General features: G+C 41.5%; 1 protein-coding gene and 1 long non-coding RNA gene across 2 annotated transcripts; both read right to left on the bottom strand.

The window, feature by feature from the left end:
• Positions 1-350: 350 nt before the first annotated feature.
• On the bottom strand, positions 351-5,488 carry LOC106031521 (uncharacterized). The gene is made up of 5 exons (XR_001204335.3): positions 5,120-5,488; positions 2,569-2,617; positions 2,050-2,169; positions 1,308-1,565; positions 351-559 (listed from the first exon to the last, which is right to left on the bottom strand). It is a non-coding gene; the product is annotated as an uncharacterized lncRNA (long non-coding RNA).
• Positions 5,489-9,528: 4,040 nt separating this feature from the next.
• KCNH1 (potassium voltage-gated channel subfamily H member 1) lies at positions 9,529-202,586 on the bottom strand. Its single transcript, XM_048057721.2, has 11 exons — positions 202,385-202,586; positions 190,749-190,872; positions 190,395-190,501; positions 180,304-180,432; positions 171,735-171,853; positions 164,613-165,005; positions 151,547-151,976; positions 107,003-107,202; positions 103,133-103,385; positions 86,770-86,966; positions 9,529-16,449 (listed from the first exon to the last, which is right to left on the bottom strand). The coding sequence occupies exons 1-11, from the start codon at positions 202,455-202,457 to the stop codon at positions 15,601-15,603; spliced, it is 2,874 nt and encodes a 957-aa protein (XP_047913678.1). The 5' UTR covers positions 202,458-202,586; the 3' UTR covers positions 9,529-15,600.
• Between the last annotated feature and the right edge of the window lie 11,511 nt (positions 202,587-214,097).

The following is a 214,097-nucleotide window of genomic DNA, read 5'->3' as shown; positions in this document are numbered from 1 at the left end:
GTGTGAAGCTTCTGTGAGTGGTCAACACGAGCAGGATGGAAGTAAAAGGATGAAAGTAAAATGATGCTTCCCTTTCTAACGTTGCTAATCTGGTCCATAGTCAAAAGCATGAAGATTGCTAGCACAATTTAAGAAATAGATACTATTTCTTAAATATTTATCATCAAGGAAGTAAATAAATTTCTTCGCTCTCAGTCTTTCCAGGGGTTCCTTTTCTGCTACTTTGAAGTATTTTCACAAACAAGCCCACTCTCAAGGTTTCTGATCCATCCTGCTTACTGAGCACCAGTAGGCCAGGCATAAGGCACACTTGGTCACCCAGACAGCTCTGTTCAGAGCACAGGCTGTGCCTGAAGCACTCTAAATGTGTGTAGTCAGCTATACCTTCAGCTTGGAGGCCCGTTCCTCAGCACGACCTGCACATTTTCATTATCACATGGTGCCTGCTGGAATTGAAATTAGGTGGTATCCAGAAGTGCTGTCCTCCGTGTCCTCTGTGATGGTCCTAGGGAGGTGGGAGTCTGCAGAGGCTTGGAAGAGACAGAAGTAATGACCCCAGCTGCCAAAGGAAAAAATAAATAAATAAAAGGTATGGGGAGGAGGAGAAGGTGACTTCCAGACACTAAGGAAAAGCTAATTACAGGCCCTAGGAAACAGTTGACAAAGAACTTTCCAAAGTCGGACATTGGCCATTTCAAACCAAAGGGGAGGCGATTGTAGGCTGGGGGAGGCAGGGGCAGTGCTGCTGGTAGCCCTGGAAGTCAGAGACTGCTGTGACCAAAAGCACAAAGGTGGTGGCTGTGAAACAGCTGGGCAGGCGCGTGGTGCCTGCTGACGAAAACAGGTCAAAAGTGATTGTGAAAAGCACGGCTAAGCAACTAGCAAGCATCACATATATGGCTTTAGCAGCTACCACAAAGCTGTAGCAATCAAGTCACGCATGCACGTATGCGTTCATCCCCTAACCCCTACTTGGTTAACAAAGTGCTCACAGCCATAATTATTACTGGGGATGGCAGGATTACGCTAAGTGGCTCTTTCTTTAATTCTGCATTGATTAGAGGGCAAGCAAGGCTTTGCTCACATATCTTTTTCACATCTCAGAGCTAAAAGCAGATTAGTCGGAATAACCAGCTTACCACAGGTCATAAGAAAAACAGCTTAACTATGAAAACCTGCGGCAATTTTGTTATTAGTCATAGCAGTCGCACAGTGCCTCTCCTTTCTCTTGCACACCCGCTTCATTTCCTGCATCACTGCTGCCCCTTGAGCCGGTTGCAGCCCACACTTGCTAACGGGAGGCTTACCTTCCCCAGGCATGCTGGCGTGATTTGCCTCAAGGAGCTGTGAAGAGCGAGGGGATTGCTATGCATGGTGTGTCACAGCTTCTCCTGCCTGTGCTTTATAGTCAAACACCCCCCTGGTAGCTCTCCCTGTTATTGCTTTGCAAAATAACTCTCTCCACGCACAGCCGCTTGTTAGTCAAGTCATATATTTTAATGCAGCAGGGACAGCTGACATATTGCTTGCCACAAAGCCTCTGAAGAACTCTGCATCTGTAACACCTGTGAGGAATGAGGGAAGAGCTGCATTACAACAGAGTTTTGCTTGCATTAAGAGACCTCTGAGACTGCCCCTCCCTGGTGCCCCTCTCTGCCGAGCCCCCTCAGGCTGGGGTGCCCAGGGCACTGTGTGCCCCTGCACCCATTTCAGCAGTTTCACCAGTAGCTGCCTGTGGAGCAGTGTCTTGGCTAGTTACTTGTAAAAGGAAGCAGAGATGAAGCCAACTGCTCTGCTCGAGTTTTCCACTTTCAGCAAAGGAGATAATGTCAAGCTAAAGGCCTGCTGAGAACAGCTAACACCGAGCTGTGTCCCAGCCATGGTGGTGCGAGTCACCTGCACCTGAGCTTACTGCAGGTGGAACTGCAGGCTCAGGCGTCCCAGGCCTGTGCATGAGCCTTGTCAGCTCCAAGCATGAGCAGATTCCAGGGGTGCCTCCAGTGCCCAGGAGGAGAGGGAGAGGAAAAGAAAAAGCCTAATGAACCTGACCCATATGTTTTAGGAGAACAGTCTCAAGGTCCAACTTCCAAGCAGCTTCTGAGCCTCTCCATTCAGGGAAGTTGCCACAGCCCTCCAGCCTCCTGTCAGCATCACTGGCCTTGGAAACTGCTGCTCCAAGAAGAAACAGGCTCTTGCCAACAGAGAAAATGGCAGGGTGGGAACTGCATGGCAGCATTAGGTAAGGGAATCCAACACACAGATACTAGGAAAACCTTTTCATTCCATATGCTGGGAGTCACAAAGCTCTGGATGAGAGCAAATAAAGCTAACATGAACATTTTAACAGGCAAATTTTGACCACAAATTGGGCTGCACCGCTTTTCATCACATTTGGGGCCAGTTGGGTCTGAGTGTAAATAAGCTAAGGCACTGGTGTACCAGATCCTGTCAGAAATGGGTCAGACAAAAATGGGGTACCTGTGGCATATGAATTCACGAGCAACATTCAGAATACAGGTAACAAAAATACATCACTATCTACAGGGATTTAGGAAAAGCTTTACATACGGTTGAGTAGCTGAAGTGAATCACTGCTGACAGGTGCATCACGCAAGCACTGAAAAATTAAAGTTTACTGAAGAAATAAAACAGAGACATGACTTTGGTTATAACCTGTGAAGTTTAAATTGCACCAGCACTCCCTCTAGATATTTCTTGACAAAATTAATTAATTTTTATGGACCACAGAACTGATATCCCTGCACTAGTGCATTGGAGTTTCCAAATTAGATGGCAAAAATAGAACAACTGGAAATGATATTTGAAGCCCAGAAACATCCACACCATTGGTGAAGGAATTTAAAAGGAAAAATCCTATGGAAAGAAGAAACTTCAGCTGATTTTTTTTAGACTGCTGCTGGAAGAGTTAAGTTTGTTTTAAATGCACAGGTAATGTGGGAGTATTACCTTATAGTAATCCAAATTGCACAGAGATAAAAGTACACATTTACGAGACAGTTTTTTCAGTGGTATTATTGCTAATTTATAGTTATGGGTTTCTTTGTTCTTATGGCAGTAGTATTTGTGCTGAGGTGGTGGTTTGTGCTGAAATTACAGACTAACAATGTTCATCTGGTCACATCTCTCCTTAAGGCTACTTCAGCAATCCTTCAGCCGCCTTCCCCCCAGCCTGGCATCCTGCCCCAAGGCCGCCCCTTCGGTCAGGGTCAGTTCTTGCTGCAAACACAGAGGCTGGCACAGCCTCGCTGCTACCCTGGCTCACGTCTGCCTGGGGCAGGTGAGCCATGCATCTATCTACCCTGCAGCTGGGGCTGGGCAGGTAAAAGCCTTCCCTCAGTACCCTGCCTGCATGTGGCCTTGCTGTGGGTCCCACACTAAAACACCGTGTGGCAGCATCATAGTCCAGCCCCACTGGGGCTCTGCTTTACCGCAGGCCCACCGTGAATCACACTATGACATGACAAAACACAGGAGAAAGAAACATGGAGAAAACCCCCTGTGGGTTGGGCTCAAAGGGTTGTAGTAAATGGGGTTACTTCAGGCTGGCAGCCTGTCACTCGTGGGGTTCCACTGGGCTGCATTTTAGGGCCAGTTCTCTTCAATGTGTTCACAAGTGACTTGGATGTAGGACTAGAAGGTGTTTCAAGTAAGTTTGCAGATGTTACTGAAGAGGAAGAAGCTGTTGACTCTGTCAAGGGTGGGGAGGCCTTGCAGAGAGATCTTGACAAATCAGACAGCTGGGCCATCACCAGCATTACAAAGATTAACAAGAGCAAGTGCTGGATTCTGCACCTGGGAAGGGGCAACCCTGGCTGTATGTACAGACCAGGAGACGAGATGCTGGAGATCAGCCCTGCAGAAAGGGATCTGGGGGTTTGGGCCGATGGCAAGTTGAAGATGAGCCAGCAGCGTGCCCTGGTAGCCAGGAGGGCCAACCGTATCCTGGGGTGCGTCAGGCACAGCACTGCCAGCCAGCCAAGGGACGGGATTGTCCTGCTCTGCTCTGCGCTGGGTGGCCTCACCTCGAGTGCTGTGTGCAGTTCTGGGCACCACAACATAAGGAAATAAAACTATCAGAGAGCATCTACACTACTACACTGTCAACACTAAAGAACATAAAACTATTAGAGTGTATAGGATGGCTACAAAGTTGGTGAAGGGCCTAGAGGGGAAGACGCATGAGGAGCGGCTGAGGTCCCTTGGTTCATTCAGCCCAGAGCAGAGCAGGCCGAGGGGAGGCCTCATGGCGGCCTGCAGCTCCCTCACGAGGGGAGCAGAGGGGCAGGCGCTGAGCTCTGCTCTCTGGGGACAGCGACAGGACCCGAGGGAACGGCATGGAGCTGGGACAGGGGAGGGTCAGGCTGGGTGTTAGGGGAAGGGTCTGCACCCAGAGGGTGCTCGGGCACTGGGACAGGCTCCTCAGGGAAGTGGTTATAGGACTGAGCCTGCTGGAGCTCAAGAAGCATTTGGACAACACTGTCAGACACAGGGTCCGATTTTTTGGTTGGTGCTTTGGAGACCCAGGAGTTGGACTTGATGATCCTTGTGGGTCCCTTCCAATTGAGGATGTTCTATGATTCTGTGAGTCTGTGACTTGGAGACCGTAGGACCCTTCAGCACAAGGGCCTCTGACTGCACCTCCTTCCAGCCTGGCAGCAAAAGCAATTGTTTCGGGAAACTGTTTTTAACTCCTTCAAGCCCCAAACATGCTGGAGCCCCCAGTGCTCCAGATAGCAACGTCCCAGTGGTAGCCCAGAAGGTCACCAAGGACATGTGAGCAAGCAAGCTCTGGGTCCTGACCTCAGAACTTGTTAATTGAGATGTCTCCTGACCCACACTTGGTATGCCACCATTGGTGTTTCTGGCCAGACTTTAGCAGCTTTTGCTCAGGTTATTTATTCTCAGAGTTCCTCAATCTGACCAAATCTTGTCAAATGTTTGTGAAAACTGAGACCTACAAAGGATTTTCTGTATTAAGTCCTGCTTACCTTGAGTGGTTATGCCAATAACATCAAGAAAAATTGCAGGTTAAATATGAACACTGACTTGTTATACGGATTTTAAAAGTATGAAAGTCATCCAAAATACAATACTGTACCTTTTCTTTCCACTCACCCACAGATGGCAGTCACCACTACTACCACAGCCATGAAAATGCGACTGCTCATCGCCATGGTGGCAGCAAACAAGCAAGTCTCACAATCCCACTCATTATTAAGCTTTTTTGGGGAAAGCGTCAGTGAGATTTCACAGCACTCACATAATTCCACCGGGACTCCCCTCTCAGTAACGTCTTACTCATCAGAGGCTGCAAGCAAAGTGTGCCATGATCCCTGTCCCTACCTACCTGTTAGTTGCCCTCACTTCACAAGTGTCCGTGGTCCCACAGTCTCTCACTGGACATGCAGAGGTAAGGACATTGTGTCGGGGAGCACCGCCATCATTCCCCTCTTGGCAGGTCTTACCAAGGGCTCCTCCTGCTCCAGAGGCAGCCAAGCCTAAGGTGAGATGGGGCCAAGGTGCCGCAGGGGAGGGATGTGGCACAGGGTAAGCACAAGACTGGCATTGGATGTCCTGAAGAACCCCTGTACTCATGCAGATGGAGCATCTCCCAGGCTACCTGAAGCTTGGGGGGGCTCCAGACCTCACCTGCCAGCTCGTGAGAAGCTTTCTGCTTTCACTTGGAGACATCTTAGTGCTGAAAATAATTCAAGGTGTTCACTGCCTGCCCCTTGCTGGCCCTTTAGCATCTGACATCTCCCTTCAGTTTGCCAAAGACACTGTCATCCCATAGGTTAACCAACATAGTGGAGCAGTTTTTAAAATTCTTGTTATCCAAAAAATGAAAGGTGCACAGGGTTTACCAACAAGGGGATGAAAGCTGATGCCACCCATGCATATTGTTAGAGATCCAGGGGTGTGCCTAACCTCTACATCTGGCACAGCAAGCAATAATCTATTACAGGCCTCATGTTCAGAGCACTGACAGCTATAAACATGCATTTAGGATCCATGCTTTTGCTACGTGATATCCTTCTTCCATTTACTGCTATGACCTTACACTCTTCTGACATCTGGTCACCTGCACTAAAGTCAGAGCAACCAGCCTGCAGCTACTCTGAACGCCTGACTACAGGTGTATTATTTGCTGCTCACGAATGAGACATGACCACCCCAATTTTACAGCTCCATTTACAATTCTTGGTGCCTGAACTGTAATGTCATGCAGTAGTTCATGTGCAGTTTCTGCACAGTTGCCTAATGGGTGCTTTTTTCAATTTAGCTTTCAGCTGAGCTGTTTCAGTTTCCATTTCTGTCTCCGTGCCTCCAATAGCCAGGTTCAATACGGATGCATGTGCAATAATACCATGCTGAAGGAAAAACAAAACAAATAATTTATTTTTGGCTTGGGGCTACATACAGATTATCTTAACTCTCTTTCTTATCCCCCTGCCACAGCTGACAATTCTCAATAAACTTTCCTGTTATCATTAGTTCCAAAATACCTTCTGCTTAACTGTGAAAGTAAAACTCACACACACACTAAAGATACTGGAGAGGTTTGAAAGCGATCTGTGCTTTCCTTCATTGTAAGCCACCGCTTGCAGAGAACCAATTCTTGCCCAGCTGCTGAGCCCACAATAGCTCCCAGGTTTAATACCGCACTCAGTGTGCTACTGCTGCTGAGCATTTCTCTCCAAATGGTGACCCCTGCTGAAGAAGAGGCCTTAGTCTTCTGTTTATGGAAAGGCCACACTTGATGTAGATCGGCCAGCAGAGTTTCCTTCTCCCCGAGTTGTGTATTTCAGCTATGAGGAGGGGATGTGGAAGCAAATACCTGTACCAATACCTGCATCCCCTTCAGAGCCACATCTACAAATGCACAGACATTCACAGGGGCAACACGCCCCCCCCAGGGAGGCATTAACAGCAAAGATGTGCCTTCACTTCATTCCTCATCCACTGGGACAGACGTGTTCAACTCTGATCATTTTAAGGAAAACTGTAAAAGTGACTAAAGCTAAGAAAAAGAAAAAAAAGAAAAGAGAGAGAGAGAGAGAAGAGAAGAAACTGTGACAAACGAGAGAAGTGTGTCACCTCACAAGCAAGCTCTCTGTGGTTGTTCCTGCACTCCCTTCCTCCATCTGTACCAGGTGGGATTTCTAGGGTGAAAATCTGACAAGTTGCCCTCATGGACAAAGATGCTGCAGTTAAACTTGTTTTTAAACCTACACCTGTGCTGTGGGGCAGGGGGTGGGGGTGGGGGGGTGGGGTGGAGGCACTTAAATTGAATGTGTCTGTGCTGTAGGAGGGCTTGAATTTGACCTTGATTAGCAAGGGGGAACAGGAATGGAAAAGGAAAGAGGATTAAAAAGAAGACAGCCCTGAGACTGTGTGTTTTGCAGCTATACCTATGCATAACCGTCCTCATATTTGCTGCTGACAACTATATTCAGAGTTTGTTTAATGCCTTCTCTGGCTCTCTCACTGGTTTTTACTCTTCCCATCACTGAGGAATAGGACAGGTTATTTCCCCCAGCCTCTTCATCCCATCGCAGAGGCCGTGCTGAATTATAATGAAGGGAGCGGAAATGCAGGTGAACAATATTTGTTTGCTGTTATTTTCCCTACGCCCTGTGCCTGCCGCCTTTAACCCCCTCCCACGGCGGGCAGCCATGAACGCCATGGCCACCCCGCGCCCCTCGGCATTGCCCAGCGGGACGGGCAGCCTGGCCGGCCAGCCCTGCCTCGGTGGCACAGCAGGCGAGCTGGGGCGCAGCAGCAGCTGCAAAATGCAAAATTCACAGTGGCCAAACAAGATAACGCTGCCTCCCCAGCAGCCGCAGCAAGTGGGCGAGGGGTGCCCGGCCGGGATAGGTTGTGAGGGAGGTGCTGGAGGAGGTCGCTCGGTCTGGCACAAGCTCCAGACCAGAGCTCTCCTCCGGCCACCCACCGTCAGGTGTCTTGGAGGTACTGCCCTTTGCACGTGAGCTTGTGATAAAACAGAAAGAGCAGGCCCTGCTTTTACTGCTGAGGGAAGTCAGACTCCGTGGTGTGCACACTGAGGCCCGGACATGTTTCCCCTTGCGCAGTCTCCCTCCTGCCAGAGGTGGCTGACAGAAATCTCATGAAGTTCAACAAGAAAGGCAGGGTCCTGCACCTGGGGAGGAACAACCGCAGGCCCCAGGACAGGCTGGGGGCCACCCAGCTGGAAAGCAGCTTGGCAGAAGAGGACCTGGAGATCCTGGTGGACGCAGAGGGGAACACAAGCCAGCAATGTGCCCTTGTCACTAAGCAGGCTGATGGCATCCTTGGCTGTGCTAGGCAGAGTATCGCCAGCAGGTCAAGAGAGATGGTCCTTCCCCTCTACTCGGTGTTGGTGAGGCTGCACCTGGAGCACTGCATCCAGTTCTCTCCCCCAGTACAAGAGATGTACTGGAGGGTCCACTGTAGGGCCACCAAGATGATCATGGGGCTGTGGGGCTGGCAAGGGGAGGGCAGCAGGCATGGGGAACATTGTCCAGGCAATGCTATCTGTCCCTGCATTAAGTCGAGCTTGCGACACCACTGGCGAGGCTGCTGAGCACACAAGGAGCCTGAGCAAAGTGAAAAACAGAGAGATCAGAAAATGGGAACAGCAGCCTTCAGAGACCTCAGAATGAAATAACAAAGTACATGCCTTCACTCTGTTACTCTCCTCTGTTCTAAGTACAGGGAGCACAGTATATAACATCAGACAAAATAAAGCTGAGACTGGTCGTGCCGGTCAGTGAAATAGTAGCAGCTAAAGAGCCAGTCACAGGACACACTGCTGTGGACGCAGAAACGATGGTAAAAATAGCTTCTTGTGCTCCTTGGCTGTAGCTGGTACAGTTTAGCCTCAGCCCTGTAGGCTGCAAGCTTATGCTTTATTGCTGTTCTTTTGAAGATTAGGTTCACAATCCCATGAAGTATTGCTGTACAGGTGACAGCAGCGCTCACCAGACCCACAAGGGTGAGGAGGCAATGGGCTAAGATCATGCTGCGGAGAATGAAACACAAACAGGTGTGAAGCTCACGGGGTCTAGGCTGACATCCTGAAGAGTAAAATCCTGTACACACCCCCAGACCGGCTGCTGGCTGCAGGAGCAGTGATCTCGGTATGGATTTGCCTCTCCTGGCCCAGGCTGGAATCCACAATGCAGGGTGCTAGGATGGTCGCTCCACAGAAAACCTGCCTCCAGCTTCCAGCGGCCCTGCAAGCGTAAATCCTGGCTGTGCTGATATGCAGCAGGCCGAAGTCTGAGGAAACAACCTGAACCATTTACAGCTAAAACGGTAACACCGAACTTCTCTGCTGATAGCACTCCACACACAGAGCAACAGGAACAAAACGGTGAGCCAGAAGCTCTAGAGTGTAAATCAAAATCCCCTCATTGCTCTTATATACATGTATTCTACACACAGAAAAGCACACCAAGGCGATTATAATGTATAAAATAGTTTATTACTATAATAAATAAAATTAAACTTTTTTTTTTTACAAATATTATTTGTGCTTGTTTAAAAATGTTGAACAGGGATATCATTAATGTAGGTGGCTGCATTTGTAACTGAAACATTCCCAAACAGCGTGTATATGTACGTACACACACTGTCTATCTACTGGCAGCTGCTTTGCTGACCACAAAAATAGTATCTACTTGTTCTCTTTGTCTAGTCATGCTTCATTGAACAAAGCGACAAATGCCAAGAAAAAGAAAGAAGAGTATTTGGTGGATTTCAGAAAGGATAAAACCAAGTGAAATACATTTAAAAGCGCCAAAGCGACTGCATTAACTGCATATCAATAAAGTGTCCATGCAGTGGTGGCTAAATATTGAAACGCAGACAGATTTCCAACAGATGTACAAATATTGATTGTATGTAGGTACAATAATATAACACATTCATTAGAAAACTTCGTATTTCTTTATATAGCAGTTCATCCTGATACAAGATTATTGAACGTCTTTCATCTACAGCTAAAATGATTCTTTTTCTATGTTAGTGGTCACAGATTCAGTGGGAAGAAGAAAAAAGGACATTAGCCTTTCAGAACAGAGAGTGAAAACCCCAAACTTTTGTTAACACCAGGCATTTAAATCCACCTACAGAGATGTCCTGGGATTACACATCAAATATGTTTACACAACACTCAACAATCAGCTTGAAACAAATTACGGTCGCAGGTAAATTCACATTAGCGTTGTTGAACTGTAAAAAAATCTTTGAAACAAACACTTTCATGATATGACGGGCTGGCTCCCTGATGTACAAAAGTGTTTAGACAATAATTATGTATCTTGGTTTTGTAAGGGGAGAGGACTATTGGAGTAATTTATTATACTAAGAAGAAGGCAATAAGTGGAGAAATAAATGTGATTACCAACAAGTGATTTCCATCAGATTTAGAAAGCTAATCAAAGTGCTTTATCTTTAGGCAACATTGTAAATACTACAGAACATTAAGAAGGAAGGAGAATGGAATCACAGTTTGAATTGTGTCACTTATGAAAGGGTCTTAAGGCTAAATGTTGGATATATCTTATTGCAAAAAGCTTTATTTTCATTTAATTGAATCAACGCTTGCCACAACAATGTGGTCAAAACTATGTCTGATTAAAGGATGCAGTAATCTACTGTACCTCACCTCAAATTTCTGGCGCTTCCCTGCACGGGTCTCTCTCTAAAAAGTTTGTTGCAATGAATCGGAAGTGCAGCTGAAACACAGACTTTGTTATTGCCAAAACACCCACAGGAGACTACGTGGAAATGAAGAATTCAGAAGGTGCTCTTCACCACCTAATACCAGGACAAGAAAGCAGAGGTGCGGTGACTGTGTGCCACATGAGAAGAAGGATAGGCTCAGCACCTTTGAGACATCCCCTGGTACCAGGAAAAAGAAATCCGCCTGTTCCACAGTCCCTCTTGCAGGAGAAGCCACGAGAAGCGATACCAGGGCAGCTTAGCTTCAGAGACATTGTGAGTGAGCAACAAATGGTGGCTTATGAGCCATATTCCCACCAACTATGATACAGCATTTTTCCAATGTCACACAATTTCCTTTTCCTATCACAGCACCTGCCAGATCTTCTCTCAGTCACAGCTAGCCAGACTAACAGGATAAAGTTGAGGCCCGCTAGAGAAACCAAAAGTCTTGGCCTTAGAAATTCAACATTTAACAAACAGGATAATAACTAGGACATTCAGTGGGTAGCTACTGGGAAGATTTAAGTTCCCGTCTTGAACTGTAATCATTAAATGAGGGATGTGCTTTTACGGAACAGAACACAATCCATAGACTTATCTGTACATAGATATTATATATATGTGTGTATGTACACGCATTTGCACAAGTGTAATCATACACGTTGTTTATATAGCAAAGACAAATCATGTATTAAATTCTTTCACAGACTGGTTAAGAGTGATTGAAAGTATCACCAGATATTCACAGTAAATATCTTGTTCGGTTCATTAAAGTGAAGTACTGTAGAGGCAGAACATCACCTTCGAAGCTGTTAAACAGGGTGCTCGCTGGGATTCAGAGCAGCACTGTGAAAGAGATTTAAAGCAAGAAGGGTGTTTTTAAAAGTATACAGGTAATACCAGACAGAAGTTAATGTATCTGAACACAGTAGGGGTGAGGGTTGGTTTTTGCTTTTTTAATCCTGTGCTGCATATTGGTATTCTGGTTAAGTACAAACTTTTACACATTTCTATTTGAACAATTCATAACCCAGGCTCTTTCCCTGAACCACCAGCTTTTGACTGAAATCTCATTCGAATGTAGGGTAAAAACAGAATGCATGATCACTTTTTGATTAATACAGGCTCTTTAGCAGGTTGTTAAATGGTAGAAGCACTATGCCAGAACACCGTTAAAACAGGGGCTTTGTTTTTTCTTTTTTCTTACAGACTGTACAAACATTTGCTTGTGAAGGGGCAGAATCTCATGTTCAGAGGTCATTCATTTCTAAGCCGAAGAATAATTTAAGTGAGAAGGCTTGCTCAACATGTGGAGAGAAAAAGGAAAAGCTGACAAAGAAATGGAAGAACAAGTAAAAATTACCATGGGTATGTACACCACCCAGCCTTAGGCATCTAAGTTTAAGGCTCAATAGAGACAGATTTGCAACAGAGGTGCTTTCAATCACTTCCTAAAGGAGAAGCACTGGATCTGCTGAGCCTGGGCACTACACTACAGCTCCAAACCAGTCTGAGGGCCAAAGCAGTCACTAGTTCCATAGCAGGCAGAGTTGTGCTCATTTTAATCACTAGGTAGCCCGGGGAATCCAAAGACCAAAAGCTCATCCTAACTATTATATTATTTCAAATTCTCTTAACAACACATACTGGTTACTGAGGGATGATGCAGTCTTCTACAACTAGTTTTAGTACCTACCAGTTCATAAAACCCTCATAAAATGGGTCTGATCTGTTACAGCTGTGCAAATGTGAATGACATTGCCTGCTGCCAGTGCTGGCCTGCAGCAGACGCCTTGAAGGTGTCACTGGAGGGAGCAGAGTTTTTCTGGAGTTTCATGACTGTAACAGAATCAAATTTGGCCATATTCCTCAAAGACATTACATTTTAAGTGTAATTCCGTAGTATATTACAGTCTTTCAAGGCTTCACAAATGGATTATAAATGGCTTTATAGGCTATTATGACAGCCTCATAAAAGCCTTCAAAATGGGCTCTGCTACACCCACCCCTCGCAGTGCAGCAGCACACCAAATCACGCCGGCTGCACGTCAGGCTGCATGAGAGGTGCCCCCAGAAGATGGGGACTTGGGCTCCTTTACTCACAGTACTACATGTGGCAGAGGGGATAACTGGGGGGCTTCTAGGCTTAACCCTGCCATAACGCCAGGATTCGGCAATCAGCAACACCAGAAAAACCTTAAGCACATCCCTGAGGGCACATGAAACATACCGCTGAGAAACATCAACACAGCGCCAGCAGCAAAGGGCCAGGTAACCTGCAACTGCACATTTAACTCTACGCCTGCGCTGCGATACTCGAGATATCAGGCACAGCCTTTGGGGGTTATAACCATTTCCTCCCCCATCTGCCTAGGATAAGCCAATTTTCATGTTTATCCAGGTACACGGAGATGGGTACCTGCTGAGTTCAGCAAGACTTTCAGCCTTTCACAAATTTTATGAAGGAAACCCGATGTTGGGAATATAATGCTGAAGAGCACTTTGCCTGGATTACAAAACCGACACCAAGTTAGCCTCTCAAACCCTGCTGGAACTTTTGGGCATCAATTAGAAATACGTATATGCTTGTAAACCTGTGGTTTATTCTGGCATAATTTCACTGTTGGATGAATTTACTGACTGACAAGACTAGAGAGAAAAATCATGTAGGAGTTTCTAACTGAAACCAATGCTGTGTGGATTTCTTATGGTAACCATGGCATAGCCATTGCAGGTAACCGTTGCCATTTACAGTGATTAAAGCACCAAACACACACTGTGATTTGGTCAAAAAGAGCTTTCCTCAGTACTGTGTGTCTTCAGTACATAGCTGTTACAGACACCAGTCACCACTGGAAAAACCTAAACATGAAGCCAGAAGTAAATTCAGGAAATGGCACCCGTTTCATAGCAAGTCACCTCACTAATGCCTTTTCTTGGGAATGGGGGAAAGAAAGAAGCATACAAATTTGATCCTGACAGATGTTCCTCCAGAATTTTTCAATCCTTGGATAAGATTTTATAATCTCTGGACACTTCTGTAGTGAACCAAGGCCTATGCCCCTTGAAAGCTAACCGTAAACCAGCTGCAAACCGCAGTGCTGCTCTGAATAATCAGCATCTCAGAGCAAGTCAGTTACTGGAAGAACAGATATTAACAGATATCCTGCCTTCGAGACCTGAGCTCCCAGCTTCGCACAGCACAGCCCCAATGCTGTGCCACTTCACCAGGGCACCTTGCACCTCCCCAGGGATGGCTGGCACAGTTCTGCATGGCACCATGCAAGCATCAGGCCACCCAAAATCCTTTCAAATTGGTCATTTCCCTTACCTCTTCCTTACTTAACCTGAACCAAATTTTCTTCCCCCAAAATCATGTCATATATTTTTTTTTGAATGACTTTGTACCATAGAAAAAGAATGAGAACTACTACTGAACTGTATTGACCTATTACCATTAAGAATGAAAACCCAAAAAAGTGTTGCATCGTGCTTCTGTGCAATAACCTACTGATAAATAGTGAACGTACCTGATCAGTGGAGAGAATTTACTGTGAATACACACCTCTATCCCAAGCCTTGATACCATTTGCGCTACCCTACCTAATGAATAATGAACAGTAGTTTTGGTAAAGTGCTTCAATCTTCCTCCAAAGAAGTTATGAAAATATAAGTTTTGGAAACATCTTTAAGAAGCAGATCTTGTTTCCTTGCTACAATAGTGCTTGTATACAGTAAGCACTGTATTTCTACCTCTATTATCCATTTGCTTTCTAGCTAGATAAGATCAGGAACAATACATTTGGGTGTAGAGAAAAATGCCACAATCTAAAACCTCTAAAAGTTCTGTGAAAGCCTTTGGCTACAGTGAACATTACCAAAACAGAAACTTCTGAATAATAATTTAACAAGAACTAAAAGAGCAGATTCATAGCAAAAATGGGACATAAATGCCACAGTGTATTTTCACAGGGAGGAAAATCTGCAGAACAGTTACTGGCACCGATGCACCACGGTACGTTCTGCTGTGGGCAGGACACATTCTGCAGGCACACTGCACATCCACACCTCTGTCCTCCAGTGGCTGGAGTTAAAAGCAAAGGTAACAATATTCAATGACATCTGAGACAGAAGTTAAGCTTTTGGAAATCAGTATCCTGGCTCACAGAATGAGAATGTGGATGATCCCGTTTATTGACTGACCTGAAATGCTATCCCTATTTCCGAGGATGTTGTTAAATGTAATTGGTTTAGCAATATGTAAATTAAGAAAAAAATTTACTTTTTCACCTTTTTTACAACTCTGTTAACATCCCAAAATGAACTTTGCTATCAAGTAGCACACATTCATTCTACTGCTCTTTGCTTTATTACAGGTATATGAAAACACACTGTGGCATTTAACATGCTGAACAGGTGACTGAGACAGTGACAGCGGCAAAATAAAATAAAATAAAAGCTGAAAACATAAGCACCCTGGCAAGTCCTTATTCATATAGGCCAAAACTGAGCTAAGGCATGCTCCAATAACCTAAGAGGTCACCTGGCGCTCACTGGGATGGCTGCTGCTTTCCGAGTTCTTATTTCAACATCCTGAGGGAGAGAGGGAGTGGGGGGAATGGGAACCAATGCAGAAAAGAAAAACTTTATAAACTGTACCCTTGCTGTCAAAAAGGCTTCAGAGTCAGCTGCCATCTTGACATGAGGTTGCAATTCCTGCTACCGTACCTTTTTAGACACAGGGAACATGCTTAGTGAATTGGTCCCTCACTCGTTTTCGAGATTAAATTTAAAATGTTAGGGGGGTGGTCTGTTTGTTTGATTGATTGTTTTTCATAAAGAAACACCTCAGCTAGCTCCAAACATGTCTTTTTCTGATTCTGGAGACTGGGGCCTTGATATTTCAAACAACTCCTGTGGTGACTGGGAGCTTCTTCTTGAGGTTAATATCCTAAGTATCTCAGCAAGCTGTTTTTCTATATTGGTCATTTTTGTGTTTAAAGCCTTGATGTCCTCTTTCAACTCGTGTTTCACTTCCAGCATGGTGGCCTGAAGAGTCTGTTCTGGGATAGGATAAAAGGAATGCTTGACCTCGGTGAGGACCGGGCTGCGGTCCTGCGGGCTTCGTGTCTCCCCAACATTATCCAAGCGCAAGTCACTTTTTGTGATGCCACTGTCACAAGAGTCTGTCTTCTTCAGGGTAGCTTCTCCCGAAGCTTTAGTTCTCTCTGGTAAAGTCTCCATGGATTCTGCTTTGGAGACTTTGTTCCAGTCTTCACCTTTCCCACAGGCATCTTTGAATTTGGCCCAGCCTTTCCGTCGAGGGTAATCCCCCGAGGCTTTACACCCCGTGTACTCCGACGCCGGGGCCTGCAGCTTCGCCTGGTCGGACGCCCCAGACGTCGAAGCCGACTGGTACGACACGGGGGTCGCTGGACTCTCCCGTACGGTCACCACGCTGGCTTTGACCACTGAGCGGGCCGAGGAGTGCTCGCCTAAGACGTTGCCCTTCTCCACGTCCAGGTCATCCGGATCTCTCCCTCTCTCTGCTGCGAGCCGTGCCTCCTTCTGCTGCCTGAAGCGCTGAAACAGCCGGCGGACCGGGTGATCTGGCGGTAAAATCAGAGGGGCTTCGTTCTTCCTCTTCATTCTCTCCTCTTCTTCACGTTTCACGTCGCTGATTTTCCGGAACACAATCTACAGGGGGAAAGAGATTTCGCGCTGTCATTAACTGCACCCTTCTCAAGTGGGAGAAGTTGTAGAAAGAATTATTTGAAATAATTTATTATAACCAACAAATGCACAATCTCTGCGCATTTACAGCAACACTACTGCAGTTTTCAAGTGTCTTATTTTGTGAACGTGGCTTATTTCATTATTTAGGATCATCTGTCTTATAACATCAGAAAGAAGAAAAATATATATATGCTCTCCAGTTCTGAGAAGTCACCAAGGCAGTGCCATCGTACATATAATGGAGCCAGGAAGTTACTTGCCCTGCTTTGTCTTACAAGAGACTTCTTATATTTGTTTTGCTAAGTCTAGAGTTGAGCACCAATATTCTAGTATTCTAAAGAGCCACTCCCTTGTCTTACAGCAGCCTCATCCCTGAGCTACACTCAGGGCGATGTGTAGCACCACTTGCTACACATCATGCAAAAGTTCTGGTACTATTTTAGTTCGGTTTGGCCACTGGTGGGGTCAGTAGAGCAGAGAACACCCTGGACTCTCCAAGCAGCATTTTGCAAAGTGCTTCTTGCCTTCCCATCCATCCCATACCCTCTTCTAGAAGCAACACACAGTTTAGGGACGAGACAAAGATCAAGGCAGTCCCAGGGGTACAAGAGCAGTGGGGAATGGGCTCTGAGAGCTGAGGGGAAGCCACCCATGGCTGATTACTAGAACAGCCTGAAGAGCTTCATGTTCTGATTTATTTCTTCATTTTTATGGAAAAGTGGACTTTTTTGCACAAAGAAACACTAATTTTCAGTTTACATTCCTAATTATTCCTACCTCAGCCTGTAAGCTAAGCAGTCCCTGTGGGAGCAGCCTAAATGTCTTTGGTACCGATGAAAGCCTCACAGCGCCCACACAACGACAAAACACAGCAAGGGAGTGTTTCTTCCCTGAACTTGCTGGCAACACGTTCTCTTAAAAAACTCCGTGTGTTTTACATTATTATTGGTATTTTTCAAGTAAAAGCCCCTCCTGTGTGGTATCAAAGGTGAACCAGCAAGCAGTTTGGTTTGAAAACGGCAAGTCCCCACAGCCGAGGGTCTCAGTACGGAGCATAACTGCTGTATCCCCCAGCTTCTACTGAGCACTGTGCCACCTGATCTCTTCAGTTGCCTTTGGGAAAACCTGCTCTGAATCCTTATACTCCAGTGCAGAAATAACTTTCAGGTTCAAATCATTATTAGCAAATGTGTAAATAAACCCATCCCTCTGTTGCAGAGAGATTTGAATAAAAATAAACATCATAAGCACTGCTTCACTGGCACACATAAAATGCATGTTTCTCTCGACTTCAATGCTTCTTGACAGTTCTGTCATTGTGAAGCATGGAGAAAACAGTATCTTAACGCTTCCTATTTGGAAAGAAGAAGTTGTCAGACTTGGCAGCGTTTCCCAAATGCAAAAGAATAAAATTAGCATGAAGGATATTTTATTTTCAAGCTGCAATTAGGAATCTAAATGTTAGATAAGAATAAGAAAACTGAGCACTCGACAGTACTTTTTTTTTTTTTTTTCCAGGAAACTCAGTCTGCAGTAGGCTCAGTACAAAGCGGACAAAGAAGCATAATCCTTAGAAGTGAAGGAATAGCACTTACTCACAGGGAAGGAAGAATCAATACAGTGCTCCAGGCTAATGGCTTCCCACACACTGGCAGTCCCCTGCTTTAACTGAAGGAAGAGTGTCAGCCCAGCTTGAGCCCAGCCGTGCCAGGCAGGGGCTCGGGGTCATTCCTGCAGCAGGCTGAGGCCGGCTCTGGGGGCACAAAGCCCCAGCGAACCAAGGCAGGTAGGAGCTAGGGCAATTTGTCTCTGCAAACTCTGGCATCCGCGAGCGCTCCCTCTCCCGGAGCTTGCATGCTTGGTGCTGGTGTGGCATCCATGGCCTGCGTGGTGCCACGCCAGGCAGACATGCAGATAGTGGGGCTGCTGTGACTTTGCCCACAAGTGTGTCTTTGCACATGAGCAGTGTCAGTGTGACTGTGCTCCTTCCTAAACGCTCAGAAGGGACGTATGACCGGGTGGTGCAGCTGTCACCCTCACAGGGTCATCGGGGATGGCACTTGGGTGCTTGGAACAGCTAGAGGACAGGCTGCTTCATACAGCCCATGTCTAGTCCAAGTCCTGCTGTACACAGCTTGCTCAGCATCGTGTCTGGTAAGCACTGGAGTACCTCTGACTATTTAATAACTGGCTTTTCTAACACAAACTGGGGAGTTATTTGTGAGAAGCTGCCCCTGCTGCTGCACAATACAGATGAGAGGGCAGTGGAGCAAGCTCCAAGCAATAACTTCTTAACAGCCTAGCCTGACCCATACCTGTATTAGACGCTGCACCTCACGCAGCCAGTCTCACAGGCTCCATGCTGCAGGACAAGAGAAGCCAATTCACCAGCAAACTCAAAGAGGCGAGCGCTGGGTGACATGCTGCTGGCAGTGCCCATCATCCCCACAGGCCCCACTGCTTTCCACTGCGCTGCCTGGACGAGACCTGGCGGTGCTGAGCACACCTGGCCACGCAGGACCTGCCACCGGCTTTCTCCCTGTGTGAGGCTCAGCCTCAGGGCCCTGACCGTGCCCACGCTGTTACCTTCAGGAGATCAGATCACAACAGAAGCAGGAGCAGAGGTGGATGGAGCAATTACAGAAGATACTGCCTTTGTCATGGGTACTGCTACCATGCCGAGGAGATCCCTCATTTCCATTTTGTATATGAGGCCTTATACCAGCTACAAGGCAAATAAACCCCCGCAGCAATCACCTGCATGAATGCAAAAATGCAGTCCTCAGGTCTCCTATCCTGTCCAACACATACATCTATGTGACAAGCTGCGCTCATGCAGCGCAAATCGAATCTACGCACATTTGCCAGGGCACACAGACTCCAAATCTTGGGTTGGCTTCTCCTACCGACCTCGTAAGACACTGGATAAATACCTGTCAGAGTGCAGCTTGTCTTTGGGAAGCCCAGGAAAAGCTGCCACAGGTCTCGTGTTTGGCAAGCTCCCCAGTGCCACATTTTCTTAAGAGAAATCCATACTTATGGATTAAGCAGAAGTTTTATAACTATGCAAAGCTCAGCAGGAACTGAAAAGACTGCGTAACTGCATTTTGGATTTTTGTTGCTGTCTTTCTTGATGTTAAATGCAAGCCCTAACACATGAAAATACCCATAGCTGCTTTAAATGGACTGTTTTCTTACAATTGTTGAGGAAAAAAAAAAAAAAAAAAACATTTTAAATGGTAAAACAGCCTCGGCAGAATAAAAGGCATTCAGAAAATGTGGTGGTTATGCTGACATATGTATACCTGCCCCCACAAGCAGTCAGAGTACAAAGGAAATGAAAATAGTTTTCATTTGTTATAAGGAAGAGAAGTCCGGTCCTACACATCAGTTTTCATGTGGAATTTGATAGGGCTACAAATATAAATTTTAATCAAAGTTAAATCCCAAAATGTGGCAAAGCTCCTAAGACAGTTTTTAGTTCAATTTCTCTTTATCGCTCTCTCCAAGCATTCATTATTTTCTGAGAAGGGATAGTGCAGGAGTTATGCACACAGAAAAAAATCTAGTGGGAACATTTTAAAAGTATGTGAAGACCTAAATATGTATGAAGAACCTGAACTGCGATAAAGTAGCAAGAAATGTAAACACCAGGCATAAAAATGCATGCATCACACATCCATTCTCAAGTCTAGTGTCATAACTCCATCTTTATTAAACAGGTGCTGCATCTTGTAGCTCCACAGGAAAGACTCCCAAGCCAGAAACATGAGTACTTGAGTACTGTGGGAATATTAGCCTAGAATTGCAAAATAAAATTAAATAAAATTAAATTAAATTGAAAAATAGCTCTGTTAGGCACAGATTACTGCAGTCACCTCATAAACATTTGACTGAGGTATGCAGTTATGATGACTCAGTAACAATTTTATTTGTGGACGATGCACTCAGAGAAGTAATGCACCCATATGTCCCACTGACCTATGACAGCGTATACCCTGTTGCCACATTCCTGCCTGTGCATGAGCAATGTCCAAGGAAAAAAGACAGGATTACACCCAGCAAGTTTTCCTTTCCTCAGTATTAAGCAGTTGTGAAGACGCCACAGTCTTCAGAAAATCTGGGGACAGGTTCCATCCTCTTTTTAACATTCAACGAATTTTCAAGCTGTATTCGTAGAATCAATGCCTTTAGAGATTAAGGTCAAGATTTATCCCCAAAGTATTCAAAAAATCAGGTGGACATAAATGAACACTCGAACTACCCATTTAGTTATCAAATGTGGAGTGCCCATCAACTATTACTTGGATTTTCCTGGGCTCGGCACTGAAACACAAGCATCATTTCAATAATTCATTGCGGGCATTTTTCATTGCTATGACTTCCATTATTTCTTTACAATGGGACCAGAAGAACAGACTGCAGTGTGACTTCCAATGTAAGGCAGGTCACAGGATTGTTCTGGAGGGGCATTCCCTGAAGGCCACCTTGTAGCAACGAGATTACATCATTTAGAAAAAATATTCCATTTGATGGCAATAAAGCATCCATCATCACATCTTGATAAAAGATGCCTGCAATTTTTGCTTTAATACTGAGTTTGTCTGACATCAGCGACACTTCTGTTCCTTCCCCCCTCACACTCTTAAACATTCACTTTTAGAAACTGATTATAGAGTCTTATGTTCAAAAATCTCTTCAGAAGTAGTAGAGCTAATCAGGTACTACTGTGAAGGGTTTAGACAATGAGGTTTTACTGATATTAAACAGTCAAAGTCCCAATGTTTAGAATTTTCAATTTAACTCTAAGCTTTCCAATTTTAACTCTTCAAAGAGATTTGAATTCTTCCCTACCTTCCAAACTCTTTTATAGTCAGTGCTTAAATTCTCACTCTTGCTCAGAGCTAGAATATGTAGTTGATTTAGTGAAATATGCGGGTCCCTTTAAAAAGTCAAGTAAAACAACTAATCCTACGACGAGTCTTTCAGCTGTTTCCCTCTGCTGGTTCACTGCTATCCATTCCTCTTCCAATCTCACTATTTGCACTGACCTGATGCTTCTCTGGAACTATCCAGTATAGCTCCAAGTTGTTTCTCCTGAGCAGTAACAAAATGGGAATGGGCACAGGGCTGCTTGCTTTGTTTCATGAAGACACTTCCGAGAACCTATCCCAAGTTGGCCTTTGCAACAGAAGACTGCTTTGCAACAAGATAAAAGCCTGACACGCTCAACAGACAACAGTGTCATCTCATCTGCGCAGACTCAAATAGAGGTAGAGTAACTTAAGTGCCTACTCCCTTTACACAAAGACTGGGGGGTGTGGAGTGAATAATAGGACAGGGGTGTATAAAATCAGAGACAACAGCAAGAAGAGTAGACAAGGATCGATTATACACAGTGTGGTATGAAAATATATGAAAGCAACGGCAACAAATGACAGTGGGAGGAGTCACATAAAAAAAGACAAGTTCATTGTTCTTCACCTGAATGCAGTAAACATGAAAAAAAAATAAGAAAGATGTTCTGAATGCAAAAACAGACAGAACTGGTAACCTGCTCAGGAAATCTCCTCAGTTAAAAATAGTTGGAAGCTGCAAAGCTATTTGCAGGGATTGTCACAAACAAAAGCATTGTTCTTATTGCTTCCTTAGTTATCCCTAGGCAACCCTAAATAATTATATAGGTCAAATCTGGAACTGCTGCCTCAGTACCGAAGAAACATTTTCAGTGAAGGTGATAGAGGAAGTGCCAGAGGGAAAAACATCAGAAGAAAATATAATAAAGGCTCAAAGATCCAAACCTTAAACATCTGAGCAGGCTGTTCACATATTACAGACAAATATTTACTCTCATTACACCCTTCACTTGCATATAGGGAGAGGCAGGACTAACAAAGCCATTAGTTTGTGGTACTACGTAGATTTGACGTAGCTTTGTAACCTCCTCAGGTTTGAATGAAACAACTGAAACTGGCGTGTTAATTTGGTACAACAGGGAAGGCCACTTGGTGCACATGGGAAATTAAGAAGTCCACTGTCTCCAGCTGCTGCTGTAATGAACAGCTTACTGGGGGGCGTCACCATCTCTGAGCGGCTGGTAGGCTGCAAAATACTCTACAACAATGCTGTCAGCAGAACAATAGCAATTCATTTTCTTTAACACTCTGCCCTGAACGTATGCACGGTCCCAGGAAGGTAACAAACAGAAGAGTGAGGCAGAAGTAACGTGTTAGCAGCTGTATTCTGGTCTTGTTGTTATCTGATTGTAAATGCAAGCACTGTGCCAGCACTGCATGAGACAGTCTTGAAGATCAGGGGGAGCTTCATTTAAAACACATTATGAATATATTACAAACCGTATCCTGTCAGAGGCTAAAAAAGACCTGCTTGCATCTGAAGTGGAAAGGATTGTTCAGTCTTCCACAAAAATACCCCCATTTCTTTGCAACTTCGATTTGTAAGAACTGATCCAAGACCCACGGGAATAGGTAGAAATATGGATTTCAACACATTTCGAATCAGACTGTCATCACGGAGTTACAATTATGAGGCTCCCAGCCACGAAGCTGCTGCTATTATTAGCTCTGCAAGCTTCCCTCCTTTCCACCTCTATAGCATGCACAAATACTGCAAGATTTGGCAGGTTGTCCTCAGCATTAACAGCAAGTAGCATCGCAGCATTTTCCTCTGGTGCTTAATAATTCTCTTTCATGGATACAGAAACATTCACAGAGCCTGGAAGTGCCAGATATCATAAACAATTAAAAGCTTAAAATTACTTCATACGGTGCTCACAGAAAAAGGACTTAAGTGTGAGGAAAACAATTATGAAGAAGGCATTTATTACTACGCAGCCCATCTAGCATCTGCCAAGAACTGATGAAAATATCTTCAGGCTGATGTTAGTCCAATGAAAATTGGATCCAATCTTTTTCCCTTTTTTTTTTTTTTTTAGAAGAAACTATGAGAAAAAATGCTAGAGACAGGCTTGGCAAAAATGCTTTTGACACTGACGTTGAAGAAACTAAAGCTGCATGCGATCAACATAGTGTGCGATGGTGAAAAATCCTTATAGCAGTACATTAGTAGGTCACAGGGAAAATGGTGGAGGAACAAGACTTTGTCTTTTACAATTACAAATTCTGTCCTTAGAAAGGAGCGAATTAACCTCACATAACATAGGATTGAAAGGGCAGGCTCATAAAGCTTCCCACCAAAATCTGCAATGGATTTCACTGCCATTACCTAGATGATTCCTGGGTTAAGCACTAGTCTCAGTTGCACCTCTAGGACATAAAGGGAATTTGTGTGAGAAGGTATATGAGTACACGGGTCACATTTATGACAGGCGAGAGAACAGATTCCGCTACGCACTTCAAGCTTCAAGGCACAAGCCACAAAATACAGATACCTGTTCAAAGGCTGGTGCAAATTACCCCGTTTGTGTGTTGTTCAGCTTTGACCCCGGGTTTCAGCAGATGATTTGTACGTGGGACTTAGGGTCATGCAAAAACTCACATCTGCAATAACGTGGCAGGTGTCAGTAGGTCCTCCCCAGGTTTACTGGCTGCAACAGCAGAATTTGGGTTCTGCTTCTGAAGAGGAACAGGTTCCTCTCCTGTTAATGTCATACTCCTCCCAGGGCACTCCCAAACATGCCTACTTCTGAAAACTCAGAGCAAAGCAAGGCTTGGAAGGTCCTGGTGGTGGGGCTGTTAAGGAGTGCTGTTATCAGAGTGCTGGGACCAGGAACCCTCCGCTGTCCCTGGGGCACATGCAGCCCAGGAGCTGTGGGTGGGCACGGCCCCTTCCCACCTCCAGGACGACGTTGTTCTGTGGGGACTCAGCCCTGCCCTTCAGGCAGAGCGGTACCTGCTTACTCGTCAAAAATCAGACTTCTGGGCACAGCTAGATCATTAGTATGCGAGTGTTTGGAAGGAACACTAATTCATAATTTAACAAGCACTCATGCTATACAGATGAATAGAGGTAACAAGGTTTTTAGTCTATACAGTACGACATCTGGGCTAACTGCTACTGTCATGAGCACCAGCAGCTTCAACTGCACTGAAGCTCTTCTCTGTGACAGCACATTTTGTAGCCTAGTTACAAATTCTAGAAATACTGATTTGAATATTAGCATTTAATCATGTCACTATTATTTATTTAAAAGTTCTGCACAACTCAAGGCTCCACTCCTTTATGTCAAACTCCTCATTCTAATTCATGTTTACAGGCTATGCTACTGTTGAGAGAAAAAGAAAAAGATTTTACAAAAGTACTACTGAAGATAAGGCAGAATTATATGTCCAGAGCAATCAGTGGAAATAACAGATTAAAACTGGTTATAACCTTATCTACAAGCCTACACTAACAAGTTTTGAGCCTTCAAGAGATGCCTTTTCCCCAAAGTAGGATCTAAAGCATTGTCAATAGTAAACGTAGAGAACCACACAACGAAAATGAAAAGACACACCTCTGGCATTGGTCAATAGTTTGGATATCCAAAAATTCACAATTACAGCACATTTAGCAACCTTGTTCACTAATTTACGGAAAAAAAATAAAAGAATAATACAGAAATCCACCAAAATATATACTGCTACAGATCTACTAGATCTTCATTATTTGTGAGAGGAAAAGTACCTGTTACAAGCAAATACTGAACGTGTGGGCAAGGGCTGTGGGGAACTTAGGCTAGATCTGAGTGGAGAATGTTACACCAATTGAGGACTAATATGTCTGCCAACGTTCGAAGTGCTCTGCAGAAACTTCTCGTTTGTAAATGAGGAAAAAATAATGTTCATGCTTTCTGCCTAACAACTGTCAGTAGTTTCCAGCAGCAATACTTAGAAATTACTGTTTTCATGGTTGTTTTTTTTAAATTTATTTTTATATTTTTATTTTTTGCCTTTTTAGTACATGTGGTGCTGGTGCACAAACACCAGACACACAAACAGCTCAGGGAGACTCATTTCTTCTTCTAGACCAAGACACTACCCTCATTCTTGGGCAGACAAGTCTGCCTCAAGAATTGCTTTAAGGAGAGCCCAAGGCACAGCAGGAACTTACCTCTCTGTCACCTAAATTACAACTATACAAAATGTCACATACTCCAACATCTAAAGAGTACAGCGTGCCTTCTCAAGAGTCAGAGGCTGTTTCCCCAAACCTCCTGTGGCTTGCTGCGATTTGTCAAGTGCTTTCTGAAAAAAATCGGGCAATGTGTGTGAGTCAAGGATTTGGGATTTTTCTCCCTCTAACACAGAGACAACTCCACTTGAGATCTGAAATGGATGCAGAGGTTGTAGAGTTGAGGAAAGCAATTATGTGTTCAGATAATGGTTAAATTTTGCAGTTTGTTTTCAGTATTACGTTTTAGACACCAGCTTCCCAATAAGATAATTTTCTCTTAGCCAGTGTCTGTCTTTCATGCATTTTTTTTTCCTGCTTTCATTTGTCTGCATTCTGTCATTAGACTTAAAGTGATTGACAGGTATTTTACTTTCCAAGAGGGTATCAAATGTGTTTTCAGATGTATTCAAATCAATCAGGCAACATCAGTCCCAAGAGCTTACGAGTCATTCAGCTACTTTTGAATGCCCACTCATAAACTGATCCACACAAACACAATGCTCAAAGTCCCTGATGTACAAGGCTTGTGCAGCTCTTGAAATTATAAACTGAGAATTACATTAAGCTCAGCTGAAAGTTCATTGCATAAATTGCCTCAGCCAGAATACTGAAGATAAACAAACTAACCTGCAGCTCTGCTTAATAAGAGAATTAATCCTTCTCCACACTAGCTAGCCCAGCGTGGCAGCACAGCTGTGCACATCCAAGAGCTCAGTCCCACTCAGCCGGTCTGTCCCCTCCCTATTAAAGAGCACTGTTTGGATAATGTTATGCAAGAAGGAAGCAAACTGTTAATAACTGAATGAGAATCAGCAATAAAAAGTACATTGCTCGCTATTTCCCAAAGCAGCTGTCAAAGCTCTTCAGCCCTAACTAACAGCCAGGAGCTTAAAACCTTGAAAGAAAGAAAACAGTTGACTGTGGCAAGTTGTCTCAGATCTCATTACCAGGAGCTTCTCTTCGCTAGCAGATCCTGGGAACAGGTCTCTGACAGTCTGCTGCCGTCCGGTCCATCTGGTGAGAAGTGACGGCCCTATCTTCCTTGTCAACTGTCAAATCTGGTACCTGTCTCCCATTCAGTAAATGCACAGATGAGCTAATTAAAATCGCCAAGAACTGACAGATCCCTCCAAATAACTTCACGGAGAATCCTTTAGAGCTGTACTTGGTTTTGTTTCATGTATTTTTATTCTGTAAGAGCAGACGCTTAGGTCCCGTGGCAAATACAGACTCAAATACTGATAGAGGTAGATGCTTCCTATCATATCGGTGTGCTTCATTCACACATCTCTGAATGTTTTACAGCAATTCCTCAATCCTTCAAATATGACCAACTCCATTACTTTTATTATTTATACAGTAGCAATGCTTAAGGTTGTTATTATTCTTTCAGTTTATACACACACAGATCAAAATGCCATTATTCAATGTGACAAAATGGTCCTTTTCATGGGGAGACATCACAGACCCAACACGTATTACAAAATATCTGATGTCAGCCACACGAGAATTTATGAGCACCTCGAAATGCTAATTCTGCTAGATGTCCCTTTCTGTTACGGCTGGTAAAGGTTCACCCTTAAAAGTTACAGGGAAGAGATCCTGAATATAATTTGTCAAAAGACTCAGGTTTTTAAATACAACTAGCTTGAATATTTTGGAGTTTCTCCTGAAGAAAACAGTTGCTCTAGAAGAGGTAAACATGATAACACAAGCATATTGTTTCCCGGCAAGCAGACTGAAACAGTCATTTTAAAAATATTTCTCATCAAGTGAGTTCAAAAAATGACAAAATAAAATCCAAATATTGCAGACCTCTACAGGAACAGTAGCAACTGCAAACTCAAGAATCCCTGGCACCATCAAATGAAAGCCTAAAATCTGCATTTGGCCCACCCTTCACTTATATCACACCTCTCCTTCTTGCATACGGATATAAGCAGATAATATGTATTCAGAATAGTTTATTCATCCCCAAATGCCATTTCAGTCATCATAAATTCAGACTGTGCTTGCAACTACTTTTGTTAAAAGATTCTGTTCAGAAAAATTATGCCTGTATCAGACTCTTGGACTACACAGTCGTGGTGTCATCTCCCATTTTCTGTATAGTTGAGAGCACTCACAGACAGCAGAGAGCAAATTCACTTTTCCCCTCTGCCAAAAGGATCTGAACACTCTTTCCTTTCAGGAGCGTGCTCCAGTCACCACGTTAGGGCTGCTCAGCCAGCACAAAAACTATTCAGCTTCAGAGGCACCCAGAAATGCAAGGAGGGAAGTTCTCCCTGCCTTCCTCCCCTCCCCGAGCTCTGCACTGTGACAAGAAGTGCCCATTCACTGCAGCAAGGCACAGGCAGCAGTGGCTGAGGTAAGTGACTCTGGGAAAGCTGCTCTTGGTCTCCCTTGCCATTTCACTTTGGATGCACAACAGAGCACTCTGTCTTCAGGGCTGCAGAGCCAGTCTCTGTCCTTCGCACCAAATAATTTTCCAAATGAGTGAAATGAGTCTAAAAGCAAGGGCTGTAGGAAATCCTCCTGCCTTTAAAAGCAGGGATTTGAACTAAGGTCCCCCAGCTTTCCTGTCAGCGTCACATCGCGGGTAGTAATGGGCATGGATGTGGCACTCTCATTCTCTGCTGCTGGAGCTGCTCTACTTTCAGGGACAACCAAGTAGGCCGAGGGCAGGAGGGAGCAGGAGATGGCAGAAATGGTGCTCCTGCCTGGAGGTACAGGCCCTCACCAGAGAGGTGGGGTCCCCACACTCTGGTTTCTGCTCTAGCAAACGCCTCCATCATTGCTTCAGAATGGAAAGTCTCTGCTGGAGAGGCTCCAACACCTAATCCCAGAAACCCCCAATAAGAATTTTACCTTCCTCCTCATCTTCTGAAATCAACAAAAAATGAACGTCCTGAGCCTGAAAGTTTCATCTAATAACCTCTTCTCTCTTCTTTTAAACTCTAACCTCTCATTTCCCCAAACTAAAATGTCTCGTTTCATCTTACAGGCAATATTTCATTTAAGCTTTCACCTCTCCCCACAGTTTTCCACTTTACCGAGGCAATGCAAAACATTTAGTTTTTGTTCGAGGGGCAGATTTGAAGAGTTCAGCTGTATCTTAAGTGAGGTAGAGTACAGACTCTGCCTTGACATGGTTATGTGCTTCTGAGTGATCAATAAAATATTGATCATTTAACTATCATGCTTTGCCATCTCTGCCTCTTTAATGTCACATTGGGCTAAACTTAAACACCTGCGGTGACATCTCCTTGCTTTCTCCTAAGGGACACTGCAACACAGTTTTCTCCTTGTTCCACAGTTCTGAGATGAGGGAAGAAAGAGATGTGACACAGATCTTGCCCTTGCTGCAGCTTTATATTGATCAAGCTGTCTCTCTTCCACTGGTAAAACTGGGCTGCAATTAACTTCCAAGCCTCACTGAAACGTAGTGTATTTTGAGTTTCAGAGTTGTACCAGTATCCAGGAGAGGCCACCACTAAAGCCATATCCCAGGTAAGGAGGGAAGTGAAGCCTTGTAATCTCATCTTCACAGCCCCGCTTACACTGTGCCACAGGCTTTTTAGTTGTCCACGTGCATTTATGGTTCATATTTACATAGAAGTTTATTATCTTTAAAACATGAAGGTATTTTCAAGGAGGCTGTCATACTATGTTTTATACTACTCATTTTCTGGTCTTGTTTCACACAAACTGATTCTTACCCCACGTGCAGGAATATAAGACACCACCATCCTGGCCAGAAGTAAAGGCTGTAAGCTGCAGGCTCTACTCTCACTTTCCCCCAAACTGGAAGAACTGCAGACACAGAGAACTTGGAGAAGCTTCTGGAAGCCCAGTGGGTTTCATGCTGCTTTAGCAGGTGCAGTGACCTTCTGCTTTGGTGCCGTCACGTTGTGTTGCTGTGCTCAGGGAGAGGAGATAAAGGTTTGCCACACACCTTGTGCAACTTGGGGTACACAACCAGGGCCTTATGTCCTTGAGACAGAGTTGGGAACAGTTCCCACTGTAAAGTGTAACCTATAAGTGGACGCTTCAATAGGTGCTGTAAACATCTTCTGTTATAACAATTACTGTACTTGACTAGTGTACAAATTTGTTTAACTGTTCAGAATTAAGCAAACAAAACCAAAATTCACTTTCTTCCTGCCTCCATGAGAGCTCTCCTCTCCTTTCTGCTCTTTCTTATGCCTTTGTAAGACATCCAGCCTGCTAGAGTTACTGGTCCCAAAACTCACTTAAAAATGTTCAGGTGAGAAGATGGATGATCTTACCACAGGCGTAAGCTGAGACATGAAATATATACAGCCAGAAAAGGAAACTATTTCCTTAGCAACTGACGGGTGCAGCAGGCACTTCAGCAGTTAAGTGCATATAGAAATAATACCAGATTGCTTAAGGAGAGTGTTTCAAGATACTGGGAATTGTCACTTAATGGAGTACTTTAATTAGCAACAAAAAAGACAGTATCATCCAAACTCATGTTAGAATGGATCTAAATTCAAGCAATGGCAACAGTAGGTATAGTCCAGTTTACTGGTCTGAACCTGAATAAGCAGCAGCCAGACCAATCTGGGCGTGCATATTCAGCAATGACACAGCTGAAGAATTTAACAGAGAGCCTAGGGAAAATCAAAGTGCTTGCACTAACAGCAAACAACACCGAAGAACCTCTTCGTGGTGTTGTTTTCAACTAAACCCAGAAACACAGAGCGAGTTGTCATTTTACAACTAGCACCAGAGACAGAAAGCAGGATTTTGGCAACAGTTTCAGCGTTCCACATAAAGGGAAAGTGCCCGTAGTTTTTTGCACAATGACGTCCTCATCAAATGGACTGCTTTTAGGACCACGTCCCGTACTGCATAATAACCCTGTTTGTCATGGGCCCTCGCCCATCAATTAGGATTTGTCACCTAACTTCTGCACGCCCTTTAGAAAATCCCTGACTCCTGCATGAGCAGCCACACCGAAATCACAGCTCCGAGCAGGTGGACGTGAGCCATCACGGGGGGGGCTGGAAAGGACTACCAGATTTTAGAGGACTCACAAGCTTGGCAAGGACGCATCTGCTCCCCCACCCCCGCGGTCCTCTCAAATGCCCCTGAGACCTCCCACCACGTGTCTCCATCGCCAATCTGCCCATGGCATAGATTTAGATCAGGTTGCAAATTAAAGTCCTTAAAAAGACTTCATCTGGCTCCACGCTACTGATGGCACAGGGGCTTCGCTGCAGAGGTTTTGGCACTGGCTTCATACAAAGAAGCTACAGCGCTTCTGGATTTTGAGCAGGTTTTCAAAATGCCAGAGGAGCAAACACTTTCTCTCAACAAGAAATAACATAACCCTCACGACTCCTGGTGTGGGCACTCCACATCAATCCCTGCTGAAGCCTGGGCGAGTCTGTGCAGAGCAGGTTTACATTCTTCCTAATTTATTAATTCTCCAACACTTCGAGCTCCTAATCTATGCTAAATCTAGAGAAACTCACTTCTAAAGGTTGTGGCTTCCTACCCCTCCGTTCCCAATTTTTATCTCCTACTGGACTTTCTAGCAAACATTTGACTACAAAGGCACAGAACGGGCAAAGAGATCGGCATTTGTTACGCAGCGCACGGGCAAATTGCTTCATATTCAGATGGAAACCATTTGGCTCCGAGGCACTGCTGCTCAGTAAATCAGCAATGATTTCCATTATTCGCATTGTGCTGCGGAGGCATCCAGCCCAAATCGCCCGTTTGGCTGAAGTAGATGGAAGCACCAGGCAACTGCCAGGATCCAGCTTTTGCTCTTCAGTGACAGAAGGCTCTGGAAAATGCTGTCAAAGAGCGCATGGCACTGCCGGCAGAGATCGTTTAATCCCCCTGAACTCCAAAAACCGCTCACTTGTAACTTGGATCTGATGTCAGCCCCAGGACAAGAGTCCCCAGGCAGGACGCCAGTACTGGAGCATCTCTTGACGTGCCTGACGCCTTCTCTGCACGGAAGAGCTGTGCACCAGCTCAGTGGGTGGTAAATGAGCGGCCCCACTGCGTGCCTTGCCTGGGTGGCTGTGCCTGTGCTCAGAGCAGAGCCCTCAGGACCGCCAGCTCATGGCATGGTGGCTCACGGGGCAGGGGGTTGTCCTCGCCATCAGGCAGTGTCGGGGCAAGGTGGCACTCTTGGGTGTCTCATTGCTTCCAAAAAGTGGGTGAGAACAGCAGATGAACTGCCTTTTCTCTCTGCTAGCCGGGTCTTGCACCAGAAGAGGCGAAGAGTTACCATACAAGGGGGGCTCATTGCCCTCCCTTCTCTTTGCTCCCCAAAGCTCAGCAGCAGAACGGGACAAAGGGCAGGGGACAAAACACTCTCCTCACCACGCACAGCTGGACCCACGAAGCCCTTCTTTCGTGGACAGACAGTGAGAGATGCTGGATATCGCCAATATCTCCTGAATCCATTGTTCTCTAACACAGTGCCAAATGCTAAACTTTTTAAAGGAGTTTTCTTAAAAAAAAAAAAAAAAAATGTGTATTTGACCTCTCAACTTTCAGAAGGCCCTTGGGAAGATGTGTCAGAAATGTGCTGCGCAGGCTGAACACGGGTGCTGGGAGGAATGGGAGACATGTCACGAAGACCTGCTGCTTGGGTGGGAGTGACGGGCAGAGTGGTGCGAGGCCTGACTGCAGCTGTGCAGCGCCTGACTGCAGACCCTGGCAGGACGTGAGCTCAGCTGCACGAAGGCATTCTCTTGCAGACAGACACAGTAACCTCAACAGCAGCTCCAAGGAATAAGGTAGGTGTCACTTGGGATGCTGGACTGCACAGAAACACCCTTTAAAGACGCACTGCCCAGGAGACTTCTCAACTGTATGTCCAAATCAATCTTCTCCCCCACAACAATTTTTCTTACCAAGTTAGGAAAAGGCCACCTCAGCTTCTGTTAGACGTTTCTCTGAACAGGAAAATTTGTCAAATCCAACATTTTAAACAGATTTTGCCTTTTACACTAATTGTATTCCTTTTACTTAGCACTTGCCATTTCACATATGACTTCTTAGGAAATAAAACATCTGGTTTATTAATAGAGAGGATTATTTCTACAACATTAATTTTGGTTAAAACAGCTAAAATTCAAATTACTGCTCTTCAGAAACATCATCCTTGGAACACTGCAAGTTGAAAAGCTGTTATTTAGTGTCATACGTGTTTTTCAGCATTTGCGTGTAGTACAGCTAAGTATTATCACCTGTTCTGCAAACCAGCTGCCCTCAGCACATGCTGGAACTGAGTTTGCTGAAAATATGAGTTACAGAAGTATCATTTGACTTTTCTTTGCCTTTTTTTTTTTTACTTTTACATCACCTGCATTCAACCTTCCAGCTTTGTCTAGGTGCAGAGGTGGTTAAAAGAAGATCCTTCTTACTTCGGTATTAGAGCTTCTCACTGGGAAGAGCCTCAGGTTGGCCAGGGAGTGGTGTAGAGCTGGCCATGAGCAGCTGGTTGCCTGCTGCTGCTACAGCATGCAGACCCAGAAGGGTTTAGCAGAGGCACAGGGTGCTGCAGTGATAGCTGAGCCAAGTTACTTCACAGGAGATATTTTAACTCATCAGCACACAAAGCTCATCTTTGCCCAGCTCGAGGGAGCAGGATTCCTGAGGGGGAAAGCAGGAACTTTTTTTACCTTAATAGCTATTTGGCACATTATGTTGCATTTCATTATCTTCTTGAATCCATCATTCGCTGGACACATCTCGCACATCAGAGCTTTGAAGAAGCAGTCATTGGGCAGATAAGATGACTTGGCTGAGTATAAGAATACCTTAACCCATATACTGGGGGCAGGGAGAAGCATGGCCCTGCTCTGCACCACGTCGTAACACTCGGTTAGGCCAAGCCTTCACTCTCCAAAAACACTTGGCCCATGTACACGAATGTATTTGTTATTTAAGCCACATCTTGTCAAATGATCCCCGGCACTGGTGCTAAAGCAGTGAGTCACTCAATTGCCTGAGCATTTCCAAGGCATTTACATGCCTGAGTACAACAATGCTGCTCTCCGAGAGGCTTCCTCGCATTCAAAAACTGTTCAAGGACAAAGCTACCGACAGCAAAGCAAAGCGGTGACGAGGAAGCATGCAGTTCTTTGCTAAGGCACTCCAAAACTTGTTGTTGCTGTTGGCTTTGTCACTGTTCCTGGTTTTCACGCTCTCAGAGACAGACCTACCCTGTTACTGCTGCGTCCAGAACTTTAACTGTGTTTACAACCCCAGTGGGCACCAGGGCAAGGAAAGAGCACATCTCCTCTCCTGCCAGCTCCATGCAGCAATTCGGCAACCAGTCACACAGCACAGATGTGACCTGGCTGCTCCGCAGCATCCAGCTCAGCCCTGACGAGCTGGGAGTCCTATGGCAAGGCTGCTCTGCCTCCCTGCTGGTTACCTCAGGAGACACAAACCAGCCTCCTGGACTGCATGAAAACAGCTTGGTGACTGGGGTGACACCTGCCAAACAAGTGAAATCAAAACTCGGAACAGAGCACGTTACCCTTCCAGTACGCACAGCCCATTAACTCTCCTAGCCACAGGCCAGCACGACGATGCCATATCTGTTTTATAGACAGAACAGAAGACGGGAGAAAATAAATGATTTGTTAAAGGCTACCAGAGAAATCTCTTGCAGGGCAGAGAAGTGGACTAAGATCTCCCAAGTCTTAGATTAATACTACACAAAGGTCCTTCTTCCTCTTGTTGGCCTGGGGCTGGCTGATCGAAAGCTTTCTGTGCAGTGAGTAGTACCAGCCACTGCAGAGGTCCTGCAGGACCTAAATGCTGCAGAGTGCTGCATAATGGCAGTAGGCTGATGTAGGAGTATGACGATCCAGCTATGCCTTGCTGGATTTGTAGACAGCCACACACCCAGAAGCGGAACTCGGAAGGTTTCTGGCTAATCAACGTGGCTCCAAACACAGCAACGATTCGCAGACCAAACACCCGAAGGGAACGCTGACTGGCCTGTGTCCTCACTTTAACTGCAGAAACAAACTGAGAGAAATGTGTGAGCATGATACACTGCATTGAGATGTGTTCTGCATGTAAGGGAACCGGGACTAGGGCAGCTCAGACTCCCCGTGGCTGACGGCAGCTGCTTGGCTATTTTTGTTGCTTGCTAATCTGACCTGACCAAAGGCACTGGAGTCAGGAGCCAGGACTGAGCCCAGCTTGCTGCTGGGAAGGTCAAGCACTCCTGGGCAGTGGAAGATGCACTGGGAAAACTCATCATCTCTGATGAGGCCATTGCTCTAATTAGGTCTTCTAAAATCAGATATTTCTAACAGGAGACTTAAAGGCCTGAACAGGAGAGAGTGACGGATCTACTCTCTTTACTTTGTCAAAGCTGAGGCAGGGCCTGAAGTTGGATGTGCATTTTCCCTCTTCCCGCAATTCTCTGCCAGACTGAGGCTAAACTTTGTGTCTAACCACAGCTGACGACACCCTCTTAACACCGGCAGTGTTAAGCAACAAGCGGATGCCACCACGGCCTCTACACGCTGCCGGACACAGCTTTAGAGCAGCATGATTTTGTTGGAAACATTTCCAGTTTGTGTTAGGATTACAAAGCCAAACAAGTAGAACAGAGGAAAGTTCAAAGTGTCTTACAGATAACAAACTTGGTTTAATAACATACAGGAAGTATGTGCCATAAGCAAAAGGCTCAAAAAAACCAAATCCTGTTCTCAGATGAAGAAACAGGCATCACCCACACGGCTTCATTTCCTGGTCACTTTCTATCAATTCTGTAAATACCCAGCTATCGAAATGTCTGCTGCACTCTGTCATATATAGGAAATGGATCAAGAATCAACACCAAAATAACAGTGGGAAGGAAAAAAGGAAAAAAAATGATTCAAATAAAGTAAGTGTCAGATTGTGTTTTTTACAGGTGGCTTGGTATTAACACTAAACACCACACTTAAACCCCTCTACAGGACATTTACAGTATATCTTGTTTAACTTTTTTTTTTTTGTTTGTTTGTTTGTTTTTTTCTTAAGATGGGACGAAAAAGCCCTAGCTATAACCTTTAGGTCACATTTCCAGCAGCTGCTGTCCTCCTGGCGCAAACCTCACGGAAGGCTCCGGGACACAAAGTAATTGGAGTTCCCACTGGTGTGATGGCATTGTGGAGGAAGACAGCAGGCGTATGGGAAGTCATTCATTTTAACTGGAAAAGGAATATTGAAACTCTTTCCAAGGAAATATGTAGAATTTATAGATCTAAGAATCGATAGCTGAAAGACAAAAATTTCATGAAAAGATGGATAAATTGATGACCACTGATAACATCTTCAGTGATGCAAGACAAAGACGAAGCAATAGGAAAAATAAAACCTTGGACTCAGGGTACTACCTCCCTGAATCATGTCCCTCTGCAGTGACAAAAACATCATTCCTCTCCTCCTCTGTGACAATAAAATAATTTCATGTTTTGCAGCTTAGCGGATAGCAAGATCATGTGCTTCTAAAGGACAAAATACTGACCACTGGCACAAGTGGGTTGGTTACCTGACCAAATGGATCTGTCAGCTGCTATATGACCAATCCTATCAAGACCAGTAGAGTATTTGGTGTCAATTATAATGATAAACTAAAATATACTGCAAGTAGCACAATTAGCTATTGTTTTCTTGTGCAACAAGGTCCAAGTACATAACCATTTTTGTCCTACATCTGCCTTCTACTTGACTGTGTATTTTGTTAACTACAGAAGTAAGGAATTAATTGAAGAAAGAAAAAAGCAACATTACATCTTCATAGTCTAAATGTAGGGTGTAAGTACCAACTCCAGAAATTTTTCTTTTCCCAAGAGGAAAAAAAAAAAGGAAAAATCTCCAGTTCCATAAGAGATACCATATTCTTTCTTATTTTAGAAGATCATAAATGAACTTTAAAATGAACAGGTCCTGAAGCTATTTTGCGTAGCAGGTCTCCCAGTAAAAATAAGTATGATTTGATCTGAAGTTTATAACCAACAGTCAACTTCACTTATTTTTTGTTGACTACCTATCTAGGCTGCGGCACAAGCTTTAGTGTATCTGCCTGAAACAGATATACAAACAGTATCTGCCCACTTCAATACTACCTTTTGCCTGTGAATCTCAAGTAGGTTCAACTTCGTAACAGGTTCTGAGGCAAGGAAAATATTATTGCTTTTGCTGCCTGCATCAAGAGTGAAAACAGAGCATATTCAGCCTAGTCTTTACACTAGATGCTGGCAGGTGAGAGAAAAGCAATCCCAATTTTCCCAGTAATGTAGGATGTTCATTGCAAGAACATATATTCCAAGGGTCATATATGCTTGCAAAATAGTTATGTACAGCGCGTTTAATTATCAGTGCTGTAAATATATGATTTTGACTTGTGTAATGCAACAGTAACATCCTAGGTGGTCCCACTTCTAGTTCAGTGTGATCAGTTGCTTTCAGGCAAGAAGGATATCATAGCGGTAAAACAGTGATTCTACCTGCTACCACTGTAATGTAAATCGGGGTCAGTTTATCCTATGGCATTAATGCCATTACCTACTAGACTTATATACAGAAAAAGAAAAATCACTTTAGGTAAATGCAAATCGATCTCACTCCTACAATGTTGTGCAGGTCCCATCAATTTGCATTACTGTAAAGAAACTCATATTGTCAGACAGTCCCAGGCCAAGCTTCTCAGGTAGAAAATACTGCACACATAAAGCCTGTAATTTGCATATCTTTCCATCGCCAGATGATGATACTTCAGCTTCTGAGTGCTGGGGGATTTCAGCAACTCCAAAATCAAACCCAGATGGATTTAAAAGCCTAAGCAGAGCTTAAACAGCTGGATACTCAATGGAGCTGAACGCCCCCAATCTCCGTGCAGCTCAGTGGCTACGCAGAGCGCTTGGCACCGGCATTCAGCTCAGGTACCTCTCCTCAACCTCTGAGAGCAGCCCCCAGATACAGAAAACCCTCCCTCACAGACTAAAGCACTCACTCTCAGAAACTAGCTGCACCGACACAAGGCTTGTGCGGGGCTGGAGTGTTAAGAAATCCCAGGCTCTGGTTGCCTCTGACAACTCCCCTTTCATGCCACGATCATTACTCATGCAGCCGCAAGTGCTGCCCTCTAACCCAGGGCTCCCGCTTTATGAGCGGTGCTGAGTTCATCACTTGCTCTCCTCTTCCACAGCATTTTTCACGACCCAGTCTCTCAACCACAGGCATACGCAGCATCCAAACCCTGCACAGCCCAAAGAGTAATTTCCTTGTGGGCTTTTTCATTGCAGTAGCTTTTTCTTTTCCGAAGATTAACGCATTCTTCTCAATGCCCTGTGACATTCCAATGCATTTACCTGCAGAAGAAAGATTGTTTGAGTGCTCCTAGTACAGACTTGTGTTTAATAATCAAGCCAGACTGGTTCTTTAATATTAATGCATGTAGTTCATCCTTTAACTTAAAACAAGGATCAAAACGTGTTATGACGTCTGTGCATACAGAAGCATACAAGCATTCAAGCTTGAAACAGTCTGTAAAGAGCTGTACGAATTTGGTGGTGCCTGAAGGATGACTTTGTCAGGAGCATAGAAAGTTACACATTTTTGAATAGTCAGAAAAGGAGGGAAATGTCATAAGCCCCAGTGCAAGCACATCTCTCAGAACTGCTGGAAACTCAGTAGGATTTTGGAAGTGTTTAAAGCCTATTGTAATTCAACACTTACACATACATGTCACCCCATACTCCTTTACATATATATATATATATATTTGTGTGTGTTAATTAAGGGAACTCATCAAACTATTTTTTGATCTATTTTTCTGTAAGATGGCTGTCAGCCATTTTTTTCTAGGCAGCTCTTTAAGGAAGTGATAGATAAGAGGAAGAAACAGTAGTCTGAAGTAAAGGATTTCCTGAGATGTAAAGTCTGTTTTCAAGAAATAATAATTAAAAGAAAAAATCCAGAAGGAACAACAAAGTACATGCATTGAATTGTTTTTGTTATGAAAACCAGTGCTGTGAAAATAAAAACAAAAACAAACAAAGACCTCTCTGAAGATCTTTGTATGCTAGGGCAGTAGAAATTTTCCTTGAGTCTAAGGAAAATTCAAACAGAGACTAGCTATGACTCAAGAAAATATATCTCCTAAAATGGCTGGTTTATCATCTTGATACATTTACATTGAAGAATTCCAAAGAAACTGTGCAACAGAACAGTACCATAAGAGGCATGAGTCAGCAGTAAATTAGGGCAGGATCCACCTTTCCTTTGATTCAAAAGAGCTGGAAGAACTCCTGAAATGTAGAAGCTTTCAGAAGCAAGCAACTCGAGGAACATTATGCTTTTTTCAATCTACCCAATGGGGAGTAATAGGACAGAATTAATGGTGCTCTGCAAAAGCCTTGCAGTCATAGTGAGATTATTGGTGCCATGTTTTTCTCATACAGCATATGCGTATGGATATCTGTATATCATATTTATATCCTATGTTATATTTACACAGTAAGCCAGGATTTTGTGCAATCAGAACAAGAAACAGCTTCCTACACTGAGAAAATATTGTGTCATTTTCATTCCGTGTCAATACACTGGACATCAAGCAGAGATCGGTCTGCAGTGCCCACACTGTGCAAAGCCACCCTCACCCTGCAAAGAAGGAATTGTCAACTTTCCGACAGATACCTGCTGTAACTCTGCACAATGGGGATGACATACTTCAGCTAGTGGGGATTTCAATAAAAACAGACAAGAAGAAGCTCTGAGCTCCACTGAAGAGCCACTTCTACTGCTGACAACCATACAAAGAAAGAATATCTAGACAGATAATTTTTGATAAAGTTATCCCATACCTTTTTAATTATTTTGTACAAAAAAATATTACAAAATTTTGTACAAAAAGCTTACTCTTTTTTGATTCAATCGCCCTTTACAATGAAAATCTTAGAGATCATTTTGCATTGGCTTCACTCCTTTAATTTTGCAGAAAAGGATAATGATGCTGAAGAAGTGCCTTACAAGCCTAGGTCCATCAATGTCTCCTCTGGTGACAGTGCTGTGGGCAGAAGCTGTAGGCTGCCTTCCTGCATGGCTCTTTGCAGACAATCACATAAGAAAACCGTTCTGGACACAAAGTCTATGAAAGACACAATACTGGTACATGTGGTACAAGGTCTGGGATTTTGTCATGACACAGACAGGGCAATGGGTCTTTGAATTTCACTATGGGCCATTCCTGACCTTAAAATAGCCAAATTTAGGAGCACACATGTCATGTTCACAGTGGTGCAATCACAGAATCACAGAATTGAAGGGGTTGGAAGGGACCTTGAAAGATCATCGAGTCCAATGAAGTTACTCGAACTGCCTGAAGTTTCAGAGTAAAAATAAATCCATACAAAAATCCAGCAAATGAAAAAAATATCTGTTTAATTTTGGAAGACATTCAACTCTTACCTCACTTCAGAGCTCAGCCTCATCATATTTCTCTTACCAAATTCTCTAAAGAAGATTTACAGTATCTTTGTAATTACAAGAATAAAGGTTACAAACCATCTTTAAAGCTTTAGCTGAAGTAAATTCCATAACATGCTGAAATTGGGAGGCCAAGTGCTGAAAATGGCTGTAGTTGGAGCCATACAGGAGCTCTGAAGACACCTGAGCCACAGCACTTACAGGAGTAAGTGTTGAAGAGCTACAAACTTTTGTAGTGCAAGCTTTCGAAGGGCCTTGTGACAAATTAAAGGAAAGATTAAAATTTTCAAGAATCTAAGAGCATTGTACGGAGATGTTCTGAAGTCGCCTACATGCAGTCATTATTCTGCCTTCATTCACTGCCCCACGTTACTTCCTTACTGTGCTACAATACTAAAACCACTGAGAGAGTGCAGCCATTTCACACTCATGTTTTGCTCAGCTTGAATCTTTAATATCCTTATTTTACCCTCCTAGATAAGTAAAAAAGCCCTACTGAATAGCAGCGCCCAAATGAGCAATACCACTGCCTGATTTATCTTTGCTTCCTTCACCTTAGGTATGCTTTAAAGCCTCAGTCTACCTTGGGGTCTGCAGTGCAAATCCTCTACAAACTTAATGTGTTAAGGTTAAATGCAAGCAGCCCAAGTCTGTATTTTCCAGAGAGGTAACTCTAGGACATGAGGAGCATTCAGGAGCCTACCTAACACATTACCATTTTATCCTTCCTTTAAAATCCTATCAAGGTCAAGAGGAAGGCAAGTACCCGCATACACTTGCCGTTCAGGGTGTCTAGTTCCTGTTCCCTACCTAGAAAGGAGCTCTTCTGGGTTGGGCTGCTCCTAAGTGTAGACATGGATGTTCAAAATTTGGCTTTTAGTTGGCTATCAGTAATCTCTGTGTATTGCTCTGTGTGTCCTTCACAATGAAGAACAGGCAAATTTCCAGACCACGTGTTTTTCACATTTATGTTGGAAGATGCAATGAAGAAATTAGGTCAACCTGAAGCAGGAGTAAGCAGCAATTATGTGGCACATTGTAAAGCCATCAGATACCAAAAAGAGTAATTACTAAACAGGTGGTAAATATTTTAATACATTAATGACAAGGATAAACAGTAGAATTTGTACTTGTATGAAGTACCCCACATGAGAATTACTGGGGGGGGGGGGGGGGGTGAGGTTAAAACCACATACGTGCAAACTAGATTTGAAATCAAAATAGAGCACTCAAGAAAGGTATGTGGATTTATGACATGCTTGTGGGTTCAGACCAAAAGACCATATTAAAACAGTTTTTTAGTTTTTCTATGCCATAGATAAAATCTTATTCCACTACTGTTCTGGTGACTCATAGGAATACAATGCCAATTTTCTTCAACTCGAGATTCTTGCATTAGAGCAAGTAAAAGATATGGCTCAAGTTCAATAAACTGGGAAATACAGGCCTTGATGCTCATCCTTATGGGACAAGCAGAATGGATATAACTAAGCTGGTTTTATAGCACTGCACTTGATCAATCACAGCTGAAATGGAAAGCTGTTGTTCAAAATGTACGAGAAGTTTTTTGCATTATTTGCTCTCAGTTCACGCTTAAGACACAAGAAGTGCCATTGAAAAAACAAACAAACAAACAAAAGAAAATGGCTAGAAGAGAGCAAAGCTAGCAGACATCACAACTGAAACAGTAAGACTGTGCCCTGCATAAATGACCTTTATGCTAAAATACTGCATTCCCTTCTGCATGATGCCACCCCATAAAAAGGTCAGATATACTGTATTACCAACCCATAAATAATTCAGGGTTATAAAGCTTCTTATCTGATGTTGAACATGCAGAAGGCACACAAGAGTGCTCTTTGAATAAAGTCTTCATAAACTTTACAGATCAGGGTATATTAAATTGTGCAGCCTTTCCCAGAACACCGATGAAGGATGCATTATTCCCCCAGCCTACATCATACATCAATGGCAGGTCACTGTGTTGTCTGCACAAGTTCCCAGTGAACATAATAAGGCAAAGAAGTTTAGCTACCCCAGCTCCTAACTCACAGGCTACTCTGGGTTCAGAAACTGGAAAGAAACCATTTGTTTACACATGGGCTCTTCCACACCAGACTTTGTATAAGCACAAAATACTACCTGGTGTTTTCCACAATGAGCTTTGGTTTAAATATGCAGGAGTGAAAGATACCCTTTCTGTCACCCTAGTGCAAACACAGACATCTACCAGCAATCAGAATAACACTGACTCCATACTTCCATGCTCTAAACCCACACTTTGCTGCACCTGCAAACTGGAATGTGCCAAACTCAGTGAATACATTCTGCTGACAGCTCTGACGCCCCTCTCTGTACACTGCCATATTCATGTAATGCACAGCTTGCTTTCTCTGTTTCTCTTAGTAGGAGATTTTAAATAGTACTATCAGAATTTTTGTATTCACAACTATTCTAAGTAATTTAGCATATGGCTTTTCAAGTTGAAGTAAACCTGACATTAAATACCAAAACACCAGCCATTTTAGAATCTCATCTTCTGACAATTATTAACAAGAATTAAATCATCTTCTTTCTTCTTTTCTTCACTCATGACTTAGAAAGCTCACCCTGCTTCTGTATAAAATGAACAAGTAAGAAGATGGCTTTGAAATGACTGGACTTTATTAGCTATATCAAAGCTAAACATTTTTCTTTCTAGATGACATTTTAAAATATTTGCAATAAAACAAAAATACAACCTTAATCTGTTTGAAACAGTTTTTCTCTTTAAATATTTTCCCACTCTGTTTTTATGGATTAAAAAGAGAAAAACACTTGAAGAAGAAACATCTGTTTGACCTTAAAGCATACAATCTGTCCATTGTCTCCTATGGAAAACAGAAATTATATTGATTTTCCAGCTTTTTTTTTTTTTCTTTCTCTGTAATGGAAAATTGAAAACAACTTCAGCATGTTTAGAAGACCTTAGCCCAGATCACTAAGATCCAGCTGGCAGCTCTGTAGGCCAAAGTGATCCTTCAGGATTTTTCTACCTGCACAGCTACCTTTTCCACAGAAGAGATTGGGAACAGCTGCAGAGAACGACTTCTCAGTGCTGACAGGCGGCTGCCGCTGCCTGCGTCTGTACCTATATCCCGAAGTACAGCCACGTCACTCACTGTGGTAGCAGACACAATGCACCTAAGAAGGGCCTGGCACTTAGGAGCACATCAAGAGGAACAGGAGAGATAGGGGGAGCCCTGATGCACCTCTGACAGTTGATGGGGATGGATCTGCAATATTGTTATCTGCATATGTCATTATCATTGCTGATTGTTTAAATATCAGTCTAAAACATGCAATGTGCTATATGTGCAAGTACGAAGAAAAACCTTTGGCTTAAGGGGAGGAGTGACACCCTACACTATACAGCTACCATAAGATCACTTAGAGACACCCTTGAATTGCATCCTCACAGCTTTCAGCACACAGGTAAAGCCAGAAGCTACCTGCATATCTGATTGGGGCAAAATTCAAGGGACCCCATCCTCAGCTCCTACCCCACACATCCAAGCAGCGCCTGGAGGAAAAAGAAACAATAGCCAGGACAGATAACAAATGCAGTGTTTCTCCTGGAGGCTGCAAATTACTATTTTCTCGGAACAAAGCAGGGAGTCATAATCCTTTTTAAGGTTCTGTGAGGAGCAGCACCGCTATATACTGCAATTTACAGAAGGATTATGAACTGTGACCAAAGGCTGTACTCTCCACGTTAAATCACTCCTCGTACAGGACTGAACTCTACAAAGAGACCTACTGCAATCAATCAAGTTCTCAGAGAATAGGAAGTGCAGAACATGCTGTGGCAGCAGGGCAGCACCACAAATGGGAGGGGGACAAGGAAGAAAGAATACAAGGAGAAATTTTCATGACTTTCTTTTTTAAATATTGTTCTTCCTTTTTACTAGTTTGTCTTGTGCCAAGATTCTTATTTCTGATATAAAACATGAAAGCAAGTTCCTAATGCATCTTACAAGTACCGCAATAATATAGTCTTAACATTTAAAAATGAGTGCTTACAATGTTCCTTTCATTTTGTTTTGGTGAGAGAAATAATTAATATTAATGCAGGTGGCACATTATCAATTTACATTCATTTTGTTTGCTGTTTAATTGCTGTAAATTCCCCACTCACTCTTATTACTCATCACTGTTTTCCTGCTCCCATGGTAGCTGTAGGAGTGAACTTTTGGCTGCTGTCTGTCCGCAGCACATAGTTGTCTCTCAGTCAGCTTTAGAGCATTAACAGTGATGCTTTGATAAATCTATCATAGTAGGAACAGGATTAGGCCTTATGTTACTTTAGAAGGATCAGAACTAAGCCTTGAACCCTTGCATATGTTACACATACACACAGAAGCAAGCAAAATACCTTAAGTGATTCAAGAGCCCTGTAGTATCTCAGCTTTGCACTGTTTGTTATAAGGACTATTAGGCATTCTGTCAACAGGAGTCTTGGGTCGTATTAGTCATGGCCTGTGTGGTGCTGGACATGTGGTTCAAATGAATAATACCAAAGGAGACATGCTGCAGTACCACAGCAGAGCTGGGAGAGCATCCCTGCCCGGGGAAGGTACGGTAAGTGATGCTGAGCACAAAGCATCGTGCCAACAGCCTGCTGTGTCTCCTTGGCCACTGCCACACACCAGAGATTAGCCAAAGTAAAGCTGAAGGCAATGGGCAGCAAACAGCCAAAAAGAGACAACCACTAGTTTAGGGAATGACAGCAGTGACATTAGCTACGGACTGGTTTACAGACTATATGCAGGCATGGGGCTTTCTGCTTGTGGTCCTGTGTCAAAAGCATCCTGCAGCCCTGGCCCAGCCTTCTGCCAGGGGCATGGGAGAGGAGCACAAAGGGATGCAGCCCAGACATCCCTTCTGTATCAAAAGCTTTGCACATATGTGCTCTTCACACATGTGAGCAAAAAATTGCCCTGAGGACTCCCACTGCAGCTGCACCAAGGGGGAGGCTGCAGTGCAGGCCTCAGGCTGCAGGGAACACCTGGGCCTTCCTCTCAGGGAGGCTGAGAAGGAACTAGATAGCTGGTTCCAAACGCAGTCTGCAGTGGACCCACAGCCTGTGGCCACATGGCCAAAAACTCCCCCACCAGCACGTGCAGAAGGGAGGGAGGCCGGTAAAGCAGAAGAACGGCAGCTTGCAATGACAAGGACCAGCAGGAGGAAGAGGCTTGCCCCAGTGCCTGAGGTGCCACTGCAGAACCGCTTCCCTGCTCTGCGGATGGAAGAGGAAAGACTTGTCACGTCAGGAAAGTCAATGGAAGTCAGCTAAGAAAAGGTGATGGATGATTGTAGTAGATGACTCTCTTCTGAGAGGCATGGAGGCACCCATTTGCTGACCTGAGGCACTCTAGACAGTTGTATTGCTTAATGGGGGCATGTATCAGGGATGTCACTGAGAGACTACCAAGCCTTGTACAGCTCACTGACTATTATCTGCTGCTGGTGTTTCATGTGGCCACCAGTGATGCAGCCAGGAGCAGTCTGAGGAGTATCAAGAAGGACTACAGAGCCCTGGGAATGGCAGTAAGGGACCCTTACCACCTAGAGCACAGGCAGTTTTTTCCATCAGTCCTTCCGGTCAAAGCGATGGGATTTAAAAGGGCCAGTTGAATTTGGTGAACCTACAAATGGTTACAGAACTGGTGCCACAGCCAGGGCTTTGGCTACTTAGACCATGGGACTTGCTTTGAGAAACCTGGTCTAATAGAGCTGATGGGGTCCATCTGTCAGAGGAGGGGAAGAGCACCTTCGGCCACAGGCTTGTCAAGCTGGTGAAGAGGGCTTTACACTAAAGTTGTTGAGGGGGGGGAACCTCAGGCCATCCAACTCCTACCAGTTTGATGCCAGTGCCAGCAATAGATGCCCGGGGACTGGAGAAGTCAGGCTGAGGGAGTTGGGATTGTTGAGCCTGGAGAAGAGAAGGCTCTGGGGAGACCTTACAGCGGCCTTCCTGTGCCTAAAGGGGGCCTGCAGAAAAGCTGGGGAGGGACTCTTTGTCAGGGAATGGAGTGATAGGACAAGGGCTAATGGCTTTTAACTAAATAAGGGAAGATTTAGATGAGATACAAGAAAGAAATTCTTTGCTGTGAGGGGACTGAGGCACTGGACCAGGTTGCCCAGAGAAGCTGTGTATGCCCCATCCCTGGAGGTGTTCAAGGCCAGGATGGATGGGGCTTTGGGCAACCTGGTTTAGTGGGAGACATCCCTGTCCATGGCAGGGTAGGTGGAACCAGATGATCTTTAAGGTGCTCTTCCAACCCAACCCATTCTATAATTCTGTGGTTCATAATTTTCCAAAGGTAACTAAGGCTTCAGGTAAGCACAGACAAGTGTGACCCCCAGGAGGACAAAACTGCAACTGTAAATAACAGGTAACCTGCCTTAGCTAAGGATGTCTCTTACATTACAAAACCAGACATATATAGAGAGAAATGATTATAGCAATACTTAAAATAGAAACGCCTACTTTGTGCAAAACACACAGCGACAGAGCAGCATAATGGGCACATCTACTCGCTCAGTTTCAAAGGAAATCTAATTTTCTGACATTCTGAAGCACTTGAGAAGACAAAGGTAAATCCTCTGTCACCTCTAATCAGCTGAGCTGCAGCCCTGGAATGAGAAATGACACCAACGAATGTAAAATCTAGAGCAGTTAACTGCTCAGCCAGGTGGACTGTCCAGTTTAAAGTTTATCAATCATGTTCTTTTTTTTCAAATGTAGCTGAGAGCAGACACATAGGCTCATCACAAGACCTGGAAAGATACCTTCCTTATCCTAAAATGTATGGCTAGGCTACCCAGTTAATCTTTTCATAGTGACTTGTGAAACTGAAGATACCATATCAGTCAACCTTTGCTGAAACTCTACAGTGCTGGGAATCCACTGTTTTTTCATTATAAAGAACAGTATTATTAATATATTTCCTAAAAGTTGTATGCTTTATTGTATACCTCTAGATGGAAGTAGTCATTGCAACCACTATTTAACAATTCACTTGGTCTTGTTCTTAAAACCCTCATTTCCAAATAAATAAATAAAAGGAAATGTATTTGTATGGCAGATCCCAGGCACGCGGCTGGCTTGGAGACACATTCCCTCCCAAAGGCAGTGCCTGGTCTCTGCGCTATTAAGACTAAAAGTGCCACGCAGCTAAACCATGCGTAAGCAACAAGTGCCTAAAGATCCATTTCCACTGACATTTTGCATATTAAAAGAATTATTAAACAAATGTAAAAAAAAATCACTGAGAAAGGGGACAGCTTTAGAGTAGCACGAAATGAAACTTTTTAAGCTCCCTCTTCCCCCACAAAAGCTATTTCTGGCTTTCCTTTAAAACTGGCTGAAAGATGTCAGACATGCAAATCCCTTCCCCTGGCACCTACTCCACCAGAAGAGCTTCTGCAGCAGGAGAAGCAGACCACAGCTAAGCATCTGCTGCACCAAGTGGGAGCTCTGCGGCCCCCACAGCTCACTCTGCTCCTTCCACACGCACCACCTACCTCCACTACCAGCCACTGCTGGAAGAGATTGCTCCCTGTTCTTCACTTCTTCCAGTCCCATGGAGGTCTGCTCCTCTCCTGAATTAGGGAATACCTACTTCCCACCCAGCTGACAAAGCCCTAAATAGACCAGGTACCTTTCTCAGGAAGAAAGCAGCTGCCTACCACTGTTACAGCAGAAACTGCTATTGGACTAGGGAGCCATTTAGGAAATCTCAAAAGGACAATAGGAAAAGAGCAAGCAGAAAAGGGGACCTCAACTCCATCTGATTTGTGAAGTCTTGGGCCGAGTGTTGCTGTATTTGCTGTGTCCTATTTTGGGGGCCTGTACATGTGCAGGGATAAGTATATGACGTATGTGCAGTTTTCTCCAGAAGGTACCTTTTCAGGGAAAATGCTCAGTGAACTTCAAATTAGGTAATTGTGACTACAGCTGCCATTGCTGTCCCCAACAGCATTACAACTTCCGTGCAGGTCACCCTATCAGATACTGAATTCTCCTCCTACCTTTTCAAAATGCACAAAAGCCTCACTCCATTTTAAAGGAAGTCAACATCAATTTTTATATTAGACAACACCACACACCACCCATATCTGTAGAAATTCAGTGGTAAACCTCACTCAGAGATGTGTATGTCACCTGTGCATGCATTCAGCATCTAACCATTAGGCAACACACTTCCTTCAGTGTGTACCTGCAAAAAACCTGGAGCATCTCCCTGCGTTCCAACAAAGCACTCTGCAGACACTGGGAAGATGCTTTCCTGGCCTCCCACAGGAAATGCAAAGAACAGCAGCTATTTTTCTCAGCTCGGTGGCAGGGTTTTAGAGTATGAAAAAACTCTTACTCTGCTTTCATACCACAGAAAGGACCACGAGTATCCTTCTCCATGTGCTGACTTCTGAAGTATATGCTGTAGTGGTGGCCTTAGCATTTGGGGATCGATTTATTTCCCTTCAAAAAAAGGAATGGAAGACTGATGAAAACTAGCTTCTGCTTTTCACATGAAGCAGTTCAAGAACTATCATGCTCCAGTGAAAAGCTGCTCACAGCTAACTTGCATCAGAACAAAATGTCAGGGAAAAGGGTGTTAGTGGGAAAAAAAAAACATAGTAGAAAACCTTCCACCATAGGTAAAACCAACTGGAATGAGAAACTGTGGCTATACCTTTAGACACCTGCAGTGCAGACCTCAAGAAAGACAAGAAAAAGACTAGCTGGAGAAATTGGGGTGTAAACACACACAAACACATACACAGAATCATACCTCTAGGTCTAGAGGAAAGGTCTAGAGGAATCACCAACTGCCACCTGCCACATTCTCCAATGGGTCAGCACAGGCTCACTACCTGCCACTGATATTTCATCCAGAGTATCATAAATAACCGTATATGTTGTTTCTATTGCACTGGTCAAGAGCTGACAGCTCTTGCTTATAAAATATAAATAGAATAGAAAACATTAGGATTAGCTCAGTTTCATCTAACTCATCATTGTTAATATCTTCCATAAAAATGCACTCAGGATTCTGCACTGCAATCATCCAGGCATAACTTTGTTATCATGAACTAATTATTATAGACAGTTTGCAATGGCTACACATTTCTGTCTCTAGTAAACAGATTAAATCACTGCAAGATGTCTACAGCAATAATCATACAAGACTGTTACGGTGAAAACTCCATTTGCTCGGTCTTTCTCCTTAATGCTCTGAATATTACAATCAACTGATTGAGTGGTGAGGCTGCCTGTAGGACTACCAGTAAACATGCAGTACAAATGCAGTGCCATAGGGAAAAACGGTGGTATCTTTTGTGGAAGAGCAAAAGAAAATATAACCTCACTTTTGCATTTTTCTCCTCACAGTGAGAAAGCAGTAGCTCAGTGCTGCACAACACACCAAGTTAAAGAAAGTTCATCCCCTCCCTCTATGCAGGTGGTCAAAAAGAACAAATACCAGCTGACGTATAGGCCAAGAGAGAGTGAACAGCCTGCGGTAATGCAGGACACTGCTGATAGGCAACAGTTGTCAATGATCTATCTACCAATTTGCAGTGATGTAAATGAAAGCCCATCTCACTGATGGTTGTTTTTCTTACCTAAACTCATCACTCTCCTGTAAATCTTTTCCCAGAATTTACTGGAGTTGGCAACAGCCACAGAGGCAAAAAGCGGACACACCACCAATACAAATCTTTTAAAAAACAATTCTTTGCTTCTGGTGCTTTGGCACCTCCAGCTGACTGATAATAAATCATAGCTGTTGGGTGATTCTGTGATTGTTTTAAATGCCACTGTCTGTAAAAACTCATACCAATTTATTGGCGCTATGCTCCAATGAATGGAAGACAACAGTGTCCAAATCCATTTTGAAGTGAAACCTTTACTGTCAGTATTTTGTAAACAATGTTGAGGCTGATCTGGTTATCAAAAAGGAGCATGTAAGTAGTTTCATACAGCATTTGTTGCAGTGATTTTATAAATAAATAAGTAAATAAATAAATATGTATATACATAGCAATTGCAGTTAAAGATCTTGGTTGACTTTGTTCAGTTCAAAGTGGTGCCCTTCATTCTTTGAAATAAAATTCAGGCTTGTAGGAACCTCGCAGTACTGTCACAGCATTTAATTGGAAACAGCCACTTCCCATTTGATTTGATGGTCTCCCACAGAAGTATATTTTGCTCCTGGTGACAAGCTGAAATCAGTGCAAAGTTTCAGAGATTACTGATACACATTTGCACAGCCTGAATTATAGATATTGCCAATATTCAAAAAGAAAAATACAAGAAAAAGACAGAAGCAAATTATAAACACAGTGAACTAGCAGCTTTCTACCTCGGTCTAAACATGAGGACTGAAACCAGACTGTCTGGCTGAACCAAGATTCCCAAGTCTTTTTTAGCACCGCTTTTACGAAGAGGACAAAAAGTAAATTCCATTGAGTATAATGGAACTTGTTTTTATCACTCAGTTGCTTAGAAATTACCAGGTACATTCATATTAGTGTTGGAAACCTATTATCATTAACAACCACATTGATTTCCATTTACAAAGATGTCTTTGAAAGATAGAATTGCCCTGTTTGACTAGACAATTTCCTCTTAACAATATATAGAAATCTGTGGCATTACGACCCTCTACTCAACAGGTTGTTCTCTGCATAAGCTGTGAGTGAGAGACTTAGTAAAGGACCACTTGCTCTTTTTGTACTTTGTGATTTGTGGTATAATCTATGCAACAGCAGTGCTTTCTCTTTTACTGCCCTTCTGCTATGACTCAAATCTGACTTGGAACAACTGTATGTAGTATTTCTGTCTGCTCAAACTGTGTGTAAACAAATTACATCCATTAACACCATCAAGTGTCCCTATGTTTGTTACAACCAGCTCATGGTTCTGCTTTTGTAATGTAGCTTTGCTTGAAAATGGGCTTCTTGGTATTGTTCTGCTAGTCCCTTAAGAGTGGATCCTGAGACCTCTGAGGTGCAGTGCTGAAACGTTTAGGGGTAACCTATGTGCACCATTCAGATTTCATCAAAAGGTCAGAACAAGCTGTGTCACTCTGCCACGAGGCCAGTAGCACGATGGAGCACGTGTCCAAAGAGGAGCAGGGGAAGGTCAGGGGTGCTGATCACAGAAAAAAAGAAAAACAAAAACAAAGGCAAAAATTGCTGCTGGGACATCTAGTGACTACTGTCTCATCCGCAGGTCAATTTGAGACTGGAAGGGTACGTAACAGGAGAAGAATTACCCCCAGCTATGCCGAGCCAGAGGCCAGTATTCTTCCTTCTAGAATAAAGTTGGAAAGAAATTAGGGATCTCCCTGTGACTAGCTCTCCCAAGAAATAAAACTGATGTACAAATTTGAAAGAAGAGATGAGAAACAGCATCACAATATTCAACAAGGACAATCTGCCAGCACCTTCTAAACTCTAATTTTATCATGAAATAATTTATTTAAATTACATTGTAGATCCAACAATTCATAACAGATTTCTCTCAATTACTGTGAGAAAAAGCTTTCCTATCACTTCTCTTACAATGTTTGTTTGCCTTTTAACTAGTTTTCCTGCAGTCATAAGCAAGGTGAATTTTCATGAATGCATCTTAAAAGCTGCATGCCTGCAGCTACCTTAATGTCATTCTTTACTGAAGTCAGCACCATCAAATTTATCCTTTTACTGTTCATAATCTTCAGACAGCAGATGCAACTTGCACCAAGATCCAAACACATTTAATTCTAACACATCCAGGATTGAGTCATTTATTTTGCTTGACTACTGCTGGTTCTACACAGGAACAGAACTAAGCACCCTTCTAGCAAATGAACTCTTGACAAGAGTGTCATTTTCTATTGCTCACTGAATTTATTGGAGTTCTCAATATTTAAAGTTGCTTAGACTAATAGGTTCTTTGGGCTGGAATTTTATTCTTTACACTTATTTGTTCTACAATTTATAAATCTTTACTTTGATCCTGAATGGGACACCTGGGTAGGAGGTAATTGAAATATTTCAGTTCTTGTAGATATAAGGATTTACCATATCCACTTCTCTGTCCAATATGGAGCCAGAGAGATATTCTTCAGGGTTTCTGGAATTGTATTTTTCAATATTTTAAGCCAAGATCTTGACTTCTGCTCTTCTGTGTAAAATTCCCTAGTCATCCTCCTATCCATCAGAGCCATTCAAAACTTCTACTGCCTTGTCTACCCATGCCATCACCTGCACTGACTCCTTCTGGTTATGTGACACAAATCAAGCATTCTTCCCTGCTTTTCTTCCCCTACCAGAATTACTTCAGACTTATGAAGAACAAAGTTGGATCTTTCCAAGTGACTACAGAGAGAATAATAATAATAATAAAAATAATAATAATAATAAAAAAAGGATTTTCTAAATAATTCTACAAAGGTACCTCTTCTGTTCTAAAAGTCCATTTTGGCTAACCACCCTACAAATACTGGGCCTTACCCTCTCATACCAGATCAACACTGAGACCTGTATTATCACCAGGCTGTGCTGCAACCCTTAGTCCTATTCAAGAAGGTTTGTGCAGTATCACAAGGGGAGGCCAGGTAGTTGTGTGGCAACAGAAAGCAAAAGTAGTCCACAGAGCCTATGTGATTTTTTACATAAAGACTAATTCAGGCACAAGTGAAAGGAAATGTACTCTCTGATAGTGTACAGATCTTCCAAAGTCCCTCAGAAAAACTCATGGCCTCTCCCCAGTTCTGTTCATCTTTGATGCTCTCCCTGCTGAACTCCATCAGTGAGCCCCTGCACATTTGAGGACTGTCGGTCTTCACTACGGTTCTGGCCAGTGCCCCACCATAAGGAACAACAGAAGGAGAGATGGCTCTTGTGATTAAGGGATGTTTCAGTTTGTCTCTGACATTTAATTGTCCACATTCGCCTTTTGGTGGTCATGAATGCTTCTATTCTAAACATCAGCTCTTTGTTGCATTAAGTGACTGTCCATTCCCAACACTAGCAAGCTCCTGCAATGTTTTGTTTCCCAAGGCAGACCCCAGGTTCTGTAAAACAAGTGCAAACAAAGAGCAGATTTGAGAGACTGAATGTGTTTAGGGAGCTGTGTTCCCTACAGTGAACAGTTCATACACACACTTTGGCGCTCTTCTGTCTGTAGTATAACAATGCTATTGGGAGCACTACAATGGTCACTGTTAAAAATGGATTAAGAGCTACATAACTGTTTTCTTTGCTGGGCCATGCTTTAAATAGGCTAAATAAAGATTAATTCATTTTGCAATCAATGGAGATTTAAATCACCAAACAGCTTTTTATCATCTCTTCATCAGAAATACTTCTGCATCACCAGAACATTACAGCATACACTCGAAGTTAGCAAACAAAAGCTGCCCTTTTTAATGAATGTTGTGCTAAGATTTCTTTTTTTAGCAGGGCAAAATAATCAAGATAAAGGCACGGTTACTGCTGTGGTAATCACAGCATAAATCAGAGTTTCCTTTCATGTTGACTTTTCCAGTCATGGGCAAGTGACAAGAGAATCATTTAGCCTTTTAAATGCCAGCTTTCCTAAAACCTGAGCTAGTGTCACTGTTTTCTCTGAGACATCTTTGATTCCCACTGCAATAAAGCCTCGTTTAATATTAGTTATCAACACAACCATATTCTGAGATTAACTCTTTCCTCCCAGGAGGAGTTAGAAAAACTTGCCACATTGCAATACTGCAACCTCATCCATGAAGCTAATTTTTACTAAGCTGTTGTTTTTATTGTTTGAAATCCATTAGTACTGATATTTAAATAAAACATACCTTTTTTTTTTTTTTTTTTTGTATTTTAAAATGTTTCTTTAGAGAATGTATTAAGTTATAATCAAATGAGAACCTAGCCCAGGCTATAGAATATCCCATCTAACAGCAAAATGGCAGACTAAGAACAGACTAGTCTGTCTTTCTACTCTGTAAGAAAAAGATTTTGCCTCTTTGAAGTGTACCAAATTAAAACAAAACCAACAACAAACCTTTAGCTTAACCTTCTCGTGGCAACAATGTACATCAGAGGTAGATGCAAATCAGTGCTACCTTTTCAACCCACTTCCACTGCCCAGGCCAGACACTCCACTGGCAAGAGGCAGATTTGGCACAGGGGTAAACTCTGTGCTAAATCAGTGACTCACTGACACCCCACTATAGCGCCGTCACGCAGAAAATGATGTAGTGGCTTCCACTCAAATTGAATTGGGCAAAGGAAGGAGTTGCAAAGGAGGGAAATGCCAAAGGTTCTCTGAGGTCCCCTCTGGCTCTACCATCACCCCCGATTCCAGACTTTGCGCCCCAAGCGTCAACACCCTCACAGAGGCACAGACCTCAAGGCCCGCCTGATTGCTTTAATAACATGACATAAACATAGCAATCAAATAATTCTTGCAAGTGGGACAGGGGAACATAGGCTTAAGACAGCTCCCCCAAGTCCAATGCTGTGCTATTACAGACAACTGCATCCTTTCCATTGGCTTGGCAAGTTCTGACTTAGACCTACTCTGACTTTTTTTGTCTTTCTGGAAGTCAGTTTCATTATATCACTCTTTCAATAATTAGAAACCCTATTTTGAATTCCATCTAAATTTAGCCTTGATCAATGTAGATCTATTTGGCATTAGCCTTACTCTTTTTTTTTTCTTCATAAGTAATGGTCCTGAAGTCCCATTTTATTTCTTCTTCACCACTATAATATTTGAGCTCTCCACTATAATATTTTATATCAAAAGCAATGTCATGCCATTTTCTGCCTTCAAATTAAAGAAAACATATTGGCAGAAAACTATTTGACCACCAACTCTAAAAGGGCTGGAAGAACAATATGTCTTAGAGATGAGCCCATGAAAAACAAAGATTACTGATGGATGCCATATTGACCTGAATCACTCTGTGAAGCATTCATTGTGGCCAGGAAAATGTCTTCAAAAAGGCAGATTTGTCCACAAGGGCAGGCTCCCAGCTGGCAGCGAGGTTGTTCCATATCTGTTAAGAAGCAGTACCCTGCTTCCTATTACTTGGAAACTGTTTGGATTTCTCCCCAGTTTCTCCAGGTAGCTTTTTTTTGGTACTAGTCATACTTATTAATTATAAAAGAAGGACCTTATTCCTGGAATATCTTGTCATAATATGGTTGGTTGTTATTCAAGTGATATAGTAGCTGGCAGTCAAGCAAAGATTTAGGGCTTTTTCTGGACTATCAATATATCAGTAAGTCTAGCAGAGTTTCTATTTAGCACCTTAATCAGTTAGCCACAAAAGATAATTGCATATACATTAAAAAAAAAAAAAGCGTTATACTTCTGTGTCAAGTAAAATGTAGTTTTTCTATATGAATGTATGCCTACATCTTTACAACAGAATGACAAAATACACTCCTGTGCAAGCTTTTTCATATCCCAAATCGTTAAAGAAAGTCCTGTAGCTTATGACTATTTTTTTTTCCTTTCCCTAATTTCAAACTGAAGCAGCTATTTTATAAATAAATGTTAAAGCAGACAAAACTAAAAGTTTTAATACCATTTTTGTGCTTGTGAAATTATAGCCTAATTTAAATAAAAATAAAATAGTTGACTTAAAATATATTGGTTATATATGGAACAGAGGACAAATAAAAGACCCTGAATGGCAATGCTAAGAAGAATATAAAATAACCTTGTTGTTTTTTTCCTCTTTTTTTCATAACAGGGAGAAGGCAGTGTTATCAACGATTTTATTGCTTATCATAATCAATAAAAAGCCATGTGAGTAGCTTCAGAATTCACAAAATTAAAAACCAAAAATACCCTGCTTTTTAGGATTTGTACCAGACACATTTCCAAAGATTTATAATTCTGGGATTCCTGAATGTATGAGTTGGGTTTCTTACAAAGACACTTGTCTCCAGGAACTGTGCCTTAGAGGAAAAAGCACCAAATGGACTATTTTCATGAAATTACAGGAGCTGGCAAGCATTGTGACTCTTGCTACTTTATTGTGCATCTTAAACTATAAAGTGCCTTTTTAATGGCCTAGCTCTCAGAACCAAACAGTGCCTGCAAATGAAAATAAGTTCAATATGCAAAGAAAAAATAAGTGATGATCTACAACAGTAGGCTGGCTAGCACTCAGAAGTGTTCGTTTAAATGTGCACTTACAAAATTCTTCACCACCATGTAAAATGAGATTTCAGGCCCAGCCTGAACCTTTCATCTTACCCCATCTGCTCTGCTCCACCTCTCCTCTCTACTCCATGTACTCTCGAGAAAGCAGCTCTGCCCTCACCTTCGAAATCCAGTGAGATAGAAGAGATGCATGCTGCTGAACATCGGGCAAGTGCACTTGTTTCTTTTCTGGATCTTTCATTAATATCCCTCATTTTCCCAACATGTGGTACATACAGAAAAACAGTCAAATACCAGACATTTATCATTTGGAGACTGTGCACAGAAACTGTGCTTTTTTAACAGAGGTAAACATGAAAAGTCAATCAGAAAATGGAAAAACAAAGCAAAACAAAACAAAACATTGTGAGTTATCACAGCTTCAGAATCTGAAAAATTCCAAGCAACCAAGCAACCACAGGGAAAAAAGGGAACAGCCTGGGGAGTATGTCTGCAGATTCATTACACTTTATTCAAGCAACATAGGCAAGCCAGCCTCAAGTGGATTTACAAAAGGGAAATACACCTTGGATATGGAACCCGTTGAGAGCAAAATCCAGCTCTGCATTAGGATTAGATTCCATGAAGCATTCCCATCTCAGCATAACCTGGAGGCTAAACAGCAGCAGATGACAGAAACAAATGGGGAAGGAAGAGCAGGAATACAAGGAGAGCTTTATTGTACATTATTGGCATGCTGCTGTCAGTCTCTGTGTGCCTCACAGTTCATTCGGCAGATCTCAGCGAGGATCACACTTTTCTGTAATTTCAAAGATGTTTTACCCTTCCTACAAATTACAAATTTAAAGCTAATACCAAAAAGCAAACCATTTATATTGCAATATTTTAATTTTACTCTTCCCTACTTTGGGAGTTTCTCAGCACTGAGACTTTTAAAATAATATCAAAGAGAATTATGACTATATAAGCAAAATCATGAGCTTCATTGTAGAAAAATGAAGTCAATTAAGCACTTGAAAACCAAACTGAATGCTGAGACACTATATTGAACTGCACAATGAATGGAATAAACTAAAAGCAGGTTGCTACAGCATTTTAAATATCATAATGAGGTACATTTGGAAGAGAAACAAATTAAAGCCATTTCTACTAACATCAGTGGCTTCAGTTCCACAGGAATTAGTCAAACCAGTTGCTCATTCAAGCTTCCCATGACTGATCAGTATATATCTACACCGTTAAATGCTCTTAAACTACAACATTTTAAGGGCCAATGTTGCATATTGTACATCATTTATAAAAGCCACTAACATGATTTCAAACACCCTCTTAAACATGAGACAACCTCCAACTTTTCCAGCACCAGCTTCTCTGTAGGATCTCCTAACCTGGAAAATATGCGTGATAACAACACAAAGCACAACTGGCTCTAGGTAGCACTAAGAGTTTATGAAGGTTTTAAAGATCTAATTGTCTTAAAAGTTAACAGTGCCTGCCACACAATAAATAAGTCTAGGATAAAGCTCACTTCTCTAAGCATTACAGACCACTACTTCCTGCATGTAGTAGGTTGAATTTATCAGAAAAAAAAAAAAAAAAGGAACAAGACTGCAGTAACGACAAAAACCTCTTAGCCAAGCTGGCCCTACTGAAATTTGTGGGAAAGTCCAGTCCACATCCTCACATTCAGAAATTTAAGCTAGAATCATGGCAGCTTCTAGTCATGTTATTTTTCATCCCCTGGTGGAATGGTAAAAGGAGAGAAATGCTTAGTAATAAGATGAAGGTTACTAGTAGCAATTTCTGTAAAAGTTCTATAGGGTTTATTCAGGGGACACCATGGAGAAGTTATTTAGAAGACACATGTGCAAGAAGGGAAGAGGGGCTAGTAATATAGGAGGGGGAAGCAGTGCTGGAGTTGCTGTCATTGTGGAAGAAGCAGGGGCAGCAGGGCCAGGAGACAACAAGTCACGTAGGGTGGTCACCCACCCCCAGCATCTGAAGCCTTGAGCGTCTGAATAAACAGGATGTTCTCCAGTGGTACCACAGGGGAAACACGAAAGCAGTTATCAGTCTAAGTCTTACAACTGGCTTTCTTATCGCTTCTGGTTGTGCAGCAAGATGTTAACAAGAGCGCACTGCACGCAACCCTGCATGACCTGGGACTTGACCATCCTCTGTTGCAGAAACTATTCTACTCGATATTCTCCAAAAATGCCTGAAGCAGCTCTTTCACATCATATCATTTCCTTCCCTCCAGAGCTTCCTTCAAAGCTCTAGTTTCAGTCTCACTAAAGCCAAAGATGATCCAAGCCACTGTACATTTTGTACAATTTTTTTAGTATTGTTGAGAAAACAACTCTGATTCTAACATTACTAACTGCAACCAAATTTAATTCATTCATTACAAATTTCATTTTGTAAATAAGCATTTTGCTCTTGCACTATTAGATGCTTTTAGGAGTTATAAATCAATTAATAAACACAGCAAGTGGCTTTCCTTTTGTGCTGATGAAGTACAAAGTTGGTTAAATTTAGATGTCAAAGCCTATCATTAAAATTGTAGGCAAACTCTGCATAATAAATACCCAACGATCACCCTTAATTCCAGTGTAATGTTTGCACTTTGACACGGTGTTTACATTTGAAAAAAATAGGTTGAAAATTATCCCTGCTGTAATCATTTATTCTGAAAGAAATGGGTGAAAAAAGGCAATTCAATATCAAATTTTTTATTTCATTCTTTATGGTTTAATAATTCTACTTTGTTTTTCTTAACAAATCTTACGTTTTTCACTGGAATGTTCTTATGGGAAATCACAGAACGTATACATTAGCCAAACAACTGTAAGGAAACTGTTAGAAAAATTGGTGAGGAGAGCACTAAACATGCAATTTAATTATAATTTATGAGTAAGTACAAAACAACTGTGTGTTTTTTTCTGTCTGGAAATGTAATTTGCAAACACTGGGGCCAGTAACATGGTTCTAGCAGGACATTTGTATCCCACAGCAAAACAGATATTCACATTCTACCAATACGTTTTTTTTTTCCCTTTGGAATCAGGGAAGGAAAAACTGTAACAAAAACACTCAAAACCAGAGGGGAAGTAAGCAGAATTTGTCTTTTCATATATATGCACAGAAGACTTAGAACAGCCCATACTGGGAGGAAAGTGGTACAAAATGGCATCACCAGGTTATACCAAAATATCTACATTTGAGCCCCTTGTTCTGTGCACTGTTTCCATATTTATTTCAGAGGAATATTTTCTTGTTCTTGAAGAGCTGAGGCTGAACTTGGCTGTTAGTTAAACCTATTCCTCTACGCAAAAAAAAAAAAAAAAAACAAAAAAAAACTCTATCAATAACTTTTAAAAATTTTCAATGAAATTGATACCTATCTATAGCAAGGTGCATCTTCAGCCCTAATTCCCATGTGTCCTTTGTGCTCTGGGTGAAGAATTTCTTCCTCACATCACATCCAATCTAAATCTCCCCTCCATTTGTTCAAAGCCATTATTCCTTGTTCCATCGCTACACTCCCTGATAGAGCCCCTCTCCAGCTTTCTTTTAGGCCACTTCTATGGGTTAGGTTAGGTGGCAAAAATGCAGGACCTTGCAAATTGCAGCCTTATCTACCTTGTTCCACATGTTCCACATGACCTTTTCCAGCTCATGCTCTAGCCTCTGATCAATGTAACACAGAATCATAGAAACATTAAGGTTGGAAAGGACCTCCAAGATCATCTGGTCCAACCATCCCCCTACCACCAGTAACACCCACTAAACCATGTCCCTAAGCACCACGTCCAACCTTGCCTTGAACACCCCCAGGGACGGTGACTCCACCACCTCCCTGGGCAACCCATCCCAATGCCCGAAATCTAATCTGTTGCTTTTGTCTCTGAAACTCTCAATGGCATAACTCAGGAGCAACGAAAATAAGCCCAGGAAATGAATTAGACCATCACGAACGTTTTATGATCATTAGAATTTTGTGCCTTGTGTTACACGGGCCATATATTTTTCAGAATTGGACAAATTAAATATGACAGATATGTTCAAAAATACTGCTAAAATTTAATTAGCTCAGAATTAATTTGGGGCAGTAGGGAAGTAAAACTTTTCATTTGGAAGATATAAGAATGAAAACTTCTGGGAAAACAAAAATGTAACTTGAAAGAAGTATTTTGTAATTTCAGAAAACGTTCTCCTTCAGTAATTTCCTTTAAGATGTCTTCCCTGTTCCTGACAAGATTTACCAAAGAAGCCTGGTTTGCCAGGTTTTTTAGGAGAAAAAAAAAAAAAAAAGAGAAGTAATGTGTTAAGCAGTCTTTCACTTTTAAGTGCTAACTTGTGTGTTAAGATTCACTTTTTAGAGTTACTTTTCCAAACTGGCTAGCTTCCCTAATTTTACCAATTGAAAAACAACCGAAGCTGGGGAAAGGGGAGATTTTTTCCTCCTCTTTCCAAATTCTTTCTTTTTTTCAGCATTTCTGTCTGTTCATTTTCTCTTGCAAGAATTGACATTTTCAAATAGAAATATATATATATATATTTTTTCCCTTTGAAGACTTACAAGAAGGTAAGAAACCTTTTTGATCATTGCAGCACTGAATCTATGAAGAAATTAAATATTGCAACTGCAATTACTCTCACAGCTCATACCACATCTGATTTCTGGTATCTGCTCATAAAGCATTAACTCCTTGGAAGAAACCACCGCTCAACATTAAACTGTTCATGTCTCGGATATCCCCAAAATGCTGATTAAGCCTTCACTTTAATGAATGGTTATCTCAAAGTACAATGTGTTTCCAATTAAAAAAAAAAAAAGTGATAAATGAAATGTTTGCATTGAAGGTGGTAGAACATCTGTACGCTTCAGTTCTTCAGTGTATGCTCTTCCTTCCATGCAGTACAAGAAAGAATAATGCTGTCCTAAGCAAAAAAGAAGTGGAATCATGAATGAAGGTGACTGCAGCAGCTGCTGAGCCTCCTTGGCACTCTGTCAAGGAGGCACACACAGACACTGCAAGGAGAAGAGGTGGTCGCTGATGTCCTGCTCAGAGGAAGCACAGAGGTAGCATGAGCTGGGGGAAGCACAAGCTTTTCCACTGCTACCACCAAGGGTGAACTGCATTTGTGGGCTCTGACACATCTTCGTGTTGGTTCAGCCAAAAGCATGCGTAGCTCCTATACGTGCAGCAAGCAGAGCAAAATGGCTGCGGGGCATGATCACTATTGACCATACTTTTGTGTAAAAAGGGCCAAACTTTAAACACAGCTAAATGTGTTCACCCCGGATTATAAACTGCTAAACAGCAGCAAGGAAACAGATTCTGCCTCATTAGCCATCCAACGTATTTCATCACCATGCCATGAAAATTGAAGTCCACACTTTTGGTATAATTTTAATTCACTGAAAATACAATTCTGAATGGTACAGAGTTGTGATATTCCCACCTCAGTCTTCATCTATACAAAACTAGTTACGTTGGCTGCCACCACACTGTTAAAAATAGAAAAGGGAAAGGGAAAGAACTATCCATTCCTAAGCCAAGAAAATGTTTTTGTTGCTTCTCTCTTTCTTTTCTCTTTTTTACAGTACATGCAATGCCAATGATCTACCCAGAATAGATGGGCACAGTGATTTACATTTCTTTTGTGGTACTTCTTCATAAACTAATTCATTCTACCAGTAATGACCTAGATAATGCTTGAAACTATTTTTGCTACAGGAGATAATTTGCATAAAATAATCAAATGAAAGAGGTTTTTCTCTTGTTGAATCTCCACTGAAATATGGCACAGAAGAAAATTCTAATATCTATCATGTTACACAGGAGCATCTGTCTATCTAGGAAACAGTCTGGACCCCACAAAGTAACAAACAAAAGTGGTTGTCCCCAGCTTATATTACTATTTGTGAAAAAAAAGCTGAGAGAAACCCAACAGTTGAAATCTGCTGGCTTTGAACTATGCACTCATTGCTATTCACACAATTACCAGCCAATATGTGCATTTCTACTTCTCATTTCTCCCCGGAACTCATCTCTGGACTGAATCACAACCACTTGAAAGATGACTTTTCCAAGGCAGCAGCATTTCAAAATTTATCATGCACATCAAAACCTGCTTGCTTAGTTTTATCCTACTGCTTTTACCAAACCCTCTCTGAATTACTGCAGACTATGCCTTGCTCTCTTTGATGTCCTTATAGCTGGTGGATTCCCTGCAAACCACCTCATGATGAAGGAAGAGGAAAGGGTTTGGTCAAAAGGTCATTTCATGATGTTTGTCACCCTTCCTCAGCAACAGCAAGCAGATCTGATTGCATAAATTGGCTTCATGGGCAAAACCAGCCACAGAGTCTCAACCACGTCATGAAAATTATACTGGTTATGATGGTTTCAATATTTTAAAAGAAAAGAAATCTGTATATTCCGAATGGGAAGAAGGACTACAAAACATTCTTCTGAAATACAAAACAAGGTCTCTGCTTTGACAAACCCACTTGCATTTCCCACCCAGCCACTTCATCGTTCTGGTGAGACTTAGGAAAAGAATGGCTGAAGGTTAGTCGGGCAGCACCCAAAACCAGTTACAATATCCCTCTGCTTATTCACCCTTTGAAAGATCCCAGGCCGTACTGTAACATATTACTAGGCCTATAGTTTTACTATCTGTGTTGGGTTTAAAATCAGGAAGTAAATTAATAAAAACATAAATCTGAAAACAACAGCAGGCTCCCAAATTATCCTCTGCTGTCCCACTGACACAGATCATTTGCTTTTAATTTCCACCCGGTGAGCTGAAAGCAGAACCCCCTACACGCACGTCCAATGCCCGTGTCGCCCATTCCTCGGAGCAGCTTTGCGTTACCAGCTCTTGTTTTTCAAAATGCCTCTGCTGTGTGAAAAATAAATAGCTTCCCTACTCCACAGCACTGTTTCCTTAGCACTGTGGGGTTAAATAAATATTAATATAAGGCTAGACTAGGGCTCTTTTAATAGTAATAAGTGGTACCTTACTCTGCAAATATTTCCATTCCCTTTAACAGCGCAAGGTGCCAGGCTGAAGAAGGAAGGGCAGCAGAGCCCTGCTCAGCCCTGCTGCAACGCCTGCTCCTCTTCCCCCGGCTCGGCTTGGCCCCAGTGGGCTCACACGCACACACGCTGCTGCCTCTGGGGAGGAGAGCTGAGGATGGAGATAACCCTGCCAGACCCGGCACTCAGCTCCACAGCACCCACACAGCACGGCCCGTCCACTGCTCCATCTACCACAGCCCCTTCATACCTGTTTCCCTCCAGAAGTGCACGTGAGCATGGCCAGTGCACAGCAGGCTGGGCCAAAGCCTCTAAAATACAGCTCGCATCTCAGCTGAGCCCGCTAAACACTTGGGCATGGGATCAGCGTGTCATGAGCACGCATATTCATGTACCTGCACCTTTTTTTCCTTACGGTACAAGAACAGAAAACAAACCCCTTCACTTTTCAAAAAGGGGACAAAATCTAATTTGGAGTTATCCAGGCTTGTAGCAACTTACTTATCTAGCTGATTTACCTTGCTGCATATTATCAGTTTGTAAAATACTCTGCTTGCTTCGAAGATTCTTCTTAATCTCTTTTTCTCTGTGATACTTGCAGTGAAAGAGAAACACTGTGCTGCTCTGCGCTATTGTTCCACAGTAAATAGATAAATAAATAAATGAAATACTGCTCTTGTTTTCTGATGGTTAATTTTTATTCTGTCTTGATCCCAGTTTATTGTTTGCATTTTAACATATACTGGATTAAAAGACCTTATTTTTTTATAAGAAATTGTATAAAGGTGTTTAATCATATGTAGCACTTACCCAAATCATACACTGAATTTCTGAGATTCCTTCAGTTTGTCTTCCTACATCTTTCTAACAACAAGATGCCTGCAACTAAAAGCAATACTTAAGTTCAGCCCATACACAATTTACATACAAAAAAGCATATAATTTTCTTCTGTGTGTTCCCCATCTAGCAGTATTTCTGGGTTTTTCTCACCACTTTGTTATACTATCTGCTCTAGAATTTGTTAAGCCCCCCCTTTTTTTTTTAATAAGGGGGCTCTGACTTGTCACTTCAAGCTTTTCAATATTCTGCCTGTCACTGAAGAAACTGAAAGATGCTTGAGATGCACACTGATGTACATACGTATAGAGCACAACTACTTCCCTATACAAACCTAAAAATTTCCTCACCATCAAGTTTCTCATACTTTTCCCCACTGCAAAGAAAACTGAGTGATAACAGCTTAACAAATCACTTATTTTCAACCCCCATATCATTTTCTTATATGTTCGTCCTCTGTGCACCTCCAGGAAGTTCGAAATGGACAAAATCTGCTGAGAGTCACTAACTAAAAAATTCTCGCTACCCTCATTATGTTTGTTATTGCAATCTAAAACATAATTAAGCCTCAGAACAGTTACTTTGCTGTGGAGCAGATGGCATAATTTTCCTATTTTACCTTTGTGTAAACTAAGTTAAAGAAAGGTCAGCCAACATTTCCAAAGCAATCTCTGTTTTGACTGTGTCCATTTTAGACCTCTGGTTCAAGACAGGTCTGATGAGAGCTGCAGAAATGTCCCAGTTTCTCTGATAGCCAGGTCCCAAATGTCTCAAACCAGATAATCAAAGATTTAGTCACCCCAAAATTAGAAGTATCTGGCCACGAAGGAGTGTTTGGGTAATCTCTATGGAGACCACTGCCATAGTTGCTAGGAGCCAAATAACGTATTCAATCGCACGGAATTTCAGATTTATCAATAAAACCCATCTATCAAAGCTAATTAATACCACAGGGCCACCGAGAAGTTTTGATGATTCTGCAAGTTAGCTATAAAGAGATTAAAGCTAAGTGGAGGGAAAAAAGCTTATACCTGATGACGTACTTGTGGTTTCTGAGGTTGAGAGTTTGTACTTAGGAAGACTAAAATTGCCTTGTGTCCATATTTGTCCATAGTATTTTGGGTAGTATTACAGTATTTAAAAAAAAAATAAACTAGGTCCTTTGTGCATTATTTTTAACTTTCTAATAAGCAGCTATATTGAAACTTTAAGAGTTAAACTGATGATTAGCCAGAGTCCTTAGCTAGCTGTTAAATCAATCAGAAAAGGGTATGAATCCAAACCAGAAGCAGAAAAATGAAGATGCTCTTGTACCAAAATCTGCTTAAAGGCTGCAGGGAGAACCACTTCTTCATAGCGAAATCTGTTTTCATTTACACCCTGTGCACACTGGACCCTGGATTTTGGCTAGAAGCTGGTGTCCCACTGACCTGGCTCCTGCTGTGGAACGGGCACAGGTCTGAAGGTCTGCAGAGCTGCGAGGCACAGCACGGGCTGGGAGAGAAGATTCCATTTTCAAAAAAAAGGAAAATCCTGTTATCTGTCTTGTCCTGTATAAACTCAAAAAATGCTGTTTTATCATGGAAATAAGCTCCTAAAAAAATCCTCAAAAGATCTACTTTTAATCAAGCAAAAATGCTTCGTTTCAAAGCTTTTTTTTTCCTACTTATACTGCTCAGTGTTTCCAAATTACACTTTTATGAACTGAAACACCTGACTTTGAAAATGTTAGAACAATTTTACCTCATCACTTTTTGTAATCATGCTTTATTAGTCAAATTCAGAATGAAATTGTGCACGACAGGTAGTCTCACATTCACCTTGGGGGTGGAGGGAGGAAGAGAAGAAAGGAAAGGAGGAGAAGAGCACAGAGGGGTCTACAGAGAGCTACAAAATCATCGGTGTCATGGCAGAGGACAGGGAACAGTTGCTCTGATATAAGAATTGGGAGTATCAAATAATATTAGCAGGTTCAAAACAAGACAGGCAGCTCTTCTCGCATGGCTTGCTACTAACCTTTGGATCTCCTTGTCATGGGACTTTCAAATTTTTTAATTTTAGCTTTAAGGAGATTCGAAAGGTACCAGGACAAATTCACAAAAGAAAAATACACTGCTTCTGATTCCTTTCCTTAATTAACCAAATGCCAGGAAATTATCCCCAAAAGTACTGTTATATTCATATCCTGCAGTTGTGCTGTCCTGTAGGCAGTACGGGTGGTCACTGTCCAACACCAGGCACCTGGTTAGATGGACCTCTGGAGCAATCTCTTTACAGTGGTACCCATGCTCCAAAGGAAGCTGAGTAAATATGTAGTTAAAGATACCAACCCAACTAGAGCCACATAACTGTGGAGTCCATAGTTACTACCTCAGACCACAGTCATCCTTTCTTCTGCTTTACATACCTGATAGAAAAGCAGAGATCTCACCTTCATCTTCACCAAATAATTTCACTGTCTTTGCAAGACTACATTCTCCCAAAATGAAGGTGATATGGAAACCACAGCATCCAAATCCTTGAATGATATGCTTGTAAAAATGTAAGCACAACCACGACAAACTAAATGACTGCATGCACAGTTCTGGAGCACAACTGCACCAGGCCAATGCTTGCAAGCATAAATGAATATAGAGTAAGCCTGGAGTTGCCTCTGCTACCAGCTCTGAATGATAATGCTGTAAGTTGGGTTTTCATCAGGTCTGAGTTTGCCTATCTCTAAATGTTTTAGGACAAACAATTATTTGCACTTACCATGTTGAGACACAATATAGTTTAACTATTACATCAGAAATTCAGCAGACTGGTAATGTACTTTGGACTAAATACTGAAGAGTACCTATTTCCTAAGAACTTGAGAAGAGCTTTTCAAAAAGGTAACTAATGTAAAAAGGCAGATTCCAGCAACAGTACATTAAAAAGACCAAAGAGTCCTGGTAAGGAAAAAAAGAGAAAGGAACCCAAAGTCAGGGATTTAGACTTAACAGAGTTTATCCTGACATGTACAATGGCTCTTATCATGTCGTTCTGCAATACTTAAATTCTAACATGAAAATACAAACCCTAGACAAGAGCTGGCAGTAGGCAGCACAAGTCCCTGCAAGATCTTTGGTGTTTACTCCAAACTTGCTCTTTCTGTCCCCCCCAGGCGCAGAAGCCAGAAAGAGATGTGATTTATTTATTTTTAACAGCTTATAGATCTACTAATTCTCAGTGAGCAACCATGTGATCTCAGAAGCTACGTGCAATCACTCAGACTTCACAACAAATCCTTCCTTATTTCATTGCTTACAGACAATGCAGTGCCACCATACAAAAATTTGAGAGGAAAGCAGAAAGATGCTGCACTGGGCACAAAATTTATGAGGGATTGTTATCTGCGCTACAAAAGAGGCTCAACATAATAACAAAAGATTGCAGGAGCATCCAATTGTGATTTTGATAGAATAAGGAATACTTAGTATTCAATCAGATATCTTTACAGTAACGCAAAAGAAGAAGGCAACACAAAGGCGCAGAAGCTCTTACTATTCAGGCTGACGCACAAGGTTAGAAAGAAAATCACATTTCTATTTTTGGTCTCTGTGACGTTGAGTAGATGGGGCGCATGTAAGCATAACAACTCCCATTTACTAATTGCAAACATTTAACGGGCATGCTGACAAACTCTTCATTGTAGCTCTGCAGAGACAATGCCATGAAGGAGACTTAGTATGGAAGGAAAACTGCCCGCCTCCTTGCCCCATGAGCAGAAGGCACACCTGCAAGCAGCCCCATCTCTCCAGCTGCCTGTGCATCGCAGCTGATCCTCAGGACAGAGAAGGCTACATGCACCAGGGGGGCCTGTCAGCATCCCAGAACCTGCAACGGGCTGCATGCAGCAAGGGGCTCCTCCAAAGGTCCCTTACCAACCCCAGCCACTCTGTGATTTGGTGAGCAAGTAAACTGAGAGGAGAGTCACCGAGGTACGAGGGATGCGTGGCACAGTCCTGTATGCTGTAAGTAAGCCTGTTATCACAGAAGAGTCTGTAGGTACTTTCACACCCCCTGAGAAGGATGGCGAATGGAAGCTCGCTATGGAGAAACCCAGCCAGCCCTTGTCCTGCTCCTGAGGGGCCCTCAGCAAGCAGAGTATCACGGCTGCATCTGGCACCAAACAAACTGTCCTTGGAGGTCCCCAGATTGAACAACCCTTCTCTAGGTAATTAATTTTCAATCTCACAGCATGAATGCAAAAGAAATAAAATGTAATTCAATATAGTGGCTGCACTAGAGACAGCAGAACTGCATTGCTTGGAGCTCATTTGGGGCCAGAGAGCGCAACAGAGCTCTGCCTTGGTGTCTGAGCTGTACCCAAACCCGGCAGGAGGGTGGTCCAGCCAGTCCATACAGAAACCTCTAAAGGACACAGTGCCTTTCTACATCTTGAAGCCAAGGTCAAACTGCCACAGCAGCACAAGGAAACAGTGAAATTCAATCGCAGTCCCTCACTTCCCCACTCTCTGAAACTTTACCAAGAGATAAATGACAACCCCACAAATTAGGCACTGTGGAAGTATATAATTAAGTCAAGGTCAGTCATCTCTACGTAGGGTTCTCTAGCTAAACATAGGATTGTGGTTAAAATAAGACTCAGATTTTCTATAATTTGAGATTTCAAATGACAGTTTTTAGTCATATGTCACTATACAGCACACTAATGCTGTGTGAAAATAGCTACAAAATGCAGGTTTACTTTGTAGGTTTGTAGTCTAAGCAGTATTATGGCTTGCTGGAAGTGCCACTTGACTGACAGGCTCTTTTCAGGATCTAGCTCTCAGGTATGTCAGCCTGGAAAGTGCCTAAGGAACTGGACTGGGAATCCAGCCATCAAGATTTAGCTCCAAAGTCTGTCACAGATTACCCCCGTGAACTTGGGCGGGCCATTTAATGTCACAGGATACAAAAAATGTAGAGTAAAATTATTAAGGTTAAGCAACTTTTATAGGAAGCTGGACCCTGACAAGTTTAGGAAATCCTGCAACGTACTGAACACTTCTGTAATTCCAACCCTTCGGACAGAGAGAGATTAATTCCCTGTTGTTACAACAGGAATAATGCATCCTAATCTATAAACCTTCCTTTTGTTTCAGATAACGGTCTTTGACATGCTGACTGCTCCTTGCAAACAGCAATAGGCAACTTTGAGGGTCTCAATTTGCTAAGGGCATTTAACTGTTACTACATAGAAAAAATGAAATATCAACACAGCCACTGCCCTCAACACTCAGGGAGGGCACAGGTAAGCAGGAACTTTTCAGCACCTTGCAATAACACCACTGCCTCAAAACAACTTTTTAAAAGTAAGTCTGGAATAGACTTGAAAAGCAAAACAAGCTCATTCTGATTGGCATAGCAAAGTCACTTCATCTGCTCAGGAGCAGCGGTTACTGCAAGCAACACTCCAACCATCTCAGCCATCTGATAGAGATTCCATCCCTACCTCTCCAGTGCTGAGCTTATTTACTCACCTCATGGTGTTTCTTAATTAGACTACAGACTGATACACAACACAACATTTCTAATTAGTGTAGACCACCTACATGAATCCTCAGTATCATTTTCTGTTGTGATAATATCATATACAAACTCAACTTTTCATTAAATTCCTGAGGAACATAAAACCTTGCTCAAAGTCTCCCATCTTCTCTTCATCTCTGTAACTTCTAGGAGTATGTTAAAGACCATTTAATTTCTAGAGGAAAATCCTTGCATAATATTCTGCCCATTGGTGTACAATGACTTTATACTGTAAATGTTTACTTGTGCAGGATGCGGATGCTTCTTAAAGATCAGAACCATCATGTACTCTAGGAACCTCACAAATATTTCAACCTTCAGTGTAAAGTTGATAGCTTTTCCCCCGGCCTTGTCTAATAAAAATGATGCCACACATGCCAAAAATTTAAATAGTTATTGAGAACACCCAACTCTCCCACAAGGGAAGAGAGAGGAAAAGCATGCTGGTCATGCTGAGGGATGCCTTAAGATGGGAGTCAGATCCTACTCTAACGAGTGCAATGCAGGAACCCACCCAGAATCAAAGAAAATGAAAGGGACAGAGGAAGAGAAGCTCACATCAAAAATCTGCAGAGCTGGCATATCAGGCAGAGGAAAAAGCCAGAAAGAAATGGCAAATGTTTTTTCCTAGAGAAAACTACATACGACAGTTGAATCTGTCACCTTGTTGCTGCCAAAAATGGAGAGGCCTCAGTAACCTGCTTTCCACTCCAGCTCCTTCCTCACCCCTTCTTCTCAGCCATGTTGTCCCTTGCTGATACCCAATGGTAAGCACTTGACCAGATTTACCATAACACACCCTATTAAAAAAAATATCCTCTCTCTTTTTTGCTAGGTATTGACTGGGCTTGCAGAATGGGTTCTGGACAGTCTTGGAGTTGCTGGACACATAACAAGTGACAGGAACATGAAATGAGAAACACGGAAGAGGAGACTGAAGGAATTCCCCTCTCAGCTACTGGGAACAACCAGATTAGGTCAAGTCACCTCATGTAACTTTCCAGTACTTGAAGCTACACAAACTTCTAGACTATAGATTGTTTTTCAAAGGAAGTCTCTCAAAGTACAACCTAAGAACACCTCTGTGTAGCTTTTTGAATTAATACTATATTCCAGATTCAAACAGGACAATGCATTTTTAAGAAGACTGCAGCACTACTTGAGTGCAGAAAAACTATCCCTCTGAAAAAGTATACATAATTTTTTTCTACGGTTATGAAATGTTATCCATGTGCCACTCTTCAGTGGAGATGTAAAGCTGTTTTTTTATGAATTATTAACATCCTTATTTCTATATGTATGGAAAAGCTCAAATTTTCTCAATATTTGTAAAACATCCTCTAGTACAAAATCTCATGGAAGAAGTTGCATGAAGGGCTCCTTACCTTTCCCAGAAAAGTGGAATGCCTAATAGGGCAGTAAGAATGGTAATTGGTCTCTGGCACTAAAGAAATGATCACAGATAATGAAGAACTATTCTAAGAGAGGAAGACAATTCAGAGAAGACTTCAAAGTGATATCCTTGCAGTTCCCAATAGTATTAATGGATGATAAAAAAGAAACTTGAATGGAGATAAGACAGATGAAATAAAGAGGCTGAAGATTAAAGAGCTACTAGGAATGGAAAGCACAGAAGTTAAAAGCTAAAAGAAAAGTGATTATCTATATCTATGCACAAAGTAACGGGAGATTTCTTGAAATAAGATGTGTTAGTTGTTCCAAGAGACACCATCTCTGCTGTGTTTGCCCCAAGAGTCAAACATTACCTGGAATCATCATTAGGAAAAGAGCAAGTACCCACAGGCTTTCCTTGTTCAGCTCAGCTCGACCAGTAGGTGTCACGGCAGTCAACGTTATCATTGTACAGCGACTTCAATCTACATAGGTATCTAGTCTGAAGAGAGCTAAATTACAGTAGTTAATTCAGGTTTAATTAAAAAAAAAAAAAAGTCATTAGGCTTTTCTATGGCTTTCTATCAGATATATCAAGTATCCTTAAAGAGCTTGGAAAATACGCAAAACAAACAGATTGCCAAACATGTCAGTAAATACCACCACTCTTACACCTGCACTTAGAGCCTTTGTCAGACATTAAATAATCCATGCTGGCACAGGTAAAAAGAACAGAGATGCTTATTGCCCCTTCCCCAACTGTATGAGTGAACCTAATGGGCACACAGTGTTAGGGTTTGTTCCCAAACATGCCTGGTTTGTGAACCAGAGCCAGCAAACGTCAGGCTGTCACTACAGTAACATAAAGCAATATGATGCACAGAAGGAAGAGAATTTCAAAGCAATTTTTAAATGCTGTACTTCAAGAGAAATGGAGAACAAACACATCTGAGAGCTGCTTGTTTTTAGCTTCCTTGTTGGTGGTGTGTATTCTCCAGCAGCAAAACTTTGGGCTGAATGTTTTCCTACCCTTCCCCAGCACTAAGGGAAACAGATGGGCTCTAATCATGCTTCGCTATAGCAAGGAAGAAGAAAAGCATATGATGGCATCCCCCATCAGGAGTCTGCCTTTATGCTTGCCAGTCAGCTGTGCACATATAAAGTGATCATGACTTTGTTTGGCATTTCCTCTGGAACATATGGTGATTTACTGTGCTGTTTCCAGCATGTATTGACACTGTTTTGAATTGCACTTAAATCCTTGTCTACTGCATACACAAACATAAATACACGTGCTCTACGTTTAGGGGCATGTCTACCTGATAGCAGGAGAGGCCTGCCAATCCAGCAGCTGCTGAAAGCCCTCCTGTCCCCACTGTGCAGAGCTTTAAGTGGGAGGAAATGGCCTGGTATTTGGGGGTGGAAGGGGATGTAGAAACCTTCTACAAAGCAAGACAGCTTTAAATGATGACCTGCACACAGATGCACACCCCACTGCTTGACTGAGCATACCAAAAGATCTGTGTTTATTACCACCCCAACCTGCCCTATCCCCTTCAGCTTAGTCCCACTAACTAGTGGATTGCATAATGATCCAGAAATAGATCAGTAAAATATGAAAATTATTAGACATACTTAATAATAATCCCTGCAGCTACAACATTTTTCATAGCAGGCAACCGCCTGGCAGGTTACACAATTTAACATCCAAGATGTGAGTCAGAGCAAAAAAAGAGGGAGGTTATAAACACATCATTTAAAAAGCCCCACAGATTTAGGCAGCACTGAGTTCATTACCAAGATGCAGCAACTGCAAAGACTGGATCTTCAAAAAAACAGGGCAACTTTGGAACAGGTAATAGATTTCTTTTCTCAACAGTAACTGAAGAGAACAGCCAAGAATTAATCCTCTCTTCTCCCAACAGAAAATACAACTGTCTACTTATTCTTTTTATTTAGCATTAAGATAAAGAACATACTTTAGATTTAGCACAGTCAGGGATTTCATTTAAATGTCACAAAATTAAGAGATATATCAAATACTATGTCCTGTAGAGGACCAAGATTGGAATATTCTTTTATTGTATGTTTTTCTTAAAAGAAAACAAATACCATCAGATTGCCACTGTGTTGTCTGTTAATATTTACATAGTCATATTCTGAAGATTCTTGAAACACTTAAGAGAGGAAATGTGGTTTGTCTTTTTAAAGACAGAAGTAATTCCAGGGAATGATCTTTCAGCCCTTCATTCTTAGGGAAATGGACAGAACTGCTTGCGAGTTGCATTTCATTGAGGAAATGTAGTAATGTAAAATATTAGATGGGGCTCTACTTCACCTCGCTTTTAAGAAACTGCCACCAATTGCTGTTCCCAGGGCATAGGATCCACCTTCTTTGACAAAGACAAATAAGAAACCCTACCAAAACAAACCACTATACTGAACATACATTTACTTACTCAGGGAAAAGAGTTCCAAAATAATAAACTACATGTGCTCAGATGTTAGTGCTTTTGCTTTATGTTTCACCAGAAGACGCTCAGGTAACATGGCGATAAAGGCAGAATAAGAACCTCCATAAACCTGAACAGAAGTCAAATTAAAAAATAAATAAGTAAGTATAGCAATTGTTATTTTAGTGGTTCAAGAAATAAAACTAATTGGGTGAAACTGTTGTCTGTAGGTTCATGCCGGAGTGCCCCACCAATAAGCACACAGAGTCGGAATCCACATGAAGGCTAACACAGGTTATTAATAGCACTTCTAGAGCCTGAAAAAAATGTTACCCAAGCAAGAAACTTGATCTTTTAACATCATATCTCAGAGTGAATTAAGAAAGCCAAATAAAAAGTACTCATGAGTTACTCAGTGTGCTTAGGTTAGTGGTTCACTCACCTGAAGCTCCCACGCTTCTGTGAAAAGCTGCTGACTACTGGTTTCAAAATTCGAGGAGATTTACAAAGGGCCAAGAATGACGTGAACAAGAGTGCTTCAAAATATCATGTTCAGTCATCAAAACATGGGCTTTCAACAATGGGCTTACCAAAACAGTTAGATTTGTAAGTTAAAATTAGACTGTTGCTGTCTTCCACAGCCCCTGTTTCAATCTCACCTAATGCTGCATGGACACAGATTCACACTGGAGAGAAGAAAAAGCCTCAGTGTTCTGCATTCAATAGCTTTCTGAAGACTAGGCATATTCCTGTAACTTGGGCTCTCATCATATAACTCACTCCAGGTTCTAGGGCGAAGACATTCTCTGGAAAGCATGAGTTCCAAGGGAAATCAAAGCAGGAGCTTGGCTGGGGCAGCAGTGCTAGAATTATAATCAAGGAAATAAAAGAAGTTTGATGGAATCCAAACAAGCATGAGTCAACGTATTGTGGGCTTGTCTGCCACCAGGAAAGGCAGAGAAGCTCTACCAGTGCCCAGTATGAAGAACAGTTTAATTTCCAAGGTCTAGTAAGCAGCTTGTTCCAAATCTGTTGTTTGCTCCACTGAAGTATAAAGCAAAAACAAAATTAAATCATTTGCCTGTTTCTCTAAATCACTTAGGATATCTAAAGGCAATTGAAGTTGTTTAATGGTAAATAAAAAATATTTGGGTTGAAAAGGATTTTTACCAATTTATGTTACGCTATTAAAGTATTTCTGAAATCTTCTCTTTTTGATTTTATTCCTGCATTAAGTGCAAGTTACAATACAATCAAAGGAAAAAGAAAACAGGAAACTTCCTAACGCAATGATGCATTAGATGGTGAATGTCCTAAGGTAAGCATGGGGGAACAAAAGAGCTGCTGATCCAACAACAGCCAAATAGTGCCTAGCATTAGCTGCCTTTACACTACACCCATTACAAAGGCAATTAGTCTACCTCATTTTATCATTGCATTAACAGTCTTCTTCCTACTCTACTCCTCCCCAGACTCTCTTGCACTTCATTCTGACTGTGCAAAGCGTTGATTCGGCATTTACCAAAATTAAGGGACAAGAAATTACCGGTGAAAGAAGGACGAGGATGTTCTTAAATAGAAGGACCAAGCACACAAGATGGCCCTGAGCTGGAGCGTGACTGCAGCCTTCCCTGCTGCAGCTGACGTGACCCGGCAGGCACGCTCCAGCAAAGGTAGGCGGCCCAGTGTGCCAAGGCTGGCTTGGCACATCCCGAGCCCGCGCACGGTTGCTAAGTTAAGTCTGGATAGTCTCACAAACCCCCATGTGGCATTCATCCAGAAACTGTGGAGCAGCAGCCTCCAGCTTGATCACACGCTTCTCTGCAGTGGGAGGGTTGCAGGATGCAAGTGCTACATCTCTGGTCCCTAAAGCAGCTCTGTCACTCATGCTTACACAGGGGAAGAAGGAGCAGCAGGATCAATCATGCCCCACTTGGGTTCTCATGTGGAAATACCGAGTAAGATTGCTTTTGATGGTCATCATGGCGCAGGGGAAGGTGGGCTCTGTAGCCATGCCACACAGCTTCTGAAGAAGCATGTTGGGTACACCTGGTTCTAGCAAGCTTTGTGGCAGTAAGACACGCAGCCTGTACCACCATGGTCTCACATCAGACTACCTATACAGTACTATGTTGGTAGGGTTAGACTTGGGTACTAGGGTGATCCTGGATTGTTGGGGTAGCTGAGAAAGCACCTCAAGTACCGTAACATCCCTAGAAGGTGCTCTGGACTTCTTCATGTTGTTCTCTTGGCTGCTTTAATAATGTTCCTCAGGGATCATGACAGTGTGGATGTTGTGTTGCAACTTCTACTGGCAGGAAGGGATGGCAGATAGGCTGGCAAATGGAGTAATCGGAAAGGTTTACTTGATGGCCAGCTAGGGGACAAGTTGTTGAATAAGACAATGTCAGGTCTTAATTGCTTTTTTTTCATCCACATGGTCTCGGTAGGGTCCTTATTATTCTACAGAGTATGCCTTCCTGGACACCTCTGTAATGACACTGATTGGGTTTGGATGATCTTATTGACTGGAAAATATGGTGAAGCAAGCGATACACAATATTTAATGATAGATTTTCAGAGAGCACATTAAGAATCTCCTCAAACTATTTTCAAAATTATGCCTTCGTATCACTAACAAATATACTGCATACCATAAAAATAACAGAGCAATAAAAACCATAAGTATCAAGTTTTTCAAACTCCCTTCATGGTTGCATCTGTGCTAGAGGATGGTTTGGGCATGAACAATGAAGGTCATTTCTGAACTGTCTTGATTGTCAAAAACAAATTATAGTTTTGAATGTTACTGACAAAGAACATCATAATGCTTTTATGTTAAAGGATAGAACTGTTCCCAAATGACATCCCAAATAAAAGCTTTTCATTATTACTTCTTCCACTTAGTCCAATGAATTTGTCATTGGACTAAAAGTGAATCTCCTGTTTCACTGATAATCACTGAAAGCATGTAAGCTATTGAACTGCCAGATACAACTTTTAGTCCTACAAGACTTGCTGCTTGAGCAATTTAAAAACACAGGCAAGAGAAATTAAAGGCTAATAATATGTTTCTAGACAATACCACAGTTCTAATAGCAAAGAGTAAGGGTTACACCATCCTAATATTCCAGCTGTAGTCTAAACTATCATATCAAGTATATGATGGAAGTCAACAGCAATTTTGTGTTCTTTAATCAAGATAATAACTGGCCATAAATAACAGCTTTCTTGCAAAGTAGCAGTGAAACCTTGAAAAACAATTAAAAAATTGCACATCCTCTTACTTACAGGAAGACTGCAACATGCCTCACTTCTGCAACAGTGCAAAAACGCTGGAGTTGACATTATTTATTCAACTTCTGTACAAAATAACAATAGGCATCAACCTTGAAGATTGGAGAAATGGATTCATCTATTCTGGTGCAGCTGGGTATATCATTAACTTTTTAAAAAAGTAATGCCCTGAGATTTTTACATTTTTTAAGAATAATGGAAAAAAAAGCCAAAAGGGGAACATATCTGTGCATTGTCACAAAAAGACAAAGCTTAAGGCAGTTTACAAAATAAATCATCCACTGTGTTACAAAATGATTTTGGCAGAGATTTCTTGGATCCTCTGATGTCAGCTCTGCAAATGAATCACAAAATAATTTTGTTGCATGGCATGTTTATTACAGAGCATATGGGAGAAATGACCAAGGGTGAAGTTTATTAGGATGGTAGAAGCAGATCCTCTGGAATATCAAGATGAAGGTGCAGTATCTTAGATGAATTGCAAGAAAATACCAGGTTGTTCTGAAGGTACATGGTGCCAGGGAACATGTGCTGGAGATGTTGTGTAGATGGTGCCTGACAAGGTACAAAGGCTTAGAACAAGGCATGTGTTGAGCTTTTTGCTTTCTGTATTTCGAAAAGACCCCAGAAGATGGTGACAAAAAGAAGAAAGACCTAAGTGTATGGGAACAAAACCACACATTATTCGAGACTCAAATATTATTTTAATTGAGTGTCAGGTTTTCATATTCATAACTCTGTATTAATTAAAAATGGCTTAAGCAGATACAACTCCTGATAAAAATCTGGTGAAAATATTATGCAGTCTCACAGCTAACTTAGGAAAGAATAGAGAGGCAATGGATTTGAGCATGTGGTTAATTAAAATCACTACATGTCCAGCTGCACAGCTGTTGGGGATACTGCCATACCTATTCCAAGTTCTATATTGGGACAGTAAGTATACCCAGAGTAGCCAACCACTAGGCTTCAGCTGAGGAAGATATTACTAAACTCAGTATACATGCAAGCACCTTTACGCAGGACTCTGAAGTGCACACCTCATTTTGGAATGTAATAGATGGAAAGAGAAAATGAATTGGAACAAAAAAAAAAAAAAGTGAAAGCAAGATGGAGAATAAAAAGTGTTCTCAGGCAGGGCTAAGTCCCCTCTCCAGTTCACTGATTTAGAAAAATTACCCTAAAAACCCTCAGTACGTTCATTTGTACAGGGCTTTAATATTCTACATCAGTGTCGGGTATCACATTTCTGTTTGAAAATCTGAATCTAAACAAGAATTTTATGTGATAATGCACTTCTTTTGAAGAGGCAATCACACACAATTCAAGAAAAAAGGGAAAAAAAAAAAAACACGGTTGCCTGGTGCAAAAATAATACCAAAGAAAGAGGGGCTGATTCATGATTGTACTCTCACCATATTTCTGTAGGTTCTTGTACTAAGCCACAGCCCAGTACAACGCCTTCCTTACCACTTGACTAAGCTGTGGCAATAGTGGGTAGCTATGGTCATAGCAGGCAACTGGCAAAGTGCCACATGCCATATCGAGTTTTGTTTGCAGTTGGTTCATTCCCATGATATTAAAGCTTACTGGATTTTAAAATCAAAAACCTTCACAAGGCCACACCTAAAGGTTACTCCACTTCATGGTCAGCAGTCAAACACTTCAATTCCACATAATGAAATGGGGCAGCAGCCTGCTAAGCAGGTTTACATCAGACACCGCATCCCCTGTGTTACTCTTTTGAGGCAGGCTTGAGACTCAGGAATGTGGTATGGTCCCAGCTGCACCCCTTCAGCAAGACGCTTGTTCAAAGACAACTAGAAGGCTGATTCTCAGGGATGCATATAGGAAAAATAGCAGGTGTCTAATCATACAGGATAGTTGAACACAAATGCTGTAGATACCTCCCAGTGTTCATAAATCAAGCTGGGAAATGGTTTTGTTTCAAAAAGAAGTCTTAACATTTGTCAAGTTTAAGGTAAGCTACTTGTTCTGTGCACATCACGATGCATAACAAATTGAGTCCTTGGAGGTGGTATCGAGACCTGATGCAAGCAGGCAAAGAGGAAAAGAGCTTCATTTGTCTTGACGGGCAATAGCTCACAGTTACAATAAAAGCCTCATAGTTTAAGAAAAACTTCCTTAATTCTATTCTCTTTTTTTAAAAGGGGGCAGCTATTCCAGCTTTCACTGGAGAGCTGAAGAAAGGACCCATCTGATCACTTCGACCATAAAGTTCGATTGCTCAGGGATGTAGCTTTGCCACTGTAACTCAGCTTTCATATCGCACAGCTAACAACATTCTCTTTCCTTCGTGGAGTGCCTTGAGTGGATTGAGTGTTTGGACTTGCAGTACCATGAGTTAAGCTTTTAGTGACCTTAGAGAAGACCACAAGATCAAAGCTGTTACGTCAGGAAATCACACCCTTTTAGTAAGAGTTTGTCCTAGAGTCAGATGCTTCCCAGACCTATATTCCTAGACCACAGACATCAGAGATCATTTTTAGAGTTGAAAAAAAAATACAGAAGGATCTTAGGCCACTGTTTTGTCTTTTGGTTGGTCAGTAATACTCAACAGTGTGTGCAGCATCAGAGTGAAGGCAATCAGAAAATACAAGGCCACAAAGGTTACCAAGACGTTGAAATGATCAGCGCAGTTATGATATAGAACATGGCACATACAGGCAGAAGCCTGGGCAGCACTGGTAGTTTATTAGAAAATGTGTCTGTTATGTGTTTGATTTACTTGAGAGACCCAGCAATAAGTAGGCCGGTCATTATATATGTATATATACACATGTACATAAACAGGAATGACAGGCACCGTAATTTAAAAAGGAAAAACAGATCTAGAAAGTACAGCCACTTGGTTATGGTAAGCAGAAGATAGACTTGGAGCTTCGAAGAAAGCACAGAAACTCTTTGAATTTGCATGGAGCAACCCCCTTCTCTGTGCCAGCATAGTCCAAAACTGGACTAAACTTAACTACACTTAATTGAAAGCAGTGGCAGTGCAGTGTGCGTGCATGCTGAAAACAGGAATCACACTACACAGAGCCTCCCTTATATCCAAATTATGCTTCCCCTATTTACATAGGCAAACAATAGAGAGAAAAATACCAGTTTAAGCTAAGTACTGATCCTTTTTACTGTAAAAGTACTAGCAAGCATTTCACTGTTTTTGCAATGAAGACCAGATTCCCAGACTGCGTAAGAGCAGCTGTAACTGTCCCTTGGGTTATCATCTTCTGTCCCAGTTGGTGGGCCAACATTCAGAATTCTCCTAGAACCTAGGAAATAAATTCTCTACTTTAAAAAGCACCAGGGGAGCTATTCTGAGGAATCCTCATTCACACTAAGTAACCTTTATCTATATTAAAACTATCTCTATGCTTTAGTCTGTGTGGGTGCAGGAGGGGAGAAATCAAAGTCATACATTTTCTTCTCTTGGGATAAACGAATTGGTGTGGGTGGTGGTACATGTTAAAAATGAGAGAAAACCATTTTTTATGTTAACTTTCTATTACTCATTTGAAAATAGCTTCACAAAATCAAAATATGAATATTTAAAAGATTCAAATATTCTGAAGACAAATTATATTTTAATTCATCAGCTGGATTTTTCATCTACTCAGAATAGGTTTACCATATATGGAAAGCCTTTGTAAACACTACACGATTTGTAAAGGTCAGAATTCAAATTCAGAATTCATCTTTACCAGCTTTTCCACCAGTTTCATTTATAGATGGTTATTAATACCTATTGATCACTAGGTTACTTTAGTTTAATGCAATTTACTAGTGAATGACCTATCAAAAATTCACCAATTTAATACTCCTTTGGGGAAATACACTTCTTGCTGTTGTATGATAAACTAAGTTACTTTTTTTATAACACTTGCAGACATTATATTGCAGCATCCACGTGTGAAGAACTGCTCATTACTAACAGTAGAAGGCAACTCAAATAAATGATGAATTGGTCTAATCAATTTTGAAGGGATTAGCTATTTAAGAACATTTTAAAGAAGCATTTCAATACTTACCCACATAGATTAATTTAGGTTACAGCTAAAAGTTACCTGAAAATGTATTATGTACTAAATGCAAGCAACAGAACAATTTCGTAGTCTTAGAACTTCCTAGTTCATCTTGCTATTGTACATATACGTTCCCACTACATAAAATACATCAATTGTTTGTAGCCCAATCCTTCTCTGCAGAAGCGTAGGACCCTAAAGCTCAAGGCCATACAGATTTAAATAGAACAGAAATAACTTTAGAGTTGGAAAGTTTTGGTAAGTAAACTTTAAGGTGATGCCTCTGAAAGGTAATGGAGTTACTCTGGGCTGAATACTTAGAATCACTGTAGAAAAATGAATAGTAAGTGCTTGCAGTTGGCCAAATCCTCTCAAACTCTAGGTATTAAGGCTTTACCTGAAGGGTTCCAACAAGCTGCAGGAGATGAGTTGGAAGAAATTGAAGGGCTCATCATCCCTAGAGCATGGGGTTTTAATTCATTCAGTCACATCATTTAAATAATACACAGCAGACGTGCAAACCTAACAACATGTAAGATGCCTCAAAGCACTTCAGGATCAGGGCATAAGGACCATTTGCACAAAAATCTGTGAGCTAGATAAACAGTTATCTGTTAAGCAGAGACAAAAGTTAAGTAATTTGTCCAAGGTCAGAGAGAAAATGCAATATGAAGTATACCTACGAGGAAGCAGAATAAAATAGATTTTGCTTAAATTGGCATGGAGAAACAGGGAATATAAGAACATTCAACTACTTGAATAATTTTTAATAAGCACTGTGGGAAAGAACAGAGTGAGCACTTGTGTTTATTTACATTTATGCATTTTTCTTGGGAAAATGACAATTTTTCTTTCTGCGCAGCAAATATGGCGTAACTCCCAAGCCACAGAGCCACGCAGACATTTTAGCCATGTCCAGTGCTCTGGATTTTCAGTGCTGTGAGATGTATGCCAGTCAAGAATCAAGACCCTCTTCCCACAGGGTCTGTGGGGTTATTTCAGTGAATACAAACAGACTAGAAAGAAGAAACCTGTCAGTTTGACAATTCTGAAATCCATCAACAAATGGGCCAATATTGTAAAATTAAAACTTTTCACTCTTCTCCTTTATTTTAAGAAACTTTGTTAAAATCTTCCAGCAATTCAGTCTTCTATATCAGAAAGAATTCTGGGATACCGTTTTGAACCTACATCATGAAAAAAAATTAGAAAACTTGTCATATGGAAAGAAAAAATACAAGGCCGTTGCCTCTGAAAACACCATGCTGCCAAGCCCCATGAGATTTCAAATCATGACTCCAAGCACTCCTAGCTGAAATGCTTGATCTGAGAGAGGTTGTCTCTCAAGTTAGACCTTAGAGTATAAAAGGGAAGAAAAGTGAAGCTAATGCTGAACAGAAAAACACAATTATATTTTAAAATTGCTTTTAGAAAGAGGTGGCAGGAACCCCTTCCACTGGCACAGTTGGGATGGCATAGAATACGCACACCACTAAATGTACCAAGGCAATCTGATACCAGCAGGGAGACTCTGCTGTAATCACTGCTCTGTCAAGAAATATCTTCTGACTAGGAGCTCTGGCTTTAAATCACTAAATCATGCTTGTTTTGTAAAAACGCAGTGCTCTTTGCCATTTCTTTCAATCTTACAAAATTCCAAATAATGTACCTACATGCTACTGCACGGCTTCTTTTATTCCAGGCCACAAATTTAAACTTCTGGAGAAACTGCTTTTGCCTTCTATCACGATGCTCCAAAGAATTCAGAATTAGTCATTTAATCTCTATCCAGGCTAAAATGGCTTACTAGAGAAATCTCAGCTTAATAAATTATGTATAAGAATTCTCTCTTTTATGTAGCGTGTATGATCTTTCGAGCTATAACATCATTTATGGCTGCAGCAGAATGAACTGAGCAAATACACTGTGGTGCAACCCACTATAAGTAAATATTGGTTACAAAGCTCCTAGACATGAAAAGAAACATCTGCCAAAAACAGAATGCTGCAAATGCTGTCAGAGGCCCTTCACCTTTCTACAGAAGGTGCCTCATCCCAAGCTAACGACAACAAGTAGCTATCTCACAAGCTTCTTATGGTTCTTCTAACTGGGAGCTATGGAGTCCAGGCTGGAAAGAAGTGTTTAAATATTTTTGGGGAGAAAACAGACCACCATCCAGCCTGCTGCCCTCCAAATCTGTAATCATTCTTTGTGTAGTACAGCCTCCAAAAGGCTGAGTTTGTCACTTGACCATCCCACACACCCCCAGTGCCTACACTCTGGTTCCGCAGTGAAATTCCAAAAAGGGGAAAAAAAAACACATTACGTTAACCTGCTTTAATTTCACAACATTGTTACAGTAGGAAGCACACTGAGAAATCCTCTGTCAGCTTCCTCTCAGCTGCAAAACCCTTGAGCCTGACACAGCCACCTGCAGCCCCAGCCTGCAGTTTCAGTTTAAGATGCTGGAGCCCCAGAAGCAGCAGCTGATTCTCCCTTTGCTTCCATTTAGATGAAAATTTTAATGACTGGCAGCAGAAAGAGTTAATTAGAGATCTCCTTTCTCTTCCCCTTTAGGAAAAATAAAAATTTTTCTAAGTCTGAGCTCCAGCCAGAGGTAACTAGACAGCTAATAACTTTGTGAGGGATTTTAGTCACTTGAGGAAACTGCTCAGGGAGTCACCTGACAGTGGACTGACAGTTTTAGAAAGGAGAAAGTGAGTGAAACGAAACTTTTCAGAGCACGGCCGCTGACAGCCACAGTACGCCAGGGACAGAGCACTGGCAGCGTTACACTCAGTCACGAAGTCCTCAGGCCTGACGGGCGATGGCATTTCATAACTGCAGCCACGTGCTAGGGAGGGGGTAAGAAGCGTCCTGGGCTCCCCGCTCAGCTCCAGGCATGCTCCAGGCCAGTAGGAAAAGCAGCACAAGGAATGGAGAGAGAGGTGGAAATGGGAAGGTGCTTTTTACTTTGCCTAAATCCAGCCCTAGAATTAGCTAAGACCATGACTGATCGGTACCCTACAGCTAGGACCATGACCGACTAGTACCTTACAGCTAAAACCAAGACTGAGTGGCGCCTTACAACGCCTGCATGCCTGCTTTTTTCTGTCACAGTCATTAGCAGGTGGGGCCAGAGCCCGGTATGTGGGGGGGACACCTGCAGGGTCAGCCCCTCTCACCGGCTCTGCTCTGGGCCAGGGAGGCCCAGCTCCACCAAGGGGTCACTGCAGGAGACCCGGCAGCCAAGAAACGTGTGAACGTGGTGAAACAGCGGGGCAATGCTAAAGCTCACTACAGCTAAGGGAAGCCTGACCAAGAAACACCCTGCTCCATGCAGTAAGACCCAGCACCATGGCCGTGAAGGCAGATGCACCCTGGGAATCGGGACACCTCAAAGGAGTCACCAAGACTAAAAATATACCTGAGATATTATACAGCTGGAGTGGGGAAGGGAAAGAAAAAACAACCAGAGCTGCTTTTCCATTTGTTTGGAAGCTGTATGAATATATTTGGAGTGAATATACAGTATCTACCCTTCAACTAGTTGAAGGTTTTTGGAGCCTGGGATGAAAGTGTTTATTGAAATGAAAAGTGCAATTCTGGTATTTATATTCTGAAGGACATGCGATACATCACAAACGTAACTCACAGAAGGCACCGGTTCATCTGAATTCTACAAAATTCCATTTGCAGAAATAGACCAGGAGGAGTGCTAGAAGCAACAAGCCAGGGAGCTATTTCTATTTGAAATTCGCAGACATTTAAACCAGATTAAATTCCAAACTCTAAAAAGCTGCCTTTTAATGTGCATTATCTTCAGTCTCTAAGGTACCGTAACGTCTGTGCAGTTCCAAAAGCATACACTATTTATTTTATTTAACATTTGCATTCTGATTGCAATCAGTCTTCTTTCAATAAAAGAAATAAATTTACAGTCTGCTAACCTAGAACCATCAAACTCTCACTTCCATTATCAATCAACGCCACTTTTCTGCTGACTGCAACTCAATTAAAATCCAATTATTTGAATAACTGGATGGAAATTGCTATCATAAAATGTACCTTTTTATTAGGAACATTTTGTGAAGAAAACTGACAGCACAGGAACTATGATACTGTGGTTAAAAAGTGATTTGTAAGATGGGCCGGGAAAAGCTACGTTGATGAACATGGAAGGAATGAGCGTCACTTCTGGAGCAGACATTTGATTCTCAAATCGGAACATTTGGCTCAGAGCTGAACCAAAATGATGTGCTTCTGCTAGCCTTACTGTGAGCGTTAAGGGTGTTGGTCTTCTATGTCACAGTCTGCTATTTCTATTGAAATATTTCTATTGATGGTTTTTTATTTAAAAAAAGTAGGCATTCTTAGACCATCTTACTACATTACCCATAGTGTTATTTTAGAACATGCCAAAGTCAGTGACAGAGATACTTCCGATGATCTCAATACTCAAGTCGTTCATTGTTTTTATTTCTCACATTATTAATACCAGGTAAGTAGCTGTTTTTTAAACTTAACTGGATGTGTCTCTCAATCTTCTTGCAGCTGTGTGTCTTCTCGTTGTCCTGAAGGAACTCAAGATCATTTGACAAAATGTCTTATGAGAAAATCCTCCAGTATATAAATTTGCTTCTTAGTTTTTAATTATATAGATTTGGTACCAGAGGTTTGATTTATTTGACCAAAACAGAGACAGTAGATGGAGATACGTTGCATATCTCCAAAATGGAGATATGTTGCATCGCCCAATACAAACACTAAATTATTTGATATTGATAACATGCAGATAGAAAATATTACCACACTATTTTAATTTCAGTGTGCCAACACTAGGTAACAACAAATAAACAATGACAACAACAACAACGAAAAAATGATACTCTAGGCTTGAAGTCTAATTTTCCAAACAGACTTCAAAGATGAAAAGGTTTCTATTTTTTCAGGTATAATTATCTAGGCACTTACTTGGCACCTGGAAGTTACCATGGAGAACTATCAAACATATTTCTTTAGCTAATCTCAGGTATCCTTATATTTTAAAATTCTTTTAAAACAAGTATAGCTGCTGCAAGTTATTTTCATTGTAATATTATTGCCTTCTATGCTGAACCATAATATCACCTGAATTACACCTATTACAATCTTAATAAATTTCTACAGTAGTGGTTCACCGAAGATTACACAGAGAATTTAAAATGGAATATTAGGTTACGATGATTCACATTTGACAAAACACCTTGAACTGGCACCCAGGAAGAAATTAAGACAACCAAAATATCAAGGATAAGAAAATGGAAGCATTAATTAGATGGGCAAAGTAACTCCAAAATGTGATTGATAATAAAAGAAAAACTCTTGACAGAATCAGTCATGCTCCTATTACTTTTCCAGTGTGATTGCAGTTGTTGATTTTTATTCTACATTATTAGATTTCACACCTTCTCTTCCACCTTCCTTGTAACTTCAGGCAACACACTTAACATCTTTGTAGCTGTTTTACAAATTAAAGTAGTTAACATTATTTAATCATAAGTACATGACAGTTTGCAAATATGCGGAAATCTGCCCAATTCATAGAAAAGTAAAGGTTTCAGATATACACAGACCATCTCCCTTTAAAATTAGCACTGGAATAAATGCTTATGGCGTTTGACTCTACGTGCTAGCCATGTCACTTAAGCAAGCTCTGAAAAAATATCTTGTAAGAGAGGCTACAAAGAATGCCAGATTTTGCACAATTTAGGTTTTCATACAGACAGACCTTAGAAGTGATCTTTTATAGAGTATGTTAAAAATCAAATCTACTTACCCTTTTTCTCAAGTTGTAAGTCAAAATAAGATTTCTGGAGAAGGAATGTGAAAAGGCTGTATAGAACTCCAGTACTTTCTGCAAGGCATCTCTCTTAATCACATGAAGATCACAGTAGGTCAAAGCCCTTACGTTAGCACAGGACTGGGCAAGGGTAGACTCCTTCCAGAAGACATCACCAAAAACATCTCCTTTGCCTAGAGAAAAGAAGCAGCATTTCTTTCAATAATGATGCTATTTCTGCCAAAAATATAAAAGAACATACATCTCCTCTATGGGGTCAAGGTTCTTCTATCTTATGCACTCAGAAAAAAATTCTGTCTGGAAACAAAATCTTTTAAATATTCCATTGATAACCTTTTTTTTTTCTTTCTATTAATTACTACAGCTCAGCAAAATTTTCTAAAAATAAACCACAATTAAAAGGTGTTTCGTGTGACGATTCCCCTTTAAATATGAGTAAAGTTTTTTCTCTAAAAATCAAGAAAAATACTTTGTTCTTGGCTCATATTCTCTTCTGAGCCTTTTCAAAGAGATTAATTGAGAAGAAATGCCTTTTCCCTTTCTTCCTGTAACTGACATGCAAAGGATTTGTTTCTTACATCTATGTTGTTGAGTTTTCTTAACCTGGCTAAATATCACTCAATATTGTGTCAATAAACTCATTTGGTATAACAGATCAGTGCAGTTACAGGCTATAACAAAACACTATTATACATCAGTATACATCCGAATTCAAGTAAGTTTGGTCTAGTTTGCTAGATCATCAGAGGAAAAGTCCACCTTTACCACAGCATAAAAGAGCAGATCTCACAGCTCTAGGGGCTTTACAGCTGGTAAGTCATGAAAAAATCTTTCAGTAGCTGTGCATGTGCACACTCTACAATACACTGAAGGTTTAAGGTAACAGTGTGGTCCAAAACAAGTACAGATGAGATGTTATCAAAATAATATTACAAGACAAGAATATTCGGTTATTACATATGGAAAGATAGAAAACAGGCCATTTCCTTACAACTTTCTCGTAAGTGTCCCCATGTTCCTGAGCTTGGAGACAGCCACTGAAATTCCTTCTGAGAAATACTACAGCGAGGACATTTGTACCAATCTAGGCACTATAACACGGTGCAAGTATACCAAAATCTGCCTGAGCAGAAGCCCCCAGTGAGGATTTCACTGGTTATACCCCAGCTCAGGATGGGCACAGAAGGGGTGTTTAGGAGAAAGTTACAAGCTGCTTTGAAGAGCAATGGTCACTATTTTCCCCCGTTTTCTGACATTTATTGCTAACAGGATAAGAATATTCAGTTGTTTTCTTGATAATGAATAACTACACTGTTCTTGTTTTGAATGGTGCTTTTCTCTTAAATCTTTGCTGTGTTATGTCAGCACTGCAAATCTCTTCTAAGACAAAGCAACAAAAGAAATGCGCTCACAGCGTCTACTAAGTTGTGGTAGGGATGCGCCAGACAGTCCCTTGTCTTACAAGTAATATTTTTGCCTGTAGTAATTCTTAAAGCCAAAGCATCAAGATACATATTAGTTTATTGACTTCACCTGGGTCTTTTTAGATTTTATTCCCTAAATAAGTAGTCAAGCATAAAAGTCTACATGAAAATCAAGAGAACTCTCATGAATAAAGAGGTCAAGATGCCTTCTAAATTTAACCCAGAGAGCCCAGGTCAGGTCTTGAGCTGTACTTCCACCATTACGTGATCTCTTCTTCAGACAATAAGCATCTTCTCTTTGAGGAGAAGCTACCATCCTGATGACATGCTACGCTGTAGCATAGTAAGCTGTGGTTCACTGCTGTGCTCCCAGTCTTCCACAAAATGCCGGTGCAATCCACCTGCCAGGGACCAGTTTTTCCTTGAATGCTTTGTAGGAGTATAATGTCTTTCCTTTTCTAATGCATATATCCACTGAAACCACCTGTACCAGAAGCACATTTTTCCCCACAAAGTTGGGCAAAAGCACCATAATGATATCCTTTTTACCACTGCTCCTTTACATAGGGCAGTGCCAACATCCAGAAATACTACAAAGGCTGCATATCAGTAAAAATGGTGGTAGCCCAACAGGTCAGTGCAGTAAGCAACTTTTCATTTTTAATGGCACTGACTTTTCACATTTTCAGTTATTTAAACACATGCTCTTACAGTAGATACCTTAAAAACGGTAAAGAAATGGAAAAGAAAATTAGAAAATAGCTTCCATGCACTTAAAATAGATCATCGTCCATGAGGCATTTAGACAGACAAACACACAATATATTCAAAATTGAAGTGAAACAACTTTTATGCGCCATAAAAACTGATATGCTTCACTGGATAAAAATGGATTGTTTGCCTTTGGAATAAATATGCTTTTACTTGCAATCTTCCAGGCAATTAGCTAAACAACTGTTTTAATTAACGCTCTGGAATCTATCAAGTATAGAAATGTGCCATCACTGATGAGCAACAGTCAGAGCTGGTAGTCCAAGCATAAAGGAGAGAAATTCCAGCTTGTTTCTAAGCCTCTCTCTTAGTATCTCCAGACAAGTTTCCCTATCTTAAAATGGCAATAGTTATTTTACTGCCCCATTGCAGCATGAAGACTAATTAGTACAAAGCAACTACAAACACTATGGTGCTGCTTTGCCTATATAGGAAATGACAAGCAGCACACAAGTTAGTTAGGTTTTACCCTAAAAATGTATCTTTGCTTTTCACAGTTGTGTCCTTCACCTGTGCCAGCAGCCCCAGTTTCCCCTTGTTATTTGCAGTTCTCCCAAACCTCTCCCTGCTGCGGCTGCCTGCCACCCCAAGGAAGGCGCTCCCAGCTGCTTCCCACTTGCAGCAAGGAGCAGCACACTACATCTGCTGGGTGCTCACTTAGCCAAGCCAAACAGAGAAAAGTAACACGTGAATCAAAAGCTGAGTCAGATCACAGAAGCCTCACACTTTAAGAAGCAAAGCAGGCTAAAACAAGAAGTTGTACAGTTTTCCATCATTAACAATTTCCTTGAAGTTAATAGAGTTAACAGCCAGTGCTCTAGATGAAAATCAATGCCACATTATGGTTAGATTTCCAAAGCGAGGCAGACTTGCAAGCATCACACTGCTTTATTTCTGCCAAGCATTTTTAAATGATGCATATTTAATGCATCAATCTCGATTGTCAGACTCTAAGAAAACTTGTGACATTCACAGAAGAGTGGGGGCAGGGGAGAAGGAGCACTTGGAAGTATTTCAGCAAGCAGGAATTAAATTTCCACCCAGAAGTATCTGCTCTGGATTATAACATTGTCCTCCCGTATGTAATAAGAAAGTGTGTACCACCTCCCTTTATTTACATGTTTTCCATAAAGAAAGAACAATCCATTGGGAAAAGGGAAGGAAAAAAAAAAAAAAAAAAAAAGAAGTGGCTGTTTTATCAAAAACATTTGCAATTGGAAAGAAAGAAGAGTAAGGTAACACTTCTAAACGTGTCAGAATGTGTTTGGCAAGGTCTAAGGCATCATTAGAGAACCTGAGCAAAACGCCTCCGTTTACATACAACTCCAAGATTTATACATCTCACCTTACTCTCTGAAGAAAGATTAAAAAGCAAGGGAAATGCAGATGGCCATTTGTTTGTCAGTACTTTGCATTTCTCATTCCCAGCTCGCTGAATTCCAGGCCTTTGCCAGGAACACTATCTGTCAATCACACTTGAAGTTGATGATCTAAGCTTTTACCATCAATCATTTATATTCCCTGCTGGATTTGTGGGATGAGAACCTTTTCCACTGTCAGCTCAGCATGCACTGGAAAAACGAATAGCTTATTGCCTTTCATGTTTGCTTGCTTGTGTTAATTGTAAGTCCCCAAACCCTGATAAACTTAAACTCCGAAGAATTATTTCATAAAACCAGCACTTTCTGCTTCTGTACTTATTCTTTGCCAATCTTTTCCCCATAGCAAATTTACTGTTCATCTTAAAGTGAAAGAAGGATTTCTGTTACCACTGCAAATTCACCCTGAGTCAGGCAAAAGGTCAACCCACAACCACTCTCCTAAAAGCAGCACCCAGAATCAAGATCTGATTATTGCAACCTAGCCAAGAACAGAACCATGCTTTATGCATTGCCGTGATGTGCCCACCAGACCTACACCTAGCTTCTTCAGGGCTACAAACGTGAAGTATCGAAGAGTTCTCAAACAGAAGGTATTCCACGCTACTCATAAAATATGACACAACGTGAAATATTTTGACTGACAATACACTTAAGATCACCTTCAGGTTCTGGGTGTCTGGGAGTTGTGGTACAGCTTTGGTATGATGCTAATAATAGGAGCTGGGTGAGAAGAGGTCAGGGATTCGTACGCTGAAGGTCTTCCAAGTCAGCATAGATTTTCATGGGATTCACACCAATCCAAGGATTTTCAGCACATCAACCAAAATATTTATCTTAAAATCGTTCTCAAATCAACAGTAACAGCTGTTACAACAGCTCATACCAGAATCTGGCGCAGGTCCCTTCTAGACTTGCCTTCATTAGCATGTTTGAACTGTAGGAGAACTGTGATCTGACGGTCTTAGCAGAACCAACCTAAGCAGGAGGAACCAAACCGTGCTTGATGGTACCTCAGCAACAGCGCAGCACTAAGCTCATCTTGGAAATCTGGTGTCAGCAAATGTGTGCAGTGCTGCTCAGACATCCACAGCAGCTGCTGCACCTGTGCAAGCAGATTGCCGGCGCTGCTCTCCAAAGTGCCCACACTGACCTGGAGCCCCCAGGTTTCATTCTCCACCTCCAGGCAGAGGGAACTACCAGCTGCTGTGAAGGCAAACACAGATTCTCTCTGTGACATCCTCTATCCTAGTGACTACTCAGGCAAGATGCTAATAAAATTTAAAAACAAGAACAAAACAAAAAACGACCAACCAAAACAAACAACTTGGTCTGATTTTCTCTGTTTTTGTTGTTGTGTGTTTTTGTTTATTTGTTTATTTTCAATCTCCTGAGCGAGTACGAACAGAACCACAGGATGTGAAGTTATCCCGTAGTGCAGGGACCTACCAATGGTATTCAAGCATAACTCCACTAAGGACAGTATATTTACCCCTGGTGTTCAAAGCTAGTGATGCAAGACTTGGGTCATCCCCTCAGTGACTAGCACTTGTCTGCTTAGCTTGAATTGAAAATCTTTCCCTCTCCTCTCTTCCTTATCTGAACAAGGCATGGAAATTAAATTTTCCCATTTTACAGAGAGAAGAAAGATTCAAGGAAAGTAGAAGCACCAGAGCAAAAATAAATTTTCCTCTTGATGGTGCATTGTTTTAGGCAATGAGTAACTGCCAGCCAGAAGAAACAGAGCTAGGTGGAGCACACAGCATGTGTCCCACAGATAATTTGCACAATTTGACAGCCACTAAATAGCCTGTAGTTTGGTCCTCCAACACACTACAGCTGGCAGGAGATGATGCATGGAAGTGATTTGCTGCTTTAGATTTTCTTAAGACTTCTCAAGTTTGGACTAAAACATGTAGTATTATTTTTCATTAACCAGAGTTTTTTAATCACTTTTCCTCTAAAAGGCAGGAGGGAAGAACAACAACAACAACAAAAAATGAGTATCAGTCCCACTGAAATCAAAAGAAATGTTACAGTAATAATAAACTAAAATTACACTTTCAGTGATTTGCCAGGTGCATGGATGGAAACACAATGTATCTGTTCATGCTTTAAAACAGTTTGCATTGGTTTTGCAGACAGCTTACTATACAACTGCATCAATTTTCTCTGTTGAAGAACATTACTGTACAAGAAAAAAATGAAAACATTTATTTTAGAGCACTGTCTTGTTGTTTAGCAACAACATGAAATAGTTACAGCTAAGATTTCTATTATTGCTATAATTAATATGTTTATTTGTCTCTCTGAATAGAGTGTGGATTATATTTCAATATTTGACTTACTGTGATGAGAAGAACAGCTTTAAAATGTCAGCTGGGCTCTACATGGCTCCCTCACAAAAAGCTAGGAAGCTGCATCAGAATCATTTGTCCTTACTTTCTTTTTAGTGGTTACCTAAAAAGATGTTATAAAGACATGGCCAGTTTGTAACAAACTCAGAAGATAAGAAGTTGCAAGCTTAAATAACTAGTCAAAGGACTAGTCACAAATGTACTCGAAGTTATTTGCATTTGCTAACTAATGGGAAAAACACAGCTCAATGTATGTTGTCACTGCATGGACAGTCCTAGTTCTCTCATCAAAAAACCTACAAGAGGCTCATTTTGCAGTATCCTTGGGGTTCTTCTCTGATGACTTAGAAACAGGTTTTATGCTACAGCTGTTACCTAAAGCTTACTTTAAAGCCCTCACATTTGAAAAACTTTTTTTCTTTTTTAATTTCAGTCAAAAGCATTACAAGAGTTTAAAGTGGATTTTGCTTTCTAAAGTACATAAACATTTCGAAAAACCCATAAAGTTCATAACTATAGTATACTTCTCTTTTATTTAATATTTCTAGCATCTCCCTGAGGTTAAATTTAACAACGTTGTTTCAGAAACAAAAATCTGAGAAAAGTTTTAATGTGAAACTTGGAGAAAACAAATCAAAACGTGCAACTGTTCGATGATTATTTTTGTTTGTTTTTCTCTAAACTCTTCAAACCTGTCTTTGGAGTCTGTATACAAACACGGTGGATAAGCCTTCCTAAGCCACCCTGAGATATCAAGGAGTATGCAGAACAGACGGTCTCAACTTCACCATATCCTAATGTTGGCTGTCAGTGAATGATCAACCACTGTTGCCAGTAGCATCCAAGGCATTACCATTTTCAAAAGGGGGCTTCTTCTGCCCATGATGGTATCAGACTATTTAAGAGTAGCTGGCACATTCTCCAAAGGTGCATTAATTTGGCACAATAAATCATGAAGCCACAGAAAAAGTCATCTGATTTGCAGTGTCAAGAAGCTTGTGACTGAGGCCTCTATCCATGGTGTGTCCCCCTTCTCCCCAGGTATTCCAGTAGGTCATTCATTAAGTGTTTTATAAATCATAAGTTTGTGTTTCCAATACTTGCACAGGTCCAGTTTTAGAGCATTTATATATAACAGTGGACAATGGCTGTTTCATAATTCCTACTTTTAATGCTCTATGAAAACTAGACACTGAACAGGTAATGTCATACAGAAGTCTCAAAATAGCCAATTCCTGATGTCAATCCAAACATCTTCTGGATGTCTTGAGTACAGGGATAAGGAATTCTATCTCCAAAAATACCATTTGGAGTAAACCTATACTTCTGAAAAAGAAGTTTTCGTGCTGCTCCACCATGAAATTAAAATGTTGTATTACTGTGGACCTCCATTATGCTATAGTTAGATGGCGTCTTTTTAAAAGTTTGGCATGATCTCCACTTCCAATTCTTTTCCTAATAGTGTGCTTAGACAGGCATTGAGGAAATCAGCTCTAAAAATTGTTCCTTCAGTTGATATTCACTGTATCATTTCATAGAAATATGCAACTTGTCCAACCTGCCTATATATGTCAACCTGAGTAAACCAGCTTTAAACAATATAAAGAGCACAGTAGAACTACTGAAGATAAAGCTGGATTTTAATTTCAATCGCTCCTTTTTCCAAAAACAGAAACAAACAAAAAAAAGCACGATTCACATCACGTTATTTTATTCAATAGCACAAACTATGCTTTGACGTTAGACACTGTGTCTGAAAATAATAAGAAAAGTCTAAGACCATCCATAATCCAGCACTCACTTCTTAAGCCCAAGAGCACAACAGCTAGGCATTTTTGACACAAAGTCAGGTTTACCTGATTTTAAAGCTCAGATAAAAAATAAAGAAATAAGGGATTTTTTCAAAGACTTGGTGTTAGATAATCAACAAGCCCCAAAGCATAAAAATTCTGAAAATTGATTTGTACACAAAGCAGTTCAGTTTAGGGAAACCTGAATTAGCTCAGGTACTGGAGGCAGTATAAAGATAGTGGCCTGGGCTTAGTGCAGTTAACCTCCAACATTTTCAAGCCTGCTGAGAAGCAATCTCCACATAACTGCGCGGAAGATGCAGTGCTTTGCCACTGAGAAGGCCTAAGACAGACAATACTTCTGCATTGCTGTTTCCACTCCTTTAAAATAAACCATCCCTCTGGTGCATTTGCACTTACAATTTGCACTGTCCTATCTGGATGCAAATCTGCCCTACCAAAAGCTGAATCAAGCCTCTTGGGTCTACATCTGAATGAAATTATTATGGCTAGATGAGTAAGCTAAAACAATTGTGAAGAAAACAAACAATTGTTCTTATAATGCTCCTTTAAGATTGCAATTAGATAAAATTAAATCAGCAGGAATTTCTCCACACAAAGCAAATGGAGCATTTAATATCCTGCTGAAATAAAACATGGCACACCAAGCTCTCCTACGATATCATGTTAAAACCACAGGCTCCAATCTAGTCAATGTTATAGCTTTGTAAATAACAATAAAAGACCTGCACTTTCGGGACATTCAATTTTCACTTCCTCCAACTTACATGGGACCTTAAAAGTAAATCTACATGCAACTTATGCAGCTCCCCACCTGCCCCTCCAATAAAAAGTGAAAAAGCAAGAGATAAAGATGGTAGAGATATAGATGATACAGAAATACATGATATATCTATATCCCACTTTCCCTCTACCAGTAGGAAATAATGCAGTCAGGTCTAGACTACTAATTCCTGTTCTTGACATTCAGTTACTGCATATGTTATTCTCATAATTATGTACTATCCATATTTTGTTTTCCTTTAGCTTTGATAACAGCAAAAGAAATAGCAAAAGCAAACTGTCCTTGTGGAGGGCAATGATTTTCCCACACAATAAGTTACCGCATTGATTTCCCTTCCTATCTCATTCACGTTTACCTGGCAGCTGAAAGCAAAATTACACTCTATGTATGGAAAAATAAGCGTGTGGCCTCCTCCCTTTGGACTGAAAGAGTACTGCCATTTTTTGACAAGTGTACCAGGAGCAGAAGCTAAGGTTGACACATGGCAGGGCAGGTGGTTACTTAACCTGCAGGCAGCTGTGTCCTGGTATTTCTGCTTGCTTTGGTGTAAGATTCTGCAACAGGTTTTTAAGATGGGGACAGGGAACCACCACTTTCTGCGAATGTCAGAGTAAACCCAGTAATCTCTGCATTGCCTCTCCATCTTCTGTCTACACTGTGACACAGGATCCAACTCTTTTTAGCAGATGCCTTATGCATAACCACCAGCCACTGTACACTTGCAGAGACACACATGTACAGTGCTGGGACAACACTGTTCCCAACTCATCGCAGCCAAGGTCACATCTGACATTCAGCCATTTAAGTCCCTCTGCCCTACTACGGTCATGATCATTTTTTTCAACTATAAAAAAGGGAAATTGCTGCAGTAGTTGGTCAAAGACTACAGAGCAGACCAGTACTACAGGGTTCGAAACTCAGGGATGTGCTCTTGTGGATGGCTACAGCAAGTATAAGTCTAAAAGCAGATCAACCATCTTAATGGCTTTCCATTAAGTCCCCATAAGCATGATTTAAAAATAGAAAAAATATATAAATAAAAAGAGAGAGAGAGAGAGAGAATGAGGAGAGCGCAAAATGTCTCAATCCTTCCCTCCTTAGGCAGGCAGGTCTGCCCCAATCTGTTTGGTGCAATCCAGGCTACAACCAAGCTAGCCACAGGATGCAATGGTGCAAAAATCTCTTCAGCCATGATTAATCTCAGCTGAACCCAGTGACATGGGAAATAAATAAGTAAGCAAATAAATAAATAAATAAATAATGTATTCTATTCTTATTTCCCTTTCCCATTCAAGTGCCGGGGCCATATTACATAAGGGGAAATTATACCTAGTCTTCTGCTGATTCCATCACTTATGAACAGCCATTCACAAACAGAATGCATTTTAGCAGCACACACACGACACAAATAATGTTTTCACATTATTTCTCAGGCCATTGTCAGTTACAAGTCATCCAAGCCTGTGGCTGTACCAAGGAAACCTATAGGCATTCCTGTGTGCAACTGCACAGTAATGCACTCGGAACAAGGCAGCCAGGAACCAAATCACAGGACAATGCACAATGGGGAACGATCATTTTCTTATTGAACTGCGATGCCGGATTAATAAATCTATTTTGAAGCTTAATCTTCTTCATGTTGTCTTATGACTTTTGGATGACTTACTATGACAGTCATCGGGCTGTAGATCAGCACAGTACAGCAAAAGCTGTGCACAATTCTCCAACCTGCCGATGAGACTGGGACCCTTTACTCTTGTTGAGGGCAAACAAGGAATGATCCTATCTACCTGCCTGAAATCTGAGAAATTTTATAAGCAGTCTCCTGTGGGAAAACTAAGTGTACATATAAAGGTCTCTATTGACTTTTTATATCACACATCATTCCACTAATACTAATAGCTGATCTCTAAACAGGGTCCACGGAACAAATTTTAACACCACTGTGGAACAGCATGGGATATAATTCATTAATACTCTTCGCTAAACCAAAAGTCAATTAAAAAGTTTATTCCTTTGAAAGTTCTTAGCTCAAATAAGGATAGCAAAAACACAATAAATGCAAAACAGCTGGGATGTAAGGCCTGGGAATAAATTGCTTTACTCTTGGGATAAACTGTTTTCTGTGGGGGTTTTGTTTTTCTTTTTAAACTAAACCTTCTAATAAATGTTATTTTTCTCATCCGTTGCTCAGCTCTGAAGACCACAGTGGTTTTATAGGCTTTTTTTTTAATTGTTAAACAAAGGCTTAAAGGCTCCCAGTCTAATCAAATCTTTAAGACTAACCTCCAGTCTTGCTATCCGTGTACACAGCCCCCCCTTGCAGTTCAGCAACTTTGAACAACTCACAGAAGTGAAGAATTGCTGCCTAGTCAGGCCCTCTGGCAGTCATTAATTGACAACTTTTGCAGCGGTCTGAAAATTTAAGTACAAGACGCTATTTTATAGAAAAACAGCTCGTCACCCTAATTTCAAGGTTCATCTCTCGGTTTCAGTCTTTTACTGAAATGCTTTTCCAAATGTCAAAGATGACCCCAGTTTCAAACAGAATGGGTTGGATCCAACCTGGGTTCAAGAATCAGTTGTTTCCTTCAGCTACACTAGAACAGAGGGATTTTCTGTTCAATCTTGGAGTACAACCAGGTCAAGCATTTCTAATTTAGAATCGATTTTCTACTAAAATCAAAAATGGCACTCTTGATCATTCAGGTATTTGTACATTTATATCAACACAATTTAAATTGTTTTCTAACAAGGCCCCCTATCCTCTCTTTCACTGTATTTCTAGAAAATATTTATAAGAAGTTTACTACTACTTCATTATTTTATTATTATTACAATTTTACATAAATTTCTGATGCACACATGCAATTGGAGACATAACACAAGAACCAGTACTTCCTCTTATAACTGTGAGGAGAGATTAAAAAGGTCCAGACTAGAAGGCATCAGGTAAGTGCCGTATCAGCCTCAGCAATGGCATATAGCATCTGCTCAGCCAGATTTCTAGCAGTTTCTTGATTACAGCAGTTCTAAACAACTATATTCTCATGCTGCATTAAGGAAATGCATACCTTCATAATGTGAAAAAAACAAAAAGTACATTGAAAGACAGTTCTGGTTCTCAAGCTTTCCTAAATTAAGAAACAACAACTAGCTAGGGCAGGCTTAATTCATGCTCCTACTACCTTTTCCCCTGCATATCTCAAAGAAGGCTGCAGCCAGATCTTATGGCCCCTGCCTGAAACACGTTTAATTCAGGGGGAATCTTTTCAAAATACTCATGACATTAAAATCCAGCAAATCTCTCCTAAGCATGAGTAAATTTTAACTTTTCAATGACCTGTGACAAGGTCAGGTTTTCAGAAGGCCAGGGGATCGGCCCGAAGGGTCTGCTCCAAAGCAGAGAAACCAGCGCTGCCAAATGAAGCGCACATAAATGGCTGATTGTTTTTTAGCAGCGACAAACTAACTCATTTCCCCTAACCACATTTGGATAAATGGGGAAGTTTTTAAGCAGCAGTAGTTCAAATAGATAAGTCAGTCTCAGACGGATAAAGCAGCAACAGCCCAAATGGGTAAGGCTTAGAAAAGTTAAAAGCAAAGCCAAGTTGAAAACAGCCTCTTAATGGAAGTTCTGCATGACCTATGCTTTGCTCAGCTCTCTTCAGGGCAGGGACTGGGTGATTTGTCTCTGTCTTCCATAAAGTGATGAGTGTACCTCAGCGTTTCATCCTAAGCAATAACAACGGTATAAATGGAAGAAGAGAGAGCTACAGAAAACTGAATTGTATTTCATCCAGGCTGCTTCCCGCTAGCTAATCATCACTGCTACTTAATTCCCCTCATAACCTACACATTAACATAAAAAAACACAGTGGTACAGCGGCTTGCCTTGCAACGCCTTGCTTTTTTTTCTTCATTCATATTAAAATGAATCACAAATACATAAATCACCTTGCTTAAAGGCAATTTTCTATTTTGGGGGGTGTTTTTTTATTTTTGTTATTATTATTTTGTATTTCTTTGATACATCAAGTCCAAAGATTGTGTTACATGAACATTAGTAATTTCTTAGCTTCAGTAGAAATTTTGGATAGATTCAAAAAAATGTATCTTTCATCCCAACAAATCAAACCTAATACAAAGTACCTCAATTTATTTAAACTTTTACTGTAAACATTGCAGAGATTTTTTTTTTTTGAAATTTATACATTTTGTGTTTATCTCTGAGTAAAATTAATAGGGAATGCAATCTTAGGTGACACACAAAAAAAAGAGTACTTTTTTTCACTTCTGACCCATGTACAATTTCTTCTAACTCAAGTATTAACCCAAGTCAGTCAAAATTAGTTCTTTGTTATAAGAACATAAGCCTAATCTGAGAATTTACCTCTCACATGGGTATTAGAACCAATCTGGAAGGACACAATTGCACATACTACACTCCAAACTCCAAGGCTACATGATAGACATTTATATCCTAGCCTGCAAGGCTAACTGATTTCAAAACTTGAAAATTTTTCATATGAATTGGATCCTTTAAGGCTTAAGTGTAGTTTACCTTTGGTTTATGTAATGCTGTGCAGCAGTCACACAGTAATTTAGAGATGCAATTTATTTCTCTATTGTACGGAAGATACAGGCTACATTACAAATTGCAAAGGCTGCTTTATTAAGTGACAGCCAAAGCTGAGAAAATAATTCACCTCGGATAATTTATACACTTTATTTTTATTTCAAGAATGTCTGTGAGGAGATTACAGTCACTCTGACGTATCTGTTAACTGAAATTACCCTACAGAATTCCTCACGTGGTTAGCTGTTACATGCCAGATGTTCAGAGCTGTGCTTCATTGTGACTGGCAAACAAAACTTATGGAATTGGCTGTTCTGGCTGAATGATCACCAACAATCATGTTTCTTGTACAATGCAGAATTTATTTTTTTTTCCTTGAGTGCTCGTTTTATCTGGTATGCTTTTATCAAATGCTTGGCAAGTTTAGCTGAACATGAAATTTAAAAAAAAAAAAAATCGTTGCTGTTCTACTGATAAGAAAACTGTGACTGCAAAGAGGTTAGGCAGGAAATCCTGTCCTATCTCCTGCAGCGTCCTCAGTAATGTGGTTCTTACATTATGCAGTTCTGCAGTTCTAAAGGAGAAAACTCCTGATTCAGAATAGGGAAAAACTTCAGTTAACTACATCATTTCTTATCTGGATGGAAAAATCTCCAATGGATGGCTTCACAACCTCTGTGTGTGTGTGTACACGTGAGTGAGGGGAAAAAATCTTCCTTAGTCCAGAAGAAACTGAAATGCAAAAATTGATATACATTTATCCAAAACAAAATCTTGCCAAATCACACTGAACCCACTTCATTTTGCTTTCATTTCTAACTACTAGATTTACACAGAAAATGACAGAGCATCAACTTCTGTGGCAGCCAGAGAACTGACTCCAAATTTCCAATAAAAGGTGTGGAGAGAAAAGGATCAATTGCTACTGTCCCGGGAGAAAAACAACATAAAATATTTCTATTCATTCAAATACCAAGGGATCGGCCTCATTTATCTGTAGCCATCACTCTGCAGCAGCAGAGATTAGCGGTTCAGGTTTCCTTAACGTTGATTTTTCAAGGAACCTGGGCTGAACGTTTTCTAAAGTGAACATCATGATAAAACATGGAAAGTACTGTTAAAGATTAGGAGGAAACATATCTTTAAAAGGCATTTTGCTGCCTGCTTCAATATTTTTTAACTCACACTGATTAAATGGAACAGCAAGTTTTTCCTGAGCTTTTCTCCTTGTGATGGACACAGGAGGAGGCATCATGGGATACAAGATGACCCAAACTGAGAGGCTTTAACATTTGCCATGTTAATTCATGGCAGCTCAGTATGTTAAAAGGTAGTAAGCTCTTGATGTCCAACTTACAAAATCACTGAATGTTTTGGACTGGAAGAGACCTTAAAGACCATCTAACTCCAAGACCCTGCCATGGGCAGGGACACCTCCCACCACACCAGGCTGCCCAAAGCCCCATCCAGCCTGGCCTTGAGCACCTCCAGGGATGGGGCATCCACAGCTTCTCTGGGCAGCCTGTGCCAGTGCCTCACCGCACTCGGAGTGAAGAATTTCCTCATAACATCTCATCTAAATCTCCCCTCTTTTAGTTTAAAGACATTACCCCTTGTCCTGTCACTCCACCCCAGCTTTCCTGTAGTCACCTTTAGGTACTGGAAGGCCGCTGTAAGGTCTCCCTGGAGCCTTCTCTTCTCCAGGCTGAACAACCCCAACTCCCTCAGCCTGTCTTCATAGGAGAGGTGCTCCAGCCCTCTGAGCATCCTCATGGCCTCCTCTGGACTCATTATAATAGGTCTGTGTCCTTCGTGTGTTCTGGGGGCCCAGAGCTGAACACAGTGCTCCAGGTGGGGTCTCACAAAAGCAAAGTAGAGGGGCTTCAACCTTTGACGCAGCCCAGGATACATTCGGCTTTCTGGACTGCAAGCACATGTTGCTGGCTCATGTTGATTTTTTAATCAACCAACAACCCCAAGTCCTTCTCCTCAGGGTCGCTCTCAATCCATTCTCCGCTCAGTATGTATTTGCACCTGGGAGCAGTTGTTAGTATTAAACAGCACTGAATTACACAACCGATTCCAGAACACAAAAGAACTAGTTACCCCACTACTTTACACCTTTTTAGGTTCCTGTGTAGTACAAAATATCATGAACTTGATTCCTCAGGACATGAAATTCACACTATGCTATATATGCAAACCTGTTCAGAAGTAGAGGAAAAGTGAACTCTGCATATTTATTAGCCCCCTCATTTTCCAGTAGACATTCCTTTTAGAGTTGGCTGTATGTGATCACAAAGTTTAAACTTAGAAAGTTTTTGTCTTTTTTGCCAGGCTGCCATGAGTGACAGGTACTGGATAAAGCCACCGTGAGAACTTACCTTATCACAAAAGGGTCTGACAGAATCAAAGGATAAGTATCACCTTTTCAGTGCTGTAGCCACCCCATCATTTATCTGTATCTATTGGATAATCTCACTCTTTTCTCCTAGCTTTACTTCAGAATGTTGTTCACAGCACTGTCAGCTTCTTTTGAGTGCCTCTGGACTAAAAATGTCATTCCAAGTTAATGCAGATCGGCTTTAAATTTTTATATTTCATACATTATATATTATATATGATTGTATATTGTGATCATTATATGTATTCTTTACTATTATATATTCTATATTTTATATTATTTTGTCTTTAAGAGATCAACACACAATCTGAAATCAAGCTAACTGAAAAATTTTCAGCAAAACTGGATTTTTATCAGAGGGGTGGGAGGCCCGGCACTTTAAGTTTTCTGCAATTCTAAATGGAATTTCTAATGAAGGGAGATGTAGCAAGGAAGGAACAACCCCAAGAATGTCGAGTATCTCAGTGCTCAAGTACAGCTTCCATTGACCAGAAGAAACAGAGTTGGAGCAATCTGGAGATGACATGATTGCCCTTCCTATTTACCTACGTGGAACAGGAAGGACAAGCCAATGACTTTATGCAGTGTTCCTGTATGACCGACCTTAAGCAAGTATTTGTTCCTTTCTCTTTCAGTTTTTCAACAGACAACAAATGTTTAATGCCATAGAGCTGCCAAATTCATTAAAATATACCTCACCATGCTGTGGTAAAGCTAACCTGACTGGAGCTTTTTTAAAGAATAACGAAAGTGCTTGAGTAGAAGAGGCTATAAAAACTCTCTGTGCATCTATACTTGTACACAATGTGTGTATCAGCTGTGAAACTTACCCAATATAGCAACGACTTCGTCATCCTGGATTACTTCCAAAGACCCTGAAACCACAAAGCAGAGGCTGTCGACGCTCTCACCGGCATGGTAGATCAGGTCTCCTGGGGCACAGTGCACTGTCTGAAACTCCATGGCAAGCGCTCGAAGGCACCCATCGCTTGCCAGCCTGAAGGCTGGATGCTCCTTGAAAACTTTACGGTTCAGATGCACACAGATATCTGCTCTCATGTCCTTAGGGCATATCTGCAAAACCTGAAAAGGAAATTGGGCAATCAATTCCTGCGTGTGGCTTAAGAGTGCCACATGATTATCCCTGTTTTACTACACAGGTTTATGAAATGCTTTCCTCCCCATAAGACTTCTAATCTCAGTCCATATTCCTATTTCTATAGGTACACATATGCCACAATACTCAGTCTACTTTACAATACTTGAAGGAAAATAATGTTTTCATCTCAGCAACATGCTCTGCTGGATATTGAATTACCCTGATAAGGTCTCAGGTTTTTAAGACAAAAAATTAGCTGTACATCAGTACGGGAAGTGGTGGAAAAAAGCCTGCTGAAGGGATCATTTCTAGTGGGTAGGTCTCTATTTAGATAGACATATTCTGTGAAAAACCCGCACAAATTTTCCAAGTGTGAGAACAGTTGTATAGAAAGAAGTATAACCTCATAACCCTTTACAAAAAAAAAATATTGCTAGTTTCATTAGCTCGTAATATTGAGGTTTGCAGATATGTATTCAAATTCACCTCCTCAGTGGCAGTACCAGATTTATTTTTTTTTCTTTCCCCTCACACAAGAAGGGATTTCAGGTATTATACTGTGTTGCATGACTTTTGGCTATTGATGATGTGTGTTCCCAAGGGTACATAAATCAATGCTTAGCACAGTGGTACCGGTCAGGACTATTTCTTAAGGTTTTTAATATAATAGAGAAAGCTGAGTGGAAAGAATACAGAATCACTACTACATGTACAGGTTAAAAGTTCCTGGCAAAAACTCTGGAAACACATAACGTGAACAAGGATGACAAAATCCTTGTAAGATAAAGACTGTGATGAAGTACATCTCGAGATGCATTATTTGCAGAACACTTTCTGAGTAGTGTGTCTGCCTCATTTTTCCCCAGTAATAACTATTTCATCCAATTAAGGAACACCCTGGGTGAGCTTCAGAGTTACTCCCACACATTTTCCTGGATGGAAGGAGATGGATGCTTTGATGCAAACACTCCTGGAAAACGTGAAGGTAACACATGAAGCACAATGGCTATGCCTACACCCTCAGTGATGCTCTGTGCAAGATCTCTGAACAAAGAACTAAGCTCATAACTCTGTGCAAGGCAGTGGCACCAGGTGTTAGGCTTGCTACTCCAAGAGCAAATGGCTCTACCACTGCTAAAATCATCTCTGGCCCACCTCCAAGCAGACCTGCTATTACGGATATCACTTCTGAAAGGGATATTTCTATAGCAATTAACTGTAGGTCACTCATGGATGATCTCTCTCACCTGCTCTACAACGAGCAGCCCCCAAACCTGCCAGTTCCCAGACTTCTAGGCTCACAGGAATGGGTCGGGACAGAAAGACCAGCATTAAACATGGAACATAGGCAGTGGCCATAGCTGTCTTTGCAATTATCTCATTTATTCTGGCAGCAAAAACATTCTGTATTTGTAGACGCTTGCCAATATTTGGCACCAGAATTATACACAAGTACACTTCACTGTCATTTGAACATCACACACACAAAGGGCTGCTGTAATAGAAATAGTAATAAGAAAACCTGAATATACAAGAGAACATTTAAAAAGAGGCTCTTATCCAAAAACCTTCTGGTTTCTCATTCTAAGAGGAAGTTAGCTAATTTTCCATTCTCCATTTAATAGAAGTTGTCTCCAGACTTCATAAAAATAAAGAGGAATTAAACACATCTGAAAGTTACAAACAGCAGAAGATTTTCATTTATATGGGAGGTATAAACCAGATCATCATGACTTAATTTTAGAATCTCAGCAGCTCTTGGTTAAATTTTGTTGTAGTGGCATTTACTAGACTTATAGACTTTGCTTTCAGCTGATTATTCACTCCTTGGCATGCCTGCAGTTAACACCGAATTGACAAATTTGTGGCCTACAAAATAGTGAAAAGATTGGTTCTGTGTTAAATTCATCTTTAAATATCTGCCTCACCAGTAGAAAACTGTATTACATTACACAGCAGCACAACTACCGCTGTTCTATCACAGGAACAATACATGTTTTATTCATTGCATGGCATCCGAGGAGTTATACATAGGCATCAAACCAATGGAGCTCAGGCCCGAGCATTTACGGATCGGCAGAGCCATTAGTCAGTCTTACATTGTGTTAGCTGTTGCAATGCAGATGAAAGTTGATTTCTTGGTTTTATGGTCATCACCACTGGCAGTTCAGCTATGCACACACCGGTTATTGAAATCAACTCCATATTATGCTCTTTGATGCTTTGATAATTTGAGACTTTTTTTTTTTCTATTTATTAAGGTAATTTTCAAAGGCTACAGTGAGTTGTGCTTGGTTTGGTTATCCTGCTGTGTCTAAAGGCATTCCTAAAGCATTTCTCCTCTTATCAGAGGAAAACAAGAATGGACTTTGAAGATAAGCTAAAACAAATTTGTTTTACATAGCAATTTTTTCTTGTTGCCACATTAAAATGATGATAGAAGCTTGTACTGAGGAGTGAATGAAAGCACCAGCGTTCCTTACACTGTGTATCTTCAGGTCTTGCCTCTTCACCTTCCCCAAATGTGCCTACCTCAATGCTCACAACCACACACAAAGACATTTTGTGAGAAAACACATAGAGCAGCTTATAATCAGCACTATCTAGCACTACAATACCATTTATTCCTGAAAGCTGGTGTTAGAGAGTGCTTCCCAAAATCACAATCTGGGATCTAACTGGCAGATATGCTGAAGACCACTGAGGAAAGCAAACAGTACCTCCTGTACCCAGCAGTCTCCAGACCGCACAGTGCAAGGCCACATCTGCTCTACTCTTCCACAACGACACTTTAACAACTAGACAGAAATGACTTTGTTTGCTCTTTAACTCCAGCATCTACAGGTCTGAATACGAAAGTAAGCAGACAAGCAGAAAGCTGGTGACTGGAGCACTGATCTGATTTCCTGAATGAACCCCCTCCAAAACTACATCTCTTCACAAGCAGAAGAAAAACAGTATCTATCCCCATAAAAGCTGGCAAATAACAGAAGAGCAGAAAGTAGTTGCTTTGCACATTTGTTCTGGCGAATGGCCATTTACTACATTAAAAAACACAATAGAAATTTTACTTGTAAATTCAGTGAATTAGGATGATAACATTCACCTCAAATAAGATAGCTTTCAAACAATACATTATTATTATTAATGAAATCTGGAAGTCATTATTGTATCTCTCATATTCCAATCAAATTCTACCAAGACAAGACAAATTATACTTTGCATTCAGGCCCCCATACTTGCAAACAACCTCTTATAACAGAAAAATTGCATTAAAATCTCATTTGAAGAAATTCTGAGGTCGTGCTAGAACTTGGAACTTATTTAGTTATTTTATTTTCTGAAAACCAAGCTCTTTCACTCATTTTTATATTACTTCATGCCATATCACCAGCAACACATATGCACTTTTACCACTAATGTAAGTGGCGATATGACAGAATAGCTGAAATGCTGTAGTTGAGAGTTTACAATTAAGGGAAGCTGCTACCCGGTACTATTTAAAGAATATTTGTCGTCTTTACTAAGGAAGTACCTCCTGTTTATTTTAATACAATGCTTTCAGGATGTGAATTGTTTCCTTGCAGTTTAATTTACTTACCTTCTCAGTATCTATTCCTCTGGACATTGACCAGGTGGAAACAATGTAATCCATCACACGTTCACTCAGTCCTTTAGGGACCTGGTAGAGCTTTAGGAAGTCTCGGACACTGTTCAGCATTTCATGGTATCTGTTCGTATTAGCATACATTTGCTGAAATATGGTTGTCACATTACCAAAAATGGTTGCATACAAAAGAGCTGTAAAAAAAGAAAAGAAAAACATTAGGTATAATAAATAATACGTTGTGTTGATTAGCGTATGTTCAGTGTGCTGTAAAAGACAAGAAATGCCAAAAGTCCATTGAAACGCATGCAACTTTGGTGCTTTGTTAAGGAGGCCTGATGAGCACAAGCATTTTGGAGGTCAGATTTAGCATTACAAGCTGAGGACCTCCGCCAGCTTTTGTGATGACGAGGCCTGCAGCACAGAGTTACCGAAGCACAACTATTTGTCTTTGTCCATCAAACAATTCAGTAGCATTCAAACCCTTACGGAACCACAACAGAAGAAACGAGAATTTTGAGACAAATTGCTTGACAGCAGACACTTTAAAATTTCATCTCTGGTTTATAGTGCCTGTGTTGAAATGCCATCAGTGACAGATTTCCAAGCTCTAAGTGCATTACCACAGTAGTAAGCCGAGTCATCATTACCCACCTCAGTGTGACAACAACAATGCATCAAAGCAGAAGATGGAATATGTAATAAACAGCTACCATGGGTCAGTGATTTATAGATGTGAGTTTAATAATACATAAAAACTCACATTATGTTTTATATTCTTCGGGCAGAAGAACAGCAAGGCCTGAAGCAAGAGCTAAAGCCCTCAAACGCAGACCGCCACGCTGCTCTTCTGTCTGCACAGGGCACAGATACAAAGCCAGCTGGTAGATCAAAATGTGTTTAATAATGAATGTGAGACAAGAAAAAAAAAAAAAAGCAGTATTTCCAGTAGTGGAGGGAAGTAGATGAAAAGCACAAGACTCAAGAAAATCCACCCTCCAAAGCCCAAGATGGGACAGGAGGTTGGTGGCAGTCTTGGTGGTTATGTTTTGATGTCTTGCAGAGGCTGGGGCTGAGGCTATTTCAGCTAATCCAGCTCTGAAAGAAAGGGACGGACAGGAAACCTCACAGGGAGCTTTCTTGTGTCAGGAATCAGGCTGGCGATAAGCAGGTGAGAGGCTGACTCTGCAGTCAGGGAGAGGAACAGTCAGACAGCAAACGTGCTGACAGCCACCAGTAAGTGCTCTGGTTTGCTGAGGACATTCTTCCTCTTTATCATTTCCTGTCCCCTAAAACAGGCACTGAATTGTCAGTATCATATATGTTCCACTCTGAGATAAAAATAAATAATTGAAAATCATATTTATTAAAAAAAATAGCTTTTTGCCTTATCTAAATCCCCCTTTTTGCTGTTACTTCCTCCCTCACCCCCTCTTTTTTAATATATATATTTCCTCATTCATTCCTTTGAGAGTGCAGCTATTTATTCAGGTCAGCATTGTAGTCAGATATCCATAAGCCAGCTAAGACTCTTTAGGGTTTTATGACCAACAAAAAAAAAAAAATAATAACGTGCAGGAGAAGCTTACAGGACTGTTTTTTCCCTGATCACCGAGAGATGCAATTTAAAATTAGACTAGCTCAAGGTCTTTACCCAGCTGTTCCTCTACAGAATTCCTTCTTAATGTTGTATAACTTCTTGATTTTCATGAGTTCCTGCTGGGACCAGCTCCCCTCTTTTCCCACTACCCCTTTGTACCAACAAGTGGGAGCTTGGACCTGGGGGCACTTACCTGGCTTAGTCAGCACAGCTACCTCTTTGCTTCCTCAGTCCCCTAAACTGATCACGATGCACTATGAAGTACAAATATTGGTATCCACAGTGCAAACCCTGAGTGAATTAACTATGAAAGGCTCTCAAGCCCGATGGGCTCCATAACACCTCTGGAATGCTAGACAGGTTAAAGGCTGCACAGGAATCTCAGGTTTTAGCCAATTGCAGCTATTTCTGTAGACGTAGATCCAGGGATTTTGCTATCAGAAATGGCACAAATAAAAGCAACTATTAAAAGGAGAGCAAGGTACAGAGCTCAGCTTTGAGAGACAATTCTAACAAATCCTGAGCTCCTCTTTCAGGACCAATTCATCAGTCTGCCTTCAAGTGTCTGATGTGCTGGACAGCTGCCATATAACTTGCTCTCTGGAGCAAATACAAAAAATGGTATTTAGACACACAGCTTGTACTTAAGTATCTATGTCTCCAGTGGCTGCATAAACACTTCAGGGATGGTCCTTGATTTTCCATGATTTTACTTATTTCCTAAAAGATTATTGCTAAGAAATCTTGGTCCGATGTTTTATCCTGTTCAAAATAAAGCTTTGTTACAAGGCACCAAACACCACTTCAGACACCTGTGCAGTTTTTGTACTGCAGCTGATGATTACCTTGCATTTTAGGGTAACAAGCTGCAGCACAACCAAGGTAAGAAAACAGAGGGCATTACTTAAAATAGCAAGCCACCATTAACAACGCTGCTTAACATGCAATATCCATCCAGAGCTAAAACAACGCTGGTCACTCAAACTACTAAAGATGCTAAAACTGCACTATTATTTTAGGATATGATTCTGTATCCTCTAATTATCTGTATAATTAAGCTATGAATTTATGGATATGATTACATTTGGCCTAGAATGACCTGAATGGTCAGACAGGTTGAAAAGGCAGCTTTGCCTCAGCCAAATTCAGTTGGTTGGCATTGCAATATTTAACCTTGTCCAAGACATACACCTGGATAAAATATCTAAAAAAAGCACTTTCTCATAGTGAGAGGCCCATATCAAGGCGTGGAATTTGAACTCCAGACCTACTCTGGAACTTTTCTTTCCACCTAGGAGGCTACTCACACCACACCTCACAGACAAGTACACTTAAAAACTCCAATCTAAACTTCTCCAAGTAAGCCTATCAAAAGAGACTCAAGCCTCAAAAAAATGAATACGAGTCAAGGCTGAAACACTGAATATGAGTCAAGGCTGAAACACTGAATATGAGTCAAGGCTGAATATGAGTTTAGGTCTCTAACTAGGTTTCCAAAGAGTGATACCTTCTCCTTCTTCCACATATGTCCAGAAAACTGAATTCCACATGGAGTTGCAATGAAGTTAAAAAAGATCTTAATGCACAGTCCTAGTTTTAAGTTAGACTACCTTTCTCCTAAAAATTCACTTCTTTTGGCAGGCTCCTGACCTGTTTCTGCAGGAGAGCAAAGGAAGTCCATTTAAAGCCTCGGCTGAATCTCATAAAACAGACCTTCCCCTTGATTCTCAAGTGCAGCCTCACCAACTCAGGCTTGCAGAAACAGATGGTAAGAAGGATTTACCCATTTCTGCAATTCAAATGTTTTCTTCTGTTGAACAAGATGTCAGCTTCCTTTGACACATACATACAAAACCATGCCAACTAATATTTTTTTTTTTAAAGTAGAGAATATTAATAGGGACACAGGGACTAGCAATGTATAGATTATTTCTCTGTTTAACCTCAATTTATGCCTGAGCTAAACCGTACCTGAAGCTCTGATGCAATGAGTCCTGAAGAATGAAGAAATGCTTCAGAGAAGAAAACCCAAACAGATTGACTATATATGCTCCTTAATCTATGAGTACTTTGCTTTTAAAAACAAACATTACCTTTCCCTTACTATGTCCTGTGTTGCCCTCTGTCATGCAGATGCAAACACGACCCCTGAAACGTTGCTATTTACACAGACCTTTACCAGGTTCCCTACAAGAAACCAAACCAGGGCATCCCAAACTGTGCAAGACCCACTGGTTGAACTCTGCAGTAGGAAAAGTCATCCAGAAACATCATTCTTCTGCCAGCCAATACAACATTGAAAACAGATGACAGGTAAGGCACAGGGTCACAAGCAAATTCTTATCTGCAGGTTTCCGGGCCACCATACTTGTGGGCATCCAACTGTCTCGTGTTCTGGCAAACAGCAAGACCTGCTGATTTGATGTCTAGGGATGTATAGGCCTATGCCAGCAAAAGAAAAATGAAGTCCCCATCCACCCCTTTACTGTCCAGCTACATGAAGCCTAAAGAAAAAAAAAAAAAAAAGAGGAAATTTGATTCTTCATTTCGATTATTACAAGGTGAGCAATCCTAGAGCAATTTCCACTGCAAATTGCAGCTACGATGCTCCAGTACGACAATTATCTTGGCAAGAAAAATTATTGCTGCCTACATGTCCTGGTTCCAGTTAGGACAGAGTTAAGTAGCTCATAGTAGCTGGTAGGGTGCTATGTTTTGGATTAGGATGAGAAGAGCGCTGATAACATGCTGATGTTTTAATTGTTGCAGAGCAGTGTTTACACCAGGCCAAGGACTTATCAGCTTCTCGCTCTGTCCTGCCAGCGAGCAGGCTGGGGGTGCAGCAGGAGCTGGGAGGGGACAGACCCAGGACAGCTGACCCAAACTGGCCAAAGGGGTATTTCATACCATCTGACGTCATGCTAAACAATATATAGGGGTGGCTGGCCGGGGTGGGGGGCCGGCTGCTCGGGAATAGGCTGGGCATCGGTCAGCGGGTGGTGAGCAATTGCATTGTGCATCACTTGTTTTCTTACACATTATTATTGTTAATACTATTACCATTATCACTATTATTATTATTATTGTTATTATTATTTTCCTGTCTTAATAAACTGTCTTTATCTCAACTCACAGGCTTCACTTTCCCGTTTCTCTCCCCCATCCCAGAGAGGGAGGGGGGAGGGTGAGCGAACGGCTGTGTGGTGTTTAGCTGCCAGCCGGGTTAAACCACAACAGTCTTTTTGGCGCCCAACGTGGGGCCCGAAGGGTTGAGATATCGACAAATCTGACCAGAGTGTGTTAAACTAAAATTGGTATAAGTATTGGACCTGCTTAATAGTTGCTAGTCACGATGTTGATTGCCTTAATCTCCAGTCTGCTGTACCTGTATTCCAAATTGAGTTTTATGGTGCGTTACTTTCTGTATGTGCTCCCTGTTGCACTGTTTATCCTTTCCGGGCCCTGGTTTAAGATTGTTATGGTACTGTGCGGTGTAGCAATGGCTTATGAAATGATGAAATATCTGGTCACGACTTTAACCTGGTATTTGTACTCAGCACTGACATCGACTCTATACTTTGGAACCCATATCTCGGAAACTATTAGCAATTACACCTATTGCCTGTTTTCGTTAGGGAGCCAATCTGTGAAGGGGACAGGGGAAGACATGTTTCCCTACCTGTTCACTCTCCCTTTCTCCTTCACCACCACCCTCTTATCCCCCGAGTTAGTTACGGTGGTTCTCCGAGATGTTGAATATCCTTGGGATACTCAGACCAGCCTGCTCTTGTTGTTATGTCTCCTGAATGCGCTTCAGATTTTGTGGAGGGTTAAACAACTACTTAGGAATCTCATCCGGAGATCTGTCTTGAGGCGGGATAGTTGCGAGTGGCAGGGAGTGTGGGAGGATATGGGCAGGTTTCTAGAGCAGTGGTCACCTCCAGTGTTTTGGACATTCACCCATGAACAAATGCAAAATCCTAAAAAGCTGGCAGAATGCTTGAAAAAAAGGTGTCATGACTCTGGCAGTTCCAAAGTGACACAAATCACTGTAGCGTGCTGGGGTCTGGCTTGTGCCTATCGAGCTGCAATTGATGCTATTAGCAACCTAGCTCCAGCTCCTGCAGCCGCTCCAGCTGCAGCTCCTGCAGCCGCTCCAGCTGCAGCTCCTGCAGCCGCTCCAGCTCCAGCTCCTGCAGCCGCTCCAGCTCCTGCAGCCGCTCCAGCTCCTGCAGCCGCTCCAGCTCCTGCAGCCGCTCCAGCTCCTGCAGCCGCTCCAGCTCCAGCTCCTGCAGCCGCTCCAGCTCCTGCAGCCGTTCCAGCTCCAGCTCCTGCAGCCACTCCAGCTGCAGCTCCTGCAGCCGCTCCAGCTCCAGCTCCTGCAGCCGCTCCAGCTCCAGCTCCTGCAGCCGCTCCAGCTCCAGCTCCTGCAGCCGCTCCAGCTCCTGCAGCCGCTCCAGCTCCTGCAGCCGCTCCAGTTCCAGCTCCTGCAGCTACTCCAGCTCCAGCTCCTGCAGCCGTTCCGGCTCCTGCAGCCGCTCCAGCTCCAGCCCCTGCAGCCGCTCCAGCTCCAGCCCCTGCAGCTGCCCCAGCTCGTGCAGCTGCTCCCACTCCTGTGGCTGGGTCAGAGAAACGAGCTGTAGCAGTGCAAGTTGACCCCGCAGAGGGTATTCCAACCCCTGTGGCAGACCCTGCGTCTGGGTCAGAGAAACGAGCTGTAGCAGTGCAAGTTGCCCCTGTAGACAAGGTGAAAAAATGGTATAGAGGCTCAGGTCGTTTAAAACGCAGACAGTCTTCTGCTAAGTCTGGGCGTAGTGAAGACGAGGCTGGGCCATCAAAGGTGCAGGAGACTGAAGATGAGGATGAGGATGGCGAAAAATCAACAGTAACTACCCGGACTCCATACCAGCCATCAAAGGTGCAGGAGACTGAAGATGAGGATGAGGATGTCGGAAAATCAACAGTAACTACCCGGACTCTACACCGGCCATCAAAGGTGCAGAAGACTGAAGATGAGGATGAGGATGTCGAAAAATCAACAGTAATTACCCGGACTCTATACCAGCGTGAGCTACGAGATGTGCGAAAAGATTTTGGTCGCTGTATAGGCGAGCAGCTTGTCACCTGGCTGCTCCGGTGCTGGGACACGGGAGCCAATTATGTGGAATTGGAGGGCAAGGAAGCCAGGCGGCTGGGATCCCTTGCTAGGGACGCATGCATTGACAAAGCAATTGGAGATGGAGCACGATCTCGCAGCCTCTGGAGGCGTCTCCTGTCAGCTGTGAAGGAAAGGTATCTCTTCAAGGAAGAACTTGTATGTTTACCAAGCAAATGGACCACCATGGAGAAGGGAATTCAGTACCTGAGGGAATTGGCCGTACGGGAAGTAATTTATAAGGACCTAGACGACGCACAAACATCCGCAGATCCAGATGCAGTCCGGTGTACACTACCCATGTGGCGGAAGTTTGTACAGAGTGCCCCATCATCATATGCCAGCTCATTGGCAATGCTAGCCTGGAAAACGGAGGAGAATCCCACAGTGAATGAAGTGACTAAAATACTCCGGCAGTACGAAGGAAATCTCTCCTCTTCCCTAAAGGCCTGTGTCTCAGCTGTGGAGAAACTCTCTGAAGAGGTCCACCAACTTAAAGAGAATTTATCTTCCCCTCCACCTGAACGAACCAGTGTCCACCAGCTAAAAGAGAATGCTTTAGAGAAACTTTCTGAAAAGATCCACCAACTTGAAGAAAGATTATCTTCCCCTTCACCTGAACGAACCAGTGTCCACCAGCTAAAAGAGAATGCTTTGGAGAAACTTTCTGAAAAGATCCACCAACTTGAAGAAAGATTATCTTCCCCTTCACCTGAACGAACCAGTGTCCACCAGCTAAAAGAGAATGCTTTGGAGAAACTTTCTGAAAAGATCCACCAACTTGAAGAAAGATTATCTTCCCCTTCACCTGAACGAACCAGTGTCCACCAGCTAAAAGAGAATGCTTTGGAGAAACTTTCTGAAAAGATCCACCAACTTGAAGAAAGATTATCTTCCCCTTCACCTGAACGAACCAGTGTCCACCAGCTAAAAGAGAATACCTTGGAGAAACTTTCTGAAGAGATCCACCAACTTAAAGAGAGTTTATTTTCCTCCCCACCTGTACAAACCAGTGTCTCAGCTATTAGGGGTAAACGTTCATCTATGCAAGGAAGACAATATGGTGGGCACACACACCGCGCCACCCTGTGGTTTTACCTACGTGACCATGGAGAGGACATGAGAAAATGGGATGGAAAATCTACTGCGACCCTAGAGGCACGGGTACGTGAATTGCAAAGGAAAACAATTGGGAAAAAGGAGTTCTCTGAAAGGTTTGCTGCTCCAACTTCCAGCAGGCAGTCCTTTAAACACAGAAATGAAGATTCTGACCAGGACTAGAGGGGCCCTGCCTCCAGCCAGGGGGAGGAAAGGGACAATCGAGTTTATTGGACTGTGTGGATTCGATGGCCTGGCACGTCAGACGCACAGAAGTATAAGGCTTTGGTAGACACCGGTGCACAATGTACTCTAATGCCATCAAGCTATAAAGGGCCAGAGCCCATCTGTATTTATGGTGTGACGGGGGGATCCCAGCAGTTAACTGTATTGGAGGCTGAAGTGAGTCTAACCGGTAATGAGTGGCAAAAGCACCGTATTGTGACTGGCCCAGATGCTCCGTGCATCCTTGGCATAGACTATCTTAGAAGAGGATATTTCAAGGACCCAAAAGGGTTCCGCTGGGCTTTTGGCATAGCTGCTTTGGAGACAGAGGACATTAAACAGTTGTCTACCTTGCCTGGTCTCTCAGAGGACCCTTCTGTTGTGGGGTTGCTGAGGGTTGAAGAACAGCAAGTGCCGATCGCTACCACAACTGTGCACCGGCGGCAATATCGCACCAACCGAGACTCCCTGAGTCCCATCCATAAGCTAATTCGTCAACTGGAGAGCCAAGGAGTGATCAGCAAGACTCATTCACCTTTTAATAGTCCCATATGGCCAGTGCGAAAGTCTAATGGTGAGTGGAGACTAACAGTGGACTATCGTGGCCTGAACGAAGTCACGCCACCACTGAGTGCTGCAGTGCCGGACATGCTAGAACTCCAGTATGAACTGGAATCAAAGGCAGCCAAGTGGTATGCCACAATTGATATCGCTAATGCATTTTTCTCCATCCCTCTAGCAGCACAGTGCAGGCCACAGTTTGCTTTCACTTGGAGGGGAGTCCAATATACTTGGAATCGGCTGCCCCAGGGGTGGAAACACAGCCCTACCATTTGCCATGGACTGATCCAGTCTGCGCTGGAGCAGGGGGAAGCTCCTGAACACCTGCAGTACATCGATGACATCATTGTGTGGGGTGACACTGCAGAAGAAGTTTTCGAGAAAGGGAAGAAAATAGTCCAAATCCTTCTGAAGGCTGGTTTTGCCATAAAACAGAATAAAGTTAAAGGACCTGCACGAGAGATCCAGTTTTTAGGAATAAAATGGCAAGATGGACGCCGTCAAATCCCAATGGATGTGATCAACAAAATAACAGCTATGTCTCCACCAACTAGCAAAAAAGAAACACAAACTTTCCTAGGTGTCGTGGGGTTTTGGAGAATGCATATTCCAAATTACAGTCTGATTGTAAACCCGCTCTACCAAGTAACCCGTAAGAAGAATGCTTTTGAATGGGGCCCTGAGCAACGACAAGCCTTTGAACAAATTAAGCAGGAAATAGTTCATGCAGTAGCCCTCGGGCCAGTCCGAACAGGACCAGATGTAAAGAATGTGCTCTACACCGCAGCCGGAGAGAATGGTCCCACCTGGAGCCTCTGGCAGAAAGAACCTGGGGAAACTCGAGGTCGACCCCTGGGGTTTTGGAGTCGGGGATACAGAGGATCTGAAGCCCGCTATACTCCAACTGAAAAGGAGATATTGGCAGCATATGAAGGAGTTCGATCTGCTTCGGAAGTGGTCGGTACTGAAGCGCAGCTCCTCCTGGCACCCCGACTGCCGGTACTAGGCTGGATGTTCAAAGGAAGGGTCCCCTCTACGCATCATGCAACTGATGCTACATGGAGCAAGTGGGTTGCACTGATTACTCAGCGGGCTCGAATAGGAAACCCCAGTCGCCCAGGAATCTTGGAGGTGATTATGGACTGGCCAGAAGGCAAATACTTTGGGATATCACCAGAGGAGGAGGTGGTTCGTGCTGAAGAAGCCCCCCTGTACAACAAGCTACCAGAAAATGAGAAGAAATATGCCTTGTTCACTGACGGGTCCTGTCGTATTGTGGGAAAGCATCGGAGATGGAAAGCTGCTGTATGGAGTCCTACACGACGAGTTGCAGAAGCTGCTGAGGGAGAAGGTGAATCGAGTCAGTTTGCAGAAGTAAAAGCCATTCAGCTGGCTTTAGATATTGCTGAACGAGAAAAGTGGCCAGTTCTCTATCTCTATACTGATTCATGGATGGTAGCAAATGCCCTGTGGGGGTGGTTACAGCAATGGAAGCAGAACAACTGGCAGCGCAGGGGCAAGCCCATCTGGGCTGCGGCATTGTGGCAAGATATTGCTGCCCGGGTAGAGAACCTGGTTGTAAAGGTACGCCATGTAGATGCTCATGTGCCCAAGAATCGGGCTACTGAAGAACACCAAAACAACCAGCAGGTGGATCAGGCTGCTAAGATTGAAGTGGCTCAGGTGGACCTGGACTGGCAACATAAAGGTGAATTATTTATAGCCCGATGGGCCCATGACACCTCAGGCCATCAAGGTAGAGATGCAACCTACAGATGGGCTCGTGATCGAGGGGTGGACCTGACCATGGACACTATAGCATAGGTTATTCATGACTGTGAAACATGTGCTGCAATCAAGCAAGCCAAACGGTCAAAACCTCTTTGGTATGGAGGGCGATGGCTGAAATATAAATATGGAGAGGCCTGGCAGATTGATTACATCACACTCCCTCAAACCCGCAACGGCAAGCGCCACGTACTTACAATGGTGGAAGCAACCACCGGATGGCTGGAAACATATCCTGTGCCCCATGCCACCGCCCGGAACACTATCCTGGGCCTTGAAAAGCAAGTCTTATGGCGACATGGCACCCCAGAGAGAATTGAGTCAGACAACGGGACTCATTTCCGAAACAACCTTATAGACACTTGGGCCAAAGAACATGGTATTGAGTGGGTGTATCACATCCCCTATCATGCACCAGCCTCTGGAAAAGTTGAACGATACAATGGACTGTTGAAGACTACACTGAAAGCAATGGGTGCTGGGACATTCAAAAATTGGGATACACATTTGGCAAAGGCCACCTGGTTAGTCAATACCAGGGGATCTGCCAACCGAGCTGGACCTGCCCAATCAAACCTGTTACGCACTGTAGAAGGGGATAAGGTTCCTGTAGTGCACGTAAGAAACATGCTGGGTAAAACAGTCTGGGCTACTCCTGCCTCAGGAAAAGGCAAACCCATTCGTGGAATTGCTTTTGCTCAGGGACCTGGATGCACTTGGTGGGTAATGCAAAAGAATGGGGAGGTCCGGTGTGTACCTCAAGGGGATTTGATACTGGGTGAGAATAGCCCATGAGTTGAATTGTAGTATGTTAATTATTATATAATAATGTATGTCATCACTACCATGATTGCTATATATCATAGATGAAAATGGTGATTAATTAGAATGTATTGGACAGAGTGTAACCTGAGCATGACATAAATGGTATGGAATAAGGGGTGGATATCTGTCCTGGTTCCAGTTAGGACAGAGTTAAGTAGCTCATAGTAGCTGGTAGGGTGCTATGTTTTGGATTAGGATGAGAAGAGCGCTGATAACATGCTGATGTTTTAATTGTTGCAGAGCAGTGTTTACACCGGGCCAAGGACTTTTCGGCTTCTTGCTCTGTCCTGCCAGCGAGCAGGCTGGGGGTGCAGCAGGAGCTGGGAGGGGACAGACCCAGGACAGCTGACCCAAACTGGCCAAAGGGGTATTCCATACCATCTGACGTCATGCTAAACAATATATAGGGGTGGCTGGCCGGGGTGGGGGGCCGGCTGCTCGGGAATAGGCTGGGCATCGGTCAGCGGGTGGTGAGCAATTGCATTGTGCATCACTTGTTTTCTTACACATTATTATTGTTAATACTATTACCATTATCACTATTATTATTATTATTGTTATTATTATTTTCCTGTCTTAATAAACTGTCTTTATCTCAACTCACAGGCTTCACTTTCCCGTTTCTCTCCCCCATCCCAGAGAGGGAGGGGGGAGGGTGAGCGAACGGCTGTGTGGTGTTTAGCTGCCAGCCGGGTTAAACCACAACACTACATTAATTTTTCATAAAAAAAAAAAATCCCCAAATTTACAATCCTTAATTTATCATTAGCTAACCACTTTATTACTATTAAAGACACATTAAAGCCATGGATATTTGCTGCCTAAAATTGGGTAGAGACATTAGCATATTAAACACTGACCTTTTCCTGCAAAGAAATAGTTAGCTGTGTCCCTTTCCTTTCTTTCAAAGGAACAATGAAATGAATCCACTGCAATACATCACAGCCCCAGAAACTTCAGAAACAAACACTCTCCCACAGGAAGAAAGTTGGAGAATTTACGACAGAGCAAAACCTCAAGATCCTTGTTTCAGGACTGATTGAACGCCGTGACATTAGACTGCTGCCCTGTAACAGTGACAGCGCGGGTCATATGGTTTCATGTCCAACACCCAAAGGTCCCTGGAGCTGTTTGCTGCAGTTTGTGGCGTTGCCTTATGAACTCTGTAGAAACGATGAGTTCTTTAGTGGTCCTATGTGCAAGGGACAATAGAAATAAAGAAAAAGGACTGGGGGAAAAGAGGGGAATGTCCTCGCGGGACATGGATTTGACTCAAGCAAGGCCACAAGTGTGCCACACAGGAAGGTCACAAATTAATTTGACCCTAAAAGCTTCGTTGGATGCATCGCTGGAAGGAGGCAATGTGGTGGGTTTTGAGAAACAGTGTCTAGGAATAAACCTGTAGTGACCATGCCTACGCATTGACCAAGGAGAAAATATCTGCTGCAGAACAAGCAATGGCCTGTTCTAGCACTGCATACAGAGCTGCAGCACATCAGGCAGAGAGCAAACACCTCCTCTCCGTGAATGTCAAGATCCCTCAGAAAGGACAGAGGTTTTTTTCTCCCCACCAAGACATAAATATTCTTCTCTGACAATAGATAAAGAAAAACACATTGTCCTCAACAATGTGGCCACCCATTTACAATGCAGTCTGTGTCACCCCATTTAAGCCAGCGTTTAAATAACGTCAAAGATAAAAGCACAGTAATTTCAATAGCCAATTACCCGCATGAGTGAATCATGAAGGTCAGATACAGGTTGGAAAGGTCACCAAATAATCTGCTACTTTTAATGATGTAACAAATAAGAATAGAGAAATAAATACAAGCCACGGTAGGTCTCAGTTACCACGGATAGAAGACCTGGGATCTGATTTTAGAATTTTAAGAGGAAGAATTTCTATCTGTAAGAATGAGAGGTTTGCAATTACCCCAATTACAGATGTAAGTGCTGCATGCGGTTCCTGAGATGAATCATCAGATTGATGATGATTTGTTCAAAATGCACTCATCCAAATCCCCTGCATACAAAATGCGTGCATAAGAACCAGATAGCAACAAGTGAGACCAACACCAACCAGCAAACAACCTCTCACATCTTGCCCCTGAGACCTGCAGTTCTTCCTAAAACTGAGCCACCTTCACTTGCACTTTCTAGAAAGCTGATCCAGAAAGTCTGCCTGCCTGCATATCAGCTCTATTTAACAATTCTTAAAACCTCTAAAACAGAGCACCTCTCTTACATACTTAAGGATTACTCTGTGCTGATCTAAATAATATTCAAAGAGCAATCATCTGGGTTTACAAACAGTAGATGACTGAAACGTATTGCTGCACTTTTGTTTCACTAACGGGTTCCTAGTGTACATCAAGTTCATGCATGAGTTGAGAGAAAACACAGCCTTGAAAACTCGTAATATGTCACTTCTCACTGAAGATGAAACACAACAGTAAATTAACCACAAAAAAATGCATGTCCCAGAGGCATTTTTCAGATAACACATTGTGAGGTCACACAAAATCAACATTGATCAGATAAAAAGAAAAGCAGAAATTAATAACTGTATGGATTATAACATAATCATATGAGGAAAACACATTGTTTTTAAATGTGCAATTAGAACAATGTAAGAGCTTATAATTGCTTGAGATTAGGGGTCTTGATTAGTGGTAATTATTCCTACTTAAGGGTAGAGAGTATGCAGTTAAAAGAAAAACACTGCACTGTTAATTACAGCCAGCAAGCAAATACCAAACTGAACAGGTATCTTATCAAGGCATTATTTACAGTACTAGTTTAATAGAATTGTTATTTGTAGACTTGCAACTTTCAATCGCAGCATCTAAAGTAAGATTTACTTATCTAGTATCCATATAACCTTCTAGAACAGTAGAGAATTTAAATAGGTTGCACCATTTTCTATCAAGACAGGCGCAGAGCTGCTTAATTTGGTTCTTCTTAGGAGGCTTTGTATTTTACAAACATTTTTCTTACTTGTAATCTTTTGCCTAGCTTTTATTTGTTATTAAAGCAATGTAGAGATGTATCATTTCATTCTGCTAGTAAAAAAAAAAAGAAACAAATGTAAACAGGCACAATCTAACAGGTCAATTAATATTACATAGTTTGTGAATTTTCACAACGTATTTGCATAATACTTTCACAAGGTATAAAACAAGTTACAATTGCTTAGCATGTACATGAATTCCTGCATTTTACAGCTTGGGAAAAAAATGGTTTTTGAGGTGAGTTTCCAGAGGAACTGTCACCCCTGCTGTTCCAGTGACTGCTAGCGCTGGCTCTTCCCAAGGCTCTCTATTCTCCCAGACTAACTGATGCACTGAACTGCTCCACCTCCCTCCACTTTCACTCCACCAGCTTCTAAATTCCCCCTCAGTTTAGGTACCCCACAAGCAAGAGTAGGGCAGTAGCAATGGCAAAGGCTGAAGGACTGGCACACTATTATCAACTGAGCAAGCCTAAAATCAACACGATGACAAAGAGCAAAGCAGAAAGCCTGAATGGGCCACGTGGGACATGAATGAGCATCAAGCTATGTGGCAGAACCACTTTGACTTCTAGGATGAAAGGTGAGAGACCACGGGCAAATTATATCAAACTCCTAGTCAAATGCTACTGCAAATCTTCTCACACTTGTCATTGCATTTGCTGACATCACGCTGCTCACAACAGATGGAGCACAGGAAGAAACACCAAGCCCCAGCTACAATGGAAATATCCCCATGCAGAAGGACAGGCCACTAGGAAGGAGACAGCTGAGAAGGGGTAAACAACAGAGCTTTATAGACATCATTTTTTCCCTTCCCATCCCCCCTCCAAAAAAGAAAACCAACCACATAGACCAAGAACTGCAATGGAATACAAGTCAGAGACATAAACAAGGGAACAGCTGCTCTAAGAAGCCACTTGAGAAACTACCAAGGACTGCAGTCACAGAAACATCTGTGCACCTTAAAAATAGGCTGTCTGCAGCGCGTAAGGGCACAAAGGGAAGAGTTAAGAACAGCTCTGGAACAAACACCACAGGCAAGTCCCACTCCTCCTCTCCTCGCACCCTTTCCTAGCAATACAAAATAAAAGCAGATTGCTACTACAGCAGTAGAGACCTACAGGCAAATAACCTCCCGTTACCTCAGGGACTTGACACCACTTACATTTTGCCAGTTTAAGGCTTAATATGGAAGAAGAGAAGTAAGTGTTGGCAAACCACCAAGCCTTCCAATGACACTGAACTCCAGCATCCTTAAGGACGTTTCAGAAGTGAAGTTTCTTGATTTTGATTTGATCTGGCAGCACCCACGCAGCTGGTAGCTGTAATCGCAGGTGTTTTGGCTCACAAGGATTTCACAAGCCTGGGCATCGCGGGCACCGCCGATCTCTGACTAGCTTTGCTTTCGCTTGCAGCATGTTTGGGCTGAGATAAACAGCACGGGAAAACACAGACCAAAACTGATCGGAGCAGCGATCAGAGCCAAAGCGAATAAAAGCCAGTAAAACAAACTTCAGCACGAGCCATGCGAGAGCTCTCCAACGCAAACAGCTCCAGAGGAGGGCCAACACCAGGCGGCACTCTGTGGAAGGCTGCTCCTCGGATCCAAGATCCTGCTTCTGAGGAGGGAGGATAAAAGGCCCCCCGGCAATCTGTGCAAAGGAAGCGTGGGTATCACCTCCAGGGCCAAGGCCTAAACTCCTACCTGTGTACAGCAGCACCTGACTGAATTAACACAAATTAACACTGTAAGGTCTGGATTTTGACCAATTAGGAAGCATCTAGACTAGTAAAATGGCAAGAATCCCAATGCACAAAACTTGTCATTCACTTGTTTTGACAGTTCAGCGTTGTATTTACAGTGAAAGGTGCAAACAGCCATCCAGAGGGGGGTCTAATGGCAGCCCCAGACTCCAGTGCAGCCAAGATGCTTGCAGAAAAGCAGATTACCAAAGCAACCAGATGCACAGCAAGTGGGAACTAGCCTGTGAAGAGCTGGATGTATTCCTGGTTGCACAGCGAAGGACTAAAGAGTCTAGTTGTGTATTACAGTTCTGCTGTAAAAGGAAGCCAACATAAGACATAAACATGACACTGAAAGGAATTAGAGAGAAGAACATCCTGGGTATGAGAGGTCAAGCCAGGGGACTTTGAATTTCCAGCCATGTGCTCCTCTCACATTTAGGAAATTATTCTATTCTATTCTATTCTATATCCTTATTCTATTAACAGCACTTGCACATCAAGGAGTTCACCTGACTCTTCTCACTGAAATTATCTGAAGAGATGAATATTTCTGTTAAGGCTCTGTCCTTCGCTTACAGGTTAGGCCCAATGGGAAAACATCAGTTTATATCCAAAGGTTTATCATAAAATAGCTATGAAAATACATGCTCTGCTTCAGCTTACAGATAAGTTCTTAAACCTGAATAACTGCCATGACTAACTCCAAACACAGTAATGCCTAGAAATTAATTGAAATTAGGGCCTTAGCCTTTGACACCAAAAAGACCTTCAGAGGGCTGCTGCAGTTTGATCAATGAGCCCACAGACAGCTCCTGGCAGAATCAAATTTTATTTCAGTCAAAATACAACAATATGGAATAGCAAGAGCAACTGGCAAGAAGACAGGCAAGGGGAAATGTCAGCAAGCTTACTGAAAGGTTTCTGTAAAACTAGAGGAAAAGAAAGATAATTCCACAGAAATTGTACTTTCCAGTTACCTCTTCATGCTTTATCCCCTGTAACACGGGTTCATCTCTGATAAGAAAAGGCAGAACAGCCAGAAAATGTCCTGATTTTCACAACTAGTTAAAGGGGGGAAAAATAACCCAACAGCTACATTTCCTATAAATAACAAGATATTTATCTGAACATCTTCAGGGGGTCAGGAAGGGTTATAAACGTGGAGCAGTATCTTGATGATGCTCTAAGTTTTAAGCATGTGTTCTCCAGCGAATGCTAAGCCTTGCTCTAGACCACGCCAATCTGATTATCGGGAGGAAACTAACTGCACAAACAGATTACAGCTGCAAAAACCATCTGTATTCCAAACATATGAGGCCAGATTCACCACTGGGACAGTTACCAACATGGGATGACTTTAGCTCAACATATTCACTAGCAGGTTTCATAATGAGGAAAATTATTAAAATAGTAAAATCTGATTAAATCCTCTGCAATTTGCAAGAAAGGACACCATTTTACTATTTTGTAGAATTTTATGGACAATAAAATTTAAATTGTCTAGAAAATTGAAATGGATTTCCATTTCATTTCACAGCACTAATGAACAGATCACTATTTAAATGAAGACTGAGCCATTAAAGGGCATCATTTTTCTTCTACAATTTATACAGGGTAATGCATGGCCATTTTCAATTACTTGGTTAAAATTAAATCTCCAGATACTCTTTATAGGTTTTTACTGATTTGTACCCATACGAAGGCTTTTGCTTTGAAAGTTGTTTTTTATCTACCCTCGGCTCATCTGAAATGGTTACCCTCAATTAGAAGCAAATTCCGATTTTTTTAATCTATTACTGAAATAGACCTACACATAAAGAAATAAATAAAAAAATAGGAAAAGATTAAAGGAAGGAGGAAGAGTTGTTATCTTTTCATGTGAAACTGGTTACATTTGTGGTTTTTCTGGCTCCTGTTTATGCTATTTCCTCTGTGATTTGTACGAAGTTTTCCACAAAGCCTTGGGGGAGGGAAATAGAGGGGCTTTAGGAGACAGTTATTTACCCAGACTTTCTGGCCTTTTCCCTACAATCCTGCTGCACATCAACCAGAACTTACACATACTGAATCCTAGACCGTATTTTCCTCGACCACACATGCAACACAGAAGTATGCTGGCTAAAGTCACTTGCTGAGAAGTGCCCCAGCAGCATTCTTCAGGATTCTCATACTTTAAAGTGAGATATTTACATATACATTTACATTCACATTGATAAATGGATTCAGGTTGATCCTCTCTACTCCCACCAGAGTGCCCATGTAAGTTCATAGCTGGCTGCATTTCATGTGAGTAAGTTCAGATCTGCATCCAGCAGTAAGAATACAAGGAGGAAGGACCCAAGGCCTCCCCTGAGGCTGCAATGATCTCACTTCTTATTAGCTATGCACTTAAACACAAGCTTTAAACACTATTCTACAGGTGTGAGCATGTATGCCTGCAATTAAAGTTAAGGACACTGTTAGGAGAAATACCGAGACAAAGAAGCTCTCGTCGACCACTAGCTTTCAACCACTAACTTAGAAAAGCTTTTGCTGTTTATGCAGCAAGTACATCACAGTCTTTTTATAGGTTTTGTCTTCTCTGGGAAAAAATGAAAAGGTAAGATTTTAATGCCTATTAATTATCCCAGTATAAAAGCAGAGTGGGACGAAGGCACTATGGTTCCATTGTGAAGTGAACCAGAGGTGGGTGGCAGAGTGCTGGCCTTACCCAACTAGCTGATGTAAAAATTGTACATCTCTTGTTCCACATCACGTTCCACAGAGAAGTGACATCCCCAGATTAGCTACATTTGTACCCAAACCAAAAAGCTAGTTAAACAAAACCCTCAAAACAAATTGTACATTTGAGAGAAAACCTGGGTCTTCTGTAGTGTACCTGGCTTTCATTTACCAGCACCTTTGAAGCTAACTTTGCTCCAGGTGGTCACACTGCAAAACAACCCATGATCTATACACTAGCTGCACAGAGCGGTTGTGTTAATCATCAAGGGGTTGTCTAGCCCATTTAGTTGACAGGCCTGCCAGCTGGAGTTAAGAGCACCACTGCACTTGACCTGATAGTGGTGTGGACGAGGATGAACGGATACCCAAGTTAAGGACAACAACTAATTCTCACTTCAGGTTCACTTTGCTGTGAAATTAAGCCCTTAAAGCTATTGCACTTAACTGGACTTATAGGTGACTGCTTGGCTTCCCTGCAGCTTGGGTTCTGAGGCTTCTGATGCAATAACCTTGGTAAGCCAGGCTCCCAGAGTAGTGTTACTTCAATAACCACAGAAAGATTGCACGATGCTCTTCAGCTGGCACTGAGTGACCTGCAAATCCCATCTTGCACATACACACATTTTACTTCTGGCTGCAACAAGTACAAACAGGTTACGTGACTATATTCCACACCAGGTTTTCAAATGCTTCCCAAAGAAACCTAGGGACAAACTGGTCTAAAAGCTTCCCTTTTCTTATGTCATTAAATAGCTCCAAATATTTAATGTTGTTTACAACACAAATAAGAATTTGTGTTTTTAATTACGTTGGGTAAGCCAGTGAGGTCTGCAATACAGATGACATTCACAGGTGAAGACTAATTTGAGACGGTTAAAGACTAATTGTCACCAGAATGACTGGGTCTGAGTCATGCTCCTCCCACACACTAATCACAGATGTGCTTGCAAACCAGCATCAATAGGTGCATACAGTATGTGCAAGAATGTGAGACTGGAAAAGTTCACAGTCTGTGGCTTCTCTAGGGGGCCTGCTTTACTGATGAGCGAAATGACAGATTAGCGAAGGCATAACTTATTAAAAAGTAGCTGAAGCAACCATATGGGTTTTTTTAATGAGAAACCATGGATGACTGCATGTGAGAAGAATACTTTTCTCTGGAATGGTGAAGAGGGTTATAGCCTAACTTTCAGAAATGTGTAATCATTACTGTCCCTATGACCTCAATCTTGAAAACACTTGCATTCCAGGCTGACCCTGCTGTTTACGAGAACTCAGCACGACTAAAAGCAGCAGAAAAGGCAGGCACATATACAGCTGGGCGTTCTACACCCAACTTATTAAAAAAACATCATTATACTCAGGGGGTAGATGTCATTGTGTAAGTGATACTGCCTAATTTCTTTCTGAAATAAACATTACACAGAAGTCACCTGTATAAATCTATAAAGTATGTCAGGTAGCTGAGCCTTGTGCTTTGATGAGTGTGATAGCAAACCAGCACAAAACACAAATATATTTGCACATATACCAATTTATATAGTGAAAAGTAATGATGTAGTATCATTAATTAGAATGGGGAAGGCAGATATCTTTGCACATAAACACTTGCATTTCTGCTCTCACCTCTCTCTAGAGTTACGTATTTTCTGGCAGGCAGGAAGCTTTACTTGGCCAGCTGCACAAGAGGAGAACACCTACAACCCTAGCACTCCCAAAAGATCCTAGGAAAAATGTACTCTCTAAGGCCTGTGTAAGTGGTTTCATATGCGTGCATCAGCAAAATCACAGGAACCACAGGGATATAAGGTGGCTGTAGCAATTGGTAAAAGTATTCAGAATCTCAGGTTTTATGTTAGCCCTAGCATGTCATCAGGGGTCACACCTCAGAATAAACAGTCATCATCACATACAGGGCAGGTAATATGAGAACAGTGACTTCTCCTGAACTTAAACTCTGATCTTTGGATTCCAGAACAAGATGTCCCGACAGTGGAGATTCCTGCTCTCTGCTGACGCTATATACTGGATCCTGCTTAATTTTGCACCAGTCTTGAGGCTGTCACTATGGAAGTTTTCCCCAATTCTTCTAGCAGATTGAGAATCGTTTTCACAACATCAGAGGACTTCCAGAAGAGGAGTTTTTGCAGTTATCACAAGTCTTTCCCTTGTTTCAGCACTGAAGTACTTGTCTTCTGTAATTCTCTGCCACATACAGTATCACCTAAATAGCATCTACCATCTCTTCTTAAATTCTTCCTTTCCACTGACAGAGGACAAAACAAGATCTTACAGCTCATGCAGTCATTGAAGAGGAACAATATGATTTGGGCAAACAGTCATGGTAAATATATTATACGTCATTTACTGGCATTGAAGTTATCAAATTATAAAGACGTAAAAATGCAGGAACGCAGTTTAGCACTTAACAAATTGTGGTAATAATCTGCATGCTCATCTTTTAAAAGCTATGTGAAGAACCATTTGTAAGCTGTGTGCACTACTGTGAATATTCATTTATTCGTCTTAGGAACAAAGCACGGATAGAAAACCTCTCAGCAGCCAAGATTTTTTATACTATATAGCTACTACTGGCTGACAAATATTAATGATTCTTGACAGAATACTTATCTTTGATCTGTTGCTGTAATCAATCAGCACATGAGCACCAGGCTATTAAAATATTTTTCTGTCTAGCTCACTTGATGCGGTTGGAATGGAACACAGCCTCAGTTTATGGTTTTGTTTGTTTGTTTGTTTTTAAATTAAATAAGAGAATCTGCCTGCAAACTACACAGCTAGATTTTCTGGATAAGTGTCTCTTGTCTCCTAAATATTGCTCCTTATGCTGAGCATTCTGGATCTGGTCACCACAGTTTCAGCTCCCTCTGACAAATGCCCCTTTGATGGATAAACATTTATCCTGCCTTCTCCATATACCCCATGTGAGAGCACACACTCTTCTTTAAACTGCTTCCCCCTATCAAATTCTTGTCACCTGCGTGGCCCAAAAATATTCTTCATGCATCCTTCCAGAAGTTCTGCCCTCCTATTTTCTCACCTCTTCCAATTTTCTATTCAATACTCTGTCTTCCTCCAGCCTCTCGGAAACCTGTCATGGGAACAGTGATTTAGCAGTCTCTCTGCACCGCAGAGCCTGCAAAATTTAAATCAACAGCTTAGCAGACCCATCAAAGAGGCTGCCAGACCTTCTTGGCCTCACTAGAGAAGCCTAATGACTAGGAGGGAATCAAAGTTAAATTAGATGGTCAGGAGAACAGAGAAAGCCTTCACAGGTTGGAGAGGGGGAGGGACAGGGATGCGAGCATAAGTAAGAGTGGGGACAGAAGAGGAGAGAAAGAATCTACACAAGATTAGGAGGGCACAGAAACAGAGAAAAACAAAAACTGGAATAAGTCACATGGAACAGAAAGCACCAGATGACAGCTGAACTGGTCAACAGTATGGAGAGAGTTTAAATGTCCAGTTTCTGGACAGGCTTGCCTTTGCTGGTACCAAAGTCCTTAAAGTCAAAAAGACATTTCAGTAGCACTGCAGAGGAGGAATAGCTGCACAGTAGTACGGTGTGTACTGAGCACGCTAAAAGACGGTAGGTCTGTACTTGCAAGAAGTGCAGAGCGCGAGAGGCAAGGCCTGTGGAGTAGAGACACGGTGCAGTTTGCATCAGGTCCCACGGGACAGTGTGTGCCAGAGCTGGGAACTGAGCCCAGCCCGGCCTCCTCAGGCCCGCTCCCCTGTGCACCAGCCCCCGCTGGCTCTCACTGCACTTGCAGCATTCTTCAGCATCAATGAGGTAAGCAGCAGGGTTTCTTTCACCTTTTGCCTATCAGCTTATTTCCTTTGCAGGCCATAAGATCCATTTTCTGTGTGTCCAGAACCTTCTGCAGCTTCTAGAGGCTAACAAGCATTGACTGCCTCCGAACATGAGGTAACCAGCTCCCAGTAGGACACAGAAACAAGTCTCTGGGTGAATTGCCATTTATCCAGGAGCAAGCAATCATACCAAAAGCCTGCTCAATGAAAAAAGGAGTTAGGAAGATGTTTGCTAAGATCAGCAAGTGAAATGCAGTAGTAGTAGGCTGAGCTGTACCTACCAAGCATCCCTAAAAGCTTTGTTGGAAGCCTGTGTGTCAGTACACTGCCTGCAATGCACGACACTTTAGACTGTGCAAGTCAGCTCAGAGAAACACAGTGGCTGTAATAACAAATAGTACAGTGAGAATGTTGTCTTTGCTAGAGGCTAATGAAAATAAATTGCTTTTTTAAATATATATCTTAAAGCAAATATTCTATGATTGTTATTTACTTTTCTCCATTTTTTTTTCCAATGCTGAAAGCTTAGGTAATAAGTCAGAAAGATGAAAGAATAAACACTTCAGAACAAGCCAAGAGGAACAGACAAGAAATCCAGACAGATTATCGCTGAGGGCACTAAACAGAACAAAAATGTTGGGTCCTAACAGTATCGTCCATACAAAGCCTAAGTAAACAGGTTGTCACAAGCAGGGCGTGAAAGGAAGGGCTGACGTCCTTTGTGCTATTCTGCAGTCTGGCAGAAGGGATCTTCAAGAGCTTCTGCACAGCCACAAGTCTCTTAACAGCATTTTCACTTACCCAAGTTCTCCTTATCACTGTGCCATTAGGGACAGCATCCATCCATCTAGACATCACTGCTCTGCAGCTGGAAATTGATGAGGCACTGGTTCTTCTGTGTATGCTGCTGGTATCATGAACCTTTTTTCCTGCCCAGTTGTGTGGATCTGTTTTACTAGAAGCCTTCCCTATTTATCATTATTTTTCTGCCACTGACAAAGCAGAGCTGTCAAATTCTGAACAGTTCTAAATGCAACCCCATGCCATGCCTCATGTTAGTGTGGTCTGAGAAGGGCACAGGTAAAATAGAAACTGTTCAGTAAACCATGTTTGACTGGATTCACCATCAGGATTCCCAACCCAGAACACTCAGGACTGCATTTTCATGTTTCTAATCCAAGTGCAAGAGGGAGAAAACACGTGCATCACAAAGAAGGCAGAAGATTCTTAAAAGAATTCTTTCTATACTTCACCCTACACATCAGTTTTCCCTTCCAGACACTGACCACTGTGATCTGAGAATTACCAGCAGCTAATGCCCAGTCTTGACTCCCTCTGCTTGTACTTGCTCAGTCTCCTCTTCCTTAGCCTTGAAGGGGAGCAATGTCTTTCACTGCTTTTTGTTTGCTTTTCCAACAGCAGAATGATAGTGGGAATGTGTTGTCACAGCAGTCTCATGAACATTCATAATTATTTTGTGAAGTGTTTAAAAATACTTTGGAATGGTCAAGTGTTCATTATCAGGGCTTTTTCCTTCATATATTATACTAACTTTGTACCATCTGATAGACTCAGGGTTCCAGCTAGACTAAACTTAGAGCAGTATTAAGTTGTAATGAATATACATCCTTTTCTTAATCCAGTTTCATACTCCACATAAAAAAGACAACTGATAATAAAAGTCCTTAAAAAAAAAAAAAAACACCTTCATCAACATTAAAATAAGACTGAAAGCACAGAAAAAGCTTTAAATACTAAAAGTTGCAAGCTGGAAGTGTGGGAACTCATTAAAAAAGCACTGCACAAGAATGCTCAAGGCAAATGCCATTCAAACTTTTTCTACTCTGAAGTTATTTAATCGTCACAGCAATCACAAGGGATAAGGCAATGTATAAAGGAATTGGCTTCTGTAGGCTTGCTGCTGTTCAGTCTTCTGGAAAGGTATTCACTGTAAAAGTGCCATCAATTTAAAATGCTTCTCAGTTCTGAAAAGCAATCTTTCTAACCTGAGGCTTGATGCTTCAAGCCGCACAGCACCCTCAGCTGTCACAAGCCAAATGGCATGGGGTTTCCATGTGCCCCAAAAGACCAGAACCCCCAAAGTGGGGCAAACCAAAGCATTCAGAAAACAGAAATATTGTTGTGAGGCGTTTTATACAACAGCAAGAAGAGCTAAATTCCTCCTCCTTTTGTTTCACCAATTGCAATAAACCACCATTAAGATAACACAGTTCTTGCATTAGTGCCTTCTGCTCATTCCCTGAGCATTAACAACGAGGCCTAGCTGTGCAGCACCAGGAAAGCCCTTGTTTCCATGTAATATATATTTGCATGGAACTGCCCGGTTTCCCTCTTCACTGCACTTACAGTCACTTAGACCATTCTGCATAGACCAAATGATAACACGCTACAAAATCAGCACAGAAATTTTTATAGGCATATAGATGATCACAATTGCTACAAGGCTGTGGAGAAACCACTCCTAGGCATGTGCTGAAGCATTCACATTTAAAAGACCCATGGTCTTCTAAGAAAGGTATAATGGTATTAATGTTGCCATAGGACTTACTCCACCAGGTCTAGAGTCTTTTGTTGCTAAAGTAACCATTTCTTCATTGCTTTCTGTCAGCTACCAATCCATACCAAAGTTCTACATCTCTCCTTGCTTTCAGGAAAGCCATGGTCCGGCCAAGCTTTCCCAACTACATGGTCAATGTGCTGTGATGTGGCACAAGTATGGTTTGATCACAGGTGCTGAACTGTCTCAGATCAGAGACTACTGTCCAGGCATAAACTGTTTGTAATGCCTTTATGTAAAATACATCTCAGTTCTAAACTAATACTCCTTCCCCATGTCCACACCTTCTTATCCCTCTAAGTTACTGTCAAAATACCCCTGGTGAATGTTTCTCAGTTCAAGAACTAAATCAAACCACCATGTCAGTAAGCGATAGAGTCTACCATCAGGCTCCCATGTAACAGCCCAACGTTAGTAGCATGTTTGAATTGCTGTTGTCTGCTCTAAAACGTCAGCCCAAATGCTGGAGCTTTCACACAGAGAAACAAGTATACAACACGATGAGTGGGGGAGGAAAGGACTTTCTTCCCTGACCAAGTCCTTCTCCCTGCTCACATCAGCCAGGCACCCCTTAGCTGACAGACACTGAACAGCTACACTGACACTTGGAATCATAGAATATCCCAAGTTGGAAGGGACCTCCAAGGATTATCGAGTCTGTCCCAGTGCCTGGCCACCCTCTGGGTGCAGAACCTTTCCCTAACCCCCAGCCTGACCCTCCCCTGTCCCAGCTCCATGCCGTTCCCTCGGGTCCTGTCGCTGTCCCCAGAGAGCAGAGCTCAGCGCCTGCCCCTCTGCTCCCCTCGTGAGGGAGCTGCAGGCCGCCATGAGGCCTCCCCTCGGCCTGCTCTGCTCTGGGCTGAACAAACCAAGGGACCTCAGCCACTCGTCATAGATCTTCCCCTCCTGATCCTTCACCACCTTTGTAGACCTCCTTTGGACACTCTCTAACAGTTTTATATCTTTATAAAAGTTTTATATCTTTATAAAACTTCTGCAAAGGGAATGAACAGCCACTGCGGCATCTCTGTTCACAAGATAAAGGAGAAGCAACCAGGGCTGAAGAGCACAAGACACAATCAGTGAGCCTCCGTCATTATCTACTTCCAAATAATCAGTCTACATTTCTCTACCTTGAAAATAAAATTTAAAAAATGTTGCTCTCCACTGAAAATCCTCCTCCCTTACTGATTTACACCAGATCTCTACAGATATTCTGAACAGCAAAAGCACCACAATTTACTACTTATTTCAATATAGCTACCAAAGATAGGAACATCTTGTAAAGCCCCGAACCAGTACCTTTATTTACCTATCATGCAATGCCACTGCTGGTTCTGCTAAAACTGACTCAGAGGTTCATTATGGCACAGCTCCCAAATCCTAACCCTTACAAGTCAACAGGTCTCCAAAACAAGCTGGAATGCAAAGCAGCTAATTGTACTGAATAAATAAATATATAAATAAAAATTAATGCTACAGCAGCAAAGCAAGACTTAATTTTTCTCTCAGGGTTTGTGCATCCAGCACTTCACCAGAAGGCAAATGTGTGTAAATTGGTGCAAAAAGACAACTCTCTCACCACCTTGGTGAAGATCCACACTTTCAAGAGCTTCCCAAGAACAGGAATAGGGAAGCCAACCAATGGCATTCAAAATTTCACAACAGGGTTTTAAAAAGAGAAAGTTTAAGACTTAGGGAAAAAAGGGTCTAGGTACTGTTGGTGACTATCATACATTCCCCAGGGAAGTGGTCACCGCACCGAGCCTGTCTGAATTTAAGAAGAGATTGGACTGTGCACTTAGTCACATGGTCTGAACTTTTGGGTAGACCTGTGCGGTATCAAGAGTTGGACTTGATGATCCTTAAGGGTCCCTTCCAACTCAGGATATTCTATAATTCTATGATTCTATGATTCACCAAATTCTGCCAGCCCAAAACAGCAGGGTTCAGAATGACCCCAACTGAGGGGGTGCCTTAAGGCAGATGATTAAACAGCTGCTGTCCTGGACAAAGAGTTTAATTAATGTAATCAAAACCATAATTAGGTTAATTGCAGCATGCAGACATCAACAATTAACTCACAGATTGCCAGTCCCACACATCTAAAAAATCTGTGCTTGCAATGTACCGCACATAGCACTCTCTCTGGTATCACAGTGAGAGCAGAAAGGAACTCAGCAGAAGGGAATTTACTCCCCAAAACATGACACAAAGTAGGATGCTTTGAAGGGTCTTAACAAACAAAATAATGCAAAAAGCTCCAACTTTAGACAACTCATAACACCAAGTCACTCGTGGCTTACACACACCGCTAACACACACCTGTGCTTAGTAGCACAGCTCAGGTGAGGTCTAGCCAATACTGACTGTGCAGAAAACCTCTTGGAGAGGAGCTTACAGAGAGAGGTACCAAGGATCAGCTTAGTCAGCCCAGCAGGTACAGGGCTGCCAGCCCATGCTGCTGTTCCCACCAGGTGCCTCCCTATAACGTGCAGATGTGCTCAGCCTGCCTGGCTGGGCTGCTGACACTGGCAGCCAAATGGTGCCTTGGCTGATCTGCAGGGCAGGGGCTTTAGGGAGCTAGGCATGTCCATCTTCTCCTGAGTCACACTACAGGCAGTTATCTCCCTGCCCGTCCCATGACTCTCGGTCTCCTCTAAACTCATCCAGAGAAAACAACACATATAATTCTAATGTCTGCTCAGCACTTCCACCGTCATTAAGGTACACATGCACCTACACTGCATCAATTTTATGCATCTTTTAAAGACAGCATTTTCTGATAGGTCACCACTTAAAGGTCCTCATATTTTTGGTCTCTTTCTTGAAAGAAGGTTCTTTTTTTTTTTTTTTCCAAAACTTCTCCTCTATGGGTATTCTCTTTTGCCAAATTTCAATTTCCAGCCCTGCTCTTCTTATATATTTGCTCTCAAGACCAGAATCTGGCTTAGTTAAATGGACAAACACCACCCTTGTTCTCAGAAATGGCTGGTCTTGATGATCTCAACTTGAAAACTGAAAGATTTAGAAAGTTAGAAATATGAGTCAAATGGAAAATAGAAAGAAAATGTGTAGACAACTCTAATTATAGATGTTGCTACATTCTGTTTCTAATACTATCATGATGGCAGCAGACAGATAATAGCAGTAAAATCAGAAATGGTAGGAAGGACTCAGAACACAAGCAGTAACATAAAACACATCATCAGCCTGTGGAAGGCACAAAGCCATCAGTAAAAAGTCTCTTTGTTTTGGGGTTGAGTTTTTTTCCCTTTCTAATGAGAAGACATTGGTCCAATCAAGCTGTTTTGAATTGATGATCATAGTTGTTATGCTCTGTTTACTTGTCTGATTGTAATTTTAAAAGTCCACAGTCTGAATTACAGCACACCCAGGGTATTCATTGCACAATGATAAAACACAGAAACAGCAGAGAGATCATGCAAGGAATACAGAAGCACAGTATGGTTTTGTTGTTGCGCAGATACCAGCGCTAAACTTATCAGCTGACACTGGGAAGGTGCCTTCACCTCTCACTAGAGAGACCGCATATCTGCGAGCTGCAGCTCCTGCCTGACAAGACCACGACAATTAAAACCAGCACTGAAAGTGCAGTTGTTGCCGCAAACCACTCGGGGGTTCAAGCTGGCAGAATTAGCCTATGCTAGCAGGTTTCACTCTTAAAGCTTTTCATTTGCATTTTAGTTTTACAATCTCATCTAGATTTTCTCTATTAAGCATCCTGCTTAGGTGCTGTTGACATCTAGGTGTGTACATCATTAACTTGACAATTCATATACTATTATACCCATTCCCTGTCTTCCAAGGTCAGGGTTTTCCAATGGGTCACCAGTAGAAGATATTTAAAATTCTTAAGACCAGGTTCATTGTTTTGTTTCTTTGTTTTTAAGGTGCTACGTACTCGTAGCTCTATTTTGTGTCATCAGCTTAACAACGTAAGCAAGGTTTGCAGCGTACCAAGTGGGGAAAACCAGAAGTTAACACACAAATTATCAGGCACCCACAAAAATAGTGGTCAAAATGACTTGCCAAGGGTAAAAAAAAAAGAGGTGATAGCACATGAAATAGTGTCCAACTCTGTCAACAGGCATTTTTTTGTTTGAACATTCAAGTGTTTACATAATTTGAAAATCCGCCCCAATAACATTATATGAGGAACAGTAAGAGCATTTACAAATAGAGACTCTGAGTCAAGCTCAGAAGAAATCCAGCCCTTCGATGAAAGATGTTTTGTCCTCCTTTACTGCAAAAACTCTCAAAGTAGAAATAGAAACACTGGCAGTTCCTGCAGGGCCAGCGCCTTCCAAACTCCTCCCAGGACATTTCAGGAAAAAGCACCACTGCAGCTGGTGGAGGAAGAAACCTGTGTGAAAGTAAAATTTGCTCCTTAGGGTAAACATGCTTTGTGGGTTGTGTGCTGATTATTTTCTTCAGTTTGGCGCATTTATATGCCGCCTTCTCTCCTGGAGCACCTGATCATTCAGAAGCAGGACACAAAAGAGCAGCTTGCTTTCTCTACATACCCTGGCCACAGGCTCCGCACAGACTGGAGGAAACTTGCTGTTTTTCAGCTATAACTAAAGCAAGTACTCTTTTTTTTTTTCAGTTGAGCTGAATCTGCAGCCTTTGAACTGTGAGAAGCATGCACTCCCATAGCATTTCAAATGCCCATTAATTAATGGGCATTTCAAGCAGCAGGTTGTTGGGAAAGGAGTCCTGCTTTATGGGAAGGCAATTGGTCCACCAGGCAGCCAGAGACTGAAGGCAAAATCCTCCAGAGCTGTTAAAACAGAGGTACTAACGTGTAGCCGGTAGCAACTAACTATTGAAAGACAAAACTTTCCTGTGAGCAACCAGCAGGGAATTTGGCTGTGCAGCCTTAGGCAAACATTACCATCTATCAACCATTTTGTGCATCGCTGCATAGAAAATGGTAAAAAAACAGATACTTTCCTCTTAAAAGTAGAAAGCAGTACTCTCCTGCAGTATGAGGTTAGAGACAGCAACTAGAGGAGGAAGGCAATGCTAGCAGCACACACACACACGAATATCCATCTCAGATTTCTTTCTTTTTCTCCACTGTACTGCCTCCTTCTGGGAAGGTGCTTCTTTCACTATCCATTTACCCAAACTTTATTGAACTCGAGCCATTCGAGCCACCCCCTGTGCTATCTTAAAGCATGGGACTACAAACCCAGCCCCAAGACACCCCCCCAAGTCTCATTCAGTCAGTGGGACTTTAGCGTATTGCACAGAGACCTGTCAAGAGCCAACGTCAGCAGCTTACAGGAGACAGCACTTCTCCTTCACAAGCAGCACTCAGGTGCTTTCCCTGAGTCCTTCCACAGTGCTCTCCACTTCTGACACTCTCCCACTACATCTCTGCTGAAGAAAGATCACAGCCATCATGTGGTTTACAGAACAGCTGTAAGGAAGGATGGAAACCCCATAACTAACTGCTTCTACAAGGACAGTATTAGTAATGTCACCAACAGTGCTTTACACACATTTGCTAAGTGTACAAGGCTAGAAAGTTAGTTCTGCTCCTGAGCCGTCCTACCATCACCATTCCCTCTGTGCAGGAGGGACGGACCACCCTCACAGCAGATCGTGTCCTTCTCAACTCAAGGCAAACTGCTGGAGAAGTGCGGCTGCACTCAGGCTCCTTTACCTTCCCTGCTTTTCTGTATGTCCGATCTGCTCCGGTTTATCACTGGCCACTGAACTGCTCAACTGTGCTGCAGACCCTTGCAAGCCTGCCAGTACTCCATGTACTGAACCAGCCAGTCATGCCTTTCTGTTAGAGCTGCCTGCTGCATCATATTTTCCATTTTAACCCAAACTGGTAATGGCTGAGAGCATTTTCTTCATGTCTGACTGCCCAGTGATAAAACACAATGGTCCCTCAAAACACTACTCTTCCCTGCAGACTTGTGCATTATTGAAGTCTATGGCTAAATCAAAGAGAATTCCATTCTGCATCTGAACTACACCCTCATGCAGTGAGGTATGTTTTATGTTGGCATAATTGTGATCACAACACTTTGTAGAGTAAAATAATCCTGATAAAATCAGCAGTCAATTGACTATACTTACCTCATGCCTTAGCACACTCTCTTCTCCAACTAAATAAATATATCGAATTGCCCTTCTAAGTCTTTGTCTGCTTCGAAGCTTCATGTTTCAAACTATGCTCTTTCAGCCAAGAAGACTGAAGAACTGAAATATTGCTCATCAATTGGACTACAGGTCAGTAACTAGTACAAAGAAACACCCATCTTAAGCATTTACCATGCAAGATTCTGTTTCTTGGAAATCCACTGAAAAACAAGTTTAAAAGTTTGAAAATGAGAAATAAGAAAAAGAAGCAGGTCAGAATAGCATAAGGAAACAAAGACAGTCATGTAGCTAGATATTCTCCTTTTAGCTGCTCACAGTCAGTGTGATATCTACAATGACATAGTGATTTGCTCAAAGTAATTTGCCTGTTTGGTAATCCCTCTATGATTATCACAGGAGGCTGCTAACTTTATGTGGAATAAGCCTCCCTTCCAGAAAAGTGTTCATTTTCCCCTCCCACATTCTATTGCCATCACCTCATTATTAACCTGTAGTCAGCTTATTTGCAAAGAGCATGAGAAAGCCAGTTCCTGGAAAATTTAGCTTTGGCAGAAATTTTAGTTTTGGCATAATTAGTTCCAGATAAAATTCATTTTATTGTTTTCCCAGTCGTGTGAAGAAAGGCTTTTATGGGGACAAATAAGTAGAATCAAAAATATTCAAATCAAAGGCAATTAAAAGTAAATCATGAAAATAAGCCTACTTTGCATATTTACACTACAGGAAAACACCTTCCTGTCCCCTTCCCCTTCATTTAAATGCACCAGGCTGAATGAGCAGCTTAAGGCCCAACAGAATTAATGGGTAAAGATGTTCAAGGGATTATAGTTTATGATAACCCCCCTCCCTAAAAGCAGAGAAGGAACAAGGCAAGTTGAATAGCTTTTTCAGTTCCTTGTTTCTTAGTAAATTCTCCCTGTGCAAAAACAAACAGGATGGCAAACCTCAGAGCAGTGACAGGCCAAGAAGTGAAGGTTTGTGCAGGGAAGCGAGAGAAAAGTAGGAGGAAGAAACTGGAAAGAACTGGAAACAGGAGAACAGCCACATTAGATTTAAGGTGTGCATCTGTGAACTGTTCTCAGCAGATACTGTGTTATTTTCACTAACAAAGTCATTGGACACACTGTCCAGGAACACGCATGCAAAGTGCCACAGTAGAGTGGATCATTAGGAGGTAGAACTCCACTCTTTTGCCCTCTGAGAGGGCTGACAGGTTTTTTAAAAGGAAAATTACGATAGGGTTGGTTCAAAATCCCTGTAAATATGCAACTTAGTGTTTTAAAAAAATTACACTAAGACTACAAGCTGTCAACAAGTGATACGGTTATAACAAGTGAGCTTCGGGTTATCATAATGCCTTAAATGCACTGCCTAGAACCTCTGAGACTATTTAAGGTCTTCTTGTGCCAGAGATGACTCAAAACCCTTCCATTGCTTTCCAAGTTTTTGCAGTAAATCTTAATTTTACCAGAAAAAAAAAAAAAATCACAAAAAGTTCACTCGACCTCAATTACAAAGAAAGTAGTTCTTTATCTTAAGTCCAATTTTCTCTCTTTCAATTTGGCCTTTGAGCACTCCGGATATGTTACCAGTCTCCAGCTCCCTCATATCTTGTAGTGAAAATCTCTCGGGATCTTTCTGTTAACACCGAAGAATTAGTGAACCATGACCATGAATCACCCCCCTCACTTGCAATCACTTCTCAAGGCAGTAGCAGGAACAGGCAAGGTTTGCCCATTATCTGACCAGAAGCATCTACTTCCACAACACCCAGTGCAGTTACTGGTCTGATTTTGAAAAAAGGAAAAAAGCATTCCCAGTTCACGCTGATGTCAGGTTTTAATATCTAAACTGTTTCATTCTTTACCATAAGGCATCCTATGGTAAAGACTACGGCACATAGGACTTTAGGCCCTACTGGCTGTTGAAACCCTTCAGTTAGAAGAATAAATTTTCTATTTTCCTTCCAGGCAAGAGGAGCTATAAGTTACTTCTCTCCTTGAACTTTTTTCACACCAGTTGCAGCAAGAGTTACTGTACTGGGAGTAAAATTATTGACATTTTCACACGCAGTCCATATTTTCTCAGAAGATCAGAATTTCTTCCATCAGACCGCTGCTTATGTTAGGATATATCTTCAGATAGCAACTCAAGTTCAGCACTAGAATATTTCAGAGCTTCAAGAAACAAACTGCGTATGACCCACTGCAGCACCTACATCCTATGGAAAATTACTTATCCTTTTTTTAAAACGGAAAAATCCTTTTTTAAAATACAAAAATCAGCCAAACGAATTAAAACTCACTGATTTGGAAAGCGCAACTAATCCTTATTCAGTCTTAAGATGTCATGGGATAGCTCATCTGAGTAGTTAGGGACATCTCATGATCCGTAAACCACTTACACATTACAGCGACGCGAGCTGTCTCTACTCCAACATTTTGTAACCTACAGCAAGCCTTTGAGTCCAATAGCAATTAGACAGTAAAGTAACTACATGGTTTTTGAAGATGATGCAGAGGTGAAAGGTGCTTGGAAGATGCTTCAGATCTTCTGTCATATTCCGTTTAAGATGAGAAGTGGCACAATGTGTCATATGACTAGGTGCACTATTTTGCTGTTTTTTCCCAAGCCTGTCTAATTGGATTTTTCTTAGACAGGAATGGACTTTGAAATACAGATTACTCTTATGCAAAACCAAATCCTTTTTCAGGATTTCTATCCTTCAGAAACAGAGCTGCTGCTTAAGAAAATTCTCCTGGGACAGCAGAAGAAACAAAAATCTGTCACACTTTTTGTGCATGGTATTTAGCTAATTTTACAGGTGGGAATCCAAAATAAAATTCTGACCAGACAAACTGCACTCTTTCAGAGTGCCTCAGTAATTTAAGCATAAAACTCATCTTGTATGTTATCCCCTGTATGTTATCCCCTTGTCTGAAGCCCTTCTTCCTTTCCCTCTCCTCACCCCTTCCAGTCCACGTTCTGGACACCTCAGGCTCTTCCCTCTCAGACATGAACTTGAGTAAATGATGTTCCTTCACAATCCAAAAAAAATCACAAAACAAATTGGTTGCACATGCTGACAAAAGTTTGAAAAAGCCACCACGTTTCAGTGTTTTAAATCTAGTTATAGGAAGCAGTATAAGAGATGGCCTAAGAAAAGCAAAATTCTGCACTAATAAGTTTACAGAAGCCTGTGATATGAAAGACATCAGGTGATAAAGACACCTACAGCTGGAATACCTATTTGTTTTCCTCATTCTCCTCATTACAATTAAATAACTCAAGGTACAGATTTAGAAACACTCCACGACAGAGAGAAAAAGCAATTATCTATGACATTACTGTAGTGTGAGCTCTCATCCACAACTTCAAAAAAGCAAACAAATGATTAACACTTTACAGCTTTCATCTTCTTTCCCGTCAAACGGAACGTTTTTTTCTCCATTTACGTTTACAGTCCTTTCAAAAATTTCCAGTGGCTTGGAGATCCAGGTTAAACTCTGCAGGAGACAACAGATTGTAAGAACTTCGTGAATTACAGTTTTGCGCAAAAACCTCGCTTCAGAAATTATCCTGATTGGATTTGCATTATTCTGACAGTGATTGGGAGTCAAATTTCATGGGAATATTCTAGCAATTAAATTCTAGTGTATTCTGAGGTACGAACATTCCCTAAATCCATCAGGCTGAAGTACAGGCTGAAATTTTTGAAGTCACTAAGGCAAGACAACACATCATGGGACAATTCATCCAGAATGTTGTGATACACCTCTGGATATATTTTCTCCCCCCACAAACAAATGGACGTGGCAAACTTACCATTGCCATTTGCAAACTGCCTTCTGCAGGGAGTTCAACAGCAGGAATTTCATCTAGTTTTCATCTTACACTTCAAATAACAAGAAAAAGAGTATTGCTTACTCAATTTTGCATCGTATGAAATAACAGCTCACACAGAGTTAGTTTATATTTCCTAAAAGCAGGCCAGGAAACAAAGTACTACCAAATTAATATACTCACAAAAACCATTTTATTTCTTCTATAAATATTGCCCTGAAGTATGTTGTGGTGAGGAGATGACTAACCCCATATGAATGGGGCACTGCTCATATAGCTACGGTCGTTAGCTCAGACAGATTTATTACAGGATTAGCACTGGCGTTGTGAACCTGAAAAAACCTTTCAGCCCATCTTAGCCTGGAGACAATGATTTTTGTAGGAGTGAGCTATTTACATACGTGTCACCTAGAGCCTGCCCTTTTGCTGGCTTTGCCACCAGTGTTTTATGTTGCAGTAGTAGCGATCCTTTAAAAGTCCGCAGGCCTCTGATGCCTTACCCTACGAGGGGGCAACTTTTACGAGGCGCAGCTCTGGGTTTGAGTTTGCTGTGCTGTGAAGTCCGTCAGCACTGACCGCATCCCTCCAGCGTGTCCTGTCTGTGCTGAATATCAATTATGTAACTCCGTGCCGGCCAGACACAAACGCTTTAGCTCATCGGCGATTTGGAGAATGCCTCTGTGAGCTGGTGCGGTCCCATGCTTGCTGATGAGAGGTACCGATTCGCTCCGCTGAAAACTGCGTCGCTCAGGACTCAGCTGAAGGATTGTTTATACGACCAAAAAACCTACAACGATATCATCTATCCACTTCTTTTTGCTATCACAATGACTTTGGTGTTTGGGGTTTCAGTGTTTTGTTTGGTTGGTTTTTAGTCATTTATTTTCATTTGATTTCTGGTTTTTAAACTTTCTTTACTCTTAACAGGAAAAAATGGGGTATTTTCATATTTAGAGATAACCAGGCCAAATTCTGCCCTGGCAGCCAAAGCCTCCTTCAGAGAAACTCTATCCAGATTTGCTGAAACTTGATGTAGCTGAAAACCATATCTACGACACATCTGGTGGTTCTTTCTAATGGAGAAAGCATCCAAGGAAAATAACATTCAGAAATCCCAAACAGTTGCTTAGCAATTACACCAATAACACACCAGCTCTTCAAATATCATGAGCAGCTTCAACAAACAACCAATAAAGCAGAGCAGAGAGGGATGAGGGAATAGATCTGGAAAGACTGCCCCTACTTATTAAAAAGGGGGGGAAAAAGTTAGGAATTAGTAATTTGACTGTTGTTGCTCCTAGCTAAGACAGACAAGAATGAAAAGCAATCAAAGCTATCAGCCATACGGGGAGCATGCCAACTGCAACCGCAGTGGCTAGCAAGAAGTCTGTGGCATCTAAAAGATCTTTGCCACATCGCCAGGGTTAGTGATGAGGAACAGAGACCCCAGAGACCATTTTTCCAGGGTAAGGTTCCTTGTTTCTTTCCCAGCATGTGTCCAAATCAAAACAGCACACTTGCAATAACCACGTATACAGAAGATGCTTTGGGTTGGAAGGCCTTTGTGTTCAGCCCGTGCGTGATATCCTCAGCAGACCGAGCCAGCAGTTGGCACGTGGCTGGTCACTGACCTCCAGCAAACCAATTTCGCAATGCCCCTGGCCCCCAGCACCTGAAAGGGTACTAGTACTGCATGCTATCTTTTGCTAGAGCTCTGCCAATATAATTTGCCTCTTCCCTACTCCAGATTATACAGATAAACTCTGGATCAAGAGGTGGAGTTTATCAAGGTAACTGCTTTGAGGATCTAGTCTCGCATCTAGTTTTGAAGCAGTATCACTACTGACGAGTAGCACAAGCGGCACAGTCGCAAGGAACCGTTCAGTGTGTGCGCTACACATGCTTCCCTTACAATTAGATAATCTGGTAATAAGTACACACAGCATGGCCACAGCCATTTGTTTAACAACTGAGGAGCTGCATCACAAGGGGAACGCATGCCTCAGTACCATCACCAAACATGATGCTGCAGTGCACCTGTTTCTTGTTCACGTATTTTGATAACAACAGTCCATTTTTCATCTGTTTCTGGCTATCCTCGTTCACAAGTGCCTCTGAACACTTTCTGTCCTGCTGGGGGTCACCAAAGCATGCTACTCCCCTGTGACGCTGTGAAATAGCTACACTGACCTGTGTCAGCATACAAACCACCACCATTTTCTCATAGTTCAGAGGGATGTTCACATTGCTAGGGCAGATTGCTGTTCCTTTCAGCAAGACCACTGTAAATAAGACTACTTGATTATGCTTTCAAATGTACTTAATGCTATCCTCATTCCTTTTTTTTTTCTCCCTTTTGTGTAATGAGAAAGAAGCTATCCACAGACCTGGGATGTGCATCTACCTTAAACAGAGACAACTGCTGAAGTGCAGCAGGGATCGCATGATGCTAGTTTTGCACAAGATCAATGAAGATGAGTATTTTTGGTGTCTGCTCTGTTTTGATTAATGATCTCAGTGGTTGAAAATTTATTACAGTACGTAAGCATGCATGTGCTTCAGTCTGACCTTTTAACTCCTACTTTTGTTCTTTTTTCCATCATCCCTCTCACTACCTGGACTAATTAGAGTGCTCACAGTGAAAATTGTGATCTAGTTTAGCACTCAAACATGCGTCTTTTCCTCAGTGAACTGCCTCCTTTGGATGAGTCAAGCTCTGCAGTTCCAGGGGGTTCCTACTTCCCGAGGATAATTTACCTTAAAATGGTACTAAAAGTTTGGGACCTTTCAGGGCAACCGAAAACATTAGTGAGAGGCTTCCAAAACAGGTATGACAGATTTTGCTCAGTTGTTCAAAATCCAGATAGGCAAACATCCATCAATATTATGTTATAAGTGGAAAATGCAAAGCATTTTTAGAGCTGTTCATCCCTACTCTACCTGCAGAGCAAGGTGATTGCTGACACAGTGCCCAGATATGAAAACTGCAAATGAAAGTCCTCGCATTTTTGCTATTGCTTAGAAAAAATAAACAATACACAACCCAACCTGACAGCTTCACTGAACAAAATATATGAGAACTGTTATTTTGAGGTATATGTCTCCACAGGGGAGAAACTAAAAATTGCATTAACTTTTTTTTTTTTCCCCCAAATATTAAAAATGGAAAATATGTCTTTTCACAGCCACAGAAAGTGGTTTTAAACTTGTTTTTATGTGGCATCAGCCTCTCTGAAAGATGTCTGTAGATATATACCCTATTAATTGGAAATTTAGTGCTCATCTGTGAAAAGGGATAAGCAAATATGTTTTGATTCATCTACATTGAAGCTGAGGAGCCAAATGCTTTTACTTCCAGTAATGGCATTCCTATGACTATATATATATATATATATATATACATGCATACACTCAATAAATAAATAGAGGCAAAACCCTGCAGGTCAGTTCACTGACAGGTGTGGAGACAGAGCCTGTTTTACAAAACTATAATTTACCATATGTGCAGAAAAACAGCTACATAGCAATATGAATTGCTGCCTATCAGAAGCAGCAAGCATCCACAGAACAGAAATCCTCAAGAGCAGACAAATGATACTTCACATCTATCTTAAAATAATTTGTTCTTCTCAAGCAGATGTGCATTACTTGAGGTCAAGAATCGAGAGCATTTTTCACCTACCCACGTCTCCCTTCGGTGGGGCTGACCAATGGACCATACATCCCCAGGGCTACGTGATGAGCACACTGCAGTGCCTCGCAACTCCAGGGTTTGCACCTACCCATGTTGAAATAACGAATAAACACCTTTTCCCTGACACCTGCGGCCACCACGAGGTCAGCAGGACCCTGCATTTCAGAAGACAAGACCACCTCCAGCTCTGGCTCCCAAGCAGAGACCAGGGCTGCTGCGACCAAGGCACACCAAGGTTCTTCTGCTTCGCCCCAGGTGTAAAACCAACCAAAGCAGGCGGCCCTACAGGCTCAGTGCCCACATGCAGCTGTTTCACCTCAACCAGCCCTTCCAGTTTCTATGTGCTGCTAGTGAGACATACACCCACCCTTCCTTCCACACGTTCACATACCTTAAACTTTTTACTCGGCCAACACTTGCGCTCATTCAGCCAAATTTCCCACTGGTCCAGGATGAAATACAGAGATACGTAAGTGAAGTTAATTAAAGTTACCTGGATTTATTAGTTACCGTAACAAAAGACTGCATAAAAAGGAAAATGGAAGTTACCTATTTAATATTTATAGCAAAGTGCTATTACCAATGGTAAATGTACCTACAGAAAGTTAACATTACACAACTGTATTTCTGCCTCGGGATCAGCTTTGCAGGAGTAAGCAGTGAGCAGAAGGAGATCTATCAGCGGCTGAGCATAACAGAATGAATTCCAGCACTCTTTGCATAAGCACACTAAACACACATGGAGGGAGCACTAGTTATAAATTGCTTATGCTTTCTAATACTTGTAATATTCTGAGCCCTTCTGACACAAATGTCTTGGGTTTGATTTCACCATAGTCCTGTGCTGACTGTACCAGGAGCCTTTCAGTCAGTTTTCCACTGGAGGAGACAGCAACACACATCCTGAAATCCCTTGTTTATTTACACAGTAACTCCTCTCCTGAAAACCGAGAGGCTCAGCAGACAACAGTCCAAAACCAAAGGAAACAGTATCGCTGCTACTCACAACCTTCCTTGTCAGAAACTATTCAAGATACTCAGTCAAACCAAACCAAACCAAACCAAAAGCCAAGTTTGCTAGAAACAAGGATGAGACAGCCTGCAAAAATGCATGACCTGGCAATGCTACTCTGAGCAACACACTCCATGCCAGGCCTTCCCCAGAGGTACATGAACTTTGCACAATTAAATCCACTCTATTAAAAATCATTTTAGAAATATCCATGTGGAGAAAAAAAAAAAAAAACACGCTCCTTTTCTTCTTTTAAACATCATAATAGATACTCTCTCTGTTGGGCTGCATGTGTATGCACATGCTACGTAAGTATGCACATGTATGTATAGAATCACAGAATGGTTTGGGTTGGAAGGGACCTTAAAGCCCACCCAGTTCCACGCCCCTGCCATGTGCAGGACACCTCCCACCACACCAGGCTGCCCAAAGCCTCATCCAGCCTGGCCTTGAGCACCTCCAGGGATGGGGCATCCACAGCTTCTCTGGGCAGCCTGTGCCAGTGCCTCACCGCCCTCGGAGTGAAGAATTTCCTCCTAACATCTCATCTAAATCTCCCCTCTTTTAGTTAAAAGCCATTACCCCTTGTCCTATCACTCCACCCCCTGGCACAGAGTCCCTCCCCAGCTTTCCTGCAGGCCCCTTTAGGCACAGGAAGGCCGCTGTAAGGTCTCCCCAGAGCCTTCTCTTCTCCAGGCTGAACAACCCCAACTCCCTCAGCCCGTCTTCATAGGAGAGGTGCTCCAGCCCCTTGATTATAATAATAATTTATTTCTATGTTCATTGAGTCAGAAGAGTTCACACTTCTAAAAGTAAATTCTTGACTTCTCTCCACTCGATGCCAGCATCCATGCTGCAGGTAAGCAGTTCTGCAATGCCCCTACCACAGCAAACTGAAGTAAAGACCCTCCACACCACAAGTGAGAAGCAGAGTGCAAATGCAGTGCTACAACCCGGCTGGAGGCAGGGAGAGCACCTCGAGGAAGGAGCAAGCTCCATGCTCCTGAAGCCCCTGGGCCAGCTGCCAGCGGGAGGCAGGCGCTCACCATGCACGGATGCGGCACCGGTGCTTCGACGCTCTGCGCGTCAGCTGCCAGCCCATGCAAAGAAGGTGGAGGTCGCAGACATCTTCACGTGTTGACCACCGCCTCTGTTTCAATAAAATTCAGTTTCTTTTACAATAAAGAGTGGATCAAAATTTCAAAGGCGGTCTTGCCAATGAAATTGTGACGAGGGGCTTGGCTGGCCATGGCGTTGTTTAACAAGCTGCTAGTTTGTCAGCACAGTTCTTATTGCCACTCTAAAAGCACAGAGGATAAAACCCACAAACAGAAGGAAATTTTCTCACTTCCTTTCTGATCAGCTACATTTGTCTCCATCAGACTACTGGAAGTTGTACCATTCATTCACAGTTGGGAGGCTAATTGGCCCAAGGGGGAAAAAAAAATCCCTCCTATCAAATATTTCCAGCCTATTTAAAGTAAAATTTTGCTGGAATTAATTCAAAGTATTAATGCTGGTTGTTATACACTTGTCCCCAAATATCCATTTTTGATGACACTATAGTGACAGTTTGGGGATCTCAAAAACAATGTTGTTAACATATTGGCTTACTCAACTACACAAAAATTATAACACCCTCAAAGAAGAAGTGCCAGCAGTGTTTCCATTTCATACACAAAAGGTTGTAAACTGACTGGCACATATTTCACTGGACTATTTAAATATACAGGTATGTATTTTTGCCTATACCTAGCCATTCCAAACACAAGACAAATTTGCACACTTCTTAAAGAAAACCTCTAGCAGGGGAGAAGTTAATGGAGTAATGAACTTGAAGTTGGACTGCAAATCCCACCTATCTTCAACTGGAGTTTTAGATAGCCAAAACGCTTGGCTTTCTCTGCCTTCACGGAAGGAAAATGGCATTCCCTGTGCTACTGAAAGATGAGAAGACACACCACGCGAGCATAGTTTTGAGAGTTAGTGTACACCTGGATGCTCTTACATTTGTGGGAAAGAGAAGAAAACTACCAAATTGATGCAACTGTGGAAAAGAGGACTTTCAACGTAATCCTACACTTTTGTGCTTATTTGTTAGTGAAAATGGCTTTCTTCTTTTCCACTACAGGCCATAGGTCTAATTATCACACCAAGGACACTTCAGTTTTCATGTACGTAGTTTAAAGATATTCAGCAAATCGCAGGATCTAAAGACTGCATCTTCAGAAAATATATAAATCTATAGACATCTGTGGTATAGTCCTCTGGTTTTCAAGGCTTCTGCCCTTTGAGTTCCTAACACAACTAGATCTGAAGTGTCAGGAAGATTACCTCAACACATTTGCCTGACCTCTTTTAAATCTATTTTCTGTCAAAGTCAGAAAGCTTGTGATACAAACCAACCTGGGTAGGAACCTTATTAAAGTATTTGCTTTCATCATTTTTCACCCCAAGCATATAATTTATTGTATAATCACATTTGTTAATAAATGATATGAAGTTTTCAGCTGTTTGCCAACTTAATTTTAATTTATTTTGAAGTTTACTTGCAAAAGACTTTCTGTCCAGCACATGTATGTCTGATTCGTATAAGCACACCCCAAAATCTGTAATGTTTCATGTTTTTGAGATCTGCATCACTAAATACATCCTAAATTAATTGCAGTGTCAATGGTAAAGTATTAAAGAGATATCACATACCCTGAACTTTTACTAGTAGACAGTAGCTTCTTTCCGATGCTTTGGACATGCACAGATGCTATCCACCCCATGTGCAAACCTATGTGATCTGACACAGGCAAATTGGGGAGCATAACAGGAACGTGCAGCCACCAACTGTGATACGAGTTACAAGCTCAGCTCCTAGCAAACATTCTACTTGGCCAGGTACAAATACAGATTTTCCTAAGTGACGTATAGAAGTTCTAGCCAGGACACACCTTTTCCCTTCCCCACATCTGTCCCCCAATACATTTGCTACGTATCTTTTAGGTTCCGATAAAATTCTTATAAAGCTACCCTAGTTCAAGTTCAGATGAATGTTTGAGAGCTTGATTCTAAAGACAAAATAGCATTACTTTAACATGAAATCTTACAGTGGAAGAAACCTTATCAGCAATTAAGCTCCAAATAGCTGCAAGCTAAACAAATCTTTTTAGTTGACCACAGCTCAAACCATCAGCATGCCAAAAGCAATCAAGAACCTGCAAAGTCCACAGAGGTAAACTGAAAGACTGGATGACCTAGTTGTCATTCCTACAAACACATCTTGTGAACACTCCTAATGGTTTCCAAGTAGGTGTTCACAAGATAAAGATGCTCAGATATAGAGACGTTTATAGGGATAGATATTTAAGGTTCCAGAAATCCAATCAAATACAAATAAAATTGTTTCTGTCAAATATTATTGTGTTCATGACATTTAAAATTGCCAGAACACTATTTTTTAAAAAAAACTTACATAACATAATGAACAATAAGCCAAAGGTCAGGATATTTCCTATTAAAAAGGTACCTTCATCAAGAAATATGTATGGAAGCCTGTTTTGTACTCCATTGCTACATTGTCTAACTCATTGTCATGAGGAAATTGCATAATTGCCTCCAACTTTTATATAAATTCCACTTCTGCTACCACTGTGTTTTAATACAATAATGGGACTTTAAGCAGTGGAAAAAGCTAGGATAATTCAATTAACAATTTTTATAACTAAAAATTCCCAATCCCTACTCAATCAAGAATGCTTGTCTTTCTATTGATGGCCTTCAGCCTGCTCAATGTCGCATGCATATTTCAGTGCATGATTTCAGTACTGCTGTAAAATGACACATACATCAGAATCAAAGCTGCACGTTGATATAACAGGCACTGTGGTGCTAATTGAGTTTCATCATATATTGCGTTTTAATTTTCTGCTGAGCAAGGACTAACTTTTTTCCCCCTCTAAATGTACTATCACTGTACAGCAGTTTCTCTCTCTTTCTGCATAACAATGTCATGCTTTTCCATGTGTGAACTTTTTTTCCTCCTTATTTTGGTCCAAATCCCACCCTTATGCAGAAAAGCATGACCGAGTTTAAGGGTGGCCAAAGTACAGTTCTTAACTGCAAGCAGCTCTCCAGGCACTTTGAGTAAGATCTTGCACTGAAGTGACACAACATGACCAAAAGCTGGACAGCTTGGCAATGCGAATCCCCTTGCAACAAGGAAATATGAGCCAGAAGAGGTGCCCAAGGCCCGTATTATCTTACTTGCTTCAGGATCTGATGTATTCTCAGACCTCAGCGGAGCTGATGGCCTCCAGAGAGCTACTATTGTCTCCTTCTTGTGAGATGCTCCTCAATCTCCCCCAGCTTATACCAAAGCGAGGCACAAGGGTTGTCTATGCTCACTCTATTAATTTTAATACCTCAGGCTTTGTACATTTTCTATTTTACTTACAAGAGAATATTGAAAGGATATTGACAGAATATTGCTTCCAAAATGACAAATTTTTTGCTAGTCACAGCAATGTTCCCATCTGTGATTTTAAAACTAACCAGTAAGAAAGCATGATAACTATATTGCCACCCAAAATATTTTGGTTTTAACTGCACAGTAATGTTCAGCATGATTCTAGATGTTCTTACGATACTCAGAATTCATGGCACATGGCTATCAGATGTTGTGTGCGAGAGAGAATCTCTAATACTTACAGCCAATCATCATCATAGCAACAGCAAAGATCTTCTCCCCATCTGTAGTTGGAGCGATGTTACCAAAACCAACACTGGTGAGGCTGGTCATCGTAAAATACAGTGAGGAGATGTAGACAGAGTCCTTGCTTGGACCGCCTTCCCATTTTCCAAAGCCTGATGTGTTAAAGCGGTAAGGTGTTCCTATCGACATTCCCAGCTGATAGAGCCAGCTCTCAGTTCGGATCGTGTTTGTATCCTCATCAATAACTTCATAGTCTCCTATGCTGTACCAAATGCAGGCCAGCCAGTGTGCCGCAAGACCAAACACGCACACCAGCAGAACCAAGACTGCTGCTCCATATTCAATGTAGTGGTCCAATTTCCGAGCTACACGACCGAGTCGAAGTAGTCTGACCACTTTAAGTGAACTGAAGAGGCTACTGATGCCCTAGAAGGATAAAGCACAGTGGCCATTAGAATCAAATATTAAAGCAACAATATTCATAACTGCAGTTTGCAAAGACACAAGGTGATCTATCACAAGTAGGTGTCCATCAGACAAAAAGATTGTGAAACACGAACAGCTTAATGACCCTTTTAAGGGATGGATACGTGCCTTCTTGTCTTCATGCACTAACATTTTGTGGGTTGCTCTCTGACCTCCCCTCTCAGATGCTTTGAATACCTTTGTAAAGGCTCCAAACCGTAGCCTATTTATTGCGTGCCCAGTTGTGCAAGTGAACTGTCCCTGAGTATCCTGATGCTACTTTAGGCTGACTGAAAATACATATGGAAGTCACTGACCATTAAATTATACAAATCTAATGTTTGAGAGAAACATAATAAGACACCTACTGAATTCATTCCAGCATCTGGATTCATTAACCTCTTATAGCTATTTCTGACTTTCCCATCAACTCTCTTTATGATCCAGGGCAGTGCGTGTGCTCTCAATTCTCTGATATAACACAGTTTGCAGTATTTAGCTCAGACATCAGCAAGATAAATAAGGGCGGCCAAAAAATGCTGGAAGTACCTGGTGATTTGTAATTTTTCAGTGTAAGTGCATTTCCTATGACTTTACTTTCATGTAAGCATTCACTCACTATCAGTCTTACGACATTTCTCAGACGGACTACACAAAGATTAGGTATTTCAAATATCTCACTGTCTAATCCCCCCATTATTTTATTTTTGACAGCTTTGCTATCAATGTAGTATTTCTGTGCTGATACTAATACAGCTCCCATAAAACAGAATTAAGCCAGCATGTAGGATTTTACATTGTTAACTTTCAGACAGATTTGTACTCGCAAGCTCAAGTAGTTAAATAAAAACAAAAATTCAAAGCCATTTCGGAAACCAAAATATCTAAACAGCCTTTCATAAAAACCTTTTGTGTTTTTTTTTTTCCTGCCCTCCCTCTCCCCCCCCTTATCAAGATGGTTTTCATACATAGAAGTCTGATTAAAATTTAAGCAGACTGGTTTAATGAGTATTTCTGGAAATGTATAATTGCATGCTTCTGGTCACCAGCTTTTACTGGAAGTTTGTTTATTCCTGCATAAATACAACTGCTTTGGTATCTCAGGCTGGTTCAATGCACTAGAAGAGATGTTTTATTAAATAATTACATAAAGCATATTGACTCATGTTCCCTGGGACTGCAGCAATGTATTTCCTCTTTATTTCATGAATTTGTCATGATTACATTGACTCATTTTCAGAGACAGATATAATTTGTTACCTGGGAACACATTAGCAATTTCCCTCCAGGGGAGGGAACGTAGGTACTTCTGAAGACTCACTATGGAGAGGGAAAGAGGGGGAAAAGACTTAACAACAACAAATTACAAAGTGATAACCATATTTTAGAAACCAGACATGCAAGTCCCTGAGTGATGAGCACGCATAGTCTCTACAGTCTAAATATCTGCATTCTGATACTATCGCACAGCCTTCCAGCCTTTTTCCTCAAGACCAAAACCCATTTCTCCCTCGCTCCTTTACAAACTTTAACTGGAAAACTGTATTGTACTACTTTTTGAGAAGTATCCAGTAATGACCTTCCTTAAGCTCTAGTCTCAAAGCCAAACTCTTTAATCACACAGTCTCAGGCAATGGCAAGAAAAAATTATAACCCAGCATTCTAAATACTAGTTTTATTTTTGCCCAAGAATGATGATGCAAAACTTGTTCTATAAATTAAAGTTTATTGCTGGATTAAAAAAAAAAAAAAAAAAAGAAAAAAAAAAAGGTTAAAAAAAGTTGTTTGTCATTTAGAGTCCTACCAAATAAAAACAGTGATTCAGGAAGGACTTGGAATTCTTGGAATTTGGTAAATTCTTAATCGAATTAGTTTGAAAATAAGGATTAGAAATACTAGGGGAAAAAAATCACAGAAAGGGAGATGAAACTAGATAAAAAATATGAATACGATGTTTGAAATTAGATGAAAAAGTTCAAAGCGAGCTACCTTGCTTTCAGAGCTTTAGAACAGATTATTTGGAGATCACTGTACTCTTATCCTAATTTCCCTTGTGAAATATGCAAAAAGGAATTTTGTAAAACATTTCAAATGTGATAGAACTGTATCACTTGGGAGAAAGGCATTCTACCAAATTCTGATCAGAGGTAGAGAGAATTAAGTTTTTTGTACAAAAAGAACTTGCTTATTTACAGAAAATAAATGCTTGATTTGGTTGCATTCAAAGGATGCATTTAATATTTAAATCAGTCACAATATTTCATGCAACTGCATTGCCACTAAGATTCTAAAAGTTCAGCAAAAGCAAAAAAAGAAATCACAATTTTAATCTCAGCATTAATGGTATTTTCTATTTGATTTCCTCAGGGAAGAAAGGTTTTGTCTATTCTAAATAGATCAATATCAAGATGAAGAAATGCCCAGGGAAGTAATTATTTATACAGTTCTCTTAAAAATTCCTAAGTGACGGAATTTTAAATGGGTATAAACAATGGAAACATAATAGCCTATTTCATAGACTATATAGCAGGAAAAAAAAAAAAAATCAGATCCTTCCCCAAGACTTTAAAACAGTATTTTTTGTCACTAAATTTAGCAAGTAATATTTTAATACTCCCAGGAATAGATCTGCTGGATTCAAAACTGGCATTTTTAGATTGCCACTTTCCAAAATAGAACTGTGCTTTTTGATTACTGTCCATTTTAATGCTCCTATCAGTGCAGATTATTTTTTTGCTTTTATCATACAGATGGCTCCACGATGTCACACAAAAGAAGAGCCTGAACTCAATTTACTCCCCTTGATGCACATCCCACCCTCTTAGCTCTTGCTCCTGCAACAGCCTTTGAGTTGCAGACTAAGAGATGCTCAGAGCTACTTCTGCCCAAAGAGCTAGAAATTGTACCACAGGTCCCAGACTGCCCAGAGAGGCACCCTCAGATGCTCTGCTGTAAAGGATCACCAGAAGGCACTTCTGCGTGTCAGCCTAGGAAAGGACAAGATTAAATAATATCCCACAAAGTCCTACCTGGGCCAGATTTTCACATACACGGTTCCAGCTGTTCATACTCTACCCAACAGATCCCTCCTCATGGGGGTATGTAAAAGCTAAGAAATCTGTTCTGTGGCCAAGGCAGAAAACCAGTACATTTTTAATATATTTTTGTTACAGGGGAAACTAGTGCGCAGCACTAACACAAATAAGGCATCAAATGCTGAATTTCACATAAGCTTATATATCAAATTGTTTGAAATAACCGAATGAAACTAAATACTCTGCAGATGATACCCACATATAGTTGTGGACTGGATTTGACTGGGATAGAGTTAATTTTCTTTAGTATGGTGCTACATTTTGGATTTGTGACAAAAACAGTGTTGATACCAGATAAAAGCTTTAGTAGTTGCTGAACAGCGCTTACACAGCATCAAGCTCTTTTCTACTTCTCCCTCTGCCCCACCAGCAAGGAGGCTGGGTGTGCAAAAGAAGCTGGGAGGGGGCAAAGCCAGGACAGCTGATCCCTGCTGATCAAAGGGATATACCATACCACACCACATGGTGCCATGCTCAGCAAGAAAACTGAAGAGGAGTTTTCCAAGGTGGCTGTTGCTCAGGGACATGCTAGGCATTGGTCAGCTCGTAACAAGCGACTGCTTTTTCTATTTTTGTTTTTTAATTATTAAATGGTCTTTAACTCAACCCATGAGTTTCTGACTTTTGCCCTTTTCATTCTCTTCCCCCACCCCACTGGAGGGAGCGTGAGCAAGCGACTGAGCGGTACTTAGCTGCTTACTGGGGTTAAACCACAACAAGTTGCTGACATTTATTCAGATATTTAATATGCTGGTAGTTTTACTTTCATTGCTAGTGATGGCTGATGCATGAAAATTGAAGAATCTGTAGCAAGTCCCCTCCAAACCAAAGGGCAAGCTCAAAGCACTGACAGCCAGAAGAAATAACTCTGTGTTCTCTGACTGAGCAAACCTGTCAAAAGTGCTTAAAATAATAAATACAACCACTCCCTCCCCTTTCCTCTCCCCATATGCAGTCTTTACAGAATAGAACTACACTTCAAAACCAACAGAAAAACAGATCAGTTTTCCTTAGTACTGGAAGAAAGCTTAACCCACATTTTATATTAAAAGAGAATGCTTCAGAAGTTTATCCATGAAATACCGCCAGAACTAAATTTCCATGCATAACTTGTTGTAAATCTGACTTACTAGATACAGTGCATATTTACACATAGATTTCTTTCTGTATCTCCCTGTTTTCTGCAAGACATGATCTACTGTCAGTGCACCCCATGTCTTGCACTGATATCTCAGATGTAATTTTCTCTCAAAGCACAGGATCCAGGATATCAATGTTTTGTTTTTAGCTTTGCATCAGACAACAGAAGATTTATACCATTACTGGCACATCCATGAAAAGAGTTGAAGAGATGAGACACTGTGATTAATTACTTTGTGAAGGTTTGTGAAAACATAAGGGCTGTAGCAGAGTAATTATTTGTTTCTTGTGTCATTACAGTGCCTATGAACAGCAACAGTGGACACTACAGTACTAGATGCTGTACAAATAAAAAGAAGTTACTGCTGCTCGTTTGCTAAGCAAAATGAAATTCAATCCAAAATTTACTGTGTAATAGAATTGCACCTAGAACAAAAAAATACAGTTTAAAGAACAGCAATAAAAATGACCTACAGCCAAAAAAAAAAAAAAAAGTGAAAAATTATTCATTTTCCCTTCCAAACAAACAGGACACAGAATGAACAACTTTCGGGAAGAAGTAAATTGCAACTTTCATCCCACCTCCTAGAGTTGTACTAAAGCTAGGACATCAGTAAGATTCAATCTGCATGACAGTATAATATTCACTTTTTAGGCCATTATTTACTTTCCACATATACAGAAAGAAAATGGACTTAACCCAACCATTACAATTTTTTTCTAGGCTCAAAGGAAGTATAATTTATTTCCTACCTATTACCTATTTTTAAAAATAAAAACATTTAGTATTGACACAAATCTGCTCTAGGTTTTCCAGCACTTTCTTCTCACTTATAACAGCTGAAGCTCTGATTTTACCTCAATTAAAGGGAGATGAAGGAGACTAAAAGCTAACCACTAAAGGAATGAAACAGAACAAAAAAATAAATTATTTATCCAGAAAAGCAAACAATGAACCAAATTTATCACTAGCATACATGAGACATGAGACATGGAAAGCAACACTTTTTTATCAGGTTGTTATTAGGACTTCTCATTTTTTGTTATTTGCCTCTTCTGATTTTCTTAATCAGGTTCTGAAAACCTTTCCTACAGACTGCCATATTTAACAGCCAACAGATGAGATAACATTACGCATACAGGTAAAAATCAGTACCTAAACTCTCTGGTTACTGCTGTGGTTCTCAGTACTGAAGAAGTCAGATCTCTAAATTCAAAATGCTTATTTCAGTCAGACATTTCCCAGCTTGGTTAGATTCCAGGGAGAAACAACAATAATTCATGCATACGAGCACAGGGTGTGGGAAGAGATGAAAAGGTTGATTTTTCATTTATAAATCTACGCCCATCCTTGCCTCACCAGAAAACAGCATATCCAGGAAGCAAGCACTTTTTAAAAGCGCTGACTTTAAGAGGAAGAACATGGATAAAGATAACATGTAAGTAATCTAAAGCTTCAAAGTGCTATTCTCCATCCCACTTTCCACACTACTAAATCAAAAATTTACCCCTAACAGACACCTATCTTCTTCCCTCAATGCCTCTGCTTCAAAGAACCAGCCAGTTCCAGAAGCTTTTTACTTACCTCAAATAGGCAAAACACCCAAATAAGATTTAGCGTTACTGGCATCTAGTACCACTCCATCTTAAATTCTAATCCAATCCCTAATATGAAATAGACTATACAGCAACCATTTAGCTACTCAGATAAATACCCTTTGCCATCTCATCTGACTTTCTGCCTCAGATCAATAAAAGCATGCTGAACTGGGGAAAAAATGAAACTGATCCCTATCTCTGAAACATGCTTCCCTTTATGTGTAGCCTAAGCATCACTCGAACAGCAGCTTTTTGAAATAATTCAGAATCTAATAAATTCAATTAGCTCTCCTTCTTGGACAAAGGCTATCACCATAGATTATCACTGAAAATGTAATTCAGTGTTTTAATTCTTTTAGCTTTATATAGATTGAACAGCTTATGTAGACTACTATTCTGTCTTTAACAGCATGATAAATCATGTCGTGCTTTTGAAAGCTAGGAAGTAGCCTTGAAACGTAATCACACCCTTACTTATCCATGACATAGCAAAAAGACTAATTTGAACGTTAGTAGTGCAGAAGAGCTAACTGGCATCTTAACAGCCACAAGCAGAACCTATACCGAGGAGGTGTATGTGCCTACACATATAAAACCAACACAGTTTGGAAAACAGGGTTTAGAAGAAAAAGGCAGCCTACCCCTCACGACAGTCGCATAAAGGAGGCACTTCATTAGTAGCACGGAGGATGGCTTTTTAGGAGTTTATCCCTTCCCATCTTCTGTCAGCACATCCAAGAACCACAGTTAACCAACATTTCTGCAATGCCTGGCTCATACTCTGATATATAGCTGCTTTGTTATAGACATTACAAAGAAAAGTAGGTTATGACTGCTTTAGCTCTAATTAGCCACATAAAAAATATTAATTCATTACCAGATTTATCAATAGACTTGCATCCTAAACAGTAACAGTATTGCCTAATAAGACAGGCACAAATAGGAGAGATGAACTATGTAGTTTCAAAGACTTCAAATTACATAGCTGTTTGCAGTTTAGGAGACTTTAAAAATAATATTTTCCAGTTTGCAAAATTCAACCAAAATTCTTTATGGACCCCTGATTATTCAATAAAACTATAAATATCATGATAATTTATTACTTTGCCCTTTATTGCAAAAAAATGGTAAAACAAATCAAGGCAATTTGCATGCTTTTCAGTAGAGCTACTTCAGTAATTCCTAGATAGCTAATTTGTATTAGCATGAGAGATTATTTCACTAATAAGGTTTTAAATTAATCTATTGCAAAAGTACTGCCTCACATTTGCCAAAAATCTGACAAGCAACACATTCATTTTTTCCTCTCTTACAACTCACTGTTTACTTTCAAGCTGCATCATGCTCACTTAGCACTAAATAGCTTAATTTTCTTTGATTACTTCTGTATTGTGTTTTTCCTGTGACTTTTTTATCATCATAAATTTTGTTGTTTGAAAGCTCTATGTCATCTTTGCCTAAATGCTAGCTTCTCTCTTTTTCATGCACTTAAGTGAATAGTAGATCACTTTTATTGAATACATCTTTCCCGATGATCTTTCACTATGCATTTATTTCTTGTCTACCTCACGTAATAAGAACCACAGAATGATTTGGGCTGGAAGGTACCTTAAAGACCATTTAATTCCACCCCCCCCCGCCATGTGCAGGGACACCTCCCACCACACCAGGCTGCCCAAAGCCCCATCCAACCTGGCCTTGAGCACCTCCAGGGATGAGACATCCACAGCTTCTCTGGGCAGCCTGTGCCAGTGCCTCACCGCCCTCTGAATGAATAATTTCTTCCTTATACCTGATCTAAATCTAGCCTCATTTAGTTTAAAGTCATTACTCCTTGTCCTATCACTCCTCCCCAGCTTTCCTGCAGGCCCCCTTTAGGCACAGGAAGGCCGCTGGAAGGTCTCCCCCAGAGCCTTCTCTTCTCCAGGCTGAACAACCCCAACTCCCTCAGCCTGTCTTCGTAGGAGAGGTGCTCCAGCCCCTTGGTCGTCTTCATGGCCCTCCTCTGGACCTGCTCCAACAGGTCCATGTCCATCTTGTGATGAAGGCCCCAGAGCTGAATGCAGGACTCCAGGTGGCATCTCATGATGGGGAGAATCACCTCCCTTGACCTGCTGGCCACACTGCTTTTGATGCAGTTGGCTTTCTGGGATGCAAGCACATAACACCTTCTCATGCTGAGCTTCTCATCAGTCAATGCCCCCAGGTCTTCCTCCTCAGGGCTGCTCTCAATCCATTCTCTGCCCAGCCTGTATTTGTGCTTGGGATTGCCCTTGACCCAGGTGCAGGACCTTGCACTTGGCCTTGCTGAACCTCATGAGGTTCAGTGCAGCCCCATCTCCCAGGCCTGGCGAGGTCCCTCTAGATGGCATCCCTTCCCTCCAGCATGTCGACCACACCACACAGCTCGGTGTCATCGGCAAACTTGCTGAGGGTGCACTCGGTCACACTGTCCATGTCACCGACACAGGTGTTAAACAGTGCCGGTCCCATTTCATAAGAATAATATATGGTTCTCAGTTTGGTATCAGCCAACAATTGATCAGTGTTTGATTCAAATACATACAGGGAGTTAGTAGTGAAAACTGCTGTTTTGGAGATTTATATGGTATTGACATGACTGGATTCCACTCCTACCATGAAATTTCACAACGGTGTCACATGTAATGTCAATTTTTTTCCAACGTAAATTATATCTTATAGTATTATGGCTGAAAACCACAATATAAAATTGCTCAAGCTGACATTGCAAAAAATACTTCAACTTGCCTTTAGAATTTGAGGACTTAGATTGCATTGTTCTTGGCAAAAATTGTGGAATTTTATTTAAGCCTGTTTTTTATTAAATCAACTGACTGATGTCTGAACACAAAAAGATAACATTATCCCCCAAAGTAGGTGGTATTTCCTTACGTGAGGAATAATACTAATTACTGTAAAGGATCACTGACAAATGTTATTGTCATTATTCGAATTCAAAAGATATTAATACCATGTTTTAAGAGCTGTGTAAATTTTAGACCAATGTATTCTCTTCTTACTCAAACTATATTACAGCATGATGTATTGTTTTAACAGGAGAAAGACTAAGCCTAGCATTACGTTGACTCATCAATCAATGGAATATTTTCTTGAAGTTCTATGCAGGTCGTGAAAGTAATTTCTATTTAACTGTATAATCAGCTCAACGTATAGAAAAAAAAAAAAAAGGAGAAACATTTATAACTTTTCTTTCATTTGGGTACCAATGGAAATTTCTCTGCAGCTACTTGTTTCTTCATTTGTTGGATTCTGCTCATGTCTGAATATGAGATGCTGCACTCTCCTTCAGTACGGCACTTGAGATAAAAAATTTCAGATATTCTCATATTGAGACTCTCAATTCCACGGCCTTGAACAAAGACATTAATGTTTTTTCTTTCTTCTTCCATCTGTAGAATGTGGTTATTCATACCTAAGTTCCTCTTGTATTAATTGTAGTTGTTAATAGTTGTATTGATTAATAGTTAATCAATTCAAAGAATTTTCATGGAAAAAAATATTCTGAACAGTACAAAGAAGAAACTGGAATTTCAATTATATTTTAAAAATGTGAATGGAAAATATAGTAATGTTCCAAATTGTAATAAACCCAAGAATTCTGAAATAGGCTTAAAAACATTCCTTTAAATTTTACATGAGAATTGAGGTAAATTTGCAAAACTAAAAGTTGTTTCAAAATAGAGAAAAAATCAGACTTCTTTTTAAATGGGTATTTTCTTGTCAAAAATATTGATCAACTCTAGCTTCATATGTTATAATTAATCTTGCATTATAGGAACACTTTAAAGAAGACAAAAAAGGCTTCACTACTAATCTATCAAGAGCTAAGTGTTGGGACAGTCCCAAAGTTACCCAAAGACACAAAAGTCTCAACACCCTGTCTACACTACTTTTTAGTTCATCAGGTCCAGACCCTGTGTCCACTGCAAATCAATTCAATGTCTCTTTCACAGTCATAACGTCACTCTTAGAAATAAACCAACTTGTCAAGTTAGTTCCTCCATGACATCTTCAGTGGTTTTGGTGATGTTTCTTTTAACACAAAATAACAGGCAGAAAAAACAGTGAATTTTAACCTGCCCCAGTCCGCCTTTACTATGGAGACTGCAACAAAGCCAGGATTATATTTCCTCATGTTTAAAATCACATATGGAAAACACCGACACAGGAAAGTTGTAATTCATAGTCTTTATCTCATTTTACAGGCACTGCTGACAGTGGGCATCATTTAATCCCTGAAAATTTTTTTGAGTGCGTTCTCCGGAAAAAATCTCACAGCAGCCACAGCCACCCACTGACTGCAGTCTCATAGTCCCAAGGGAATTACCTTTAGCAAAGTCAGAGTAACACATGGGTACCAACCCAGTCTGGCCACTTGTAACTTCAGCAGCTCAGCCCTGCAGCTGACTTAATCCAACAGCGAAGTAGTATGGCATGCAAAACAGGGTGAGAGGCAAGGAAAATTTAAACCAGCAAGAACAAGAGAAGGGGTGTTGGCCCACAAGGGAATATTGCACTCGGCAGAGAATATATAAGATAAGGCCTTTCTGCTTTCAAGACTCCTTGAATGTGGCTTTTTTTTTTCTTCTTTCAATAAGAGGTTATCTTTTTCTCTACAGGCAGTTCACAAAACAGAGATCAGCATGCACTGTCCCAGATCCCCACCTGATGTGCACTACATTATTCTGCTGACGTTGCTGGCAAAGCCCCTCAGGGCCTGTAAGCCAGTCTATGAGCCCTTAACAGAAGAGCAGCAATTTACACCAGTGGAAACTCTGTTCTAATGGCCCTACAATGATTTATACCAGTTAAATGTCAGAACCCACTAGGGAAAACAGAGATGAACAGTCTTGAAAGGATAGCATCAACTTTTTTTTTTTTTCCTTGGGCATGATGGCTAGAATAACTAAAACTAACACTGTTATACTGATTAAGGAGACTGTTGAAGACCCACAGGAAAAATGAAGCACCAACCAGCTCCTCGTTGTTACAATGCAACACGGAGACTAAGAACCTGGAGAAATTCAAACCCCCGTAACAAGAATTTCTCTCAGCGCAGGGAGTCTGCTCAGCTCAGGGGCTCGCATGGCCTCTGGTACAGCCATTCTCCCAAGGGATGTTCTGTAGGTCACATCACCAGTCTCCAGTTATGAAACGTCCCTCCAGCAAAATCATTAGCAGGTTGCCACTATTTGCAAAGGGTGAGAAAATCACCCCCCCCCCCTTTTTTTTTTAATCTTTCAGTCTAAATGTCAGAAACTGATGTATGGCCACTCCTTCCATTGCTTTATCAGTGCCATGGTGAAGTAACATGTGAAAGCCCTGAATCTGCAGCCTGAATGCATTTTATGACAAACAAATACTTAAGGACAGGTCTCACAAGGCTTTTTGCATGCTCTCATTTGTCTTATTTCAGTCTGTAGCTTTATATAAAATGAAAATCTCTCTAGAGAGATAAATATCAAATAACGTCATGTTTGTTCCCCTATATCCAACAGTTTTCCTACTTATCCTCAAGTCATAGAGAAAAATATTTTAAATTAGATAAACAACCCATGTAGTGTATTTTTATAAAAGCAAAGCCTTTATGTTTTTACTGAGATGTTTTCCTGGGTATAATTTTCTTTTAACAGCTAGGTTGTCCTTTATAACATGGGCATATTTCAAAGACACTCATAAAAATTAAATATTACAGGCTAAATATTAAATACTAAGCTCTGATGAAATGTGCATGTACATTACAGGTTTAGTATCACATAGACATATAGACACCTAGCAAATTGATGATACAGATTTTATAAGATATAGTTAAAAAGTAGACTGCTGTAATCATCAAGATTCTGTTAACAGTTCATTAACTCTCTGAACTAGTTGGGCATGGAACTTTCATGTGACATTTAATTTAGGAATATTTTCTTGGCAACTTGATACAGAAGGAAAATAAGCAGTTATATTAGACTAGTATTGTGGTTTAAGCGTCTGAATGTTAGTTCTTTTGCTGGCTTGTGACTTGTTCCCAAATAAATGTGCAAGAATTAAGGAAAAGCCTAGATTTCCAGTTTTCTCCCTGCTTTTTCCTCTGATTATGTAATTATCAAACAAGCATCAAATGCTTTATCTTCCTCTAAAACAACTGCTGCCAAATAACAGATCAGGGATCACCGGGCACCCTCACAGTACTTTCTGTTGATCTAAGACGTAGTCAGTCACTGCCTGCATCTGCCGCCTGATACATCACTTTAGAAGTAGATGAGAAAAGTGCATTCTACTTCCCAATTGTTCATGTGAAAAATTGCCATTAGTGAACATACCCTGCCCAGTCATCAGTGAAAGGAAGAGAATCCTGCCCTAAGAAATCGTCTTTACACACCAGTTCAAGCTGTTTATGGTAAGTCTCATGAAGCAGTTTTCCTCAGTGCTGTACACAGGTTCTGCCATCTGCTTCTGCCTGTCCTCCTGAACTCTCAGGATGCAGAAGGAAGGAAAATAAATATGGATTTCTGACACCAAAAACCTCAGCTTCTCTATTCCAGTTAAAGATGGACCCTTCTGGCTAGGACTCATCAGCAAAGCTTTTACGTGTGCTGAGGGCAGCTACTAGAGACATAGGTACACTAATCCAACATATTTAACTAAAAGCATCCATTTCTTTCTTCTCCCCTCCCCAGTCCCGAACGTTAAGTTATAATTAGGGGGGTGGAAGTGGAACAAGTATACTGACCTCATCAACATTCTCAAATGCGTTGATGACATCATACGGCAAGCATGAGAGCAGATCGATCACAAACCAGGTCTTCAAGTAATTCATGCGAATCAGCTTTGGGTCAGAGATCACCTCTCCTGCTGGTCCCACAAAGGTGGTATGGAAATTAAGCACAATGTCTACCAAAAAAATGACATCTACAATGCTGTCCACTACTAGCCAGGCCACATTGTTCTGTTTGGTTTTAAAGGAGACATTGTAAGGGACCAAAATAGCGGTGTAGAAGGTTAAAATCAAGATGATCCAGTCCCAGGTAGTCTTGAAAACACAATAATGCAAAATTATATGTGGCGGAGTCTTTGGTGCTTCTTGTTTGTACTGTGGGAGGATTTCAGAGCCCAGCTGCAGTACCTGTAGTGACAAGGATTTCAGGAGAAAAAGGAAACATTAATTTTTTAATGTTATTTTTTACATTTTAGAATTTTGAGCTCAGTTGATAAAAAAGACATGCTCATTAGCCTCTTTTAAAATTAGCAAATGGTCGGGATAAGTATTCTGCTAAACATATCAGCAACCTGTTTCTTCTAATGTCATTAATTGTTTTTGACTATGCCTACTGTGCTGTGCATCCAAGACATACAGAGAACAGACAGCTCCTTCCGCAGTCTAAATAGACGAGACAGATAAATGATGAGAAGGAAGGCAATTGCGAACAGGAATCAATGGCAAAACCAGGAAGAAGACCACAACATCTGACTTCCAGTCCAGCACATGGACATTGTTTTTCAACACTGGTCATTTAACTCTTCCCTATACTGCATCTGCAATCAAGCCCTGCCCTACAACCCATCATGAATGCACAGGCCTTTGTTCCTCTTCTCTGAGCTGCGCAGGACTAAAGTTCATGGATGACATTCATTAGCCTCAATAAACTGAAGTTTCTACTGGATGAGTTACAGGTGAAAACAGAAAAGAAGATGGAGATTAGCTCAAATGAGATGTGTTTCCTCATGTCAAACTCACAGAACCTGGAAGAAACATTTAGAAGCATTTCGCATTAATTTACATTGTAGTTCAGAGCAAGAGGAAGCAGATGTGGAAAGTAAGTGGCCACTCTCTCTGGGAAAAGATCAGAGAGCATACCTATAATAGGAGGATGTCGTCTTTTCATGTGCGTATCTCAGCTTTTTTAACGTCAATTATTTCGACACCGATTTTTACCCGCAGGCTTTTCTGAGTACTTTTTTTTTTGTGCGTGTGTGTGAACTGGTAGGCTTTTTTCCAACAGACTAAGCCAAAAGGGACAAAAAAGAAAACAATCAGCTACAAGAGTCCTATTTGGACAAAACAGCCTCAGATCAGGTTCCCCGCTGCTTTGAACCTCACATAATCACTTACTCTTGTGCACAACAGGGGTCAGACGCTGTCAGATCACAGTCCCTTGCACATGCGTAAATGACTATGGGAGCTGCAAGGCACAAAACAAGCCTGCTGACTTTAAGTCCATTGTGTTCTCCAGAAGAGAAATAGCATGGCCTGCTTGGATAGAACTGCAGATTAGCTTAAGGGCATCAACACTTAAAAAATAAAAACAAAACCAAAACAAAACAAAAAACAACTTGTTTGTTTTGCTAAGTTTCTAGAATCACAGCAAAGAGGGGAATGAAACACTTCCCCCTAAGTAGACCCCTTGCAGACAAAACTAGGAGTCGGACATGGCCACTGCAGCATTAAGTGGTCTGCCAGTCCCAAACCTGATTCACTCAGGTTCTCCATTCTAGAAACAAACATTGGTTTGTGGTGTGAGGAGCTGAAAGCAAGCACCAGACTAAAGTAGTCTCTTTTCTGCAGGAGGCACTGGCCAGCCAACACAGTCCACAGAAGCTGCTGGTAGTGACTGCAAGAGGCGTATGTTGTGTACTGAGCTGGTATGTGTACTCAGGGCACGTGTTTCCTTCAGGGCTTGTTTGCAGTCCCAGCTACAGATGTCAGAATTTCTTTTCTAGCCCAAGATCAGTATTTCAAACACCTCCTGGCTTCTGGCTTCTATGAGGCTGTGCACAAACAGCAGCTCTAACGTAAGACCCCAATCCTGAAATCCACTGGGCAATATTCACTCACTGAAATAACTGATCAGCAAAACCAAGTACTTTCAATCACATAGTAACATTTTATCACCCTTTAAATATAGGATGAAACATGATTTCTTCTTTTGCTATCAGATGACTCCTAGAGCTTATTTTTTTTGGCCTCACTGATACCATAGGAAAAAGTCAAACATTTTGATAAGGATTCCAATCGGTACAGGAACCTCAACTATGAAACACTGAAAAAATCACTTTGTAAGTCCTTGTCTTCAGATTGGTTGTTACACACACACATTTAAATTCTCAACTAACAATTGTATAATGCATCCCATTTTGGCCATCCCCAACCTCTCTCCACTCCAAGAACTTGTGGAGATTTTACATCCTCCGTACTGAAGTTACTGTAAAATGTACTAATGGATTCCCATATATATGAATAATAGGACCAATGGCAAGAACAGTCTCTCTTTAGCAATAAAGAAGGAGCTTAATTATGGAGTCAGCTATTTTGCTGTAAATCACAAAGAATGCCAGTAAAGCCAGTGGAACTGCATGGATGTAAAACTGAACTGCATGCAGAGAGAAACAGACTTCTCATTTCAAATCATTAGGAAAACAAACAAATCTGCTGCTTCAGTGTTTTAAAATGTCATCACCAAGTAGAAAGCACTCTCCACTAGCTTGTTTGAGATCCAAAAGGCTACAGCACAGGAAAGTAAAAGGATCAATGTCTCCTTCCGTTTTTATTTAGAAAGAAAATGTACTCTAAACTATCTGAATGGCTAGATTTATTAATAAATCTTTTGAACTTCCACTCTACCAGCAGCTATTTAAAATGAACAGGGGGCAATGGCTTTTCCCGGTCTCCAATGGAAGGATGTGCATCAGCAGTGTGCGTGTGGATCTCAAAGGGAAGAGCAAGGGGAGGGCGGGAATCAAGGAATGACACAGACATGACAATCAGCCGCAAGGTGGAGAAAGCCACCTGCAGAAAGCCCAGGGTGTCTCCAGCTTTTTGTTCAGGTGTTTGGGGTGACGAATTCTAGCCCTGGCTCCCTTTCACTACATCACTAACACACACATAAAACCACTCCAACATCTTGCTGGAATTGCCAAAGAGATGAATTATCATTTTACTGCCTGAGATGGAAGAAGGGTGCTGGCCCCAGCACACTACCTCTGCCTGCAAAGGCAACTTGCTTAACAGATTAGCAAAGGTCTTGCATCCTCCAGGACTGCCAGCCAAGAGCTTTCAAAGTCACCAAATTATTCTATTAATTGAAGGAAGGGGAAAATCCCCTCTAATGCAACTTAATTGCCTCAGAGAACAAGTGTGTGTTTTTAGCATTAAATACAACCAGAGAGCTCAGTGCTACACAAAATAATGGAAGAAGCTCCACGGAGCCTAGGGCTAAAACTCTACATCATAGTTATTAGGTTGCCGCACTCAAGCTGGGAGAGCACTTTTCCCCACGTGTCACACCAAGGGCCACACACAGTCTACTTATTCACCATCCTTCCAGACACGCACACCACCACTGGGTCACCTGGAGATTATAAACTATAAACCCCACTCTCTCTGCACCATACAGCAAAGCCAGGTAGATGCAAGAAGTACCTGCTGCCCTACTCCAAACCACTCTCGCTGTACTCCAGCCTCTGGGGAGAATAGTGCCAACCCAAAACACAGTATTTGCTGAAGCAGTCATGTGTGGTTCCCCACCCACATGAACTAACTAGATTCAAACTGCTTGTAAAGATACTTCCTGAAGAGGTAACGACAAGAGAAATATGAAAGTAATTATGAAGAAAATGTAAGCAACTAAACAAACCAACATGCTGAGCCTCCACCCATGTGCAATGACGAAATATTTCATTAATATCGTTTGCTAAATAACTGAAACAGCCCTGGATTTGGAGGATTTTTTCTCCATTGCACAGTTATGCCACAGTAAAAGAAATGCTTGTTTCAGAAAGTTATTAATGGAAGTATTCCAATTACTTATGATTCATCAGCGACTACAGTCACATTATGTGCATTTATTATTTGCAGTAATGATGCATGATGTTTTAATTGTTCTTTAAAGCCAAAGAATATTACTTCAAAAGCAGAAATAACAAATTTCAACAGTGGTTTCACAAGTGTGTGTTCTTTCTTTCTTTATTAACATAAAACACATTTATCCTAGATTTGTTAAAAAATGGTGAATATATCACCAGTCAGAACTTACAAAAGTGCATCAACAAGTGGTTACGATGATTTATTTTTAAGACCGCATGACTGGGGAAAAAACAATCATTCATTTTCAGCTTAACCTCCCCCTTTTTGTGTTTGCAACTGCATGTTTGCTCTCTCTAATTCTCCCTTGCTTTTGTTCTTACAGGCACCCACACAAATTGCTCCCAAGCCAAGAGCTAGGTGCTAAGTCTCTACTTGAAGTAGATACTAATGGCAGTTATAAGTCCCTGGTAAACAGGGTTTACCAGAAAAAATGGCATAAAATTCTTGATTAGGCAATGCTGCTAAGCACCATTATAACTTTTCTGCTTTTATTCCTCATAACTATTACATTTTTTTTAAATTATGACACAATCTTTTTTACCCAGAGCTTCCTGGTAAATGTACAGAATACATCAGCCAGTACCATGGATGCAGAGGACAAACACACTCTACAGTGACCAGGAAAGAATGGTTCCTACAATTAATTTCTTAGTAATAAAGCCACAAAAACATATTAACTACTTTGTACTCTCATTGCAAAATGGACTCTCAGAGATACCTAACACCCCTGCATTAATTGCATAATAAATTTAGGCAGTTTTTTACATGATTGTTATTAGGCAAGTCATGCTAGACAAATCTACACACCCTGGCAAAAATCAGTGACTGAAGCTTAACAGTCACTGCTTGTATTATCCATGGCCTGTGGATAAAATAAAGCTGTTTTTTCAATAAAACCTTTTTAAAACTAATTTATCATAAACAGTAACATAAATTGTAAGCCTTCGTGGCAGGCTTGTGTTTTGTGTTTGTACAACACCTTGCCCCATTCAGCTTCTAGGACACAACTGGCTCTTCAGCTCTTCAAAAACGTAAGTAATAATGGAGTAACACTAATAATTTTCCAATAAATTAAGCGCCTTCCCAAGCAAAGGGAAGATGTATGTGAAATGCCATAGTAAATAGGTAAAAGAAATAGGATGCGCACTCATTTGAGCTTAAAATTTCAAATAGGCTACTGCAGAAATGAAGAAAAAAAATAAGAGATTTGAAAATACAGTGGGGAACAGTTAGAGATCCCACGTTCAATATTATCAGGAGAGCTTTGTAGAATAAGAAGCCTGCCAGCCCCTGTCTTCTCAGGAAGAAAAGTGTGCTTGTCTGTGTGATTATCTGCACTCTGCTTTTCTCTCGTGCCATTCTATTGACTTTAGTGGAATTACAGAAGATATACTACAAGGTGCCTAACATCACAGCTGGGGCTAATGTTCTTTTTAAAATAACGACAGCAATATTCAGTCAGCAATTACAAAAACTCATTTCAGACACATAAACTATACACTTGCCCTTTATTATTTGTAATGAATCCACTGACTGTGCCAGTTAGAATACTTGCAAAGTCTTGTTTAACATATCAGCCAGCAAGATGTTTCAGCAACGTAGCCACTGAGGTCCAGACTGAGGTTCAAAAAGCCAAACAGAATAACCTCAGATTCTCTGCCTTATATTCTACTGCCTAAATTTTAGCATGAACTAAAATTCAAGGGCAAACATCTAAAGAGAAAGAATGATTATTTGCTGCTAAGTCTTGAGTTAGATTATGAGGGAAAATGTCCCAAATTCTAGGACACTAAAACAATCTAAGGGTGGAAATGTGATAATCACATGGTATTCCTACAGTATAGTGCCCATGTGAATGTCTGCTCCTCCCCTGTGCTAGTATGATCTAAGCTATTTTCTCCAAAAATGCTCACAACAGAAATCAGTTTTCCACTCTGGAGTGCATCTGTATTAAATACAGAAAGGGTAAGCTCCTGTCCATGGGAATTTCATGGTCACAGTGTGATAATAATGCAGACTTGGGCAGGAGCTGCATGTTTTGCATAGAAACTAAATCATACACAGGACAAACTTAAAGAGTACTGACTATATGTAGACTCGCAGAGCCCGTCAGTGGCTTTCGCCTCCAGCTACAAAGGAAGACTAAGAATTATGGTCAAGAATCACAGCTGCTGCCATGGCATTGACAGCAATAGGTGATACAGGAGTGCCATGTTGTATTGGCCATACTGTCATTAACACCACGTCAAGACTTTCCCCAAGCTTTTTTTTTTAACACCAGGGAGACCCTGCTACTGATCCTAGAAACAACTACAGGAAATTCAGGACAGTCTCTCCCCCTCGTGGCGAAAGCCCTAAAACCCTGGTACTTCAATCAAGAAGCCTCTTCTCTGCCTAGAGCTTTTCACAAAACTTTCAGAGTCTACTTAAACCACAAAATTTCATTTTTCTATTGTCTGTAGTATTACTTGTGACACCTTATAGCTGTTCTGTCCACAAAAGCAGTACCTTAAATACATCTTAACCAATTTGTAAAGCACATTGGGATCCTACTAAGGACAACTATACATAAATGAATGCAGAGAACGACTGTGTCAATGATTCTCCAGAATTTCTTTCTGTGCTAGTCTTAGTTTTTCTCACCTCAATTTTAAACAAGCAAATAGTTCAAGATCCTACTAGCACTGAGATCTTCAGAAGAAAGGAAAATAAAGAAAACGTATTATTTTAATAATAATGCCATTGTAAGACTTTGCCTAGATACAGAAGCCAAAACAGAGAGTTAGGTTTCCTCAAGTCTCTTCTAAACATCAGCTTCCATTCCACTGTCACAACAGACATTTCACAGCACATCACATACTGCTGAACTCTTGTGCCTGCCACCAGGCTTCAGAATCCCAGGGCAAGGGTGTGTTCAGCTCATGCAGAGACAGCATACCCACAAAAGCTAAGTACCTTTCTTTGCTGTTTCTTGTGAAAAGGAAACATTACCTCAGCAAGTCGTGAATGCTTGTGAACATTCTCTCCTTTCTGCACGCTCGGAGCAAGCTGCTGAAGCACACCTCGGCTGCTTGTGAGGGCACGGGTCAAGCGAGCAAACTTTCCCCAACCTCAAAAAAACATGAAAGATTATACACGTTACAAAAAAAAATCTGGAAGTGTATCACATAAAGTTAAAAAAAGTTAAAATTAAAAATGAGCAATCTGTGTTAGTATTGACCACAATGGAGTATAGTTTAACCATGTATCAGGTAAAAGCAAGACACAAAAAAGGTGGCAGGATGGTAAAGTAATAAAACCCACAGTGACTGCAGTGACTTTGTATTCAATGGCTCTACAAGAGTGCTGTTACACAAACTGCATCTTTTGTAAGGATAAACGTCCACTTCGCAATAATCTTCTATTAAATTCAATGGCCAGATTTGGATCTCACAACCCTGCAGAAGACTCTCCAGACTAATAAAGATGTAGGAATAGAATCAGGCACAATGAAAATTACAGCTGCCTGTAACAGAAGTGAATCTGGCCTCAGATGTACTGAGCATAGTTCTGGCAAAAGCAAAGCAAAGTACATAACATAATAAAAAGCAGAGCAGACAAAGTGAAACAAACAAAATCATTAATTTTATCCTCTCTAAACAAAAGGGGAAAATATACAAATAGATTTTCTCAAACTCTAATAAAACATTTAGCAGGTTCTTGCAGAGAAGTCATGTGGTGAATTTTAATTCAGAATATTTTTACAGTCATTTCAAATATCCTTCAAAACAGAAGGCTTGAATGACAGTCACATGAACTAGTTTTAACTATAACCTTTATGTGTAGCGCTTTGGCATAACAAAAAGAGTCAGGCAGAGTATATGTCTGGATCTTTTTGGTAGTCTGAAAGGAAAGTATCAGTGCATTTGGTCCCAATCTTGAAAAATGCTAGCACCACCTGGGAACTTTTGAGCAGTCTCACCTCCTCCAACTGAGGATGTTCAGCACTTTGCAGACTCAGTTCTTAATGAGATCCTGCTTCTGGAAAAATGTTTCCTCTACATTATAATTTCTTCACCAAAAGATACGATACTATTAACAGTGACTGTTTTTAAAGACCACTCTGGGGTTTAGCCTGCAATGATCCATGACAAGTAAAGGAACATGGGTGGTTAAAATACCATCCAGTACTTTGAACGTATCCTTGTTTGACATCTGTGATGGAGTTTGCAGAAACATTTGGTAATTTGAGAAGTGAACACAAAAAATTAACAAATTGCCTGGATTGGCTATTGAACAAGGTCTTCCAGACCATACCTGAAAAGACAGGTTAGCATTTTCTCCTTTAAAAATATTCCACGCAATGCATTTATTAAAAGGAAGAATCATGTACATCATACCCCTCTAAAATCAAGAACACAATTGAACATTTTCTTAGACCTTAAAGCATGTTTTAAAGGAAGCCTGGCACAAGTAATTTAATAGCCAAGTTGAATAAAATTAGCCAACTCTTTCTGGCAATATTCAGCAAAAAGTAGATAGCGTGATTTCTACCCAGGAAGCCAAGCTTTCCTGGTAAACCCATGTAAGATTAGCTACTGTGAAGCAGTATTTCTCAAAGAAACAAATCAACATGGCAGAACCTCAACTGAGGTCAGTACGTATCTGTTGTAAACCTGACCTAAAGCACTTCAATTTCACATACACTTCCATAGAAGGTGGTAGATTTTATTTATTTATATGTAATAGATAGACTCATAAAGAGTATTCTTCATAATACGTGAAGAAATCCAACTACCACTGATAGGCTGAAGCATGAATGCCTTACCATGTTCTCATTAAAGGTGGCAGAGGTTAAAAGAATGGATCGGGTGGGATGATCTTCAGGTGATGTAACCAGACCAGACTTTGTGAAGCCAAAGCCAGCTACAGCAACTTACACTGCCCCAAAACTATGGCTTTCACCAAACTTCCATGCAATGTTTCCCCCCTGTTTTTCAGGACCAAGGGAGAAGACCAGCGGAACGGGGAGGCTTTCCTTGCTGTAAATGTGGACTGATGAGGCCCAGGGGAGGCTGGTGTAGGGGATACGAGCAGGAGACCCGTGCTCCAGGCCGGGAGAGGAGCGCCCGAGCCTCCCCAGCCCCATCCCCGGGCATGCCCCGCTCCGGCCGGGCGCTGTCCGTGGTGCTGAAGCGAGGCCCCGCTGCTGGCCAGCGCCAGCCCCGCGGGACGGAGCTGAAGCCTCCCTTGGGAGCTGTTTGCCTCCCCCACCAGGCACACGATAGCTTTAATCCCAACTGAAATAGCCCCTTTTACTAACCCAAAACAGACTGATAAACCATTCTGCTCAAGGATGCAAAATTGGATTCAAAAACAGAGGGCAGACTTTGAGCGTCGATTTTCTTCCCATCAGCGGGACATCTAATAACCAGGCTATTTCGACATAAATACAGAGAGGGAGGAGGAGAAGGAAACACCTCGCCTGGGTTATCTTGCACAAAAACACTGCCAGGCATCTCTGTGGACGTGGTTTGTGGCTATGAACGTTGAGCACTGTCATGCACTCTTCCCAATCTTCTTCAATCCCCGTTTGAAAGGCAGAGTAGCAGAGCTTAACCTGTTCCTCTGTCTCAGCATCTCCTGTAAGCACCTACCCTGCGCGTCATGCTGCAAATTTCTCATCCGTGGGTGCCCAAATGGTATGCAAATGAGCTGTTCTACAAACATGCTAGCTCTTACCACATACTCCAAACTCTGACCTGAAACTGATGTAACTGTACAAGCAAGAGACTATGTCAACAGGCAGGGCTTTTTAGCTTTTTCTGAACCACTGCTGACCTGAATTCAGGAGGCTTGGAATATATATACCTGTGCTCTCCGCATAGACTGGGTGAGCACATAGGAACCCAGCATGAAGTAGCACATGACATTGTATGATGAAATGTATAAAACTGAGTCACTCTGTCTGTATCCCAGGTGTATGAATCTCATCTTTAGGACAGGACATTCTCCTTCTTGTATTGCCTTTTCTTTTTTTCCTCTCTTCTTTTTCTTTTCTTTTTTTTTTTTTTCCTTTTTTTTTTAATGAAAGGAATAAAAAAATGTGGGAACTCTGAAGCATAGTTATATTGCATCTACACATTCTGGCATAGGAAAAAAAATGAAAAGGAGACAGAAAGTCAGCACTAATCCTATTGAACAATAACTTCTCTAACACTACTCGAAAAGACAGTAGTATGTACTGAATGTATTGCAACTCGTCCTTCAGGATGCTAAAGACAGACACAACCTACAGCAAGTAGTGAAGCAACCTACAGCTGTGAAGACCGCTTCAGTGAACACAGGTCAAACACTGGACTTTAGCCACAAAAGAGAACATAAACATTATTTTCTTAGTGTCACAGAGCTAATTAGAGAAAGAAGATAGAACTTCTGAAGAAAGAAAATAGGTTCCACAGTGGTGTAGGAACATATTGATGTTAGTACTGCTAAGACTAGAGGACCAAATGATACGGATTACAAGTTCTCTTTCAACACAAGCAGTTAGTTGCAAGATCCCTACATCCATTTTCTTCCTCTGGAAATCAATAAAATATAAATTAAACTGAAATCCAATGACTATGGGATTCATACATAGGTATATATATTCCTCAAACAGGCATGAGCTCACATAGCTTCAGAGAAGACAGCCTGGAATTCAGAAACAAAACATAAAACTGGATGCCAGCCCCATGGTTTTGCTTTGCCTGTGTTTCTTCATGGCTTTGATTCTAATTCATTTTTTATAATTATTGGTCTCCTTTTCCACTTCTGTCCCTGCATGATGTTTTCTGCAAAGCAATCAGATGGCACTCATGTCTCCAGCTTCGAAAGGATGAAGAGCCTTCAAGATTCCAGCACTAACTTCAGCTGTCCTGCATTCCATGATGTTCTTTCAGTCTTTCACTATTTCATAGTAAAAATGTAACTAAAAACTGCTCCTGAAAACACCCAAGTCAACAACATGCCTGCAACAGGGACAAAAGCTGTCTCCTTAACTTTGTTTCTTGGGGAATCATGGCATCGGAATACACCTTTGGGATATTTTATGCATCAAGATCTCACTTCACTAGCAAACTGTTCAAGCCAAAGACACCAATTTGCTGTATTTTGAGATGAGTATGATCTGTTGATACTCAATCCACATCAACATTTATTATTTATTTTAGGTAGTTATTTGTTTCCTATAAATATCCTCTATTTGATAATAATGACTCACAAATTTAAACATTAAGCGCCATGGCAGTTACAGAATCCTTGTTATCATGTTGCTGATTCAGGACTTAAACAATTCTTAGAGTGAGACCACAAAGACATGACTGCTAGAGAAAAAGTAACTTTGGCCACGTCTGTTGTTCACACAGAAATGCGTAAATGCAAGCAAATCAGCATTCCAGCAGTTATCACCTCCACTGGAACCACCATTGCTTTCTGGCATATCAAAGGTCCCTGCTTACATCCATCATGCCTCTCTGCAGTCCTAACGCTCCTTTCCTTTGAAACTTCATAACTTAAAACTGTGTTATTTTTCCATCTGGACTGGAAAAGCATAGTGAAGTTTTTAATATACTCACTGCTTCCCTTTCATTTGCTTCCTTTTTAAGAAACCAATTCATCTAGATGAAAGTAAAGTATAACAATCAAAATATTTCAAATACTGGCTCTTCTCATATAAATACATCTTTAAAAACAGAACAAAAAAATTAGAAACAAAAAATAGAGAAACAAGAAGAAAAAAAAAATGAAACATTAGGCTGGAGTTTTCCCTGAATTGAGATGAAGGAGGAAATCAAAATACTATTTTTTGTGCAGCCCTGCTTGTGATGCAAAGGGCAGCTTAGCTGCAAAATAAAATAAAGCTTCTGCAGAAGAGATAACTGATGATTGCTACAAAGCACAGGAGGTTAAAACAGCTATGAGGCTAACAACCATTCTCTCATGTGATTCAGTGATGTTGAACTTGATAGCACCTTTTTATTAAAAAAAATATATATATATAATCCAAAGCACAATTCCCAAACTTTTATAAAGCATAGATGCATCTCATTATGTTCTCATCATATTTACATGTGCAAAACCTGCTTCCTACTAGCTGCTCAGACTGCATGCAGGCTTTATTTGTTTGCACAAGTTATTGTTTTCATAAAATGATGCATTCCGCTTTATACACTATTCTCAAATGTCTCATACTTGGTGTGTTGGATCTCAAATCAAAAAAGACACATACAGACAGACTGTAATTCCAGAGTATAGCATATACTCTAAAATTCAGCTAAGATGGTGACCTATCACTTCCCAAGCCAAATTTAGCTATGGTATCACTTGATTTTGCCTACTTCTTCAAAGCTACTTTTACCCACTTATTTCTTCCCGATTTGTTTTTTTATTTTTAAAGAAGACAGTATACAGGGAAAAATGGAAAGAAGCTGTTTAAAAAATTATATCATCAACATCACTGACATACTATTTTTAAGTTGTTTTATTTAGAACATACTATTTTTAAAGCATCTGCACTTAAAAGCAAATTTACTTAACTTCCATAGCAGTCATAAAATAAATATCTACTAAATTATCTGAAACAACACAATTAGAAGCCTACTTTTTGCTTGACTTTAGAAATATTTTTGTTTCATCTATTTCAATCTCTGAAATTATCAATTTTAAAAAAAGGATTTAGAATGATAAATGGTACTAGGACCTTCTATCTTCCTCTGAATCAGCTTTGAATAAAAGATGACTATTAATTTTTGTGTACAAGTCAATCACCTTTCATTATAGTTTAACACTTTGCACTTAAGGAGTGACTGCATCATTTGCAGCTGAACAGTCATGCTTAAAATTGCCAGCAAGTGATAGGAAATTGAGATATAATGCAGCTAAGCAGGCTCAGCCTGACAGATTAGCTGTTCTTTAAATGAACCATGTTCTTGTACTGGATAATGTTTTTCTCTGCATAGACATACAGGCATTAATTTTGAAGAACTCAAATATTTCACACTATGCCATTCTGCAACTACGCAAATAGCACACACATTAACAAAATTTCTGCATTTGCAAGCATCCTATTACATATTAACTGGTCAAATACACATGAGACTGATCTCATGTATAAACACACTAAAAGAGGAGTAGTTGATAAAAGCTGATTGAAAGTGATAAATGAAAAATAATTGATTTAGTAATCAGTTTTGTTTAAATTAAAAACAATAAATACGTAAATTCAGTGTTAAGTTTCAGATTGGGAGCTCATTTGTTTCCAAAATGTTAGGGATGTTCCTACAAAAAATGCTATCCTTCAAATATATGCTACAAATTTCCAACGTAATGTTGTACATGGTGCAAAGAACATGTCCTCTGCAAAGCTCAGGTCTGTAAAAGTAGTGATTTTTAGAAGCAGCTAATACAATTTTACCTCTTTTGGAACTTCCAAAAATATTTTTCCCCTCCATGAGTCCCAGAACCCATTGGAGACGATCAATTGTCTAACACTCCACACCTGCTTTTCCCACCTTCACAGTATCCAGCTGCACAATGAGATCTGATATTAAAGACATGGTCATGCATGTAACATTCTGTTTGGCAAATTAGCTTTTCTTTTACAAGGAACTGCTGCTCATCTAGCCATCAAGTGACTGGCATAATATCACTTAATAAGAGCACACAACAAAATTGCAAAGCTAGCCTATAGGAAGTCATTTATAGAAGAGAAAAAAACACAGGATAAATTAAGGGTTAGAAAATAATGTGTGATTTCATTTGTATCACATTTGATTTGCATATACAGCAACAGAGAACTCTACTGGCATGAAACTGGTGCAACTTCAGTAATTTTAGGAGATTTGGAAGCAATATTTGGAACACTTATTTAGTACACCTACTCTTCCATACATAGAGTTGTACGACTTGGGGAGGGAGTACAAAGCTGTCAATAATTGGCCTCTAAATAACATGTCCAGTTCTTCTGCTCTGTCTGCAACTTTCAGTAGTCATTAGCAAGTTTCCATGGGCCAGATGAAGAAATTTTGCTTAGCACCTCTGCAAGTTAGTGCACTTGTACTTAGGCTTAGTCATTATATTGTTTTAGATATGGACCTGCTAATAATCACCATGATCACTGCAAGAATAGCATGATCTCAAGATCCAACAAAGGAGATTAAAAAAAAAATCTTCCTTCAATATACTTCTCCTGAAACCAAAAAGAGGTTGTAGTGTTTCCTGTACTGAAAGTGGACAAACGCTTCTCAGAAGAGCACAGGTCACTGCTACAGTAAGGATCTTCTGCAAAACCAAAGAGAAAAGGCACAGCTGCCACCCCTGAATGAAAGCTCTGCTTATCAACTGACTACCTCAAGCAAAGGCCTTCACTCCTACCAAATAAATGAGAGACAGCTTTACTGCATCATGCTGATTTATCTATGATGTCAGTTCTCATCAGGATTCAGTGAAGACAACTAGTCAGAGGAAAAAATATTGTAGACCCAACCTTTGCAAGAAGACTCATTTTTTCGTTTTATTAAAGCACTGAAAGCCCAAACAAATAGTATTCAAAAGGACAAAAAAAAATGTAACTTGGAAGAGGGTATGTTTGTCAAGGTTGTACTTCCTTTTTCATGGTAACAGGTGTTTCCACTTTGAGAAACTGCGTTTTTAAAGACTAATATTTTGAGAATAAATGTAAATCAGTTCACCTTCACAGTAAGTTTCCTGTTTAATTTAATACGACAAATATTATTAAATACTACAGAAATGCAAACAACAGGAGAACTTACGTCCTTTCCCCCCCCCCAGAGGATGCAAGTCTCTGTAATTCTCCATATGGGTACAAAAGGTTTGTTTCTGACAGGATCTGAATGTGAGTGCAAATTTATGCCTCTCTCACAGCTGAGTTTGCTTCCAGCCTTCTAGGGTGTAACTCAGCAAAGGGTTAACAGCAAAACACAGCAGCACTACTTCACTCAACCTGACAGTTTGAACCTGATTCAATTTAAGACTATGGTAATCTTTTCACAGATGTAAAAGGACACTAGTCCTGAACTTTAATATAAGAATCCCATAAGAATGCTAATTCATGTCAAGCCAGGCAGAATGAAATAATTCAGATAGTCGTTAGACTCAGATAGGGTTAATATCTACATTTCTACATAAAGTGTAATACGCAGTTTGTACAGGGCCAATACCCTTCAATTCCCTCTGAGATCAAAGAGACTGTTAAGCAACACTGTCACTGCTTGAAGACTGTGCTGACCTGGGGATTAATAATGAATTTAAACGGAAGAGCAGCACCTATTTGCTAAGTGAACTCCGCTTCCTGAAGCACTTGGGGGTTTCATTAGCAATGACCCATTCTAGTTCAGGCCATAGCCAGTTCCTTTAGGAAACCTGTAGCCATTCTTCGCACATATGCAGTCCATATTGGCATAATGACAAGTTATTTTAACATCTAATCCTTTGGCTTTGGTATTTAAAGGACTTCATCTCTTTCAAGACCAGGGCAAATGAACAGAAACAGCATAAATATATAATTGTGAAAAAGACAAACCTTTACATGAATCATCCTCAATGGGCTGCTTGAAAGCCGTTATGTCATTGAAAGTGCAAAGAAATAAAACCACTTTATCCTGCTCATTTCGGATTGGAGCGATTTTCACAAAGAACCAGACAGGTGTTCCTGGAAACAAACATATCAAGAAGTTGGTCAATGGTAGACAGAACAGTAAGTGTGCTAGTTTAGATTTGTATACATCCAAATCAGCCTTCTATAAATGTTACTTGAATATTTTGGGTTTTTTTGCGAACACCTACCAGGAAAAATGACAAAGCAGCTGACAAGCGTTAGTTAAATTCTGTGCTCTACTTCTGATTAGCTTTTTAATCTTCAGGAATCACTTACTACTTCTGGGTTTCATCTACAAAGCCCATATGTGAACTTATGACATACTTTGAGATCTGATAGGAAAGTTTCCCTATCATATACCTACATATATGCAAGGGTGCATGCAGCACAGTCTTGCTAGTTCTATGCAACTCTTGCAGAGAGGCCAGCAATGCCTAGACCATTACCATAATAGAGTCCCAACTCAGGAACATGACCATTTTGGTTGATTTTAGACTTCTCTGCAACCAGGGAGCACCAGTCACTAGCAACTATGTCAGCTCTGGCTTTGTCTGCAAATCCTCCCATACAAGGGATATTCTTTGCAAGCTGACTTTGACTTTCTCATGAGCTTGCTCACAATCACTCTTAGCGTGAAACAGGACTCCACCAAATTCAGGAGAGAATAAGCCATCAACACCAGGCCATGGGTTGTGGACAGGAGTAGGATGTACTGCACATAACCGTACTTTTTTAATTACTTCAGTAGAAAAACTCCTAGTGAAAACTGCTTCAGAGATTAGAGCCTGCACATCACAGAAAAAGACGCTCCCAGATAATGATCCTTCAGATGCTGCTGTCAATTTTCCTTGACATCTGTCCACACAGATCACCTTGAGGAGAGAAACTGTCAGTCAGCCCTGCCTTTCTGTATTTCTAGCCGTTCTGCTGAGGCTGCTGGAAAGGCAACAGTGACAGCAATGAAGTTCCATTTATCAAGACTGTGTCTACCACTCCCATTTCACGGGAGTCACTACAGCAATGTTGGTAACACTTGAGTATAACAAGGTTGGAGGCCTCAGAAAAAAAAAACAGTTGTTCCCCCTCCTATCCTCCCCCATGTCATAACACGGGTTTCTTGAAGGCACCATTTTTTCTGTGTAGTCTTAACTTTGGTGTTAAAAAGATGGCTAATTGTACATGAGTTTTCAGACTGTCCCTATCCCCTCAGTGACCGCAAAGAAAAAATTCTTCATTGCTTTTGTGAACCTAAGATGTAAGAGCCAAAGAGAGGATTCAGGCTTGCTTGCTGTGAGCAACATTTCTCTCAAGTTTCCCTTCTGAACTAGACTTGACAGAAGGATCTATATACAAGGAGCCAATACCAGCTGTAAAAATCAGCAGGCTTTGACCATCTGGGAAAACCAGAACAAACAGCACTACATCTAATTTTTTGCCACTTGTGCAGGACAGACTATTTCATAAAGGGTGATCTCAGAAGACTATTTCTTTTCTGTCCTGACCACAGGACCCTCACCTAGGCTAGAGACCAGATTCTCTTTCACTTGAATTACTCGATATTTTAATGTGAGTACATTTAACAGGGTGTACGTCATGCAGTATTTATTTATTACTAGGGCCACTTGTGTCCTTACTGTCTAAGGATCACCAGGAACCCTCAGGTACTTCACAACTTACTCTTCAGCAAAGCAAGCAAAGGCAGCATTTTTCACCTATGTTAATATAACAGAGCATGTTGCTACCAGTGCCTCACCTGGCTGTTTCCCAGCCTCTGTTCTTAGCAATCTTTTCTGGCCATAGAAAGCCAGGGCATCTCCAAGACCCATGGAAAACTTCCATAAATGAAGCTTGATTCCCCACTGTGCCTGTATAGCACAGGCAATTTCAAAGCCTGGCTGCGCTTCCATGCCATATGTACAACCACCTCTATAAACAGCAGGGTATATGATGCAAGGAGCCCTCCACTCAAAGAGCAGAGAAATCCAAATGGAGTCACGGATGGACATTTCTGGAGCATGCCTGCACAACAAGAAGTATTCAGGGATCAATATTGGTGTGTGTGCATTTTGTTTTTAAGAGCCAGCATTCCTGAACAAGCCCTTCCAATAAAATATAATTAAACAAAAACGCTAAATGAAAGAAAAGATTCAAAAGAATAACTGTGCCAGCAAAATCATCACTAACTTGTTAATGAGCTTAGAAGACACTGCTGCAAAGCAGCCAACAGTAATTTTCAAGACAGCAATGCCCTTTACACTCCCCTTTCTCACAATTTCCTAAAATTGCCCATCTCCATCTCTTCTTGCCTACTTGTTCTTCCCAATTGCATATGTGAATTCTTGCGAGGCTGATCAAATCTGTACACTGGTTTTACTCTGACACTTTGGTGACCAATTACTTTTTATTTTACCCACTTCAACAACCTTCATTAACACTGCAACTTTTTTAATCAGCCAGAATCTCTGTCTACAGCCTACATGCTCTCACTTTTTTGATTAGGGATTTTTTCCATTCCCCAAAACATTTTGTATTGTTTTCTTACTTCAAGCTACAGCCATTCTGCTACAGGCTACTTGTAATATTAAGCCTATAGCTCTGAGGCCAGATTCCATACTCAGCTGCATCTCTGCTTCTCACAGCTGTATAAATTACTACCCTGCTTTTGAAGATGCTGTGCACATCAGAGAAACAGAAAAGATGCAATTCATCCTCCTATTCTGGCTATTTGTCAGATGCATGCAGTTATTTCCTCTGTGTGATTATGATACGATATGTTGCTGCATGACTTTTCCCATGTCCTGAATGCAGCAAAAGGAAAGACTTCTCCTGACAACCTGTAGGAGGCTGCTGCTGGGCAAGGGGCTTACAGAAGCAGGGTTCTCACCTTCTGACTCCTTCAACTCCCACTCCTGTGCTGCATTATTTCTATAAAAAAGGAAAAACACAACTCTTTCATCTAGAACCAAGTATATATCTTCACAATCTGCCCACTGGCAATGAGAAAGAGGCAGATATCCTTGCTAACTAAAATTAGAAGTTTTTGATAACTGTCATTATCTGGGAAACCCTATCATTTCCAGAGTGTCAGAGTGCCATGTACAGGATGTGTTGCAGGTAAGAGTATCAAATCAAGGCGGTACACAGGGTCTGTGTAAATCATCTTCCAGTTTGAGATCTACATAGTAACAAAGCAACAGCAGAAACAAGTAGATGGAAAATTCTGCCCAGCCATCCTATCTACCTCCCCCGACACTAAGCGGAACTTCTCCTTGCAGTATGTTCATCACCATCTTGTCAGTCTCCTTTGGGAATAGAAGACAAGTGGATACAAAAACAGATACATGAGGTGAGTGTTCACAGGGCTGAGCTACGTGGGCTTTCCACAGTACTCTGCAACCAGGACTTCATTCATCGTGGAACTGGGATCCAAACTGTGAGAACGCACCGAGAGGCTTAGCCGGTATGTGGCTGTGCTCAGCTTTTTCCCTGCATACTGGTTTAATTATCAAAAGAATTTTACTTTTTTAAACATTAAACAGTTTATTTAACTATTAAACAGGAAAGCTTGAAGTATAAACCAGTTATAAATCAGGTCGGAAACTAGAATTTCAACCTCCTACAGGCAGCCCTCATACTCTTGGTGTCAAAGCGGATGTCCTTGCTCAGCCAGACAATCACTGCTGGCAAGAGGCACAAACCAGGCTATTCTAATGAAAAATGTGATTTTCAGATTCAGTCCATGGGCTATTCAGGCAGTAAGAGAAACTGCAGCATGTGTTTCAGAGCTCTCATAGCAAAACAAGAGCAACTTCCCCTTATGCCTCCAGCGTGCCTTGATGTACAACCACTCAGAGACTGTTTACCAGCGTCTCCAACAATACATCTACTTTCATTTACATTTTGTGTTCAGTTCTGGCAAAGTCTCTCACTGGTGGAGTTCAATGATAATGCCAATGCACAAACAAAGAGGTAAACACTCGTAAGCCACGTTGGCTTCCGTTAGATTTGGAAGCAACAGTGAAAGAATCCAGAGTTTTTCTAATGGCATAGGACCAATCCTGCTAGAAAAGGAATGTCACTTCAAAGCTGGTGGAGAAGTAGTGAGAACAAATCCTAAAAGATTAAAATCTACAACGAACTCCTGACAGTGATCTGTAGCACCAGCCTGTCTTGCGGTACCCATATTACGTAGCTAATTAGAGAATTAACAGGTGCAGCTCGTAATGGTCTTCACTGGCTTGAGCACAGAACTTAGGGCGGTGCCTTAAAGGCAAGACAATTTTAAGAGACATGATTCAGGTCCCATATCTTCTCCAGACCAACATACACTAAATATCTCCACACCTTATCATTTCCCATCTGTAACACAACTACTAATGTCTCTTCCTTCTCTTTTCCAGCCCTGTGTATTTCACCAGTGATATATTCACCCTCCTGCCAGGAACACCAGCATTCGACATGCGATTTGACTTTGGTTGAGGTCCTTCAGAAACTCAATGCACGGAAGTGAATGAGGCATTAAAGGTCTATTCCTGCTTCTCCTCCTGAGCATACTGATGACCTCCCCACCCCTTCAGTTTTCCCTCCTCTCAAACCAAAATAGTTAATAATGAAAATCAAAATCACCGTCTAAACATGTTCTGCTCCATACCTTGAACCGTTTAACCAAACAGGTCAATTTACCAGCTGTTTTTCAAAACTACAAAAAACACATTGTTTAAATAAAACTGTAATGAGCAGTTTTTCTTTCCACAAAGTAGAATGAAATTAATTTATACATAGAATAAAAAAAAACACGTTTGACTATTCAGCTGATGTCTTCACCCTCCTCACTGAACGGGGCAAGTCTCCCCAAAGCAGTACAACTTCTGTATTAATTCATGTTTCAGTCAAGTGGTCATCAGACAGCTATTGCCCTGAACATAAACAGTCAAGCAGTATGGCAGTGAAAAAGCTAGGACTTGCTGTGTCTGCAGTAATTACTACGTGCAGTGATGCAGACAGCAGGACTTCAGTTATGTAAACAGCACAGCTGACCAGTACAGTCACCCTTTTTGGAGTTTCACTTATGCCCAGGTCACTGTGAGATTGTTTCTGTCTACCACCACAGACCAAATAGTTTGTCCTATATCAAATTAACACACAAGCTGATTTGGAAGAGTTTGGCAAGCCACTATATCCACATAGTTTTTAAACTAGAAACACAGAGGAGTCTCAGGCATTTGACCATGCAAGACAAAAAGCAAAAGTCTTCCTATAGACTTTAGCTTTCAGCAGAGAGTGTGCACTGAGTGAGAACAAACCAGCTCAGTATGTGAGCGCTCACCACGCTGCGCCAGTAATAGCAGACATTACAATACATTTCCATCACTTTAAAAGATATTGCCTTCATGGTTCCGTACCTGGTGTTGCTATGTACTGACAGCTAATGCTTCTAAAGGTCAGACCTTTACATGCTAAGATAAAGAAAATCAATTTCAGCCCCCAAAGGTGAAATCGCTATGCAGGGAGTTATCCTATGACACTGGAACAACACAGTATAAAAAGGTTCACCACACACCCTACTGCCGCCGTGTTGATATGGTTTACCTGTTCTTCAGGGAAATCAAAACCAGGAAGTGTGTATAAGGAAGGGTAAGACACAGGGAAGCCTGAAAATCTTCTTTCCATTTACTTCAGATAAAATATTTAAGGAGTACTATTGGAAAGTCTCACTGTACTGACCATAAAGGAGATGACAGCATGTCTTGTTTACCAACACATTTGAAGTCATCAAGGTCAATGGAATTTATCAGTTTTATGAATCCGGAATACTTTGGTTTAACCTTCCTGAGGGTAAGTGAACTCATGCAGATGGATTTCACAAAAGGATGCAGATGTGTATAATGTTTGAAAAATACGGAGCTAGATTTCAGTGGCAGGCTCAGGAGGCTACATGACAGTTTACACTGGCTCCCTTATTCCTGCTTCTAGTCCTATGCAAACATTAGTTTATCAATGTATATACCAAAAGTATCCATCTGCAGACACGAGAAGCACAGCACACACAAATATGAATTATTAAATGGTTTAAATCAATACCAGTTATGAGAAACTCTCCCTAGCAGTGGGCAATCAAAGGTCTACCACCCCCAAAGTGAATTTTGCTCTCTATAAATTGGAATGGGTTGAGTTGTTGTTTTTTTAACTTGTTTTTTTACCTCTGTAGAAAGCACTGGTTAGAAAGGTAAGTGCAAGCAGAATCTGCCAAATCACTATTTTTGGCTTATTTATCATTCTTTGACATCTAAGAGTGCCAAAGGGTACATGCGTCACAGGGATGGGGGAAGAGGAAAGCCATGTTTAAAAAAATCAACAAACAACAACAACAACAAAAAACTTTATGGTATTCAATTTCTTAAGCATTCACTAAAGATACAAGATGAAGATTGACCTGCAGTAACAACAACCTGGTTCACTTGATACTCTTGCTTTATTCTCCTCTTTTTTTTTTTTTTTTTTGCTGAAAGGAGAGATTGTATTGTTAAACAGCTAGAAGTACATTAATGTAAAGGCTGTCGAAAATGTCCCATTTATTCAACAGCACAAAAATGGAAGAAAAAAAATGCTATTTATCACAACAGTTAGTTTAAAGGGAGGGAGTGGACAGGTAAAGAACAATAAAAATATATTTCCTGGCTAATTTATTGGCTAATTTGAAGAAGAAAAATGGAATAAGTGAAGACTAGAAAGAGGGAAAAAAAAAAAAAAGAAAAGGAAAAGCAGGAAAAAAAGATTCCTAACAAAATTCAGGGTTCTTTCCACAGCCTTCAGAGTAGGCTGAAACCTATCATATTCATTGCCCAAGCAAGCAATTGCCATAGTTTCAGGCAGAGGTTAGGTGACTACGAGGACAAAGGAGACAGCAGTCTGGGTGCTAAAAGACTGGTAAACAAGACAGTATTTTCTGTGATGAGGTTTTTCTCAGAATAAGCCACAAGGACATCCCTCTTTTGCTACTACTCAGTTACAGCTCTCTAGTGTTATTAGTCAGTCTCTCTAACAGTAGTTAAGGTACCTTTAAAACTGGAAGTCTAACAAACATAAGAGCACTGTGTTTTGTTAAACTTAAAGGAAGCTCTGTGCTTTCCTTTTTCCCATGCCTGTGACCCTCCATGCACGCAGCAGAACCATTGCAGCCCTGCTTTTTGGCATGTCGCACAACACAGCTCCTGCACAGCTGGACTTTGTTCTAGGCCGCCTCTCCTCAGGGAAGCGCACAGCAGGGCAGGAAATATTCCTCACTCCACAGTTACCTTGCTTTAAATCTGCATAAAAGACAGAGAGGCCCCAGGCTGTACTACAGGCCATATGCTGCAGCAATGACAGAAGAGTAGCTGCAGAGCCTCTTGGTGCCAAATCACTGCTAAGAGAGAATTCCGTGTCCTCCCAGATCCCACACTGCAGCTTATTTACTTGGCTTTGGATGCATAGAGGTGAGCTGCATATGTCCCTACAGCCAATAACTGAGCTAGGAACAGAAATCAGCTCTAAGAAATAGGTAAACATTGGAGGTGGGTAGCACTGGAAGGCATGAAGCATAAAGCAAGGCCATCCAGACAGTGCATGCAGCTTTTCTAATGAGTTGGATTAGCAAAGCTGTGCTCCAGAAAAGCCCTGAGCAATGGCATCGTGTCACAGGCCACGATGCTTTGAACAGGACAAAAAGACTAGGAAACAGATGAAGACAAAATCTCTTAAGGACTTCTTTTTTCCTCTAAAAGATGAGAGAAACCAATTCCATGTACTTTGGCACCACCAGCTCTTGAAAGAGCAGACAAATTCTGATAGAAAACAAGCAGCTCCACACATCCACAGATGAGCATTACAGCACATACATATTGTCTTAGCTTTGTGAGTCCCTGTGGTTCTCTCTCCAAACTCCAATGACCATAGAACAGTCTGGGTTGGAAGAGGCCTTAAAGACCATCTAGTTCCAATGCCCCTGAGATGCCACCACTAGATCAGGTTGCCCAGGGCCACATCCAACCTGGCCTTGAACACCTCCACGGATGGGGTATCCACAGCTTCTCTGGGCAACCTGTGCCAGTGCCTCACCACCCTCTGAGTGAAGAATTTCCTCCTAACATCTCATCTAAATCTCCCCTCTTTTAGTTTAAAACCATTCCCACATCCTTGTTGTGCTGGGGGCCCCAGATCTGGATGCAGCACTCCAAGCGGGGCCTCACAAGGGCAGAGCAGAGGGGGACAATCACCTCCCTCAACCTGCTGGTCACACCTCTCTTGGTGCAGCCCAGGACACAGTTGGCCTTCTGAACTGCAAGCACACACTGCTGGCCCATGTTGAGCTTTTTGTACACCAGAACCCCCAAGTCCTTCTCTGCAAGGCTGCTCTCAGTGAGTTCTCCCAGTCTGTTCTCCTGTCTGCGATTGCCTTGACCCAGGTGCAGCACCTTGCACACTTGAACTTGTTGAACCTCATTAGGTTCACATGGTCCCACTTCTCAAGCTTATCCAGGTCCCTTTGGATGGCATCCCTTCCTTCTGGTGTATCGACTGCACCACTCAGCTTGGTGTCATCTGCAAACTTGCTGGGGGTGCACTCAATCAAAACTATGCCATTGATAAAGATACTAAACAGTACAGGTACTAAGACAGACCCCTGAGGGACACCACTTGCCACCAGCCTCCACCCGGACATAGAGCCATTGCCTACAACTTTCTGGGTGTGACTGTCAAGCCGACTCCTTATCCACTGAATGGTCCACCCTTCAAATCCATCTCTCTCCAATTTGGAGATCAGGATGTCATGTGGGACCATGTCAAAGGCCTTGCAGAAGTCCAGGTAGATGACATCAGTTGGTCTTCCCTTGTCAACTGATGCAGTCACACCACCATACAAGGCCACCAGACTGGTCAGGCAGGATTTGCCCTTGACAAAGCCGTGCTGGCAGTCTCAGATCACCTCCTTGTTTTGCATGTGCCTTGACACTGCTTCCACGCTCAATACTAGCTGGTCATTTCAACAGAAAGACCAATGGCTACATGCATAAAAGTAGGTGGGATTACGTTTCCTCAGAAAACTGTTCCTTCTGACAAAGAATAAGGTAGCAATTAGGTTAACTGTTGAAAATCGCATCATAGCAGTTTATGTGATACTATTATTGCTATACTTTCTGGTTAGAAACCCTGAGCCCACCACAGCAAGACTGATCAAACTGATCATCACAGCATCATAGTAATGGGAAGAAGTTGCTAGCAGGATGCTTCTGCAAGGTACCCTGCCCTGTACACAGACACTAACAGTTTCATGGTTAGAAAACAAAATCGTTAAGAGCAAAATGAAGGTAACAGAATGCAGCCTTTTAGCTTGACATTTGGCCAGCCTGAAGACACCAGTGAATTTGCACTTCAGGTCATATTAGGCAGATGAAAATAACTGTGCAATGCCATAGTCATGGAGTGGGGCAACAAATTTTGGGCAAGTATTCATCTGCTGACATGTGGAGTTACAGACAGACTAAAATTCCTAGAAAAAAGTCATGCTACAGTTAAGGAGTAGTTTTATGCAAAGCAAAGACAGTTTCATCACAAGACATCAAAAGGAAGTAGTTCAACTTCTAAAACAAAATATGGCATCCTTTTATTATGAAGCCATATCTAAACACTGGTTTTACTATATCAAATTTGAGAAAAAAATTAAAAGTAACTTCTCTGTAAGAATAATTGTTTGCATAAACCTAGCTTGGGCATTAACACTGCTAACGAAATCTTGAGTGTCGTCATCACACACGAATTGCTCTAAAGGTCAGAACAAATTAGAGCTTCCTCTGCCTCCATGAGTGACTTTCATCCCTAATGTTCTCATTTCTCCCTTGTAGATCAGCTGGCAGAACAGGGGTTTATTTAACCCTACGTAAAACACAGTACTCCAGGCTGGCAGACTTGTAGCTCGTGTTATGATTTAAAACAATTTTACACACCTACAGTAACGAACAAACCAATCAACTACTTACTGTTCTTCTTGTACATCAGGATTTCAAAGGAGTTCATCTCATAGTTCTCAAATGTTTGTCGGACCTTGTCAATTGTATCTTTGTCTGTCAGCTCTCCATACATAAAACTGCAAATAAAGCAAGGAATTCAAGTCAGATACGAGACAAAGACACAAAGCCATTTGTTTACAGTGTGAAAAGAACCTATTTAGAAATAGCCCTTCTTTGATTTTGTTTCACCTGAAAAAGCATATTTGACAGACGCAGCCCCAGGAGATAAAAGACAGAACTGGGATAAACAGATTACTGTTTTCCTCAAGCAAGAAGCACAACACTACAAGCTATTTAACAGAAAATAAATCTGTTCCCAAATACCTGCAGGTGCTGCTTTTTTGCATAACTTCTGCTCTGTGATATCCTGATAGCTTGCAAAATCCATCGTTGCTGTACACAATGGGCCAATCCACTATCTGGGCATTACCCAAGACAAAATTAGTATCTGTATGAAAGAACACATCAGTTAGACATTAGACAAGGCTACGGTTGCATCAGTAGAAAGACTCATTTTGGGATCCCAAACTCATTGCTTCCATTCCTGCATGTTTTTTTCCCGGATACTACTCCAAATGCAGTCAACAGGACTACTCCCTGTTTTAAGTCAATTTTTATCGTAAGAAAATATTAATTACTCATGCACAGATAAGGAGGATGATTTTACGCAAATGAAACACATGATGTTAAGCAGGTAAAATTCATGCTTGACTAAGGACAGATTCATCAGACTGGCTCCCCCTGTGCCACATACACTGATCCACCATGACACTCGAGTTTGAATGAGAAGCCTCTTCAAAGCCGAAACAGTACAAGAGGTATTTCTCATTTGAACATATACAACCTTCACTCCTGGCCACACAAGCTCAAATACTCCCTGCATGATGTGTACAGCACAGCACCCCAAACTAGACACCAGACAGCTAGGCTCCATACTTACAACAGCAAAAAGACCTTTCTGTTCACTGTACAGGCTAGAATGAGTTTCAGCCAGTAAGAAAAAAAAGAACGAGCAGGATTCAAACCTCCATTCTCACCGGTTCTTTGAATGCTACTTTTGTATGATTAATATTCCATTCAAACAATGAATATACTCAATCCTAGGCCCAGACCTTGCTTCTCCGCTGCACTGGCTCTTGTGCAGCCAACTGTCTACACCTGTGCCACGACAGACAGCAGCATTGGTGTCTGGGCACTGACATGCAGGAGGAGGAGATGGTGGCTCCTCTCACAGCTGCAGAGAACCCCCAGCTTTTGACAGAAGGCATAGGCAGCCACATGAGATTCAAGGCATCCATATCGAAGGGGAGCCTCTAAGGGTATCTGCTATGCTATCTGCTTTTGAGGATCTGCCCCCAGCTGCTCAAATATACATAGCTGTCATCAATAGTTCCTGCAACTGAGAGACACAAACAAGACTTTTTACCTATTAATTGCAAATAGTTTTGTTTATTTTAACTTCCTCTTTCAAAATGTTTTGTCCTGTTGCAAACTTCAAGCAGGTTTAAATAAAACATTCCTGTTGCTATCTAAATCCATTGCCCAATCCCATGAGCAAGATTAAGTGTATCTTTATACACTCTTTAGAATGAAATATACCAGTAGTATAACTTCAGGACAGCTTAACTGCTTTGTTTCTCACAGCCTCTTCTAAATACCATGGTTTTTGCTTGGTTGAAGTACTTTGTTCCAGAAACAATACATGTCTTTTACCCCTTCCTACGAATAAGTAAGCCAAGTCATTTCTCATTGCTAAAGCAAGTGCTTTTGAGTGTCTATTATAAACACTGCTCTGCACTGTTAGGATATTTTTACATTTTCATCAGGAAGTACAAAAAAAATATGCAAATATAAATCTTAGGTTGTGTTCTGCCCTGATCTGAATGGTGTTGATTATTTCACGCATTTGTTCCTTCTCACCATCTCCCCTTCTCAAAAGGTAATTTACCCTTCTCTCCACTTCTTCAAGAGCTCCTTGAAGAGCTTCTATTAACTGAAGCAATGACCTTCCTTGCACACTTAAATCTCAACATTGTCTTTAGATAAATAAGCTCATTTTTTGGTATTTTTTTACTAAAAGCTATATAGCATACTTTTCTGATGGCCAATACCATGCAGATCCTACTTTTACCAGAGAGCCCATGAGGTAGGACAGTGCTCATAACCCCTTTCTACAGATAAAAACAAGGCATTAAGTCTACACGGGGATTTAAGCACTGAAAGGCGAGACTGCTACAGCCTAGCCCCTAGGTGCCCAGCTCTCATATTTTAAGATCGAGTTTTTTTCCTCTCCTGTAGTTCTTATGATGCCAACTATTTTAATGTAAGACCACTTCTTGCAGATTTTATGTAAACCCAGCTCTCACAGATAACACCCAAGATTCTTTGCTACTATAGCAGGAGCTAAAGAATCACATTCTCACTCGCCTACCTTTTGGCCAATGAAGCCCGATTTTTTGGACCACCAGAGTTTCCAAAGATTGCTTAGAGAACATGCATACATTTTCCTCCCTCCTGAAAGCCTAGCAGCTTGGGTGTTCTCCTAGGAGATGTGGGGCTACCTGAGGGAAGTGAAAGCTCAGCCTCCATTTCAAGTCCTGAATGACTGCTCTAACCATCAAGCTGCTGAAGAGAAGGGATGCCAACATCCTCACCATTTGAGTTTTTAAGTCAGTGTGGCTTGATTGCTGTATTTTATGCATCCATATGAGGCAATCCTGTTAGCCTATATTGTGTGAGCCTTTCCAGGGAGGTGGGGGTAGAGTGCTTCATCTAAGAATCCAGGTTGGGTTTAGATGAGAGTTACAACCACACTGAGAGACCTTTATGTAACTATCAAGTTTCAACAGCAAAAACGCGTGCACTTATCGATTCAAGGAGCAAGTCAGAGGTTTTGGGGATCCCACTGTTTGATATGTGTCTCACGTCTAGCAAGTTTCCACTTCATGTACCTTGACCCACCATCTGTGGTCCAGGTCTTACATAGCTTTGACACAAACGCACAAAGTAAATACTGAAGCTGGACCAGCGCTCTAGAACTCCCTGTGTCGCTGGAAGCCTACAGAGAAGCCATTTGCCCAGCAGCCAGGCCGCCAAGAGAAGCCGTAGCACAGCAGCACCCAAATCGCTAGGCCGGGGAAGAGGTTTCCAAGCCACCTCTCTCTGCCCACCTTCCTTGGGAAGATACCAGGCTCAGGGTGACCAACTCCCTGTTCCTGACGCTGCTGTGAGGGGACAGGCAATCTGCACTAATGGTTTCCCAACCTCCTGCACCCACTTCTTTTTCCTTAGCCCACTGTGGCCTCACAGGCCCTAGCGTCCACACAGCGCGTGGAGGGGACAGATTCTGCCCTCACACCACACAGTAAAGAAGGGGTCTCAGAGACAAATAGGAGTTTCTTTCCAGTTACTCACTCATCTTCCCAGATCTCTTTGAAGACAAAACAATGATACAAAGGTAGTTCTGTGCCTACGTGGAGAACACGCCTGCATTTCTTCTCAGGCAGTGGTGTTTTGCCTGTGCGAATGCTGGCAAGACACAGCGTAAAACAAGGACTCCCACTTGTAACTCCCCTGCATAGTTTATTCTGACAGATAACCCGGAGGTAGAAGGGCTGTTCTCATCGCTATCATTTACATTCAATTGCATTGACATCCCTGACAACGTGCTGCTTGGAGACAGCTCATAATCTGCTAAACAATTGTTCCTAACATAAGAAAATATTAAATAACAGCCACTGAGGCAAATATTGCCTTTCCATCTGCAGGGACACAGGGTCCCAGAGGCCAGGAAGCAGCTGTGGCTTTGCTGCACAACAAGCACGAGGGATGCTCTGGTGAACTCTTGGAGCATCACAGAGCAAGGCCTCTACAGTACTCACAAGTGGGTCAACAAGGCCAGGCCAGAAGCTGATCAGAGGAAGACCACGAAGGAGAAATCCACTGCTAAAGTCTCTTCAAAGATAGGATAAAATGCACATGTGATAGCTGCTGTATTCAAACTATTTAGTGATTTGAGGTACCTCTCTGAAAGGACTCAAAGGACTCCCTTACCAGGAAATCAATTTCTAACACAACGCCAATTAGCTTAGCAGTATTGCCCAGCCCAAGGAGAAGCTGTAAGCCTTGCTGGCTCCTCTTATCAGCCCTGACAAGAGTTGAGCTCAGAGCTGGAGAGTCTGAACGCATATGAATAAGGCTCGGGGTTCTGGCTTGTGCTGCGCTTGGCACAGTCTGAGCCAGACACTTGGGAGGCACAGAAACGCGTAGAGGCGCAGCACAAAGCACCTCCTGCTGCAGAAACACCTGTACAAACTGCAGCATCTCACAGGCAGCACAATCACTTGCAGAAGTAGGGAGAGCTTCTGTGACCAGGGTCTGCAGCGCTGGCTACTTTGTGAAATGCCCCACTTCATATTCTCTAGCCTGCGTTTTCCCAGGTCAGCATTTTAACTCCTTCCACAATGTAAGGATGGATTTTGCTCAGTCACGAAACCAGTGCTTTCCTCCACTTGCAAAATGCATCGTCACAGAAGAACCAGAAAATGCCGTTCTGAATAACACAGATCCTTTACCAGCAGTGACAGCAAGCCTCTACAACATCCAGCCCCACCAAAACTTCTGCTATCTACAGAATTGTGTTGCTTTCTGCACTGCTCTATTTAATGGAAACTGTCCATCAGCTCTAAGCTCCAAAACACCTGAGGACAAGAGACATCTCACAGAGGCAGCCAGTCAGGACTAGCTCACTGAGGAGAGGTTGCTACCCTATCCACGGCGACTGAGGATAGAGGCGGGGGATACAGCCTCCTTAGTTACTGTTCTGTTAGCTGGGCATCAAGCAGCTTAAGCTTAAGCATGGGGGACAGGTAAGTTTCCAAACAATCCTGATACTTACAAACTTGTGACCTGTATCACCAGTAGTATCATTCTGACATGGGAAAGAAAGAGTTGGTTTTGTTTCTTGTAAGGAACCCAATGTGTGGAAATAGAATGCTGCTTATAAGTACACCTGTCAAAACTGCTACAGCCACGCAGCTCATACATACCATGCTTTTGCTTTAACAGTTTGCAAAGGATAGGTACGTGTGTATTGTTCATGTTTAGTCTTACCTTTTGGGGAAAAAAAAAAAAAGCAGCATTTAGTCACCGAGACTACTTATGTTGTTCAAATGTAACTTCTGAGGTCAAAATATGGCCCTCAATCAATACAAATTAAGTCAAACTGAAAAGAATTTCCACCACTTATTCAATCCTTTCTTTGCACCTACGTGATCCAAGGCTCACACTTCAGGGACAAATACACAAGACTCAACCAAATTTGCACCTTAACACAAGTGCTGTACCTGCATTCAAAGAAAGTACAAAGCTGCTCAAAGGCCCAAAAAACTATTCACTTAGTAGAATAAAAGTAATAGGACAAAATCCTGCTCTTCCACCCTCACTCTGCTATGGAAGTCAGTGGTGTTACATGGATACATACATTCACTCAGTACCTCCTAGCATTCATTTCTAGAGTAGGAAAGCATCAGTGTTCAAATATCCTATTTAAAAAAAAAAATTGATTTCTCTATAGAATAATGGTATGGAGGCCTCAAAATTGTATATCCTTAACATTAAGATCAAACTATTTTAAACCACAGCATCAATCTAACGTAAAACAATGTATTACAAAACCCTATAGATAAATTCATTTTAGCTTACACGTTTTGTAGAAGTTATAAATAACAAAATATGTATTTTACAGAAAAAAATATAAGATTTAAAAACTCTTGGCTGCTAGAACTTGAAAAAAATCCACTAATGCAGACATTATATTACTCTATTCAAACACAACTTACACTGTATGCAGAGCATACTGCAAGTACAGGCTGAAAAGGATTATTTAAAAATGTATCTCATCATACTTACTACAAATAACAGAGAGACGCCAACTAAAACAACAACTTCAAGTGACTCACTTTGAATCATTACAGAAAATGAATGCCAATTTCAGCCAGCAGTAATAGATAAAAAACTACTGGTTCCATCTCAAAATTTATTATTATGCATTATTATAGTAAGCATTTCACTGTATCCCTCTACCACGAAAAAAGTTTAAACTGAAAAGAATAATACATCCTACCAACATTAGTAGCTGTAAAATCTTCTAATTATCTGTATTATAAAAAAATAAAATAGAAATTAGAGCAGAAAAATGGAAGATGAATAGCTGAAATGGGAAGTGCACAGAAGCTGTCATATGTAATTTATGCACAGCATTGTTCTGTGCCTATCTCTGAAGTACTGACCATACTGAAAAATTAAAAAAAAAAAAAAAAGTCAGACAAAAGTGACGTTAGCATGAGATAATTTTCAGTAATTAGAAAGTTCGTCAGCTGTAAAAGTCATCCACTGCTCCATTCAAAACACTGTTTAACAGCACAACTTCACTGTTTAATTGGTCAGGTTTTCCCCCTCCAGTTTGATCTTGAAAGAAATCCAGGGAAAAGCATGATTTGGTTGCATCAATTATAGGGGTCTTACGTCAGTTTAAAAAAGCCCTTTGATTTACTGATTATAGCTACAGCCATCAAGAGCCTTAAAAGCATTTGACAAGACCTAACTCCCTGCTCACTTTTAGCTATACGAGTTACAAAAATGCATTAACAAATTCTCCAATGAATGGGTTTCATTAAGATTTGTTTTACGACCTTGTTCTAGGATTTAATGCAGAAATGGATTGATACGTTGAATTATCACAGTAGAACTTCTTGAGCTTTCAGAACATTAATTTTAAAGCACATTATCTATCATCTCTGTGTTGTACTTTTTTTTTCTTACTATCTATAAAAGTCATTTTAAGGAAATCTGGTTGTCAATGCATTTCTAAATGCATAAAGATGTGCACACAGATTTAGGAGCTTCTGGCCTAATAACAGCCAGCAAAGAAACATTTTATAATCAACTCAAGATGTACCAAGGAAAAAAAAAATGCCAATAGTCAATAGACATTTTGATGTACCGACGAGTTGTACAACAGCGTGGATGAAAATAAAGGTGCCTCCATAATTGGTAACTTAGAAAAGAAGGAAGATCAAGAAGAAACAAACTCCTTTCTTTTGTTTCATTCTCAGTTTGGAAAAATGTCCTTAACAGAGAACCTACAAGTTGTTCTCTTGCAGTTTTTGAAGGTTTGCTGCCTGCACATCTCGATGTCTTGTTTTAATCAGTGCCAACAGACAGACCCGCACTCGTGTTTTTACATGAAACCTTGGAAATGCAGTCTTGTAGGATTAGTTATGAAAGGGCACAGACTTGAGTTCAACCACTGGATGCCAGATTTGTAGAGGATAACATTCACTTTGCTTTGCATAGGGCAAGCCACAGTAAAGGTAAGAGAAGCAACATCTTCAGCTAACGCCACTCTGCACTCTGCTCTGCACTCAGCACCATCTTACCCAGCAGTTTTGCAGCCATCTTTTGCAAGGTTTGGCTTCGGCAAAGATCCTTCCATACAAGGTAAGAGGAGTAGTCTCTCGGCAGACCCATCTATTCCATTGCCATTTTTCATGTTGAAGTTAACCTACTGAGGTCAGGAAAATAGATGAGCCTTTAACTGAGAGCATGCAGAAGAAAGCCTCCTGGAGATCTGCTCCAGGCTTCCAAACCAGCTCGTTTGGGAGCCCTGACAATTAGGATAGCTTAACCTATCCAAGACACGCATTAGGAAAGCCTCAATGTTGCTCTTCCCTGCACCCAGTTAAGTTTGTCCATTTCAGTACTTTTGTCTGAAAAGTCTCTAAACTACATTTCCCTATTAGATAGAACCTCACTAGCTCACACTGGGACATAATTTACCTGCAGCACAAGGCTTCTGAGCTGGCCCTCTGCAAAGAATGAATTTCACCTAGTGTTGCTTGAAGACTCATTGTAAATTTTGGGAATTTATGAACTGGCAGGAAACCAAACATATTCTATCAGAAGGAAACAGAAAAACCTGCTCCACCCCAAAACCATGCTTCCTTATTTCAACTGCAGCACTCCTGTTCTCAGAATGAAAATACTTTCTTGATGACTGATGCTATTTACCAAAGGTGTTGTGGCAGTACAACGCAGCCCAGCGATACCCAGGACACGACTACCCTGGGCACATCGCACACAGAAGAGCGATGCGGAACGTGTCATGTCCGTACATACGTACCCTTCCAACGTAACAGCTCAGAGTCTGGAATTGAACAGGCTAATACCTAAACTAGTAAACCCTGCCTTTGGGGCAGCATGCCTGCACTGCTTCTAGACCCTAATCGGATGAGCTGCAGCCATGTCTCTGCCTCCAGGCTCATGGGTTCGGAACCGGAGGCAAGCAGCAAAGCCAGGCTGCAGCAGAAACAGTGCCATCAGGTTAAGGATCCTTTGCAAATATTTCATTTAAATAAACATTGTATTAAAGTGCAAAAATACGAAAATAAAACTCCGTTTTGTTCTTCATTCTGTCGTAGATTCCGTCCCATTTGTCTCTGGCTGAACACAAAAACAGGTTGTTCAGTTCCAGGGCTGTTTATAATGAAGTTAATTTCTCTCCTAGGTCTCGGGCAGCGGTACAAGGTTAGCAGGCCCAGGTTGCAGAATGTTTATTGTACTGGGACTTTTCAGTCTCCAGTGGAAGTAATGCCATAAATCATGGAAATACCTGTTATTCTCAGGATTTGTTTCTCAGGGTGCTTTTTTCTTTCCCTCTCCAGGGGACTCACTGCATTCCCCATCAAAGGTTTGCTTCCACACCTGGTCTCTCCTTAGGGTGCTCCCAGGGGAAGCAAGACTAAACCCGCACAAGCCTTATGCCCTCAAGCCTCCCCTTCTTCCAACCTCCTTGTTTTGTCAATAAATCAGAAAAGTATCTGTGACTTCCACTGAAATTCCTAAGCCATGGAAACACAGGGCTCTCTTTTGCCATCCTTACACGCACTAAATTCTCATGCAACAGGGAAGGACTGCAGAATCCAGCTGGTATTTATGTGAACATAAAAGTATTTTTGCCTCCAGTTATTGATAAAACATCAGAATATCACAGAATCAGTTCTCTCTATAACATGCCACGCCATTTGAATTCGGTGCCTTGGCCATGAACCAAGATTATAACTGTTATTGTTATAGTGCTTGTGTACTGGGGGTGTATTACATTACCCAAGAAAAACATTAATATCACATTAGCAGTAACCATCAGAGGCTAGCAATTCTTTACGTACTGCACTGTTTTATGGCATGGGCTCATTTTCTGTCCCATTGGGTGCTTGGGCCTTTAAATATTTCAATGCTTCAAACAAATTTTTGTCGACCAAGCACCACATGCAACATTTATTTTTCTAGAGCTACACGGCTAGTTCAGAAACACAGCTTTTAAACATTAAATACCGACAAGCAGGGTTGTAGTGTCCCCGGTCCTTATTTTTTTCCTCCAGACTTCCAACAGGAAGGATGTCAGAGATGCTCCTTTAAAAAAGGAAGAACTTTAGCGTTCACACTTCATCCAAAAGGTCTTGTGAGAAGAAATCACGGAGGACCAAATGAGGACCACAGGTCTAGGCTGATGACATTTCATACATTCTTTCCCATGTGTGCTATATTAAGGCAATCCTATCCCAAGATGGGCTGACAAATTCTCAGTTCCTTCTTTCCGCAGTTTGTGGAGTGGAGATCTTTTGCAGCTTGTAATCCTAGGATAGCGATTCTGTCTGGCGCTTAGCGGATGAGAACCCATCTCGGCTGATTTGCAACCTAAGAGGAAACTCTCATCCATAAAACTCATAAGGAGACTTCAGGCCATTGGAGTTTGAGGTGCGTCTTGCTACAGATGGTGTGATATGAACAAAATATTAACCCTAAAGGAAAAGCCCTGAACTTTCATGCATATAGATACTGCTGTTACCTCCAGCCATTGAAGGTGCATCCGCTTGCCAGTCTCACACCTAATATGAAAGGCTGTCCAAATAATTATTAAATTACTGGTTAAAATGGCATCCCTTGTGCTGTCCTTAGAGTAATGCTTCCAAAAGTGGTTGCATGCCAATGACTTTTTTGTTACCATAACCCTCTTTCACTGAGTTAAATCTCCCAGCACAACCTGGATCAAGAACGTATTTTTCTCACTTCACCTGTGACTGTAGATGCACGTCATACACAAGTGCCTTCAAGTGAAGCACTTACTCAGTTATACCTCCTTCAGTTCCATGAGCAAATTCCTCTCCTTTCAAAGGGAATCCCCAAATTAACAACATTGCTATATATGTATCAATGCAATATCTGTTGGCACTACTTAACTTGCCCACAGGTGCCAGCAAATAGAGTTTGACAACAAGCCCGGGGTTTATTTGGCAAATCCCAAAGGGGCTAGATAGTTTCACTGTGGGTCACGTTATTATCCAATCGAATGAAACCGAGAAGGGGGAGCCAAACCTCAAAGTTTATGGGCCCGTTTAAGCGCTCGTCCCGTGGGCATCTCAAAGGCCAAGCAGGCAGGCACCGCAGGACTGGGCTGTTCCCATGCCGTCCCTGCGCTGGACGACACAGCTCTGCCGGCTGAGGAGAATGGGGACACCGTGCTCGTCTCCTGACAGCCACGGACGTCAGAAGATGCTGATGGTCCCACGTTAGAACTGAATCATGCAGCGCTTGTATGTGACGGCATCGCATTACAGCAAGGACTAGAAGGCACATTACAGGAGAAATGGGCTGCTAAACCTGAGTCACTTCCCAAAGCTTCTCCTAATATGTCTGAAGGGTGCATCACTTCCTACCAGGCTTCATCTAAAAGCCTGTATTTATTACAGCCCGCGGGACTTGCTAAGCATTTGGAGATGGAGTGCTGTCATTTTACCTGTGCTGTCTGGCACCACGCTCTGTTACGGCACCTTCTTAACAATGGGGGAAAATAGGAAGAAACGGAGCAAAGCTTCTCCTGCACGATACCCCCATCTCCAAACCTCAACCCATTTATTGCACTTTGCAATATTTTATTTCTTGGCACTGAGAGCCAACAGAGAAATTTGGTTTTTAATGAAGGAAATTATTCCCGAACTCACGACAGTTTTGAGAAAAGCCTTAGCTAACCGGTGTTAGAAGACTAGAGAAGCAACACGAATCTGATGAAACGTTGACATCTCATTTTGTAAAAAGAGGGCAGGCTTCACTACGAGGACGGCTAGTATTTTTTCGGGAAGGCAGCTTCCACCCCCTTCTATAGGGAAGTTGCAGAGAAAGGCAGCCTGTAAAAATAGCCTCACGATTAATGCCGTGTGAAAACACGTTCCTACCAAAGGCGATTCTTTTTTTCCCCTCAATAATATCCCGTAATTGAAAATAATTGAAAATCACTCTTTGGATAATTTGAGGTTCTAGCTGCTTATCGGGAGGGTTAATTGTCTTTGCCTTATCAGAACCGACTGACTACTGTTTAATTAAGTCCTGTTGCCTTGTCTCGGAGCAGGGCTCGATCCTGCGTATTCCCGGTCGCACCACAAGTTCTTAACCCCGTAAGTCCGAGGCACCCAAGTCCAAGGGAGCCTTAAAGATGGCAGAACTTGGAGCCTCCAAAAACCGCCCGTGCCCAGGTTCAAGCAAGCACACAGCCGCCCGCACGGCCGCAAGGCTTCCCGAGGGTAAGTCCCGGAGTGCGAGAACCTGGATAACGCCAATGCATACCCGCACGAACGGCGAAATTCGAGGCGCGATTCTCCGAGGGGGAAAAAGAAAATAACCATCGCTGCCTCCCCTCAGCCCTCCAGACGCCCGACTCCCTCCCAACTCGCCGCCCCCCGCGGTGCCCAGCGCCGGGCTCTCCCCGGCGGGGACCCCCCCGCAGCCCCCTCGCCTCCCGGTGCCGCCTGGCCCCCGGCTGCCCGCTCCGGGGGCTCGGCGAGGCTCGGCGCCGCCGCACCTGCCGCCGGCTGCCCCCTCCGAGGAGCCCTCAGCCCCCGCCTCACCGTTAGACCTCCGCACGATGTTCTCCAGGAAGGTGTTCTGAGGCGCCACCAGCCCTCTCCTTCCCCCGGCCATAGTCGCTCTGCCGGCGGCGTGGCGCGGCGCGGAGGGCTCGGCTCGGCTCAGCCCCGCTCCGCCGCCCGCCCCATGCCTCCGCCGGGACCGCGGGCACGGCCGCGCGGCATCAGCCCTCCCGCCGCCGCCTCCCGCGCACCGCAGCCCCGCGGCCGCCGCCGCCGCCGCCGCCGGACCTCCCCGCGGCGCCCCCTGCCGGGCAGCGCCCCGCCGCGCCGCCGCCGCCGCCGGCGCCTCCAGGCCGGTGCCGCAGCGCCATCGTCCGGGCCCCGGAGCTCGGAGCCGCCTCAGAGCGGCGGGGAGCGAGGCCCAGCGGTGGCCCTGAGGGGGGCTCGGTCCCTCAGGGCCGGCTGCCCCGTCACCGGCCTGGGAGCTCGAAGTGCGCTGTGAAACACCTCACGACCGGCCCGGGGAGGCGGCTGGCCTGACACCCTCGACCCCCCGAGGCTTTGCCCGCTGAGCTCAGCCCCTTCCTACAATCATTTAAGGCTACTTACTACTACAGCTCAGTGGAAGCAATGAGATGAAATATTTAAATAGAATCATAAAGGTTGGAAAAGGCCTCCAAGATCACCTGGTCCAACCATCCCCCTACCACCAATGTCACCCACTAAACCACGTCCCTAAGCACCACGTCCAACCTCTCCTTGAACACCCCCAGGGACGGTGACTCCACCACCTCCCTGGGCAACCCGTCCCAACACCTGACTGCTCTTTCTGAGAAGAAATGTCTCCTCATTTCCAACCCGAACCTCCCCTGGTGCAACTTGAGGCCATTCCCTCCAGTCCTATCACTAGTTATCTGTGAGAAGAGGCCGACCCCCAGCTCCCCACAGCTTCCTTTCAGGTAGTTGTAGAGAGCAATAAGGCCTCCCCTGAGCCTTTGACATATATAACCTTTGACAGGTCTTAAACTCTCTGAAGTATTCAATTCACATAGGTTTTTCATTCAGGGATAAAACTACTTCGTTCTTTTCCCTTTACCCACCTATCAGCAAACAGAAAATACTCGGATCTCTTTAAACACAATTAGCTGGCACTGGCATTTGCTTGCTGTGACACCTCGGTAACTGCAGCACCTTCGGGCTCTGCAACTTAGGGCACATTTAAGACATGTTTCACATGATCATACACGTGTGGAAAAGCTATTTCCCACAACACTTAGCAAGTAAAGCAAGGCAATGATGATGGTCCAAGTCAGCCGGGCTTTTTAATTGTTAGCACTCCAACAAAATTTTGGTACTGACCTCTGAGCTCTCTCTTGGCAGTGCTTGGGCAGGGGCCATGGCATGGCCACAGATCACGGCACAGCCAGGGATCGCAGCCAGCTCCAGCTGTTTGGGAGGAAGGAGCACTGAGCTGGGGCCAGAGAGCTGTGCCATGGCCGCTTGGCCTCCGGGCCGGAGGACAGACCCCGGTCTGTTTGATCCAGCTGTGCCACACGGCCTGTGGTTGTCACCAAAAGGCAAAAAGCCTGGTCCTGCTGCCACCAGCCTTCTGCCTCCACAGTTTTTAAATCACGGGATGCATGCTAAGTACGAGGGGGAGCTGAGCAGCACAGGCAGGTAACAACGTCACTGCAGCAGGGGCTACAGGTTCAGTCCCAGAGCGTGCTGGTGTTGGCAGCCACAGCAGGCCCTCTCACAGCGGGACAGACGGGTGACTCCTAAAAGCCCAGCTCATGAAATAGCCGTGCCATGGGAGCCACTTCTACACTGTTCGTTAGCTTTCATTCATTCAGTACAATAGCCAGAAAACCAGGTTAGGAGAGCACCCGAAGTTGCAAATAGGCTATTAATTGTCCCTGAAAATCGTATTTTGAAAAATCCTATGGAAATGCTCATTACTATCTTTATATATCTGAATCTACCCCAACAACTGTACATACAGAGTCCCATGCTGTTCCATCCCTGCTAGCTTCAGCAGCACAGGACAAACCTGATGACCATTTCCCCAGAAAAATTGTAATGGTTACCTTTGACACTGAATTTGCACAACTCCTAATAACTAAGAGTGAGGTTTTGAAAAAACTCGGATCTCAAAAGACTTTCATTATTCCTCTAAGCCACTGTGCCAGAGGGCATGCTATCTGAGCCTCTGCAGGGCTCTGCAGGAATCTCTAGGTCTTGGAGACATCTGACAGCTGGCATACATTACAGAAATGTGGAGGCTTTTTTTTTAAAAAAAAAAAAAAAATTAAACTGAATCAGCAAGTACACAGAATTAGGAGCAAGGAGACACAGAGTAAGAAAGAAAAGCCATATATTTTCTGGAACTCCATGAAGTATAGCTGGCTGCAGTTTGTCTTGCATTTGTTCCCCTATCCATTCATTCATTTTACATGTAAAAATTTGGTCTAGCCCCTGATTATCTACCTCTGATAATCTAATTTTTCAGAGCATCATGCTGATCCCACAAATTTCGTATCAAAGATATCGTTTTAGCTGGGTTGGGGGTTACACCTACCTTGCCATCATAATGCAAATAAATTAAATATTAGAGCAAACAGAAAATTTCTCATTTATTTTCTGTCTTGTTTAGAGTTTCTCCCCATTGCAAAATATGATTCCACCTGGTGATATGAATTTTTCACCAAGGAGCAGAGGGACACTGTGCTAATGTTTCACTGAGATTATTTTGAATTCTATACTCATTTTCTTGCCATTAGCGGTAAATCTTGCAAATAGTACAAAGCTGGAAGCAAGGCCCCACTTGAAGCAGCACAGGTACACTGTCTTTCTGATTTCATTTTCAGATGGTTACCTGAAGGGACCTCTCTTGAGCTATCTTGTTTTTTTGAAAAGCTGAAAACTCAAATTGCTAAATTTGCTTGTTTGCTAAAGCCTATTGGATAGAACTTACTACCTGACACTTCTACATAAGGCTCATGTGATCAGCAAACTACTGACCTCTTATCACCCATTATAGGGGACATTCAGCTTTATATTATTACTGGGCTCTTTCAGCCTGTGTTTTTGTTTTTGTTTTCCTGAAAAAGCCTCTAGTTAGGACTTCTAGTACTCTGGAAAGGGACCATCCTCTAGCTGCAGAGCCTTAAGTACTTTTCCACAATCCCTTTGAGCAGCTGCTCAAAAAAAAAAAAAAAAAAAAAAGTGCCGATTTGCCTTCACCTAAGCTGTGCATATGTGTCACCCCACTTGAACTGAAAACCAGCCCGACAGAAAACCCAGCATTGGTGGTAAATGAAGAAAACCAGCTGAGACCTCCCTTTTTGGCAGCAGCCCATTCAGTAACATGACTGTAAGTTCCAGTGTCGATACACAAAATACCTCGAAAACTCTGCCATTAATAAAAACGTTAGTTCCATGTACTTATTAGTGGAATGCCACTAAACCCCATGGCACCTATGAAATAAAAATGTAAGCACAGAGGAGAGACCTTCTTTCATCTCTTCGCAAGGTTCACTCCTGAGAGATACTACTGTAACTTCCCCTAAAAACCTCCCATTCATCAGCCATACAGCGTCTCCAGGTAATCTGCTCCAACCCCTAGCAAATCTCAAGATAAGAAAGCTTTTCTTAAAATACAGCTAAGTCATTCAGTCTTTAAAGCTAATAAAAACTCCTGTGGACACAAAATTCACCAACCCTTCTGCAAGTTTTCAAATATGTGAAAAATTGCTATAATGCTCCTCTGTCTGCTGTTGCCACTTTTAAGTCTGAACAAACCCACTTCTTCCAAAGTTGAACAGGACTTTTACTGTGAGAGTCTATTAGCTCTCTGGGACTTGTCATTTCACCTTCACAGCATCAAATCAGTAAAGGAACATAGGATGGTTAGGAAAGTCTCATATGCTCAGAATTTAATTAATTTATACTGAAAATCACAGTTTTGATTCGAGGCCTTTTTAATTTCTACCCTGTTTCACATAACATAACATAATCCTTTGTTGAAAAAGTTAACTGTCAAAAAAATGTAACAATGTAGTTATAACAAATTACCACCAATCCTGAAAATATAAAGAACATTGGATGTTTACATTGAGTTCCATTTGCTACCATATGCCTTTGTTATTTACTGTCAAAATAAAATACATGCATTGATATGATAATGAAGCATAAAAGATAGTACACAAGTTACTATGCCATATAGATTTTTAAAAAAAAAAAAAAGAATAAAAACTGTAATAAAAAAAAAAGTTATTTGTATTAACTTACATAAAATCAACAAAGCAGTCATTAATCTACAAATTCTTACCCCCAGCGGTCTGTGGGCTAAGGCCCCAGTCTAACTACTCAGACGTGTAAGTATTTATTTACTCATGATTAACATTATTTATTATGTTATGAAAAGAGCAACAAGAAACAGAAGCCAGCCTTAAAACGAAGATGAGTCCATCGTATAACAAGTACAGGGATGACTATCAGAAGGAAAGAATTTGGGAAGACATATACGCATCTTACTGAAACTTACATTTATTTCTTCAACTCATTTTAACCAATGTGCTCCAGCCATTGGTGTGTTTCAGCCTGAGGTTCCTAAGACCCGATTATTTCTGTACTCTAAAATTAAATGAGACTTCTAACTCAGAGCAATAATCCAGTTGCACATCAGTCTGTAGACCTGAGAACCGAAAAGTGTTAGCGATCCCAAACAGCCACAATAAGTTTGTCAAAAATTAAATACGGACTTTTCCAGTTATGGAATTTCTGAATTTCCTCCAGACTTTTTCTGGGGAACAAATATGGAAAAATAACTAAAAAATCCTATGTTCTGAATGGAATAATTCTCAAAATAAAACTGATGAGAGAGTACACAGCCAGTCTTTTATTTATACATCCAACATTTGGAGTGTGGGCTAACAGGAAAGAACTGTTCCTTCTTAGAATAGCTCAAAAGGGCATCAATTTTTTTTCTCCATTTGGACAGTATGTCTATCTCTGTTTATTTCAACAGGAGCTGACACACTGTCCTTCTGGGTTTAGGAAAAAAGAAAAAAACATCCTGACTATGATATCAGATCACAATTCTCCTCATTGTAGGTGTCCCTACCAACCCTCTCAGCTCAACCCTGTCCTGCCCTGCCCTGCCCTGCCCTGCCCGTGGTCTCTTCCAGCCTCAGATCAGTCAGTGACCAACTGAAATGTTATTACTCAGAGGAGGAAAAGAAAACAACCATGGTTTCTTTGGCTTCAGGTCTGGCAGGTTTGCTGTTAATGTTCTTATTGTGTATTTCAGTTTGCTTCATATTTCCTGTGCCTGGCTCAATATAAACCAAGGCAAACCGAAGCAAATGAGACACGGCTTGCTCAAACTCCAACAGAATGCAGGGGCCCTCACTGAGTAATTGGAAAAGATTTCTGTTTGCATCCCCTGTCCACAATAAGCCTAGGAACCCATAGTTACAAACACGCTTGTGATAGCTAGCAGTTCTTCCAACTCCTGTCTCCACTTTGGCCCAAGGACATCCAGTTTTAGCCACTGCCCTTGATCCAAAACACTATTAGCTTTCTGAACAAACTTTGGATTCTACTGTACAACAATTTCCAAGGATCTAATGTAAACAAGAATTTCTAAATAATATGGAAACAGACTCCCCAAATTATAATACATAGCCTAAATCCTGTAGCTTAATTTAAAAAGCAATCTCAAAAAAGCACATTGCTTTTTCTCTGGACAGAAGCATCCTGTGAAACTGACAGTGGTAGACTGCTGGTTTCTCCTTTATGGTAGCCTCTCCAAGAAACACATCTCAAAGAGTACCCAGGACAAAACTACACTAAAAACAATGAATGAGTTTCTTGCATAAGGCTTGTAATTCATTGCTTCTGCCTTACATACGCTTAGAATTCTTTTTTCTTTTTTTGTATTTTTTGCTTTTGTTTGTTTTTTTTGTTTGTTGTTTTTTTTTAGTTGTATTTTTTATAAAGCTGATCTCTCACCTCAGAGCTTTACTGAACATTTTTGTTGCTCGTAGGATTTCAATTTAAGAAGGTTTGTCAACAGACAGAAACCAACAACTCTCAACCTCCAAATCCCCACACCAGGGGAGGAAAACAAAAAAAAAAACTCGTCTCGCTTCATTTCAAAGTCTTACTGAACCCAGCATTTCCTCATGTATTTCCCACTTACTGCTCTTTCTGTCAACAGGGTGGATTACTCACAGTATTTGCTTTCTACGTAGTTAGAACTTTGTCTTGTTCTTTGACAGCAGGAGGGATATGCAGAGAAGTAGCTAAACAACTCAGGAGCACGAGTCTGTGAGAAGAAAAAAAAAAAAAAACCACTTTGTAACTAGCTTAGTATCACTTTTTTTTCCTTATTTTTTTTTTTTTAATTTACAATGAGATTAGTGATTTTCTCATTCTAACCAATCTTGTACTGTTATCTTCTGCAGCTGCGCTGAGAAAAAAAAGAATCCTAATTTTGTAAGTTTGATTGTATCTTAATAGCATTTTTTCCAGGGCCTTCATTGGCACTGGAATCATACCTAGTCCTAGTGACTGATATCAAATGGCCCTAAAGTCTGATGGGCTATTGATTTTTGTAAATACATGGATACCTGTTGTGAGGGTTTTTTATTGCCCTTTCTAATTACGGTTACTTTTTTTAATGATATATTCAGCTCAAGCACTGCCAGGTACAATACTCATAAGAAACATATGTTTTACAGATGTTCACTTAGGAATATACATGCTCTATGAAAACAAAAGTATTTAAATGAACAGAACAGGATTCCTTCATGTGCTTCCATTGATTATTGTAAGGCAAAGACAACCGATACCAGTTAACTGATATAAAAGCTTGTGTGTAAAGTCACACAGGACAGTGAAATTTCAGGACATTCTTTAAAAAAAGATGCACCACAATATCCAAACCTGACTCCAGTCACCTAACCAAAACCCAGTATATGGCACAAAGGAAGGCAAAGTTAGGGAATGAATAGTTGGGCTGGAACACACATATTAGAAGCATTTATATATGGTAGAACAGCAGAAACATTGTCTATCAAAGATGCTTTTGGCAGTACCATAATATTTGTACAGAACTGATCTATCGCAGTGAGCTTAGAGTGCAACTCTGAAACCTGGATTATCTCTGTTTTTTCAGAAGATTAGATAGCTAATACAAAGGGACATCATAACAGGCTCCCAGACAGCAATGCTCCAAGTTTTCATTAGATAGATCCTTAAACCAAGGATAGAAGCCACCTTTATTAATAGGGATACAATGAAGATGAAAGATGATGAACTATATATGAAAAAGTAGGTACATCACCTGCTCCAGCGTAAGAGTATTTAGATGTTGTTTGAGAGTGAACCTGAGGTGGGTATTTTTCTAAAATCTTGTGTGGAAACCCAGCTGTAGGTAAGGTCCTAGTGCTATCCAGCATTTTCACCCTCAAGTTATTTAAGCATGATTTTTTGTTTTACCTCTTGGTTTAAGAATCACGCTGGTAGAAATACTGGAAACTACAGAATCATAGCATATCCCAAGTTGGAAGGGACCCACAAGGATCGTTGAGTCTAACTCCTGAAATCTTCCCAAGGAGAATTTTTCCCAGTGTAGACTAACTCTAAATCTATTCACCCATATCCTCAAATGCAAGATTTCAGTTTTATATTTAAGTATATCTGCATCAGACCGGAGAAGAGGAATCATTATTCCTGAAAGCATTATCTAATACAACCTGAAGAGTTTTCTTTAACAGAATAGAGATATAAGAGAAACATATTTACTTGTAGAAAATCTAATAAAGTGCTATTATAATAATAAATTTTCACAGAGAAAAATAATTCTTACACATTTCAGAAAAATTAATTAACAGTTTTATTTGTATCAAAATGGAACCTCTTGTTAGTCCCTCCTAAGCTGCATACCTGAACTATACAGATAATCAGCCAAACAATAGTTACAGTAGGAAACAATACAATGCATTAATAGCAATAATGTGTTGGCATCTACACAGTCCAGACATGCTTGGCTCCAATATTCAGCACAGCTCCATGACACAAGGATTGCTACAAAAATAGTATATACTTTTCTACAGAAACCATGAGACAGAAAACAAAAAAAAAAAAAAAGAAAAAAAAAAGTTCTTGTAACATCTCAGGAACCTTCTTTTGGTTACATGCAGTCAGTGCTATTTTCCTTTTTTTTTTTCCCTAAACCACAAAAAAAAAATCAGCAGGAGATGCCAGCATGCTGTAGCATTAAACGTTATTACAGTCCAAGGCCTGAGACACACAGCAAAACAAGCTGCTGCTACTTGTTACCGCGCTGCTCCTTATACTTTTACACACACTGATACATCATTTGCCTCAAATTAGGTCTGTAGTACCACTGCCTTTGGTTCTTTCAGATCTCTTGAGATTACTCCTACAATGACTCCATGCGATCCTGTCACTTGTTAAATAGGTGGGCAGTACAGAGTTACAGTACTGGTTTGTTCACATTAACTATTACTGATGTTTTCCAAAGTACCCCTTCCTTGTTTTTCCTGTTTGTTACAGTGACTGGATCCTTATTAAATAGTAAACTGAGAGGGATAAGATTCTCTTTTTTTTTTTTTTTCAGGATAAGGCACACAACAAAATAATACAGAGTGTCATTTTTTCATTCTAGAGTACATTAAAGGATATTTTTCTCAAGCAAGTGTTTGGTATTATAAACTGCAAGGAGAAAAAAAAATCATGTAATCACAGGATGGTTGGAGGAAAGGACCTCTAGAGGTCACCTTCTCCAACCCCTCTGCTCAAGCAGGTCCACCTAGAGCCAGTTGCCCAGGATGAAATCCTTCATAGTCTGCTCCTTTTGTACTGCTACTTCACAGAAAGAAAAGGAGGAGAAAAAACAGGAAGGAGCACAAACTTCATTAACTCACAATAAATGGCCATTTCTTCAGGTACAACAGCAACAGACACACTGGCAGGTAAGAATAAAGCATGAGTTTACCATACAGTTCACTAAGTGCCGGAAATCAAAACACAGCTGGAAAAAAATAAATAAATAAAATAAAATGGTGCCTGAAAAGTCAGACATCCCATTGCTGCGCAGAAGAAAGAAACGACATTTCTTAAGCAAGTTATGGGTGGACCAGATGATCTTGAAGGGTCTTTTCCAACCTTAATGATTCTATGGTTAATGATCCTAAGTCCAACATCTTTAAGTATCGATTTGTTGAGGGTGGCTTTTCAATGCTCAGTCCAGTGAGAAGCAGTTTAAGTAATTGTATGCAAAAATAAGACAAGACAAAGTAAACATCCGCTGGCTTACCAGAGAAATTATAATGCCTAATTTTTCTTTTTTTTTTCTTTTTTTTTTTTCCTGTGGGAAACAAATAACCCTAAACCAAAATTATTTGTAAAGAGAAGCTGCCTTTTCAGCCATGTGCATGGGCTATTAACAGGCAGACTGAGAATCTTCAGGCAATACAAAATGCCAGTGTTGTGATTCAAAGACATACTGATAGCTGTTACCAAAATGTACTTTGAAGAGGGTATGGACAAATTTAAGTAGCGAAATGATGCCTGACTTTCTGAAGTGACCTCTTGTCCCAAGTTGTCTATGTAACATAAGGCTAAGCCAGTTAAACTGAGGCTTTTCCCACAGTCCATCATGATAACCAGCTAAACCCAGAACCCTCTTTACTTTCTGTAAATGGGACAGCTTAACAGAGATTTAGGTTACCTGTACAAAAATGAAATAATGAGGCTGAAAGTGCTGAACAGGAACACCCGTCTCTCCTGTTGAGAAAGAGATGGTATTTGGAAAACAAAATCATTTTTCTATTAAAAGAAAAATAACAAAAAAGTCATCATACATTGTCAGTGGAACTCACTGCTATAGCAAGTCACTGAAAGAAGAATCTACAAATACATAAAGCTGGAACAGATACTTTCCTAATGTATCTAGAGGATTCGAAAATGTAATTATCTTTTTTTTTTCAAAAGATATCAAGCTTTACGCTTCAGAGCTTTAACAAATCTTTAAAAGACCAAGAACAGGCTTCTCGCCAAGGAGGAATGCAGATTATGGCATCTGCCCCAAAATGAATTCCTCCGCAGCCTTTGCTTTTAGTAATTGTCAGGATCAAAGTAATGAACAAGGAGGACATCAGTACTAACCCATTACACTAGCTCTTAGATAAGCCATCCCATAGTAAAATAAATGGTTTCAAAATACTATTTTTAACAGAGTGCGAAGTCCGAACATTTCCAGCTTCATTCAGCATAACCACCACCATCTTCCAACACATCGTAGCCTCTGATTTTGGCAAAGGTTTCAGAAGAGTACAATTTGATCGGCTGGTGGCAGGTATTTAAACACAGAAAAGTATTTATAATCGCTGAAGTTCTTAGACTTCTCAAAGAAACTGCAACATGATTTTCTCCATTTCCCACGAAGAAGTTACTGACTGTTCTTATTATACAGACTATCTATATTCTAGGATGCTAACTAAACTAAAAAAAAATAAAAATCTGACCGGATTTGGAGAGCAGATAGCTTTTGAAGCTTATAGTGGGAAGACAGCACAACAAAAATAAAGCAAACACAGCTGAATTCCCGAATTTCAGTTGGGAGATATTAACAGCAGCAAGTCAGTTAGCAGATGTTTTATTGCATTTCACTGGCCAGTCATAGAACAAAGTTTAACTTCTGCACTCTTTACTGATTTCAGCCTTAATAAAAATATTAATACTAAAATTCAGAAACACTAGCGAGTGTCCAGCTTGAGAGTGACGGCATGATTTTCCAGAGCTGTAGAAAACCCGTGGCTTCCAGTATCTTCCAGTGGTTCCACTAAAGCATGGAGCTGATGGAAAATTCAAGAATGTTGCACGTAACAGAGCAACCACCATCAGTCCGAAGAAGCTAATAAATCTCACCTTATCCACTTCTAAGCCTCCCACTTAGCATCCAGCCAGCTGAGCTGTGTTTAATATAAAAGAAACATAGTACTTGACAAGTAACACCTATACATTTTCCAGCAGAGCAGCGAACAGACTCCAAGCAGAGTAATTTATCTGAAATTACCTTGATTCCAGGCATGCTTTTCTCAATGTGCTTAGGGAGACAAAGAGCATACTTTTCTTTATGAAACATTCATACCAAAGGAAATTATAAATCTCTGCATTAAAGGACAAGTTTCCAGGCTGGATATTGCCAAAAGGGTTCCTGGTCATACCATTTTCTCCCTTTTTCACTCAACATACTCTATATTCACAAATCTTCTGAAGAACCAACACAAATTAATTTGACCTGTTTCAAGAGATCTAGAAACACACAGATTTTAAACTGCATAAAGTGACCTTCCCAAGCTGGGGAACTGTCAAGATACTCTTAGTAAATAAAAATAATAATAATAATGTATAGAATTGTGACCATAAGACAAAGGCCAAGCATGTGATCTGCAGTACTTCTGAGGTGCTAGAAATGTCAGAGGTGAGATGGACACAACATAGTAATAAAAGCATGTGCAAAGATCCAGTGTTTCAAGAAATGATTTTGTTCTGAATAGCCAGCCTTCCGTTTCCCACAACCGCCCCCCAAACAGTTAATGTTCTCATTATCCCTCAGTGCAAGGACATAATAATGAATTGCAGAAACCCACAATCTAAGAGCCTGATCTCAGACTGAGCAACAGATGCCAAGAACCTGCTCTAACAAAGATGATTA

This window comes from Anser cygnoides, chromosome 3 (genome assembly GCF_040182565.1).
Source record: "Anser cygnoides isolate HZ-2024a breed goose chromosome 3, Taihu_goose_T2T_genome, whole genome shotgun sequence".
NCBI classification, from domain to species: domain Eukaryota; kingdom Metazoa; phylum Chordata; class Aves; order Anseriformes; family Anatidae; genus Anser; species Anser cygnoides.
This window is presented reverse-complemented; position numbering and strand designations above follow the sequence as displayed.

What these genes read in the sequence shown, in the direction of transcription:
- KCNH1 (XM_048057721.2), bottom strand. Translation starts at nt 202,457, where the DNA reads ATGGCCGGGGGAAGGAGAGGGCTGGTGGCGCCTCAGAACACCTTCCTG. An exon ending in TGAGGATGATTCATGTAAAG is followed by an intron (nt 171,854 to 180,303) that starts GTTTGTCTTTTT and finishes TGTTTTTTTGAG; the next exon opens with GTTGGGGAAAGTTTGCTCGC. An exon ending in CATTTGAGAATGTTGATGAG is followed by an intron (nt 151,977 to 164,612) that starts GTCAGTATACTT and finishes TTATCCTTCTAG; the next exon opens with GGCATCAGTAGCCTCTTCAG.